Source organism: Malaclemys terrapin, chromosome 2 (genome assembly GCF_027887155.1).
Source record: "Malaclemys terrapin pileata isolate rMalTer1 chromosome 2, rMalTer1.hap1, whole genome shotgun sequence".
Lineage (NCBI taxonomy): Eukaryota > Metazoa > Chordata > Testudines > Emydidae > Malaclemys > Malaclemys terrapin.
The window spans coordinates 152,137,870-152,426,227 of record NC_071506.1 but is presented as its reverse complement, the minus strand read 5'-3'; the positions used below and the strand labels follow the sequence as shown (position 1 = coordinate 152,426,227).

At 45.1% G+C, this 288,358-nt stretch overlaps 2 protein-coding genes and 3 long non-coding RNA genes across 18 annotated transcripts; 3 read left to right on the top strand and 2 right to left on the bottom strand.

Moving 5' to 3' along the window:
• Positions 1 to 51,226: 51,226 nt before the first annotated feature.
• On the bottom strand, positions 51,227 to 68,795 carry ZNF622 (zinc finger protein 622). Of its 3 annotated transcripts, none has more exons than XM_054017903.1 (7): positions 68,685 to 68,795; positions 63,859 to 64,473; positions 61,884 to 62,123; positions 60,814 to 60,976; positions 60,053 to 60,165; positions 53,904 to 54,047; positions 51,227 to 52,178 (listed from the first exon to the last, which is right to left on the bottom strand). In XM_054017903.1, the coding sequence occupies exons 2-7, from the start codon at positions 64,469 to 64,471 to the stop codon at positions 52,051 to 52,053; spliced, it is 1,401 nt and encodes a 466-aa protein (XP_053873878.1). In that variant the 5' UTR covers positions 64,472 to 64,473; positions 68,685 to 68,795; the 3' UTR covers positions 51,227 to 52,050. The 3 variants fall into 3 exon arrangements, with proteins under 3 accessions (XP_053873878.1, XP_053873877.1, XP_053873879.1); XM_054017902.1 differs by lacking the exon at positions 68,685 to 68,795 and adding an exon at positions 68,316 to 68,532; XM_054017904.1 differs by lacking the exons at positions 61,884 to 62,123; positions 68,685 to 68,795 and adding an exon at positions 68,316 to 68,534.
• Positions 68,796 to 107,034: 38,239 nt separating this feature from the next.
• On the top strand, positions 107,035 to 108,923 carry LOC128831480 (uncharacterized). Its single transcript, XR_008443811.1, has 3 exons — positions 107,035 to 107,092; positions 107,945 to 108,091; positions 108,724 to 108,923. It is a non-coding gene; the product is annotated as an uncharacterized LOC128831480 (long non-coding RNA).
• A 26,535-nt stretch (positions 108,924 to 135,458) lies between these two features.
• On the top strand, positions 135,459 to 137,702 carry LOC128831481 (uncharacterized). The gene is made up of 3 exons (XR_008443812.1): positions 135,459 to 135,522; positions 136,227 to 136,335; positions 137,401 to 137,702. It is a non-coding gene; the product is annotated as an uncharacterized LOC128831481 (long non-coding RNA).
• A 10,926-nt stretch (positions 137,703 to 148,628) lies between these two features.
• RETREG1 (reticulophagy regulator 1) lies at positions 148,629 to 285,525 on the bottom strand. 3 transcript variants are annotated; one of them, XM_054017906.1, is made up of 9 exons: positions 285,431 to 285,525; positions 260,395 to 260,501; positions 258,435 to 258,465; positions 176,085 to 176,211; positions 172,048 to 172,132; positions 167,478 to 167,615; positions 163,691 to 163,755; positions 154,962 to 155,088; positions 148,629 to 153,049 (listed from the first exon to the last, which is right to left on the bottom strand). In XM_054017906.1, the coding sequence occupies exons 2-9, from the start codon at positions 260,432 to 260,434 to the stop codon at positions 152,538 to 152,540; spliced, it is 1,125 nt and encodes a 374-aa protein (XP_053873881.1). In that variant the 5' UTR covers positions 260,435 to 260,501; positions 285,431 to 285,525; the 3' UTR covers positions 148,629 to 152,537. The 3 variants fall into 3 exon arrangements, with proteins under 3 accessions (XP_053873881.1, XP_053873880.1, XP_053873882.1); XM_054017905.1 differs by lacking the exon at positions 285,431 to 285,525 and adding an exon at positions 284,440 to 284,752; XM_054017907.1 differs by lacking the exons at positions 258,435 to 258,465; positions 260,395 to 260,501; positions 285,431 to 285,525 and adding an exon at positions 200,012 to 200,232.
• On the top strand, positions 185,140 to 237,151 carry LOC128831479 (uncharacterized). Of its 10 annotated transcripts, none has more exons than XR_008443805.1 (9): positions 185,140 to 185,319; positions 190,177 to 190,354; positions 203,483 to 203,628; positions 204,276 to 204,361; positions 204,498 to 204,630; positions 222,761 to 222,897; positions 223,947 to 224,066; positions 233,014 to 233,075; positions 236,729 to 237,151. It is a non-coding gene; the product is annotated as an uncharacterized LOC128831479 (long non-coding RNA). The 10 variants fall into 10 exon arrangements; XR_008443803.1 differs by lacking the exon at positions 222,761 to 222,897 and adding an exon at positions 192,428 to 192,485 and having other exon boundaries at positions 203,486 to 203,628; XR_008443802.1 differs by lacking the exon at positions 222,761 to 222,897 and adding an exon at positions 192,428 to 192,485.
• Positions 285,526 to 288,358: the final 2,833 nt, after the last annotated feature.

Sequence of the window (288,358 nt, the reverse complement as noted above, 5' to 3'; positions counted from 1 at the left end):
CACATCCTCCACCTCAAGCAGCATGCAGCCTTCTGGTGAGTGGGAAACAGGTATAGGAGCCAAAAAATAAGAGAGGAAAAAGCAGAAAGGAGAAAAATAAAAGCAAAGAAGAAGGGACAGATTTTGGAGATGTGGTAGATTTTAGTAACAGCATGAATGTGGTGGGGTGGAAGGAAGAAGAGTTGAAAAGATGAAGGATGTTCTTGTGTTTAAGACAGCAGCCTGGTCTCAGGAGATTTGTGTTCAATTCCTAACACTGCTGCAGACCTTAAGTAAGTCATTTAATCTCTCTGTGCCTCAGTTCCCTATATGTTAAATGGAAATAATATTTCCTTTATCTGTCTCTTCTATTATGACTGTAAACTGTTATTGGAGGGGATTGTCTTTTACTGTGTCTGTACAGTGCCTAGCACAATGGGCCCTTGATCTTGGTTGAGGTCTCTAGGCACTACCATCATACAAATAATAAAGAATAATAAAAACAAATTGATAGGTGATGAAGCTGTGGGACAATGAGCAAAGTGGACTTGTCGGCAGTTAATGGAGAAGATAGGGGAAGTGCAACCACTGAGGGGAATGAATGACATCTCTCCACCAATATTTTACTATCCTGCCTATTTTCATTCCTCTCCCTCCCTCTCTCCCAGCCCAACCCAGCCTTTTTCATGTGGTTGCACCAGGGGTTTGGGAGAAAAGATTATTCCAGTTTTTGACATGTTGAGTATGAATTGTAGGTGGGACATCCAGGAAGAGATGTCAAAGAGATACTCAGAGGGCGTTTTTGAAGAGAAGAAAATATTAGGGGTGGATAAGTAGTTCTGTGAGTCATCAGCAAAGTCACTGTAATGACTGGATGAAGTTGCCTAGGAATAAAGTGTAAAGGTGATGGTCAAGGAGAGGTCCTTGAGGAGTGGATATGGTATATTATGGCACACACAGCTACCAAATCCTGCTTTTTAACAAAATATTTCCCTGATGCACAAGCATTTGTCACTGTCAGACAAAATACTGGACTGGATGGATCATTGGTCTGTTTCATTTTGACAATTCCTATGTTTCTGTGAAAAGATACAATGCATCTTTTTTGTTTTTATAAAAGAGAAAAGAAAACAATTACCAACATGTTAAAATATTATCTCATTAGAATTCAGCTAAGCAAAGGGCAAAATGAACTCACTTAAAAAGGAAAGTGGAAAAATTATATAATCATAAAATGTATGTTAAATAATGCAGGAACTTAATGCAGTATTATTAAATATGTACTTTAATGTGCAAAGCAGTACACATAATCAGGGACAATCACCTGTACTTTTTAAAGGCATTCTAAGAATAATTGAACATTCAGATTAATTTTAAATATGCTTTACATGTTTGGAATAACATAAAATGTGTCTATGAATAAGACAGACATCTGTTAAACCGCCATTTTAAATAGTTCAGCAACAACACAACATTAGAAAATGTGAACAGATGGTTAATTGCAGTACTCGTGATTGTATATCACTTGCTTATTCATACAATGTTACTGTTTTCTGTTATGAACACATACACATCCTGCAAGGAAGGCTTTTATGGTTATGTCAACCAATTAATATCTCCTGTATTGTAGAAAATACTGTGTTATAAAACCTTTAATTCTTAGTTGCACTTCTCACTGTCTTGGAAATACATATTTAGGGCCCTATCCACCCAGTATTGAATCCACAGCTGATGCAGCTCTAAAACTGCACTAGCACTTACTAACTAGCAGCCAAAAGGTTGATCCTGATTCTAAGAGTAAGTAAGTAAAGTCTTGCATATTCAGGGATTCTGTGACCACCCAAGATTCCCATGAGGCTGTGAAAAAGGGTCAATTTTACATGATAGATGCTCTTTTTAGTGGCTTTATAAACCTCAATTCATAATCAATAGGACACGTCAAGGATGCTTTGTGACTCACCCAACAGCCTAATGCAGACTAGTACAATAACTGAAGTAGTCTTCACAAGATGACAACCCAAAGATACAGCAGGGCTCTATTTTAAAGCAGAGCCAGGCAAAGGAAGAGAAGAGCCATGCAGCCCAAAGATTATGTCCACCTAAAAACTGGCATTTAAGAAGGCCTCCCTATGTTGTTATCAGTGAGATTTCTGCTGAGAAGAGAATGAATGAAGTCTCTGAAATGAGCCCTTTTTGTACATCTTTAATAGCGGCAGCTAGATACAGGGCTTGGTCCAGCAAATTCTATGTATGTCAATAGGAGTTCTGCACACAGAGGTTTTTTACAGGATCACGCCCGTTTCTCAGTGTTTGTGCTTTTGCAGCAAATAGCTCCAGGGGCCCATTGGCAGTGGAACTAATGTTCTTCTGCTGTGCAAGGGCAGAGAACTGAATGCGGAGTGATCCTCTCTGGGTAAGTGACCTGTGTAGCAGCACACAGGGCAGGAAGAAGTGGAACATGGGAGTTATTGATTGGGAGATGACTGGAGGATTTGCTATTGCATGGGTCCTCTTGTCCTTTCTTCCCTTACAGAGGGGATGTGTAATGGCCCATGGAGTCTACAGCAGACATTGGAGCCTGCTTCAACTCATGGAGCAGGTGCTCTGCTGCTTGGGGAGTGGATATTTCCCATCACCAGTGTAGCTTATAGGAGGGTTGTTTGGTTATGTTAAGTAGAAATATATTAAAGGGTAAACAGAAAATAGGTTTTGGCCGAAGTTAGCCTAAGTATAGAGGAGTATCGGAAATGGAGCTTTTTAGTATAAGTAAAAGATGGGGACAGTAAGATGAGAAAACAAGTTAGCAAGGACGTGACCTAGGGTTATGTTGAGGTTGTTTTGGTTATAATTGGTTTTAGCAGGATTTTTAATTAATGTTTTTGAGAATTTTGGATGTTTTATTACCATGTTATTTATAGTGATAGTATGGGAAGGACATTGATGCAGATGTTAATTTTTGAATAATGTATAATATAAACACTCAATGAAGAGGTGGCAGAAATGTGAATATGGTAATGGATAGGTTTAATATTAATTAGTATTATAATTGTTTATAAAAAGGAGTAGCCTTGCTAAATTGGGAGAGCTCCAATTAGCATCTAAAGTGTAACATTAGGTTACAGGTAGGGCTGTCGATTAATCACAGTTAACTCACACGATTAACTCAAAAAATTAATCACGATTAAAAAAATTAATTTTGATTAATTGCACTTTTAATTGCACTGTTAAACAATAGAATACCAATAATTGAAATTTATTAAATATTTTGGATTTTTTCTACATTTTCATATATATTATATTCTGTGTTGTAATTGAAATTAAAGTGTATATTATTTTTATTACGAATGTTTGCACTCTAAAAATGATAAACAAAATAAATCGTATTTTTCAGTTCATCTCATACAAGTACTATAGTGCAATCTCTTTATTGTGAAAATGCAACTTACAAATGTAGATTTTTTTTTTGTTACATAAATGCACTGAAAAACAAAACAATATAAAACTTCAGCACCTACAAGTCCACGCAGTCCTACTTCTTGTTCAGTCAATCACTAAGACAAACAAGTTTGTTTACATTCACAGGAGATAATGCTGCCCTCTTCATATTTACAATGTCAATAGAAATTGAGAACAGGCATTTGCATGGCACTTTTGTCGCCGGCATTGCAAGGTATTTATGTGCCAGATATGCTAAACATTTGTATGCCCCTTCATGCTTTGGCCACCACTCCAGAGGACATGCTTCCATCATGCTCATTAAAAATTTAATGTGTTAATTAAATTTGTGATTGAACTCCTTGGGGGGAGAATTGTATGACCCCCTGCTCTGTTTTACCGACATTCTGCCATATATTTCATGTTATAGCAGTCTCGGATGATGACCCAGCACATATTGTTCATTTTAAGAAAACTTTCACTGCAGATTTGACAAAATGCAAAGAAGGTACCAATGTGAGATTTCTAAAGATAGCTACAGCACTCGACCCAAGGTTTAAGAATCTGAAGTGCTTTCCAAAATCTGAGAGGGATGAGGTGTGGAGCATGCTTTCAAAAGTCTTAAAAGAGCAACACTCCGATGCGGAAACTACAGAACCCAAACCACCAAAAAAAAAAATTAACCTTCTGCTGGTGGCAACTGATTCATAATGAAAATGAACATGCGTTGATCTGCACTGCTTTGGATTATAATCGAGCAGAACCCATCATCAGCATGGACGCATGTCCTCTGGAATGGAGGTTGAAACATGAAGGGACATATGAATCTTTAGTGCATCTGGCACGTAAATATCTTGCAGTGCTGGCTACAATAGTGCCATGAGAACGTCTGTTCTCCCTTCCAGGTGAAACTGTAAAGAAGAAGCATGCAGAATTATCTCCTGCAAATGTAAACAAACTTGTTTGTCTGAGCGATTGGCTGAACAAGAAGTAGGACTGAGTGGACTTGCAGGCTCTAAAATTTTACATTGTTTTATTTTTGATTGCAGATTTTTTGTGCGTAATTCTGCATTTGTAAGTTCAGCTTTCATGATAAAGAGATTGCACTGCAGTACTTGTATTAGGTGAACTTAAAAATACTATTTCTTTTGTTTTTTACAGTGCATATACTTGTAATCAAAAATAAATATAAAGTGATCACTGTGCACTTTGTATTCTGTGTTGTAATTGAAATCAATATATTTGAAAATGTAGAAAACATCCAAAATATTTAAATAAATGGTATTCTATTACTGTTTAACAGTGCAATTAATCACAATTAATTTTTGTAATCCCTTGACAGCCCTAGTTACAGGATTATAAGGCTATACTGCTTTCAGTGGACTGATCACCCATTGATACACCATTCCATTTCTGAATGTGAGTACAACTGTGTAAAGGGTAATTGTATGCCTCTTTGCTTAACCAATCATTTTTCTCTTAAATACAGTTTAGTTCTATCATTCAAAGTGACATCCAGGGTCTTCCACTGAATTAAATTGTCTGTCTGTAACCAATCTAGCAGCTCAAACCAGAAAACTAAGTTTAGTTTATTTCATCCTTAGCTTTATTAATTGGGAATATGTCAACTTCAAGATTACACCACATCTCACATCTGCCCAGTACTCTGTCCAGCTACTTGAGCTGGATGCTGGGCCCTGGATTATGCCTTATACACTGGATTCATATTGTAATTCCCTGTAATGGAGGAGGATGGTGTTGTTACGGCATAGGACTGGGAGGCAGGAAACCTGAATTCCATTCCCTGTTCTGTTACAGACTTCTTGTGTGACCTTGGGCGGTTCACCTAACTTCTCTTTGCCTTAGTTTCCTCATCTGTGAAATGGGGACAATAATCTTTTCCTACTTCACATGATTGTAAAGCGGTCAAAGTGCTTTCAGATCCTTCCATGGAATGTGCTATAAAAGTTTAAAGTATTATTATAATGCAGCTCTTAATTTTTTTAAAAATCATTTAGAATCCATCCTTATTTGCAAGAATACTGCTTTTCAGAATAGCTAATTTATTTTCAAGACTTCCACCTATGATAGATGAACTTTTCTTCAAAGCAAAAGTATATTTAACCTTTTTGCTCTTCAACCAGATTGTTTACAGAGTTTGCCTGTTTCAGTATTTTATTTAAAAAAAATCTTAACAGTTTCATGAATTAATTAATCATTGTTTTCAAACAAATTTAGTTCCCTAATTTCTGTCAGAAGTGGATCAGCTGTCATGGTGATCTTAAATGGAAGCATATTTGAGTTCAGTTTATTGAAACAGAAATGACAGAAGATCAGTTTGCTTTCCTGCCATATGCCATATATAAGAATCAAAAAACAATTGTGCAAGGCCAAACTGAATTTTTTTCAATATCAAACAGGTGAACACCTTTTTTGTTTACAGTAACAAAAGTCTCTTCTGTGAGCAACTAACACATTCAAACTTATTTATTATTGTTAACTAGTACAAAGCATACAGATACATTTGTGAGGTGGGAATTAGACTCAAACGCATCTCAGATCGGGACTACCAAATATTCATTAAATGAGAACAGTTTTTATCCCTGCTGAGTTGGGCAAGAGTCACACAAGTGAATTAGAAGTGAAAGACTTCATAACTCATTAGCAATGGCGGAGGCCCCTATAAGCATTTATGTTATACCTATGAGAATGGGGATTGCTTCTAGAAAGATAATTTATCAGCTCAAGTTTTGAGCTTCTTGGATTTGACACCAGCAGAGTCTTTTACTCACTGGGCACACAGACAAAACCTCCCATACCCAGCTCATAGTCCCAAACACCCTGTAAATCTGCCACCACTTATTCTTAAAGAGACAGCTCCCATTAACCAAATACCAATAATAAAAATACAGCAGTAAAATAAATATTAGAACATCTAAATTAATTTCTAAATATGTTTTGCAAAACAGAACTGTTCCTACAATTATTCCAGAGCTCTTACCCTCACTTACACACACACATCACAAGGGGCATCAGCAGGGTTAGAATCCACAGCACATGCCTTGTCTACTTGAGCTATAGGAGTACTGTGGTGTGGGGAGAGTATGTTGTTCTCTATACATGTGGCTACACTTATGACATGTAGAGTACTGACATTGCGCACCCAACTAGCAGGGCATAAATAGCAGTGTAGACAGGCACTGCTTAGGCAAGTAAAATAGACACACACCAGGATACATACCGCACATGCTCTCTACATGCCCAAGTAGTGCCTCTCATGTCTACACTAGTGTCCCATTGCTGGAGCCTTTTCCCACCACACTGAAAGGTTCTGGCAGGGGGAGGCAGTGGGGAAAGGCTCTGGAAGCCATAGGCGCCGACTTTCCCTTTGCCCGGTGGGTACTCGACCTCTCCCCGCCCCTGGCCCTGCCCATTCCCCACCTCTTCCTGCCTCTGCACCACCCTCACCCCACCCCACCCCCTTCCCTCAAGTCCCTGCCCTGTCCCACCTCTTCTCCGCCTCCTCCCCTGAGCGCACCAGGTCCCCGCTACTCCCCCTCCCTGCCGGAAAGTCCAAAGTGCCGCCAAATAGCTGTTAGGTGGCAGGAAGCACTGGGAGGTAGACGGAGGAGCAGGGATGCAGCGCACTCAGGGGAGGAGGCGGGGAAGAGGCGGGTGCGGAGTGGGGGGAGCTTGGCTGCTGGTGGGTGCAGAGGAACCACTAATTTTTCCCTGTGGGTGCTCCAGCCCTGGAGCACCCACGGAGTTGGCACCTATGCTGGAAGCTCCCTGCTGCTGGAGTCTTTCCTGGGTGCCTCCCACCTGCCAGAGCCCTACACTGCTGCATGTAGCTATACACCACAGTGTGGACGCAGCCTGCTTTTCACTTTGGCATGTAGCCCCACATACCCCAGGCATACATGGACCAGCCCACAAAAGGAGACAAAACATCCCCATTACTGGTGGGTTATACTCCTATTTATGTAACAGCAGTGGAATGCTGGGCATCAAGATTTTTGGTTTTCATTCCTGGCTCTGGGGTCAGAGTGTGGTCTAGTGGTTAAAGATGTCATAGCCAAATACACCACCAACACCATTTCAGTTGTCTGTGGTGGGGACTGAATCCCCTGATCTCTAGAAGTAAAAACATGAGCCTGTGCAATTTCAGCTAAATAACCAGTCCTCGTAACATGCAGCAGCAGAGTTTTAAACCTCTCTATGGGCACATCTACACAGCAATTAAAACCAGGCCAAAATCAGGTTTCCTGTGATAAATTCACAAGAGCCTGTGGTGGGATGATCATACCCCAAACTGGATTAAGCAGGGAATTTCCACCTGGACTCAGGCAGTTGCTTAAGCCAGAGAGGAAGCAGCTTTTACTCATGTTAAGGGGAAAGAAGGAAATGTTCTGTTCCTGCTTGCCTCAATCTGAAAAGGCAGAATTGAGAAAAGCAGGGCCTGTGTGTCTAGAACAAGGTTACTACAATCCAGTCAGAAAAGTAAATTGCTGAACTGAGATCTCAGATAAGTGTTACTTTGGTTTTGTTTACCTTAATTGCTCTCAGCTGGAGAAGCCTGCAGTCAGATAGGGTGGTGTAAATACAAGTCTGCCAACCAGCATAGGGCAGTAGTCTTGAGGGGAAAATACAGCTGTTTGTAGCAGAAGATTGCTTCTGTAGTTAAGGCCAGTGGACTGGAATGCATAGTGGGGGAAGGGTATGGACTCACCTACATCTTGGTGCTGATTCCTGGCAGGGGGGTAGGTGGGGATTCTAACAAACAAGGGCTGAAGAAGTACTTGGGAAGAAGATCCTTAGTTTGACTGGAGGGGAATACTACCCAACCAGCAGAGGAAGACTTGGACTAGTCAAGGGCACATCTGCTGATGAGGTAAAATTGTGCTGGGCATCATATAAACACAAAGAAATAATCTCTACCCAGGAGGTTGTGCAGTCTAGTGGAGGGCTGTTTTAAAATGCATATCAGATAGAGCCATCTACTCCAAGGGGCTGGACCACCAGGTAGAATTAGGCCCTAAATGTGCATGATTATTATGGCTGTTTTGGAAGTGAGAAGGCTGCAAGGAGTGGATCCAGGGAGCAGCTAGACTCAGTATGCAGTATGCTCCTATTGGGACCAGGTAGATTGTTGTGAACCTAGGAGCTTGGATGGATCAATGTAACCTATGGTTTTGTATGTTACCATTTTATCCATCTGGTAGCTATTGCTGATGGAAACTGCTATAACTTTCCTCTCTGCTCTTTCTTCTTTCTGGCTCCTTAATATAAAACTCAGAGAATGACAGTGCAGATCTGAAGGCAGAGTTTGACCCATTATCCTTCATTGCTTTCTACAAAGTACAGATAAAGACATATAATTCAAGAAAATTGGGTTTTGAGGTAAGACTTGTGTCCATTTATAGAACTGATATCTGAAAAGAGACTTTCACAGACTGTGCCACTGATTTGATCAGAAAATGTGGTGATCAGTTATCTGACTGGAAAAATGATTCAATTTGTCTGCTTGCCAGTACATGTGGTTTATTTTAAGATAATTATATGCAGTGCAGGTAATGACTTCTATAATTAAGGTTGCCTGATGGCTTCCATTGTAAGACCCTGTTTTCAGTTTGCTAAACGTAGCTATTTGGGCTGGCACTTTCTATGTCAGGTGTGTGCCTAATGCTGAATTCTTTGGGAAGTTTCAGTTAAAACAGTTCAGCCATTTCCAAGAAGGAGCTTAAGGGGAAAAAATAGTTTCTGTTTGTCTATGTTAAACAAATTGGTACAGCAATTTTGTTGAGATGCTCTAGTACTGCCATATTTTGGAGCAGAGACTTGAAATTTGATAGAGAGATCATGCTGATGTCGGATGTGCTTTTTGCTGTCCCTGTAAAAATGTGCCTAAATTTGGTTAGTTGCCACTGGAAAGAATTTGATGCTGCCTTTGTGATTCTGGTCAAGTCTCATCAAACAAAATTTTCACAAGTGCTCGCTGTCTGGGTACCCAGGTTGAGACACCTGAGGTCTGATTTGCAGGAATGCTGAGCACTTGCAATAGAGGTCAATAGGGGCTCTGCACTGAACATCTAAAGTGCTAAGTTCTCTGAAAAATTACACTCTAGGCTTCTCATATTATACAATCAAAAGTAGCTGATGCTTTTGAATTCTATGAGGAACTGCCCTCTTTCAAGATGGCTGCCATCTCCCATTATTATCAATGGGTCTGAGTGTCTCACCTCCTGACCACACTGGAGGCTTCTGTTTTCCCTGATGCACGGGAATGTGGGGGTCGAAAGGAGGCAAGAGAGATGGTAATGGAGGGAGTTGTTTGGGGATAGGAGGGAGAATATGGTGATCAGAAGCTTGAGGAATCTAGCTAGTATGTTCTGGCTGCTCTGTGCTGCTCCAGGGTGAGATAAAGCAACCAGAAGGTACTGGAGAATGTGGTCCTAAAAGTAAGGTTTCAGATGGAATTAAAAAAAAGAGATTTTTTCCAGTGATTTGAAGATTGATACACTATCACCTAGCATTCCCTGAGGTTCTTTTATTTACCGGTAGTTCTTATGTATGAAATTTTTAATTAAACCAACCCCCAGACAAAAGCTGTTAAGCAGGAGCTAAGACTGAATACATAGCAGCAACATACGGGTAAAAACATGACCGGGATGTTGTAACTATCCCCCAAAACAAGTATTGAACTATAGGATATTTAGAGTTTAAGTACCTCCCAGAAAGGATATTATGTGGGCCAAAATCTGCTCTGTTACAATATAAATCAGGAGCAACTTCACTGAAATTAGTTAATTTTTCTAGATTTGAACCCAATATTACTAAAATCCTGTTGTGTGCATGCAAGTCCTCATCTGGCACATGCATACAGGGAACTGCATGCATTCAATTGTACATGTATACTCTGAAATTTGAACTGTTAATATTCAGGCAAGTGATTATTTGAGGCAAACTAAACACATACAATTTTTATTAGTAGTTTGTAACTTGTATCATGGAACTAAGAGATGCCATAATATTGAGTGAGTCAGAAAAAGAGAAATGAATGAACCAAAAGCCCATTAATAGGCTGTCTGTTTCTGCCTTCAACAGATGCCAAGCAATAACTGATAAAGGTAGAGCTATAGCTATATATTCTCCAACTCATTTAGTACAGCATATAAAATGTAACTTTAAAAACTGAATAGTTCTTTCTTGTGGACACAGTGCTAATTCATCTTCATCTGCACAAAACATATTTTTTCCAGATTCATATGCACTGGGTTATTGCTAGTCGTCTTCACAAGGTATGTTCATCTGATTTCTGTTGGCTTCCAATATATAATTCAATGCAAATAACTGTTAAAAGTTTTCTTTTCCCCCAAGGATGCACAATGAATCACTTAAACTCAGGAAATGTCACACAGCTCTGACTCTGCTCCCTTTAGTGCATACATTTTGATATCAACTTTAATTACATGATTTTAAGCTAGATTTTTTTTTTCCCACACTACTCCTACCTCACTCAGCACACTGGTTGGTTGATACTTAATGAATGAGGAAACTGTTAGTTCATTCATTGAACAGTGAGGATTTTCTTCATTCATTCCAGATCTTGCAAATTGCACACTGATTGAGGGAGGAATCCAGGGGATGCCCACCTCATTCACTACAACCCTGTCTCATACTGCACATGTTCATCCAAACTCACTGAGGGTCCAAGTGTACTATCACGTGTACTGATATAATTTAAGATTTAGTCTATTGGAGTTACCATGTGTCTCTAAGCAATTACTTTCTTTGGTATGTTTTTCCTGCTAATATCTTACCAGAACAAGTAAGTAAATACAAATCACTTCCCTGTGTCCTCATGTTATACCTTCATTTAGACCTGCATTGCAACTCTGACTTCAGTTTGGCACACTTGCACAGCTGTGGAAGAAAGCCACCAATGGCAGAACACATTCAAGAATTGTTGCCAAGGCTAAGAGGGTATATCAATACAGCTGATGAGGTTGAACCCTCTCATCATTCTACAGGTGCCAAACCTTCTGAAGATGGAGAAGAAAATCAAATTTCCTGCCCTCTAAGCAGCTTTTCCCATGCGTTTAGTCATAGACTATAAGATGCAGAAGTACAAGAACTAGAAACCAATAGTGTTTCTTTAATAATGACCATAGGCTAGTCTATCTCATGCATTTTGCAGTGAGGGGGAAGTGGGGAATTCTATTAACATATACTGCAGTATATTTTCCTATATGTCCTGATGCTATAATCCTCCCAATACTTGAGAGAATAGATGAGATACTTACAAAGGAACTTGATCTGCAAGAATTAGGAGACCTTGGGATAATTACACGGAGCTTTTTCATCATTCAAAATAAGATGGGGAACTTGGCATTTATTTTACTGATGAATGTCATGCAGAAAATGTCATGCATTCAAAAATGGCATCTGTACAACGTGCGCATTTAAAAACTAATCCCTATCCCTTATTGAATTAGAGTTCATGAATATGCATAGAGTACTGTATCTGTCTTCACCTGAAGTAGGGCAGCCATCAAGAACCACACGTGATTGACTGTGAGCTTTTCAAATTCTGCATGTTCCATAGCCTACAAAGTCTCCTTTCAGTTAATTGCTAGAAGTGCAGCAGTATTTGAAAAATAAACTTGAGCTTTTAATTATAATCTGAAAAAAAGATATTTGAATATAAGCTAACCTAAATTTCAGTTCATCTGTTTTCTTCCTAATGCTTAATATACTTATGAATTTTATCTTCTTTGAAATTGATCTTCCTTTGTTTATGTGTAATAAGAACCCCTAATCCTCCCTTCACAGTTTCTCAATAAGTTTTATATAGGAAGTGGAATGAGATGATTTATTGGGTGAAGAGTAATGCCAAAGGATTTTACCTCTGGTATCTGGGGCCATATTCACTTAAATTGCAAGAAAAAATTAGGGTGGGAGGTTTGTAATCTTTATCAGATATGTTCTTCTGGGATTTGTACACAGCTTGCCATGGTGGACAGTTGATGCATTTGGTGGACTTGTGACGTTTCCAATGCTTTCCCTACAGTTAACTCTAATCCGTACTTGTAGCCCTAGTATTTGAGAGCCAAATTCACTAGCATTGTGATATTTGTATGAAAAGATTATTTATTATCACATAACTAGTAACCTGGGACATAAAATGGATTTTTAAAATGGAAAAATACAATGTATCTGTTCTCATTGTTCATCTGATCAGTTATATATAGGTTTTTATCAAGCTTGATGTTTATTCAAAATAAGAAACATGACTGAAAACAATATTAATATAAAAATGTTTGGATTCCAGCACAAACAAATGAACAGAAGTCTACAATACTGAGACACATTCATAGGAATGTAGGTTTCAACGTACCAGAACAGATCAATGGTCTAGCTTCTCCAATATCCTGCCTTTGGGAGTGACCTTCAATTACTCTTTCAAAGTAGGGTAAAAATGTCCTATTTTTCACTCTTGATTATGCCCTAAAGCTTGAAGGAGATTGTTTTGCTAAGTCATCCCAAATTTTATTTCCCTCCCCCCCCCCCCCACTTCTCACTGTCTCTTCAGAACACCTTTGCTTTTAAGTACCAAAGGGAGATTAAAGTCAATGCAAAAAAATTGATTTCTTTGGCAAAAGGTTTTAGGTAATACTCTCTCTTTTAATAATTGCATAAGTTTCAGCAATAGGAACTGTAAAATTCTAGAGCACAGAATTTAAGTACTCCACATATTTATCCAGATACTTTCCTTGGAAGCTACATCCCTACTATTACTGCCTTAACTCATAGCTAGTAGAGGTCATACTCTGGGTTAATAGCCTGCAGCTCAATGTTCATTAAGTCATTCATTGATCATTAAAACATCCTGAAAGGGCTTTGTGTTGAAGTTTTAATAGCTGTAATATATGAAGGCTTGGTGTACTAAAATACTAATAATGTTCTTTTAAGATGGTCAAAGTATTTGCATACAGCTGTTGATATTAATCTCAAGTTCCAGTTTATTTATCTTGTATTGCAGTTATCATGCTAGAATTTGTGCGCTTTTTTTTTTAAATCAGGTCAGGAGACAGCATTTGGATGAGTAATGTTTTCAAGCTCAGGCATTTTCTCAGTTCAGGGGGAGCAAATGGTTAGAAATGCATTCAGACCAACAAATTGCAGAAGCCTGGATGTCTTCACCCTCTTAACAAGGTGCATTTTGGACACTTTTATAAGACTCAGTATCCACATGGGTTGGGGTGTGCGGGTTTGTTTTTTTTTTTTTTTTTAGGCAACTTTTTTTTCCTATGTGTGATAAAGGGAGGCTTCTTAAATTGCATCTTTGTTTATCCTAGAATCATAGAATATCAGGGTTGGAAGGGACCTCAGGAAGTCATCTAGTCCAACCTCCTGCTCAAAGCAGGACCAATCCCCAGACAGATTTCTTGCCTTGGATCCCTAAATGGCCCCCTCAAGGACTGAACTTACAGCCCTGGGTTTAGCAGGCCAATGCTCAAACCACTAAGCTATTCCCCCCACCTAAACATTAAACAGTGACACTGTAGGGGCTAGAGTCACAAAGAGACACAGACCCTGTGGCCTTGCAATGCTGAGCATCGCCACCCCTCAATTTAGGTGCTTAGAAAATCACTGAACATCATAAAGCCTGAGTTCAGCACTTAGGCACTTCAGAATGGGATTCACCAGAGCCAGCATGCTTGTGTAAGTGGGGCAATGGTCCTGCTATTGTGGGGAACTTTCCTGGCTTATACACTACCCCGGTGAAATGGGCTAGAGAAAGGATCTGAATCCTCACTCCTACTTCCTTTACCCAGAGATCTGCCTGACCTCAAGGGCTCCCCTTCCACTCTGCTACACAGGAGAGTCCTCATAATCCCAACAAGGCTGGGATTCCTGGTGGGCTCCATCCCCAACCTTGTCATGGTCACTTAGGGAAGGGGCTAGAGTGTCCCCACTCTGGGGTGCTCTCTCTTCACGGGGTGTTCTCTCTGCGCTGGATGCTTCCCTGACCCCCTGATCATTACATACAGTTCAAAGCAAATACAATTTATTAAACAGCAAACAATTTAAAAAAAAATAAAGAAAAAATGGGAAAGGTTAAAGGACAACACATAACCCCGCTTTATAGCAGCTCCCAGTAGACAAATCTTTGCCTGCTGATATTTGAGATTTTGGGATACCTGTTCCTTTATTGGGGGGTCAGTCAGGAGGCATGGATGCCAGATTGAAATGGATATTAGCATCTGGCTCTGAAGCTAAAGGAATCGGCTCTGCTGTGCTGCACAGCACCTCTGGAGACCCATTAAAACTGTGGATATAAAAACACAAATTCATCCTACTGTAACTGCATGGACTTCAGAAGAATTACAAGAGGGATGAATTTGACTTTTCATATATAAGTAGTGGGGAAATGGGTCTTTGGTGCTGAATAAAACAAATAATATTAAAGAAGTGATGAGTAGGGGAGGGACGTGTGGGGTCATGCCCTTCCCCACCCCACCCTGAGTTGCTGCTTGGCTTGTACTGAGCATGCTCACATGGATTGAGCATGCTTAGTAACATCTGCTGAAGCTGCTGTCCTCACTCTGCCCTGACCCCACCCTGCAGATACGAGTCATCTCTGGTTTTATTAATGCCTTTTATATAGAATTCTTATTTGCTCAGTTCAATTCATTTATTACATGAATTGGTCCTATGATGAAAATAACTAAAATACAAATTTGATATTTGTTCCAGACCACTTCTATTTTTGTCTCTGGATGGTTCCTAGCACATATCTGTGTGCTCAGAGACTAACTAAATGAGAATAGGCATACACAAATGCCAGCTGTTAGAATTGGAGCATAAAGTTCCAATTATTTTGACTCTCATGTGGAGGAGCATTTTGTGTCCCCCCCCCCCATATGAATTACACAAACTGGTTTTAGAATAAACAAAAAATAAGTTTATTAACTACAAAAGGTAGATTTTAAGTAATTATAGGGGATAGCAAACAGATCTCAGCATATTACTGAGCAAAGAAACACGCAAACTAAGCTCAATACACTGAAGAAACTGGCTACAAGTAGTAATTTCTCATCCTAAATGTTGTTTTAAGCAGGTTGCAGAATTTTTGTGGACAGACAGCTCTTGCTTGCAGCTTAAAAATCCAGGTATATCTTTCATGGACCAGAAACCATTCCCAGCCCACGTTCAGTATTCCCTCACCCCGCCCCATGCTTTTGTCTTTGTTTCTTATATGTCTCCAGCAGTCATCCTGGATGGGGATTCGATGAAGAACAAACCCTGATTAACTCACTTCCCAGCCTTAAACAGGATTTACATATGGTAGGAATCATTTGTTTCCCAATTGGATCCCCACCCCCTACTCGTGGAAAAGTACTTGCAGTTCAAGATAGTATCCAGTACCAGGTGACATAATCACATAACCCTGCAGTGTCAAAGCAGCATCTCAGGAAGGTCCGAGATTAGCATCTTCAAAAACCTATTGTTATCCCTAATGGCTTATTGACTAACCAGCCTATTATTATCCCTAATGGCTTATTGACTAACCAGCCAGACTGGTTGCATTGTCTGGTGGGCGTTCCCCAGGTGCAAACACTTTTGTAATTGTTACATAGTCAATATTCCTAACTTCAGATACAGCAATGATACATGCATACAAATAGGATATCGTAGTCAGTACATCATAACCTTTCCAATGATACTTCACGTGATCCAACTTGCATAAAACATATCTTAGTTATCCCATATTAATATCATAACAATATCTCTGAAGAATATGGGGCATAGCATCACATCATAATTTTGCATAATTGTGAAAACTTATATTGAAAATAGGGGGAAAATGCTTTAAAAAAATTGATATTATGAGTCAAAATTATATTTTAAAAAATCAAATTTTGCTAAGCCTGAAGATCAGTGTTGTGGAAAATGCAAGACTTGCATATTGTCCTATTTTGTAAAAGGATAAAATTAATACATTATTAAGAAAACAATTGAGAAATAGGCTTCACCATATAACTGCTAAGTGCAGCCTCTGAATGTATTCCAGTTCTTCTCTGAAAAGGGCTGGAGTGTATGGGCTGAATCCTACAAACTTTTACTCACGTGCCTTCAGTGTGGTCACTTACATAAGGCTATCCAGGATCTGGACCTATGAGTATGGGACTACATGATTTTAAATTCTCTACTTCTACAGGACTCTGAAAATATCTCATGGCTGTCACTACTGGCTATAACACATCTTTTTGAGGTGATGAATCATTCTCAGTCACTCACAGGGGAAGGTGACTATCACTGAACTGTCTTAAAGGCACAGTTGGCACAGTTTTGGCTGGCATCCTACAATAATGCATGCTAGCTGCCCTAGTGTTTTACTCTTGGATCTATCTCGGATTGTGGCATGCTGGTGGAGGACACCTCAGGCTGCATCTGTGCCTCCTCTTTCCAGTCCTGGGTTGCAAAAATATGGACTAGCTTGGCATGAAAGTTGTGGCAGCACTGAAAAAGCAGGTGATACAAGAAATGTTCAAAACATTCTGGTGCATGCATGAAACGCCAAATTTATTCACTAAAATGAATGGTGTTACAACCAGGATGGATATGGCCTAAAGTCACAATGAGCTGCAAACACAGGTGGCATGCATCATGTTGTGGGGCAGCCATTTCATCCTAACACAGTAAACAAATGTTATGATTCTGTACTTCTTTTTTTTTTTTTTTTTTTACTGCTACAAACACCTTTTTAAATTCACATTTAAATGCAGCTTTGGTAGTCCAAAGTTCATGGGCCTGATTCTCCCTGTCTTGTACCTTGTGGAATCCTTTACATCTGTGTGAAATGAGTATAAAAGCTACCGTTCTGATGTGGTAGCATTTCACACCTACCCTCACAGGCATCAATGACTATGGTAAAGCCTTGTCTAGACTTGTGATGTTCTGTCCCTTTAAATGTTTGAGCACTTCCCTCCTCCCCAATCCAAAGCCTCACTTTCATGTTGGTTTCAGATTTGCTGCCAGAATGATAATCTCCACAGCAGACAGCTGTTTCTATCTGTTTCTCTGCTGGGTCTAAATATAACATATTGTCAATGCTGACCTTCTATCCCATGAGTGCACAGTGCTCCCATTTACCAAGATGAAATTTTTTTTAAAGGGGAAAAAGTTCACCTAGAAAGAGGATCGCTGGCTTCTGAGTGAACAGAACCCCAGGCCGGCAGCGGGCTCAGCAGCAGCTGGGACCCGCAGCCTGACATTTTAAAAAAAAAAAATTGGCTCACGTGCCGCCTTTGGCGCATGTGCTGTAGGTTGAGGACCCCTGTTCTAATGTATACTGTGTGTACTGTACTTTATGGTAATTTTCACTATACGCGATTTTCCTCTTACGCGCTGACCTTAGAACCTAACCCTCACGTAAGATGTGACTCCACTGTATTCATTTTTGAAAGTTTATAATAAGCGCTGTTCCAGGGGGAGAAAAGGGGGAGGAGGGATGCAAGGTGGAAGTTTCGCCTAGGGCGCAAAACCGGCCCTGTCCTGACCCATCAATGACAGCAGAACAATATCAGTTCCATCAGGGAAGTGGTGAGTCAGTAACACAATTTGCTGCTGCTCTAAGGAAGTTGACAGGACAATGCCAGTTTGGAAAAAGCATTAAATGATGCCCAGTGACTAGATCTGGAAAAGTTACTGACTATATCAGCACTTACATTCAAGAAGGCTGTTGAAGTAGCAGTGTCATGGAGACTGCAGAAAAGGATTCTCTAGACTTTTTAATATCAGCCAAGAATTTCACCACCTGGATCAGTGAGACAGTGAACAATGGGAATGTAAGGAATTTCCATTTGTCCATTGCTCACAAACTGCATATTAAGAAGGATTGCTAGGTACACCAGGTTATTTGCAGGAAGTGCCAGAAGAAAGGGCATGTCACAGTAACCTGTCACACAGTTCAACGATCAGCAACATAGAGTAACCATCATTTGAAGAAGACACCTATGAAGACTGAACCTAACAAAGGACAGAAGTCAGGAATGCATAATATGGAAACAGACTAACTCTAGTGATACTGGCCAAGACCTAGCACTGCCCATGGTATCAGAACACTTTGAAAATCTTCACGAAATCCTGGACAGACCCTCCAAAGTTTTTGAAAAAGAACTTGAACACTGGAGCAATGAATTTCACTGTTACGTCTGACAGCAAACTAAAATATTGCAAGCCAAGAGTTGTGCCTTATGCTCTGATGCCTATGGTGGAAGCTGATTTGGACCATTTAGTGAACATTGGAGTCTTATCACTGATTTCACACAGTGAGTGGGCTACCCCCATCATATTAGTGATCAAGAAGGATGGCTCCTGTCCAAATTTATGGAGATGTCCAGGTGACACTGAATCCAGTTTTACTTGCAGACCAGTATCCACTACCTTGTATTGAAGATAGAGTGTTTCAATAAATTGTAGTTGCTCAGTACATACCTACAATGGAGACTGACCTGGCATCTCACAAAACATGCAAAAAGGTTGTTACAACAGGTTGCCTTTTGGTATCACATCAGCATCTGCCCTGTTCCAGAAAGCTATGGATGAGATTCTGAAAGGACTGAACTCCATTCAGTCTGATTTGGCTGTCCTCTTTCTTACAGACAAGGATCAAGAGTATCTTCCTCAAAATTTGGATGTTGTCTTGCAGTGTTTGGAAGACCATGGACTGAAAGTACATCAAGACAAATAAAAGTTTTTCAGACCTTCAGCTGAATACCTTGGGCATGTAATTGAAGCCATGGGCTTAAGGAAATCACCAGAGGAAAGAGAAGGCAGTTCTTCAAGAGCCCCTGCCAGAGACTGTCATAGTTACTTTCATTTTTAGGACTGCATAACTTCTGCCTAATCTGGCAACAGAATTAGGCACTCTTTAAATGACTTCTTACAAGAAAAAGGAAAAAATTGAAATGGACTAAAGAGTCTGAGTGTACATCAATCAAAGTACCAATGCACTTTCATGCTTCACTGCCATTGGCTTGTGATGCTTCACATTATGGAATGGGTGCAGTTCTTTCCCATAATTTTTCTAATGGCATGGAGAAACCAATTGTCTTTGCATCATGAACACTCACCACTCCTGAGAAGAACTATACACAAATAGAGTGAGAAGTTCTCAGCATTATTGTTGGAATGCGGAAGTTCCATACTTATCTGTATGATAGGTATTTTATCTTGCTAACTGATCATTGCTCATTCCTTTCAATTTTTGGATCAAAACATGGAATTCTGTCATTAGTTGTAGCTTGTATGCAAAGATGGATATTGCTACTTTTTCAGTTCATTCCTATACTAGCCAATTCTGTAAATGGACTCAGCCTGCCATGCCCAAGCTCCCATCAGCCCAAAGAATCTTTAGATTAAGTGGTTTTATCTCATTTGATGGATTGGTTACTCATCCTTGCATAAACATCAACAAAGAGACTGCTAAGGATGATGTGCTTTTCCTTGTGAAAGGAATGGTATTACGAGGTACAGTGTTGGATCATAAGAATCCCCAATTTACACAATTTGTGTCAAATCAATGTGAATTCTGTGAATCACCATTGCATCTTATGGGGAATGCTAGTGATCACTTCGAAATCACTTCAATCTCAGGTTTTAGAAGCTCTTAACAAAGGTAATTTTGGCATTATACGGCTGAAGGTCATAGCCCCGAGTCATGTGTAGTGAGTGGCCAGGGATCGACAGACATTGAGAGGAAGGTGAAGTGCTGTACTATGTGTCAGCAAATTCAACATGATCCTGGCCCAATTAGTCTACATCCTTAGTCATGACCTCAGACTCATTGGAGACACATTCATGTGGACTTTGCCAGACATTTTAGAAGGTTGTTTTTTTTTTTTCTTAGTCTTAGTCAATGCCCATTCACAATAGCCAGAAGTTTCCAGAATGATGACGACTTCTACAGCTACCAAGACCATTGGACCTCTTTGTACCTGGTAAACCAAATTGGTTAAAACATTAGTTAGTGAGTAACAATGGACCTCAATACTGTTTTGAAGAATTCCAGAGTTCCTAATTTCAAATGGAATTCAACACACATGCTCCGCTCCATGCCATCCTGCTACAAAATGACTAGTGGAACCAGGGGTGAAAGTAACTTAAGACTTAACGGTACTCCGGAGTCCTTGGAGGAGAGGGGGGGTCCTCAACCGGAAGAGACGTGGCCTCTATCAGAAGAGGCAGGGCCTTAAATCCCCGGGCACTTTAAATCAGGATTTAAAGGGCCCCGGGACTGGGGCTATGGTAGCAGCAGCTGGGAGCCCCGAGCCCTTTAAATCACCCTGGAACTACCAGCTACAGAGGCAGCTGGGAGCCCTGGGGGTGATTTAAAGGGCTCGGGGCTCTAGCTGCTGCTACCACAGCCCCAGGCCCTTTAAATCACCATCGGAGAGGGCCCCGGCCTCTGGCAGAGCTTTAAAGGGCCTGGGGCTCCGCTGAAGTAGTGGCAGCTGGGAGCCCCTGGCCCTTTAAATCAGTGCCAGAGCCCCGCAGCTGCTACCCCAAGGCTCTAGCAGTGGGGTTCGGGTGGCAATTTAAAGAGCCCTGGAGGGTAGCGACAGTGGGAGCCCCAAGCCCTTTAAATCATTAAATAGACTAGCAACTACAGTCATGGAGGTGAAATTAGTACCTGGAGAACTTGTAAAATGCATGGGACCTGTGGGGTAGTTTTGCTGGAAAAAATATCCAGTGGTATTTTATGGAAACAACATATAGACTAGTTGCAGCCTCGAAGTACTGAAGTCAGAGCATATTTCAGTATGATATCAATCATACTGATTCCTTACTCTAAACTGTTCCTGTTGTCCAGGACACTGCTACACCACCATCACCATGTTACCCCAAAAGGGAGGGAAAATCAGTTGTGCACCTGAAATTATAAATGGTTTAGTTTACTGAGTTGCTATTCCAGAGTAGAAAAATCCCTAGCAACTTCAGAAGCTGTAGGAGTCCACCCACAACTTTGTTAGCTACCATGAAACACTATATAACCTATGTAAATGATTGTGTGTGTGCAGTTGGAAAGTTTTTATAAAATAAGGTGAGAAATGTGAAGTCCTATCCCTTTTAAGTGTTTGAACATTCCCTATTGCAAAGCCTCACCTTTGTGTTGGTTTGTTTTTCTGCCAGCACAATAGTCTCCAGAGCAAACAGCTGTATTTCTATCCTCTCCCTTTGTGTCTGTGTCCAATACTAGTAAACTTTGTACACCTAACTCTCTGCCTCTACAGACCCATCTGTGGTAGCAATGGTGGAAGCTATCATGGAGACAGGATGCAGACACACTTTTACTGTAATCCTCTAACCTTGCACTGAGCAGACTAAGGTGCAAAGCAATTGAGAATAAGTTCCCAGGTGTGTCTGCTGTAATAACTCCACGTACCTCATAAAACTAGATGACTTCATTTCCCCCTCTCCCCCATTCTATGAGCCTGATCCTAAAAAATTTCTTGGCTCGGGGTTACTCATGTGAATGATTGTTGAAAGTTGGGCCCCAAATTTGCAGGGGAAATGTCTGAGCATCAGCTCTTTCTGTCCTTCCCTGCCTGAGTTAGTGTGTTGGGATGATATGGCTTCCCACAACAAGATTCATGGAAATATAGCCTTTTCTAATGGTTTCTACCTACTCACCTTTTCCTTTTATACTTTTGTTTAAAATCACTCCCTGTGCTTAAGCTACAGTTTTATGGAACCCTATATTAAACTCTCTAGTGCCATTTTTTTAGTAGACAATAGAAAGTAGTTGGGGAGATGCAGTTTGCACCACCTCTTCATTAACTGAGTCTCTCAGTCCCTCCCACTCACATATTTGACCTTGGTTATCTTTCAACTCAAGAGCCCATGCAATTGCCTGTCGATAGCCTCTTTTTTGGCACCCCTTTCAGTTCAGTTCTTGTAGCTTTCACACAGCTGACCAACAATTGATAATTCATTAGGGTTTCTCAAATTGGCATGCTACAGTTGATTCTCCCAGAAGGAGATCTATTAAGATGCTTCATCAGTGGATTCAGGAAACTAAACATCTAGTGTCATGGAGGTGTAAGGGTCCTTCAGTTCTGGAAAAGCTAAGAGGGGGAGGGATAAATGATCCAAGGAAGCCATACTCCAGGGATGTCTAGAGAACAGTTTGTCTAAGAGATTCTGAATACTTGAGTTACCACTGAAATAGGAATTGAGGGGTTTAGGTCATTATTTTTTCCCCTGCAGACTGGTCTTGCTGACTCCACTTGAATCTTAGAGTTACAACTTCCTATGTTGGGACTGGCTAAATACCATGCACCAATCAGATTAGAAACCAGTAGGCAGTGTGGGCTGGCCTCTGCTGTGTTAAGGTTCACTTTGTTTGTGACACCAGTGTGAAGGCTGTAACTCTCACTGCATCAGAAGGAAAAGTTATTTTAAATTCCTTAAATATGTCTTACCTGTCCCCAAACTGTGACACTTCCCTAAGAGATTCAAAGCCCGTGTGGCTTCTTCAAACCTTCCTCTTAAGGAAGAGCTACACTCACCCCTCAGGGAACAAACAATATCACATAACTTGTGATTAGTCCCACAGCTCACATTTTTAAAAGACCATTGAGTAACTGCAGTGAACTATTCTGATCACTCTGAAAAGTGTGTGTGCGCGCGTGCACGCGTGCTGTGGGACGGGGGTGTAAATTAAAGGAAATACCAATCTGCTCATTGATATCCTGGGTCCAGTCCAGATACTTTTACCCATACTGAAAAGTAACTTCTTGTTCAAAGCAATGGAGTCACATGCAAAATCAGGTGTTATTCAACATGAATTAAGGTGTCTAGACACAGAGATAAGATCACTCAGATGGTATGGCTATTCTGTTGGAGTAGCAAAAAGTGCTGGTAGGGCAATCTGAGACCTACTGGAGCCTAAATTAAATAATCTATAGCTTTCAAAATGTCCTAGTTAATGATTCCTTTTTAAAGAGAAACTTAAAATAAACATGACAAGATCATCACAGCATGATCACTGAGAAAATTTATACAATTTATTTGAGTTCTAAGGAAATTAATTCCAGGGAAAATATCCAGTCGTAAGCACCAGCCGTGTCAATGAAATCGCTGACAACAAAACCAATCTCTGTCAAATAAGAAGAGCGAACAGTTGGGGAATTTTTTTGTACTTATGTGGGGTGCGGTTTTGTTTGCACATCAGAAACTATTTAGGCTTTGTTCACTTTGAACCTGAAATGAGCAGTCTTTTCAGTTGTGAAGTTTGGCAACACAGTCTGACTACAAATCAATCTTGCTTTCAAGCTCTTTTTGTGATGCACAACTCAAGTCAGGGTGTTACTGTGACACTATCCTGGACAAATCCTATTGAATTAAGTTTATGCATTTTGGGAGTTCATTGTTTAAAAAAATACAAATGTGGATGTATTATTATGGGATTGTATGTAATTCATGGGGGGGGGAGGGGCAACAGGAATTAAAAATGGGCGGGATGGTTAGGCACATTCACTCAGGTTAGAACACCTCCAGAGAGCTGCCACCACCCAGAGAGAGGCTCGCATATACTTGTTCAAACTGGATTCTCCCAGGACCAACAGACAAACAATTTTTGGTTAAATAGCCTGAGTTAAAATTGACTCATAGGTTTCCTTCTGGTCCAAGTGGGGGGCCCCCTAATCTCTAGGGAAGGGTTGGTAGGATTTTGGCATACTAAGCCCCCATAAAACTGGGGAGGCACATTCTGAGCTGAAGTTGTGATGGACTTGTGACAACAGAAAAAAACCCTGTTTGGGGCTTGAAGAACTAATCACCACCACTGCCACTGTTGGAGTCAGGATGCGATCTCTAGTGAGATTATTAGCATAAGAGTAAGTTCTTTTTTGGTTATAATATGTTTTCTTTGTAATGCTTTTACTTTAAAAATGTGCTTGTTTCGGAAGAGCTGTGTGGTACTTTCATTGAGGCAATGACACTGTGTACCATCTCTGAGGAGAGAAGCAAAACGGGTTTGCTTAGGCAAGTCTGTCTTTTGCTGGGGATACACAGTTCCCTGACTATATTGTGATAGCCTGGAAACACCCTGATCAGGAGGAAGAGAGAGACTCAGATCGCTGCCCAAGAAAGGTGATGGCTGTGGATCTTGGAGTCTAGAGTGGATGCCCTTGCTGGACCACAGAGGGGGAATATAGGTGCACTTTGACTTCCACATTGCAGGATCAGGCCTATATTAAATAGCATTTCATGAACATCCGCTCAAAACATCTGACATTGATGTTGGGAGGACACATTGTCCAACATTTCTATTTCTCCTAAATCCTTTGCTCTAATACATATTAAAATATAATTAATGAAACATATAGCAGAAATTACCACAGATGGGCCTCAGTCAAAGCCCTAGATTCAAATGCCACCAAACATTGTAGAAGTTCAGAGGCAAACTTGGCAGCTCAGACCCATCTCTTAAATTTGTGATAGCAACTGAATGCTGCAAATATCATACTTTTATGCAAAGACTCTCTGGATACTAAAAGAACCCCATGGGCTGCACTAACGAATACTTGCGGCACATAAAACAAGCAAAAATGTAAAATACTGTGCACAGAGACCAAATACAAGCCTCTATCAAAACCAATGGCAAGGGAAAATGTCAGAGGAAAATGTAATCCTATGGAGATGACACCATCAACCATGAAACAACAAAAAAGGTACCTTTGATCTCCGGTTGGCCCAAACAACACCAAACTTTGGAAAAAATCCAGTTCAGATCCAAACTTTGCTGCTCAGACCCATCTCTGTTTTTAATAGTACTCTGAGCACTATAAAACATTAATTAAAACTAAGAGAAAATAACTTGCCATTTGTGGGCCTTAAGGCACTTAACAAAGGTGGTGAAGGGTTATTGCTGTTTTGCAGATGGAAAAAAGATTACACACAAGGTGAGTGGCAGAGATGGAAATCTAATCCAGAGCTGAAACCCAGTCTACTGTCCTATCCCCTAGACTACATTGCCTTGTGGTCAAGACTTGCATGTTTTATGCCACTTTAAGTTTTTGGATAATGTAACGATCTGCTAAAACATTCGGCTAGAAAACTGCAGCATTCTAAGGGTTAAACTTTGTAAAAGTAACTGGCGTGTAGTAACTCTTGCTCTCCTCAACCTGACTAAAGACAGAAACGACAATTTCAGTATGATGCCTACTGAACAGTTAGCTTTTATTCTTTCCTTATCCTCTTGCAGCCTGTGCCTCTGTTGCTGTTGTTTCCCAATGCTCTTTGACTGTCTCTGCATTTAAGTCTTTCATTAATGGCTAACAGTATTAATGCAATTCTAATGGTGAATATATTTCAGTATGAAGTACACTGTGCCCTGCATTTATTCTTAATCAGGAAGTTCTACCTCCTAAAGAAGTGTGTTGATACATCTATTTTATTTTTATGTTTTCATGTTTGGCAGCACAAAAGACAGATTGCCATGCACTTACTCTTAGTGGACCACAGTTTTAACTCCTTCAGTACCTTATGTTAGAGAAGGGTGAACTATCTTGAAGGTTCAATGGGCTTTTTTATTCATCATCCCTCATTTGAATCTGGATATTTCTTGAGGGTGGAATTTCGGAGAGGTGCCACTTCTGACATTTGAGTTTGGATGGGGACTTGAACTAGGAATATGGAAATATTGACATTACTTCCTGGTTTTGACTTGTCAGTAAAGAGGGAAAATGAGGCCACTTTGTAAGCTTTCCACTTTTAAGCTTGCCAGCCTGATTTCCAGGTCACGAGAAGCTTCAGCTGCAGGTGAACTTTCAAGTTCACATATAAACCATATTTCTGAATCTCTTGTGGCTCACCCATCCTTGGATAGATTTATATCAGTTGAGGAAATCTATTTAGCTCCATTGTCAAATTTTTTCATGTGTGTCTTTTAATGGACTTGCAAATGGGCAAGAATCCCGACTGGTGTAAATCTGCATTGTTTTATTGACTACACTGAAGCCACCCCATTTTATATCAGCTGAGAATCTGGACCATTTGTGTGTCCATTAAAAAAACAAGATGTCCCCATAACCTTCTGCGTACAACAGCTGTGCTATCCGCCATGGAACAGGTGCCTATGTAAGTAAAAAGAGTAGTGTCTCATGCTGATTCTACTGAAGTCAATGGGGGAGTTTTGCCATTGACTTCAATGGAATCAGGATTGGATCCTTGGTTAGGAATCTGTTAGCAAAAGTGCAAACTCTCCTTGGTGTGTGTTCAGTTCAAAGAGTTCTGAATTCTGTCTGTTTTTAGGCTTTCAGGTGTCTTATTTGGCTTGCAAAATGACAATAATCCTTCCACTTGAAATTAGCAGCCAACAGTCCAATACATGTGTGGGTGCAATACGGCCCATCCTAGTGCATGTGAGGTTTTGGTAGACAAGTACTTAAAATGTTGACAGCAATGGAAAGAGTGTGACTTTGATTTTAACTATTTTGTTCTTTTAAAAAAAATAATTATAAATCTGAGTGTTAGTTGACACGCAATATTTAATTATTCTTGCAGTTGTTCCTCTTGTTTCAAGTCTGCCAGAAGATTCCCAAGCCAAATATTTTATGCAGCGCTTTCTAAATGTGTGAAGTTTTTCTTCTTTGTCTCTAGCAGAGCCAAGAATTAAAAAGTAAGGCAATATGATATAGTGGATTGAGCGTGGGACTGGGAGCCAAGATCTCTCAAATTAGAACTCTTTTTGCCCACATCCATATAGCAAGTCAGTGATAGAATCACTTAACATGGCTCACTTTCTCCTCTGTCAAATGGAGATGATGATGCATGCTTAATCCAACAAGGATCCTGTATGGATTAATTAGCTAGTATTTGTTTGTAGAGGACTCTTAAAAAATGTAAAATTCTATGTGTTGGGAGAAAGGGATCGGTTGGAACTGAAGCTACTTTAGTTGGTATTATGACATCTGGTGGAAAGATGGTGTGTGTCCTTTACTCATCTGGCCATAATGAAAGAAAGTATGGAATTTTGAGATTCTAACTCAATGTTTCAGCCAGATGCTGGGTTACAAAACTTTAGTATGTTAGTTAGATCACAACTAGTATGGAAGTCAGCTTTGTCGTATGCTTTCAAAATATTTTTCTCCCTGGTTTGTTCTAAGCTCAGACAACTATGAAAAATGGTAAGAACAAGCTCTAATTAAAATCAAATGCACCCCAAATTTTCATTTTGGGGCTAAAATCAGGCATGAAATATTATAGCCCTCAAAAGTAATCTGGGGCAAGTTGGGTTTTGATTATCACCTTTAAACAGTGCCTTTAAGGTATTCACTATATCAACCATGACTATTGTGACATTTCCCAGAGTACAATCTGGACTGCTGAACAGTTGTGTCCTCACAATTCTCCAACCTGAGTTGTGTTTTACGCTGCTTTGCTGTGAGAGCAACCACTCCTGGCCTGCTCACACACAGCATTTAGCATGTAAATTACTCCCATCTGAGTTCTGAGTGCTCTAGCCAGCCACTCCTGAATTATATTGCAGAGTGATACCAGCGACTTCCCAGTCCCAGATTTGTCTCCAGAAATGTGCATCTTGTACTGCCCAGCGCTTTCCTTCTGGACAATACAAGTTCATACAAAATCATCATTTTATTAATAGAAGGATTTGTGCATATTTATTTTCTATCTCAAAAGAAGTTTCCCAAACACTTCAATCCAAACACACACTGGTTTAGATAAAACAAGTATATTAACTACAAGTTATTACAAGTAATGAGCCATAAAAGTCAGAATTGGTTACAAAGAAATAAAAGGCAAACAAATACCTAACTTAACAAGCTAAGTAAATTTAAAGCAAAAAGGTTTCTCTCCCCACATGCTTACAGCAGTCTGGCTGGATTTCTTTTAGCCAGGATCCGTCCTCCAGTTCTATGGTGCTTCCTTTGTCTTTCAAGTGTTGTTGATGCCATGAGGGGAGAGAGGTAATCTGAAGAGTTTGCTCCCCTTTCTTATAGCATTTCTCTTTGAGAATCCTCTCCAGCTGTGGTTCAGGTGACAGCAAGTTAAGGTGACCAGATAGCAAGTGTGAAAAATCAGGACAGGGGAGGGGGTAATAGAAGTCCATATTAAAAAAAAAAGCCCAAATATCGGGACTGTCCCTATAAAATCGAGACAGCTGGTCACCCTACAGCAAGTCTGTGAGTCAGAAACTTCCAGCTGTTTCTTTGCCACCACGTAAATTTCTTGCTCAAACCCTTTTTCCCACCAAAGAATGGCTGCTTAACCAGGTGATAGTCCATTTGATTTTGTTGACACCCCTGCTGAGGCATCAATTTGCCTTTTATCTCTGAGGAACTTGTTTGTGCCTGCTTTTCTAAACGTAAAACCTGTCTTATGCAGTAGAATTTCATAACTTTACATACAATGTTGTCACACACATTTTGCCAGGACAATAATGTTCAGCAGTTTGAGTTTTCACATGATACCTCACAAGGCATACTTTGTACCAAATTTATCATAGTCTAGGGTGAACATAGGGATACAGACTGTCACAACTAAGTAACATCAAAGTTGTATTACGTTACACATAACTATACACAAGTTATGAAATGAAACATCTATTTCTATCTGATATTAAATGGGGGGGGAAAAAACCTTCATTAACTCAAACCTAGGCTGCCAGTGATAATTTGTGCTCTTCCAGAATGCCGACTTCAGCAAAACTCAAACTTCTGAAAAACAGGAAATACAGAGTTAAAGTAAATGCCCATGAACCTTAACTCTGCCCCCTTGGAGTGGGCAATAGCCACTGGGAATTATTTTTGTGCATTTCCACTGCATTCACTGTGCTAGAGGTCACTGTATTAAATGTCGGAGGAGTAAGCTGAAGCATTTTGGGAGAGCTGAGATTGTGCTATGAGATTTGGGATTAGTTTAAGGAGTGTCACAGAGTTGTGAATGTAATATAAGGAGAACTAGGTCTAGGTCACGACCCCATGTGTGTTACCAAAGGAATGAGGTGTGTGCACTTTGAGATTTCTCTCTGCATTATTTCAATACAGAATTGCATAGGTTGTGCCAGTAGCAGGGCACTGGGGTCTTCTTGCCGGTGGTATTGTCTGTCGTGAGGTGGGATATGACAGCAGCCTATGGATTTAATGACGGGTAAGGGAAGGTAATTATAGGTTTAGGTGGTATCCTGTGTGCAAGTATGAAAGGATTGTAAAAAGGTATGAAATTGTTACATTTTATAAGTGCAGTATTCTGTTGGAGGAGTAGGCTCAGTATTTGAGCCCAGAGCAAGTGCGGACAGCACTTGTCCATTTACAGTGAAAAGGCAGAGTGTGAATGTGTGTGCAGGGGATATAGAAAAGTGCTCAAAAAAGGCAGTATTATGGTTGAGGGAGTGGTTACTTTAACTCTGGAATTTCCTGGTGTTCAGTTGGCAGAGTTTTGCTGAATTTAACACTCTGTAAGGCCACGAGCTATCACTGGCCACCTTAACTCTGAGTTAATAGATTTTAAATGGCAAAAAGCTTTATTAGAATAAAGCTGTGGAATATTATGCTGAAAAATCTAAATGGTGATGTAAATTTTGTAGTCTTGTAGACATGGCATAATTGTATTACGTTAAAATGTGTATACAAGAAGTCTCTGTGAATGTGTGTACAGAGTCACTAATGGTTTTACAGTCTCAGTTAAATACGTTTTTTGGAAAAAAGCTGAGAGTATTTAAAATACTGCTTAAAATGCTTGTTTGTATGAAATGTAAATTCTAAACAAAAAATTCTGTTTTAGCAAACACTAAGGTTGCAAAGTTATGCACTGAAAAATCAGTAAATGCCTTAGTTAGGACTGTACATGAAACCTCACCATCTTGTTCATATATATTGCAATACAGGGCCAATTTCTTGTTTGCATTCTGCCCCCCTTGTACTGCCTCATTAGCACAAAATGGCTGGGAAATAGCTGGATCTGGCCAGTCAGGTATGGAGAGGGCATACCTGGAACACTTAATGCTCCAGCCATGCGAAGCAGGCGTATGGTCCCTTGAGGTCTGTAGCCCGATAGGAAAAGTTAGTGATCGCCAAGTTGCTATAAACTCTGCTGATACTCATAGCAGTATGGATCCATTGTGAGAGTCAGGGAGTTGTAACTAGCTTCCAACTCAATTGGTGAGGCAGAGAACCTGGACCATAGTCCTTAATTACATCATGCTATCATTTCAAAGAGAAACAGCAGAACTAAAATTCATTTGCAAATTTAACACCATTAATCTGGGCTTGAATAGGGACTGGGAGTGGCTGGTTCATTACAGAAGCAGCTTTGCCTCTCCTGGAATTGACATCTCCTCATTTATTATTGGGAGTGGACTACATCCACCCTGGTTGAATCGGCCCTGTATTTGGTTCTCCACTTGTGAGGTACTCCCTTCTCTTCATGTGTCATTATATAATGTCTGCATCTGTAACTTTCACTCCATGCATCTGAAGAAGGGAGATTTTTTATCCACGAAAGTTTATGCCCAAATAAATGTTAGTCTTTAAGGTGCCACCGGACTCCTTGTTATCATTTTCCCAGGGTCCCCATTTCCATTGAGTGTTTTGTCAGACATGAGTAATGTGTCCATCCCAACCTTACAGATAAAGTGTACATGATATGGTGTCATGAATTGTTTCTTTATAACACAGAGACAGTACTCTATGTGTGCGTACACACATATGCAGCACAAGTGCTTGCATGAAATACAGAAGACCATCCTCTTATCTGCTTCTAAAATAACAGCACAACCACCACCATCACTAGATAAGTCCTCCTTTCGGCTGATAATTGCATTAGTATTTATGGGAATTGTTGTGTAAAGTTATATGGTGCTCAATGCCAAAGGCTCAATCTAATATTTTGCCCTTAAGGTGCATAAGTCATCTGACTAATTTCCTCTTTATAGATTCAAGCAATATGAGACTGCATTTTCAGAAATTCCTGGGTGGGTTCCAATCCAGTATTCACAAATACATTGATTTAGTTGAGAAAATGAGAGGGGACAAAAGAGCAGAGACAAAGTCAATGCCAAATAGACTGACTCACTCTTCCTATTACCCGTGTGGGAGGATTAGAAGTATATCAATCAGGGACATGTTTAAAAAATGCTTATGAATCACTGAATTCTTGTTTCTAGGTAACATAGAAGCTTATGTTACTGAGGTGTTGTGGTTTGTTTCTTGTTTTTTAATTCTGCTTTAAAAAATATACTTCTGCCATGTGCCTGTTTCATCACAGGATTGGGACCCATCAAAATAAACTTGTTTGAATAGTCAAACAGGCTCCATCTTTCTTCACCTCTGGGTTGCAAGACGCCTTGCTACCACCTGCCTTTAGCATGAGGAAACCTGGCCAGTCTGCCTCGGTCAGCTCCCTGACTTCTCCCCTCTCAGAGTACCCTGGCTCCACAGTGCCTTTTCAGGTAAGCAATATGCACGCTCCACCCCCACGCCGAAGTCCTCCAAGTGCCCCCATGGAGTGGCCAGTTCCCCTGGACATTCACAGAATTCATAGCTCCACTCTTTATGAAGACACAGAACACACCAGGTTACCAGCTGCACCTCAGGAACACTGCTCTGTTTGACACACCGCACTTGTACTTGTTTTCGCTATAAACATATCTGTGTATACAACAAAGAATAGCTATTTGAAAAGAAGCAAATACAATTAATGGAAACAAATGGTTGCATACAAAATGAAATCATAAATATGCATTCTAGAACCTAGACTTAGCTAACAAAATATGTTCAGGTCCTGTAGAGCTGTGATTCTCAAACTTTTTTACTGGTGACCCCTTCCACAAAACAAGCCTCTGAATGTGACACCCCCCCCCCCATAAATGTTTTATATATTTAACACCATTATAAATGCTGGAGGCAAAGCAGGGTTTGTGGTGGAGGATGACCGCTCGCAACCCCCCCATGTAATAGCCTCATGACCCCTTGAGGGGTCCCAACCCCCAGTTTGAGAACCCCTGCTGTAGAGTTTAGCTCACTTCAAAATCTTTCTCTGAGAATTTTACAGCTTGGTTGGTTGTTACCCTCTGTTTGTAAGACATGCCAGCTTATCTCGTAGAAGGATACTGGGTACACTCCTTGTTATATTCCAACAATCCACAGTCTTTACACGTAGACAGGATTCTCCCCTTTCCCCCGCTGGTTGTTCTTTCCTGTAGGCTTCTTTCTTGTAGATTTTGCTAATGTTAACTAGGAGCTAGCTCAGTGTGTAAACAGGCATACAATACTCAATTCACGTATAGTCAGACAGTGAGATAAATGTATGCTATCTCCTATCTGCAAGAAACATGTTTGTCACCTCCTGGTGACCTGCTTCAACACTCAGACCTTAAGAACATAATTTCCAGTATAGATACATAACTCATTAAATATGATCTGTATATACTTTTTGCAATAGTTATAATGATCTGTGTGGTGGTGGCTTTCCATAGAGACCTCACATGCCCCCTTTTGCGATGTATTATGCAGATATCAGATCCAGGGGATCATTGTAAAACCCTGGGCTACACTTTTCTGTGCCATCTGCCAATTGGCATCAAGAGGTCCCTGGGTCACAACCTCTTCCTCTTCAAGCTTTTAACTTCATTATCTAAAGCTTCCAAATGGCTTTCATTCAGAGGTGGACTCCTAATTAATGTCTTGAATTTATTTGAGGATGGTGTCACATTCCAGGGTGCAATCCAGACCAGTAAGGGTTTGTGTCACTGCCTGCCCTGTAACCCTGGGTGCCTCACAATCCTTTGCTGTTGTAGCTCCCAACCTGGGCCGTTCACAAACAGTCTTCCACATGTTCCCAGCAAATGGCCGACCATATGCTCAGGTCAGGAACCTGTAAAGTCAAAGAGTTGGTTCCTTTGCTGTCTTAGTCGAGGTGGGGAGAGACAGATAGATACCTTGAGGTGTGTAGTAGAGAGAGCCTGGTGCAAGACCTAATTCTTGAACCTAGTGGCTGTGAACCAAAGTCAGGCCATGTATTAAAGCAGATGATTACAAGTTCACTGTCTGATACAGGGTATTTTTGCCCCTCACTTTTATAGTCCAGGCACCCTTTGAAGTGGATTCTTCTGAGGATTACCCCTCAAAGCAAAGTTTATTCGAACAGTAAGGGAGGCAACACAGAGTCTGTTGGTGAAGGTGCCTCTTCTCCCATGTATGCTGAAATGCAGATTTGTCTTTGTCTCCTGCAATTTCCCTTTCTTGCTGTCTCAAGAACCCTGTTTGCTACTTGTATGTAAATTGAGGTAAACACACATTCCTTTGTTTAGGATAGACCTATTTAACAACTTTTGCCCAGTCAGGGCTGTGAGGGTTTGAACATGTGCTTCCAACATCATACAGAGGGAATTCATAACTTCATATGTAATGTTGCTACCTACATTTCACCAGGATATTATTAACAACCAAGTTATTCTTTTTTTAAATGATAACTCACAAGGCATATTTTGTACAAAGAGTATTACAGTGGTGGGTAGGGCATGAATACAGGGGTGCTTTTGGTCACAGATGGGGTAGGGACATTTTGCATAACTGTTTTGGTTACAGTTGAATTACATGAGGGCTGCATAAGCTACATAAGCCTGGGGCTCAGAGTGATGCTCTGTTTCCTGGTGTCCTAGCCTGGGAGAGTCGAACAGGGACATGAGATCTTGCACTACAAATATCTGTTCCCCCTCATGACTGCTCTCTCAGCTGAGGCCAGCAGGCTCCTAGAATTCTATCTGACTTTCTGACCTCTCTCACTTGTAGAGTGCCTAATAACTAAACAAATAACAATAGTTATGCAAGATACTCAGGTGCCTCAAATACACTTACTTTTTTTAATTTCATTTAAAAGACTGAAAGCTAGGTTATCAATTGTACTTGAATCCTATTCAGAAACTGAAAGTCTTCTCTGGATGAACAGACGTTGTTCAGATTGAGAATGTTGCCTTCAACTAACATTGCTCTTGCATACAGACATGGTTTCTGGCTGCCTTCACACTCCCAACCATCTGTTAGGATGGCATTCAGCCAATTTAGAAATCTGAGTTTGTTTCATGAAGGCATAGGTGCCAAGCAATAATGGGTTTAGATGGACAAGCCCACATAATACTGCAAATGCCACTTCTACTGCTGGAAGTCTCTTCCACAAAAGGACTGCCAACCGCCTGCCTTATTCCCTTGTAAGGCAGTCTGATACCATGGTAATGAGAGTAATGGAAGGATTAAAAGAATATTGATGTTGTACTACCAGATGATAAAAACCATAAGAATGGTCATGCTGCATTAGACCAATGGTCTATCTAGCCACAGTATCATGGTCAGTGCCAGAAGCTTCAGAGGTAACGAACAGGGCAATTAGCGAGCAAGCCACTCCCAGGTTCTGGCAGTCAGAGGCTTAGGAACACTCAGAGCATGGGGTTGCATCCTTGATCATCTTGCTAATATCTATCCTCCATGAACTTCTCTAATTCTTTTTTGAACCCTGTTACTTTTGGCCTTCACAACATGCCCTGGTGAGTTCCACAGTTCACTGTGCATTGTGTGAAGAAGTACTTCATTATGTTTGTTTTTAAACCTGCTGTCTATTAATTTAATTGGGTGGCCCATGGCTCTTGTGTTTATATGATGTGGTAAATAACACTTCCCTACTCACTTTCTCCACATCGTTCATGGTTTTATAGACCTGTATCTATCCCTCCTTAGTTATCTCTTTTATAAAATGAACAATCCCAGTCTTTTAAATCTCTCCTCATATGGAAGCTGCTCTATACCCCTAATCATTTTTCTTGCCCTTCTCTATACTTTTTCTGGTTGTAATATATCTGTTTTGAGATGGGTCGACCAGAATTGCATGCAGTATTCAAGGTGTGAGCATACTATGGATTTATAGAGTGGCGTTATGATATTTTCTGTCTTGTTATCTATCCCTTTCCTAATGGTTCCTAGCATTTTGTTAGATTACTGACTATCACTGCACATTGAGCAAATATTTTCAGAGGACTCTCCACAATGACTCCAAGTTCTTTCTTGGGTGGTAATAGCTAATTTAGACACCATCATTTTGTATGTGTAATTGGGATTATGTTTTCCAATGTGCATTACTTGGCACTTATCAACAATGAATTTCATCTGCCATTTTGTTGTCCAGTCATCCAGTTTAGTGAGTTGCCTTTGTAATTCTTAACAGTCAGTTTTGGACTTGACTATCTTGAGTAATTTTGCATTGTCTGCAAACTTTCCCATCTCAACGTTCACTCCCTTTTCCTGATCATTTATGAATATGTTGAACAAAAAAGGTCCCAGTACTGACCACATATTCCTGGCCTTTGTTTCCTATATTTAACCTCTTTCCTATCTTTTAACCAGTTACTGATCTACGCAAGGACCTTCTCTCTATTCCCATGACTCTTTACTTTGCTTAAGAGCTTTTGGCATGGTCGGTTGTCAAAGGCTTTCTGAAAGTCCACGTGCACTATTTCAACTGTGGATCATCCTCATCCATGTGCTTCTTGACACCCTTCAAGAATTCTAATAGATTGGTGAGGCATGATTCTCCTTTACAAAAAGCCAGGTTGATTTTTCCCCAACATATTGTGTTCATCTGTTTCTGATTATTCTGTTCTTTATGAAAGTTTTAACCAATTTGCCTAGTACTGAAGTTAGGCTTGTTGACCTGTAATTTCCAGGATTGTCTCTGAACCTTTTTGAAAAATTGGCATTACTTTAGCTCAGTGCCGTAATGAGGTTGAGGCAAGTGAGGCACTTGCCTCAGGTATGCAGAGTCTAGGGGCACAAGTGTCAGCTGCTTTCTCTGCTGCTGCTGCCTCTATGGCAACCAGAGATTCTGGCCAGCAGAGAGCTGAGCCTGAGGGCGAGCGAGCAGCTGTCTGCTGCAGGTCAGGAAGGGGTGGGGTAGGACAGACGCACACACGTGCTTCTGAGACGTAGCCTTCCTCTCCCCCGGCACTCACCTGGAGGAGACGCTGAGGGGGCTTCCGGTGGGAGATAGAATCATCGGCAGTGGACCTCACTCATCACCTGAGCAGCTGCTGGGGCTTCGGTGAGTGTTTGACCCCTGTGATCCGCGCGCGCGCACGCACACACACACACACACACACACACAGAGCCATCACTCCTGCAAACTGGGCAAGGGGCGGCCCCATCCACCACCCCCAGTGAGGCTATGGCAAGGGGAAGCAGAGGTGGTAGTCCCCTCCCCCCAGTACCCACCACTCCCAGATCCCACACCCCCTCTCTGGCCCCCAAACTCTGTCCCAGAGCCTGCACCCCAGACTCCATCCCAGAGCCCAACCTCTCAACCGTCCTACACCCCAATCCCCTGCCCCAACCCAGGGCCTGCACCCCAGACCTCCTCCCCCTACCCAAACTCCCTCGCAGAGCCTTAGGCAGGTGGGGGGCGGAGTTGGGGGTGGGGTGGGCTCTGAGTGTTCTGGGTACCACCAAAATTTCTACAAACCTGCTGCCCTTGATACTTGGAGGGGGAGGTGAGGAGGGAAGTCGGTGGATGGAGGGGGGCATCCATTTTCAGTATTTTAATTTTTAGTACTGCATTGATTGACTGCTGTGTGCATTAATATAGTGACTCCCTGGGTATTTGAGTGAGGCTTTATACTTGGTGGGGGGTGACGATGCGAGCGGCGAGTTGGTGGCTGAAGTGGGGCAAATCTCCCAGATTCAAAATCTGGGACTGTGTCTGTTGGTCCTTTTTGCTGCTTTTCCCTGGGCTGGGGGTTGTCCCAGTGCTGCAAAGAGGGTGTTCCCAAAGGAAGGTGCTTGCTTCTCATCCCCCCGCACCCTAATCCTCTGCCCCAGCCATGAGCCCCCTCCTTCATCATGAACCCCCATCCTCAGACCCACAGCCCTCACCCCTGCATCCCCTCCTATCCCCAAACTCCCTCCCAAAGCCTGCACCCCTCACCCCCTCCTGCACACCCACCCCCTGCCCCAGCCTGGAGCCTGCACCCAGCACCCAAACTCTATCCCAGAACCTGCACCCTAATCCCCAGCCCAGGACCTGCACCCCAGACCTCCTCCCCACACCCAACCCCCTCCCAGAGCCTTAGGCAGGTGGGGGGGGGGGTTCTGGGTACCACCAAAATTTCTACAACCCTGCCACCCATGCGAGTGGATAAGGGTCAGGGCAGTCAGGGGACAGGTAGTGTCCTAGGGGGGGCAGTTAGGGTGGGGAGGTTCTCAGCAGGGGGCAGTCAGGGGACAAGGGTCGGGGTGGGGCTAGGGCGGAGCTGTCATCTCCCTCACGCATGGAAATACAATCCATGGCCCACAATGACACGCAAACTTGATTCAATAAGGATTATCCAGGATATTGTAGGAAATTACTGTCTGTCAAAGTTAGTTGACCTACTTCTATTTTTTACCATTACATCACTGGCTCTGAAAGTCTAATTTTAGACCTAGCAATCTTGAAACTGTCAATTTAAATCATTACCAAGTATCTGAAATTAAGTTTGAGAAGGTTTTTTTGTGGTGTGATTTGTAACAATGGTACTTTTTCTTCCTCCTAGATTTCCCTCTCCACCCCAATAAAAGATGAACATTTCAGAAATTAGCAGCTGCAGATACACTACCTCTTGTAGCATAACATTATGTGGGCTATTAATTCTTGTGTATAAATTGATCATCTGATGGCTTTGGGAAGAAATGTCTGTTTATGGTACATTAATGCACAATTTGATGCATTATGCCTTCCTCTGCAGCATCCAGAATTGGCCACTGTCAGAGACAGGATATTGCTCTAGATGCATGATTGGTCTGTCCAATATGTCAATCCTGTGTTCCTCTGTAGCACCATGAGGAAGATAAAAGAAGGTTTTTCCTGGGTCTGCAATAGGTTCAGCCCTTTCATGTATGTTTCACTTTACATAGCTCCTAAACAATATTGAGTTCAACAGCAAACATAATCCATTAAGAATCCCTGCCAAAGGCATATAACCTTTCCCGCTTAAAACAGGAAAGAAAGGAGGAGAGGTCAAAAGATGAAGCTCAAATATATCATTCATATTGCAGTATCAACACATTGTATAGTAGATTAACTGTAGTATAATGTATTGATTTTTCTACATGCCTAATATTTTATCAGTATCCAGGACATATGAGGGAGATTGATGAAGGGCAAAAAGTTTCTCAGTTCAGTACCGTAAAGGCTAGAACCATATTTAATAGCCATTCATATCTAAGACATTAAATTTTATTTGACTTCGTGTCTTGTGGGAAGCTAACTAGGTGATCTTTGCTCTGTGAGCTGTGGATGGTTGTCCATAACTATTTCCTCCTTGCACAATTTAGTAGGTGACTGGTAGTTCTTCTGTTGGAAATCTAAAAACAACTTCAGTACTGCAAATCAGCAATCATGTCTCTGGATGCAGCATGACAAATTTTTTGCATTTAGCTAATAGCACTTATTTTTTCCCAGGGATGATTGTTCATTAACTAAGGGCTCCTAAGTGCGTCTTCCATGGAAAACTGTTGCTAAAATGCCACAAGGTTGATTGTAGGGAGTGAAAGCCTCTGAAAGGAGGAAGAGGTTTGCAGTCTTGCAAGTGTGATAGAGGGCATTTCCTGCCGATCCTAAACCACCCATCAAAAGTAGAACCTAAACTTGGGACATGCCCTTCCCTTGCTGGCCTTCCCCTCTATCTTGGCACTGCGCTTCTGAGTCCCTGGCTGTCACTGGTGGCACACCTGTGCCCGCCTGCCCACAGCTGCAAACAGGATAGAGGTGCAGAGGGGTAAGTAGCACTTCATACGCAATTATCTGTCTCTTGATCCTGTACCTGTTTATGGCATGTATAGTTAAAAAGAAACAAATACAAATAAAATTACAAACACCAAATCAGTCCTAAAGAACCCCCTAGCAGCTGAGAGCTCTAACTTGCATATAGTTAAGTGGGTCAATAATTTACCACAATTCCGATGGACAAATAATTCCTGTCAAACAGTCAGATTATGGTCACTCTTATTGCTGATCTGCATGCTGTTTGTTTTTGTTCCCTTTTTCCACCAACTTCAAGGAACTACAGGCTGGTTTAATCACCCTAATGGTATGCAAAGGGAAGGCTTTGATTTACAGAGACATCTCCTCCGGTATAGCAGAGTCTGTTCATTATTGCTTTTAGAAAATGGCTCCAAGTGAAATGAAAATTTCAGTTTATAAATAGTGTTAATAAAGATCTGCAATCAGATGAGCTGGGCTTTTGTATTTTGAAGCATATTAAAAGGCAAGCCAGGGTGAATTAGTATGCACCACTGAACTGTCTGGGTCTTATAATGGTGACGTTATTGATTTTTTAATGTAATCACACAGGATGACAGTTGGCACTGAAAGAAGATAAAGAATAAAAAGCTGGCATTTGCACAGGAGCATCAGCATGACCAGTTTCAATAGCTCTGTGCAGACCTTTGTGCCTGAGACATGGAGGGTGGGGTGGATAAAGGGCTCAGCGTCTCCCTTCTGTTCTTTTGTGATTTATTTCCTTTAGACCTGTAGGGGCAAATCCAGCCATTTACTTGAATGACCTTACACCTGGGATGAACGTGGCCCATCATGACCAAAGAATAATCTGTGTATTGTTTTGATTTACACAAAAGCATCAGTAGCTTGATTTATATTTTTGGGAAAGGCTTTAGCTGAACCTAATTGCAGATGATATTAACATGTAAACAAGTCGTGTGTGTCTGTGGGGGTGGGTAATCTAGTTTCTTCAGTATGGTGCATTTAGGTATTAGAATTAGAACTTTTATACAAGTTAAATACCTCTGATGTTCATAGAATATTAGCAACAGCTCTTAATTTAAGGACACTCTTCACCTGCCTGTGTATCCATACACACCCTGATCCTGGTCTCAAGTGGAGTTACTTCATATTGTCACCGGTTTAAATTACGGTTACCATATTTCAACAATCAAAAAAGAGGACGGGAAGAGCCCCGCCCCTGCCCCTTCCACTCCCTCCCACTCCTTGCCCCCCTCAGAACCCACAACCCTCCCCCCCCCACTCCTTGTCCCCTGACTGCCCCCTCCTGAGAACCTCCCCGCATCCTAACTGGCCCCCTAGGATCTTACCTGTCCCCTGACTGCCCCAACCCTTATCCACACCCCCACCCCCAGATGGACACCAGGGACTCCCACGCCCCATCCAACCACTCCCGACCCATCTAAATCCCTCTGCTCCCTGTCCCCTGACTACCCCCTCCTGGGACCCCTGCTCCTAACTGCCCTCCAGAACCCCACCCCCTACCTAAGACTCCCTGTTCCTTGTCCCCTAACTGCCCCCTCCTGAGACCCCGCCCACCTGTACCCTGACTGCCCAAAACCTTACACCCCCAACCCCCAGACAGCCCCCCCCCCCAACTCCCGACCCATCCAACCCTGCTCCCTGTCTCTTGACTGCTCCCTCAGGAACCTCCCTGCCCCTTCTCCAACCCTCTGGCCCCCTTACCGTGCCACTCAGACCAGCGTGCTGAGGAGCGGCGCGTTCGGCAGCATAGGAGGGGGGAGTAGGGGGAGGAGCTCCAGACTGCTGGAGGCCCTAGGTGAACGGCCAGCTGGTGATCTGCAAATGCAGGGAGGGGGAGAGAGGAGGGGAGTGGTCTCAAGTTGCAGGGGAGAGGAGGGGGAAGCGGAGGAGGGGCTCTGGCTGCCAGAGCCCCGTGTGAGTGGCACCATGCGGCCAGCTGCCCTGTCAACGCACACACTCTGTATGGGGGGGAAATCCGGACATTTACAAATTCCCCCCGGATGCTATTTTTAACTAAAAAAAGCCGGACATGTCCGACAGAATCCGGACGAATGGTAACCCTATTTAAATGAGACCAGGATCAGGGTGTGTATGGATACACAGGCAGATGAAGAGTGTCCTTAAATAAAAAGCTGTTGCTAATATTCTACAAACATCAGAGGTATTCAACTTGTGAAGACAGTGGAGTCACTCCAGTTTTACACTGGAGTAATCTGAGAACAGAATCCGCTCCACAGAGAGTGGGTTTTTTATGACATCATCATCTGTTAAAATTAGTGCTTTTTGCAGTGTTGAATTCTGGCACTGACCTCTCTTGCTATAATTGCTCCGTTTTTCACCCCGAGTCTATTACATTCTGAGAAATAGCAAGTATTACTGGCTCTTCCTAAGTTTTAATTGCCAGTTCATCAACTGCTAAGCATCTGTCTTAATATTACTGCAGAACTGACTTGCATTAAAGCAGCCATTTGCCCTGTCAGCAAGGTGGCAATATTTCATTCAAGTGAATGGAGCACTGGTATGTTCACAGAAACTTGTTTAACCAAATGAAAGGAGCAAAAGGACTTTTATTGAGAGTCACTAGAGTCTTTTTCACTGTTTTTACCACGTGACTGAGGACAGGAGGTAATTTCAGAAAATTGACGCTGAATTTTGCTGTATGTTCCCCAAATCACCCTTTTTGCGGTATTTTTTTTTCTTTTCCCATTGTTAAGTAGCAGTTCTCAGACTTAGATGTTAGGCTTGCAAAAATAAGTATAGAGTTTGGACATAAGGTGACCAGATGTCCCGATTTTATAGAGACAGTCACGGTATTTGGGGGTTTGTCTTATATAGGTGCCTATTACCCACCCCCCCACCCGCTGTCCGGATTTTTCACACTTGCTGTCTGGTCACCCTATTTGGAAGGTCACATTTGTGCTGGAAGGGAAACTGACATACAAGTGATCCAGAGTTAGGAAACAACAGAAATCAGATTGCTGAGGTATATAAGTCACAGAGGGGACTCCCTACCTAGCTCATGTCTACCCTGAAGGAATTGGCAGTACTTCTTGCATGCCGCTCTAGTTCAGGGAGGTGCCTGAGGGGTTCTCTTAAAGCTGTAAGAGACAGACATCCTGAACAGAGTACACAAATGCATTCAGACAGTGAGTGTGATGGAAGTGGATGGCTTATTTGAATGAAATCAGTTAACCTAATTAAGGAGAAAAATGGATGCTGATTTGAAGCAGTTCAGTCTGGCTTGTGTGCTGCATGTAGTTTTATTCTGGCTTGGTGGGCAGCTGGAGATAAAGATATTGCTACCTAGTTGGAAGGGGGTTTAAGTCCTGCCTATTTGGGAGAGGATTTATAGGCTTTGTTTGGCAAGTGTCTTTTTATCACTGAATTCCCAAATCACTAAAACTTTTAATCCAGCGCTCTGCTCTTCAGTGGATGCCTAGAAGGAAGCAGGCAAAACCAATCAGGAGGATTTCCATCCTCTTTCTCATTAAGGTTTAGTTTAAACTGCTCTTGATTACAACTTAGTCAAGTCAATTCAATCAGGTCATAGAGATACAGAGTTTATGCCAACCTGTCTTGATATGTTGAACGTAAAGTTTTATACTTCTTTGCAAAATTACAATAAAAGATAAGGTGAGAGGTTTCCTAGATCACACTATCTCCAAATGAGGGTTTTTATTGGGTTTTGTATAGATAAGCAAGTAATGGCCTAACTCTCGCCTTGAATCTATTCTGAATACCTTGGATCTTTGTAAAAGTTAATATCCTCCATAGATAAATTAGTAAATGAAAAAGGAAGCTTTGTTAGATCTAGGTCTCAGAGAGACCTGGAAGAATGTTCTGGACAGCTGATTGATGTCAAATATTGATTTATTATAGGTACTTATCTTTGAATTTAATTATTTCAGTCAATGGAGTTAGGCATAAAAATTGAGAACCCTAAGTGTACATCAGGGTCTTGGGCCCAAATCCTCACAGGTATTCAAGCGTCTAACTTGGATGCCTACAATAATTCCATAATTGGGCTCCCAAACAGAGGCACCAACTTTGTGATTTCCCCAGGTGTGCTGGACCCCTGCTCTGCCCCAGGCCCTGCCCCCACTCCCCCCCTTCCTCCAAACCCCCACCCCTGCCTCTTCCTGCCCCCCGTTCCTCCCCCTCCCACTTCCCCACAGTGCCTCCTGCATGCCGCTGAACAGCTGATCACTGGCGAGCAGGAGGCGCTGGGGGTAGGGGTAAAACCCACTATAGTTTGCACCTATTTCAGAGCCCTGTAGTTTCTTACATTCAGTGTTACATTGAAAAATGTTAAAACACCAGAGTTCAGCAGAAACTGCAAAGCAGACCTACTACGTGCAATCTTTGAGAGAGGAACTAATGGATTTGTTCATTTTAAAATATCTTGCCTAATAAGTTGTTAATATTCTAAAAGTTCCTCTGCCATGCTAGTGTCTCCGTACACATTGTGTTACATTCTCATGATCCACAGGGACTCTGTGCTCGTTGAGAAGGCTGCAGGCCCTTAAGTGTATATACTAAGCATCAATATTTGAATGACAAATCTTCCTTGCACTGTGCTATTTTAAACTCTTTCCTCTCTCTCCCTTCTCTCTTCAACTGCCCAAGAAGGATGAGAGGTTTGGTTTGATTCGTTCTAATAACCTTGAGAGATTCTGGGAGGCAATTAATGAGACTGAGCAAATGGAAAAGAGGAGGAAAAAGATGATCAGATAATTGGGGATATTCACAAGAGCTTCCCGTCACATCAATAGCCAGCAGGGATTAATGCTTCAAATACCCCTGAGGTTGATGGCTCCAAGTTGTGGAACAGTAAATGGTGGCAGATTCTTCAGTACAAGAGAAGAATTCATTAGGAGGGCAAACACAGAGCTAGATTGAAATGCTAATAATAAGCTCAAAATGACCATCAGCTGTTGTAATACGCATTTGTAAAAATGATATGCCTTGCTATACAATATAAAAAGCAGAAACCTCTTAAATGCTGCTTAAATATTTTAAATGCCACTACTGCCATTTAAATTTATTCATCAAGCTCTGTATCTTTCAAACAATCTCCCCCCAAAGTAGTTCAAATGTTCACAAAGATACAGGATTAGAAAGCTGCTAGACATATGTGGGCAGCAGGGGCAGTTTTATACCTTCTTGACAAGAGGCTAACTGCATTCAGGTGACACTTCAGTGCTGTGAGAAGTAATTTCTTGCACTTGCCAATAGACATTTAATGAGATGGCTAATCAAAATAGGATTATTTCAGTGTAATTAATGAGCTAGTAAAATGCTTGAATGACTAATTTGGAGTCTTAGTTTTTTTTCCACTTCACTCCAAATCATTTACTACCTGCAGATACCACCAATAGGTGTACAAGTAGGTTTGGAAGTTTGAGTTTGTTCATTTAAATGTTTTATATATTTACTATGTTTCACTTGCATGGTCTGTGAGGGAAAGTATGGCTCCAGGATTGCTCCTTAACTGCAATAGAAAACATGTTTGTACAGAACTTATTTTCCTGTCTGTGTTGCTAAGTGGCTACATTTTTTATTTGATATTGTTTTCAAGATTTCTCAGTGGATATAATTATTTTAAATATAGCTAGGGTAGAATTTTCAAAAATGCCTGGGACTTAGGGCTTCTAAATCTCTCAGGCACCTCTGAAAATGTTACCCTTAGTGCACTTCAGTGAGACCCTGTCCCATGTTCGGCTACAAAAATGGGATGGTGACTCTGATATAGATGCCAGAAGTACAAGCTTCCTGCCAACGTGATTCAACCAAGAGTGGGAGGGCCCAGGGGGCCATGGCCCCATCACTTTTAAAAGTGGGAGGGCTGTGCCCCCTGCTTTTTACCAGCCGTAAGGGGGAAGAAGTGGCATGGGAGAAGGGGCAGCAAAAGGGTGGAGCCATGGTTCTCCACCGCTCCCATGAGGGGTCACCTGTATGGGTAAGAAGGTAACTGAATTTCCATGCTATTCAATCCTGGGTCTCTCCGCTAAACCCCCGAGTCACTTAGCTGCCCAGGCCAGAATGATCCACTTGAGGTACTGCTTGCTGCAGCCTAGAGCTCGCTCTGCCTCAGTTCTCCAGCTACAAAAAGGGGATACCAGTGCTTCCCTATCTCACAGGAGTTTATACTGTGAGGATAAATACATTATTGTTTCTGAAGTGTTCAGACCCTATGGTGCGGGGCGGTCACATAAGAACCTAACCAGATAACTTGTATAGTCTATATTTATCTAAAAAGGACTAGCTAAACAAGTTTCAGAGGGGTAGCCACGTTAGTCTGTATCAGCAAAAAGAATGAGGAGTCCTTGTGGCACCTTAGAGACTAACAAATTTACTTGGGCATAAGCTTTTGTGGGCTAAAACCCACTTCATCAGATGTATGGAGTGGAAAATACAATAGGAACATTTTTTTATATATATATCATAAACATCTTTTTGTCAAATACAGTAACTCCTCACTTAATATTGTAGTTATGTTCCTGAAAAATGCTACTTTAAGCGAAACAATGTTAAGCGAATCCAATTTCCCTATAAGAATAAATGTAAATGGCGGGGGGAGAGGGGGTAAGGTTCCAGGGAAATTTTTTTCGCCAGGCATAAGACATTATATACATATACAGTACAAGTGGGTTTTTAAAAATAATTTTAAACAAACTATTTAATACTATACTTACCAATGATGATTGTGAAGCTTGGTTGAGGCGGGGCACAGTGGGGTTGGAGCACAGGGACTTGCCCCACTCCTCCCGTCCGGCGCTCCTGCTGGGGAGCGGGGTCGGGGGCTTACCTGCTCCCGAGCTGGAATGCTGGGTGGGCAGAGTGGGATAAGCCCCCACGCCCTGACCCTGCTCCCATCTGGAACGCCAGATGGGCAGAACGGGGCAAGCTCCCACTCCCTGGCAGGAATGCCGAGAGGGCGGAGCGGGGCAAACCCCCACACCCCGACCCAGCTCCCTGGCAGGAGCCCCAGGCAGGCAGGTGGAGCAGGGCAAGCCAAACAGCCTTATCATGGAATGTTGCATGACTTTAAACAAATATGTTCTCTAATAGATCAGCAACCTAATACCGAAACAATATTAACTGGGATGACTGTAAGTGAGGAGTTGCTGTAAATTTGTTAATCTCTAAGGTGCCACAAGTACTCCTCGTTCTTTTAGCTAAACAATGCAGAAAGTGAAAATGTACAATGATGAAGTATTCACAGGGCCTTCTCTTGCCACTTATTGCCTAGGCGTGGATCGTTTGCTCATGTAGAACTCAGACATTCCCTTATTTCCATGCAACCTTCAACCTTTCACAACTGGGGAAGCAGGCTGATTGGGAAAGGGTCTTCCCTGTATTAAAGAGAAAGATTACTGTACTGCTCACCAAGGAATTTTTGGATTGTTGGGGTACACTCAGTGGTGAGCTGGAGCCGGCGAACCAGTTGTTAAATTTAGAAGCCGGTGTAGAACCGGTTCCTAAAGGGGCGGGCGGGTGAGCAAACTCTGGCGGCCCGCAGGACCGTCCTGCCCTTCTGGGGAGGCTTCCCCCTCCCCCCTTCGCAGAGCTCTGGCAGCAGCTCTGCAGCTCCTGACGCTTTGAGCGACATGGTAAGGGGGTGCGGCTGCGAGCTCCAGCGGTCGTGCGGCATCCTTACACAGCAGCATGGTAAAGGGGCTGGGCTGGGGCTGGGAGGAGGGTTGGATGGGGGGCGGGTTTGGGTAGGCGTTGGAGTTCCGGGGGTCTGTCGGGGTGGTGGTGGATGGGGTCGGGGCAGTCAGGGGACAGGGAGTAGGGCAAGTTGGGTAGGGCTGGCTTCAATCTTATTATCTCACACAACTGTGCTATCTTATGATGCACCAATTCTACATTTAACATTGTGATTGCTGACTGACTTTGGTTGGTTTAAATGCAAGTTCTCTGCCCAGCTATATAACTGGATTAGTGAATAGTGACTATGCCCTCTAATTTGGCAAACCGTATCTGAATTTTCCAGGCATGCTTTAATTAATGTTTGTTCTTATTATGCAGGCAGGATGAAAAAAGAAATACAACTCCCATTACCTCCAACCTATTTTTTAAAGTGCTAATTTGCTTTGCTTGCCACTAAATCACTATGAAATGTGGCACGTTTTGATCTTTGCCCTTTTCTCTTTTTAAAGCTTTTAGGAATCATTAAGTTTAAATGATCAACCTATTTGACTTAAGCTACATAACTACCCAGAGGAGCTCTAGAAGCCCTCAAATCCATAAAGATAGGCACAAGAAAGGGGATGACTTACACGATGTGGAGCCATGTGTATCTTTCCCACTACCTGCTAGGCTGAACCTTTTCCTAATACATTTGGTGTGTACCACTCTGCTTTTGTGTTGTATTCGTGAAGGGAATAGGGGTACCACTGAACCCTCTGACTCACCAGCCTGGGCTCCCGCCCAGCACTGTGCTGCTGTGACAAGCCAGGGGCAGCTCCCGGTCCTCACTTCCACCAGCTTTCACACAGGCAGGGACAAACCCAGCTACAGTTACATGCAGGCTGACCAGCCACGGCATGAGCCAAACTAACCCCCAGCTCCCCAGGCCAGGACCCCACAGCTGTACCATCCTGCCCCCATCGAAACCCCAATCAGTATGAATTTATTACCCAGTTTGCCTCTCCCTCAACATGGAGAGGAATATGCACACTTGTGGTAACCAAGCTGAGATTTTCCCCTGACACTTCACTCAAAGGCACACTGGTTTAGATTAAAACATAAAACAAGTGTATTAACTACCAAAAGATAGCTTTCAAGTAATTATACATGATAGAAAATAGATCAAAGCAGATTACCTAGCAAATAAAACTGCAAACTAAGCCTAAGATACTAGAAAGATTGAATGTGAATTAGCATTTCTCACCCTGACTGATGGTACAAACAGGTTTGCAGATTCTCAAGGCACAAGCTTCATTTGCTTTGCAGCTTGGGATCCCCATCCCCATTCCAAGTCCTTTTCTTTCAGAGCTTCTTTCAGGTGTTCACTTGTGGGGGAGTGAAGAGCAACAGCTGATGTCACTCCCTGCCGTATAGCGCTTTAGCACAGGGTGGGAACCCTTTGTTCCAAAAACAGTTCCCAGCCCAGTTTGTGGGAAAATACAGGCTCACAAAATAGAGTCCAGAGTCAGGTGGGCTGGTCACATGCCCTTGCAGTCATAGCAGCCATTACTTACAGGCTGGCTGAAGCATCCACAGGAAGGCTCACCAGGTTGGGTGATAAGCTTCTCCTGAGGCCTATTGTTTTCCCTAATAGACCTTTACTGTGAATGGGCCCTTCACAATCAGCTATTTAGACTGGAAGCATCTTGCCTAGTGGGTGTCACCCAGGTGTGACTACATGTGAACTACAGATACATAATTAATATTCATAACTTCAGATACAAAAATGATACATGCACCCAAATAGGATAATCATATTCAGCAAATCCTAACTTTTCCAATGACACCTTACATGCCCTGTATGTACTAAATGCATCATAATTATGCTATTATCATATCACTATGAAGAATATGGGGTGCATGTCACAAGTGGATTTATCTTTGTGATCCCTGCAAGGCATGTATAGTGGTACAAAGTTGGATAAAGCTAGAAGTGGGGTTACAGATTATGCAATGAGATAAAAAATGAATGGGAGGCAGTAGTAATACAAAATGTAACATTTACTTTGGTGTGGTTTACTTGTAGCAAAAAAGTTAACACTAGGGTGACCAGAGGGCAAGTGTGGAAAATCAGGACACCTTTTAGCAGAGAGGAAGGGGGATAGTTGCATCTCTCAGATAAATCCCCTACTATCGGACCATCTGGTCACCCTAGTTAACACAGACACAGAGTAGATGTTCTCATTGGTCGGCTAAACCTTTTTAAAATCCTGCTCAGTTCTTGCCCTTAGTGATATCTTATGGAAATCCAGTTACCTGGGCCAATTATGCAGTGTTAGATAAAGGGGATAGTTGTTAAATATACAGTTTTTTATATTTGCTGCCTTTCTGTTTCAGTTAATATCTTGCAACTTCATTATTATCAATAGTAAAGAGGAATAACTGTCAGATTCATACATTCTCAATACCATTCTCTACTTTTATATTTTGGTTGTGACCTCTTATTACTTATTTTCCATATAAACTAAACAGTCCCCAGCTCCTTGCTGTGGAAGTTTCCATAACTTTTTGATCTTGTTACCGGTCTCGCAAACCCTACTATTAATGCTTTGTCCCTTTTTGAGACAGGGTCATCCAACTATAACACGCTGTTCCAGTTGGGGATGTTAGTCTTTGACATATGTAATAGCATTCAAGCTATAGTATTTTCTATACCATTCTTTATACCACCTAATACTTGCATTGCGTTGAGGCCACTGCGGTGCATTGAGCAGAGGTTTACATTGAATCGTTCACACTGATAAACAGGTCTTTTCCCTCAGTGGTTAGTTAGTTTTGAAATGCAGCAACCATTGGACCAGTTTGCCTAAAGATGTAGTGGATTCTCCATCACTTAGCCACTCTAGATTTAAGGATTATCTTTCCCAGAGTAATGCTGTAGTTCAAGCACAAATTTATGGGTGTGAGGCAGAAATTACCAGTGGCAGATCTTGGGTTATGCAAGAGGTGGGAATAGTTGTGATCACCATATTCATCTGCACTGCCCTTCTCAGCAACCCAGAGAAAGAGAGAGTCTTAATAGTTTGAATTTATTCTACAAAGATATGTAGTATAGCATGTGTTATGGCAATTTAGATTCTCACTCCTGCATAACTTGCATGCTACTTGACAATGGGTTAGAGGGCAATCCATACAGCATGTACGAAGGTGTAAGTTAAAATCAGGCTCAAGTCTGCATTAGCTTGCACCTTTTTCCTAGGCTTGGTCAGGGTCCCATGTAGTCACAACTGAGACTTTGAATTCCCTTATGGTTAGGAAGATAACCTAAAGCTGGAGAGTAACCCAAGCAGTGCTGTTAGACTAAAAAATAGGTGAGACAGCAGTGTAAAATGCTCCCCCTAGGATGATAAAAGGAACACTGTCAAATGTTGTTTGTTTTTATTGTGATTGCCAAAAGGACCCTTCTGCTCTTGCTGATTATTTAAAGAGCTTCTGAGCACCACTAGTGCCATGGGCCTAATTACATGAGGTCTGGTGCTTTTGACACATTCCCATTACAAGCAACATTTTGAAAATGGTGACATCGGTCCTGGCTTATTAAGGTGTAGGCGAGCTTTCTTAAGCAAAAATTATAGTAAGGTGGAGTACTATTCATGTAGTTTTCTAAAAACATGAGATGGATATCACTGATTAATTGTCAGTGAAGTTTACATTAGTGGCTTATTGGGAAGGTAAGGATTATTAATGTATCAATCCTAATGATGAAATTCAGATTTTTCATAAACCTAACTGAACCTTCTTTCATGTTTCTTGGGACTACTGTGTATGTACAGCTAGAGCTGAAGGGGAAATCAAATCTTTGTTACAGACATAATCTCATGGAACAGTGTTAAAACTTGCATTCCATTTGTCAAAGTAATGTAGTAGTAGCTGGGATAATCGTGGGAGAAAAGACTGGTTCTTAGCCACATCTCATAATCAGTCACATAGCAGTGGTGTGCACCATGTGACATGTTCATATTTCTGCACTTTTCATACTCTACTGCAACTGTGAGATGACAAAGGTAACAGCATATTTAATTTCTGACTGATGCAAATCAGACTCTAAATTATGCAACAGAGGGTTTCTTAGACAGCTGTGTCAGACAGACCCTAGTTTAGCATGCTGCATTTCTAGAGAAGATTGTGTGGTTGGTGTGTTGTATAAAGAATGTAAAAATGCCTCTCTACACAAAAGTGCAATGGTGACCACCACCTTAACTTTTCAACTCTCATCAGTAATGAGTAAATTTAACAATTCATAATGGGAGTGGCGCTGGTAAAAATACCTTAAACGGATGCTTTAATTTTAATAAACTATTCAAAACATTACATTGAAGTTAAATCCAAACAGACACCTTGTGATATTTTTAGTAAATCCAACTGTCTCCTAGAAAATGAGCAGAGCATGGCACACAGAGTTTGACAGGATAGAAACTATTAAATGAAACTATGGTTTCAGAACAAAAAATAACCATTTCCTTTTAGGTCAAGTGTTACTTCAAACAACTAGCATGGAAAGTTCTACATAAACTGAACACAACTGAATAGATGCCCATCACTCATCATGTGCTGGTAATGTGCTCATTTTGAAAAGCTCTCCTTAATTCACCCACTGAAGGATTTTAACACTCCTGTCTAAAGTGCCTCTTACAAGATTGTTTGATATAAAGAAAGTGTATAACTTTGGTAAAGTGCTCACTCCTACTTCATACAAAAGAAAATCATCTACCCTAATCCAGAAGGGCTGAAGCACAGGCCTATAATCTTCTCTTAGCCACCCCCCAGTTTTCTGTAATTCAATTACAACATCAAGTCAGCTGTTCAACCAAAACCTACTGCATAAAGATGGACACTAGTAGAATGCACATATCTACACCAGTGACTAACCTATACCACATACTTTATTTGGACACTTAAATTTGATAGGCCAACAGTTATTAGAATACAAGATCTCTTAACAAGACTTAGGCGGAGGGGGAATAGTAGCATCCAGACAGTCCTTGGCTAGGTACCAGGGTCCATTTTAATGACATTCCCTCCCCACCCCACCCCTCAAAAAAGATACTAGCTATTAATTCTCCTCTCCTGGAACAAGCTCTGTAGAGCAGTTGTGGCAGCTCAGAATCTGACTTGCATCCGGAAATGCATCTGCTTTGTAGCATTGTTACTCATTCCCGTCTTCAGCATCCACTTAGACTTCATCCTCTGTAGATACTGCATGTCACGTTCCCGTGCTAGGGCTGCTCCTTTTGTAAAGGAGAAAAAGGGTGAAAAGTTAGTAGCTTACAAGACTGATTTAAAGTATAAGGCCTTGCCTCCAATTACACCAGTCTAGTTGTAGCAATATAGTTACCTATGTCTAAACTTCTGGGTAGACACTTATTCTGCAGTAAGAGTGGCTGTTTTCATTTTAGCTTTACCTTCTTCCCAAGCAATGTAAACTAAGCTGAAAAGAGGCCTCATGCTGGAATAAGAGTGTCCAACAGGTATAAACCTGTATACCCATCACTTTAAATTCACACCTTCCCTTAATCATCTGTAACTTCCCCAGGAAAACCTAAGTGGTTTAATCCTGCAATGAGCTCTACATGTGGACAAGGGTTTGCTTGCTCTGAGCTCATGCGAGGATCAAGGTCTAAGTAATTATTGGGGGAGATGGAGGGGGGGAAAAAGTGTGTTTTTGAATGGCTACAGATCTGAAACAGACCTAAATTAATTGAATAATTTGAAGTGTGTGTGTGTGTGTGCAAACAAATGTTAATTTTCTTTTTAAAAAAAATTTAAAAAGTTATTTGCCAAATAACTTCTGCAAATAATTCTTCATCTGGAGATCATTCACTGCAAGTATCCAAAACCTGAATGGTTTTGACTGGGACTGTCAAAACAGTTTATGCTGGGGTCATGTATTACCATATTAAATGGCAAGAACAGAAGATGCTAGCATTGACAACTGAAGGAAGGAGTGACACACAAATGGACAGGTAATTTTAATTACCGTCAGCCACCTCTGGCAAAGACAAACTATTACCCTGAATGTGTCAAGTTCTAAGGTTAACAGCCTTACTTTGTGGTCAATACAACATTTATGTTCCTATCTGAGTATCAAAATAATGTTTAGAATTCAATTCTAGATTAATCCTCTGAAGTATTCTGCAATACTTTACACTAACAGGCTTGGGCATAGCACTGTTCAGACAAAATATTTGAACTACACAGTTACAGTGCAATACATATAGCTGCAGTAGTGCAGGAGCGAAGAGAAGTACAATAGCACAAATAACTAAAAACAGGATTTGAATTTAGCAGGCAGGAACAGGCTATGCAACTTCTCGTTCTGAAAAGCCAGCCTCACCTTTATTTATTTTGTACATTAGCCTAGATTCATCCCTCATAACTTCACATCACCCAACTATGACTGGAAAGTTTCAGGCTTGTACACAAATGCACTTTTGCTATAAGAAGCAGTGTGACTACAATTAATTTGTGTATATGCAGGGGTTGCCTTCTCAAAAAGCAGGGCTGGAATGGCAAATTTCTACATTGTATTGTGCTTATGTGCCAGAAATGAAAAGGACACCCAAAAGTCAGATACTGTGCGGGAGACAAGGTCCAAGCTTTTACCACAGAGCAGTGATGCTCTTCCCCTATCAGAAGTTTAGTTTCTCCTTGCAAAAGTGATATTGCTCTTTGCTAGGAAGTGAAGCACCAAATCTGACAGCACCTAGCAGTAGCTATATGGACAGAATTCAATCATGTAAATGCTAGTATAAGGAGACTGCTCTAAAGGGGTGCCTACACAGGGAACGGCAGCAAGTCTCAGTGCCTGGGATGACAGACTCAGGCTCATGTGCAGCACTAAAAATAGCAGAGTAGATGGTTGAGCTGGGCTGGAAACCAGGCTCTGACACCCACCCCCCCTCCAAGAATACAGGCTCAAAAGAGAGTTTAAAGAACTTAAGTTTGTCACCTACCTGTACTGCTTGTCCAGCCCAGAGCTTTGTACTGTTGCAACACCCTGCCCACTGCCTTCTTATTTTTAGCAACAGCCACTGCTCTTGACAAACCAAACCGCTGCTTGTAGTACCTCATCAAAGAACGGTGACCAACCCTGGCACCTGTTACACAAGAGAATATTTTACTGTTTAAGTCAAGCACAATGAAGCAAAGTAATCGTCCAAGTGCCGCTGGAAAGTAATCACATTGAGGAGTGCCTTTTAAAAGCGTCTGATGTTTTAGGGCTATGATAGAGTGTGACTAATGTAGCAGCTTCTATAGTACAACACATGTTGAAGAGAGGAAAGGCAGAAAAAGACCAGCAGCTCAACTAAAGGATGGCTAGGCATTATAAAAGCCTCCAAGAAGATTTAATTAAAGGCAGGAAATGGAGAGGATGACTGTTAGTTTTGTTGCAAGTATTTGGGCCAGATTTTTAATGCTAGAAGGAACCTTTATAATCATCTAGTCTAAAGAACACAGGCCAAATAATTTCACCTAGTAATTCCTGCATCAAGCCCAATAACTTCTGGTTGAACTAGAGCATCTCATGTAGAAAGCCATTCCATCTTGATTTAAGGGTCAGGAGGAGTCACTGTCCTAATGACAAAACAATACAAATTCACTAAGCTTCTCTACTCCTTGCAAAAAAACCAGATGATCAATCTGAGCTGTGCCGAGTCAGAAAAAAATGGGCCCAACATCAAGATTTACATAGCATGATAAGCAGAGAGGATTTACCTTTACATGGCACCGGGTTTTGTAACTGGTCAAATAATCAGGCAGCACGTTGACATCATTACACAATTCAGGAGTACGGGAGAGATTTTCTAATTACAGTTTTACTGCCAAACCAGAACATGAAGATTGGTAGGGTAAGTTTTGTTAGTTATAACAGTCCCTTCTTGTTTCATGACATTTGATGAATAAAGCCTCTGCCTATCACTGGAATAAATCTTATTTCCCTTCCCACCCATTTTTTTTTCTTTTTTTAAACAAACTGACAATTTGGCGGGTTATACTAAGTAGTGAAAACAGGAAAGGTAACCCCTGCATAAACAAACCAAACTGGAATGGCTAACATTCCCTCACTCACTGGATAATAAAGAAAAAAGGGTAATGAAGAGACAGACTCTGCCGCCAAAATGCTTAATTCCACAAAGATGAGCACTTATGACAAAAGAACAAATGCTTGTTTTCCTGTTTGTCAACAGTGACGGTCAACCCCTAGTTGCTAACAATGATCTAATTTTAATGACAGCTTTTATATTTTCCTGAAGTGAAAGAGACTTGTGCTTATTGACATGGCAGACCAATGACACCAAGGAGGTGAACACTCACTTTACTTTGTGGTTACTAGCACTGAAACACTGATCAGGTAGGTCATCACGTTAGTTACAGCTACAGGGAAGGAAAACCCTAGACTGGATAGTGATGTGGTTTAGGTTAAATTTGAAATGATTAGTCTATCAAAATACACCTCTACCCCAATACAACGCGACCCAATATAGCATGAATTCGAATATAATGCGGTAAAGCGGTGCTCCGGGAGGGTGGGGCTGCGCACTCCGGCGGATCAAAGCAAGTTCGATATAACGTTGTTTCACCTATAACGCGGTAAGATTTTTTGGCTCCTGAGGACAGCGTTATATGGGGGTAGAGGTGTAATTTAAATTAAAAACAATATTCAAGCAGTACAAGTTTGCTGCTGAAGTTTTAAAGAAAGTCAAACCACTGAACTGGTGGCAGTCACTGGCTAAGCACCTGGAACTACCGAGTTTGTTAAAGACTAGGGCTGTTGATTAATTGCTGTTAACTCACGCGATTAACTCAAAAAAATTAATCACAGTTTTAATCGCACTGTTAAGAGATATAATACCAAGTGAAATTTATTAAATATTTTTGGATTTTTTTAACATTTTCAAATATATTCATTTCAATTACAACACGAAATATAAAGTGTACAGTGCCCACATTTTTATTACTAACATTTGCACTCTAAAAATGATAAAACAGTATTTTTCAATTCACCTCATACAAGTACTGTAGTGCAATCTCTTTATCATGAAAATGCAACTTACAAATGCAGATATTTTGCTACATAACTGCACTCAAAAATAAAACCGTGTAAAACTTTAGAGCCTACAAGTCCACTTAGTCCTACTTCTTGTTCAGCCAATCACTAAGACAAACAAGTTTGTTTTCATTTACGGGACATAATGCTTCCTCCTTATTATTTATGTCACCTGAAAGTGATAACAGGTGTTCGGATGGCAGTTTTGCAGCTGGCATTGCAAGGTATTTACATGCCAGATATGCTAAACATTCTTATGCCCCTTCATGCATCAGCCACCATTCCAGAGGAAATGCTTCTATGCTGATGATGCTTGTTAAAAAAATGAGTTAATTAAATTTGTGATTGAACTCTTTGGGGGAGAATTGTATGTCTCCTGCTCTGTTTTACCCGCATTCCACCATATATTTCATGTTATAGCAGCCTCAAATGATGACCCAGCACATGTTGTTTGTTTTAAGAACACTTTCACTGCAGATCTGATAAAACACAAAGAAGGTATCAATGTGAGATTTCTAAAGATAGCTACAGCACTCGACCCAAGGTTTAAGAATCTGAAGTGCCTTCCAAAATCTGAGAGGGACGAGGCGTGGAGCATGCTTTCAGAAGTCTTAAAAGAGCAACACTCCAATGCGGAAACTACAGAACCCGAACCACCAAAAAAGAAAATCAACCTTCTGCTTGGTGGCATCTGAATCAGATGATGAAAATGAAAATGCGTCGGTCTGCTCTGCTTTGGATTGTTATCGAGCAGAACCCGTCATCAGCATGGACACATGTCCTCTTGAATTGTGGTTGAAGCATGAAGGGACATATGAACCTTTGGGGCATTTGGCATGTAAATATCTTGTGACGCTGGCTACAACAGTGCCATGAGAACACCTGTTCTCACTTTCAGGTGACATTGTAAACAAGAAGCGGGCAACATTATCTCCTGCAAATGTAAACAAACTTCTTTGAGTGATTGGCTGAACAAGAAGTAGGACGGAGTGGACTTGTAGGCTCTAAAGTTTTACCGGATTTTTTTCCAACATAAAATTCTACATTTGTAAATTCAGCTCTCATGATAAAGAGATTGCACTACAATAGTTGCAATGGTGAAAATGAAAAATACTATTTCTTTTGTTTTATACGGTGCAAATATTTGTAATCAAAAATAAACTGAGCACTGTACACTTTGTATTCTGTGTTGTAATTGAAAATGTACAAAACATACAAAAATATTTAAATAAATGGTATTCTATTATTGATTAATCACATGATTAATCGCGATTAATTTTTTTAATCGCTTGACAGCCCCTATTAAAGGCCAAAACCAGTCCTGAGAGCAGTTGCCTCTTCTACAGGTGCAGAGAGAATATTTTCTTCATTTCATTTCAGTTTATTCGACTAGTTCAGTTCAATAACTAATTTATTCAAAGCTGAGAAACCAACTGGGAGGTGAAAAAGAAGGAAAGCTTGTTTTCCTCCTCCAATCTATAAATAAAAAGATGATAGGCTTAGCTAATAGTCCTAAAATCTTGTAGGCCATGGTGACCAAAAACAATCATTTCAATTCACCAACTATTGAGAATACTTCCTTTCTTTAATAAATAAGAAAGTTTTAAATGCAACACATGTTTTGATAAATGTACTGGGGAAATGTGTTTAAGGGCATTTTAAAAATGCTGGTTTTCCAGGTTTGATGCATTTTAATTGAATTCCAACTTGCATCCAAATTGGCACAAATACCAAGTTAAAAAAAAAAAAAAAAAAAAAAATCTAGTAAGAAAAATGAATCATTCACCATTTTCAAACATAAAAATTAAGCAGCCAAATCAATGTGTATTAAGCAATATACTTGTTTTAATAAGTGTACCGATACCGTGTATCCTCCTGGTTAGAACAAAAGTACAAAATTTAGCATGTTTTAATTAAAACATGTTTTAATAGTTATCAACGACTAAGAATCAACCTTTCCTTAGAAAAATAACTGAAGTGCGCAAATGCATAATAAGATTAAAATCAATATTTTAATTCTACCTTGCCTGGAAGTGTATTTTTATCATTCCAGCCTCCCTAAGTGAACTTTCACATACTCCATTGTTCCACTCACATATCTTGCAAATGAATTACAAGCCAGGTATCTACAAGTCTGATAATTAGATTTGTTTAAAAAGTGTTCAGTCTTTAATATTGAAGTGGCAGTTTAGCAAATAAGCTAGATGACCTCATTTTACACCAACCAAATCTACTCTAGAAATACAAGTATTGCACAACAGACAGGAACACAGATGGCTGGAAAAATGAACTTTTGAGTGCTGCTGTATTAGCCTTTCTGTGCACTGAAATGGTGATGGATTAAAACACTTAGAGTAACATGCAATAAACACCTACAGAACCTTTGCAGAGAAAAGCTGTCTGATTAAATCTTTTATTTTTTTTTTATTCTATGTGTAAAGCACCACAATGCCCCCTACTGGTTTCCAATCATTGATAAATTTAGAGATGAAAAGAGATCTTGTGTATCACTAGACCAGCTACAATTTAGTGAGAAAAATCATCAGTTTTTCTATTTATATGCCAGTATTTTCTAATGTTTTTCACCCACAAAACTAAAGGGGACCAGAACTAAAAACCAAAGCATTTGTACTTTTTTTTTTTTTTTTTTTTGCTTTTTCACAATTAAAAAAAAAGGGGGGGGCAGATCAAGAAGTGTTTTGATTTGTGTTTTAAACTATGAATGTCAGGTCTGGTATATGTTTGACATTACACTGAAAGAATGGGATTGTCACAAAAGTCTTTATAGACCTGCAGCATATAAAAAGTGAAACTGACTATGCGAGAGAAACTATGAAACTGGAAGGAGGAAGATTTTCAGAGGAATAAAAGGGAGTTTGGCACTCATCTCCTACTGAAAGTCTCTCCCAGACTGCGGTGTAAAAAAAAAGAAAAAAAAACCACCAGAAGAGAAAGCTGCTCCTCTAATCTTTCAGTTCTAGCCAGTTTAGGCTTAGTTGCTCCTGGTGACAATATTATGTGTTATTTTTAAGATGGGGCCCTTCAGCTCAGTTGCTTAATAGGACAGGTCTCTCTCTTTGTTAAAGATTTAACATCCAACCCTTCCATAGGAAGGCTGAGAAAGCTCCTACTTTGGTTCACTGGTCCTTCAAGGAGTCCTTCAGCAAAATTAAAACACAAAATAAAATATTCCTGATATTTTTGAAGTTTTAAAAAACAAAGCCCCCCTTACTGCACCACAGCTGCTTTCCATGCCATCTTTATCCACCATAAGTTGTAATAAATCATAAAGAACCAAAAAACAGTACAAAAGCAAGGGTTCCTCCACCGCGGATCACCTTTAAAGAGACATCAATTTATTCACTATCTGCATTTTCTTTAAAACCTACTACCTTTTCAAGTAATACACACAAGACTATTGTAATTAAAATTGGAGGAAAGATCTCTTTTCCCATTTTCACGGTGCATTTGACGGCACTTTACAGGATCATGAGGATGTGTTGATATTAAGCATATGCAAGGGATCTCAGCGTGTGGAACTATACACCAGAGCATCAGACTTAGTGTAGAAATTAATACACAAAGAACAATATGTGTTTGCTTAAGGAAATTAATATCTGAGTAAGAGGTTGTCAAAATTAGTTACCTATGACCAGGTTACACTGCACAGAACTACACTGGAAGAACTTACTCTCCATAAGATGTATTGCAATGAAGCACATATTACATTCTTGCATGCATGAAGTCAGTCAAGGGTAAATAAGAGGAAGTGATGCCCAACACACACACACACACAAAAAGGAGGATGACAAGACTAAGAAATCTTATAAATTTCGATCTGAGCTAACTGAATAAGAATATTTTTAAATGGAAACAGGTCTTCAATTTGAAAACTGGAATAACAGAATTTGAGATCAAAGCAGATGGCAAACCGTCTGCTTCATGACACAAATGGGAATTTCACATGACAATCTCGGTCTTTGTTGGCAATAATTTAAACTACAGCAAAGCCAAGAAGATAGGTACTTTTGATACAGTATTTATTATACGTACCTGAAGGGAGGATCAATTCCATACTTTCATCATCATATTCTAAATTCTTCCCTGTTGGGAGCTCTCCAGACATCACCACATCCTCCCCTTCCCCGTGATCAGGGTAACTGCTCCTGTGGAACAACAGCAGCAGTTGCTAAATTTCACACCCAAACTCCTTCCCAGACTCCGCACCCTGTCCTGCATCCCAATCCCCTACCCCAGCACCAAACTCCTTCCCAGAGCCCAGACCCCTCACCTGCACCCGCCCAGAGCTCCCTCCTGCACCCAAACTCCCTCCCAGACCCCGCACTCCCTCCATTAATATAGTAGAAATGTGCAGCCTGTGATGACTTACCAAAATTGGTGGCATGGCCCCCCTGCGAAAATTATTGCCCACACCGGTATGGATGGACAACAGCATCCTAACAGGTCTAACATTTCATTTTAAATAAATAAATTAAATAAATAAATAAAACCACACCCCCAACAACAGCACATACCATTATGCACTTGCATAGTTGGAAGGGTTGTTTAATATATTATTAGTATTAAAGTGAATGCTTAAGGGGTTATTTTTTTCTGAAGTGCACAGTAGCTTTGTTCCCAGGACAGCTTCTGACTGATGAATTGATTTTTCAAGAACTGCTAGGACCTTAAGTGTAAACATTAAAAAATAGATCTAGTTTCTAGAAGGTCAACAATGGAAAAGTGGGTTTCAAGTTTCAACACTTCTCTCGGCTTTCAATTTTGTGGCAAGGAAGGAAAAAAAATTTCCCTACCTAAAATCATAGAAGTCTGCAAATTCCAAGGCAGCATCCCCATCTGTGAAGAGCTTGCAGTGGCTTTTATCATTCATATGACCCTGCACTGCTTCTGTTGAGTAGAAGGATTTTCCCTTCTCATTGCACCACAGGCAGATTTTCCCAACACCAACTTTTTCTCCTGGGCAGGGGGAAGGAGAAAAAATATATATATATAATTTTGAGTTTACATTCAATTCAATGATCAATTTTGGCATCCCTGAAGTGGTTATCTCCACTTGCAGATGGGAGACCTGAGTCACAGCCAGGGTAAGTGACTTTCTCCAGAGTAGAGAGTCACTGCCAGAAACTGAATTAGGGCCCTGGTCCCCCTGGACTTTAACCACTCCGCCTCCTCATAGAAGAAGTCCATGTGTTTAAAGAATAATTCAAATGACAGAACAGAGGGCATCACACACATGGGGCAAAAACTCTGTGAGATGCTATTAAAAAAAGTTTTATTTTGTGCATTTTTTTGCTCATTCCAAGGAGTCAGCTCCTGTGAGAAGAGCTTTAGTGAGGATAGATAAATTTAATATGAATCTAGTTTGAATATAGCAAACATTCCATTTGTGGTGGAGCTGCTTTCTTATAACTGTAATAGTAGTTTGGCAAATATTTGCATCATCATTCACTAGGAGAGCTACGAGTCCATGTAACAGGCACACCCCACATAAATATTTTAGAACTTGAGGTTTTTTGCATAAACCTCATGCTGTTTAAACCAATACTATTAGAGATCAGGTTAAGACCTAATATCGGGGCAGACTATCCAAAAGCTGTCCAGTACAGGGTTCTTATACTTTCCCCTGAAGCATCTGGTACTGGTCACTGTCAGAGACAGTACATTGAACTAAATAGACCTGAGGCCTGATAGAATATGGTTATTCCTAGATCTACTGGAATTAAGTCATACATTTGACTGAATGAAAGTCATGAATACCACATGACACTGAAGTCATAGCTCAAATCTTAGAGACTTTTATTGCAACAAAACAGGGTATTTAACTTTGTTGGGAGACTGGGGGGTGAAGAAGAGTCACCCTTACCCAAGTACTCAATCAATCCCCTGAGATCCACAAGGTATTCTATATCTGGAATAAAGAAACTGTGGGCTTTTGTCATGTGGGCCACATTTTTCATGAGAGAGCTCGAATGGTGAGGACAAAACAAGCAGTCTGTGAGTGGTACTGCACCAGCGGCAATCTGTTTCTCATCTTCACCCACTGCACCTTCCATCTGCTCATCTTCAGACTCTCCAACTTCATCAGAATCTGCATCCTCCCAGCCTTTCAGTACAAGTTAAAACATGAGGTTTATTTACATCATCGTTTTTTCAAGCAAATAAGCGTAAGCTGTATGCTCTAGTACAGAATATGTTTATAACACCAGTAATAATTATAAACCGATATAAAATGCTGTGTTCTAATTGCTATACAGACATTTAAAGCAATCAAGTGGTGAGCTCATACCACAGTCAATAAAACTAACTTACAAAAGAAATGATGGAAGCTTAAGGCAGAAGTCAAAACTGCTCATGAAAGGGTCACCAGATCTAAGACTTTAGTTACAATCTTCTCTAGTATGAAAATCCTATTACTGTTTAGGAGCAACATTACTATTGTACCATGTAACATTAAAACAAAGCATAACTGGTAAAAAGCAACCCAATTCTGTCATAAACATGAGGATTTTGGTTTCCTGTAGTGACTTAGCCTGAGCAGAAAGTTGAGTATCTTTGATTTTATTTTTCATATATACATCTTTACGACAAAAGAAACATTAAGTTATGTATAAGCAGCGTTCTTAAAGTAACTGGAGCTATGCAATTGCTTTCATGTCACTTGTACTGCTTCCAGTCATGGTTTTTTCTCCTCTGATACTCATGCAAGATCCCACACATTGCTCTGTCAATATACTTCAAATTTCACTGGGGAGGGTAAGAGAGTATGTATCGGGGGGAAGGGGCATCAAGATAATTTCCCGGGACACTTCAATCTTCTGATAATGCCAAAAAATGCCAACTGAGAAGACTGTTTGTGATGTCCATTAGGAACTAGAAGACTGTAAACTCATTTCACATAGGCCGCTAAAGAATTCTCAGATGGTAACTATTAATTACCAACCTAGGTGGGATTCAAACCAGTGACCTGATAATGTTACTATCAGATATTGGTTTCTAGCTTTAAAAGCCTCAAACTGACAATCCTTTGACCTTTGTTTGCAGTACTGCTGTAGCTGCGTTGGTCCCAGGATAATCAGAGAGAGACTACTCCTTTCTTACTCTCTCTAATCCTTTCATGGTACATTCTGAACAAACAGCACCTGTAGAAAAAAAAGTCCTGATCAAAAAGTTAAAGGTAAAATGAACGCTCAGAAACCTCCTGAGACACAGTGTTACAACTTAAATATATCTTAATGCAAAATAGTTTCATGTTGGTTTCTTCTTTATATATATCTTCCAAAACAGAGTATAGAAACGGGTTTACTGTACAACAGTTGATGACATGTCTAACATCTAACACATGGGGAACTGATCCCCACTGACATCAATGAAATTACTTCAGCATAAATCTGCTGTAACAGAGTTGAGCATCAGGCTAAGAAGTGCAGGTCCCTTCACTGCTTTTGATGGGCATAACAGAAGCATGTTATGAGAGAAAACACATGACCTCTAGTCTTAGTAACTAGAAAACTTTTCAGTTCATCTTTAAAAAGAAAAAGAAAAAAAAGGTATGGCCACTAAACCACTGGCCACTAAAGCTTGCTAGACTTGAATCTTTCTTCCCTATTTATGGCAAATATTTTTTGGTGGGACCCTCTTCTTTGTGAACTTTCATTAGAAAAAAAGCCTCCCCCCATATAATTGTTAAGCATTTTTTTTTTTAATAAAATTTCTCCAGGCAGGGCAACAAAAAACCACCAAAATAAAACAAACCCAACAAGATGGGGCTTCTACCCAAAACCAACCACTGAGTTTGCTTACCCAGAGCCACCATTTTACCACCTTGCTGGTTTTCTTACCTTCTTCCATATCCTCATCTTCCTCCTCATCCTCTGCATCCTGTTTTGCCAGCTTCCTTGCCTGCTGTTCAAACCACTGTAGCCTTGGAGGTTTTTCCAATTGCTCTCTGCTCTGTGACAAATTACCTCCAGCAGAAGGTGGAGAGCTGCTTCTATCAGCTGGGAGCAATGGTATCTTCTTTGGAGACAAGGATGGCTGGGCCCTGATGGCTTGCTGAATAGCTGTATTCATTTCATCTTTGTTTAGACTCTCCTGGGCCAGCCCCTTTTCCAGGTTCTTCTCATTTAAGGTTTCTACCTTCTTGCTGACAGCCTGGACAGCCTTTTTTTCTAGTTCTAGGTGCTTCTTGGACTTCAAATGATTCTCATAGGCATTGAAAGTGGAGAACCTCTTGCTGCAAACTGTGCAGTAGGTGGCAGTGACTTTGTTCTGTTCCTCTGTCACCGCTCTCTGAGCTAGGACCCTCTCTTGGAAATTCTCGGCAGTGACAGGTGGCATGTCAGCAACTTTCCGTTTTAGATTATATCTATGCCAGTCGGTTTTGTAGTGGGCACGCTGGACGTCAGCATCCTTAAAAGCCACACGGCAAGTAATGCAGGTATAAGACGCCATTACTGGGAAGCAAAGAAAGGCAGCATATCAAAAGAAAGTGATCAAAATATGGTGGGGGGAGGAGACGACATGAAAAACAAGCCAGTGGCAGGTCCTTGCCTGTCTGAGCAATTGCACATTTGATGCAATTCTGTTGCAGGTGCATTAGTAAAGTTTATAAAATGCTGATAATGTGTTAGACATTGCAAGGAATGAAACGAAGATAAAAAGTTAGTCACAGCTATCAAAGATGTATTACTATTCATTATTTGTATTATCGTAGCACCTAAGAGCCCTCATCATGGAGGACAAGGCCCCCCTAGGCCAAGTACACATACACAAAGCAAAAGGATGGCCCCAAAGAGACTTATTTATAGCTCTCTCCACTTTTCACCAAAGAGCAAACTCCTGAAGTCTCTAGTCAGTAGGATGCAAGCCTTAGGTCTTTTAAAAAGGGACATGATCATTTTAAAGAAAAAAATACTTCTGTTTGATTTTTTTAAAGCCTTCTATTGTCACAAGAAATGACTAAGATAATACAATGTGAAAGAGATAGAGAAAGCTTTCAGTTGGTTTTCAGCATTTTGCGTATAATGACACTTTTTACCCTCTAGTATCAGTCGTTTTCCCCTTTCGTGTGTGAGTGTCTCCCACATAGCAACAGGGGAGAGTTAAATAGGAAAATGGGACTATAAAACAACCAAAACTGGCAAAGAGAATGAAGGACCATATTTTATTGTATGTTTGTAAAGCACCCAGCATAATGAGGCCCTCTGCTTGATTGGAGATTGCTGGGTAGAGTAACACAAATACATAGCAACAATGGCTAAAGTTATCATTAACTCTTCTTTAAATTGAGTAGATGTAATGTTGATGGAGTCACTTTAAAACCACAAAAAGAACAGGAGTACTTGTGGCACCTTAGAGACTAACAAATTTATTAGAGCATAAGCTTTCGTGGGCTACAGCCCACTTCGCCGAAGAAAGCTTATGCTCTAATAAATTTGTTAGTCTCTAAGGTGCCAGAATTACTCCTGTTCTTTTTGCGGATACAGACTAACACGGCTGCTACTCTGAAACCTTTAAAACCATAATGGATCGTAAGCTCTCTAGGGCAGGGACTGTCTTTTTGTTCTGTGTCTGTACAGCACTCAGAACAATGGGGTCCTGGTCCAGGACTGCTAGATGCTATTGCTAGGGCAGCTAGATGCTACGGTGGTAAACAACAACAAAACGGACACAAGGAGACTGTCACAAATTGAGATCAAACCCACTATGCCTGTTTACAGATATATGACTAATCTAAAGAAAGCACGATTCAACCCATGGGAAGAAGCCTGTAATATGGAGGGGAAAACATCAAATCCTGAACTGCATACAAAAACTGCAATCCCCCTAAGCAGGGCCAACAGGCAGAATTCGACATTAAAAAACTCCCCCACAAACACTAGAATGAGCCTGTACAGCACTGAAAGGTATAGCTTTTAATCAGAACACAGGTACATTACAGAACTGACATTTCCTGTTAGAAACCAGCATTTGCTTTTGCTGTATTTCTTATCTGTAAATGCAGAGTAAAAAACATGTACATAAGAGAAGACATGAAAAATGGTCATTTATAAGCAGTACAAAATAAACCAGTAAATTATTATACATAAGAATAATTTAATTTAGAAGAGAAAAAGTCACTCATTCTTCACTATGAAATGTCTATGTTCACTCAAATAGTTATGTTTTGTTTCAGTCAGGATCAATTTCACTCCCTGCTTTCTAATTCAAGTATACACCACCTAACCCAAAGGTGGGCCACATCCAGCCCGCAGGACCGTCCTGCCTGGCCCTTGAGCTCCCGGCCAGGGAGGCTAGCCCCTGGCCCCTGCCCTGCTGGTCTCCCTCCCCCGCAGCCTCAGCTCGCCATGCTGCCAGCGCTCTGGGTGGCGGGACTGCGAGCTCCTGCTGGGCAGTGCGGCTGCGAGAGCCGCTGGCCTGTCCCGGTGCTCTTGACTGTGTGGCAGTGCAGCTGGCTCCGGCCAGGTGGTGCGGCTGCCAGTCCTGGTTCTCCGAGCGGCATAATAAGGGGCAGGGAGTCCTGAGGGCAGTCAGGAGACAGGGAGTGATTGGATAGGCATGGGAGTCCTGGGGGGCCTGTCAGGGGGCAGGGGTTTGGATAGGGGTCAGGGCAGTCAGGGAACCGGGGGGGTTGGATGGGGGTGGGGGCGATCAGGGGACAAGGAACAGGGGGGGTTGGATGGGTCAGGTGTTCTGGGAGGGCGGGAAGTAGGAGGGGGCAGGGGCCAGGCTGTTTGGGGAGGCACAGCCTTCCCTACCCGGCTTTCCATACAGTTTCGGAACCCCAATGTGGGCCTCAGGCCAAAAAGTTTGCCCATCCCTGACCTAACCGCTGTAAATTGATATGAGAACCTGTTTCCATTCAGCAGTATTTTGTCCTTGAAAGGAAAAAATGATAACACTACAAGCCATCTAAGAAGCACCTACTACTGTATAATTTAGACAGGTTCTTTTAAAATGATATTTTAGGTATTTGCTAACTCACCAAAGGAATAATTCACTCTGTTCCAAGGTATAAAATAGAAGAGACTAACTATGGGATCACATGCTGTTATGTCAGCACTTCTATTATACACACTTACTTTCATCCATAATTTTAACCTTTTTTAAAAAAAACAACACCTCAATTTTCTGTCTCTCGCATGTCTGCATGTATGTGTTGAGGGGGCAAAATGTAAATGTAGCTGAATTTTTGGAGTCCAAGAACAGACTTGTTTCATCTATTTTTTTGGAAGAGTTAACTTGTTTGCTGTGGGTCCTCTACTGCACCTGATTTCTGCTACTTTAACATGAAACCAAATCAATAGACTAGTGAACATAAGCACAACCATACTGGGTCAGACCAATGGTCCAACTACCCCAGTAGCCTGTCTTCCAACAGTGGCCAATGCCAGGTGCTTCAGAGGGAATCATCAAGTGATCCATCTCATATCACCCATTCCCAGCTTCTGGCAGACAGAGGCTAGTAACACTTCAGAGCATGGTTGTGCATCTCTGCCCATCCTGGCTAATAGCCATTGGTAGACCAGACCTCCATAAACTTATCTAGTTCTTTTTTAACCCTGTCTTGGCCTTCACAACATCCTCTGGCAAAGAGTTACACAGGTTGACTGTGCATTGTGTGAAGAAATACTTCTTTTTGTTCGTTTTAAACCTGCTGCCTATTAATTTTATTTGGTGACCCTCACCCAGTTCTTGTGTTGTGAGAAGGAGTAAATAACACTTCCTTATTTACTTTTTCCACACCAGTCATGATTTTATAGATCTCGATCATATCCATCCTTAGTCCTTTCTTGTCCAAGCGGAGACGTTCCAGTCTTATTAATCTCTCTTCATACGGAAGCTGTTCCATACCCCTAATCGTTTTTGTTGCCCTTTTCTGAACCTTTTCCAATTCCAGCATAGTGTTAGAATGACAGCTGCTAAACAGAAGTTAGTAGAATATAAGAGCTTCTATTATGTAAGTTAGGAACTATAAAACCTAGATAAAAATGGCTTAACAAATACATCAATTTCTGCCTTCACTTTGCATTTCCTTTTTGGTGGCTTTAAATCAGATAAGCCCAAAGTTAACTTTTAAACACCGTGAGTTGAGTTTAACGTCAAAAGAAATTCAGCTACAGATAAAATATACAGCGAGTGTGTAAGACTTACTAGGCCTAGAATGACAGGAATGTGATATAAAACAGCAGAAAGAGCATTAAAACAGGGTTGGCAGGATTAATTTCATGACTGTCTGGCTAATCAACTCATCAAAGCTAATTTACTCCAACAACTCTTGCCCTCGGTGCCCTACCTCCATGCCTGTCACGGCCAACAGAGCCCGGGCATGGAGCAATCCAGTCTGAACTCCTGGGTTTAGAGTCAGCTTCATTTTCTGCCATTAAGGTGCGGCTGCTAACAGCAATCCGGGTGCTGGGCACTTGACAATTGGGCGCATCACAGCACCAGAGCTGCCTCTGCGCGGGGAGACGAGGGCCCCACGCACCCCTGGGACAGCCACAGGCAAAGCTGTCCTAGCTGCGTAGCTCCCTGGCGGCGGGATTGAAGGGCGGGGCCTCCCCCGGCGCGGCCCCCCACAGGCCCAGGCCGCTCGCGGGTAGCTGAGCAGGGAAAGGGCCGGGGGTGATTCCAACCCCGCCCCCCGGGAGCGTCGGGCACCTACCTGCGGGGCGCGCGACTCCTGGCCTGGCTGGAACGCGGAGACAATGAGGCTGGAACGCTCGGCTCGCGGAGATTCCAAAGTGGGACAGCCACAATTACTCCAGCCGCAGAGACCGCCCCGCCCCCGTGACGCGCGCCAGCCGGGAGGCGCCTCTAGCTCCTCTGACGGAGGCCACCGCCCCCTGCCGGCCCGGCGTGCCCCACGGAGCGTCCCGCCGCGCCGCTGCTCCCTTGGCGGCCCCCTGCCGGCTGCTCAGCGCCACCCCAGTGCCCAGCAAAGCGCCGCGGGGTGCCCCGCCCCCCCCCCCCCCCGGCCTGGTCCCTCGGCGGCGCAGCCTGATGCACCCCAGGGCAAGAGCCGCATCCTGCAGTTTCGTACAATGGGGGGAATCGCGGCCGCTCTGTCACTGGGAGGAAGGGCGCGCGCAGCGGGTTCAGTGCTGGGGGCCCGGCCCAGGCAGGACTCGTGAAGTCAGTTCCCTTCTGCCCCACCAGCTACAACAACCCTTTCTTTTCGCCCTGGAGGCCGCTGGCTCAACCCGTTACTAGGAAACGCCTTTGGACCGGGTGTGATGATTTTGAAAGAGCCCTCGCAATACAGCCCCTCGCGTTGCAGGCTGATGGTCTAAAAAGGGGGAAACACGGGGGTGGGGGGAAGGGGGAGTGGGGAGGAAATGCCATGGAATTATTTGGTAAATATAGAGCAGGCGGGAATGGACACGATTTTTGCAAACGATATCTATATATAGAGAGAGAGAGAGAGAGAGAAAGTCAACATTCTTCAAAATTCAAGTTTCTTTTTTTTTTTTTATCAGCTCTAGCTAAATAGCCCTGCACTGCTCTGTCTTGTAAAAGGCAATGCGCATGCAAATGAGAGTGAGATAGATACAGGAATTTCCTGCCATATCCTGGGGAGTCTTCATTGGATTAAGTTTAAGTATCTTTGGGGTCCATTGTATTAAATTAATGTGTACTATTATATAATTTGTATTATTGTCAGGAGTGTATGTAATCTATCAGCAGGGGAGATGTGACAGATGTGAGACCTGGGGGTTCAAAAGACAGATACTTAACAATGTGGCCCATCAACAACTGTCAGTAGCAAAAATCCTCAACTGCCAGAGATGGGACACTAGATGGGGAGGACTTTGAGTTGCTATAGAGAATTATTTTCCAGGCATCTGCCTGGTGGGTCTTGCCCACATGCTCAGGGTCTAACTGATCGCCATATTTGGGGTCAGGAAGGAATTTCCCCCCAGGTCAGATTGGCAGAGACCCGGGTGGGGAGGGGGATTCACCTTCCTCTGCAGCTTGGGGCACGGGTCACTTGCAGATTTTAACTAGTGTAAATGGTGGATTCTCTGTAACTTGAAATCTTTGAACCATGATTTGAGGATTTCAGTAACTCAGCCAGAGGTTTGGGGTCTGTTACAGGAGCGGATGGGTGAGGTTCTGTGACCTGCAATATGCTGGAGGTCAGACTAAATAATCACGATGGTCTCTTCTGACCTTAAAATCTAGGACTCTATTTGCCAGACAAGAATGGACTTTTGGAACAAAGGGTTAAGTGGTTTTCCTGGGGAATATCCTCCATCCAGTTATGCAAAAACGACACCATATGGGGTGTACCATTATCTGCTGATCACTTGCTACATAAGGCCAAGATCAAAGGCCCAACCTGCATAAAGGAAAGAGTGAATTTTTCACGGGTGTTCAGAATCTGAAACAGTTAGGAACTTGTAACCACGGAAAAACCCAGTTGTGAGTTTTAAAGGACTGACACCTACCAGAGCTTGACAGTGGAGCTGGCATGGGTGTAGGGTCTTCTATTTTTTAATATGTTTATTCTGTAAATCTTTAATCATAAGAATAAATGTGGTAACTTATAACTGTGGGCAATTACACTGTTCAAAGCCTCTGGAAAGAAAGCAAAGAGTAGGCACTGGTCTTTTAGGCAGTCTGGCTTGCTGAGGATATCACAGTGTAGGCTGGGAATTGTGCAGGCTGGAAAAATCAAGTCAGTAGGGAGAGAGACATGGGTCTCTCTACCCAAGAAAGATGACAGCTGAGGAGCCAGGAGTCTAGACTGGGTGTCCTTGCTGGATCACAGAAGGGGAATATAGCTGAAGTTGCCCTGAACTGTGACAAAGAGCACAACTATTGAAGCTGAGGATGAGGTAGTTGTGACCAGCAGTAAATGTTTGTTTAAATCAGTATGGGGCAAGCCATCTTAGGCTGCCTCATGAACTATATTGCATGCAACCACTGTTACACAGACGTCAGTCAAAGTCTGCTGCGAGGATATCACTTAGAGAAAAATATAACTGGGACGAAAGCAGAATTGGGAAATAGTAGAAAAGAATGATGTAAATAAAATAGCTAATATTAAATTTTTGTTAATTTATTTTTCTTTTTGAGCTACATTTTAATACTGGATGGCATTTTGTATGTCAGTAGTGTCTCTAAGGTTCACTGGAAATGAAGAAATTGAGAAAGGGCGTGTGTGGTGTGGGAAAGGCATGGAATTTAGGCATTAATCATATTTGAGATGAGATAGCAAAGTGAAACTCTCTGGCCTTGTCTACATTACAAACTTTGGCTGATGCAAACATTGGCATCAACAGGGCCGGCTTTAGGCCGATTCCACCGATTCCCCTGAATTGGGCCCCACCCCTAAGAGGGCCCCTTGCAGATCGGGCAGTGTCCCTGCCTGAAGCAAAGCTCTGTGGCTCTCCTGGAAGCAGCAGCTGTTGCTGCTAGGCAGCGAGAGAGACGCTGGCCGGCAGGGGCCTGAGGCAGAGGCAGCAGCGGCTGTTGCAAGTCAGGAGGGGGGAGGGGAGGAGAAGGCACATGTGCTTTGCAGCCTTCCCCTCCCCTCCCCCCAGCACTCACCTGGAGGAGACACCGAGGGGCTTCCGGTCCGGTGGGAGACAGGAATCTCGGCAGTGGACCTCACTCACCTTAGCAGCTGCTGGGGCTTTGGTCGGTGAGAGTTTGACCCCGTGATTCCCCCTAGGTGTGTAATATTGGATTGGTTTTGTGGTTTTCGGTGGTGTTGCTGTTTGAGGGTGAGTTGTGCCTGCCTGCATCTGTTTCAAAACTAAAGTCAGGATCATGTAACCCAGGAAGAAAGTCCCGAGCCAGTACTTAGTGCTGTGAATTCCAGGTGAGAGAGACAGGGAGGTTTGGAGGAGGAAATCAAATACATCAGGAGGGGAGAATGCGAAAGGTCTGCAACACGGCAGGCTGAGACTTTTATCTCTCCCTTCTCCCCCAAGAGAGGGGAAACTGAGGCACGGAGTGATCTGATTCCCCTCCCCAAATTATTTTGCAAAGGAGGGGGATGGGTGGCTCCTATCCAAACCAGTTCCCTTCCCATCAACTCTGCTTCCCCTGCTGCAAGACTGCTGTAGGGGCTGAATATTTCCATTAAACTCTGGCTCCTTCATTTGCCCTACAACAATAAAATAGACTGGCTTGGGGGGGGAGGAATATCCCCCCCCCAAGCTGTGTGGACATTAAGGTTTTTGGGGGGGGGGCACGATAACATTCCAGATCGATCAAACGCCCAGCTCAGCTTTCTAGCCATCCAGCAGCTCTAGGGTACGGAAGGAAGGGGCTCTTGGTGCAGAGTGGTCACAAAACAGTGGTGAATTTAGCGGGGGGGGGGGGGGTCCGGTTGAAATCCCACCTGATGCAGCCACACAGAATCTCTGGCAGCGCTAGGAGAGGCCAGGAGTGGAAGCACGTGGCCCGGGGGTGGGGGGACATTTGCCCTCAGTCCTGGGCTCTGGGATGGACTAGACTGGGTGGGTGGTGGGTTCAGTCTAGTCTTCCAGCCTGTTGCTCTCACTGGGGTTTGTGGTTTTCATCTGGCTCCACCGAAAAGATCAAACAAGCCCAGTAGAAAAGGGGGGTGAGAGAGGTGGGAAGGGGTTTGTAAGGGGTTAAAGTGACCCATCAACGAAAGAGTAAAACCAGAGTTTGACTGGGTTTCCCCCCAGCCACCACTCCTGCAAACACTGGGCAAGGGGCAGCCCCATCCCCCACCGAGGCTATGGTGAGGGGCAGCAGGGGAGGAAGGAAGCCACATGTGATGGCAGTCCCCTCCCCCCCAGCACCCACCACCCCTTCTCCGGCCCCCAAACTCTGTCCCAGAGCCTGCACCCACGGAGAGGCAGCCGCGTGCTCTGCAAATCAGAGACCGTTTCAATGTAGTGCCAGGGGGAAGCAATGCTCAGTCTGTCCTGAAATCCTGTCTGGGATGAGTCACAAAGCTGGGAACCCGCTGCAGGGAGCTTTCCTGAGCCGAGTTACTGAGCTGCTCCTTCTGGCTAGAGGAGATGGGGCTTCGCACAGACAGGGCCCTGGACTCTTCACAAGGCTGGGAGAGCAGCTCTGCGGGGGAAGGTGTTCTGGGGGAAGGCAGCGATTTAATGGTACACCATTAAATTTGAGATGCTCTCTCAAAGGGGGTGGCGTTCCCCAAGCCAGGGGCTTTCTTCCAGAAAGGTCACCGCTCAGGGAAGGAAATGGCAGGAACAAAGGGAACCATTAGTCTCCTCTCCGGCCGCTAATGAGCTGTCGTCCCAGCCCTGATGGAATTAATGGTCTCTGTTATCTCCACTCTGCAGCCTGGTGCCTGCTTTGTGATGCCAACCTGCCGAGAGAGAGAGAAAGATCAGAAAGGAAACAATGCCTAAGTCTTGTATAACAGGCTGTCACTGTCTGCAAAGCTTTAGCCGCTGCCCTGGGGAGCTAATCGGGATGGGCGGGGGAAGAGGAGGTTCACCATTAGGTTTAGAGAATTTGGCAGCCAGGTGCAATTCTAATCAGTTGAGGATATCATACAGGCCCAGAGGAGGTGTCAGCAGAGTACTTCTGTTCTGCACAGCTGGGGGACAGGACGAGTCTGCTGGGAATGGGCAGTTTTACGCCACCACAACCGTGCCCACATGTCCATGCTGCTTACCAAGCTTTGGGTCCAGAGATCTACTCGCCCAGAACAGGTAGCCCTGCCTGTGACCTTGTCGCAAGGGATGCAGGATTGGGAGTCCAGGAATGGAGGTTGTTCATAACTCTGAAATGTTCATAACTCGGAACAAAACATTATGGCTGTTCTTTCAAAAGTTCACAAAGGAACATGGTCGTCATACAGCTTTGAAATTTTACTATGCAGAAGAAAAATGCCGCTTTCCCTTTATTTATTTATTTATTTATTTGTAGTAGTCTACGTTTAACACAATACTGTACGGTTCTGTAGTTGATTTTGTGCATGTGTGTGTCTCTGCTGCTGTCCGATTACTTTCGGTTCCAAATGAGGTGTGCGGTGGACAGGTCAGTTCATAACTCTGGTGTTCGTAACTCTGAGGTTCTACTGTCGCTAGTATTGGATGGGAGAGCGCCAAGGAAAGCCCAGGGTGCCGCCAGAAGTGGTGGTGGTGAGTCAATAGGTGGCGCTCTTCCCTCTGGGTCAGCACTGAGCCAGTGCCGATGGGACGCTTTGGGGAATCTAGGTGCAACTTCAGAATTCTGGCTGATCTTCATGAAATTGTTGTGTAAGGGAGTTCGCTGGTGTACGTGGGCTCCACCCTCATCTCTCCCAGAGCAGAGACAATGGAGAGTCGTTAACCTGAATGGCTCCCATTCATATGGGAGCACCCTGAAATGAGGAGAGTCAGTTTTCTCTAACTTCTGTGCAGGAGGCTGGGGTGTAGGGCACCAGAGACAGGGTGAGGAGGGGGCTCCCAGGAAAAACAAAGGATGCGGGGGCCGACCAAGGGCAAAGGAAATTGGCAGGAGAAAAGAGTGAGATTCCATGATTCAGAGAAGCCATGAGCTGTAGGGGGGAGGGACCCTGAATTCCTTAAAAGACTCTGGCCTGGCCCAAAAACACTTGAGAGTGGGGAGGGAACTGAGGGAGGGAAGGTGATTGTTGGGTCTGGAGCTGTATATCTTGTGTCCTGTCTAAAGTAAAGAGTAGCTGCTTTAGAAGCCCTTTTTGCAAAGCTTCTGTCTTACGTGGTTCAGCTACAGGGGTGAGGATCTCCAGGGTTGGGGGTCTGGAAAGGGTGTGCTTACGCGACCGGGGAGCAGGCGCTAGTCTCTGTGCCTAGGCACTTGGACCGTGGGGTCTCCACTCCCAGAAAGGGATGCTAGACAGAGCATGTGCACCCCAAGAGTTTGCATAGAGACACCCTCTGCGTTCAAACAGAGGCAGTGCCTGAACTCTGCTCAGACTCAGGCAGCTTAAAGCACGTGGTGCCCAAACACTCCAGCAAGGGGCGCTCTACCAGGAGCATGTGGCAGCTCCATTCTGATGTTCCATCTTTCAGACGGGGCATAAAACCAAAGTCGTGATCCTTGGGACTCTCTCCAAGCATGGGAACGTAGCATCTAATTTGGAGGTTTGCACTCCATTAGGATGACCAGATGTCCTGATTTTAAAGGGACAGTCTTAATGTTTGGTGCTTTGTCTTATATGGGTGCCTATTACCCCCCCACCCCCATCCCTTTTTTTCACACTTACTATCTGGTCACCCTAGCTTACATTCCACCTGCATGCTGCATGCTTACTTACCTGAGGTTAACTATGGTGCTGTTAAACGCCTGCTATGTCCCATCCCCCCTGGAAGAGGTGGTCGGACTTCTCTTGTGGGTATAGTGAGTTTTATACAGACTGTTTGTAAAATGCATCGGGCTCCCGTGCAATGAAAGCTGCTCTGCATCTCCACATTATAGTTATGCCTCCATACATAGTCACAGCTTCTACATAGTCCATCCATACCGCCCTTCTGCAATAAGTCCATTAATGGCTATTAGCCAGGATGGGTAAGGAATGGTGTCCCTAGCCTCTGTTTGTCAGAGGGTGGAGATGGATGGCAGGAGAGAGATCACTTGATCATTACCTGTTAGGTTCACTCCCTCTGGGGCACCTGGCATTGGCCACTGTCAGTAGACAGGATACTGGGCTGGATGGACCTTTCGTCTGACCCAGTACGGCCATTCTGATGTTCTTATGTTCTCACCCTCTGGGGTATCATTACAGTTCCCTGGAGGCTGGTTATTAACCTGCCTACGCCACCTATTGCAACCTGAAATCTGGATTTTGCTGCAGAAGGCCCATCTCTCTCCCCCGCCGCCCCCCCAGCGTTTTGTTTAGCGGCTGAGGTGTATGAATAGGATCGTCAAAGGGGCCGTATAGCATCTTTAGACTCTTTAAGGGCAGGGTGGCTTTTATAGCTCACCACTAGGGTGACCAGACAGCAAGTGTGAAAAATCGGGACAGGGGGTGGGGGATAATAGGATCCTATAAGAAAAAGACCCAAAAATCGGGACTGTCCCTATAAAATCAGGACATCTGGTCACCCTAGCACACCCCCAGGGAGTGGCGGGGACCCACACACGTGAAACGGAGCTCATTAATAACCGATCAACAACATATATGATGCAATGTACATAATATATAATTTTATTTTTTATATAGTTATGGAAAGTAAATAATACATGGAAGAAATTAAAGGCTTTTTTTCCATTATTTTTTTTGTTAGTCATCCCTGCTGGGGCCCCGCCAAAAATGTTCAAATTGGGCCCCGCCCTTCCTAAAGCCGGCCCTGCTGGAGAGAACAGGAGGATTCAGTCAGCAGGGGCTGCCGATCCGTCCCATTCACCAGGGCTGCCATCCTGCGGCTTCAGCATTAGTGGCTGGGGTGACTTGGGGAAAGGTCTCAACGTCCCCACATCCCACTTCACTGCTGCCAGAATCCCTCCTGACCCCCCCGCTACACTTCCCTCCCTACCCAACCTGGGTGGGGCTGGAGGAGAGGGGTCTGAGAACTTGAGCTGTGGATTGGAGGTGGAACAGCTGTCAGGGGCACTGACGGGGAGGTGGCAGGAGCTCCCCGTACAAGGAGGGGGGTTGCCACTGGAGGTCACTAGGAAGGACAACAAGACTCCATCCTGGGGGTCAGGAGGGGGAATCCATCCCTCAGAGGTGGGCAGGGGCTGGGTGGAAATGCTGCTGGTTCCAGGGGCCGTTAATTCCCCCTGATTCCTCGGAGGCGTCTGAGTCTCAGACAGGTTCTCGTTCCCTTGCAGCAGGAGGACGTCACGGCCAATGTGATGTGCCAGCTCCGTATCATACGGCACTTGCGCCAGGTGCCTGAGGCGCTGCAGGGCCTGTGCCTCTGAGGCCACCAGCAACTCCCGCTCCCTGCTGCAGGTACTGCTCTGGCTCTCTGTAAATTGGGAGCTAGTGGAAGGGGAAATGGAGCCCCCTGGCACTCACAGAAAGCTGATTACAGAATGAGCCCGAACTGAGAGGCACCATATCCGCCCCCCTAAAGAGCCAGACTTCAGTGGTGATACACCCCAGCTGGGGTAGCAACAGGATTGAGAACGAGGTAGGAAGTTCAGAGCAGCAAGGAAAGCCTGGAGGGGAACTTGAGAAGAGAGGTTGGAAAAGTGCAGCAAAGAGAAAGGAGCAGACCTAGCTGTTGGGTCCAGGGCCCTGGGCTGCTATCAATGTCAGGGTGGGACTGGGTTCCCCTACCGGCCCCAGAGGAGGCGGCGTACACGCACCTGGAGAGGGTTCCCAAGCCCAGCAAGAGGGCTACAGGCTGAGCAAGTGCCCCAGCGATGGCAGAAGGACTTCTGTCTGTGGAAAGACCTCTTTGGACTTTTAGTGTGAGGCAAGCTGGGCCCCAGAAGGGTGGACTAAAGGTGGTGACCTGGCCGGAGTTACCAGGCAGAGAAACTGCCGTGGTGCTGGAGCGACCATGGATGGGGGACGCTAGCCCAGCGAGAGGGCTGTGATGCCATGCCTGGCCGCCGGGGGGCACCTAACGATGAGTAGATTCATTTATGATTAGCATAGTTGGCAGGATTGAGTTCCCCCTGTGATCCGTGAGGGAAGTCTTGGTTGCTGAAGGAATCATAGAATATCAGGGTTGGAAGGGACCTCCGGAGGTCATCTAGTCCAACCCCCTGCTAAAAGCAGGACCAATCCCCAGACAGTTTTTTGCCCTGATCCCTAAATGGCCCCCTCAAGGATTGAGCTCACAACCCCGGGTGTAGCAGGCCAATGCTCAAACCACTGAGCTATCCCTCCCCCAAGCAGGTGTATCAAGGGACCAAGCTGGTCGCTGGATTTCCCACTTCAGTTCCAGGGACTGGCTAAGCAGCCAAAGCAGATCTAGGGGTTTCTCCAGCAGCTCCTAGAAAACCAACAGACGCAGAAGGAAGTGCAGGTGGAGCTACAGACGCAGCAGCAGCAATACCTGTGAGAGATCCTGCAAAGGGAAATCAACCCAGGATCTGCTATGCCCATGGACAAAAAGAGCAGAGAAGGAGAGCATGCCTGGGCTTTGCTGAGAAGGTTAGCCCAGGGAGAAGGGCATGAGAAAGTGTACAAACGTGGCCTAATGCCAAGATGGGAGCAAGAGTTCTTTCTTTTGGGGGCAGAGAAGCAGGCCATATCAAAAGACACGGCCTGCTTAGGAAATTGCTGAGTGGCTGAACGAGGGGCCAGGGCCCTAAGAAGTTAGAAAGAAAGGAGAAGGTGTCCTCTGACACAAACCCCCATGAGGCAGGCAAGGTGGAGGTGGCTGGGGTGGCCATGAACCTTGCAGACCCTCCACCAACACACCCTGTCGGGTGCTGCAGGGAGATGAAGGACGAAATGATTGGCCCAGAGATGAAGCAGACTGGAGGAGGGACAAACACAAGGGTGGAGCAGTCCATGGTGGGTTCTCAGACCCTGACCGAAAAGGTTTTGGCATATGCAGCGGCAGTAGCAAAAAGGCAACAGAAGACGCTAAAGGCTTCAGAACAGGCTCTGCAAGCAGCTGTTCATGAGACTGAGTGGCTGCAGGTAGAGCGTCGGGATACTGCAGAAGAGAAGGTTTGCCCCGAGCGAGCTGGCAGTGGAGCTGCAGACACTGCGCACAGGCTGTACAAGCGCGCAGCAGGTGACGGCGATGAGATGAGGAGGGATGAAGCTTGGAGAAGAATAGAACTTGCCCCCGCGTGGGCCAGGTTCTAAAGAGGAGGGTATATAACGGGGGGCTTGGCCTGTGGGCTATAAAGCCTGGAGCTAGGCCAAATAGATTACAGAGTGAGCTCCAGCTGAGGGGAAACCAGGGGAAACCGCAACAAAGGTACAGGAGCAGGCCTAGCTGTTGGGTACAGGGTGTTGGGGCAGAACCTAGAATCCAGGGTAGGACTGGTTCTCCCACGGTCTCTAAGGAAGGGGATGTACAGGGCCATAGAAAGGGCTACCAAGGCCAGCAAGGGCAGGCCGAGCCAAAGTCAGGCTGAGGAAAAGCCCCCAAGGGACAGAGGATCTTGTTTCAGTTAAAGACATTTTTTGACTTTTCGTTTGGGATCAGCGTGACCCAGGAAGGAGTGGAACTAAAAGATGGTCGCCAGGTCGAAGGGCTGAGTTCCCAGCCAGAAACCTGCTGGCGGGCGTGCTAGCCCAAGAAATCTGTGACCCCAGGCCTTGAAGGAAGGGGCACCTATCGGTGAGTGACCTCTGTTACAAGCCTGCTTCCATTGTGGAAACAGCCTGGTATTGGAGAGTGGTGGGGATGGCCTGTGGGAGAGGATGGCTGGAGGGGTCATACAGGAGGGGCAGCAGCGTCCAGTGAGGAGATCAGGGAATGGGTTGTTTGCAGTCCTGCCACTGAGCGGTAACATGATCCTGGCCAGGTCACTCTCCCACCTGGTGCCTCACTTTCTCTATCTTTGAAATGGGGATCATCCCGACCCACATTAAGAAAGGGTTTGATCCTCTGCTCTTGCTTCCCAAATCCCTGCCCTCCTTGCCCCACACAGGTCTCTGCCCTGTTGCTCAAACTCCCATGCACATGTTAGTGCCTGTGTCACCCCCGCAACTGCAAGGTCTCATGTACAGTCTCCTGCCAGCAAACTGAAGCTGCCACTAGATCCAGAATAGGAATCGCAGTTCCTGTGCGTTGCTCTGAATGGAGTCTAGACCCTGGGCATGGGGAAGGCCAACGCTCACATACAGGTAGATCATCAACCTACTCCTCTGTCCCAGGAGCAGGAAGGCCTCTGCTTCGTGCTCCCTTCGGTAGCTGGAGCTGCTGAGTTGGGAGTGTGGTGGGTAGAGATGGGAACAGGCCATAGGATGAATCAAGTATCAGGGGGAGACTCCCTGTGTGTGGGAGATGATGATGCCCCTCTGTGAGGAATCCCTTCCTTGCAGATGCTGGGCTTTGGGTGCTGGACTCTGCCAGGAAGCCCAGCTCCCATCCCTAGCAGCTTGGCTGTTCCCTACACTGCTGTGCACCAGACTCTCTGCAGAGAGCTGCTCTGGGCAAGGACTACAGAGCCTGCTGTCATCCTGGCAGGTGTCACCCCAGGTTCCATAATCCTGACCCCTGGTCTCCCTCTGCTGGCAGGCTCTGAGCAAGGCCTGCCCAGAGAACATGGATGACGAGCTCTCGATCCTGCTGACAGCACCCCCCAGCACAGACAAACTCCAGCACATCTTGGAGGTGAGCAGAATGGGGAGGGTCCGCAGGGGTTTTACCTTAGCCCTGGGGACTCCTAGAAAGAAGAGACTGGAAAATCCATGTTTCTATTGGATCCTTCCGAGTATGCATTTGTGATATAAACTCACTGGGTGATCTTGGGGTAACTCACTTCCCCCTTACGGCATCAGTCTTCTCCACTATCAAATCTACACTGTGGAAGAAGCACAGAAGACCCGACAACCACCTTCACCTCTGGGTGTCTGGTCCTGGGAGCCGAAACCAACTGGACTATCTGCCCCATCTCCTAAACTGCCCTGTCTTTCCCTCCTAGGGCCTTGTCCTTAGTGCTCAGCCTGGCCCCTTCCCAGCTTGTCCCTGACCTTTAAAGGACGCTCCAAGCCCCTCCCATGCCTGCTTCCCTTGGGGTCTCTCTCCTGGCTGAGCACAGCCTGCCCTTCTATCTCTCAGCAGGCCTGGGTCCTAGTCACAGGCTGCGTCTTGTCACGTGACCCCCACACTTATTCCCTTCACCCTAGGGAGCTGCATCACCTGGGCCAGGTGCAGTTGAGCTCCAACCCCTTTCCTGGCCATCTCACCCAGGGACAGGTTGAAACTGGTAACCTGTGGGTAACAGTAACTGGTTGCTCGCAAAGGTGCTGAAGACACAATGGAAGAGGAAATCCTTTGGCCTGGATTGAAATTATTCCGACTGAAAGTGAATGAGAGAAAATAGGTTCAGAGTTCTCTTCCTAGCAGCAGAAAATGTAGCGATAGAGGTTCAGGTCAGAAAGGACCATTATGTGCATCTAGTCGCCCCTCCTATATAACTCAGGGCCTAGAACGTCACCAAGTGGTTCCTTCAGCCAACCATAGCATGGGACTGAGCCAGAGCACGTCTTTTGGAACGACATCCACATGCAGGAGAGCCAGCTGGCTACCAGAAAATCTCTCTTCTGCAGTGACGTGGGGTTAAGGGACACGGGGGAAAAGACATGGCGGCTGTGACTAAACTTAGAGCAGGGTGGGAAACCGAGACACAGTTGGGACCAGTCTACACTACAGGTCTGTCGTGCATTTGTAATCTGCTGACCCTCACATGTTGTTCAGAGCCTATGGACAACACAGCTCCTAAAGGTACCTTTGTTCTGTGCTTATCCCCTATGTACCAGCAGGGCTGGACGGCCTTTCTCACGGTGCTGTGGGGAGCAGGTCCTGGGTACTAAGGGTCTGAAGAAGCTCTCAAGGACTAATTTTTTAAAATAATTGTTATCAATGAATTGGGAGAAAACATACAATCACTGCGGATAAGTTTGGGGGGGGGGACAAAATACAGGCAGAGTGGTAATTCCTGATGGCGAGAGGGCAGTGATATACAGCGATCTGGCTCATTCGGCCAGCTGGACCCATTCAAAGAAAACAAGTTTGAGCAGAGCCCAATGCAAGGTCCTATACGTAGCCACAAGGCACGCCGGCCACACCTCCAGAATGGGGACGTGTATCCAGGAAAGCAGTGACTCTGAAAAGGATTTAGGGGCCATAGTGGAGAAGCCACTCAACATGAGCTCCCAGTGTGATGCTGTGGTGAACAGGGCTAAAGCCATCATTAGACGTAGGAGCAGAGCCGTGAGTAGGATAGGAAGGTGACACAGCAGCAGTGAGACTGCTATTGGAATACTGCCTCCAATCTTGGTGTCCTCCTTTGAAAAAGATGGTCCTAGAAATTGGAGCTGGGGCAGCAAAGAGCCACCAAATATTCTGAGGGCTGGAGAAAAATGCCTTCTAGTGAGCTATTGAAAGAGCTCAACCTGTTTAGCTTATGAAAAGAAGATTGAAAGGTGACTTCACTGAAGTGTTGAAATGCCTTAATCGAGGGAAAATATTGGGTATTAAAGGGCTCTTTAATCGAGCAGAGAAAGGCAGAACAAGACCCAATGGCTGGAAGGTGAAAAGAGACAAATTCCTATGACAAATAAGGCACAAATATTCAACAGCGAGGATGATTGACCACAGGAAGAAGCTACCATGGAAAGTAGTGGATTCTCCATCTCTTGATGTCATTTAATAAAGACTAGATGCCTTTCCGGAATGTGTTTGCCCCAAAAGTAGCTATTGTGGTAGACAGGAGGCCTGTGATATGCAGGGGGTCAGATTAGATGCTCTAACGGTCTCTGCTGCCCATAAAGTCTACTCATTTCTGAGAAACCGAGTGTAGCATTGGGAGCAGCCTCTGCTTATTAAACAATCAGTTTGTCAGCACCTACAGGACAATTTGGTTCTTAGGACTAGTGAGCATGGACTTGTCAAGAACAAATCATTCCAGACCAATCCTAGCTCCTTCTTTGGCAGGGTTAGGGGCCTAGTGGAGGTGGGTAAACAGTAGATGTGATCTATCTTGGTGTTAATAAGGCTTTTGACACAGTCCCATAGGACATTCTCACAAGCAAACAGATGCTGCTTAGCACTGTCAGAGCAGCTTTTGCTGGGGGATTCTCCCAGCACTTTCCAATAGTGGGAAAGTATGAAATCCCCATTTGACTGCTGGGGACAGAGCCTAGAGGGGGCAGCAACTTACCCCAAGTCCCACAGGTCAATAGGAAACCAGCAATGGAACCCAGGAGTCCTGACTCCCAGTTCCCTGCTCCAATCACTCCAGCGGAGCACACTCCCTCTCAAAGCAGGGGGACCGGACATGAGGGCCTGGTAGTAATTGCCAGCTGTGGGAGGGAGTGTGCAGCAGTGGTTAGTGAAGGGGCCTGGAAATAAGGACTGCTGGGTCTACTGGAGAGTGTCACTAGGAGCAGTGCATAAGATGAGTTGTCCTATCATGTTTACTCAGATCAGATTAGGACATAATAGAATGGCTGAAATAGTTTATTTTATTTGTATTGTATTATTTTGCAATTGTTAAGAGCAGCAACTACTCAGCTCAGACTGAAGCATCTTCTCTAATTTTTGAGATCTAAGTGTCTCCTCTTTGAGTGCCACGAGACAAGTTAACACATTGTGACAAAGAATTTTCATTGCCACTTGTTATGATTTCAAGAAACAAACTGGTTTAGTTTGAATAGGATTTTCGGTCAGAAACCGTTTCAATGAAATTTCCCCACCATCTCGATTCCTGGGCTCTATCTCTCCCTTTCGGGAGGGGGTTGCTGTCTGTTAGAACAAGAGTCTGATTTGGATAGGGATAGAGACCTCTTCAATGTTTTTAATGAAGTAAATACTAATGGGAATTGTGTGATCATGGGAGACTTTAACTTCCCAGATGTAGACTGGAGGACAAGTGCTAGTAATATAATAGGGCTCAGATTTTCCTAGATGTGATAGCTGATGGATTCCTTCACCAAGTAGTTGCTGAACCAACAAGAGGGGATGCCATTTTAGATTTGGGTTTGGTGAGTAGTGAGGATCTCTTAGAAGAAATGGTTGTAGGGGACAGCCTTGGTTTGAGCGATCATGAGCTAATTCAGTTTAAACTAAATGGAAGGGTAAACAAAAATAGATCTGTGACTAGGGTTTTTTTTTTCAAAAGGGCTAACTTTAAAAAATTAAGGAAATTAGATAGGGAAGTGGATTGGACTGAAGAACTTGTGGAACAGATGGATCAGACTGAACAGGTTCCAAACCTCTCGGAGGCTCTGACCTTCTAAACAGGGACGTCTGTTTTCTAGTAAAATCAGGAAAAAGAAAGGAGAAAACTCAAAAGAGGTTCCTCCTGGCGCTCACGTACATGACCCCTAATCCTCTCTCAGCTCTCAAAGAGAGACCTCGAGAAGGAGACTTGCTGAAGGAAAGCTACAGGGGACTCTGAGGTTTCCCTGGCCCTGCGCCCCTGTCCTGCCTGGCTGATGTCAGCATCTCTCTGTGAGGTCACCACCTCCCCAGCACCTTTGACCAATAGGCTGATGTCCTGCAAAAGGCCTTTGTGATGTCACTGTCACACCCACCCCTCCCCTGCAGTGTTAATGCCCTGCTGCAGGCCAGACCCTTTGGAGGTTTGAGCTACTCCCTGTGGATCACCCCGCTCAATGAGTGTTCATTCTAGGAAGCAAGCCGGCTAGACAGTAAAACAGCAGAGGCTGCTCCCAATGCTACACTCGGTTTCTCAGAAATGAGTAGACTTTATGGGCAGAAGAGACCGTTAGAGCATCTAATCTGACCCCCTGCATATCACAGGCCTTTCTGCACCATATGGGGCAGGCAGAGCTCTGCCTGGGCGCAGGGGGAATGGGATGGGGGTAGATCAAGGAAAGGGGGGAGGGGAATGGGTGTGAGGGAAAGAGCTCCTGTCCCAGATGAAGGAATTTGGGGGCAGAGGAAAGGACCCTGCTCCACAGAGAGGGGAGAGGGTTTCTGTGAGTGGCAGGGGGCTCCATTTCCCCTTCCACTAGCTCCCCATTTACAGAGAGCCAGAGCAGTACCTGCAGCAGAGAGCGGGAGTTGCTGGTGGCCTCAGAGGCACAGGCCCTGCAGCGCCTCGGGCACCTGTCGCAAGTGCTGCATGATACGGAGCTGGCGCATCACATTGGCCGTGACGTCCTCATGCTGCAAGGGAACGAGAACCTGTCTGAGACTCAGACGCCTCCGAGGAATCAGGGGGGATTAACGGCCCTTGGAACCAGCAGCATTCCCACCCAGCCCCTGCCCACCTCTGAGGGATGGATTCCCCCTCCTGATCCCCAGGATGGAGTCTTGTTGTCCTTCCTAGTGACCTCCAGTGGCAACCCCCCTCCTTGTACGGGGAGCTCCTGCCACTTCCCCGTCAGTGCCCCTGACAGCTGTTCCACCTCCAATCCACAGCTCAAGTTCTCAGACCCCTCTCCTCCAGCCCCACCCAGGTTGGGTAGGGAGGGGACTGTAGCGGGGGGGCAGGAGGGATTCTGGCAGCAGTGAAGTGGGATGTGGGGAGGTTGAGACCTTTCCCCAAGTCACCCCAGCCACTAATGCTGAAGCCGCAGGATGGCAGCCCTGGTGAATGGGACGGATCGGCAGCCCCTGCTGACTAGGGTTACCATACGTCTGGTTTTTCCCGGACATGTCCTGCTTTTCGGCAATCAAACGCCCGTCCGGGGGGAATTGCCAAAAAGCCAAACATGTCCGGGAAAATGCCGGCCGGGCACTTCCCCTCCCGCGGCTGCTCTGCTCTGCTCCTCCCCTCTCAGACTTTAAGAGCCGAGCTGCCCGAGCCAGCGCTACCGGCTTCGGGTAGACCCCCTGCCTCCGGACCCCCAGCCGCCGGCCAGGCACTTCCCTTCCCGGGCTCCAGCTGAGCTGCTCCGCTCCTCCCCTCTCAGACTTTAAGAGCCGAGCTGCCCGAGCCAGCGCTACTGGCTTCGGGCAGCCCCCCCTGCCTCCGGACCCCCAGCCACGGGCCAGGCACTTCCCTTCCCGGGCTCCAGCTGCGCTGGGGAAGCGCCGGCCGGGGGCGCAGGGTCTGGGGGCTGCCCGGCAAACTGTGAAGCCGGTAGCGCTGGGGCAGCCCTTTCCCCATGGCTGGGAGTGGGAGGGAGGAGGGGGCGGAATTAGGGCGGGGAAGGGGCGGAGTTGGGGCGGGCCTAGGGGGTGGGGAAATGGGCGGGGCCAGGGCCCGTGGAGGGTCCTCTTTTTTTATTTATTAGACATGGTAACCCTACTGCTGACTGAATCCTCCTGTTCTCTCCAGAACGGGTCCAGCCTTGCCAGCAGCAGGACAAGCGTCCCCTGCCCATGTGCCTCAGCCCTGCCTGGTCAGATGCCATCACCCGTCAGTCCTTGGCCTCCCAGGCTGCCAGTGATGGGAGCAACTCTGGGTGGTGGCTCGGGTGACACAGACACCAGACCACTAGGAATTGGGTGCGGCCCTGTGGGACAGGAGAGTCTCGCAGAGGGCACTTGGGGGACTCTCCTGCCCTTCCCAAGAGCGATAGCACCCTGTCCTAAGAACGTAAGTCTGGGATGAGGCAAAGCTTGTCATTAATTAGCCTGGCTAAAGAGCTGGGTGGAGCTGCTCCGGGGACAAGCTGGCTCGCTCCTGCTCATGGAGGTGAATTCATCTCCCTTCCCAGGAGCACCTGCTCTCCCTTTCATTCCCCACCAGGCTCCTTGTGCCAGGCCAGCAAATGGCCACAGGATGGGAATGAGGCCTGGGCCCCGCCCCAATCTCCTGAGTCTAATGCAGCTGCTCACCTTGTCCCCCATCAGCTGCTGGGTTTCCCGCAGGAGGGAGTAGGTGACAGGGAGAGAGACACACACATTTGTCCTTCTGGTTGCAGGGCTTGTGTCCTTCCAATCCCATTGGTGGCTGCACAGTGGGCAGAGTCCTCGCTGCATGCCCGGCCCAACAGAATTGCAGGGCGTGGTGTGGAACACAGAAAGAGATAGAGAGACTCATCCTCCAGCCGGGGTCAGTCTGAGAGAAATTGGCTGGGGTCCCAGTCTCACTCTTCTAGCGGGTGCCATTTCCCAGCTGGGTTCCTTACCCCTCTGGTGCAGCAGCAGCTGGTAGAGCCGGTAAACCCCCTCCCTGGCCTGCCGGCTGATGTCCTTGGCTGGGTCACTGACGGACAGAGCCAGCTGTGCCACGTGGTGACCCATCCTGGGGAATTCCGCTGAGTTCTAATGGACGGGAGAGGGAGAGGGGACTCCATCAGCATTTTCCTGTTAGCTCCCAGTCCCCCCGGGGCCAGGACTCTCCTTCCCCTCAGCCCCTCTGCAGGAGATGCTAGAGGATAGGAGCTAGAGCCAGACCCTTAATTTCCTCTGCCCCCAAGGAAGCCTGGAGCACAGGGCTGTGGACAGGGCCCTCCATGAGGACTTGCTTCCCCAGCTGCTCCAGGATGACAGGGAGGCATGAACCTGGAGCACAGTCCCCTTAAAAGCCCAGAGTCACCACTTAACTAGGACAAGAAGAACTTGACTCAAGCCAGGCTCACTCTCTGCTCTGACTCTGTCTCCCCAAGAGGAACACTCCTAACCCACAGCCCCTGCAGCAGCAGATCCTACAGCCCGTCAGAGCCAGATCACCTACGCCTGGAGTCAGGAAGCTGGGGTCAGAGGTCACTTATGTCAAACTCAGGGAGGGTGATGGTGAATCTGAGCAGGGCCGTGCTGCTCTTAACGGCCCTGGCTCTCTCTCGCGGCACCCTGGACACGATCCAGTAGTTAATGTGTTGTGGGGAAAGGAGGCATTGCACTGACTGCCCTGACCAAGGATGCCCACTGGGGGCCCGGCTAGGAGGACAGACTGGAAAATGGATCTAAGAGTGAAGGTAAAATTGCCCCCACCCCTCTCATCGGGCTCACCTCCAAGATGTACTGGAGCCTGTCGGTGTCTGGGGACTCTGCCAGCAGGTTCCCCAGCATGGCGTCCAGGAGGTCTGGCAAGACCCTAGGCAGATCCTGAAAGCAAGGGAGAGCCATGGGTCAGAGTTAGGGAAACTGGGGCTAAACTTGCCACAGGATGGGAAGACGGGTCTCTGGGAAGCACTGGTGAGACCCCCAAACACATATCTTGGCCTCTCTCCTTCACATCCCACTGCAGGCAATTAGCAAGGACTCCTGGCAGGATGACAGCTGGCTCTTCAATCCATGACTTTAGCATGATCTACCTGCACTTGGGCGGTGTCCTTCTCCATGCCCAGGGTGAAGACGGCGTGCAGGGCAGCTTGGAGGAGGTGGCTCTCCAGCTCTGGCTCCAGGGCAGGTGTCATGCTGCTGGCAAGAGAGAGGAGCCGGTATTAGACTGTGCAGTACGGGGATGGGACTGGCACCAACACGCAGGTGAAACTGCAGGGAAATAGGCACAGGCTGGCAAGAAGGGAAACTGAGGCACCGAGCCAGGGAATGACAAGGCCAAGGTTTCTCACACAGACAGTGGCAGGGCAGGAATAGCCCCTGTTCCCTGCACCCTGCTGCCCCTCCTGTATCTGATCCTGGGTGTGAGCCTCTCCCCAAAGCCGTTGCAATGTTACTGGAGTGAAAAGAACAGCCCAGCCAGGAGAGAGTGAACCTTCCCCGCACCTCTGCCAGAGGAGCCACCCTTGGGCGGTGACCTGGGAGTGGGAGGGGCAGTGACTCCCAGCCCTGGGCCTGAGCAGCACTGGGGTTAGGGGAACCGGGCCGGAGGGTCTCGGTACCTGAGGTTGCCCACAGCAATCAGGGAGTTGGCGAGGACGGCGCCGGGTGGAGAGTTATCAGGCAGCTCCTCAATGAGCTCCTGTGAGACCCAAAGGAGACAAAGGAGCGTGTGAGATTCGGGCCTCACTGACACTTCCCAGTGAGGAGATTACACAGCCAGGGCCCCACACAACCAGCAGGATCCCCCCACCTGCCCCCCGCTCCTCCGATTCCTGCCCAATAGTGACCACTCTCCGAATTTCTCCCGTCTCTTCTCCCCAGTCTTCAGCCCCAGCAATCCCTGCCCTCAGCTGCCCCTCCAGCACCAGCCATCCCCCATCCATTGGCCTGGGGAGACCCCTGCCCCTCCCATGTCTCTGTCCTCCCTCTGGGCGCCGTGTCTCGCTCACCACAATCCTCTCCGCCACAGCCGCCTTGCAGCAGTGCGGCTCCAGTGTGTCCTGCCCTCTCTGCTGTGCAGCGAGACGCGGGGTGGATGGCGTGCAGGAACACGAGCTGCTGGGCCTCCTCCTGCACCCACCAGGAGTGGGGTTAGGGGAGAGAGAGCCAGTTAGCCAGGGACCTCCCTGCCCCCACACAGCAGCTGCAGGACTCAGGCCTGAATGGGGGATAGTGGGGACCCGCCCATTGTCCAAATCACCCACCACTCCACCACAAGCAGGGTCAGGAACTGGGACAGTGCCTGTGGGGGGAGGAGACCCGGCTGGTGTGTGACAGACACCCCCACCTCTGGGGTCCCAGATCATGGAGGAGAAAGGTCCCCATTAGGGCTGGTGGATCATCAGGGACAAGACCCTCTGCAGGGGGTCGGCAGGACAGTCTCGGTTCCAGCACAGCTGGGGAACGTTTGTACCTTTTCTCCGTCTTGGAGCTGCTCTCGGCTGTTATTGAGAGCAGCCTCCTCTGTGGCCACGTCCACCCATTCCTCCTCCTCGTCCCCTGAGTCCCTGGTGGTCCCTGCACCAGGGAGAGAAGGGGACAGGGTGACGCCTGCTGCCACTCGGGGGAAGGACAGGGGCACGCCGGGGCAATGTGTCCCCTTCCCACCTCCGGGACCCAGGGCAGATTGGGCCCCACACTCCCCCGTCTCAGTGATGCTTCAGCCCCCAACTCCTTCAGGAGCCCATAGCAAAGAGACCCCCCCACGCTGTCCTGGACTCCCTGGGAGGTGCCTCCCCCCAACTGGAGCACCGAGGACCAAAGTGGCAGCATCTAGTGTCAGTGGGGTTCATGTGGCTCAGGCCAGTCCCCTGGGCTGGGGATCCGCCCCCATAGCACTGATCGAGGGCCTGGGCCCAGGGTGTTCACAGCCCCGCCCTCACCTCTCCCTGAGCCCAGCCTGACTCCTCACCTGGAACAAAGCTGCGGCGCCCATCGGCCTCGCTGCTGCCCGAGTCCCAGGCACTGCTGCTGTCCCATGGGGAGCGGGCCGAGCTGCTGGTGGTGGGACAGGGATCCTCCACCTCCTGCCCTGGGGAGGCTGGAAGGTCCTCACTGACCGGGCCGGGCGATGCCTCCTGCTGGGAATCAGGGCTGGGCTCCTGGGGCTGCTGCTGCCCACACAACATGTCCCAGAGTCACTCTGCCTGGCTCCCCTCCTGCGCTGGGTCCTGCCTGCCCAGCCGCAGCCTGGCCCAGCTCCATTTCGACCTGGCCTCTCCCACCTCGGCGCCTGCGCTGGGAGCGGGTTTTCTCCGCCAGAAGACTGGGCACTTCCACCTCCTGGCCTGGCCGGGAGCTCCTTCCCCGCCAGTGGGGACGGAGGGGCCGCTCTGCTCCCGGGGAAGATGGCAGCTGTTTCCCTCAGGCTCTGGGGCCACCTGCAGAGCCTTCTTCCTGAACATCCTCAGGAGCCTGGCCACCCTGGAACCGAGCGGGGAGCGGACGTGAGTCTGAGGTCAAGGCAGCCTCTCACTAACCAGCCTGTTTGGTCCCTCCCCATCCCTGCCCCAGCCAGAGCAGCTCCTCCTCTCCCCACAGGGGTGCACGTAATGCAATCTACACGCACTGGCAGGAGTTCATTGAATGATCTGCTCCCAGCGTTCCCCCTCGTCACCTCTGGGGCTGCAATGCCCGGGGAGTCTCCTCCTTTTCCATCACTGGGCTCAGTCACTTTGGACAAGCAGCTCCCTCCTGCCGTCCCAGGCCACACTCCCCCGCAGGCTAGAGAAGGAACAGAACCCAGGAGTCTGGACTTCTCCTGGGAAACCATTCCCCAGGTCAAAGTCCCGAGGCAGAGCAAGGCCAGGACCCCCGCCTTTCCCATTGATTTCCATGCTCAGCAGCTCACAGGGTCTGGCCCAGCTCAGAGACGCTCAGCCTGGGGAACGGTCTCCCACAAGGGAAGCGTTGGGAGCCCCATTCCTGGGACCTTTCCAAACACACTGGAGACGGCTCTGGAGAAGCCCCTCCCCGGTCTGAGAGCGAGGGGCTCCTGGGGGCGGTTTGCAAATCTAATCTCCTCTGGGAGAGATTCTTTCCCCCTCTTTCTGCCTCTCCCCAGACAGACAGGGGACGCCAACGGGGAACCCTAATGCCACTCACTTGCTCTGCTGACGGAGCGATGGATGGAGGATGTTCAGTATCGTCCCTCGCCCTCCTCCTCACTCCCCAAAGCCAAGGCAGGCTGGAGAGGGTGGTGGTGACCTGAGGAGTTACCCTGCCCAGCCAGCAGGCAGGGGGATAGCACTGGGCGATCGACTGGCTGTGAAAACAAGAGTCTATCTTATTGCCAAGGGACAGAGAAACTCGGCCAGCAGCAGGGGGTGCAGAACACTGGCCTAATGCGGGGGTGACAGCACCTCCGGGATCCTGACATCCCGGCACTTTACACACCTTCCTGGAGCCTCCCAACCCCCGTGGTCTGTAGGGGCTGCTACCCCAACCCTACTGATGGGAAACAGGCCTGGGGTGGGGAAGCTACTGGCTCAGGGTCACACCAAGTGTCAGAGCCAGGGATGGGACCCAGCAGTCCTTATTTCCAGGCCCCTTCACTAACCACTGCTGCACACTCCCTCCCATAGCTGGCAATTACAACCAGGCCTTCATGTCCGGTCCCCCTGCTTTGAGAGGGAGTGTGCTCCGCTGGAGTGACTGGAGCAGGGAACTGGGAGTCAGGACTCCTGGGTTCCATTGCTGGTTTCCTATTGACCTGTGGGACTTGGGGTAAGTTGCTCCCCGCTCTAGGCTCTGTCCCCAGCAGTCAAATGGGGATTTCATACTTTCCCACTATTGGAAAGTGCTGGGAGAATCCCCCAGCAAAAGCTGCTCTGACAGTGCTAAGCAGCATCTGACCATTAGAGGTCAGAGCGCACTGCCCAGGAGGAGGAGTGTTTGGTTCTGGGCTGTTGGAGTACGGGCTTTCAACCATCTGTGCACACATATTATACTAATTGTATCTAGACCACATCTCCCTAGTTTGCTTGTGAGAATGTCCTTATTAACACCAAGATGGATCACATCTACTGTTTACCCACCTCCACTAGGCCCGTAACCCTGCCAAAGAAGGAGCTAGGATTGGTTTGGAATGATTTGTTCTTGACAAGTCCATGCTCACTAGTCCTAAGAACCAAATTGTCCTGTAGGTGCTGACAAACTGATTGTTTAATAAGGAGTTCCAGTATCTTTCCAGGTATGTTAATGGATGGGAAGACGTTCTTTTTCAGGGATCTCTGACGAGAACTGGGGCACAGCACTTAGTTTGTTGAGGCCATAAAATGGAGACAGGCACCTCTTCTCTTCTCCCAGCACCCCAGATACCTAAAAGGGTGGGACTCACATCCCTCAATGGGCTTTAAAAAAGACAATGGTTACAATGTGGCCCCAACCATTTCTGGTTTCTGCAGACTAGATGTTTTAGCAAAGTTTAGAATTCCTTGGTGCTCAACACCAGGAAACTCCCCTTTCTCCTTTACAAAGGGCTTTAACGCCCCTTATCTCACCCAGGCTCTCGACTGCCCAAAGTTGGAGAATTGTCCCTGTTCCCATTGCAGAGCACTCCCCACGACACACACACAGAGTCCTCCTGGTGGTGGGAGGGGAACAGAGGAAAGGACAAAAGAAGTAAGAGATGAAGAGAAAGGAGGGAGGGATGGAGGAAAAGGTAAAAGAAAAAGGACAAACCCTAATGTCCCCAGTGATTCTAAGGGACAAAATCCCAGGTGGGGAATAAAATTCGGCCACCTTAAGCTAGTGTTTTCCATGCCTAGAATTCAGCTGGTGCCAGATGCATCAGACTGAACAGGTTCCAAACCTCTCGGAGGCTCTTACCTTCTAAACAGGGACGTCTGTTTTCTAGTAAAATCAGGAAAAAGAAAGGAGAAAACTCAAAAGAGGTTCCTCCTGGCGCTCATGTACGTGACCCCTAATACTCTCTCAGTCCTCAAAGAGAGACCTCGAGAAGGAGACTTGCTGAAGGAAAGCTACAGGGGACTCTGAGGTTTCCCTGGCGCTGCGCCCCTGTCCTGCCTGGCTGATGTCAGCATCTCTCTGTGAGGTCACCACCTCCCCAGCACCTTTGACCAATAGGCTGATGTCCTGCAAAAGGCCTTTGTGATGTCTCTCCCACACACACCCCTCCCCTGCAGTGCTAATGTCCTGCCGCAGGCCAGACACTTTGGAGGTTTGAGCTACTCTCTGTGGATCACCCCGCTCAATGAGTGTTCATTCTAGGAAGCAAGCTGGCTAGACAGTAAAACATCAGATGCTGCTCCCAATACTACACTCAGTTTCTCAGAAATGAGTAGACTTTATGGCCAGAAGAGACAGTTAGAGCATCTAATCTGACCCCCTGCATATCACAGGCCTCCTGTCTACCACAATAGCTACTTTTGGGGTAAACACATTCCAGAAAGGCATCTAGTCTTTATTAAATGACATCAAGAGACGGAGAATCCACCACTTTCCTTGGTAGCTTCTTCCTGTGGTCAGTCATCCTCGCTGTTGAATATTTGTGCCTTATTTGTCATAGGAATTTGTCTCTTTTCACCTTCCAGCCATTCCCAAACCTCAGCCAGCATTTGTAGCTGACAAATCTCACGAATTGTCACAGATTGCGGTGTTACTAGAGGAGGTTTTGGAATTAACTGATAAGTCACTGGGACCAGATGGCATTCACCCAAGAGTTCTGAAAGAACTCAGATGTGAAATTGCGGAACTACTAATTATGGTTTGTAACCTGTCCTTTAAATCAGCTTCTGTATCCATGACTGGAAGATAGCTAATGTAACGCCAATATTTAAAAAGGGCACTATTGGTGATCCCGGCAATTACAGACCAGTAAGTCTAATGTCAGTACCGGGAAAATTAGTTGAAACAATTGTAAAGAATAAAATTGTCAGACACATAGAAGAACATAAATTGTTGGGCAAAAGTCAACATTAGTTTAGGTAAAGGGAAATCATGTCTTACTAATCTATTAGAGTTCTTTGAAGGGGTCAACAAACATGTGGACAAGGGGGATCCAGTGGACATAGTGTACTTAGATTTCCAGAAAGCCTTTGACAAGGTCCCTCACCAAAGGGTCTTATGTAAATTAAGTTGTCATGGGATAAGAGGGAAGATCCTTTCATGGATTGAGAACTGGTTAAAAGACAGGGAACAAAGGGTAGGAATAAATGGTAAATTTTCAGAATGGAGAGGGGTAACTAGTGGTGTTCCCCAAGGGTCAGTCCTAGGACCAATGCTATTCAACTTATTCATAAATGATCTGGAGAAAGGGGTAAAAAGTGAGGTGGCAAAGTTTGCAGATGATACTAAAGTGCTCAAGATAGTTAAGACCAAAGCAGACTGTGAAGAACTTCAAAAAGATCTCCCAAAACTAAGTGATTGGGCAACAAAATGGCAAATGAAATTTAATGTGGACAACGTAAAGTAATGCACATTGGGAAAAATAACCCCAACTATACATACAATATGATGGGGGCTAATTTAGCTACAACGAATCAGGAAAAAGATATTGGAGTCATCGTGGATAGTTCTCTGAAGACTTCCACGCAGTGTGCAGTGGCAGTCAAAAAAGCAAACAGGATGTTAGGAATCATTAAAAAGGGGATAGAGAATAAGACGGAGAAAATCTTATTGCCCTTATATAAATCCATGGTACACCCACATCTTGAATACTGTGTACAGATGTGGTCTCCTCATCTCAAAAAAGATATACTGGCATTAGAAAAGGTTCAGAGAAGGGTAATTAAAATGATTAGAGGTTTGGAAGGGGTCCCATATGAGGAGAGATTAAAGAGGCTAGGACTTTTCAGCTTGGAAAAGAGGAGACTATGGGGGGATATATTAGAGGTATATGAAATCATGAGTGATGTGAAGAAAGTGAATAAGGAAAAGTTATTTACTTGTTCCCATAATATAAAAACTCCACTAGTAACCTCCCTCCAGCCTGACAGTCCACCTTTCAGTACGACCCGTTGTAGTCTCCCCTTTAACCAATTCCTTATCCACCTTTCAATTTTCATATTGATCCTCATCTTTTCCAATTTAGCTAATAATTCCCCATGTGGAACCGTATCAAATGCCTTACTGAAATCGAGGTAAATTAGATCCACTGCGTTTCCTTTGTCTAAAAAATCTGTGACCTTCTCAAAGAAGGAGATCAGGTTGGTTTGGCACGCTCTACCTTTTGTAAAGCCATGTTGTATTTTGTCCCAATTACCATTGACCTCAATGTCCTTAACTACTTTCTCCTTCAAAACATTTTCTGAGACCTTGCATACTACAGATGTCAAACTAACAGGCCTGTAGTTACCCGGATCACGTTTTTCCCCTTTCTTAAAGCTAGGAACTATGTTAGCAATTCTCCAGTCATACGGAACAACCCCTGAGTTTACTGATTCATTAACATTTTTTGCTAATGGGCTTGCAATTTCATATGCCAGTTCCTTTAATATTCTTGGATGAAGATTATCTGGGACCCCCGATTTAGTCCCATTAAACTGTTCGAGTTTGGCTTCTAACTCAGATGTGGTAATATCTACCTCCATATCCTCATTCCCATTTGTCATCCTACCATTATCTCTAAGCTCCTCATTAGCCTCTTAAAGACTGAGGCAAAGTATTTGTTTAGATATTGGGCCATGCCTAGATTATCCTTAACCTCCACTCCATCCTCAGTGTTTAGCGGTCCCACTTCTTTCTTTGTTTTCTTCTTATTTATATGGCTATAGAACCTTTTACACCTTTTACTATTGGTTTGAATTCCCTTTGCAAGGTCCAACTCTACATGGCTTTCGGCCTTTCTCACTTTGTCCCTACATTTTCTGACCTCAGTAAGGTAGCTTTCCTTGCTGATCACTCCCATCTTCCACACCTTGTAGGCTTTCTGCTTTTTCTTAATCATCTCTCTGAGATGCTTGCTCATCCAACTTGGTCTACAACTCCTGCCTATGAATTTTCCCCCCTTTCTTGGGATGCAGGCTTCTGATAGTTTCTGCAACTTTGACTTGAAGTAATTCCAGGCCTTCTCCGCCTTTAGATCCACAAGTTCTTCAGTCCAATCCACTTCCCTATCTAATTTCCTTAATTTTTTAAAGTTAGCCCTTTTGAAATCAAAAACCCTAGTCACAGATCTATTTTTGTTTACCCTTCCATTTAGTTTAAACTGAATTAGCTCATGATCGCTCAAACCAAGGCTGTCCCCTACAACCATTTCTTCTAAGAGATCCTCACTACTCACCAAACCCAAATCTAAAATGGCATCCCCTCTTGTTGGTTCTTCAACTACTTGGTGAAGGAATCCATCAGCTATCACATCTAGGAAAATCTGAGCCCTATTATATTACTAGCACTTGTCCTCCAGTCTATATCTGGGAAGTTAAAGTCTCCCATGATCACACAATTCCCATTAGTATTTACTTCATTAAAAACATTGAAGAGGTCTCTATCCCTATCCAAATCAGACTCCTGTTCTAACAGACAGCAAACCCCCCAAAGACGGGAATAGAGTCCAGAAATCGAGATGGTGGGGAAATTTCATTGAAACCGTTTCTGTCCGAAAATCCCATTCAAACTGAACCAGTTTGTTTCTTGAAATCATATCAAGTGGCATGAAAATTCTTTGCAAAAATATTTTGTTGCAAAACAAAAGCATCTTCTGTGTCACAAAAAGAACAGGAGTACGTGTTTGTCTCGTCGCACACAAAGAGGAGACACTTAGATCTCAAAAATTAGATAAGATGTTTCAGTCTGAGCTAAGTAGTTGCTGCTCTTAACAATTGCAACATAATAAAATACAAATAAAATAGACTATTTCAGCCATTCTATTATGTCCTAATCTGATCTGAGTAAACGTGATAGGACACCTCATCTTATGCACTGCTCCTAGTGACACTCTCCAATAGATCCCCATCCTCCACCTGTCGGGAGGTAGGTAGGAGCGGATTGTTATCCCTACTTGAAAGAGGGAGAAGCTAAGGCTGAGAAAGGAGAATTGACTTGTCTTAGGTCACACAGCCAGTCCATGGCAGAGTTGGGAATAGGACCCAAGAGCCCTGATTTTCAAACTAACCATCGGATCTTGAATTTCAGACATTGAATGACCTGAATAAAGTGTTCTCAAGTGAGTTCCAGACCAGCAAGAGTTCATAGTAATTATTCAGCAAGTATTTTAGGAGAATTGGAATGGTAGAGAAAATAATGAACTGCAGAGAAGCAGCAAAATTTGTCGAACATATGACTGGTTATGACTATTTACTTGGTCTTAAAAGAAAACAACAGGGACCTGAGTCTCCTCCCTGTCAATAACCCCCTGCTCAGCCAATCAGGGTAGCGACCGAGGGGCGGGAGGATGAGGGTTCTCACCAGAGAGCCCAAAGGATGGCCCAGGTCACCGCTGGGGATCACTGTCTGAGCACTATTTCAACGCCACATTTTTCAGTGGACCTCCCACAATGGGAGTTGTAGAGCACCCCCCACGACACACACACCCCCCTCCTGGTGGTGGGAGGGGAACGGGGAAAGGACAAAAGAAGTAAGAGATGAAGAGAAAGGAGGGAGGGATGGAGGAAAAGGTAAAAGAAAAAGGACAAACCCTAATGTCCCCAGTGATTCTAAGGGACAAAATCCCAGGTGGGGAATAAAATTCGGCCACCTTAAGCTAGTGTTTTCCATGCCTAAAATTCAGCTGGCGCCAGATGCATCAGACTGAACAGGTTCCAAACCTCTCGGAGGCTCTTACCTTCTAAACAGGGACGTCAGTTTTCTAGTGAAATCAGGAAAAAGAAAGGAGAAAACTCAAAAGAGGTTCCTCCTGGTGCTCACGTACATGAACCCAAATACTCTCTCAGACCTCAAAGAGAGCCCTCGAGAAGGAGACTTGCTGAAGCAAAGCCACAGGGGTCTCTGAGGTTTCCCTAGCCCTGCGCCCCTGTCCTGCCTGGCTGATGTCAGCATCCCTCTGTGAGGTCACCACCTCCCCTGCACCTTTGGCCAATAGGCTGAGGTCCTGCAAAAAGCCTTTGTGATGTCACTGCCACACCCACCCCTCCCCTGCAGTGTTAATGTCCTGCCGCAGGCCAGACCCTTTGGAGGTTTGAGCTACTCCCTGTGGATCACCCCGCTCAATGAGTGTTCATTCTAGGAAGCAAGCCGGCTAGACAGTAAAACATCAGAGGCTGCTCCCAATCCTATACTCGGTTTCTCAGAAATGAGTAGACTTTATGGCCGGAAGAGACAGTTAGAGCGTCTAATCTGACCCCTTGCATATCACAGGCCTCCTGTCTACCACAATAGCTACTTTTGGGGCAAACACGTTCCGGAAAGGCATCTAGTCTTTATTAATGACATCAAGAGATGGAGAATCCACCACTTTCCTTGGTAGCTTCTTCCTGTGTTCAATCATCCTCGCTGTTGAATATTTGTGCCTTATTTGTCATAGGAATTTGTCTCTTTTCACCTTCCAGCCATTGGGTCTTGTTCTACCTTTCTCTGCTAGACTAGAGAGCCCTTTAATACCCAGTATTTTCTCTCCATTAAGGCACTTCAACACTTCAATGAAGTCCCCTTCAATCTTCTTTTGATAAGCTAAACAGGTTAAGCTCTTTCAATAGCTCACTAGAAGGCATTTTTCTCCAGCCCTCAGAACATTTCATGGCTCTTTGCTGCCCCAGCTCCAATTTCTAGGACCATCTTTTTAAAGGAGGACACCAACACTGGAGGCAGTATTCCAATAGCAGTCTCACTGCTGCTGTGTCACCTCCCTATCCTACTCACGGCTCTGCTCCTACGTCTAATGATGGCTTTAGCCCTGTTCACCACAGCATCACACTGGGAGCTCATGTTGAGTGGCTTCTCCACTCTGGCCCCTAAATCCTTTTCAGAGTCACTGCTTTCCTGGATCCACGTCCCCATTCTGGAGGTGTGGCCGGCGTGCCTTGTTGCCACGTATAGGACATTGCATTGGGCTCTGCTCAAACTTGTTTTCTTTGAATGGGTCCAGCTGGCCGAATGAGCCAGATCGCTCTGTATCACTGCCCTCTCCCCATCAGGAATTACCACTCTGCCTGTATTTTGTCACCCCCCAGTCTTATCCGCAGTGATTCTATGTTTTCTCCCAATTCATTGATAACAATTATTTTAAAAAATTAGTCCTTGAGAGCTTCTTCAGACCCTTAGTACCCAGGACCTGCTCCCCACATCACAGTGAGAAATGCTGTCCAGCCCTGCTGGTACATAGGGGATAAGCACAGAACAAACGTACCTTTAGGAGCTGTGTTATCCGTAGGCTCTGAACAACATGTGGGGGTCAGCAGATTACAAACGCACGACAGACCTGTAGTGTAGACAGGTCCCAACTGTGTCTCGGTTTCCCACCCTGTAAAATGGGGAGAACAAACAAAACCTTGATTAGCTCCATTTGATAGCTGGGGAAACCGAGGCACCCAGCGGTGCAGAGACTCGCTCATAGTCCCAAAGCCAGGAATAGAAAACAGCAGATCTGATAGCCAGGCCTGGGACCTAACCCTGGTTTTCCTGGCCTTGCTGCTCTAAGTTTAGTCACAGCCTCCATGTCTTTTCCCCCGTGTCCCTTAACCCCACGTCACTGCAGAAGAGAGATTTTCTGGTAGCCAGCTGGCTCTCCTGCATGTGGATGTCGTTCCAAAAGACGTGCTCTGGCTCAGTCCCATGCTATGGTTGGCTGAAGGAACCACTTGGTCACATTCTAGCCCTGAGTTATACAGGAGGGGTGACTAGATGCACATAATGGTCCTTTCTGACCTGAACCTCTATCAATCGCTACATTTTCTGCTGTGAGGAAGAGAACTCTGGACCTATTTTCTCTCATTCACTTTCAGTCGGAATAATTTCAATCCAGGCCAAAGGATTTCCTCTTCCATTGTGTCTTCAGCACCTTTGGGAGCAACCAGTTACTGTTACCCACAGGTTACCAGTTTCAACCTGTCCCTGGGTGAGATGGCCAGGAAAGGGGTTGGAGCTCAACTGCACCTGGCCCAGGTGATGCAGGTCCCTAGGGTGAAGGGAATAAGTGTGGGGGTCACGTGACAAGACGCAGCCTGTGACTAGGTTCCAGGCCTGCTGAGAGATAGAAGGGCAGCCTGTACTCAGCCAGGAGAGAGACCCCAAGGGAAGCAGGCATGGGAGGGGCTTGGAGCGTCCTTTAAAGGTGAGGGACAAGCTGGGAAGGGGCCAGGCTGAGCACTAAGGACAAGGCCCTAGGAGGGAAAGATAGGGCAGTTTAGGAGATGGGGCAGATAGTCCAGTTGGTTTCGGCTCCCAGGACCAGACACCCAGAGGTGAAGGTGATTGTCGGGGCTTCTGTCCTTCTTCCCCAGTGTAGATTTGATAGTGGAGAAGACTGATGCCGTAAGGAGGAAGTGAGTTACCCCAAGGTCACCCAGTGAGTTTATATCACAAATGCATACTCGGAAGGATCCAATAGAAACATGGATTTTCCAGTCTCTTCTTTCTAGGAGTCCCCAGGGCTAAGGTAAAACCCCTGCGGACCCTCCCCATTCTGCTCACCTCCAAGATGTGCTGGAGTTTGTCTGTGCTGGGAGGTGCTGTCAGCAGGATCGAGAGCTCGTCATCCATGTTCTCTGGGCAGGCCTTGCTCAGAGCCTGCCAGCGGAGGGAGACCAGGGGTCAGGAGCCTCCATTAGCACCGGTGTGCCATTGACCAGGAGCTGGCTGAGGTAAGCGCCGCCTGGCCGGAGCTTGCACCCAGAAACCCTACCCCGGGTCGGAACCCCCTCCCACACCCAAATTCCCTCCCACACCTCACACCCGGCACCCCAACCCCCTGCCCCAGGTCGGAACCCCCTCCTGTACCCTAATCCCTCCCAGACCCCACACCCCCACCCCAATCCCCTACCCCAGCCCTGAGCCCCCTCCCGCACCCAAACTCCCTCCCAGAGTCCGCACCCTAACCCTCTGTCCCAGCCCGGATCCCCCTCTGGCACCCCAACCCCCTAATCTCCAGCCCAATCCCAGAGCTCGCATCCCCACCGGAGCCCTCACCCCTCCCTGCACTCCAACCCCCAGCTCCAGCCCAGTGAAAGTGAGTGAGGGTGTGAGAGCGAACGACTGAGAGAGGTGGGCTGGGCTGGAGTGAGTGGGGGGTGGGGCCTTGGGGAAGGGCATGAAAGGGGTTGGGTCAAGGGCGTTTGGTTTTGTGCAAGTAGAAAGTTGACAACCCTACTTAAGGACCTTTGAAAAGCAGCCTCCTTAGCACCGCTCCTGATACCAGGGGCCAAGGCGCCCCCAGACATGAGAACCACAATAGGCCAGAGCAAAACGCTGCATTAGAAATCGGAGCTCAGGCTGCCAAGCCAACGATAGCTGACAGACAGGAGATGCAGGAATTAAGGTTGTGCCTTCAGCCAGCAACTGGTGTTCATCCGTTTGCACCACACACACACCTGTAGGCAGGGCCACTATTTCCTTGTTTGTCTGCCTGTTTAGCATCTCTCGGGCCTCACTGTGCCCATCACCGTGGTGTCTGGGTGGCAAACCAAGGGTTTGACGTGTGCATATGAAACTGCCTGACTGGAAGGACGTGCTTTGGTTTGGATCAGTGACTGCTGGGGCGATTGGTGGCAGAAGGCTCTGAGGACCTGGCTCATTCCGACCTGGCTCATTCCAATGGCTTCTACAGCTCAGAGCAGCCCAGTCTCCTGCCTGGGTCCGACGCAAACCAGGAAGTACAGGACCACGGTTAATAAGAACAGCTCAAAAGATCATTTTTGCTGACCCAGCCCTGCACAGATTTCCAGCTTAGGTTTGCATTTTCAGCAAAAGTTCTTCTTGATTATTTTCTCCCAACCCCCTTCTGCCTCCATAATAGCCAGCCACCCCGTCAGTCGCATCCTGGGGCGCTCCAGGGACAGCGTGTGTGCGTGTATGTGTACGTCTGTATATATATGTATGTGTACATGTGCGTATGTATGTTTGTATGTGTATGTGCACATGAGTGTGTGCACATGTGAGTGTGCGTGTGTATGTGTGTACATGTACCCCAGTCAGATGTATACATCTGGATTTCCTTTGAAAGAATTTTCAAATTGAGCTGATCAAGTGCAATGGCAAAGCACCCAATTCATCTGCCCCCCAACTGCCTTCGCTGCTTTAACGTACAACCTGCTCTGCTGGCACCTCTGACTCCTGAAAGCCCTAACGCTCCAGGGGAGCAGGCCATACCCTGCCCTGCCCTGGCTGCCCCGGGTGTTACCTCGGAGGGAATCGTTCCAGATTCCAATGAGTGGCAGGTCCAGGGAAGAGCCTTATCTGGGGGGAGGCTGTACCAGACCCGCCCGACCCAGGCAGGCTCCCAGGTACTCTCTGCTCGGGGCTGATAAGGCTCCTTAGCAGTTTCTCTCCAAACAAATTCCAGTTCAAGACACCTGAGAGCTCCACAGCAGGGCAGCATCCCCAGAGCGCAGCAGGGCGGGGGTTAGGGGGAGCAGTCGGTAGCAGCACCTGCCCCTCGTACGGCAGGAGCGAGAAGTGCCAGCCTCTCTGAACAGAGCAGCAGTGTTCAGCATGGGCCAGACGTGCTGCAGTGATGGGTAAGAGCTGGCTCGGAGAGCCAGAGGGTCTGTGGGGCAGCTCTGGGCCCTTCTGCTCCGCACTAGGGCCGGGTGGGCGTGTTCAGCTGGGATTGGAACCCACCAGCACTTGTGGGTGTGAATGTGGGGCTGGAACTCAATGTGGGGCGCTACTGGGGGGAAGGGCAGAGAGACACCTGGGCTGAGACCCCAGCTCCAGGGAGACAGTCAGTCCTGCCCAGCCGGGTTAAATTGCCCAGCTGTGTGACAGCCCCCCCATCCCCGAGGGGTTCCCCCCCGCGGTATGTTACAGCAGGGTAATGTGCGTACTGAACGGCAGGGGTTGCCAGAGACTGGCTGGGAGAGGCCTTTGGGGATGGAGGAAGCAGCACTAAGGTACATGCCAACCTCCCTACAGAGGAGGGGCCGTGCCCCGCAGGTGTGGGGCAGGGAGCTGGGACACTGCGCGGTGGGTCATTGCTGGCCCAGGCCCTTCCTAGCTGGAGGCCGAGGCATTTCCTTCAGGTCACCTTCCACTGCAGCTTGGCCACGGGCCCCCATAGCCACTAGCCCAGTCAGGGATCCCAAGTGGGGATTGTCACAGCTGGCTCCTCCTTGCCGCCAGCAGCTCTTCACTGCCAGGGAATTCCTGAAATCCTGTGCGCCCCTCCCCCACCCACCTCCTGGGGCTGTGAGTGCCCCCCCCCCCCCCCCGGACAGCCCCTCCCCTGAGCTCTGAGTGCCCCTGGCCAGTCCCTCCCGTCAGCCCCCCCCACTTCCTGGGGCTCTGAGTGCCCTCAGCCAGTCCCCCTCCCACACCCCGGGGCTGAGTGACCTTGGCCAACCCCCGTCCCTTCAGGAGGAACTCCCAGTACCCACCCAGGCCCCACACCTCAGGGTTCCCCTCCCTGCGGCGCTGTGGCCATACCCCCACCAGGGCCGGCTTTAGACCAATTCAACCAATTCCCCTGAATCGGGCCCCGGGCCCAAGCCCCGGTACGGTGTACCGGCAAGAGCCGGTGCGCTGTACCAGGGTGGCTCGGCTTCCCCAGGGGGCAATTTAAAGGACCTAGGGCTCCCAGCAGGGGCCGGAGCCCCAGGCCCTTTAAGTTGCCACCAGACCCCCACTGCTGGAGCCCTGGGGTAGGGCTGCGGGGCTCTGGGGGCTATTAAAAAAGTCCGGGGCTCCCGCTGCCTCTACCAACCCGGCCCTTTAAATAGCCACTGGAGCCCCGCTGCTTCCCCAGAGCTCCCGCGGCTATTTAAAGGGCCGGGGCGGTAGAAGCAGGGGCGCCCTGGGCCCTTTAAATAGCCCCCAGAGCCCTGGGATAGCGGGGGGCTCGGGGGCTATTTAAAGGGCCGGGGCTCCAGCTGCCTCTGCTGCACCCCGTCCCCGCACCAGCCCGCACCCCCTGCCCTGCCCGCAGCCAGCCCCGTCTCCAGCCAGCCCTGCACCCCCTGTCCGCAGCCAGCCCCTGCTGCACCCCTGCCCTACCTCCAGCCCTGCCCCCCCTGTTCTGCCCGCACCAGCCCTGCCCCCCTGCCCTGCCTGCAGCCAGCCCTGCACCCCCTGCCCACAGCCAGCCTCTGCCGCACCCCCTGCCCTGTCTCCAGGCAACCCCTGCCGCACCCCCCTACGGCCCTGCCCAAAGCCAGCCAGCCCCACACACCCCTGTCTCCAGCCAGCCCCACACCCTTGCCCTGCCTGCAGCCAGACCCTACCTCCAGTGAGCCCCTGCCCTGCCTCCAGCCAGCCCCATGTCCACTGGTGCCCTGCAGTTCCCAGGGCAGTAACCCTGCACACCTGCTTCAATGAGGGGGGCAGGGAGCAGCTGGGACCCACACATGTGCACACCACTAGGGTGACCAGACAGCAAGTGTGAAAAATCGGGACAGGGGGTGTGGGATAATAGGATCCTATAAGAAAAAGATCCAAAAATCGGGACTGTCCCTATAAAATCAGGACATCTGGTCACCCTAGCACACCCCCAGGGCGTGGCGGCGTCCCAGACACGTGAAATGGAGCTCATTAATAACCGATCAACAGCATATATGATGCAATGTACAGAATATATAATTTTATTATTTATATAGTTATGGAAAGTAAATAATACATGGAAGAAAGAAAGGCTTTTTTTTACTTCTTTTTTTTTGTTAGTCATCCCTGCCGGGGCCCAACCAAAAATGTTCGAATTGGGCCCCGCCCTTCCTAAAGCCGGCCCTGCTGGAGAGAACAGGAGGATTCAGTCAGCAGGGGCTGCCGATCCGTCCCATTCACCAGGGCTGCCATCCTGCGGCTTCAGCATTAGTGGCTGGGGTGACTTGGGGAAAGGTCTCAACCTCCCCACATCCCACTTCACTGCTGCCAGAATCCCTCCTGCCCCCCCGCTACAGTCCCCTCCCTACCCAACCTGGGTGGGGCTGGAGGAGAGGGGTCTGAGAACTTGAGCTGTGGATTGGAGGTGGAACAGCTGTCAGGGGCACTGACGGGGAGGGGGCAGGAGCTCCCCATACAAGGAGGGGGGTTGCCACTGGAGGTCACTAGGAAGGACAACAAGACTCCATCCTGGGGGTCAGGAGGGGGAATCCATCCCTCAAAGGTGGGCAGGGGCTGGATGGAAATGCTGCTGGTTCCAGGGGCCGTTAATTCCCCCTGATTCCTCGGAGGCGTCTGAGTCTCAGACAGGTTCTCGTTCCCTTGCAGCAGGAGGACGTCACGGCCAATGTGATGCGCCAGCTCCGTATCATGCGGCACTTGCGCCAGGTGCCCGAGGCGCTGCAGGGCCTGTGCCTCTGAGGCCACCAGCAACTCCCGCTCCCTGCTGCAGGTACTGCTCTGGCTCTCTGTAAATGGGGAGCTAGTGGAAGGGGAAATGGAGCCCCCTGGCACTCACAGAAAGCTGATTACAGAATGAGCCCGAACTGAAAGGCACCATATCCGCCCCCCTAAAGAGCCAGACTTCAGTGGTACACCCCAGCTGGGGTAGCAACAGGATTGAGAACGAGGTAGGAAGTTCAGAACAGCAAGGAAAGCCTGGAGGGGAACTTGAGAAGAGAGGTTGGAAAAGTGCAGCAAAGAGAAAGGTGCAGACCTAGCTGTTGGGTCCAGGGCCCTGAGCTGCTATCAATGTCAGGGTGGGACTGGGTTCCCCTACCGGCCCCAGAGGAGGCGGTGTACACGCACCTGGAGAGAGTTCCCAAGCCCAGCAAGGGGGCTACAGGCTGAGCAAGTGCCCCAGCGATGGCAGAAGGACTTCTGTCTGTGGAAAGACCTCTTTGGACTTTGTGTGAGGCAAGCTGGGCCCCAGAAGGGTGGACTAAAGGTGGTGACCTGGCCGGAGTTACCAGGCAGAGAAACTGCCGTGGTGCTGGAGCGACCATGGATGGGGGACGCTAGCCCAGTGAGAGGGCTGTGATGCCATGCCTGGCTGCCGGGGGGAACCTAACGATGAGTAGATTCATTTATGATTAATGGCAGGATTGGCAGGATTGAGTTCCCCCTGTGATCAGGTGGAGCTACAGACGCAGCCGCAGCAATACCTGTGAGAGATCCTGCAAAGGGAAATCAACCCAGGGTCTGCTATGCCCATGGACAAAAAGAGCAGAGAAGGAGAGCATGCCTGGGCTTTGCTGAGAAGGTTAGCCCAGGGAGAAGGGCATGAGAAAGTGTACAAACGTGGCCTAATGCCAAGATGGGAGCAAGAGTTCTTTCTTTTGGGGGCAGAGAAGCAGGCCATATCAAAAGACACGGCCTGCTTAGGAAATTGCTGAGTGGCTGAACGAGGGGCCAGGGCCCTAAGAAGTTAGAAAGAAAGGAGAAGGTGTCCTCTGACACAAACCCCCATGAGGCAGGCAAGGTGGAGGTGGCTGGGGTGGCCATGGACCTTGCAGACCCTCCACCAACACACCCTATCGGGTGCTGCAGGGAGATGAAGGACGAAATGATTGGCCCAGAGATGAAGCAGACTAAGGAGGGACAAACACAAGGGTGGAGCAGTCCATGGTGGGTTCTCAGACCCTGACCGAAAAGGTTTTGGCATATGCAGCGGCAGTAGCAAAAAGGCAACAGAAGACGCTAAAGGCTTCAGAACAGGCTCTGCAAGCAGCTGTTCATGAGACTGAGTGGCTGCAGGTAGAGCGTCGGGATACTGCAGAAGAGAAGGTTTGCCCCAAGCGAGCTGGCAGTGGAGCTGCAGACACTGTGCACAGGCTGTACAAGGGCGCAGCCGGTGACAGCGATGAGATGAGGAGGGATGAAGCTTGGAGAAGAATAGAACTTGCCCCCGCGTGGGCCAGGTTCTAAGGAGGAGGGTATATAACGGGGGGCTTGGCCTGTGGGCTATAAAGCCTGGAACTAGGCCAAATGGATTACAGAGTGAGCTCCAGCTGAGGGGAAACCAGGGGAAACCGCAACAAAGGTACAGGAGCAGGCCTAGCTTTTCGGTACAGGGCCTTGGGGCAGAACCTAGAATCCAGGGTAGGACTGGTTCTCCCACGGTCTCTAAGGAAGGGGATGTACAGGGCCATAGGAAGGGCTACCAAGGCCAGCAAGGGCAGGCCGAGCCAAAGTCAGGCTGAGAAAAAGCCCCCAAGGGACAGAGGATCTTGTTTCAGTTACAGACATTTTTTGACTTTTCGTTTGGGATGAGCGAGACCCAGGAAGGAGTGGGACTAAAAGATGGTCGCCTGGCCGAAGGGCTGAGTTCCCAGCCAGAAACCTGCTGGCAGGCGTGCTAGCCCAAGAAATCTGTGACCCCAGGCCTTGAAGGAAGGGGCACCTATCGGTGAGTGAACTCTGTTACAAGCCTGCTTCCATTGTGGAAACAGCCTGGTATTGGAGAGTGGTGGGGATAGCCTGTGGGCGAGGATGGCTGGAGGGGTTATACAGGAGGGGCAGCAGTGTCCAGTGAGGAGATCAGGGAATGGGTTGTTTGCAGTCCTGCCACTGAGCGGTAACGTGATCCTGGCCAGGTCACTCTCCCACCTGGTGCCTCACTTTCTCTATCTTTGAAATGGGGATCATCCCGACCCACATTAAGAAAGGGTTTGATCCTCTGCTCTTGCTTCCCAAATCCCTGCCCTCCTTGCCCCACACAGGCCTCTGCCCTGTTGCTCAAACTCCCATGCACATGTTAGTGCCTGTGTCACCCCCGCAACTGCAAGGTCTCCTGTACAGTCTCCTGCCAGCAAACTGAAGCTGCCACTAGATCCAGAATAGGAATCGCAGTTCCTGTGCGCTGCCCTGAATGGAGTCTAGACCCTGGGCATGGGGAAGGCCAACGCTCACATCCAGGTAGATCATCAACCTACTCCTCTGTCCCAGGAGCAGGAAGGCCTCTGCTTCATGCTCCCTTCGGTAGCTGGAGCTGCTGAGTTGGGAGTGTGGTGGGCAGAGATGGGAACAGGCCATAGGATGAATCAAGTGTCAGGGGGAGACTCCCTGTGTGTGGGAGATGATGTTGCCCCTCTGTGAGGAATCCCTTCCTTGCAGATGCTGGGCTTTGGGTGCTGGACTCTGCCAGGAAGCCCAGCTCCCATCCCTACCAGCTTGGCTGTTCCCTACACTGCTGTGCACCAGACTCTCTGCAGAGAGCTGCTCTGGGCAAGGACTACAGAGCCTGCTGTCATCCTGGCAGGTGTCACCCCAGGTTCCATAATCCTGACCCCGGGTCTCCCTCCGCTGGCAGGCTCTGAGCAAGGCCTGCCCAGAGAACATGGATGACGAGCTCTCGATCCTGCTGACAGCACCCCCCAGCACAGACAAACTCCAGCACATCTTGGAGGTGAGCAGAATGGGGAGGGGCAGCAGGGGTTTTACCTTAGCCCTGGGGACTCCTAGAAAGAAGAGACTGGAAAATCCATGTTTCTATTGGATCCTTCCAAGTATGCATTTGTGATATAAACTCACTGGGTGACCTTGGGGTAACTCACTTCCCCCTTACGGCATCAGTCTTCTCCACTATCAAATCTACACTGGGGAAGAAGGACAGAAGCCCCGACAATCACCTTCACCTCTGGGTGTCTGGTCCTGGGAGCCAAAACCAACTGGACTATCTGCCCCATCTCCTAAACTGCCCTGTCTTTCCCTCCTAGGACCTTGTCCTTAGTGCTCAGCCTGGCCCCTTCCCAGCTTGTCCCTGACCTTTAAAGGACGATCCAAGCCCCTCCCATGCCTGCTTCCCTTGGGGTCTCTCTCCTGGCTGAGCACAGGCTGCCCTTCTATCTCTCAGCAGGCCTGGGTCCTAGTCACAGGCTGCATCTTGTCACGTGACCCCCACACTTATTCCCTTCACCCTAGGGAGCTGCATCACCTGGGCCAGGTGCAGTTGAGCTCCAACCCCTTTCCTGGCCATCTCACCCAGGGAAAGGTTGAAACTGGTAACCTGTGGGTAACAGTAACTCTTTGCTCGCAAAGGTGCTGAAGACACAATGGAAGAGGAAATCCTTTGGCCTGGATTGAAATTATTCTGACTGAAAGTGAATGAGAGAAAATAGGTCCAGAGTTCTCTTCCTAGCAGCAGAAAATGTAGCGATTGATAGAGGTTCAGGTCAGAAAGGACCATTATGTGCATCTAGTCACCCCTCCTGTACAACTCAGGGCCTAGAATGTGACCAAGTGGTTCCTTCAGCCAACCATAGCATGGGACTGAGCCAGAGCACGTCTTTTGGAACGACATCCACATGCAGGAGAGCCAGCTGGCTACCAGAAAATCTCTCTTCTGCAGTGACGTGGGGCTAAGGGACATGGCGGAAAAGACATGACGGCTGTGACTAAACTTAGAGCAGGGTGGGGAACCGAGACACAGTTGGGACCTGTCTACACTACTGGTCTGTCATGCATTTGTAATCTGCTGACCCTCACATGTTGTTTAGAGCCTATGGACAACACAGCCCCTAAAGTGTGTTTGTTCTCTGCTTATCCCGTATTTACCAGCAGGGCTGGACAGCATTTCTCACTGTGCTGTGGGGAGCAGGTCCTGGGTACTAAGGGTCTGAAGAAGCTCTCAAGGACTAATTTTTTAAAATAATTGTTATCAATGAATTGGGAGAAAACATACAATCACTGCGGATAAGATTGGGGGGTGACAAAATACAGGCAGAGTGGTAATTCCTGATGGGGAGAGGGCAGTGATACAGAGCGATATGGCTCATTTGGCCAGCTGGACCCATTCAAAGAAAACAAGTTTGAGCAGAGCCCAATGCAAGGTCCTATACGTAGCCACAAGGCACGCCGGCCACACCTCCAGAATGGAACCGTGGATCCAGGAAAGCAGTGACTCTGAAAAGGATTTAGGGGCCAGAGTGGAGAAGCCACTCAACATGAGCTCCCAGTGTGATGCTGTGGTGAACAGGGCTAAAGCCATCATTAGACGTAGGAGCAGAGCCGTGAGTAGGATACGGAGGTGACAGCAGCAGCGAGACTCCTATTGGAATACTGCCTCCAGTCTTGGTGTCCTCCTTTGAAAAAGATGGTCCTAGAAATTGGAGCTGGGGCAGCAAAGAGCCATGAAATGTTCTGAGGGCTGGAGAAAAATGCCTTCTAGTGAGCTATTGAAAGAGCTCAACCTGTTTAGCTTATCAAAAGAAGATTGAAAGGTGACTTCACTGAAGTGTTGAAATGCCTTAATGGAGAGAAAATATTGGGTATTAAAGGGCTCTTTAATCGAGCAGAGAAAGGCAGAACAAGACCCAATGGCTGGAAGGTGAAAAGAGACAAATTCCTATGACAAATAAGGCACAAATATTCAACAGCGAGGATGATTGACCACAGGAAGAAGCTATCATGGAAAGTGGTGGATTCTCCATCTCTTGATGTCATTTAATAAAGACTAGATGCCTTTCCGGAATGTGTTTGCCCCAAAAGTAGCTATTGTGGTAGACAGGAGGCCTGTGACAGGGGGTCAGATTAGATGCTCTAACGGTCTCTGCTGCCCATAAAGTCTACTCATTTCTGAGAAACTGAGTGTAGCATTGGGAGCAGCCTCTGCTTATTAAACAATCAGTTTGTCAGCACCTGCAGGACAATTTGGTTCTTAGGACTAGTGAGCATGGACTTGTCAAGAACAAATCATTCCAGACCAATCCTAGCTCCTTCTTTGGCAGGGTTAGGGGCCTAGTGGAGGTGGGTAAACAGTAGATGTGATCTATCTTGGTGTTAATAAGGCTTTTGACACAGTCCCATAGGACATTCTCACAAGCAAACAGATGCTGCTTAGCACTGTCAGAGCAGCTTTTGCTGGGGGATTCTCCCAGCACTTTCCAATAGTGGGAAAGTATGAAATCCCCATTTGACTGCTGGGGACAGAGCCTAGAGGGGGCAGCAACTTACCCCAAGTCCCACAGGTCAATAGGAAACCAGCAATGGAACCCAGGAGTCCTGACTCCCAGTTCCCTGCTCCAGTCACTCCAGCGGAGCACACTCCCTCTCAAAGCAGGGGGACCGGACATGAGGGCCTGGTTGTAATTGCCAGCTGTGGGAGGGAGTGTGCATCAGTGGTTAGTGAAGGGGCCTGGAAATAAGGACTGCTGGGTCTATTGGAGAGTGTCACTAGGAGCAGTGCATAAGATGAGGTGTCCTATCATGTTTACTCAGATCAGATTAGGACATAATAGAATGGCTGAAATAGTTTATTTTATTTGTATTGTATTATTTTGCAATTGTTAAGAGCAGCAACTACTCAGCTCAGACTGAAGCATCTTATCTAATTTTTGAGATCTAAGTGTCTCCTCTTTGAGTGCCACGAGACAAGTTAACACATTGTGACAAAGAATTTTCATTGCCACTTGTTATGATTTCAAGAAACAAACTGGTTTAGTTTGAATAGGATTTTCGGTCAGAAACGGTTTCAATGAAATTTCCCCACCATCTCGATTCCTGGGCTCTATCTCTGCCTTTCGGGGGGGGGGAGGGGTTGCTGTCTGTTAGAACAGGAGTCTGATTTGGATAGGGATAGAGACCTCTTCAATGTTTTTAATGAAGTAAATACTAATGGGAATTGTGTGATCATGGGAGACTTTAACTTCCCAGATATAGACTGGAGGACAAGTGCTAGTAATATAATAGGGCTCAGATTTTCCTAGATGTGATAGCTGATGGATTCCTTCACCAAGTAGTTGCTGAACCAACAAGAGGGGATGCCATTTTAGATTTGGGTTTGGTGAGTAGTGAGGATCTCTTAGAAGAAATGGTTGTAGGGGACAGCCTTGGTTTGAGCGATCATGAGCTAATTCAGTTTAAACTAAATGGAAGGGTAAACAAAAATAGATCTGTGACTAGGGTTTTTTTTTTCAAAAGGGCTAACTTTAACAAATTAAGGAAATTAGATAGGGAAGTGGATTGGACTGAAGAACTTGTGGAACAGATGGATCAGACTGAACAGGTTCCAAACCTCTCGGAGGCTCTGACCTTCTAAACAGGGACGTCTGTTTTCTAGTAAAATCAGGAAAAAGAAAGGAGAAAACTCAAAAGAGGTTCCTCCTGGCGCTCACGTACATGACCCCTAATCCTCTCTCAGCTCTCAAAGAGAGACCTCGAGAAGGAGACTTGCTGAAGGAAAGCTACAGGGGACTCTGAGGTTTCCCTGGCCCTGCGCCCCTGTCCTGCCTGGCTGATGTCAGCATCTCTCTGTGAGGTCACCACCTCCCCAGCACCTTTGACCAATAGGCTGATGTCCTGCAAAAGGCCTTTGTGATGTCACTGTCACACCCACCCCTCCCCTGCAGTGTTAATGCCCTGCTGCAGGCCAGACCCTTTGGAGGTTTGAGCTACTCCCTGTGGATCACCCCGCTCAATGAGTGTTCATTCTAGGAAGCAAGCCGGCTAGACAGTAAAACAGCAGAGGCTGCTCCCAATGCTACACTCGGTTTCTCAGAAATGAGTAGACTTTATGGGCAGAAGAGACCGTTAGAGCATCTAATCTGACCCCCTGCATATCACAGGCCTTTCTGCACCATATGGGGCAGGCAGAGCTCTGCCTGGGCGCAGGGGGAATGGGATGGGGGTAGATCAAGGAAAGGGGGGAGGGGAATGGGTGTGAGGGAAAGAGCTCCTGTCCCAGATGAAGGAATTTGGGGGCAGAGGAAAGGACCCTGCTCCACAGAGAGGGGAGAGGGTTTCTGTGAGTGGCAGGGGGCTCCATTTCCCCTTCCACTAGCTCCCCATTTACAGAGAGCCAGAGCAGTACCTGCAGCAGAGAGCGGGAGTTGCTGGTGGCCTCAGAGGCACAGGCCCTGCAGCGCCTCGGGCACCTGTCGCAAGTGCTGCATGATACGGAGCTGGCGCATCACATTGGCCGTGACGTCCTCATGCTGCAAGGGAACGAGAACCTGTCTGAGACTCAGACGCCTCCGAGGAATCAGGGGGGATTAACGGCCCTTGGAACCAGCAGCATTTCCACCCAGCCCCTGCCCACCTCTGAGAGATGGATTCCCCCTCCTGACCCCCAGGATGGAGTCTTGTTGTCCTTCCTAGTGACCTCCAGTGGCAACCCCCCTCCTTGTACGGGGAGCTCCTGCCACTTCCCCGTCAGTGCCCCTGACAGCTGTTCCACCTCCAATCCACAGCTCAAGTTCTCAGACCCCTCTCCTCCAGCCCCACCCAGGTTGGGTAGGGAGGGGACTGTAGCGGGGGGGCAGGAGGGATTCTGGCAGCAGTGAAGTGGGATGTGGGGAGGTTGAGACCTTTCCCCAAGTCACCCCAGCCACTAATGCTGAAGCCGCAGGATGGCAGCCCTGGTGAATGGGACGGATCGGCAGCCCCTGCTGACTAGGGTTACCATACGTCTGGTTTTTCCCGGACATGTCCTGCTTTTCGGCAATCAAACGCCCGTCCGGGGGGAATTGCCAAAAAGCCAAACATGTCCGGGAAAATGCCGGCCGGGCACTTCCCCTCCCGCGGCTGCTCTGCTCTGCTCCTCCCCTCTCAGACTTTAAGAGCCGAGCTGCCCGAGCCAGCGCTACCGGCTTCAGGTAGACCCCCTGCCTCCGGACCCCCAGCCACGGGCCAGGCACTTCCCTTCCCGGGCTCCAGCTGAGCTGCTCCGCTCCTCCCCTCTCAGACTTTAAGAGCCGAGCTGCCCGAGCCAGCGCTACTGGCTTCGGGCAGCCCCCCCTGCCTCCGGACCCCCAGCCACGGGCCAGGCACTTCCCTTCCCGGGCTCCAGCTGCGCTGGGGAAGCGCCAGCCGGGGGCGCAGGGTCTGGGGGCTGCCCGGCAAACTGTGAAGCCGGTAGCGCTGGGGCAGCCCTTTCCCCATGGCTGGGAGTGGGAGGGAGGAGGGGGCGGAATTAGGGCGGGGAAGGGGCGGAGTTGGGGCGGGCCTAGGGGGTGGGGAATGGGCGGGGCCAGGGCCTGTGGAGGGTCCTCTTTTTTTATTTATTAGACATGGTAACCCTACTGCTGACTGAATCCTCCTGTTCTCTCCAGAACGGGTCCAGCCTTGCCAGCAGCAGGACAAGCGTCCCCTGTCCATGTGCCTCAGCCCTGCCTGGTCAGATGCCATCACCCGTCAGTCCTTGGCCTCCCAGGCTGCCAGTGATGGGAGCAACTCTGGGTGGTGGCTCGGGTGACACAGACACCAGACCACTAGGAATTGGGTGCGGCCCTGTGGGACAGGAGAGTCTCGCAGAGGGCACTTGGGGGACTCTCCTGCCCTTCCCAAGAGCGATAGCACCCTGTCCTAAGAACGTAAGTCTGGGATGAGGCAAAGCTTGTCATTAATTAGCCTGGCTAAAGAGCTGGGTGGAGCTGCTCCGGGGACAAGCTGGCTCGCTCCTGCTCATGGAGGTGAATTCATCTCCCTTCCCAGGAGCACCTGCTCTCCCTTTCATTCCCCACCAGGCTCCTTGTGCCAGGCTAGCGAATGGCCACAGGATGGGAATGAGGCCTGGGCCCCGCCCCAATCTCCTGAGTCTAATGCAGCTGCTCACCTTGTCCCCCATCAGCTGCTGGGTTTCCCGCAGGAGGGAGTAGGTGACAGGGAGAGAGACACACACATTTGTCCTTCTGGTTGCAGGGCTTGTGTCCTTCCAATCCCATTGGTGGCTGCACAGTGGGCAGAGTCCTCGCTGCGTGCCCGGCCCAACAGAATTGCAGGGCGTGGTGTGGAACACAGAAAGAGATAGAGAGACTCATCCTCCAGCCGGGGTCAGTCTGAGAGAAATTGGCTGGGGTCCCAGTCTCACTCTTCTAGCGGGTGCCATTTCCCAGCTGGGTTCCTTACCCCTCTGGTGCAGCAGCAGCTGGTAGAGCCGGTAAACCCCCTCCCTGGCCTGCCGGCTGATGTCCTTGGCTGGGTCACTGACGGACAGAGCCAGCTGTGCCATGTGGTGACCCATCCTGGGGAATTCCGCTGAGTTCTAATGGATGGGAGAGGGAGAGGGGACTCCATCAGCATTTTCCTGTTAGCTCCCAGTCCCCCCGGGGCCAGGACTCTCCTTCCCCTCAGCCCCTCTGCAGGAGATGCTAGAGGATAGGAGCTAGAGCCAGACCCTTAATTTCCTCTGCCCCCAAGGAAGCCTGGAGCACAGGGCTGTGGACAGGGCCCTCCATGAGGACTTGCTTCCCCAGCTGCTCCAGGATGACAGGGAGGCATGAACCTGGAGCACAGTCCCCTTAAAAGCCCAGAGTCACCACTTAACTAGGACAAGAAGAACTTGACTCAAGCCAGGCTCACTCTCTGCTCTGACTCTGTCTCCCCAAGAGGAACACTCCTAACCCACAGCCCCTGCAGCAGCAGATCCTACAGCCCGTCAGAGCCAGATCACCTACGCCTGGAGTCAGGAAGCTGGGGTCAGAGGTCACTTATGTCAAACTCAGGGAGGGTGATGGTGAATCTGAGCAGGGCCTTCTCTGGGAAGCACTGGTGAGACCCCCAAACACATATCTTGGCCTCTCTCCTTCACATCCCACTGCAGGCAATTAGCAAGGACTCATGGCAGGATGACAGCTGGCTCTTCAATCCATGACTTTAGCATGATCTACCTGCACTTGGGCGGTGTCCTTCTCCATGCCCAGGGTGAAGACGGCGTGCAGGGCAGCTCGGAGGAGGTGGCTCTCCAGCTCTGGCTCCAGGGCAGGTGTCATGCTGCTGGCAAGAGAGAGGAGTCGGTATTAGACTGTGCAGTACGGGGATGGGACTGGCACCAACACGCAGGTGAAACTGCAGGGAAATAGGCACAGGCTGGCAAGAAGGGAAACTGAGGCACCGAGCCAGGGAATGACAAGGCCAAGGTTTCTCACACAGACAGTGGCAGGGCAGGAATAGCCCCTGTTCCCTGCACCCTGCTGCCCCTCCTGTATCTGATCCTGGGTGTGAGCCTCTCCCCAAAGCCGTTGCAATGTTACTGGAGTGAAAAGAACAGCCCAGCCAGGAGAGAGTGAACCTTCCCCGCACCTCTGCCAGAGGAGCCACCCTTGGGCGGTGACCTGGGAGTGGGAGGGGCAGTGACTCCCAGCCCTGGGCCTGAGCAGCACTGGGGTTAGGGGAACCGGGCCGGAGGGTCTCGGTACCTGAGGTTGCCCACAGCAATCAGGGAGTTGGCGAGGACGGCGCCGGGTGGAGAGTTATCAGGCAGCTCCTCAATGAGCTCCTGTGAGACCCAAAGGAGACAAAGGAGCGTGTGAGATTCGGGCCTCACTGACACTTCCCAGTGAGGAGATTACACAGCCAGGGCCCCACACAACCAGCAGGATCCCCCCACCTGCCCCCCGCTCCTCCGATTCCTGCCCAATAGTGACCACTCTCCGAATTTCTCCCGTCTCTTCTCCCCAGTCTTCAGCCCCAGCAATCCCTGCCCTCAGCTGCCCCTCCAGCACCAGCCATCCCCCATCCATTGGCCTGGGGAGACCCCTGCCCCTCCCATGTCTCTGTCCTCCCTCTGGGCGCCGTGTCTCGCTCACCACAATCCTCTCCGCCACAGCCGCCTTGCAGCAGTGCGGCTCCAGTGTGTCCTGCCCTCTCTGCTGTGCAGCGAGACGCGGGGTGGATGGCGTGCAGGAACACGAGCTGCTGGGCCTCCTCCTGCACCCACCAGGAGTGGGGTTAGGGGAGAGAGAGCCAGTTAGCCAGGGACCTCCCTGCCCCCACACAGCAGCTGCAGGACTCAGGCCTGAATGGGGGATAGTGGGGACCCGCCCATTGTCCAAATCACCCACCACTCCACCACAAGCAGGGTCAGGAACTGGGACAGTGCCTGTGGGGGGAGGAGACCCGGCTGGTGTGTGACAGACACCCCCACCTCTGGGGTCCCAGATCATGGAGGAGAAAGGTCCCCATTAGGGCTGGTGGATCATCAGGGACAAGACCCTCTGCAGGGGGTCGGCAGGACAGTCTCGGTTCCAGCACAGCTGGGGAACGTTTGTACCTTTTCTCCGTCTTGGAGCTGCTCTCGGCTGTTATTGAGAGCAGCCTCCTCTGTGGCCACGTCCACCCATTCCTCCTCCTCGTCCCCTGAGTCCCTGGTGGTCCCTGCACCAGGGAGAGAAGGGGACAGGGTGACGCCTGCTGCCACTCGGGGGAAGGACGGGGCACGCTGGGGCAATGTGTCCCCTTCCCACCTCCGGGACCCAGGGCAGATTGGGCCCCACACTCCCCCGTCTCAGTGATGCTTCAGCCCCCAACTCCTTCAGGAGCCCATAGCAAAGAGACCCCCCCACGCTGTCCTGGACTCCCTGGGAGGTGCCTCCCCCCAACTGGAGCACCGAGGACCAAAGTGGCAGCATCTAGTGTCAGTGGGGTTCATGTGGCTCAGGCCAGACCCCTGGGCTGGGGATCTGCCCCCATAGCACTGATCGAGGGCCTGGGCCCAGGGTGTTCACAGCCCCGCCCTCACCTCTCCCTGAGCCCAGCCTGACTCCTCACCTGGAACAAAGCTGCGGCGCCCATCGGCCTCGCTGCTGCCCGAGTCCCAGGCACTGCGGCTGTCCCATGGGGAGCGGGCCGAGCTGCTGGTGGTGGGACAGGGATCCTCCACCTCCTGCCCTGGGGAGGCTGGAAGGTCCTCACTGACTGGGCCGGGCGATGCCTCCTGCTGGGAATCAGGGCTGGGCTCCTGGGGCTGCTGCTGCCCACACAACATGTCCCAGAGTCACTCTGCCCGGCTCCCCTCCTGCGCTGGGTCCTGCCTGCCCAGCCACAGCCTGGCCCAGCTCCATTTCGACCTGGCCTCTCCCACCTCGGCGCCTGCGCTGGGAGCGGGTTTTCTCCGCCAGAAGACTGGGCACTTCCACCTCCTGGCCTGGCCGGGAGCTCCTTCCCCGCCAGTGGGGACGGAGGGGCCGCTCTGCTCCCGGGGAAGATGGCAGCTGTTTCCCTCAGGCTCTGGGGCCACTTGCAGAGCCTTCTTCCTGAACATCCTCAGGAGCCTGGCCACCCTGGAACCGAGCGGGGAGCGGGCGTGAGTCTGGGGTCAAGGCAGCCTCTCACTAACCAGCCTGTTTGGTCCCTCCCCATCCCTGCCCCAGCCAGAGCAGCTCCTCCTCTCCCCACAGGGGTGCACGTAATGCAATCTACACGCACTGGCAGGAGTTCATTGAATGATCTGCTCCCAGCGTTCCCCCTCGTCACCTCTGGGGCTGCAATGCCCGGGGAGTCTCCTCCTTTTCCATCACTGGGCTCAGTCACTTTGGACAAGCAGCTCCCTCCTGCCGTCCCAGGCCACACTCCCCCGCAGGCTAGAGAAGGAACAGAACCCAGGAGTCTGGACTTCTCCTGGGAAACCATTCCCCAGGTCAAAGTCCCAAGGCAGAGCAAGGCCAGGACCCCCGCCTTTCCCATTGATTTCCATGCTCAGCAGCTCACAGGGTCTGGCCCAGCTCAGAGACGCTCAGCCTGGGGAACGGTCTCCCACAAGGGAAGCGTTGGGAGCCCCATTCCTGGGACCTTTCCAAACACACTGGAGACGGCTCTGGAGAAGCCCCTCCCCGGTCTGAGAGCGAGGGGCTCCTGGGGGCGGTTTGCAAATCTAATCTCCTCTGGGAGAGATTCTTTCCCCCTCTTTCTGCCTCTCCCCAGACAGACAGGGGACGCCAACGGGGAACCCTAATGCCACTCACTTGCTCTGCTGACGGAGCGATGGATGGAGGATGTTCAGTATCGTCCCTCGCCCTCCTCCTCACTCCCCAAAGCCAAGGCAGGCTGGAGAGGGTGGTGGTGACCTGAGGAGTTACCCTGCCCAGCCAGCAGGCAGGGGGATAGCACTGGGCGATCGACTGGCTGTGAAAACAAGAGTCTATCTTATTGCCAAGGGACAGAGAAACTCGGCCAGCAGCAGGGGGTGCAGAACACTGGCCTAATGCGGGGGTGACGGCACCTCTGGGATCCTGACATCCCGGCACTTTACACACCTTCCTGGAGCCTCCCAACCCCCCTGGTCTGTAGGGGCTGCTACCCCAACCCTACTGATGGGAAACAGGCCTGGGGTGGGGAAGCTACTGGCTCAGGGTCACACCAAGTGTCAGAGCCAGGGATGGGACCCAGCAGTCCTTATTTCCAGGCCCCTTCACTAACCACTGCTGCACACTCCCTCCCATAGCTGGCAATTACAACCAGGCCTTCATGTCCGGTCCCCCTGCTTTGAGAGGGAGTGTGCTCCGCAGGAGTGACTGGAGCAGGGAACTGGGAGTCAGGACTCCTGGGTTCCATTGCTGGTTTCCTATTGACCTGTGGGACTTGGGGTAAGTTGCTCCCCGCTCTAGGCTCTGTCCCCAGCAGCCAAATGGGGATTTCATACTTTCCCACTATTGGAAAGTGCTGGGAGAATCCCCCAGCAAAAGCTGCTCTGACAGTGCTAAGCAGCATCTGACCATTAGAGGTCAGAGCGCACTGCCCAGGAGGAGGAGTGTTTGGTTCTGGGCTGTTGGAGTATGGGCTTTCAACCATCTGTGTACACATATTATACTAATTGTATCTAGACCACATCTCCCTAGTTTGCTTGTGAGAATGTCCTTATTAACACCAAGATGGATCACATCTACTGTTTACCCACCTCCACTAGGCCCGTAACCCTGCCAAAGAAGGAGCTAGGATTGGTTTGGAATGATTTGTTCTTGACAAGTCCATGCTCACTAGTCCTAAGAACCAAATTGTCCTGTAGGTGCTGACAAACTGATTGTTTAATAAGGAGTTCCAGTATCTTTCCAGGTTTGTTAATGGATGGGAAGACGTTCTTTTCCAGGGATCTCTGACGAGAACTGGGGCACAGCACTTAGTTTGTTGAGGCCATAAAATGGAGACAGGCACCTCTTCTCTTCTCCCAGCACCCCAGATACCTAAAAGGGTGGGACTCACATCCCTCAATGGGCTTTAAAAAAGACAATGGTTACAATGTGGCCCCAACCATTTCTGGTTTCTGCAGACTAGATGTTTTAGCAAAGTTTAGAATTCCTTGGTGCTCAACACCAGGAAACTCCCCTTTCTCCTTTACAAAGGGCTTTAACGCCCCTTATCTCACCCAGGCTCTCGACTGCCCAAAGTTGGAGAATTGTCCCTGTTCCCATTGCAGAGCACTCCCCACGACACACACACAGAGTCCTCCTGGTGGTGGGAGGGGAACAGAGGAAAGGACAAAAGAAGTAAGAGATGAAGAGAAAGGAGGGAGGGATGGAGGAAAAGGTAAAAGAAAAAGGACAAACCCTAATGTCCCCAGTGATTCTAAGGGACAAAATCCCAGGTGGGGAATAAAATTCGGCCACCTTAAGCTAGTGTTTTCCATGCCTAGAATTCAGCTGGTGCCAGATGCATCAGACTGAACAGGTTCCAAACCTCTCGGAGGCTCTTACCTTCTAAACAGGGACGTCTGTTTTCTAGTAAAATCAGGAAAAAGAAAGGAGAAAACTCAAAAGAGGTTCCTCCTGGCGCTCATGTACGTGACCCCTAATACTCTCTCAGTCCTCAAAGAGAGACCTCGAGAAGGAGACTTGCTGAAGGAAAGCTACAGGGGACTCTGAGGTTTCCCTGGCGCTGCGCCCCTGTCCTGCCTGGCTGATGTCAGCATCTCTCTGTGAGGTCACCACCTCCCCAGCACCTTTGACCAATAGGCTGATGTCCTGCAAAAGGCCTTTGTGATGTCTCTCCCACACACACCCCTCCCCTGCAGTGCTAATGTCCTGCCGCAGGCCAGACACTTTGGAGGTTTGAGCTACTCTCTGTGGATCACCCCGCTCAATGAGTGTTCATTCTAGGAAGCAAGCTGGCTAGACAGTAAAACATCAGATGCTGCTCCCAATACTACACTCAGTTTCTCAGAAATGAGTAGACTTTATGGCCAGAAGAGACAGAGCATCTAATCTGACCCTCATCTCAAAAAAGATATACTGGCATTAGAAAAGGTTCAGAGAAGGGTAATTAAAATGATTAGAGGTTTGGAAGGGGTCCCATATGAGGAGAGATTAAAGAGGCTAGGACTTTTCAGCTTGGAAAAGAGGAGACTATGGGGGGATATATTAGAGGTATATGAAATCATGAGTGATGTGAAGAAAGTGAATAAGGAAAAGTTATTTACTTGTTCCCATAATATAAAAACTCCACTAGTAACCTCCCTCCAGCCTGACAGTTCACCTTTCAGTACGACCCGTTGTAGTCTCCCCTTTAACCAATTCCTTATCCACCTTTCAATTTTCATATTGATCCTCATCTTTTCCAATTTAGCTAATAATTCCCCATGTGGAACCGTATCAAATGCCTTACTGAAATCGAGGTAAATTAGATCCACTGCGTTTCCTTTGTCTAAAAAATCTGTGACCTTCTCAAAGAAGGAGATCAGGTTGGTTTGGCACGCTCTACCTTTTGTAAAGCCATGTTGTATTTTGTCCCAATTACCATTGACCTCAATGTCCTTAACTACTTTCTCCTTCAAAACATTTTCTGAGACCTTGCATACTACAGATGTCAAACTAACAGGCCTGTAGTTACCCGGATCACGTTTTTCCCCTTTCTTAAAGCTAGGAACTATGTTAGCAATTCTCCAGTCATACGGAACAACCCCTGAGTTTACTGATTCATTAACATTTTTTGCTAATGGGCTTGCAATTTCATATGCCAGTTCCTTTAATATTCTTGGATGAAGATTATCTGGGACCCCCGATTTAGTCCCATTAAACTGTTCGAGTTTGGCTTCTAACTCAGATGTGGTAATATCTACCTCCATATCCTCATTCCCATTTGTCATCCTACCATTATCTCTAAGCTCCTCATTAGCCTCTTAAAGACTGAGGCAAAGTATTTGTTTAGATATTGGGCCATGCCTAGATTATCCTTAACCTCCACTCCATCCTCAGTGTTTAGCGGCCCCACTTCTTTCTTTGTTTTCTTCTTATTTATATGGCTATAGAACCTTTTACACCTTTTACTATTGGTTTGAATTCCCTTTGCAAGGTCCAACTCTACATGGCTTTCGGCCTTTCTCACTTTGTCCCTACATTTTCTGACCTCAGTAAGGTAGCTTTCCTTGCTGATCACTCCCATCTTCCACACCTTGTAGGCTTTCTGCTTTTTCTTAATCATCTCTCTGAGATGCTTGCTCATCCAACTTGGTCTACAACTCCTGCCTATGAATTTTCCCCCCTTTCTTGGGATGCAGGCTTCTGATAGTTTCTGCAACTTTGACTTGAAGTAATTCCAGGCCTTCTCCGCCTTTAGATCCACAAGTTCTTCAGTCCAATCCACTTCCCTATCTAATTTCCTTAATTTTTTAAAGTTAGCCCTTTTGAAATCAAAAACCCTAGTCACAGATCTATTTTTGTTTACCCTTCCATTTAGTTTAAATTGAATTAGCTCATGATCGCTCAAACCAAGGCTGTCCCCTACAACCATTTCTTCTAAGAGATCCTCACTACTCACCAAACCCAAATCTAAAATGGCATCCGCTCTTGTTGGTTCTTCAACTACTTGGTGAAGGAATCCATCAGCTATCACATCTAGGAAAATCTGAGCCCTATTATATTACTAGCACTTGTCCTCCAGTCTATATCTGGGAAGTTAAAGTCTCCCATGATCACACAATTCCCATTAGTATTTACTTCATTAAAAACATTGAAGAGGTCTCTATCCCTATCCAAATCAGACTCCTGTTCTAACAGACAGCAAACCCCCCAAAGACGGGAATAGAGTCCAGAAATCGAGATGGTGGGGAAATTTCATTGAAACCGTTTCTGTCCGAAAATCCCATTCAAACTGAACCAGTTTGTTTCTTGAAATCATATCAAGTGGCATGAAAATTCTTTGCAAAAATATTTTGTTGCAAAACAAAAGCATCTTCTGTGTCACAAAAAGAACAGGAGTACGTGTTTGTCTCGTCGCACACAAAGAGGAGACACTTAGATCTCAAAAATTAGATAAGATGTTTCAGTCTGAGCTAAGTAGTTGCTGCTCTTAACAATTGCAACATAATAAAATACAAATAAAATAGACTATTTCAGCCATTCTATTATGTCCTAATCTGATCTGAGTAAACGTGATAGGACACCTCATCTTATGCACTGCTCCTAGTGACACTCTCCAATAGATCCCCATCCTCCACCTGTCGGGAGGTAGGTAGGAGCGGATTGTTATCCCTACTTGAAAGAGGGAGAAGCTAAGGCTGAGAAAGGAGAATTGACTTGTCTTAGGTCACACAGCCAGTCCATGGCAGAGTTGGGAATAGGACCCAAGAGCCCTGATTTTCAAACTAACCATCGGATCTTGAATTTCAGACATTGAATGACCTGAATAAAGTGTTCTCAAGTGAGTTCCAGACCAGCAAGAGTTCATAGTAATTATTCAGCAAGTATTTTAGGAGAATTGGAATGGTAGAGAAAATAATGAACTGCAGAGAAGCAGCAAAATTTGTCGAACATATGACTGGTTATGACTATTTACTTGGTCTTAAAAGAAAACAACAGGGACCTGAGTCTCCTCCCTGTCAATAACCCCCTGCTCAGCCAATCAGGGTAGCGACCGAGGGGCGGGAGGATGAGGGTTCTCACCAGAGAGCCCAAAGGATGGCCCAGGTCACCGCTGGGGATCACTGTCTGAGCACTATTTCAACGCCACATTTTTCAGTGGACCTCCCACAATGGGAGTTGTAGAGCACCCCCCACGACACACACACCCCCCTCCTGGTGGTGGGAGGGGAACGGGGAAAGGACAAAAGAAGTAAGAGATGAAGAGAAAGGAGGGAGGGATGGAGGAAAAGGTAAAAGAAAAAGGACAAACCCTAATGTCCCCAGTGATTCTAAGGGACAAAATCCCAGGTGGGGAATAAAATTCGGCCACCTTAAGCTAGTGTTTTCCATGCCTAAAATTCAGCTGGCGCCAGATGCATCAGACTGAACAGGTTCCAAACCTCTCGGAGGCTCTTACCTTCTAAACAGGGACGTCAGTTTTCTAGTGAAATCAGGAAAAAGAAAGGAGAAAACTCAAAAGAGGTTCCTCCTGGTGCTCACGTACATGAACCCAAATACTCTCTCAGACCTCAAAGAGAGCCCTCGAGAAGGAGACTTGCTGAAGCAAAGCCACAGGGGTCTCTGAGGTTTCCCTAGCCCTGCGCCCCTGTCCTGCCTGGCTGATGTCAGCATCCCTCTGTGAGGTCACCACCTCCCCTGCACCTTTGGCCAATAGGCTGAGGTCCTGCAAAAAGCCTTTGTGATGTCACTGCCACACCCACCCCTCCCCTGCAGTGTTAATGTCCTGCCGCAGGCCAGACCCTTTGGAGGTTTGAGCTACTCCCTGTGGATCACCCCGCTCAATGAGTGTTCATTCTAGGAAGCAAGCCGGCTAGACAGTAAAACATCAGAGGCTGCTCCCAATCCTATACTCGGTTTCTCAGAAATGAGTAGACTTTATGGCCGGAAGAGACAGTTAGAGCGTCTAATCTGACCCCTTGCATATCACAGGCCTCCTGTCTACCACAATAGCTACTTTTGGGGCAAACACGTTCCGGAAAGGCATCTAGTCTTTATTAATGACATCAAGAGATGGAGAATCCACCACTTTCCTTGGTAGCTTCTTCCTGTGTTCAATCATCCTCGCTGTTGAATATTTGTGCCTTATTTGTCATAGGAATTTGTCTCTTTTCACCTTCCAGCCATTGGGTCTTGTTCTACCTTTCTCTGCTAGACTAGAGAGCCCTTTAATACCCAGTATTTTCTCTCCATTAAGGCACTTCAACACTTCAATGAAGTCCCCTTCAATCTTCTTTTGATAAGCTAAACAGGTTAAGCTCTTTCAATAGCTCACTAGAAGGCATTTTTCTCCAGCCCTCAGAACATTTCATGGCTCTTTGCTGCCCCAGCTCCAATTTCTAGGACCATCTTTTTAAAGGAGGACACCAACACTGGAGGCAGTATTCCAATAGCAGTCTCACTGCTGCTGTGTCACCTCCCTATCCTACTCACGGCTCTGCTCCTACGTCTAATGATGGCTTTAGCCCTGTTCACCACAGCATCACACTGGGAGCTCATGTTGAGTGGCTTCTCCACTCTGGCCCCTAAATCCTTTTCAGAGTCACTGCTTTCCTGGATCCACGTCCCCATTCTGGAGGTGTGGCCGGCGTGCCTTGTTGCCACGTATAGGACATTGCATTGGGCTCTGCTCAAACTTGTTTTCTTTGAATGGGTCCAGCTGGCCGAATGAGCCAGATCGCTCTGTATCACTGCCCTCTCCCCATCAGGAATTACCACTCTGCCTGTATTTTGTCACCCCCCAGTCTTATCCGCAGTGATTCTATGTTTTCTCCCAATTCATTGATAACAATTATTTTAAAAAATTAGTCCTTGAGAGCTTCTTCAGACCCTTAGTACCCAGGACCTGCTCCCCACATCACAGTGAGAAATGCTGTCCAGCCCTGCTGGTACATAGGGGATAAGCACAGAACAAACGTACCTTTAGGAGCTGTGTTATCCGTAGGCTCTGAACAACATGTGGGGGTCAGCAGATTACAAACGCACGACAGACCTGTAGTGTAGACAGGTCCCAACTGTGTCTCGGTTTCCCACCCTGTAAAATGGGGAGAACAAACAAAACCTTGATTAGCTCCATTTGATAGCTGGGGAAACCGAGGCACCCAGCGGTGCAGAGACTCGCTCATAGTCCCAAAGCCAGGAATAGAAAACAGCAGATCTGATAGCCAGGCCTGGGACCTAACCCTGGTTTTCCTGGCCTTGCTGCTCTAAGTTTAGTCACAGCCTCCATGTCTTTTCCCCCGTGTCCCTTAACCCCACGTCACTGCAGAAGAGAGATTTTCTGGTAGCCAGCTGGCTCTCCTGCATGTGGATGTCGTTCCAAAAGACGTGCTCTGGCTCAGTCCCATGCTATGGTTGGCTGAAGGAACCACTTGGTCACATTCTAGCCCTGAGTTATACAGGAGGGGTGACTAGATGCACATAATGGTCCTTTCTGACCTGAACCTCTATCAATCGCTACATTTTCTGCTGTGAGGAAGAGAACTCTGGACCTATTTTCTCTCATTCACTTTCAGTCGGAATAATTTCAATCCAGGCCAAAGGATTTCCTCTTCCATTGTGTCTTCAGCACCTTTGGGAGCAACCAGTTACTGTTACCCACAGGTTACCAGTTTCAACCTGTCCCTGGGTGAGATGGCCAGGAAAGGGGTTGGAGCTCAACTGCACCTGGCCCAGGTGATGCAGGTCCCTAGGGTGAAGGGAATAAGTGTGGGGGTCACGTGACAAGACGCAGCCTGTGACTAGGTCCCAGGCCTGCTGAGAGATAGAAGGGCAGCCTGTACTCAGCCAGGAGAGAGACCCCAAGGGAAGCAGGCATGGGAGGGGCTTGGAGCGTCCTTTAAAGGTGAGGGACAAGCTGGGAAGGGGCCAGGCTGAGCACTAAGGACAAGGCCCTAGGAGGGAAAGATAGGGCAGTTTAGGAGATGGGGCAGATAGTCCAGTTGGTTTCGGCTCCCAGGACCAGACACCCAGAGGTGAAGGTGATTGTCGGGGCTTCTGTCCTTCTTCCCCAGTGTAGATTTGATAGTGGAGAAGACTGATGCCGTAAGGAGGAAGTGAGTTACCCCAAGGTCACCCAGTGAGTTTATATCACAAATGCATACTCGGAAGGATCCAATAGAAACATGGATTTTCCAGTCTCTTCTTTCTAGGAGTCCCCAGGGCTAAGGTAAAACCCCTGCGGACCCTCCCCATTCTGCTCACCTCCAAGATGTGCTGGAGTTTGTCTGTGCTGGGAGGTGCTGTCAGCAGGATCGAGAGCTCGTCATCCATGTTCTCTGGGCAGGCCTTGCTCAGAGCCTGCCAGCGGAGGGAGACCAGGGGTCAGGAGCCTCCATTAGCACCGGTGTGCCATTGACCAGGAGCTGGCTGAGGTAAGCGCCGCCTGGCCGGAGCTTGCACCCAGAAACCCTACCCCAGGTCGGAACCCCCTCCCACACCCAAATTCCCTCCCACACCTCGCACCCAGCACCCCAACCCCCTGCCCCAGGTCGGAACCCCCTCCTGTACCCTAATCCCTCCCAGACCCCACACCCCCACCCCAATCCCCTACTCCAGCCCTGAGCCCCCTCCCGCACCCGAACTCCCTCCCAGAGTCCGCACCCTAACCCTCTGTCCCAGCCCGGATCCCCCTCTGGCACCCCAACCCCCTAATCTCCAGCCCAATCCCAGAGCTCGCATCCCCACCGGAGCCCTCACCCCTCCCTGCACTCCAACCCCCAGCTCCAGCCCAGTGAAAGTGAGTGAGGGTGTGAGAGCGAACGACTGAGAGAGGTGGGCTGGGCTGGAGTGAGTGGGAGTGGGGCCGTAGAGAAGGGCATGAAAGGGGTTGGATCAAGGGCGTTTGGTTTTGTGCAAGTAGAAAGTTGACAACCCTACTTAAGGACCTTTGAAAAGCAGCCTCCTTAGCACCGCTCCTGATACCAGGGGCCAAGGCGCCCCCGGACATGAGAACCACAATAGGCCAGAGCAAAATGCTGCGTTAGAAATCGGAGCTCAGGCTGCCAAGTGAACGATAGCTGACAGACAGGAGATGCGGGAATTAAGGTTGTGCCTTCAGCCAGCAACTGGTGTTCATCCGTTTGCACCACACACACACCTGTAGGCAGGGCCACTATTTCCTTGTCTGTCTGCATCTCTCGGGCCTTACTGTGCCCATCACCGTGGTGTCTGAGTGGCAAACCAAGGGTTTGACGTGTGCATATGAAACTGCCTGACTGGAAGGACGTGGTTTGGTGTGGATCAGTGACTGCTGGGGCGATTGGTGGCAGAAGGCTCTGAGGGCCTGGCTCATTCCGACCTGGCTCTTTCCAATGGCTTCTACAGCTCAGAGCAGCCCAGTCTCCTGCCTGGGTCCGACGCAAACCAGGAAGTACAGGACCACGGTTAATAAGAACAGCTCAAAAGATCATTTTTGCTGACCCAGCCCTGCACAGATTTCCAGCTTAGGTTTGCATTTTCAGCAAAAGTTCTTCTTGATTATTTTCTCCCAACCCCCTTCTGCCTCCATAATAGCCAGCCACCCCGTCAGTCGCATCCTGGGGCGCTCCAGGGACAGCGTGTGTGCGTGTATGTGTACGTCTGTATATATATGTATGTGTACATGTGCGTATGTATGTGTGTACGTGTATGTGCACATGAGTGTGTGCACATGTGAGTGTGCGTGTGTATATGTGTACATGTACCCCAGTCAGATGTATACATCTGGATTTCCTTTGAAAGAATTTTCAAATTGAGCTGATCAAGTGCAATGGCAAAGCACCCAATTCCTCTGCCCCCCAACTGCCTTCGCTGCTTTAACGTACAACCTGCTCCGCTGGCACCTCTGACTTCTGAAAGCCCTAACGCTCCAGGGGAGCAGGCCATACCCTGCCCTGCCCTGGCTGCCCCGGGTGTTACCTCGGAGGGAATCGTTCCAGATTCCAATGAGTGGCAGGTCCAGGGAAGAGCCTTATCTGGCGGGAGGCTGTACCAGACCCGCCCGACCCAGGCAGGCTCCCAGGTACTCTCTGCTCGGGGCTGATAAGGCTCCTTAGCAGTTTCTCTCCAAACAAATTCCAGTTCAAGACACCTGAGAGCTCCACAGCAGGGCAGCATCCCCAGAGCGCAGCAGGGCGGGGGTTAGGGGGAGCAGTCGGTAGCAGCACCTGCCCCTCGTACGGCAGGAGTGAGAAGTGCCAGCCTCTCTGAACAGAGCAGCAGCGTTCAGCATGGGCCAGGCGTGCTGTGGTGATGGGTAAGAGCGGGCTCGGAGAGCCAGAGGGTCTGTGGGGCAGCGCTGGGCCCTTCTGCTCCGCACTAGGGCCGGGTGGGCGTGTTCAGCTGGGATTGGAACCCACCAGCACTTGTGGGTATGAATGCGGGGCTGGAACGCAACGTGGGGCTCTCCCAACTCGCCCGGGGGTGACTTGGGGGAAGGGCAGAGAGACACCTGGGCTGAGACTCAGAGGAGCAGAGACCCCAGCTCCAGGGAGACAGTCACTCCTGCCCAGCCGGGTTAAATTGCCCAGCTGTGTGACAGCCCCCCCATCCCCGAGGGGGTTCCCCCCCCCCGGTATGTCACAGCAGGGTAATGTGCATACTGAACGGCAGGGGTTGCCAGAGACTGGCTGGGAGAGGCCTTTGGGGATGGAGGAAGCAGCACTAAGGTACATGCCAACCTCCCTACAGAGGAGGGGCCGTGCCCCGCAGGTGTGGGGCAGGGAGCTGGGACACTGCGCGGTGGGTCATTGCTGGCCCAGGCCCTTCCTAGCTGGAGGCCGAGGCATTTCCTTCAGGTCACCTTCCACTGCAGCTTGGCCATGGGCCCCCATAGCCACTAGCCCAGCCAGGGATCCCAAGTGGGGATTGTCACGGCTGGCTCCTCCCTGCCGCCAGCAGCTCTTCACTGCCAGGGAATTCCTGAAATCCTGTGCGCCCCTCCCCCACCCACCTCCTGGGGCTGTGAGTGCCACCCCGGAGAGCCCCCCCCCCAGAGCTCTGAGTGCCCCTGGCCCGTCCCTCCCGTCAGCCCCCCCCACTTCCTGGGGCTCTGAGTGCCCTCAGCCAGTCCCCCTCCCACACCCCGGGGCTGAGTGACCTTGGCCAACCCCCGTCCCTTCAGGAGGAACTCCCAGTACCCACCCAGCCCCCACACCTCAGGGTTCCCCTCCCTGCGGCGCTGTGGCTATACCCCCACCAGGGCCGGCTTTAGACCAAGTCAACCAATTCCCCTGAATCGGGCCCCGGGCCCAAGCCCCGGTACGGTGTACCGGCAAGAGCCGGTGCGCTGTACCAGGGTGGCTCGGCTTCCCCAGGGGGCAATTTAAAGGACCTAGGGCTCCCAGCAGGGGCCGGAGCCCCAGGCCCTTTAAGTTGCCACCAGCCCCCCACTACTGGAGCCCTGGGGTAGGGCTGCGGGGCTCTGGGGGCTATTTAAAAAGTCCGGGGCTCCCGCTGCTTCCCCAGAGCTCCCGCGGCTATTTAAAGGGCCGGGGCGGTAGAAGCAGGGGAGCCCTGGGCCCTTTAAATAGCCCCCAGTGCCCTGGGATAGCGGGGGACTCGGGGGCTATTTAAAGCTGCCTGTGCTGCACCCCGTCCCCGCACCAGCCCCGCACCGCCTGCCCTGCCCGCAGCCAGCCCCGTCTCCAGCCAGCCCTGCACCCCCTGTCCGCAGCCAGCCCCTGCTGCACCCCTGCCCTACCTCCAGCCCCGCCACCCTTGTTCTGCCCGCACCAGCCCCGCCCCCCTGCCCTGCCTGCAGCCAGCCCTGCACCCCCTGCCCACAGCCAGCCTCTGCCGCACCCCCTGCCCTGTCTCCAGGCAACCCCTGCCGCACCCCCCTGCGGCCCTGCCCAAAGCCAGCCAGCCCCACACACCCCTGTCTCCAGCCAGCCCCGCACCCCTTGCCCTGCCTGCAGCCAGACCCTACCTCCAATGAGCCCCTGCCCAGCCTCCAGCCAGCCCCATGTCCACTGGTGCCCTGCAGTTCCCAGGGCAGTAACCCTGCACACCTGCTTCAATGAGGGGGGCAGGGAGCAGCTGGGACCCACACATGTGCACACCACTAGGGTGACCAGACAGCAAGTGTGAAAAATCGGGACAGGGGGTGTGGGATAATAGGATCCTATAAGAAAAAGATCCAAAAATCGGGACTGTCCCTATAAAATCAGGACATCTGGTCACCCTAGCACACCCCCAGGGAGTGGCGGGGACCCACACACGTGAAACGGAGCTCATTAATAACCGATCAACAGCATATATGATGCAATGTACATAATATATAATCTTATTTTTTATATAGTTATGGAAAGTAAATAATACATGGAAGAAATGAAAGGCTTTTTTTTCCATTATTTTTTTTGTTAGTCATCCCTGCTGGGGCCCCGCCAAAAATGTTCGAATTGGGCCCCGCCCTTCCTAAAGCCGGCGCTGGGCATCAAGCTACCCAAGTTATATTGTTCATATGTGTGCATACGTGGCTGCTTGCATCAGTGCTGTGCACACTCACTGGGAGTGCTTGTGTTGATGCAAAGTATAGTGTATCCTGTGTAGCTATTCCCAGTGTACCACGTGTCACTGTCTGGTGCAGTGCCTTCTGGGGAGTTTTTCAATGTGTTGAGGGATAGAAATGACTCACCCAGAGGTCTCTGGGAGCTAGAGTTCCCAACATGCAACTTTATCCATCCCATAATGCCATCCATATCCCATAATTTTTGTGCCTTTAAAAAAAAAATTCTCTCAAACCCTTGCGGCACTTTTCACTGACTGCCATTTCTGACAGGAGCATGGAGCCCACACAGCACTGTGTCCATAAACATTGCAAATACAGGACACACAATCCTCTGGTATTTGCAGGAACCGCAGGGAGACTTGCAACATTGGGGGACATGATGATTTCTTCAAGGAGACATAGTTAAGGGACAGCGAAAAACAATTCAAGGTTGTTGGTGATGTTCAAAGAACAGCTTCAGCTGGCCTAGTGCCACTTCTGGGCCCAAGTAATGAGCATTGACTGGTGGAATTGCATCATAATGAAGATTTGGGATGATGAGTAGTGGCTGCAGAACTTTTGGAGGCAAAAGGCCACATTAAATAAAATATATGGAGATCTCCTATTTCATAGAACTGGAAGGAACCCCGAAGGGCCATCAAGTCCAGCCCCCTGCCTTCACTAGCAGGACCAATTTTGCCCCAGATCCCTAAGTGGCCCCCTCAAGGATTGAACTCACAACGCTGGGTTTAGTAGACCAATGCTCAAACCACTGAGCACATTCCTGATCTGTGTGATGAGCTTGCCCCTGCCCTGCAGCACATGGATACCAGAATGAGAGTTATACTGTCAGCTGAGAAGCAAGTGGTGCTTGCACTGTGGAACCTTGAACCACCAGATTGCTACCGGTCAGTGGAAATTCTCCTGGAGTTGGAAAATCCACAGTGGGGGCTGTTGTCATGCAAGTGTTTAGGGCAATTAATCATCTCTTGCTACACAGGACTGTGTCTCTCAGTAATGTTCAGGACATAGTGGATGGATTTGCAGCAGGGGTGTTCCCGAACTGCAGCGGGGCGATACATATCCTTTCCCAACAAGTGGATTACCATTGGTGATATTGAAATGCCAGTAGTAATCCTGGGCATGGGTGGCGCGTCGCAGAGACTGGGGAAGGCTATGCCTCCCCAAAGAGCCTGGCATGGCCTCGCCCACGCTCCTCTCTGAAGCCACCTGCTGCATGCCCTTCCCTCTTGGCCCCAGCCCAGATAGGCTGCTTTTCTCAGGGAAGTGTGCTGGGGCTGGGGTGGCCGGGACTTGGGGTGGCTGGGGCTGCGTGCCGCCCGCTCGCCCTGTGCTTGGGGGTTGGGATGGGTCGCGCACTGCTGGCCCACCCACTCGGGGGTTGGGGATGGCACTCTGCCTGCCCTGCACTCGAGGGCCGGGGGAGCTTCAGCAGGGGAAGGGGACGGGTCCTCAGGTGGTGGGGCAGGGCCATCCAGGGGCTAGCCTCCCCCAGCCGGCAGTTCACCCGCTGCTCTTGATCCTGGAGGAACCCAACCTACCCCTTGCTCCTTTGGCTCATGAAAGCCATACACTGGCTACTTCAACAGCACCAAGGAAAGACTCAACTACTGCCTCAGCGATTGTAGGAAGACAAATGAACATGCTTTTGGTACATTGAAAGGATGCTGGTGGTGTTTACTCACTAGATTGGATCTTAAGAAAAACATCCCAATGGTTATAGCTGCAAGTTGTGTCCTGTATAATGTATGTGAGGCAAAGAGGAAAAAGTTGCTGGCGGGGCGGAGGCGGAGCGGCTACTTGCTGAGGTTGAAGAGCCAGACACAAGGGCTATTACAAGAACTCAGTGTCGAACTAAGCAGTTGCGGGAGACTTTGAAAGAGCACTTTAATGGTCAGTTACGTTAACGTGCTGTGCTTGACTGCGCTTTGTGCCTGAAGTTTGTGGGCTATTAGGAATTGTGTAGTGCTTGGTGTACATTTATAAATGTAACGTTGTGACTTCTAATGAACCTATGAATTATGTGGTGCTTGCTGTATATTTACACATATGACCGGGTGTTTTGTTGAATATGTTAGACCGGTGATGCTGTACATTTACGAGTACTTTCTGTGTTATATCTAGTGAACTAATACAGATGAGTATTACAAAAAAAATAAAATTTTACTGCACGACAAAAAGTGCAAAAAGGCAATGTACAAATAAAAAGGACAACACAATACAAACTTAACATAAATGAACAGAACAGAACTTTAAAATTAGGAAGACAGCAAACATTTCTGTCTATTTCAGTGCACAAATGCAGTTGATTGTGGTTACACACACACCAGCTGTACCTCTTCCAGATCAGTGCCTGTAAAGCTGTGGTTGTTCTAATTGTCCCCTGGCATGGAGTGGTAGGGGGTAGGATGCAGCCCATGATGCCATGTGGAATGTAGGTTGTAGGGAGTTGCTACCAGGGAGCTCTCCATGGACTACAAAGGGTGGCGAATCTATGATTGCTGGATCTGTAGGTCAACTAGAGTCTGCAGCATTTGTATTTGCTGCCTGAGAAGCCCTATTATGCCCTGGTGCATCTCCCTCTCCTTTTCCTGTTGGGCTTCCTGGGTCTTTTTCCATTTTGTCCTGTGTTATCTGTCCCGCTCCACGCCAGCTGCCATGTTGGCCCATAAGACACTTGTTTGCAGTTCAATGCAGCACTGACTGCAGGGTCTTGGTGAACATATCTTCTCTAGTCCTTTTATTTCCCCTTTTTAATCATGGTAAGGCATTCTATGGATATGGAGGGGGCACCCCTCAAGGCTGCAACTGCAGCTGCTACAGCTAGGACAGATGTATAATTGGATTTACAGCCACCACGGAAAGGGAAAAGACAGTTACCTTTTCCGTAACGGGTGTTCTTCGAGATGTGTTGCTCATGTCCATTCCATAGTAGGTGTGCGTACTCGCCCCGTGCACCAGTGTTGGAAGTTTTTCCCCTAGCAGTACCCGTAGGGAGGCACCCCTAGCGACCCCTGGAGTGGCGCCTCTATGGCGCGGTATAAGGGGCGCTGTGCTCTCCCCCCCACCCTCAGTTCCTTCTCTCCAGACAACTCCAACAGAGAGGAAGGAGGGCAGGATGTGGAATGGACATGACCAACACATCTCGAACAACACCAGTTACGGAAAAGGTAACTGTCTTTTCTTCTTCGAGTGATTGCTCATGTGCACTCCCCATTAGTTGATTCCAAGCTATATCTGTTGGAGGTGGGTAGGAGTTCATAGACTCTCAGGATGGAGTACAGCCCTGCTGAACCCGGCATCATCTCGGGTCTGGGAGACAATTGCGTAATGCGAGATGAACGTGTGAATGGAAGACCATGTGGCAGCCCTGCAAATGTCCTGAATTGGGACACGGGCTAAAAAGGCAGCCGATGAGGCCTGCGCCCTAGTCGAGTGTGCCCTCACAATTGATGGCGGGGGGATTCTCGCCAGGTTGTAACAGGTATAGATACATGAGGTGATCCAGTTGGAGAGCCACTGAGTGGAGACCAACCAACCCCTCGTGCATTCGGCCGAGGCGATGAACAGCTGCAAAGACTTCCTGAATGGCTTAGTCCGCTCTAGGTAAAAGGCCAGAGCCCGTCTCACACCCAGCCTGTGGAGATGGCGCTCCTCAGTGGACGCATGGGGCTTGGGACAGAGGACCGGCAGGAAGATGTCCTGACCCATGTGGTAGGCAGAGACCACGTTAGGGAGGAACGAAGGATGCAGTCGGAGCTGTACCTTATCCTTATGGAACACCACGTACAGGGGCTCAGAGGTCAGGGCCCTGAGTGCCGAGACCCATCTAGCTGACGTGATCCCCACCAGGAAGGCTACCTTCCACGAGAGGTGCGAGCAGGAGCATGTAGCTAGTGGCTCAAAAGGGGGACCCGTCTACCGGGCCAGCACCAAGTTCAGGTCCCACTGCGGGACTAGGGGCCTAACATACGGGAAGAGACGATCCAATCCCTTAAGAAATCAGCCAGTCATAGCATGGGAGAATACAATGTGTCCCTGTACCGGTGGGTGGAAGGCCGATATGGCTGCCAAGTGCACCTTGATGGACGAGGGCACTAGGCCTTGGGCTCTAAGGTGAAGGAGATAGTCTAAAATGATCTGGCTTGGAGCAGTCATGGCTGAAACGCCCTGCTCAGCTGCCCGCCGGGAAAACCGAGACCACTTTGCCAAGTAGGCTTAGCGCGTGGAGGGCCACCTGCTTTCCAAGAGGATGCACTGAACCCCTTCTGAGCACGTCCTTTCCTCCCAGCCTAACCATTGAGCAGCCACGCCGTGAGGTGGACTGCCGCTAGTTGGAGGAGTGGGTGGAGGAGGTGGCCCTGGTCCTGGGAGAGCAGGTCTGGGTGGGACGACAGTGGCCACGGTGGGGCAACTGCCAGGCTCGTGAGGGTCCCGTACCAATGTTGGCTGGGCCACGCCGGGGCAATCAGGAGGACCTGGGCCCTGCCTGTTTTTATCTTTTCCAGGACCATGCTGAGCAGCTGGATCAGGGTGAAGGCATAAAGAAGCTGGCTCGACCAGGCTAGAAAGAAGGCATCCAAGATGGCGCCCACTCCCAACCCTCCCACCCCAACCCCGGAGCAGAAACAGGGACACAGGTGGTTCTGCTGAGTTGCGAACAGGTCAACCTGGGGAGTGCCCCACTCTTGGAAAATCCCATGCACCACCTCTGGGTGGAGTGACCACTCATGTTGAGAGAAGAAGTCTTGGCTCAGGCAATCCGCCCGGGAGTTCCGGGCACCGGTGAGTGGTGGGCCTGTAAACAAATGTCGTGGGCTATACAGAAGTCCCACAGCCTGAGCCTGGCAGAGGGCAGAGGAGCGGGCCCCACCTTGCCTGTTGAGGTAATACATCGAGGCCATGTTGTCCGTGAGAACCCTGACCACTCTACCCTCCTGGTGCGAGCGGAAGGCCACGCATGCCAGCTGGACCGCCCTGAGTTCCTTGATGTTTATATGCAAGGCGAGGTCCTGCGCTGACCACAGACCTTGGGTCTGAATGGTCCACACCTGGGCTCCCCATCCCAGGTTCGACGCGTCGGACACCAGCTCCACCAATGGGGACCTGCCCCTGAATGGGACCCCATGGAGCATGTTCCCCTGGGAGGATCACCACTGTATGGGGGCGATCACCGGCTTGGACACAGTGAGGACTTTGTCCATCCTGTCTCTGGACAGGGAGAACACCGAGGCCAATCAGAGCTGGAGGGGCCTCATTCTGAGTCTGGCATGGCGAACCACATATGTGCACGCCAACATGTGACCCAGGAGCTGGAGGCACGCTCTGTCTGTGGTCACGGGGAACCTTGTGACTGTGTCGACGAGCCCTTTCACGTTCTTGAATCTCGGTGGGAGGGAGGCCCTGGCCAATGTCGCGTCCAGGACTGCCCGATAAACTCTATGCGCTGTACTGGGACTGACGTGGATTTGGTGTCGTTTAACCAACAGACCCAGGGTGGTGCATGTGGACAGGCGGAGCGCCACGTGATCCTGCACCTACGACCGGGACCAGCCAGTCGTCAAGATAGGGGACGATCTGGACCTCACGATGTCTGAGGTAGGCCGCCACCACAGACATGCACTTCGTGAATACCCTGGAAGCAGTGGACAGGCCAAACGGGAGGACCGTAAATAGGTAGTGTTCCTGCCCAACTGTGAAATGGAGGAAGCGTCTGTGCCCCTCGAATATATGGATGTGGAAGTACGCATCTTGCAGATCGAGGGCAGCGTACCAGTCCCCGGGATCCAGGGAGGGGATGATGAAGGCCAGAGAGACCATGCGAAACTTGAGCTTTATCATGTACTGGTTCAGGCCTTGCAGGTCCAAGATGGGCCTGAGCCCCCCTTTGGCCTTTGGGATAAAGAAATAGGGGGAGTAGTACCCCTTGCCTTTGAACTCCGCTGGCACCACTTCCACCACTCTTAAGCACCCCACCTCCTGCTTGAGCAGGGCCTTGTGAGAGGGGTCCCCCAGGAGGGATGGGGACAGAGGGTGGTTGAGCGGGGTAGAGGTAAACTGGAGGCTGTAGCCCCAGGAGATGGTGTTGGGGACCCAACGGTCCGAAGTCAGCCACGACCACTCCGGGAGAAAAGCACACAACTGGTTGGAGAAGGGAAGCTTTATTGTGGGTGGATCCCTGGTGTGAACTAGTAGGGATGCCCCCGGACATCCCGTCAAAACTGATGTTTCCCTGCCTGTTTACCCTTGGAGGGTCCAGGCTGCAGGGCAAACCGGGACTACCTCTGCAGGCATTTCTGATAGTCCTGTGACTTTTTATAAGGGGGCTCATATTTAGAGTAGGAGGCCTGGGTGGGAGCCTGCTGAGGCTTAAACTTGGTCCTGGCCGTAGCCGGGACGTAGAGGCCAAGTGTCTTAAGCATTGTGTGGGAATCTTTCAGGCCGTGCAATTTCATGTCTGTCTGTTCTGCAAACAGGGCCTTGCCATCAAAAGGAAGGTCCTGCAAGGACAAGGGTTCTCAAACTGGGGGTTGGGACCCCTCAGGGGGTTGCGAGGTTATTACATGGGGGATCGTGAGCTGTCAGCCTCCATCCCAAACCCTGCTTTGCCTCCAGCATTTATAATGGTGTTAAATATATAAACAAGTGTTTTTAATTTATAAGGAGGGGTCACACTCAGAGGCTTGCTGTGTGAAAGGGGTCACCCATACAATAGTTTGAGAACCACGGTGCAAGGAGTTCTGCGCCTCACTGGACAGCCCAGACAGCAGGAACCATGACACCCTCCTCATGAACACAGCGGAGGTCCATAGACCTTGCAGCCTTATCTGCGGCATCCGACGCTGCCTGCAGGGTTGCCCTGGCAGCTGCTGTACCCTCCTCAACCAGAGCTTTGAACTCCTTCTTGTTACACTTCTGGAGGGAGTCCTCAAATTTGAGTAGAGAGCCCCACAAATTGAACTCATACTGACCCAGGAGAGCTTGATGGTTCGCCACCCTTAACAGGAAACTCGAGGATGAATAAACCTTTCTCCCAAGTAAGTCCAGCCTCCTTGAGTCTTTATTTTTCGGAGTAGAGGCTGGTTGGCCCTGCCTCTCCCTGTGGTTGACCGACTCGACCACCAGGGAGTTGGGAGCAGGATGGGTGTACAGGTATTCATGCCCCTTGGCGGGCACAAAGTACTTCTGTTCTGCCCTCAGAGATTGGGGGCAAGGAAGCTGGGGTTTGCCACAAGGCATTTGAAATTTTTGCCACCCCTTTGTGGAGTGGGAGGGCCAACCTGCCTGGTGCCAAGGCCGAGAGGATGTTGAAGAGGGATTCCGAGGGTTCCTCCACCTCCTCAGCCTGAAGGTTGAGGCTCAATGCCACCCTTTTCAATAGTTCCTGGTGGGCCTTAGAGTCCTCCTGTGGAACAGAGGGAGGAGGGACCATAATCGCCTCATGAGGGGAGGATGAGGATGTGGGTGCGGTATTCTGCATACCCACCGGTACCGGAGGTCCCTCCACTTGCTTGCCCTCCGGGCATGGAACCGAAGATGCACACCCCACCAACTCCTTTCTGAGAGGCTGGGAAAGGGAGGTCGATGGTCTCTCCGAGGCTCTGGCCACCAAGCAAGCCCCCACCAGGGGCTGCGTCAGGTGCCATGGGGCCCACTGGTACCATGGTGCCATCCAAGGAGCCCGGTGCCTCTGCACCTGCTGTGGCACCGGCAGAGCAGGCTGTTTAGCCTGACTAGCCTGTCCCATCGACTGACTACTACAAAGGGAGGCTGGTCTGGCATACGATCTGCCGCTGTCCCTGGACCGGGAGGAGTGGTGGCGTTGGGAACACTGCTGACCACGAGACCATGATCCTGATGTGGAGGAGCAGTACCGCTGGTAGCAGCTGCTCTGCGATTGGCTCCGGCGGGCAGATATGCGATGGTGAGATGTTGGCAATCAACACCCGGGACTGCGGGAGCGGTGCTGTGGTGGGGTCCTGGAGCAAGAAGAAGAACGGGAATGGCATTGACGCCCGTATCGCGACGGGCTACGGTAGCCTCTTGGAGACGAGGACCTCCGGTGCCGTCTGTCTCTGTCTCGACGGGGCCCGCTCCCCTCATGAGGGCTACAGTCCCTTGAGGCAGAGCACTGCCTGGAACCCCTGTCAGTTGGAACCCTGCCTGACAGCCTGGTGGGGGTTGATGGGGACCAGCATAGACTGCGCCCTTGACCGCGAACAATACTGATCAGGCGGTAACTGCAGAGATCCAAGCGGTGGCTTGCTTCTGGACCGGGAGCCAATGGTTGCAGTGCCCCTGGTACCAGCAGAGACATAACGTCCTGGGATGCTAGCAGGGCCTCCTGTGTGAAGGGCACCCGGACATCTGAGAACTGCCCAACGTGGGTCTAGTCTCTTCCCTGGTCTTGCTCCGGTGTCTTGGCAGAGAAGACCTCTTCTTAGCCTTCTTGGCGTGCCCTGTGGATGGGGAGTGGTGCTGACTGGTGGAAGGCACCGAAGGGTCGCCACACACCGACACCACGGTACCCAGTGCCGATTCGAAGCGGCGCACCGGAGTCGGGGTCAACACCGACTCCATCAGAATGGCTCAGAGCCAAATGTCCCTTTCCTTCTTGCTCCAAGGCTTGAAAGATCTGTAAATCTTGGAGTGATTGATGAGATGGGTTTCCCCCAGACAGTGTAGACAGTCCGCACGTGGGTCACTCACTGGCATTGGCCGCCTGCAAGTCTCACACGACTTAAAGCCCGGGGCACTGGGCATGCCCCGACCCAGGCACACTAACTAAACTAACACTAATCTACTTTAACTACAGGTACTACTAACTATGAACGAGCAAGAGTTCAAGAGGAAAGCTGCAGACAAGCTGGAGCAGAGCAGTTCCAATGCACCTTCACTGGCGGCAAGAAGGAACTGAGGGTGGGGGGAGTGCGTAGCGCCCCTTATATTGCATCATAGAGGCAGTATTCCAGAGGTCGCTAGGGGCACTCCCCTATGGGTACTGCTAAGGGAAGAATTTCCAGCACTGTGCACGTGGCAAGCACACACAACTATTGTGGAATGCACATGAGCAATCACTCGAAGAAGAAAAGTAAGTTTCAATACTCCCTTTCCTAATTTCATAACATTTTCTAATAAGAAATACTTACTGACATCTCAGCTTTGGAGTGCCTCTGCACAGCACTACTGTCCAGTCCTAGCCATGGTGAGTATGGCCCTCCAGTGGAAAGGGGGAAAAGGGAAAGGAGGAGGTGTCACCATGCCTCAGTGGGTCACAGCTCAGGATGCCAGATTCAGGACAAACTGCTGAGAAATAGGGTAGACTCACCCCTAAACGAGTACCACCCAGACACTAAACTTAATGATGAGTGGTTATTTAACTACTGTTGATTAATCGCAGTTAACTCACATGATTAAAAATTAATTGTGATTAAAAAAATTGTGATTAATCCCAGTTTTAATCACACTGCTAAACAATAGAATACCAAGTGAAATTTATTAAATATTTTGGAGGTTTTCTATATTTTCAAATATATGGATTTCAATTACAACACAGAATACAAAGTGTACAGTGCTCACTTTATATTGTTATTTTTATTAAATATTTGCACTGTAAAAGTGATAAAAGAAATAGTATTTTTCAGTTCACCTCATGCAAGTATTGTAGTGCAATCTCTTTATAGTGAAAGTGCAATTTACAAATGTAGATTTTTTTGGTTACATAACTGCATTCGAAAACAAAACAATTTAAAACTTTAGAGCCTATAAGTCCACTCAGTCCTACTTCTTGTTCAGCCAATCGCTAAGACAAACAAGTTTGTTTACATTTACAGGAGATAATGCTGCCTGCTTCTTATTTACAATGTCACCTGAAAGTGAGACCAGGCATTCGCATGTCACTTTTGTAGCAGGCATTGTAAGGTATTTACATGCCAGTAATGCTAAACATTTGTATGCCCCTTCATGCTTCAACCACCATTCCAGAGGACATGCTTCCATGCTGAGGACACTCATTAAAAAAATGACGCGTTAATGAAATTTGTGAATAAATTCCTTGGGGGAGAATTGTATGTCTCCTGATCTGTGTTACCTGCATTCTGCCATATATTTCATGTTATAGCAGTCTCAGCTGATGACCCAGCACATGTTGTTCATTTCAAGAACACTTTCACTGCATATCTGACATAACACAAAGAAGGTATCAATGTGAGATTTCTAAAGATAGCTACAGCACTCGACCCAAGGTTTAAAAATCTGAAGTGCCTTCCAAAATCATGCGATTAACCACAATTAATTTTTTTTCATCGTGTGATTAATTGTGATTACTTTTTTAATCATGTAACAGCCCTATTTAAAACCAATGGAATTGACCAAAAGGGTTCTTCTGATCCCAAAAGACCAGCCACATACCCAATAATTACAATGTTGCCAATCCTTTAGTATCTAATATATAAAGGTTTATTTATAAGGGAAAAGAAAGGAGAGAGAGTTAAAATGGTCAAAGGAATCAAATACATCAAATCATTGCAAAGTTCTTGTATCAGGTTTGTAGCAGTGATGGAATAAACTGCTGGCTTATGTCGTCTCTGGTAACATCCAAAAGGGTGGAAGGTCCTCAGTCCATTGGTTGTAATGCTCCTGTTAGTGTAAGTCCATTGTCCAGAGATCAGAGCAGGAAAGAGGCAAAATGGTAGATGCTTCCAGGGCTTTTTATACTTTTTGCCACATGGAGGGAACTTCATTGTCCCAAACAAAGCCCCTAGCACAGTTTGTGGAAAAGCACAGGCACAAGATGGAGCTTAGGGTTACATGAGCAAGTCACATGCCCTTGCATGCTTCCATGAATCACAGTAGGAGCCATTACCCATATTTTGGCTAAAACGTTCACAGGAAAGTCCATCAGCTGGGGATAAGTTTCTTCCATGGCCCATTGTGTTTGTTAATGGGCCATCAACTTGAATGGTCCATTCACAATGTGTTGGCTCGAGTAGATGCAAACCAACTACCTTGTGGGTGTTACCACAGGAGCAAAAACATTTCAAATACAGGTATATATTCACTATTCATAACTTCAGATTCAAAAATGCTATATGCATACAAACAGGATAATCATTTTCAGCAAATCATAACTTTTTCATTGACACCTTATGTGACATACTTTGTACAAGATTTGTTGCAATTGTATAACAGTGGTAGCAACAATGATATACATGGTCATATCTTAATCATATAACATCACAGGAAGGCATTATGATTTTTGGTTGCATGAAACAATAACATTTTGGTCTCTATTTCCATGGGTATGAGCATAGGACAATGGCACTGAATGTTGGCACAATAATCCACAGGTGGTGGTGATTTTTAACTAATATCTCACTGTTGAGGGTAACACAGGCACACAGCTTCTGAAGTGTCCTTTGCTGCTAGCCAGTGTATTGCAATGGTGCCAGGACCGGCTCCAGGCACCAGCTAAGGAAGCAGGTGCTTGGGGCGGCCAATACAAAGGGGCGGCACTCCATCCGCTATTGGGCAGCACATCTGGGTCTTTGGCGGTAATTTGGCGGCGGGTCCCTCAGTCCCTCTCTTCCTCTTTGAGCTGCTGCCAAAGTGCCACCGAAAAGGAAGAGAGGGAGTGAAGGGCCCGCCACCGAAGTGCCGCCGATCAGCTTTTTTTTTTTTTTTCCGCCGCTTGGGGCGGCAGAAACGCCAAAGCCGGCCCTGAATGGTGCCACCCAAACTTATTGAGGAGTGGCATGGGAACGTGTCCTAGGGTGAAAGAAGAACTAAAGCAGCCATCCTTAGCAACTTTAGGGAAAGGACTGCAGAGTGTCTCCACGAAAGTTTCATCGAGTTCTTTCAGGAGGATACAAGGGACATCCTTGTGTACATAAAGTGTTCCATCCCCCTGCCCTCCGCTGCCTAATCCTACAGGAGAATGAAAATGAGGTAACTCTACTCTGTTTGATGTACTGCTACCTCCTCCTAGTACAAGTACAATGAAAAGTCAATACCTGTGTCTTGTTAACTTGGAGACAGGCCAGGCACCCTCTTTACATTTAAACATTATAATGGAAAATGCAGGCACACACTTACCTGAGGTTCCTTCCCTGTCAATGGGCTTGTCCACGCTTGGCTGGCGGAGCTAGCTAGACAGCAGCAGACTCTAACAGGACCTGGCTCGTAGGATAGCTGGACACACCCACTATGTCCTCTCTCTCCCCCCTCACAGCACAGGTCTGTGTCTAAGGCTCCTCTGAGGTATCCATGGTGTTCTGCAGGGTGCTGGTGGAGTCTCTGCCAATTATGGCATGCAGCTCATTGTAAAAGCAGCAGGTGTATGCTCAGCACCAGATCAATTGTTGGCCACCCCAGCCTTGTGGTTCACTGGCTGGAGTTCCTTTGCTTTTACACAGCGCTGCTGCTTTGCCTGTAGCCCCTGTGCAAGTTTTCCATAGATATCCATGTTTCTATGGCTAGACCATAGCTGTGCTTGCACAGTATCTTCTCTCTTCAGGCCCAGGAGATCCAGTGCCTCCTGTCTACTTCAGCCAGGGGATGGCTTCCAGGCTCCATGACCCTTGGACAGTTGACAATTGTGACCAGAAGGGTCACTGTCTAGCATTGTGGGACAGCTGCTGGAGGAATGTAAGGATCAATACAGATCACACTTGCACTGTGTTGACCTCTGTAGGTCCACCATGGCTTTATGCTGTTTGGGGAGGTGGTTTTACTGCATCCCCTTAATAGGGCTGCAGACAAATTTGAGTTTAGACATGTGCACCAATAGGTTGATGCAAAGTGACTTACATTTAACCTAACTTTTTAGTATAGATCAGGTCTCTTTCCAGAAGGTAACCTGATTTTCAAAAGTGCTCAGAGCTCACAGCTCCTGATGGCTTCAGTGTATCTTCAAAACAAAACAATAGAAATTGATATGGGACCACTTATTCATTTCACATAATCCAAGCAGTGATCAAATGACGTCTTTCAGTCACTACTGATGTGGACTGGGATTCAATTGGTGATCTTACCTTTTTGGGGGGCAACCAAGGAATCTCTGAATTCTCCAATCACAGCATATTGTCCAGTTAGAACATCTTAGAGCAGTCCCAATATTGTCTCTTGATGTAACCCTTCTGCCAGGTGGAGTCAGCAGCAACAAGGGCCGGATTCAATATTGAGAGGTTCCTCTTAACAATACAAAACAGAACCGAGCCCCACCCAGTAACCTGGAAAAACTTAAAACTACCCCGGGAGTCTCTAAGAGGTAATACTCCCTCCACCCCCAATCACTGAGACTGTATCACAAAAAAATTTTAATAAAAAGGGAATAGGAACCTGGCATTAATTTGGCAAAACACCAAAAGCATAATTTGAAAGCACGTGATCTTGAGCAACAAAAGTATAATTAGGCAGGCCAAAAAAAGAATTTGAAGAGCAAGTAGCCAAAGACTCAAAAATTAACAGCAATTTAAAAAAAAAACACATCACAAGCAGGAAGCCAAACAATTGTCACCAAACAATCAGTGGGGCCACTGGACGATCAAGGAGCACTCAAGGAAGACAAGGCCATTGTGGAGAAGCTAAATGAATTCTCTGCATCAGTCTTCACTGCAGAGGATGTGAGGGAGATTCTCACACCTGAGCCATTCTTTTTAGGTGACAAATCTGAGGCACTGTCCCAGATTGAGGTGTCAATAGAGATGGTTCTGGAACAAATTGATAAATTAAACAACAATAAGGCCCCAGGACCAGATGGTATTCACCCAAGAGTTTTGAAGGAACTCAGATATGAAATTGTGGCACTACTGAGTGGGGTACATAACCTATCAGCTTCTGTACCAGATGACAGGAGGCTAGCTAATGTGACACAAATTTTTTAAAGTTTCAGAGTAACAGCCGTGTTAGTCTGTATCCGCAAAAAGAAGAACAGGAGTACTTGTGGCACCTTAGAGACTAACAAATTTATTAGAGCATAAGCTTTCGTGGACTACAGCCCACTTCTTCGGATGCATATAGAATGGAACATATAATGAGGAGATATATATACACACATACAGAGAGCATAAACAGGTGGGAGTTGTCTTACCAACTCTGAGAGGCCAATTAATTAAGAGAAAAAAAAAAAAAAAAAAAAAACTTTTGAAGTGATAATCAAGCTAGCCGAGTACAGACAGTGTGATAAGAAGTGTGAGAGTACTTACAAGGGGAGATAGTCAACGTTTGTAATGGCTCAGCCATTCCCAGTCCTTATTCAAACCGGAGTTGATTGTGTCTAGTTTGCATATCAATTCTAGCTCTGTAGTCTCTCTTTGGAGTCTGTTTTTGAAGTTTTTCTGTTGTAATATAGCCACCCGCAGGTCTGTCACTGAATGACCAGACAGGTTAAAGTGTTCTCCCACTGGTTTTTGAGTATTTTGATTCCTGATGTCAGATTTGTGTCCATTAATTCTTTTGCGTAGAGACTGTCCGGTTTGGCCAATGTACATGGCAGAGGGGCATTGCTGGCACATGATGGCATAGATCACATTGGTAGATGTGCAGGTGAACGAGCCCCTGATGGTATGGCTGATGTGATTAGGTCCTATGATGATGTCACTTGAATAGATATGTGGACAGAGTTGGCATCGGGGTTTGTTACAAGGATAGGTTCCTGGGTTAGTGGTTTTGTTCAGTGATGTGTGGTTGCTGGTGAGTATTTGCTTTAGGTTGGGGGGTTGTCTGTAAGCGAGGACAGGTCTGTCTCCCAAGATCTGTGAGAGTAAAGGATCATCTTTCAGGATAGGTTGTAGATCTCTGATGATGCGCTGGAGAGGTTTTAGTTGGGGGCTGAAGGTGACAGCTAGTGGTGTTCTGTTATTTTCTTTGTTGGGCCTGTCTTGTAGGAGGTGACTTCTGGGTACTCGTCTGGCTCTGTCAATCTGTTTTTTCACTTCAGCAGGTGGGTATTGTAGTTTTAAGAATGCTTGATAGAGATCTTGTAGGTGCTTGTCTCTATCCGAGGGATTGGAGCAAATGCGGTTATATCTTAGAGCTTGGCTGTAGACAATGGATCGTGTGGTGTGTCCTGGATGGAAGCTGGAGGCATGTAGGTAAGTGTAGCGGTCAGTAGGTTTCCGGTATAGGGTGGTATTGATGTGACCATCGCTTATTAGCACAGTAGTGTCCAGGAAATGGACCGCTTGTGTGGATTGATCTAGGCTGAGGTTGATGGTGGGATGGAAATTATTGAAATCATGGTGAAATTCCTCAAGGGCTTCTTTTCCATGGGTCCAGATGATGAAGATGTCATCAATGTAGCGCGAGTAGGGGCGTTAGGGGACGAGAGCTAAGGAAGCGTTGTTCTAAGTCAGCCATAAAAATGTTGGCATATTGTGGGGCCATGCGGGTACCCATAGCAGTGCCGCTGACTTGAAGGTATATATTGTCCCCAAATGTGAAATAGTTGTGGGTGATTTTAATTTTTTAAAAAGGCTCCAGAGATGATCCTGGCAATTACAAGCTGATAGGCCTAAGTTGAGTACCAGGCAAACTGGTTCAAAGTATAGTAAAGAACAAAATTATCAGACACATAGGTGAACACAATTTGTTGGGGAAGTGTCAACATGGCTTTTGTAAATGGAAACCATGCCTCATAAATCTATTAGAAATCTTTGAGGGGATCAACAAACACATGCACAAGGGTGATCCAGTGATTATAGTGTACTTGGACTTTCAGAAAGCCTTTGACAAGATCCCTCACACTAAAGGCTCTTAAAATAAAGTAAGCAATCATGGGATAAGAGGGAAGGTCCTTTCATGGATCATGGTTAAAAGATAGAAAACAAAAGGTAGGAATAAATGGTCAGTTTTCAGATTGGAGATTGGTAAATAGTGGTGTCCCCCAGGGATCTGTACTGGGAGAGGTGCTGTTCAACATATTCATAAATGACCCGGAAAAGGGGGTAAACAGTGAGGTGGCAAAATTTGCAGATGATACAAAATTACTTAAAATAGTTAAATCTAAAACAGACTGCAAAGACTTGCAAAGGAATCTCACAAAACTGGGTGACTGGTCAACAAAATGTGGATAAATGCACATTGGAAAACGTAATCCCAACTATACATACAAAATGATGGGGACTAAATTAGCTGCTACCACTCAAGAAAGAGATCTTGGAGTCATTGTGGATAGTTCTCTGAAAACATCTGCTCAATGTGCAGTGTTAGGAGCCATTAGGAAAGGGATTGATAAGACAGAAAATATCATAATGCCACTATATAAATCCATAGAACACTCACACCTTGAATACTGCATGTAGTTCTGGTTACCCCATCTCAAAAAAAGTTATATTGGAATTGGAAAAGTTACAGAGAAGGGCAACCAAAGTGATTAAGGGTGTGGAACAGCTCCCATATGAGGAAAGATTAAAAAAAAAACTAGTATTTTTCTGCTTGGAAAAGAGATGACTAAGAGGCGATATGACAGAGGTCCATAAAATCGTGACTGATGTGGAGAAAATGAATAAGGAAGTGTTATTTATTCCTTCACATAACACAAGAGCTAGGGGTCACCCAATGAAATTAATAGGCAGCAGGTTTAAAACAAACAAAAGGATGTACATCTTCACACAACACTGTCAGCCTGTGGAACTCATTGCCAGGAAATGTTCTGAAGGTCACAACTATAATGGGGTTTAAAACAGAACTAGATAAGCTCATTGAGGATAGATCCATCACTGGCTATTACTCAAGATGATCCAGGATACAACTCTGTGCTCTGGGTGTCCCTAGCCTCTGATTGCCAGAGGCAGGGAGTGTACGACAGGGAATGGATCACTCAATGATTGCCTGTTCTGTTCATTCCCTCTGGGGCACCTGACGTTGGCCACTGTTGGAAGACAGGATACTAGATGGACCATTGGTCTGACCCAGAATGGTCATTCTTATGTACGTTTACACACCCACCCCAGAGTGCGTTGGGCCATGTCCTTTGCTCTCACCTTGCAGTGTAAAAGTCCAACAAATGTTCCTTTAACCTGCCATTTCCCTCTCCTTCCACTGCACTTTACTCACAGTTACTGTCCTAGGTCAGTGAAGGCCCGGAATTCAGAGGTGTGTTCATGTGAGTTCACACACCCCGGGGAGTGGGCGAAGGCACCAAGCAGTGCCTCAGCTGCTGCAGCCATCTCAGCAACTGACTCACAGTTGCTGCCACTCACTCTCCTGTCCTTGTTCACTCTGCCACCGCTGGCCACTGCCACCACCATTCATTCTGATGTCACATTCTGATGTTCACGACTTAACCCAGCACTCAACGATTTCAGCAGGTAGTGGGGAACCTTCCTGTGGGCTGGGTAGTCTCTTTCACCACCATACTGTCACTGTGCTCAGCACAGTGGTTATCAGTGATTTCAGCTGTAGTGATCACTTAACAAAACAAGGACTCTCAATGAGTGTAGTCAGCTCTGTCTTTAAACAGTGGAGAGGGGAAGGATCTTGAGACAGAACCCACAACACCAGGTATAAACAACCATTCCCACTCTCTCTGTTTTTCAAGTGGAATTTGGCATCCCTACCTGCTGCTTAGACAGTGAGGTTCAGTTTAGGGTGAGCCATCAATCAGGGCAACTTAAATACAGTTCTGCTGCCCTTTACTCATGCGATCAGGATAACAACATTCCATTACTCCTGCATTCAAATACTAGAGTGATTTGTAACCCAACACCAGCCCAAATTGATCATTTTGGAAGAGCAGTTCCCTCTGCTGTGTATCTAGGCAGAGTAGATGTGCCTGTGCAAATACAGTCTGTTCTTGAAGTCTTTCCCTCCAGCTCATCACAATATGTCAGAAGAGAGCTCATTCAGACCCTGCTTACATGGATAAAGTTTTAAAATTATCAGGCTGTAGCTGAGAGCTAAGATCATTTATTTAGTATGACCCTCCACACTATTAAACAGTGGTTCACATCAGATTAGGAAAAAAAAAAAGTGGCATTAACTTGACTAAAGTTATATTTTTGGAATAACAAACATACAATTTTATATAATGAAAGATAAAAACTACCATATTTATTAAATGGTTTTACAAACAATTACAATAATAATAATAATAATTAATTATTCCATGTTTATAAAACAGTAATCATATTGGGTAAAGTGCTGCAAAATATTTTAGATAAACTGTTTAAGACATTCTGTAATTTTCCAGTTTCTGGTTACCTGGATAGCTTGTCTAGAGACCATTAATTGCTTTCATATTAAATAAATGGAGACCACGGTATGTCTGTTCAACAGAGTGCTTAGTGATATGGGCATTCGTCTGGAATAAGTGCAAAATGAACTAAAAGCAAGTAAAATCTGTATTTTTTCATATTTAGTAATGTCCTATTTATCTGTGCTCAAATAAACTAAGCTATCCCTCCTCATTGTAGACTCACTTTAAAAAAGAAACAAGCTCACTAAAGGATTAAAGGTATGCATTTATGACTATGTATATGCCCAAAAGGCTTCTATCTCCAAGTTTAAGCTTTTTGAAAGGTTCCTTTATTCTGGATTTAACATATTGTTCAAGAAACAGGAGTGACATAATTAAGGCCCCCAATTCAGCCATTCTTACTAGGGCAACAGGCCCAATGAAGTCAATAGGAATTTTATTGAGTAAGGAGGACTGAACTAGAGGAGTCCATATATACTCTTCAAACAAAAGGAGAAATCCCTTAAAGATACAATCACTATCTAGCTCAATATGTGTATATTATATTTTACAATACATTGTGTCAAAACAAGTTTTCTATGAAGCAAATATACACTTTTACACTATTTAATTTACTCTCATGCTCATATGGCTTTGTTTCTGTAATTTTATTAATTTTTGAAGGTGGCAGGACTCTTGGTAGGAAAGAACCTGTGCGAATTATTGCAAGAGTGTAAAATGTTGTAATTCTTCAGTAGCTTATTTTGTTGCTGCTGCTGAGTGCAGCAAACTTAGGATCCCTAATACAAATTCCAACTGAACGGGATCTTTTAGAAGGACAGAAAATGTTTCTTCATGCTCAACTGTCTAACTAATGCAAAGGGAATGCATAACCAATATTTCTTAATTATTTCTGAACCAAGTACTTCTGACTTACGCTGTCTTTTTTTGAGAAAGTTCTGCAGAAAATCATGGCATGCTCAATTACTTATTATTCAGAGCTCAAAGCCTTCTTTTTTAGCTCTCACAGATGCTTGTGGGTCAATCTGATATTAATAAAGTAGGAAAGATATGCTATAATTTTATTACTACTAATAATTTTTATTAAGTCCTCTTCTTCCAATCCTGCAGTATTTGGGTCTTGAACAAACAGTTAATTATCCTTTAACTACTATAAAAACAGAAGAACAAAATATTTTAGAAAGCCAAACACAGGGTAATGAGCAATTGTGCTCCCACATTTCAGTATGTTGTATGTTCAGATCTATTTTGCCTTGCTTCCTTATGGACAATTCAGGACTTATTCCACACTGGAACACGTAGTCAAATTGGTTTACTTTTCTATCTTGAAACCAGAAAATGGATCATTTACAAAAAGTCTGAGCAACTCCTCCTGCAACTGCTTTTCTTCCTTGATGTAATTTGCATTTCTATAAGAGTGCCCCTATATTATATAATTTTGTAACCACAAATATTCTTCAGAAAACAATAAAGTGCACACTGTTACAATGCCACCATCGACAGTAAGCTAGCATGACTCATCATCCACTTAGAGTCTTGTTAAAGACCACCCCCTCTCCAGCCCTGCCTATCCAGTTTCTTCATGTGTTGTACCCTGTTAATCTTCTTGTTACTTGTACTATCACACAGGGAAGCATACTATTGTCAAGATGTTCTGAAAGCTTCATCGGTGACTTGTAACTTGTACTCTTCTAACTATGTAGATTGTCTTAAACATGCATTAAGGAAACAGTGTTCTTTATTCATCTGAGAAACTGAAATGGCTTTTACACTCACTAATTTCGTGACCACAGCCTTTGTGTGTGTTTGTTTACTAAATGGGAATGCACAAGCTGGGAAAAAGTCATAAAAAAACTTAACAGCTAACACTGCATAAAATATATGGCTGTATTTTATATATTTTTCAGAAACTTTTATTAAATGTCAGGATGATGTAATTTTAAAAACTACATTTTGTGGCCTCTATATCCAGTTTTCACTTCTTTCAGGATGGGTTAGATAATGAAGGCACAGGCTCACTTTTGTACCGATAAAGGACAGCAAACACAGTTAATATGCATTACTGACACATAAGCACAAGCAACGATAAAGCTAGTGTCAAAAGTCTTCCATAGCTTTCCTTTACCTAAAATCTTTTTGGCAATCTGTCTAGCTTTTAAATGCCTCAGAAAGAAAAACAAATTTAAAACTGTGCTACTTTAAAACAAGTTTTTTTTTCTAAATATATTCTATTAGGGAAGAAAAGCTGACCTTGCTATAAGCTTGGTTTGTACTTTCTGACGGTTCTAGATAACAACATTCACCTGTAAAATGCCAGCAAATAGGAGATCACATAAAGATTAGTGATAACAGCTGACATGGTCCCTCAACCCTGCTAACAATTTACAGCACATTAATAAAACTAGCTTTACTTCTTCCTATTAATCTTTGTTTACCTTAAATGGGCATTGCCTTTCATCTTTGTTTAAAGGTGAACCAAAAATCTTGAAGAAAAAAAAAACGGACTAAGTTACTTGTTTAAGATCCCAAGCCAGTCTGAGTATGTGAGGAGTTAAAAATTACAAATAAATATTTTTAAACAAGTTCCTCCTTCACTTGTATGCCAAGAAGTTTCTGTGTTTCTTCTTTAACATCTGGCCTCACTGAACACCAGATATAGCTTAAAGAATAACTCTCTAATGACTTCAATTAGGAGTGATAGCAGCTGTCTCATGAAAAAAACAGAACCCTGACTGCAGGTATAGGCAGGTAAAAAGCCTCTCTGTTCACCTTTAATATTCTTGGCTTCCCTATTCCAAACTAAAATTAAAAAACAAAACAACAAAGGCCTTGTTCAGTTTACATGATATTTATAATCTCAAGTGTAACATTGTTTTTGCCTTGCTTTTTATGGACATTACTGCCCAGTACCAGACTCTAGCAGAGAATACAGCAGGCGGTCAATTTAGTAGCATGCCATTTCATAACTCTACAAGCCTAAAACATCAGAGATAACTTGGAAATGTATCAGCTTATCAAAAAATTAATTTGAAAGTTTACATATGCAACACAACTTTTGTTAATTTTGATGGCATTGCACACATCCTTAAATTTGAGGTTTATGCTGAATAAAGTGTTCATGGACATCAAACATGCCACACACAATAACCATAGGGATCTAGATATTCCACTATACTAAAGGCAGATAAGATTTTGCTAATCTCACTGCATCCTATTCATAATTTCTCTTCACTGCACATATCGTTAACTGCTTTGGATGCTTGAAAACTAAGTGGAAACAAACTGAAGGTGAAGAGCATTTGGCTGAGGACCCCAAAATCTAGATTTGGCAATTTAATTTTTCCTTAAATAACAACTGACCTCTAACATTCATCAGTGACCAAAGAGTGGCTAGATACTTCATTTCCATGCTACTACATTGAGGCACAACTATCAGAAACATTAAACTATCAGGGTCAGCTGATATGTATCCAATTAATTCACTCTGTGTAAGGGAAATTATTACAACACATCTGAAGTAATAGTTAAAGCTTACAGCTGAGCATTTTCCTTTTTTTTGCATTTGATTTTTTGTTTCACTACGTTACTAGCTCCAATTTCCAGGTTAATGACCTCCAAGCAGATTTGAAAGGAAGCCTGAAGATTTCTTTTTTTCCTGTGGCTTTTCTTTTTGGCCTTGTGTAAGCCCCAGTTCACTCTCAATCTGCTCAAGCTCTGATTGGTCAAGCAGTTCAAAATCATCAGCTTCTTCCGTGTCTGTCTCCTCACTCAAACTGGGGACTACCTGTGAGGGTGCTCGTTGTGTGGACTGCAACTGGTCTTTGATGGCGGCAGACACTGCAGCTGCAATAACATCACCAGCAATATCACTCACTAAGTTAAAGGTTTGGTCACTGGTCAAAGGAAGGGAGAGGCCTGTGGCAGACTGCCTCTCTTTCCTCTGTCTGGGAGAATGAGCCATCTTGGAAGGCATCTGTTCCTTTTTTCTCTTCTGATGGATGGGAATGCCAATGCTCGAGTCATCATCGTCATTTGTTCCTGCGCCATTTTCTAGAGAGGGAAATTCTGCAAGATCTCTGGCAAAAGCTTCTTCATGATCACTAGGTCGGTCAAAATCTATTAAGTGATTAACAATTGAAAATACTGTTAGCAAACAAGAGAGAATGAAAGAACACAAATAATTATTATTAGTAAAGTTTATTCCCTACCACAATTTTGTGATTTAACAAGGAGAGCTTTCTGGCACCATTCAAATTAGATGTTTCTCAGATTATATAATCAGTATTTCAAAGCTGCGAACATCATTGTTGCTCAAAATCGGACTATATTACTTCAGTGAGAAAACATTAATAATTTAATGGGAGAATGTCAGGTTAAAAGTAAATATTAAAAGCTTCCTTAGATTATTAAAAATGTAAAAATTAATTTCCTTTTTACCATTTACACTGTTTACATTTTACATTTCACTAGGCCTACAAAATGAAAACTGCCTGGTGAAACTCATCTTGCAGTCCTCAGGCCTGAGCACCATGCTGATAGGCGTTGGTTGTAAAATCTGCTTGGGAATTTCTGAATCCATTAACAAATCTCTTTTCATTAAGGTATGAAAAAATATCATGAAAACATTTTTGTTAATATCAAAGTTGTATGTAAAACATCCCCCACAAATTTTGAACACAAAACCTTAGCAAAACTGACCAGTGTAATTTCATTTTTAATGGTTAAAAGTAAATTGGATTTTAATAGTTTTGTTTTTAATAATCCAAAGTGTTATTAGTTTTTTTTAAATTTAAAAAAAATTAAAACTTCACAGTGTGCCTTTACGACCTGATACTAGAGTCCTTACTCTATTAAAACACCAACTGACCGTAGGCTTGTAAACCAGGCCTTAAGGAAGTGAATTAAGGAGAATATATATGAAAAGAACCTTTGTTCTAATGTGCACTGAGGATATAAATAAAATTAATCTGATTGAATTTATTTTGTTTCATAAGAACAAGTGATGAGGCATTTTGATAAAGGCTAACAGATATAAAAGCCCTGAAGTTTAAATGAATCATACTTATTTATCATTAACTTATATTTTTTCACCAAATACTGCTGTTTGATTACAACTTGTGATAGCTACTTTAAAAAAAGAAAGAATTAAATGACACTGATTTGGCATTTATAACTATCCTGCAATACTATCCTACTTGTAATTTTAAATAACCTCCAGCTTAGAAAAATACAGGACCTGCAGAATAGCAGAACCACTAACTGAACAGATTACATCAAGACTACTGTAGGGACACCAGATACAGTATATACAATATCAATGACATTTACAATACTATGGTCTTTCTCTTGATCTATCTAGCTGAAAGTTCTCCATAACTTATTCAGAGGGCCAGATCCTGAATTCCTTACTTTGTTTCTATTCAGTCCTCACTCAGGCAAGTTCCCATTGGGAGATTGGTTGAGTAAAAACAGAGTAAGGATCTCATGATCTGGCCTTGAAAAAGGCATCCTTGAGTATCTCCTTCTAGCATATGAGCCTCTCCATCCAATCCTGGCTCAATGGTGCCCATCTCTCCCAAGCTTCTATTATTTGGAGCCCATTAATGCTTTTCTTTAATTGGCTGCTGGAGTGGTTACCGAACATGTCAGGATATGCTCTTCCTCTTCCTTCCTTTATATCCACATGGTACACACACACCAAAGAGCAAGAGAATAAATCCTATTTTTCCACCCTGCCTGAGAACTCTGTTGGAGATTGCTGGTCTTGCTGGCTCTGAATGTGTTTAGTTTAGTCTTTGCTGCTGATGTTATTTAAGTTATACATTGATGTGCTGCATAATGTACACAACATAGATAATCCTTGTCCAGCAGATGTCCCCAAAACACAATAAATTAAACCTATTGCAATATATTTTAATAAAAAATGTCAGCTTTTACAAGGAATTTGTCATGTCCTGATGTATCCTAAAAATTTTAGATAATTTCCAGTACTGTAATAAATGAAGACTTAAATGAAACCATTACATACCATCAGATGTGTCTGTCTGTGGAGTGTATCCCTCAGATAAATTAAAGGTCCCATTATCAGTCCAAGATACCTCTGATACATCTGTGTCAGACACCGATAGCTCTTTAGCAATAACTGTAGGACTAATCTATAAATATATAAAAATACATGAAATGTGGCATTTTTACATTCAGAGAATTCATTTTACAGTTAAGTTAATGCCTAGACACTGAAAAACAATGTAATACATCTTGCTTGTGATATTACATAGACCAGGGTGGGCAAACTACAGCCCAGGGACCACATCCAGCCCTTCAGACATTTTAACCTGACCCTCGAGCTCCGGTCGGGGAGCAGGGTCGGGGGCTTGCCCAGCTCCGTGCGGCTCCTGATAGCAGCAGCATGTCTCCCCTCCGGCTCCTACACGTAGGGGCAGCCAAGGGGCTCAGTACGCTGCCCCCGCCCCAAGTCCTGTCCCCTCAGCTCCCATTGGCTGGGAACCACAGCCAATGGGAGCTGCAGAGGCAGGACCTGTGGATGGGGCAGCATGCAGAGCTGCCTGGTCACGCCTCTGAATAGGAGCTGGAGGGGGGACATGCCATTGCTTCTGGGAGTTGCTTGAGGTAAGCGCCACCTGGAGCCTCCCCCCCGACCCCCTCCCCAACCCCCTGGCCCAGCCTTGATCCCCCTCCTGCCCTCCGAACTCCTTGGTCCCAGCCCAGAGCACTCTCCTGCACCCCAACCCCTCACCCCCTGCCGCACCCCAGAGCCCGCACCCCCCGCTGAAATCCTCACCCCACCCCCACACCCCTTTTCCCCAGCCTGGAGCCCCTTTGCGCACACTGAACATCTCATTTCTGGACCCACAACAGAACCTGCAGCCCCAGCTGGAGCCCTCCCCGCCTCCCGCACCCCAACCCCCAATTTCATGAGCATTCATGGCCGGCCATACTATTTCCATACCCAGATGTGGCCCTTGGGCCAAAAAGTTTGCCCACCCGACATAGACATTCTCCCCTGCTTAAATGTAGAAACCAGTAGATAACACTTATAATACATCTATGCTGCAGCTGGGAGCATGTTTCCCAGCTTAGGTAGACAGACATATGCTAGCTCTGCTTGAGTTGGTGTGCTAAAAATAGCAGTGTAGCTGGGGGTAGCACTGGTGGCAGGTTAGGCTAGCTACCTGAATATGTACTCAAGGGGGCTGGGCAGGTTTGTACTCTGGTGGCTGGCCCAAGCTACTGCCCAAGCTACTCCCCAGCTACAATGCTATTTTTAGAGCACTAGCTTGAGCAGGGCTAGTGCATCTTTCTACTTGAGCTGGGAAGTTGCAGTGTAGATGTACCTTAGTGGTATGATGTATTTGAACGTATACAATTATATAACACATTTTGATGTCTCTGATTTTATCCCTGCTTGTTGCTCCAGCCTCCTTTCCCACCACTTGAAATCAGACTATGCAAAGGAAGTCTGGGAAAACACCTTGTTTATAGATATATAGTCATTGTTTCTCAGTCATATTTTATGTAGATGCTTATTCTATTTGCAATAAGAACTGCAGCACTCTGCAAATACAGCATGTGTATTCATGCTTTATACACACAGCAAAACCAAACCTAGCTCAATTTGAAAATAATTATTCTGATGGTGTTTTATCTACACATGTCCAGTCAGACTAGCTACAGTTTTTTATCCTATTGAAAAAAACCCTTATGCTTCAGAGCACAAAACTACCATTAAGTGCTCAGGATTGACAACAGATGCTGTAGAGGAAGTCAGAGTCAGGTTTCAGGACATCATGGACTATTTGGTCTAATCCAGTATGGGAATTCCTAGTCCTAATCATTTATATCAAATAATTGTCATTTAATGCACTCTCTCTGACTATACTGAGAAGAGCCATGGTATACATTATACAGCATACTAACATAGGCTGGACGTATTTTGAAGTCTTTTTGTTGTATGTATTACCAAAGCTACATAACTCTACAAAGGCTGCATGGTATAATCATTTGCATGCAATGTAACACCATGTTACAAGTGGTCATATGAGTTTAAATGATTCCACAAGTCTTTGACAAATTATGTGGTTTAACTATAAAAAAGTTGTTACTCATCTTGTGTCCCCCTGTGGAGGTTTTGAGATGTGTCCCCCTGTGGGTGCTGCACTGTAGGTGTGTCTGCATCCCTGCGCTGCTGATCAGAGAACTTTGGTAGCACATGCACTGGCTCTCCTCATTCTGCACCATGAGGCTAGCCAGTATGCACAGGCTATCCATCCTTCTCTACCACAGAGTCCCATATTGGGAACTCTGAAGGAGAAGGGTGGGTTGCAGAGCACGCCTAGGGACACACATCTCGAAGAACCTGTTTCTGCACAAGGTAACTACTTCTTCGAGCAGCGTCCCTATGGGTGCTCCACTGTAGGTGACTCCCAAGTAGAGTACCCCTTTTGGAGGGCTGGGACTTCAGAGTCGGGTAAGTTACAGATGACAATACTGTGGAGCCGAATATGGCATCAGAGGCGAGTCCCCAGTAATTACATAGTGCTCTGCGAAAGTGTGGACTGACACCCATGTCCCTGGTCTGCAAATCTTTGAGATAGGGACATCCTTGAAGAAGGTGACAGATGAGGAAATGGATCTTGTGGAATGTGTACGGATCGAGTCTGGAGGGGTCACACTGCGAATTTGGTAGCATTGTCTGATGCAATTCGAGACCCACTTAGTGAGTCTTTGGGCTGATGTTGCTGAGCCCTTGGATCTTTCCGCCACAGGAAGTAAGAGTATGGGACTTCCTGAAGGCCTTTTTCCTTTCCTAGAAAGCTAGGGCTCTCCTAACAGCTAGGGAAGTGGTCCTCAACCCTTCCAAACTACTGTACCTCTTAAAGGAGTCTGATTTGTCTTGCGTACCCCAAATTTCACCTCACTTAAAAACTACTTGCTTACAAAACCAGACATAAAAATACAAAGAAGTGTCACAGCACACTACTACTGAAAAGTTGCTTACTTTCTCATGTTACCATATAATTATAAAATAAAGCAATTGGAATATAAATATTGTACTTACATTTCAGTGTATAGTATATAGAGCTGTATAAACAAGTCATTGTCTGTGTGAAATTTTAGTTTGTACTGACTTCGCTAGTGCTTTTTATGTAGCTTGTTGTAAAGCTAGGCAAATCTCTAGATGAGCTGATGTACCCCCTGGAAAACCTCTGAGTCCCTCCAGGTTGAGAACCACTGATTTAGGGTATATAGTACGGCATCCCTATTGTCTTGGTGAGGCTTGGATAGAAGACAGGAAGGTGAATTGATTGATTCATGTGAAACTGAGAGGCTCCTTTAAGGATGAATTTTGGATGTGGCCTAAGTGTAACCTGTCTGGAAAGAATACTGTGTAAGGTGGAAGCACCATCAAAGCTGCTATCTCCCCTATTCTTCTAGCTGAGGTAATTGCTATCAGGAAGGCAGTTTTCATCAATAGGTACGTTAACAAAACAGGTAGCCGTGGGTTTGAAGGGGGGCCTAGTCAGGTTTAGGTCCCATGTGGGGATAGGAAGCAGACGTTGAGGGAAGAGGTTTATTATACCCTCAAGGAACTTTTTAGTGGTTGAGTGCGACAGCACTGAGTATCCTTGTATGGGTTGGTGAAAAGCTGTGATAGAAGCTGTGAAGAATCCCTAAGTTGGGATGTAGGGTATGTCCTTCAGCCTGTGAGAGGAGGGGTGGAAAGGTCAGCAGAGAGATCTGCGGGCACGCTGTGAGCTGTGTCAGGTAAGGCTACCAGGTCTGTCTTGGCCGAGTAGAAGCAATCAGGATGACGTGAGCTCCATCCCTTTTTATTTTTAGCAGAACCTTTATCAAAAGAGGAAACGGGGGAAAGGCATAAAGAAGGTCCTTGTTGCAGGGGAGGAGAAGAGCATCGCCCAGAGAGTGCTGTCCCATCTCCACCCTGGAGCAGCAGTGTGGACACTTCTTGTTCTGGTAAGTGGTGAACAGGTCTATGGATGGTGTTCCCCATTGTTTGAACAGGTCATGGAGCACCTCCAACTTGTGATCATGCGGGAATTTGTGACTGAGGTTATCCGCTATCGAGTTCTGAGTGCTGGGAGGTAAGCCGCAGACAAAGTGACGTTGTGAGAGATGTACCAGTTTCATAGTCTCATTGCCTCCGTGCATAGGAAGGGTGACCTGGCCCCCCCGAAGGTTGATGTAGTACATGCAGGCTATTTTGTCTGTTTAGGATCTTTGTATGTGATCCTGCTATCAGAGGGAGGAAATGGGTGCAGGCATTCCTGATCACTCTCAGTTTGAGGAGATTGATGTGTAGAAGCCATTTAAATGTGCACCCTACCAAACGAGTGATGCGTAGATGGTAAGGAACAACGATGGTGATGTCTGCAAGGTGATCACTTTGCATGTATTGGCTGGGTCTAAGGCAGTGGTGGACAACCTGCGGGCCACAATCTGACTTATCAGGGTAATCTGATTGTGGGCCATGAGACATTTTGCTGATGTTGACCATCTGCAGGCACGCCCCTCCCACAACTCCCAGTGGCCATAGTTCACCATTCTTGGCCAATGGGAGCTGCAGGAAGTGGTTGGCCACAGGGATGTGCTGGCCACCGCTTCCCACAGCTCCCATTGGCTGGGAAAGGCAAACTGCGGCCACTGGGAGCTGCGGGGGCCATGCCTGCAGACTGTCAACATCAGCAAAATGTCTCACGGCCCGCAATCAGATTACTCTGATGGGCCACAAGCGGCCCGTAGGTTGTCCAGCACTGGTCTAAGGAGTGCGGGGAGGTAACTCACACTTCCACCAGTCTAAGGAGTTTTTGACTGGTAGGTAGTGACAGGGGTTTGTCCAGCCTGTCCCCGTTTGATCTGTGAACCAAACTGAACTATAGTTGGAAGTATCACATGTGGAGTCTGGTGTGTGGTATCACAGCTGTTCCTGCCACCATATGCCCCAATGGTTAGAGGCAGTCTGGCTGGTATCTGTGGACTGCACTGAGCCGTGTCTATGAATGAGACCAGGGATAGGAACCTGTGTTGAGGTAGGAAGGCTTTGGCCTGTAGAACATCAAGGTCGGCCCCTATGAATTCCAGGTGCTGCACTGGCCTGAGGGTTGAATTCTGGGTATTGATCTGTAAGCTCAATTCTGTAAACAAGTGTATCGTGGTCTCGATGAGCCTCCTGAAGTGATCAGGCTCTGAGGAGACAATTGTCCAGGTATGGGAAGATCATTATCCCTTGCGAGTGTAAATGAACGGCTACCACTGGGAGAACTTTGGAAAATACTCTTGGGGCCAATGAGAGTCCGAAGGGAAGATTCTGTATTGGTAATGGCCAGGTCCCAGAGTAAATCTGAGAAATCGTCTGTGAGCAGGTAGGATTGAAATGTTAAAGCAGACGTCCTGTAGGTCGAGGGCTAAAAACCGGTCTCCCTGGTCCAGTGATGGAATAATCATCGATAATCTGACCATCTTGAACTTCTGAGCTTTGACAAACTTGTTGAGAGTCTGAGGTCCAGCATGGGTCTCCAACCTCTCTTTCTTTTGGGTATTAGGAAGTAACAAGAGTAGAACCCCTTGCCTCATAGATGTTGAGGTACTCCTTCTATGGATCCTAACTGGAGGAGTTGATTTATCTCCTGTTGTAGTAGACTCTCGTGAGAAGGGTCCCTGAAGAGGGACAGGGAAAGGTATTGTGGAGGGGGCAGAGAGGTGAAGTGGATAGAGTATCCAGATCAGATGATCTCTAAGACCCATCTGTCCGATGTTGCGTGTTCCCAGGCACTGTGCAATGCTGCCAAATGGGTGCATAATCATAGTCAGTTGCAGGGAGTGGTCTTGTGGCACCTCAATCTGCCCATCAAAAGTGGTGCTTACAGGAAGGGGACTGGGTTGAAGATTGTGGACTGGATGGCCTGAGCTTCGGGAATTTCCCCTTTTTTCTTTGCGGCTCATAATGGCGCTGTTATGGGAATTGAGTCATATATGGTCTGTGTTGGGACTGGGTGCTAAACTGTCTCTTTTGCCCTGGTGTATAGATTCCCAGCAACCTGAGGGTGGCCCTGGAATTCTTCAAGGTATGGAGGGAGGCATTGGTCTTCTCAGCAAAGAGCTTTGCATCCTTGTAGGGGAGGTCTTCTATTGTGGTCTGCATCTCCTTTGAATTCTGACAAGTGGAGCCATGACGCCTGCCTCATCACCACAGCCGTGGAGATGGATCTAACTGCCACGTTGGTGGCGTCGAGGGCTGACTGTAGCAATGTTTTTGCCACTAGTTGTCTCTCTTGGATGATGGCCTTGAAGGATTCCTGATGATTCTTTGGCAGTTTATCAATAAAGACATTCAACTTATTGTCGTTTGTGTAATCATATTTTGCCATGAGTGCTTGATAGTCGGCAATGCGGAATTGTAAGGAAGATGAGGAATACACCTTTCTGCCAAATAGATCAAGGCGCTTCCTATCCCTGTTGTAGGATGTTGCCCTGGAATGGTGTTGTTGGCCAAGGGAATTCACGGCATCTACCACGATGGAATGGTGGTGGGTGGGAGAAAAGGAACTCTGATTCCTTTGTGGGGAAATAATATTTCTTGTACGCATGCTTGCACATTGGGGCTATCGATGCCAGGGTTTGCCACACTGTTTTAGCCAGGTCTAAGACGGCTTCATTAATTGGGAGGGCGATCTTCAAGGAGGATATCAAGGAGCTGGTGTGTATCCTTGACCTCCTCCAGTGGATGGAAGGACAGTTGTAAAGGCATGACCGCTTCATCCGGGGAAGAGAATATGGCTTTAGATGTTACTTCTTCCGTGTCAGCCTCTTGTTCCTCCATTTCCTGAGGCTCTGAGGCTCTAGTTGCCGTGGCCAAAGGAGTGTTCTGGGAGGGTTTTCGGGCAGGCTTGAACCTGGGGGGCAGGCTCTCAATGTGCCACCTATGGGTTCCAGTATGGCCATTATGGTGGCATAGGGCCTGGTGGAGGTTTCCATAGGTGGCTGTACCAAGATGGTGGTGGTATACCATCTGCTGGTACGTTCCCAGATCCTGTTGATAGTCGGTCGCATATGGAGCTTGGGAGGAGTCCTGTGATACTTCCTCTGGCTCACTGTCTCACACCTCACTAGATAGTGGAGGGGCATGATATGATTGCAGGGATATCCTATGTGCCCAGCAAAAACATGATGCCCTGACGATGGTACTGAACGGTGGAGACTCAGGTGCCTCCATTATGCAGAAGTCTCTGGTCTGGTGGAATTCTGCTGGTACCGATCCTCCTGGTGTCAGGGAGATGGAGACCTTGTCTGTACCGTTCTCTCCGGTGCCGGGTGGGCTACTGTCACTAGCAGTACCGAGGTCGACTTGCATACTAGGAGCATCTTCCTAGGATGTTTGTCCTTATCTTTCAGTATTGATGATTCAGTGCCCATGCCCAATGGGGCCTGTGGGCAGTACTGGATACCAATGGTTACCAAGAGGCGTGAGTGCCGGATTGAGATCTTGGTGCCGAGTATACCGAGTGAGATGGCTATTGCTTATGGCTATCCCTAGGCTCACTGAGGGGACTTCCTGATCTCTTTTTTGACTTGACAGAGGAGTCCCCATTCCGTTTCCTTGACCCACCGTCCTTCAAAGTTGAAGGCTGTGGGGAAGACCGGCCACCGGAAGGTTGAGCTCAAAGAGCTGCCTCCATGAAGATATTTTTTTGGTGAAGCTCTCTGTCCTTGAGGGATCTCGGCCAGAGCTGCTGGCACAGGGTACACCTTTGTTTCATGTAGCCCTCGCCCAGGCAGTTGATGCACTGAAAGTGCTTGTTCGGAACAGGGATCGCCTTGCTGCAAGTGCGGCACTTCTTGAAGCCGGAGAACTGGGCATACCCTTTTTTGGGGGAGGGGGTGTCCTCCCGCCCACCGGGGTTGACAAAAGAATAAAGTCCTTTTCTTTTTCACTTCTTTTTTAAGGCAACAGGTAAGAAAAACAAATGAAGAAAAGAGGCTTCAGAGGAAGCTAAAAATTGCAATTGTAAAAGGGGTTAACGATCTGTGAACAGACAGCTAATAGCTCCGTCACTAGTTGAGAAAGAACTAAGGACAGTTAGCCCGTGCATACTGGCTAGCCTCCTGGCACAGCAGGAGGAGAGACAACGCATGTGCTGGCTCAACAGACACTGCTACCAAAGTTCTATCAGCAGCGTAGGAACGCAGGCAGAGACGCAGTGGAGCATCCACATGGACACTACTTGAAAAGAATGTTTCTTTACATATTTTGAGGTTAGAGGGGGGGTGCTGCAAATAGCAAAATGAATCTGCTTTACAGTGATGTCAGTTGGGCCTCTAGGCACTATTGTAATAATAATAATAATAATCTGTATCTCCACTCCTGAGAAGTGGGATAGATTAAATTGCTGTGAAATTCTGGTATAGTCCTTATGCAGCCAATACCATAGGGGTGTAACATCTTGTAGCTTCCCCAGATGAATAGCCACGTGGGCCAGATATTTGGGGGACCTGTAGTCATAGATGTGGTTAGTTTCTGGGTCAATTTCTCAGGATGGAGACAATGAGAGTCACTTTTGGAACATGATGTGATGTACATAGCTGTGTTTCTGGTCAGCAACAGCATGTCTCTTATTAGGAGGGAAAAAAACTAGTCTTTCATAGAGCACAGAGACCAAGAGAAGTTTTCATGCTCTTCAGTGCTTTTTTACATAAAAAAGCTGACTAAAATCCAGTCACCTTAGGACACAGGGCTGATATGTCTAATTCACTGTCATCTTCCAGGGATTTTGGTTTTGCGGTTTCTGAAAGAAAGAAAATTACAGTTAGTTATTTTCTATCCTATCCTGATGACCAAGCATTTCTGAGTTATTTCTATTGTCTCTATTGAGCTCCTTAAATAATTCAATCATATTATGGGCTTCATTTGTTAACACAATGAATGATTTATATATTATATACAATAGGCTGGTGTTGTAAAACAAGCTGACTCAGAAGCTGGATATTTATTGAGCTATTATTCTGTAGCATCTACAGCTGGAGAGACAACATTCGTCTGCACTGTCTTGCCGCATACTCATCTGCCTTTATTACGTTTATTTCTTTTAAAAACCTGTTGCTCCTTGCCGTGCGAAGTGCTTTGAGACTATACATCCCTGAAACTACACTGCGAGTACAAGTTAACACAAATTAAACAATTCAAGTAACTACAATTCAAAACTATGCCTTCCACATAGCTCGTCTGGTGTTGAGATGGTTGTATTTTACGGATTTAAAACAGGCAGTGGGTATGCAAGCTATGCTATTTTCATACCGATTAAAATGTATGTAATTTCTGGATATGTGCATATAGGTCTTCATGCACAGGATTTTCCCCTCCTTTGTTAGGGTTACCATTCGTCCGGATTTTCCCGGACATGTCTGGCTTTTTGGGTTAAAAATAGCGTCCGGGGGTGAATTTGTAAATTGCTACAAATGTCCGGGATTTCCCCCCCAAGCAGAGCGCGGCAGGGCTGCAGGAAATTCAGCCACTCGCATGGGGCTCCGGTAGCCAGAGCCCTTCCGCCGCAGCTTCAGATCAGCTGCCGGAGTCCAGCCCGGCCAATGTAGAGCTACTCCCCTCCCCTCATTCTCAGATTGCCGGCCAGCCAGGCCGTTCGCATAGGGCCTCGGCAGCTCCTCCTCCTCCCCTGCTCCCCCTCCCCTGCTGCACAGTGCCCCGCTCTGGCAGCACCGTGCAGGGGCAGGGACCGGGTTGTGTGTTGCACTGGGGAGCGCAGCCACGTGTCGGGCTACACGCGGAGCCCGACATGCTGTTCTGAGTGGCAGGATAAGTGGGCCAGGGGGCTGGAGAAGGGGCAGGAGGTTTCTGGAGGGGGCAGTCAAGGGATAGAAAGTAGGGGAGATTGGATGGGTCAGGGGGTCGGGGGAGGTGTTGGGAGGAGTCAAGGCAGGCAGGGAACAGAGGGGGTTGGATGGGTCGGGAGTTCTGGGGGTCCTGTCGGGGGCGGGGAGTGGTTGGATGGGGCGTGGAGTCCCGGGGGTCTGTCTGGGGCGGGGGTGTGGATAAGGGTCGGGGCAGTCAGGGGACAAGTAGGGTCCTAGGGGGGCAGTTAGGGTGGAGGGTTCTCAGGAGGGGGCACTCAGGGGACAAGAAGCAGGGAGGCTTAGATAGGGGGTGGAGTACTAGGGGGCAGTTAGTGGCAGGGGTCTCAGGAGGGGGCACTCAGGGGACAAGAAGCAGGGAGGCTTAGATAGGGGGTGGAGTACTAGGGGGCAGTTAGTGGCAGGGGTCTCAGGAGGGGGCAGTCAGGGGACAAAGAGCGGGGGGAGGGGGGTTGTGGATTCTGAGGGGGGCAGTCAGGGGGTGGGAAGTGGGAGGGAGTGGATAGGGGTGGGGCGGGGCTAGAGCACCCCCCCCCCCCGCCAGTGTCCTCTTTTTTGATTGTGGAAATATGGTAACCCTACCTTTGTACCCATTCATTCTTTCCCCTGCATTCATCCTAACTACCTTCAAATTTGCACTGAAAGTGACCAAGTAGGTCTGGTAGTTTTTGTTGGGTCACAGGTGTCTCCAATTAACATACAAGGAACACACATTTTGCCTTCTCCCTTCTCTGCCCCTCTGTCAGAAACAATCTCATCCTCCATCCATTTTTTTTTAAAGAAGGAAGTTAACTGAAAGCAGCATTGTAGCCTAGCAGAAAAGCTGACAGACTCCTGGGCCCCTTCAAATGCAATTTTTACTTATCTTTGATAGCACCACAATACATCGGCGGGGCCCATCTTACACAGCACCAACCCTGGTGCGTGGCTGCCATCACCTCCCAGGGGACTCCCCAACCGGTGCAGGAGCTGCTGCTGTACACTGGCCTGCTCCCTGATGAAGTCCTGGAAGGTCTTTTGTTGCTCGGCCTGCCAAGCAAGTAAGACCTGTCTCTTGGCCTGGTGGGACTGCTGAAAGGCCTGCAGGGTTTTCTGCAGCTCCTCTTGTTGCTTCATGAGCCACTGCACTGTTCCCTCCATGCTCAGGTTTCCACTCGCTGGCGGTGGCTTCTAGTCCTGGACAAGCCCCCACATGTAACGGGGTGCACGTTGTGCCCCATAGGATTTGGCCCGTTGGCCCCACTCTTTAAAGACTCAGTGACACTCCAAGCTGGTGCAACACCCATGCTCTTTATTTTGTGTCCTTTCCCCACCACCAGTTTCCCACTATTTTCAGGCTATTTACACAGCTTGGCCTCACACCCGCCTGATCAGCAACAGACTGGTAGGCTCCTTCCTCCCTGTGAGCCTGACCTTTCCCTCCTGGTCTCCGCCCCCCCTTCTTCCACTTCCAGCCTTTTAGCTCCTGCTAATGAAGCTGGCAGATGCGGGACGTTTCCAGGCAAGCACTGGCTATTTACCCAGCCCCAATCCATTCCCCCATGATTGGGGCTGGGGCGGCGGGAACTGATTAAGGGCTTTCCTAGCAGCGCCCTGCCACACTCCCTCATGTGAATAATCAAATAAGCAACATAATAATTTTGCTCATATAAAGATGACCAGAATAAAAGTTTATCTGAGAAAGTCTGGGATGAAGATGGCATTTTTTATTTATCTTCCTAATATTTCAGTGTCAGAAGTATAGCCTTTTGATTTTATACTATTGTGCAATTTCATGGTTTAAAAATAGTTGAGTATATTGTTTCATACCCTTCCCAGCAGTTGCTTTGGGACCCCCACACACCTTCCAAAATAAACATCTTAATAAAATAAAACACAACATGCACTTATACAGTATCTTTAGTTCAAAGAATCTCAAAATGCTTAAGCCTCATAATACCTCAATCAGTAAACAGAGACACAGAGAGGTTATGTAAATTGCCTGAAGTTGCACAGTCACTAGCTTCAGAGTAGCAGCCGTGTTAGTCTGTATCCGCAAAAAGAACAGGAGTACTTGTGGCACCTTAGAGACTAACAAATATATGCATCCGAAGAAGTGGGCTGTAGTCCATGAAAGCTTATGCTCTAATAAATTTGTTAGTCTCTAAGGTGCCACAAGTACTCCTGTTCTTCTTTTTACAGTCACTAGCATAATTTAGCTGGGTTAGAATCTAGAAGTCCTTATTTCAGAAGCCTCAATCTAATCACTAGACATTAGGTGCTTTAATGTGAATAGAACATATGCATTTGGAAGTACATGTTAACTCTGAGTAAGGTGGCTAGACTAATGTTTCATACTTTAAAACTAGCAGTTTTCCTAAATATATGAAGTGATGGGGCAGATCAAATCTAATGAGAGGAGAAAACTCCTCACCCCATCCTAACCGGTCAGTCTGACATATACTGTTTAAATTTTGCTCCCATCCTTCAGTTTAGAATTCCATAATGACAAGTATACTCATGCTTGGTTTCAAAAGATGAACTGTGATGATTACAATATGAGCAGATTTTTGCCTAATTTTAGATATATAATATTTGAGACTCCATGTGGGAAAAACAAAACAACCCTCTCCCTTCCTCCCCCTCCATATTAGTTACTTACCAGATCTCTCTCTCTTCTTTTGGTTGATATAGTCCCCAATTCCAAAATCCAGTTTCAGCAGAACTGACTTGATTTTGTTGCACATCTTCTGCCCAAATTCATTGCACTTGAACAGTGGACATAAAAAGGCACACAGTACTGTAACACAAAACCAAGATATAAACAGAAAGGTTACTTAAATATTTATGTTTAAATCACTAACTAAAGATTACGCCATACATTTCATTAATATAAAGAGAATTACCTTTACGTAACTTAAACAACAGTATATGCCACATCAGAGGAGTACTGGTCTCTGTACGGTTCCTACTGATTACTAGTCCACATCACAAAAATTACCATTATATTCACATCAACTGGCACCTGTTTTCATAGTCTCTCTAGAAGGCTGGGCACTTAGATCAAACTATCCTCTCCTCTGCCCCCATAAATGCATTCTATTGAGGTCAGGGTAGGCAAAGTTTTCCACAGCTGCTGCCTATGCCATAAGCTATCTAGGTAAACACAGCTTTAGTCTCTAGTGACATCAATCCAAGCCCTCTCACAGGGACCTAAATTTGCTTTTCAAAATACACGAATAATAAAAAGTCCTCTTCATCCTACTCTTTGTCCATTCCAAGTGCAAATCAGAAGCAAAATGATATCCCTGTGACACTTCCCTGGGTAGCCAGGGTTGTGAGGCACCTCACCACCACCTGTTCTTAGTATGAAGAAGTCTTGTCTGTATCTGCTGTGGATCTGTTTCCTGAAACCAGCAGCCTCTGGTGACACAAGCACCACCTTGCAGACCTCTTTCTTTCTGTGCAGGTTAGCGATAGGCACACACCAACCCGTGTGTCATGGGAGTGTTCCCTACAGAGTCAGCTCTTTATTCACTGAACTCTCACAGAACTACCAAGTCTGGTATTCCCAACGGAACAGTACACCGCAGCTTACTAATTATACCTTAGAACACAGATCTACTAAACACACAGCACTTAGATATATTTACAGAGAAAATAAGTGTAACTTTATTATCAAAGAACAGAAATTCAAGTGACAGTGAGTAAGAATATTGGAAACAAATGGTTTCACATAAAACAAAATCATAACAGCTTTCTAGAGATTAAACTTATTAATTAAGTTATCCTTCTGTCTAAAAAAGCTTATCTCACCCAAAGTTCTCTCAACATTCTCAACCAGACCTGGTTGAGACCCCTTTTCCATTAAGCAAATTTTGCTATCCTACTTCCTAGGTGAAGGATGCCAGTGTCTCTCTTTGCACCCTTAAATATACCAGCACATACCTTTGATGTGCACCTCAAGATGGGTTTCCCTTCCCCTGTCTACCCCACTATTTATTTCTTCCTGTTCCTTTCCTCTCTGAAGAGTTCACTATCCTTCATTAGCATTTGGTTCAGACTGGTGAGTAGAGTACCACTGTGAATCAGACAATACTTCATTTACATGGAAACAGATAAACATTTCTTGCCGGAAAGAAAACCAGTTTCTCCCTGTTCCTGGTGACCAGTCCCTACATAGACCATAAGAACATAATTTTCAGTGTACATATGTAACTCCATATACAACATCCATACATGCACTTTGCAATGATACTGACAACCAGAGTGACAGAGGCTTTTATTAAAGACCTCACAAGACACTCTTTTGGTGAACTAGAATGTAAATATACCAGACCCAGGGCATTCCTCTAACCCTTATGTACCATTTATTCCTGCTGCCACTTGGCATCAAGAGGTCCCTGGGTCACAATCACAGTCTCATTAAAATATTTATATTTAGGCAAATAAAATCTTTTAGAAGGAGAAAAACAAAAGCAAAGTCACTAAAATGTAGTGAAAAATGTTACCAAGTAATGGCCCTGAGTGGATCCAATTGATGTGCATTTTGTCCCACTTACTCTGGAGAAAGTTTCTGCTGTTGTAGAAGATCAATCTATGTCAATCAGCAATTTTAACTATTAGATGAAATAATATTGCTGGTGTTATCAGCAAAAATACAAAATGTATTTTTATATTTAAAAGAAATCTGTGCTTTGTTAATTTTGGCTCATCCCAAAATAGGATTTAAAGGTGTGGTCTTACAATGCATTCAACCAGTAATTGCTGCCAAGACCAGTATCATAATAGATTTATAGGGTAACTATCTCCCATTTCTATATATGCTGGGGAAGTGGTGGCAGACAATATATCAACTGTTAAAATGTCATTATTTGTTTTGTTTTCTGTTTCTATTGTCTGCTTAGTTTCACTTAAATCTCAGTTCTTTATTAATAAACTTATTGTTTTATTATAAATTCATCTCAATGCTGTTATACTAAAGTGAGGTGTGCATCCTCAGATGAACCAACAGGTTGATGTGTATTCTGTCTCTTTGGAAACAGCATACTTGGTAATTTCTCTGAGTGTCCAGGGACAGGATCTGGATATTGTAGGGAGAAGCTTCTGGAGAATTTGGGAACTGAAGTAGTCCAAGGGTTAATCTGCAAGGCAGTTACGACTGGCAGAGTCCTGAGGAATATGTGAGGCTGGCTGGAGTGGCAGGGAATTGTCACTCAGTTAAGCACCAGCAGACCCTTTTACGCTTAGGCAGAGAAGTAACAGGGTGACTTACAGTTCTGGATACCCCAAGAAAGTATCACAACCTGTTTACTGTGCCTAACTTAGTGGGCCAGGATCTCTGATTGGGGCTTCTAGGTGTTACCACAATAGAATAATATTACAGGCTTGTAAGACATTGAACTTTAATTCCTGTTCCTAGTCACATGACATCGGTCACAGTTACAAAAGAGTAATCACCTACCACGTGACAGAGTCAGTATTCATGAACTCCAGAGGTTACTATAACATGTTTAAAGAAAACATCAAATGCAAATAAAACATAATATAAACTAAAGATAACCCCAAACAAATACACCCACTTAATAAAACAAATAGAAAGCTCTAGGAGCTTTGGACGTTTGTCAGTGACTACCATCTCAGTGAATTTCTGATCACATGACCTCTTGTTCTAAAAACTGTTCCTTCTGCAATGGTCTATTTGTATCTGAGATTGGATCCACAATGTGCTGCTCCAGGTGTTTTCTAGTCAGTGACTGTGTGTGTGTGTGTGTGTGTGTGTGTGTGTGCGCCATTTCTGTCAGCACAGGAGTACTATCAAGGGCATTCTGGATGTCCTGGGGAGCATGGGGGGAGAAGCCAGTGCCCTCCCTGATTTTGAGTAGATGTTTTCTATTCCTGCTACAGGACAGATCCTTGGTGCTAATGGTATAAGTCATTATCTTAATTGGGTGGTAGCCACATTTTTTTGAAATTAACGTTCTCTCCCAATTGCAATGGGGGTAAACTTTTGGCATTCTTGTTTTTTTAATTCTGTACGGCTGAATAGCTCTTTTAGAACAAATAAAGGTTTATTATATTTGGCTCAAAAAGCTCAATGTAAGCAGAAAGGTTTTTGTTCTTCTGCCTGTAAACCTTTATACTTGTGATGTTAATAAATCACTGTGCTGTGTGCTGCAATACTCCAACAATGCTAAATATAAATCTCTTAAATCTGCCAGGGCTCCATTATTATAATAAATTTGATAATGGTGGTAATAATTCTTTTAATAATCCTTGCTATTTTCACTGAACTTTTCTGCTAATCCATTTGACTATACCTATATTAAGGTCCTGACATGGTGTGCTTGAACTGATATCACACTCCAATGCAGTGGACTAATATACGCATCGGCCTCAGTTTACTCTGTTTTTCCCCCTCCTTAACTAGGAGTTCTCTTGAAAGGACAAGGCACTTTTTTGCAGCAGCAGAGACTGACACCAATATACTGGCAAAACAGAGGCATCTGTTTTTTTTTTCCATATAATTTACTCAGCTCTTCACCCACTTGTTTGAATTGTTTAAAACTCCATTCATATATAAAAAACAGTATTAGATGACAATATGGACTCATGATACACTACAGCAGTTGGTGGCATAATTTGTAAAACAAACAAACAAACAGTAGGGGTAGTGGGATAATTTTTCATGGAAGAGACATCTCAGTGAGATGTAGCTCACAGCCCACCATCAGTCTTTGAAGACATAATTTGCTTTCTGAGAAAGGGAAATGTACTGCTGAAAGATGAAATCATTGATAAAGTAAACATCAAAAAACAGCACATTCCAACCTGCTTCAGACATTGTGGGTTGGGAGTGTATGGTTTCTCTTCTATGGGATAGCACCATTATAACAACTATTTATACCAAGTGGCTAAATATTTTCAGAAGTTCCAATAGGGAATTTGTGGTCATGGTAGCATATATTTTTATTCATGATCATGTTTTATTTTGGCATAAATATGTCTCTCTCTGTATCACTGCCTAAAAGGTATCATACAGTTGTGCCATGATGTGTCAGAATTTTAACTGACAAACTGAAAAATCTGTAACCTGACATTCATATAATATCATCATCGGTCAAGATCCATATACAGAACTATTTATTTAAAAAACGAACTGTATGTTAGACTGCATAATGAACATACAACATGCATAAGACATGACTGGGGGGAAAAAAGACTATACTTACATAGAAAGTAGGAGAGTACAATTCCAGGAATGTAACTACCCAAGATAGTGAAAAATGTACACACACTGCAGACCAGAAGGCAAAACTGAAAACAGAAGAGATCAGAGATGATAGTTAGAATTCATACTGCTATGACATTAAATATTTACACTTTGTGATAAGAACAGTTCCCCGGCAGGGTAATATTCTAGTTTAAAAGTACAATATTGAAGATTTTATTATAATTGCAATACAAGTATTACAGTAAGAATTAAACAGCATATTTTTGGGTGATTAGGCTATGTCTCAGGTGGTATTATAAAAAGAAGGCTTCTTCCCTCCACCTACCATATGGAAGTTTTAACAACCTCCAGGTCATCGCCAGTCATGAAAACTGGATACGATGAATATCAGAAGAAATACAATAGGCAGTAATAACAGGTGCTCGTTTTGTTAGGTCACCATCTTCATAATCCATCTGAAAACTACAACTTGGGTTTATTTTTTTTTAAACTTTACTTAAAACTGGGGACTGATTTTGACGTTCACGAAAGGAAGGCACTGACAGGATCTCACTAAAGCCAGATATAGCTTTATGCAAATTAAGTTGTAATTTACTTGACATTTTCATTGTTTTGTCTTGTATACTGCTAACTCTTGGCACTTTTCAACATTGTACAGTGTATCATTATGGAAGCATCAGTTACTGCTCTATAAATTAATCTGAATTTTGCATATATAAAGAAGGGATTTAATCTCTGTTGTGTTTGAAAAATACAACGTATCCTCCCCAAAACTACAGAATTTTCTGAGAATTTACAAGCTTATTAATTAAATTAGGAGATAAAATTAATTAAGAAGGAGAAGCACACACTATCAGACTTTATTTCTTCTCTTATGGTCTTAACAATAGAACAGTGATACCATCAGGGGAAAAGGGGAGGAGGAAAAAAATTTAATGTGTCTTTAAAAATCAGTTTTGTCTAAACTGAGACCTCAAACATTAAAATGCCTTAACTACTCCTGGAGGAATTCTGTGCCAAAAAAAATAAAAATTCTCTGCACAATATTTTTTAATTCTGCAAAATTCTGCATATTTTATTTGTCAAAATAATACAATATAATCATACCAGTTTCAATTATTTTGGTAATTTATTTCAAAATATCGGTCAGCAAGTATGTCTGTAACAATACAGACCAAAACCAGATTCTGGTAAAAATTTTTGACAAATAGATTCCTTACTTGGCATATTAATACAGAACTTTGAGTAATTCATTTAAATTACAATACAGAACTATATTTCCTACACCTATCAGAATGAGTGAAAAGGCTCGGGGGAGTCAGGGGTAACAGAGGAGCTGATGGACAGGGAAGGAGCAGACGGAGAGGGAAGGAGCCTGGAGTGAACCTGGAAGGTTGTTAGGTGGGGTGGGAAAAGTATGGAACAGGCTTTTTTGGGGGTGGGGAGGGGCAGGATTGTTAGGGAGTTGGTGAGCTTCCCCCATGCAGATCCTGGCTGACCCCAAGCCTCTCCCATTCAGTCAGGCATATCTGCCCCTGTCCCCAAACCTCCCATCCTCATGTGGCCTTGCACCCCCACTCCCATTCAGCCGCTGGCTCAACACTGTTCCCCCCTAGCCATTCTGAACTCCAATCTGTGACCCCTCCCAGCAGCCCCATGTGCCCCACTCTGTCTGTCCTAGCCTGGTTCTGGAGGCAGATGCTGTGATGAACCTCTACTCCTAGGGGAATTCTGTACCACTGTTCATGTACAGAATTTTTTTCCACACAGAAAATACATTTTGCCCCAGAAGTGCTGCAGTTCTGCCTTTTGACCACCAGAGGTTGCTGTGGCACTAGAACAGCCTGCTGCTGGCTGTCCTGGTGCCACAGCGGCCTCTGGCGGCGAAAGGCAGAACTGCAGCACTTCTTAGGCAGAGTGTATTTTTTGAGGAAAAAATTATGCGGCACACAAATTCTGCACATGCACAGTGGTGCAAAATTCCCTCAGGCATACTTAATGATAGATGTGACAGAATGTACCAGGCCCTTCTGGACTCCTGCTGGAGGCCCCACTGCTCTGCTGCACCCTGCCCCAGAAAGAAGCAACATGCAAGGAAAAGACCAATGAAGTTGGGTCTTCCAGGCCTGCCTAGAGAGGTCTTTTGGAGGCAGCCATCTTGGAAACTACAAAGACCTGGTCCTCCAAGGGCTAGAAGGTCTAGTGACAGCCAATCAGTGCCCAGCAGGCTTAGATAACATTTGATGCTGGGCCTTAGTAGGGCAGTCCCTGGGTGGGAAGGTGTTCCTCTTTGGCCAAAGGAGTCTGAGTACTAGCCAGGGTACAATTCAGACCTCGCTTGCACAGTTGGGTTTGCAGGGAAAGAGGAACCTGAGAATTTTGGTCGTGGGATATTGGTGTAGCTAAAGGAGCCAGATGGGAAGAGGCCTAGGGAAGTAGCAGCAACAAATGTACCTGAACAGTATGTGGCTGCTGTTTATAGGGCCTCTAGGTTGGAACATAGAGTAATGGGTGGATCCACCAGCAAAATAGCATCAACCCCAAGAAATGGGAGGTGTGGGGGAGAAGCCTAACCTAAGCCCCATGAAGGGGACAGGTCTCGCTTAGAAGCCCAAGCAAAAGGATGAATTTAAAGGACCCAAAGCGAAGACTAAAGACTCTGGTGAGGATAGATAGACTGTTTTGTTGGACTCATTGCAAGATGGTCAGTCTGACTGTGTGACCTGGCTGGAGGGCCAAGCCAAAGAAAACTGGCAGAGACATGCAGACAGCCTACAGGGGGTGCCAGGAGCAGCAAAAGGACTGAAATACTACACTCAGCCACAAAGAGGTGCTCAAGAGATAAGTGCCCCTACCCCCCAGTGCAATATGGTTATTGCATGGCATCGGTAGACAGCAGATCTGGTTGTCTGGATGCATTAAAGCTGCATTTCCATACCTCATACGATTGGGGTTTTTTTCAGTTTAATCTTAACTTTGAATTTCTTGGGTTTATGTTTGTTTCTAGGATAATCACAACATCCCTATAATGTATTTATCCTATTTTATTGATATATACTCTCAGCCGTAACTTCTTCTTAATGTACTTTTCAACTGGGAATATATAAATTCATTTTGTTACATCGGAGAGCCTTCTTTCCAGGAAACATCTCAATGCAAACTCTTGTTATGATCTCAAGAAGAAAATGTAACTTGTCCAAGTAAGTTTGAATGCAAAAAAGAAAAAAAATAGTGAAATACCCAAAGATGACAAGCAAAAATCTACAATGTCCACTATAGCTGCCATGATGGACTGTTCCACTATCAATGTTGTTCATGCTACTAATATTTGGTTTAATTGAGAAAAGATCAGTTCAGATTTGGCCAAAAACAACAGTACTCTGCGAATAGAAGAAGAGTATTATACTCTTGCTTGCCTTTTATCACTCATGTGTTTTCCACCTCAGTCTGTCTCGGAAAAATTATGCTACATTTATATGAGCAGATAAATGATAGCACTATGATATAGGTAGGATCCTCTCATATCATAATATTAGATGCTATTTATGTAATACTTGAGTAAAACTTTCTGAAAATCAATTAAAGCTATTTTAAAAAATAATACATAAATTTATAAATGATGTAGGATTCTTCTGTTTTTATTAAAGCTATTATTGTGATCTGATCTGATGTCTCTACCCTAGGGAGACAGATGGCATTTCCACCAGGAGCTCCATAGCAGTGCATCCCATAGCCACATTGGTCATGCCATATCCTGCCCTAATTCTGGTGTTACACAGTGGCTGGAGAAGAGTCCAGCAGCTAACTGGGGAGGGGCTCTACTGCCATAAATCTTTTCCCTGGGCAACTTTTCTGCTACATGGAGTCTCCCTTACAATCCATACAGAAAGATGCTAGCACAAACCCTGACTGAATCTAGTTCAGTGTCTTCATTTTAGCAAATTTACCTGCTATATTATCAATCATAGTTTGCTGAGACAGAATACCTCCTGATAAAACAGGATAAAGATATTGAGCTTACTTTATTGAACTTACCTTGCCAGGGTTTTTCTCTTTGAAGTGTGACATTTCCTGAAGAAATAGAAATAAATTCACCAATGCATCTACAATACATTGGTTTATTTTGGGCCTGTAGTCAGGTTTGGAATTGATGACTTCCCAGCTGAGTATAGAAAAACAAATCTTTAGTTACAAGTAAAACTGAGAAGGCATTGCTTTTATGGAATATTTTGCTCACATTATTAATCTTTCATATTATTTCTGGAAAAAAAAATAAACAGAATCCGACCATTTTGAAAACTGATGTCCTCCATTTATTCTACAGCTACTGCTATAGAAATCCACAGTTCTTATTATCCCATATTTTCTGGCTAATGAATTACACAATGATCTAATTAAGTCTCCTTGTGGAGTGAGGTGCAAGTCAAGACTATTATTTGTTATATTATTAAATACATATTTAAATATATAACCACAGTATTCTCTTGTGCACAGACCACTCAATTTAAAGATTACAAGTTGGCAATTATTTCATCAGCCTACTTTCTACAGTTTTTTTCTCTGGACATTCTTTCCTAACATGTTTGCAAACCACCACTCCATTTATTGTAACTGTATGGTACATCCTTTCCCCACACCTTTTCTCTGCCTTCTCTATTTAGATTTAAACTTGTAGAGGAGGTATTATTGTCTCTTATTTTATGTTTCTACAGTGCACAATGGAACCCCAATCCTGGCAGAGTTTTTTAGATGATATTGGAATACAAACAATTAATAATAGTTAGCCACAGTGATGAAAAGCCTGAACTACAATTTAGGAAATCACTGTGTACAGACGTCAAACACATGCAGGTTCCTTAGCTTCAGAATCTTTCCACAGCTTGACTGTGTTTTCCAAAATCAAATCTTTTTGTTTGAATAATAAACTCTTGCTTATAGCAATATCTTACACTCTTTATCGATACGTTCTCTTATTGAAACTACATAGTTAAACAGACCTAAAATACATGACAGCTCAGTTCTGTGTAATATATTTCTAGGTCCCTATAAACAATCACAGCTAGAATCATTGCTTATTGATGCTGGCCCTTTGGAAGCATTCATTTCAAAGTCAGATCCACACCTGCCTTATACAACTAAGTAAACACCAAGTTTGTGTTATTGGTGTTTCCTTTTAAAAAGGACATCAGGGCATTTTTCATACATTTAAAGCCATCTTGTGTGCCATTTAATGTGGTTCATTTATTGTATAATATTCTGGTGGGTATTTTTACCATACAAATGAGAAATTTTTTGCAAATTTGAGAAATCTTTATCAGATTTATTTTTCTATCCTAAAACGAAAGCCATCTGTTGAAGGGTTGAGGTTTAAATCTATTTTCTTATTTTTCTGTTTGTTTATTGTGCAGGCACCCTAATTTATTATTGTAGGGTTGCTCAAGAGAACAGGCCTATGGCCATTTTTATTTAAAATTTTTTTTTAAAAGAACCCATCTAGAAGAATTAGAACCCATATAGAACTTGCAGAAAGATGTTAGGGGGAAAAAAAAAACACAAAATAGATCTAATTTTTGTCCTAGCAACCTAGACAATATTTTAAGTGATAGCCTGTTTGCTTTTAATTTTAGCTTGGATGAGTGCATGAACACGGGAAACAGTAGCAAACAGAATGAACAACTGGTACTGGCCTATGAATATTATGTCCCATTAATGTAACAGAAGTGCCATCACATATATATCCAGAATCTGAATTACATGTCCCACATTAGGAGATAGGGAGTTGGCAACCGTATCAGTGACTACTCAGTTAGTACAGCATTGATCAGACTGTATGGAAGTAACCTGTATACAGTATTACAGTTCTTTTACTTTGACACTCAACCTATTAAGTCTAATGCATTACTAGGAGATTGCCAACAACAATCAACAAAAACTTTTATATTAGCAGTAATAATTCTTTTGGTCACAGATGGGTCAAACTAAAGAGAAACCAAAGAACTAGATAAAAGGAGGAAGGGGGAAAGAAAATCCCCCAAACTATCAGGTACAGTGCTAAATACACAAATTATAGGCTCAAGGTGAGTCTCTCTAATATCCTGGGACTGACACTGCTACAGCAACACTGCATAATACTATAGGCTGTCAAATACAGGCCCCTCTTTCCAGATGATTGTTCTACCATTCAGTTGGAAGGGGAGATTTTCTTAGCTAGATAGCAAAGACAAACTACCTTTATTTTCAGTTTTTCATACCATTCAGAGTAATAAAAAATCGTGAGATTTCATTGCAAGAGCTATACTGACTCAATTTTTGCTATTTAAAATTCAACTAGCACGAACTTGGAAGGCAAATATACTCAAAACTGACCCCAAAACATCTGACCAATTTATTTGGGTTGGTATACTAATATAGAATATTTTTAAATTATTTCAAAATGGATTCTAAAGAAACCGCTTTACTGTTAAAAATTTCAAATCATTAAGAAATTTTAAAATGAATGTGGTTCTTGCTGAAAATTTCACTGTATTAACTTGTTTAGCCTTTTTTATTAGTGTCAGTGGGTTTAAAACTTGAAAACTTTTTCCTGTATTCATTGACTTTGTTAAGCTGAAAGCTGGGTAAATAACAAGCTGCTTTGGTCTCATTCTCTGTGTAAAACCTCATATGCCTAATTAAAATGTGTCTATTTTTTAAAATTACTCTTTAGTCAGTGTGTTAGGGAGTTAGTGATGAGCTAATATTCACTCTTAATTGCATATTGTTGTCATTATATTTTATAATATGAGATTGTCTTGTATCAGTATAAAATTTGAATAAAGTGACAAACTATAAATACAATAAGACTTCAAAGTGTTTTGCAAGCATTAATTTAAGCTTATTTGTACCCTTGTGAAGTACTGTAGATATTTAAAAATATGCAACAAAATAATTAAAAAATATAGAGACAATTTTGAAAACAGTATTCAGTACTGTTATATAAGCACTTATCTACATTAGTAATTAACCTCCAACAATAAACAACAAAATTAATTTAAGAGAGAAATTACGGTGCTATTAAGCTTTATAAATATTAATATATGGTATACAGTTGCAGCCTCACAAGATATTGTGGCTCTGAGCCCACTCACAATTTGTCAGAATTAAATAGAAAATAGCAGTCGAATAGCAAGCTGTGCTTTCTGCATTCTACCATTCTTTTCAGAGGGAGAGATAGGGTGCTGGTCGTTGGGGGACTCCCGTCTGAGGAGGATGGAGGCTTCCATGTGCCAACATGATATGATGTCTTTAGATGTGCGCTGCATGCCTGTAGCACACATCTGAGATGTTATGGAAAAGTTGCCAAGGTTCAGCCGTCCCTGTTACCATGCTGTTCATCTACACGGGCACTAATGATACTGCCAGGTCTGACCCCAAGCAGATCAGTGGTGACTACAGGACGCAGGAAGCAAGAGTGAAGGGGGTCAGAGGAGTAGGTTGTCTTCTCACTCATCCTCCTGGTTGATGGTAAGGGCTCAGGCAGCAACATGCACATCCTGGAGATGAATGGATGGCTGCGTGGATGGTGTCGATGGGAGGACTTCAGCTTTCTCAACCATGGCATGCCGTTCCAGGAGGAAGGTATGCTGGGAAAAGATGGGCGTCTACCTGACCAAGAAGGGGAAGAAAATAGTTGCATATCGACTTGCCAACCTAGTGAGGAGGGCTTTAAACTAGGTTCCAAGGGGATGTGACAAAAGCTCACAGGTAAGCATAAAAAGGGGCCATCTTAACAGAGGACTAGATATTGAGAGGGGGAAGACCATGAAAAATTACAATAGGATCATAGGTTTCAGAGTAGCAGCCATGTTAGTCTGTATCCGCAAAAAACAGGAGTACTTGTGGCACCTTAGAGACTAACAAATTTATTTGAGCATAAGCTTTCGTGGGCTACAGCCCACTTCATTGGATGCATGCAGTGGAAAATACAGTAGGAAGATATATATATACACACAGAGAACATGAAACAATGGGTGTTACCATACACACTATAAGGAGAGTGATCAGTTAAGGTGAGCTATTATCAGCAGGAGAGAAAAAGAACTGTTTGTAGTGGTAATGAAAATGGCCCATTTCCAGCAATTGACAAGAAGATGTGAGGAACTGTAGGGGGTGAGGGGTGGGGGAGAATAAGCATGGGGAAATAGTTTTACTTTGGGTAATGGCCCATCCATAATAGGATCATAGGAGAAACAAGAGGGAAATCAGTGGGGGGAATCTGCTCAGCATCTCAGATGTCTATACACAAATGCAAGGAATATGGGGAATACATATTAAGAACTGACAGTATTCGTCCATATGATAAATTATGACAATTGGCATCACAGAGACTTGGTGGAATAAGTCTCATGACTGAAATACTGGTATAAAGGGATATACCTTGTTTACGATGGACAAGCAGGAAAGAAAGGAGGTGTTGTCTTAGATATTAAAAATATATGTACTTGGTCTGAGGTCCAGAAGTAGGTGAGAATAGACCAGTTCAAAGTCTCCACGTAAAAATAAAAGGGGTAAAAAAATATGGATTATGTCATAGTATAGGTCTAACTAAAGACCACCTAATCAGGAGCAGGAGGTGGAGGAGGAATTTCCAGAACAAATAACAGAAATATAGTAATGGGGGACTTCAACTACCCAGACATCTGTTGGAAAAGTAATATGGCAAAACACAACATTTCCAATAAGTTATTGGAATATATTGGGGACTACTTTGTGTTTCAGAAAGTGGAGGAAGTAACTGGGGGGCAGCCTTACAGAGCTGCAAATTTCTAATATCACAGTTCTTGTAGGGATTAGTGCTAGGATAACTATAGGACCATTGCAGACTTGGAACCTCTCTCTTCTCCTCCGCATACTAACAATATTGGCCCCTGGAGCTAAATTAAATCAATCTATGGTGCTTCCTGTCCATAGTGCTAATACCTAATAATGTAATTAGTAGGTTCTAAACTTAATTTTAATTACATTTATTTTGAAAATTTGGTTTTAAGAAATACAGCAGCTCTCCATCAGTTTGGCAGCAAGGAGAAGACAGCCAGTTTGGGGGATGAGGATTGCGACATTCTCCCTATGAGTGCTGTTTAGGAGGGGGATATGTAGGGTGCCTCCTTCTAAGAGAGTTACCAGTTTTGGGATTGGTTGTCTTCCCCCATGAGCCACTGCCTAAGGCAGGTTCTGCCAGTACCAGCAATGCTGGTATCCATAAGAGGGAAGAAAGTGGGCTTCTCAGCACTCGGGTGAGGACAGTACCATGATTATAGAAACATCTTATATACTTTGCTCCCTTTTTAAAAAAATTATTATAGGGTTCTTCAGTCATTGCAAAAACCATGAAAAATATTAGGGATGTAAAAATAGTACGAGAGGACTGTGGAATATCTTCATAAGAATTACCCCCAGTTTTGCACAGCTTTAACAATGAAGCAATAGCTCAGAGAATAGAAAGTCAACACTATATATGAATTATAGGCCATAAGCCAGAAAATACAGCAAGCAAATTGTGAAGGCTGACAATAATAATGTGTCTGTCTTAATTGCATTAAGAATTATTTCCACAGATCACAACATGAAAGAATATTAAAGAGAACAAAAAGAGATATACACAAATAGATACAAGAAGACTAGATGCAGTATTTATCATTGTTTTATCTGAAACTGTACGCATCTAATGTAACTGCACCTTGTGTACAGTATGCACCAATGTGTACTTGCTAAAAACACTTAGCAATTTCCTTCAGCACTCACCCATAGGAAATCACAATAGATACACATATCCCTGTCCTTCCTACAGCACCAGCACTCTCTTATTTTACTTGGGACAGTCCTGATTTTCAGATGTGTTTCCTAGGTTTCCCCCTCTTGATCGCAAACAAACTGTGACTGTAAAAAAAAATTGCCTGAACATCTCTACTGAAACCACTGAAAATGCTGCCTCCTCTCTTGTACTTCTTCAACCTACACTGTTGTGCAGGGAGAGCAGGCAATGTTATGTCAACATCACCCTTCCCCCAAAAGACATTAGAAGCATACAGAAGCATGAGTACGCATATTCCAGAAACACATTTTTCCTAATTTTGATTTTAACCATCAAACTTTTTCTGACATTGAAAAAATACAAGGTATTCAATTCAGGGAAAGCACTGTTTTGAGAATCAGTGTTGCAGATACCTAAGGTGATGTATGATGTGTGGTGCTGATCACCATATGGTGCCATACAACATATTGTTAACGTGGAGTTCACAAGCATCTTCACAATTACATTAATAAATTCAAACAGTACATGTGAACTCAAGTACTTCTAGCCATCATGTTTTTGGAACATCCCTTAACATGGTATTTCTTGATTTGAGTTTATTTCCCAAGTCACAAAACTGCATTTCACAAAGCCTGAGAATCTTTAAGGGCCACATTTTTAAAAGGCTTCTAAATTTGCACAAATCATTTTTGCATGTTAAGAATATTTGATTTAATATCCCATTTGTGGGGCAGTGTGTGCAATTACATTATTTGCAAACAAATTACAGTATTGTGCATGACAATGCAGAGCCTTGGTTGAAACACCTTTGGAAATGTTCTAATAATCCAATGGAGACTATCACTGATTATGTCCATATCTAAAAGATGCAGAAAAATTGAAATATTGAAACAAAGACTTTGTAAGCCTTCAACCAAACAAGTTCAACGTTGTTTCAAGGTCTTAAACTAGAGGGCAAAATACTTTGGCATTATACTCTTGACTGATTGCCTGAGTACCATTTGTGCCTCTCAATTCTTTGTCAACACTCTATGAAAACCCTCATGGGAGACAGATCCATCTATTGGTTTTTTTCCCCCAAAAGCCAATTGGACACTCTTCAGCAAGAACTTCTCTCTTCCCTTTTCCACTGTAATGTCCAAATGCAATGTCTCTCTTCTATTATTTGCCTTTAAGTACTTTTTCCACAGAACCCATCCCCTTCTGCATCATCAAAACACCTCTCATTCCCCTCCCCCGCCATTTATCTTTATAATCTGCTCTATGCCTTCTTCCTCTTTTCCCTGTGCCTACTAGCATGCTTTTGTAACTTTGATCCTGAAAAGCGCCTTCCATGTATTCTTCTTACTCTGCTGACCATTCTCTCAGTGTCTCTTTGGTAAATGCTCATCTTTTTCTTCTGTAGGCTAGCATCCCTCAACACTTATTACAACCTTCCACTTCTCCCTCTAACTTCTCTCTTTAGGTGCCTTAATTTGCTCTGATACAGTTATGCCAATGGCTCTCAAATAGAATTCTCAACCCCACAACTCCATCTCCAATTGTGTCAGACATTTATTTCTGCTTGCATGTTTTGCTCCCACTCATTGTCCAGAAGACAGACAAGAGTCAACGGATGTGGTTTAATTATGCCACAACTTTACTCAGTTAAAATAAGTTGGAGTACCTAGCAATACATTTTACAGTGCAGGTCATCATCAATTCCTTAATCATTTCTACATAATCCCTGACCTGGTCTCAGCCATCCTGTTCCTGGGATCCCATCGCCTTCCCCTCATATGAGGTAAAAAGAGGCTATAAAAGGGTAAAAAGGGGCTGGCTTCCTTGGGGGATGCTTTCCTTCGATTCATTTACCAATCCATTTTATCTGATAAGTGTATCCCTTCAGTAACAAGTGCATGCATGGGACAACTGCTGTGAGTTTTATGTATCAAGTTGCAACGTTATAACCTAATCCCCCTGCCCCACCAACCAGGTCCCAAACCTGCTATGTGACAGGTGAAAACCCCCACCCCATCTCAACCAATTTGGCAGTGAGAGAAAAATTCCTTCCCAAGGAAAATGGGGTGACTAGCATAATGCTCACAGTGAATCATGAGGAAACCTTATCTTTGTGCAAACTTCATGGTGGGAAAGTAGGTGCTGCCAGCCTGATACAGGTACAAAAGAGCTTCTCTAGGACAGCATGGGGTATATATACCCCTCCACTCTTCCGGTCAGCAAGAAGGGTGTGCCCTTTTCCCTTGGTCCATCTATTTCCTGTTCTTCCCTGCTCCATCCCTCTAAATTTTCTCCCTCTTCCCCTTCTACTACCTGATGTAAGGAGAGACCTTAAGGGTCAAAAACCCCTTTTCTACTGGTCACCCAGACAAGGATCCACTGCACAGAGCTGTGATGAGAACAATCTCCCCAAAACTGAATTTATTTTCCTCTACTCCCTGTCCATCAATACCCTTCTGTTAGTGTTGACAAGGACAGTAACCTTCCTGTTACCCAGATTCGCAATTTCAATTTTGATTTGTATTGCAGTCGCATCTAGAGGTGCCAGTCCCCAAGAGCTTACAACTGAAGTATAAAATGGGAGAGCAGGTGACTGTAACAGACGTGGGAAGCACCAGGTAACAGATAATTATAGTAAATGTAACATGCTGTGATCACTGCTTATCAACTGCTTAGCCAGTGTCAAATGTTTTGCAGGTATCGCAACAGAGATGGATTTTAAGGAGAGCTTTGAAGGAGAACATTTTTGTAGATTGTTATAAGAACTTCTGTGAGTAAGGAGAAACATGGGAGAGAGCACAAAAGTTGTTTGTGGGAAATTTGACTTCAATGTGTCTGACACTGACCTCTGTTCCCTCTCCAACCATATTCAATTTTTTTTTGTTAATTCCTGTTAATTCTTCCTCTTTATTATCACCAAAATTCACCCTTACTTCACTAACCACTGCTGAAACCCACATCCACACTGTTAATCTCACATCTTGATTAGTGCAAACTTTTCCTTTCTATCTTCCCACTGTCTCACTTCTTTTCCTCCCACTTTAATCAAGATACAACCCTTCTGGCTTGAAGCTGGCAGAAAGATTAATATGATAATGGATACTTCCTTAAAAATTATTTTCCAGAACTGTGTTTTGGGATATATCCAATGCATGGAAACCTTCGGTCTCTAGAACAGTGCTTGTAGCCAAATGACACAGTGATTAGCTCAGAGGTGGGCAAAGTACGGCCTGCGGGCCCCTCCTGACCGACCCCTGAGCTCCTGGCCTGGGAGGCTCATCCCCGGCCCCTGCCCTGCTGTTCACCCTCCCCTGCAGCCTCAGCTCGCCCCGCCACCAGAACAATGCTCTGGGTGGCAGGCTGTGAGCTCCTGGAGCAGCGCAGTTGCAGAGCCTGGTCTGACCTGGTGCTCTGTGCTGCGCAGTGGCAACGACGTGGCTGGCTCCAGGCGGGCCAGCCACCAGTGCTCCAGGCAGCACGGTAAGGGGGCAGGGAGCAGGGGGGTTGGATAGAGGGCAGGGGAGTTCAGGGTGGTGGTCAGGGGGTGGGGGTGTGGAGAGGGGTCAGGGTAGTCAGAGGGTAGGGAACAGGGGAGAGAGCGAGGCTGCGGGGCTGGCTGCGCGCCGCCGGAGCTCCAGCCAGGGGAGCAGGGTGAGTGTGCAGGGCCCGATTCCGGGGTATCAGGCGAATTGGCCTAAAGCCGGCCCTGGTCAGGAATGAGAGGAGGGGTCGGATCGGGGGGCAGTCAGAGGTGGGGATTCCAGGGGCAGTCAGGGAACGGGGGGGTTGGATGGTGCAGGGGTCCCGGGAGGGCAGTCAGGGAACGGGGGGGGGGGGGGGTTGGTGGTGTTGGATGGTGCAGGAGTCCTGGGGGGGGGGGCGCATAGGGAGTTGGGGCCAGGCCATGACCCCCTCCCCTAACTGGCCCTCCATAAAATTTCCAAAATCCGATGCGGCCCTCAGGCCAAAAAGTTTGCCCGCCCCTGGATTAGATAGAAGAGTAGATTGGCTCCAGGCATAGAAGCTTAGCACAACAACTTGGCTTACCTTACCTCCTTATGGAGAAGGGGGACCCCAGACAAATTTGAAAAAAATTTGGTCTGAATTTTTAGAAATCTTTGATTAATTCCTAGCAAATGGAAATGACAATGTCGCTCTCCTTTTCCGCCCCCTCTCCCATTCCTTTACTGTTTTGTTCTCCCTTTATTTTTGGGGGGGAAATTCAGTATATATTAAAAACAACCACCATCACAAAAACAAAAAAAAACTAAAACCCCAAAAAAGAAAAGAAAAATCCCAATCCTAACCCAAAATACAGCTACTAAAAGTAATTTTTTTCCATTGACACTCCAATCTTATCAATCCCCTTTCATTCTCTTCAGTGACTTCCCATTTCAACCATGTCAAATTCTAGCTCCTCATGCTCAGGTTCAAAGCCTTGCACATCTTGTCCCCACCTGTATCTTGGTTCTCATTTCTCCCTTGTCCCTCTGCTTCTCTCTTCTTACTGTTCCCTTCTCCAAGTTATGGGTTTGTACCGTCACTCAGGTGCCTCAGACACTTGGAACAGCCTTCCAATGTCTCTTCCCCAAGCTTCCTCCTCCTTAAAACCACTTCCTAATTTCTGAATCCTTTATGAGTCTTTCATATTCAACTCTCTTCACCAATAATCTCTGTACACCAGAGTGTAGTCTCACTGAAATCAATTAGATTATTTGAGTTATGTACCTACTTATGTGTTTGCATCATCAGGATCTTAACTTTCAATATTTTGTTTTTTGACTGCAGTGGTTTTGTAAAATGTAACATACTCTTTCTGTTGTGGCATTTAAAAACAGACATTTATAATTTAGTTCATTATACATTTTAATCTGAAGTTGCAACAGCAGTTTTTCAAATTAGTTTTACAAAGTCTTGACCTGATTTAAATCAACTAAAAAAAAAAAAAAAATCAAATGTTTTAACTCATTTAGGTTGCTCCACCCAGCTGTCCAGGCTCAGTTCCCAGGATTATTGTTACTTGCCTTGACTCTGGTTAAGGAAGGGGATGCATTTGTATGTATCTATGTATTTAAAGCACTACCTAAATGTGCTACTTAAATGACTAATCAAACATTTAAAAGTTACCTAGTATTTTCCACCCCAAAATACGATACCAATTAAAAAAAAAAAAAGTGAACACACTACCAGGAACTAATAGACATGAAAGCAGCATGCCACTAGAAGAACTCTCCTACATAATGTTAATGATCTCTGATTATTTTGCAGACAATTCATCTGATTTGAGGAGTAACAAAAAGGATGGTATGCTCTGTACATCATCATTACTTAATATTTAAATCCAAGCAAGAATCAGACTAAATATAGTACTTTTAAGTCTAGATTTATGTTATTTCTACACTCATTGTACGGTCTCACCTTTTCAGCTTACTTGTCTCCTTATGTTTGACTTCGTAAAATCCAATAAAAACATTGGTTGACATGTGTGGCTCAGTGGTTAAGGCAGGACTTTTGGAATATAGTTTTGGAACTGCAACTGATGTGCAGTGTGACCGTGGCAAGTCACCTCGGGCAACCTCTTTGTGCTTCAGTTTGCCCATCTGTAAAAAGGGCATAATAATATAATGTATCTTCCTCACAGGGGTGCTGTGAGGCTTGAGTAAGATTCCAGGTCTGTCATGATGTGTCACTCTGAAGCCTAGAATGTCTATTCACTCAGTGTGAATTGATGGAAACAGCTATATGGTTAAGAGATCTTTTCGCATAGAATATCACCAGGGTCAATCATCACTGGGATTCGTAGTCTGTTACCATCCAATTTTTAAATTCTCAGTTTGGCTTTTTTACATATTACGGAAGATACCCATACCATCACAGCATGGGCTTTCACATACTTAATGTTGATACAACACTTTACACATACAAAAGATTTTTCCATCCGAGATTCTGTAAGCATTAACGCAGAAATAATGAAGTGCAACATTTATTACGACTATGCTACAATCCTCTCCGGACGAGACATTGTTCCGGAGTGCGTGTGGGATGACCCCTCAGTGAAATCACACCTTACAGCAGGGATTGGCAGTCTTTGGCACGCGACCCGTCAGGGAAATCCGCTGGCGGGACAGGACGGTTTGTTTACCTGCAGCGGCCGCAGGTTCGTCCGATCGCAGCCCCCACTGGCCACGGTTCGCCATTTCAGGCCAATGGGGGCTGCGGGAAGCAGCGGCCAGCACATCCCTCGGCCCACGCTGCTTCCTGCAGCCCCCATTGGCCTGGAACGGTGAACTGCGGCCAGTGGGAGCTGCAATTGGCCGAACCTGTGGACACTGCAGGTAAAGAAACTGGTCTGGCCTGCCAGCGGATTTCTCTGATGGGCCACGTGCAAAAGACTGCCGATCCCTGCCTTACAGCATGGTTTTAGTGAACTTGTACTTTTTCCCCTTTGTTTTCTGCAAAATGTACACTTTAATTAAAAACATTTTAATTCCTATATTTGCAAAGATAACCTTCCAAATATAAACCAATGCAAGGCTGTCTTATTGAATTCGCAAGCAGAAACAGTAGCTGTAAGAAAGATATGAACTGTATCAGTGGTTCTCAAACTGTGGGTTGGGACTCCAAAGTGGGTTGCGACCCTGTTTTAATAGGGTCACCAAGGCTGGCGATAGACTTTCTGGGGCCTAGGACCAAAGCCTGACCCCCAAAGCCTGGGGCTGAAGCCTGAGGAATTCAGCCCAAGGCACTGGGGCTCAGGCTTCGCCCCCTCCTCCTCCCGGGGTCAAGTAGTAATTTTTGTTGTCAAAAGGGGGGTCACGGTGCAATGAACTTTGAGAACCCCTGAACTATATCAATTCATTTTGATGGTTTGTTAACTCAGAAATGTAGTGATAATTTAAATAGCAACACTAAGTACTTCAACTGTTTCTTATCTTTTATTGAAACACCCAGTTTTCTTTATCTTTTGGTCTAAAACATTTAAAAATAATTCTTCTTCTTTGCCTTCATCTTGTCCTGTTAGTCGGGGTCAGTGGCTCTTGTTCTTTGTCTCCAAGAATTCCTGTTGCGCGAGTTTTCCAGGTGATACCCACCTTCTTCATGTTCTCTTTCAGCATCCTGGACAACCTTTTTCTGGGTCTTCCTTGTGGTCTTAGTCCTGTAACTACTATATCTAATGCCCTCTGACCACAATGCCCTGCGTCTCGTTGTCTCACATAACACAACCATCTCAGTCAATACTCCTTCAGCTTTTGAGTGATGGGGGCCACCTGCATCATGACTTGTATTGTTTCAATTCATAGCCAATTAGCTCTCGTCTTACCCAGCATCCACCTGTGCATCCTCATTTTGGCAATGTGAAGTAGTAGTGGTTCTTTCTTTCTCGATGGCCAGCATTCCTACCTATACATCATGGCTGGCCTAATCAAGGTCTTGTACACTTTGCTCTTTAGTTTACTTGACATAGTCTTATCGCAGAGAATTCCTGTCAACTCCCTCCATTTGTGCCAACTCTTCATACAACTACCAATATTCACAGTCCCATCATAGCTCAACACTGAACACTGTTGCACACCAGATTCTCATTTTACTAGCCTCTTGTCCCTCTTAGTGAAGCATCACCAGTATTGCCTCTGTTGTCAGCTGATTCATAAACCATTTTCTTTTAATGCAGCCCTCCATAATTCTAGATCCCTTATTTTAAAATAATAATTAAATATAATGGTATTTTTTAAACATACAAATAACTAAAGATTCTACCAACTACTTGACTTGTTGGGCTCTCAATGTAGGATTCCAGGAGAAGAGGAGATTTAGGAACATCTGAGTGGAAAGGTCTCTTCCCCCCACCCCCTTTATTTACTCAATCTTGCCATCTGTCCCTGGTCTAGTACTCCCCTGTGAAACAGAACCCACCTCCCTGCTCTCAGTACCCTTCCTTATCAGAACTTGAACAGGGTTTAAGAGTTCAGCAACACCTTAAACATGTTTAACTTAAAGCATGTGAGTAGTTCCATCTGAATTCAATGGAACTACTTAACTGCTTAAAGTTAAGCATGTATTTAAATCACTTTATTTGACTGTGGCTACGGTGTTCAGCAGTTTGCAGGATTGAGCCTGAAATGACCACTAGGTTTTTATAATAGAGTTATATATGCCTGTACAAGAATGATCCTATGAATCCTTTCACGTCAGTATCTTTATAGAAGTGTTACTTTTTTTGTGTATGCTACTAGATGTCTAAAACTAACAAAAATAAACCATTGTTTTTAACTGCTATTTTTTTCTTCTCCTCATCCTTCTGGCAAACTGCTGCATCATTTCTAAAATTGTGACAAGCAAATGCACAAGCTATCACATAGCTGTAAGAACAGATGCTTCAACCCATCACGGTCACAAACTCTGGCCAGGAGATTTAGTAGCAACGCATTCTCTGGAAATGACTAATGGTCTCATGCCCTCAGTTTGTATGTAGACATCTGCTCAAGCAAAGACCCATCAAGTTCTTCTCAGAAAGGTCAGTTGATCTCATGTTACTGATTTAAAAATCTCTACGAATTGTGCTGGAATGTTTTTAATCACGTGAACACATTATTGATATATGTGTACACATACACACCCCACTCAAAATTACAGCCATGACAAAGCAGAACATGATGTGGCAACTGGAGGATTATAAATACATAAACAAAGAGTTAGTAATTACACAGCTTCAAGCCTTCCTAATTTTCCAATGAGCATAATCACATCTGCCTTGAGCCTCTGCAGGCTTTGTGGACTAGAAGATGTCATTTAGGACCTATTACTCAAGTCAGTAGAGCTGAAAGTTACATTCCTATAGCTCTATAAATCAAAACAACTAATATATTTATTATTGCAGTCTTTACAAAAAGTCAAAATCCAGAGCTCAACAGAGAAGTGACTTACTAGTTGTTACTTAGAATTTATCACTTAGGAACTTTACAGAGTTTGATAAATATTACAACTAAAAAACTAAGAGGCCTAAGAACATTTCTTTCTGGGCTATTAGCAATAGTTACAAAACTTGAACAAATGAAAGCAAGTTTGCGAAGTTATACAAGTAGAAGAGATCCTCAAAAGCACACTTTCTCAAAGCCCCCTTTGCATAAATAAAACTAGATATTTAAAATATTACCGCTGCAATTTCTTAACGCCAAAAGCTTACAGATGCAGACAAGTTTGACATCGCATGAAAATCAGTTTTACACGTTATTCAGTTACAGATAACAAAAATGGCTTCCAGTCCCCCCCAAAAAGTTTAAATTTCAATATGTAAAATAAAAATAACAAATTACTTTGAAAAAGCACACTGATTTTAATGTATATTTCTAGAATTAAGGGTTATCATTAATCATTTTAATTATGTAATGTTAACTCTGACTGGCAAAAATTTCTAAGACTTCTATCATAAGGTGGTGCGATAGTATTATTTACTATAATAAAGTACTACAGATTTGTGAACAGCATTGATTGTGGTATGTAGGAATCATTTAATGCTAAGTAGAAACATCAAGTTTTAAACACCACTTAACTCAGACTGCACATTCTTAGTGATGTATCTGTCCGTTTAGAAGGCTGATTATGTAGTCTAAGTATTTTCTCCTATGCTATTTGGAGCTCCCAATGCAATAATTAGGTATACTGTATTAAGATATTAAGAGTAATTTGTGTCAGCTGACTATGACAAAGCAAATGGAATAAATTTGGATTTGTGGCATAAATCAATCAGCGGGAGATGAGACAAACATCTGTTTTCTTTTAACACTTTAATAGAATTGCTTAGTTAGCAAGGAACAAGGCATATAATCACCACTCAGAAATATACTCTGCCCTCACCCACATGAACTGTTAACATTCTTTGACCAAAACTCATGGTTATTAATTTACTCACTATAAACAGTAAGTTTTCTAAAGCAATCTTTATACTCTCTCTTCCTAATCAGTCCCACCATTGTGCATCCATGCGGGAGTTCTCCTTCACCATACCTGACAAAAGCAGTCCTAAGGAAAGTCCTCTGGATTTCACCAGCATTTTACATTATGGTCACTATATTATCCATATTTCTTTAACACTAATGCTCTGGCAGCACCTTTCCTCTCAGTGTCAGGAATTTTCTTTTTACATTAAAGTTAATGAAACTTACTGCCAACTAGAAGAAAAGAGCAACATCTCCAAATCCAATCTCCCTCTAATTAATTACACTTCTCCCCAGTCCAAGCGTATCACTACTGTCAAAGCTGTAAAGGCTCTGAATGGATGAATCCTGTTAACAACGCACAATGTTTTGTAATTTTTTTTTTAACAGTTTGGATCAACTTTTGTCCTTGGCTTGAAAAAGTTTTGGAAAAATGAAGGCAAAATTATTACCTACAATCAATGGTAATTTGTATTGAGTGTATGCTCAGGTTAAGTCCAAAAAGACTACTTAGCAGTAAAGGATCAGGCTCCTATCTCAGTCTCTTTTGGCAGATGTGGTTACTCTCAGGAAACCAGTTTTAATGGTTAATAAAGATAATGAATGCATAAAACTGAAATGTACTCAGTAACAATTTTTCCTATTAAATTCAGGTCACAAGTAGGACACATTTTGATCAGCAGCGATGCCAATGATGTTCACTCCCCATAGGTAATGAGATATGTGGAACATTTGAGAACTATGATCTGTAGGATTCAGTACTTTATTAAATGGTGCTATCTGAACTCTGAATATACTAATGCTTACAACCATTAAAACTGGCCCACCCTAGGGGAAAAGAAAACAATATTTGAGGAATAGCATCTTTTTGTGTTGAAACCTCTCTGTTGTGGACCAATGTTAGTATTTTAAGCAAATTCTTACATATACTTTCATCAAAGCAGCTTTTTTTAATGATAAAAGAGTTGGAGTGCTTTTTCTAGAGTTCTTTTGTGTTGGTAAATGATAAACAAAAGAAATAGTATTTTTCAACTCACCTCATACAAGTACCATAGTGCAATCTCTTTATCGTGAAAGTGCAATTTATAAATGTAGATTTTTGTTACATAACTGCACTCAAACAAAACAATGTAAAAGTTTAGAGCCTACTAGTCCACTCAGTCCTACTTCTTGTTCAGCCAATCGCTAAGAGAAAAGTTTATTTATATTTACAGGAGATAATGCTGCCTGCTTCTTATTTACGTCACCTGAAAGTGAGAACAGGCATTCGCATGGCACTTTTGTAGCCGGCATTGCAAGATATTTACATGCCAGATATGCTAAACATTCATATGCCACTTCATGCTTTGGCCACCATTCCAGAGGACATGCTTCCATGCTGATGACGCACGTTAAAAAAATAATGCATTAATTAAATTTGTGACTGAACTCCTTGGGGGAGAATTGTATGTACGCTGCTTTGTGTTTTACCCGCATTCTGCCATATATTTCATGTTATAGCAGTCTCAGATGATGACCTAGCACATGTTGGTCATTTTAAGAACACTTTCACTGCAGATTTTACAAAACTCAAAAAAGGTACCAATGTGAGATTTCTGAAGATAGCTACAGCACTCGACCCAAGATGGAAGAATCTGAAGTGCCTTCCAAAATCTGATTGGGATGGGGTGCAGAGCATGCTTTCAGAAGTCTTAAAAGAGCAACACTCTGATGTGGAAACTACAGAACCCGAACCACCAAAAAAGAAAATCAACCTCCTGCTGGTGGCATCTGACTCAGATGATGAAAATGAACATACGTTGGTCTGCACTGCTTTGGATTGTTATCGAGCAGAACCCATCATCAGCATGGATGCATGGCCTTTAGAATGGTGGTTGAAGCATAAAGGGACATATGAATCTTTAGCGCCTCTGGCACGTAAATATCTTGCAACGCCAGCTACAACAGTACCATGTGAACGCCTGTTCTTACTTTCAGGGGACATTTTTTTAATCGTTTGACAGCCCTAATTATAAGTAAAATAAATAGCTCTGAACAGTCCTGATCTACAAGTCTTTTCCTTTCAATAGCCATGCTATTTAATTTAGACATTTCATAATTGGATATAGTACTGGTCCTCAGTTCAAAAAGTCTGTGTACTGCTCCTAAATTAAACTCTGTATGAACATCTTCATTAGGTGTAGAAACCAAGTGAGTGTCTAATTATTTGGTATAAGTAATAATACAAATTTCCTTTCCTCCTTTACCTCGTGAATCTTTCCTGGAAATAAGGGCATCAGAGGATACATATACCTTAGTTGACCTAATCTGGGACATCATATTGACTAAAGCCTATTTTTTTGGGTAGCTAAAGACTGAGTCCTGTATCCAAAGCTTCTGATTATCCACTGGAAGATTCTGAATGTGGGTTCCCCTTCTGATGAACAATTTGTCAGCTTAACCAATCCACACGCTCATTCAGACACTCTAGTGTCTGTATCCCTTATGGACTGCACATCCATTTCTTACTCAAAACAACTTGACTGTTTTGGTCAGAGAAGTTTCTTTTGCTTTTCTTCATGGTTTCCAGGAGATAACTGTGGTATTTTATTACATGATTAGCATTTGATAATCCTGGATTGGTTTTTCAGGGGACTGTACTGCAGATCTGATGGTATTGTACATAAGACTCTGTACCATCTCTGTTTCAACCAAACATATATTCATGTTTGATCCATGTACCAATACGCTCCCTGGCTTACTCGTTAACGCTGGCATTTGTTGCGCTTATTTTCCTCTCTAGGATTGGTAAGGGAATATCATGTCTCAGAAAAGCTCCTGAAAACTACTACTCCTGTAAAATGAAGAACTTGCCTGACATTGCTAGTTGAGAGTCAAATCTTTATAAAGCAGATGATCAAACAGTTAATGTTATTCTTTCAAGTTGTTTTACAATACTAGGGAAAACCTTATCTTGGCCTGTGGCTAGAGATATGACTTTCTACAATTCCATGACTTGATTTGGGGATATTTTGTCTTTCCTCTGATGTCTTTCTCAAAACTGATAATTAAACTGTAATTTAAAATTTCTTGGAGAGAATCCTATCCCCTAGTTCCTCAACACACATAGCTTGCTCTAATCTGTGTAAGAATTTATGTAGCTTACTGATAGATGAGCTACATAAATTCCAGTTTAAATGTTTTGAGTGTTTTAACTACCATTCCATCTGTCTGCCAACACAGACCTACTTTTTGGAGCAAATTTTGATGGGCCAGCCCTTACATAAAAGGGTGCTTTAGACCACTGGTTCCAAATGCCTCAAGTATCTCTTAGATATAGTTGATCCTCTAGTCCAGGATTGCCAAGGAGGAGGATGATCAACAATACAAGGCTCCTAGTCTTGAGGTAATTTTAAAAATAACGTGTAATATGACACTGTAGCCCAGGGGTCTGCAACCTTTTAGAAGTGGTGTGCCGAGTTGTCATTTATTCACTCTAATTTAAGGTTTTGCGTGCCAGTAATACATTTTAATGTTTTTACAAGGTCTCTTTCTATAAGTCTATTAATATATAACTAAACTATTGTTGTATGTAAAGTAAACAAGGTTTTTAAAATGTTTAAGAAGCGTCATTTAAAATTAAATTTAAAATGCAGAGCCCCCCGGACCGGTGGCCAGAGCCGGGCAGTGTGAGTGCCACTGAAAATCAGCTCGCGTGCCGCCTTTGGCACACGTGCCATAGGTTGCCTACCTCTGCTGTAGCCAAATGTTATTCATTTGAAGTCCTGATTCTGCCAAATCACAAAATAAACATTTCAGTGTTAATATATAAACACCAAACTGGACAGTTTCTACGCAAAAGAATAAATGGACACAAATCAGACATCAAGAATTGTAACATTCAAAAACCAGTAGGAGAGCACTTCAATCTCCCTGGACACTCAATAGCAGACTTAAAAGTGGCCATTATTCAACAAAAAAACTTTAAAAACAGACTTCAATGAGAAACTGTAGAACTGGAATTAATTTGCAAACTGGACACCATCAAATTAGGCCTGAATAAAGACTGTGAGTGGATGTGTCACTACAAAAAGTAATTTCCCCTCTGCTGATACTCACACCTTCTTGTCAACTGTTGATTTGTCAACTGAGAATAGGCCACTTCCACCTTAATTGAATCAGCCTGGTTAGCACTGACCCCCCCAACTTGGCCTTGTTAGCACTTACCCCCCCACTTGGTAAGGCAACTTCCATCTTTTCATGTGCTGTATACATATACATACATATATACTGCTTACTGTATTTTTCACTCCATTCATCTGATGAAATGGGTTTTAGCCCACAAAAGCTTATGCCCAAATAAATTTGTTAGTCTCTAAAGTGCCACAAGGACTGCTTGTTGTTTTTGCTGATACAGACTAACACGGCTACCACTCTGAAACCGTTAGAAACTTGATTTTTATATATCCACAATATGATACTTGCTCTATTGTACTATATTTTGCCATTCTGCCAAGCAGTAGCAGAATTTGTGGACTTAAAGGTGAATTTCCTCTTTGGAGCAGAAATTTGTGACACAGGCTTTTTTTAGTATGTGTTTGTTTACAAAATGTATAGAAGTTGTGCCTCCTTGAACAAGAGTGGTAACAAACAACACAGGCAACTTCCTTCTTGCAGAACCCTAATATTAGATACCTCTATCTCATCCCCAGAAGCAGCTGTCTCTCCCCTCCCCCAGGCCTCGCTAATGTTTCACTGGTTCACAAACTCTATGCGAGTTTTCCACACTTTTCACCTGGGAGACCCCTAGTCGAAGGCTGCTCACCAAGCTCACATGCTTTTGAAAGGTGAGTGGGGCCTCTATCTTCCTTTTGTGAAGCTGCTCCTCAACAGAGAACACTCAGATCTTCAACTGCCAGACAAAGAAGAGTGCTTTAACTCCCAGAATACCCTTAATAACTGAGTTTAGTTATTGCATGGCTTTTTCAGCTCTTTGTATGGGGAATTTTATACATCAATGTCCCTTAATGTGCAAGCCATTAGCAACTTTTGCCAAAACAGTATTAACATCATCATATGTTACAGCCATATAACCAAACCAGTCATTCTGCCTTGTAAACATTTAGTGATATGGTCAAATGACCATGCACTTGGCCATATCAAATGAATTGCTCCAGTCTACCAAACAAACCTCTCTTTACTTCTTTCTGTTCAACTAGAAATTATCTACTAGGGGGAGGGATAGCTCAGTGGTTTGAGCATTGGCCTGCTAAACCCAGGGTTGTGAGTTCAATCCTTGAGGGGGCCACTTAGGGATCTGGGGCAAAATCAGTACTTGGTCCTGCTAGTGAAGGCAGGGGGCTGGACTCGATGACCTTTCAAGGTCCCTTCCAGTTCTAGGAGATAGGATATCTCCATTAATTTATTATTATTTATTATTTATTTATTTATTACTTTTGGACTGTCCACACAATCTTAGCAGTGTTGGTGCAAGAGCTTTCTCCTCTCTGTTTCTCTGCAACACCCTTCCTGTTTCTCTGTATACCTCACTGACTATCCATCTAACATCAAATGCTGCCTGAAAATCACATTTTCCCCCAAAACAGCAGAGGATATCCTAAACTAACTGTATTTAACACTCAAAAGCACTGAGAGATACATACTGTAGGAAAACAATATATAACATAAAACGATTATAACCATGAAATAAAATATGTGTTTTCCCCTGTACATGCTCAGTAGATATTTTCAAATGTTGATCTAAAATTTATTCAAGTCAGCCTAAATGCCCAGAAAAATCCACTGGTAAAAATGATGCCCTTTTGCCAAGACAAAAAGGCAAATCAAACCAGAAAAATTCCTTTTTGTCCCCTTCCTCCCCCCAACTTCTATAAACACTGGAGTCTTTTTTAAAATATAAAAACAGTTCCAAATCTGAGAATTTATAAAGCAGAAAACAACTGGGAAATTCACGTTACTGAGTCCAGTTCAAGGGAAAGAAAAGGGAAAACAAATATTGCACTTCAGCCTGAGGGATATGTTAGGTATAGATGGAGGCTGCAAGTGGGGGTTGGCACAGAGCTGTAATTCCCAGTTTGTTGATTACACTGGATTTCCAACCGTATTGTTCCTCTGGAGAGGCACAAAAGGTGGGGACCAGGATCTGGACCAATGAATTCAAGGGGTGTTCCAGGAATTCATTATGGAAGGAGTGGGCCCTATTAATATTAATATGTTTTGTTTCAAGTTCTCACTTCTGAAATGTTTGCTAACTAAAGCATCAGTTTACAAAACTCTAACAAGTTAAACATTAATTTTTACAACGTTATCTCATATCTAATAGCCAAGGCCTTCTTACAACAAATTCTGAACTCCAAATGCTGTCCATATCCTTCTAGCTTCCTTTGAATATTGGTAAACATCAGATTAATCAAAAAGTTTCAGATTAACTAGTTAAATCAATTATTTTTCACTGGTGTTAAGATAACAGAGATGGAAAATAATCTCTCTGATCAAATTGTTCCATTCCGCTGGAAGAGCAGGATACAGTCCCCTCATAAGACTGACGTGATATAATGAAAAAAATCACATTTTTGTTTAACGCCCCGCCACCGAGTTTTGTGTTGCCCATATTATTCCTTCCTTGTATTGTAAATATAACCAAATTTTAATAAAAGTACCAGCTAAAGTGTTTTTAATAAAAAGCAACTAAATCGATACTTTAAAATAAAGACTATCAATAACCAATTATGACTTCACTTTAAAAATAACCATGTTACGCTGAGTTACAATACTTTTAAATCAGATATTTGCCGAAGCCCAGATCCTGCAATCGGATGTGTGTGGGCGAACCAATGTGTTTGCACAGAACCCCAATCATGTCACCAATGATCCACATGGGGAGAGGAGTTTGCCACATCCAATGCAGAATCAGGTACTAAGATATTGTCCTGGACTAGACAAGTAGAAATAGATATTTTATACTACAGATATTTTCCCATAAAACTTGGAAAAAATAACGACTGTGTTTGTATCCAGATGCATCAGTTGAAATGATAAATTCAAACCGTATGTGAATCTGGAGTTCTGGCTCTTACAATTCCTTAAAACGTGTCATGGCTGCACAAAATTGTTTTTGAAAAGCTGGAAGTCTTCAAGCAAATTTCTGCCATCTTCATGTGTTTTTAAAACATCTGACTGACCAGGGCATTTTGTAATTTGTGGAGTCTCAAATTGTTTCTTTGGTCATACCGTGGAGTCAATATTTTTCACTAATATCATGACTCTTAATATAATCTCAAAGTGGAGAGATAGTTTGGCTTTCAAAAAACAACATTCCCTCCCTCTCCCTGATTTACACATATAAGTTTATTGACTCTGAAAGAAAAAAAGCATTTCCCTACAGACAGCCAAGATGTTACTTCCTAACTGGTTTCAACATGTTTTGGCAACCCACACAATATTAAATCCAATGCCATTTATTATTCATATTTTCCTATTCCCTTTAAGGAATCCAACTAACTTATTCCTGGGATACACTGAAGATTAGTTTAACTTCATACTTCACTTTAAACACATTTTGATTGGAATATTAATATCTGTATTTAACGTACATATATGTAGCTAAATTTAAGTCATTCCATTTATTTCCACTGGAACATGCTGCATTACATTGTTACATTTTCATCAAACTAGTTGCTTCTAAAACTAAATTTTAGATCAGCACCTCTTTCTCAGTCCCTCTCCTATGATTTTACAATCTAATTTGAACCAACAAAGCAGATCATAGAAAGAAAGTATTCCACAGACATACCTCACAGGAACATAGTGCCCTATCTAGCAGTATGAATTATGGATCTGTCAATAACAGGCTCCACAAAAGTTATTTGTGTCTCTGACATTTTGAGGCTTATGTTGTTTCAGGATTATGGCTGGGAGGAATGATTTATTAGAAAACTTAAATTATTTTGTGTCAATCACTTTATTTTTACTTAAAAAATACACTAGCACTTATATAGCAGTCTGCAACACAAAATCTCTCTAAAAAAATTAACTAATTCCCAACATTGCTGTGAGCTAAGTATCCTTAGGTCCATTTCAAAGATGGGAAACAGACAGATTAAATGACTTGCTATAATCGCAGAGCAGATTTGAGTTAGAGTTGGGATCAGAATTCAGGAGTTCCAGGCTCTTATTCTTATGCTACTTCAAAAATATATAATTCTATATGAAAAAGCTATAAAAGTAAATGACAGTACCTTTTACTTTGTCCAAAGTCCTCACCTTCCGACATTTCAGACTTTAAAAAAATAAAAATAAATCCACACCAAACTAGTTAATCCAGACAAAGATTTTCAATTATTTTTGTTTTAAAAGAAAAACAGCCCAGGACTCTGCTTTGTGTGCTCCTGAGTAAAGTGCTTCTTGTTCAGAGAGTATGTGTTTACACACATCCTAAGCAACTGCTTGTCTTGAATGAAGTTCAGAGTGTTCTATTTTGACTGACTAATTCTATAAATAAATAGGGTACATCTTACTACAAGTACTGTGACAGGCTGTTAAGTTTCAAGCACAACCCAAAGGCCAAATATTTTTTTATGGTCATGTGAGAAGGAATCACCAGCCCGTAATTAACCTTTATTTGCCTGACTCCACTGAAACTCCTCTGCTTCCTCTCTGCTTGTCTTGGCTGTAACTAAGCACAAACCAAAATGATAGAAAGCTACAGTACATGGAGTTTACCAGGAATGTCATAGCAGTCTAAAAAATCATATAGAAAATACTGTGTAGTTGGTTAGAAAAAAGGTATACTGTAACTGTGATAACATCTAAAAACTTTATTTACTGGCTGTCTCTACCACACAGTTGGCAGACACAACATACTGTTACTTTTCCCCTCCTGAATCTAGAAATGTCATGAGACACTAGCAGTTCATCACGGAAAATGAACTGGAAGACCTATATTTCCAGTTAGGATTCATTTTCTTCTTATGTTAGAAGCATGAGTTCCTCGATTCTGTGTGTATTTGTGAGAGTCTGTCAAGTCAGTGAAATTGCTTCCTCACTGGTTGCTTCTTTCCATAAGACAACAGCTTGACATAGACATATGATCTTTTTAGTATCCTTATGGACCATCACTGCTTATGGATATCATTACACAAAAAGCTGTTTTCTAGAAGGGGAAGCAACAAGTTTTGATATTCCACCTGAAAGATTGTTTCTGGGAATAAGCCTTAACAAAAACCTGTTGTTTTAAGTATCTGACCAAAGTAGGGATAATGAGTAAGGGGAAAATCAGGCTCTATTTATTAAGACTTCTGATGTTTACATTTGTATTATAAGTAGTACAATATTGACTAGAAAACTGTTTCTTAATTAAAAAAACAAACTAAGGAAAAAGGATTCACATATTTTCAAAATAAAGGGATTCTAAATAAATAGTGGGATCTCTCTTGTACCCAAGAATGGTCTAAACTCACAAAAAACCCTAAATAGCTCACACAGGTGATTCCATCAAAGACTGGCTACTTCAAGTCACAAAAGCTAAGAAGGCTGGATAAATATTTGAATGAGAAACCATGTAAAATTCTCAGAAAATGGGTGAACATCAGACAATGTGCATGTTGGAGGTCTGTGGGAAACGGAAGTTTTTACTCATCTCCCTGTCCCCAGCTTTTCAGCTAGTTTCTGCTTCCTTCCCCCTTCCAAGTCTTCCACACGGTCCCTCTCCTCAGTCCTCAGCTACCCAACTCTTCCTTCCAATCCGCACTCCTTCCTTCCTCTCTTTGTTACAGATGTTGAGGGTCCAGCAGGCATGGGTGGTTACTGCATCCCAACGACCTAATTTAATTGTACACACCTGCTAGTAAAAGTGATGCCGCCTTACACAACAGATCTGTTCCCTATGAATATTCAGTCATATCTGCTTCCTTCAATGACCAAAGTGTATTGCTTTTGGCTCCTGTTAGCCCAGGGATTGGCAATCTTTCAGAAGTGGTGTGCCGAGTCTTCATTTATTCACTCTAATTTAAGATTTTGCGTGCCAGTAGTACATTTTAACGTTTTTAGACGGTCTCTTTCTAGAAGTCTATAATATATCACCAAACTATTGTTGTATGTAAAATAAATAAGGTTTTTTAAAATGTTTAAGAAGCTTTATTTAAAATTAAATTAAAATGCAGAGCCGCCAGGACCCGGGCAGTGTGAATGCCACTGAAAATCAGCTTGCGTGCCACAGGTTGTCTATCCCTGTGTTAGCCTAAGATAGAGGAAGCTGGATTCCATTCTGCCTTGCAGCTCTTCAACAAAATTGTTAACTATGTTCCCTAATCTTCACTAATTAATGGTGATATGCAATACAGAAAAGAACCCAGTTTGACTTTGAGATCCCAGACTGAGTTTGCAGGCTTATCAGTTATCAAAAAGAATGTGCTTTTCTTATATAGAACATGTGTGTGAACACCTACCTGCCCATCCACCTCATTAAATTAACATTAAAGAATGTAAAGTCAAGCACTCCAAAATTAGGAAATGCCAGAATCAAGGTTGCTGCACATCTTTAATTCCTCCCTTGTGCATATGCATTATGATACAATCTTTAATTACATGATCATATACTATTTTTTCCACGTGACCCCTTCCTGAGTCAGGGCACAGGATGGATGGTGCTCATTTAATGATCAGCTATTCAATATTTTGCTTTATCCTCATTTAATATGTTGCCTTAGGCCTTATTTACTGCACACTATTCAAACCCAGCTCTGAAGACAATTATTAATTTCCTCATGGGTTTTTCTTTGGTGATCATCACTATATTATCTCAGTGCTTCACAAACAATTTATCTTTCCAACACCCCTGTCAGAGTTAGCCCCATTTTACAGATGTGGAGCTGAGCCACTGAGAGATTATGGTCAAAATTGTCCATTAATTTTGAATGCCCAATTTGAGATGCCTTGGACCTCATTTATCAGGGTACTTAGCATTATATAGGACTTTGTATGTTCAAAGCACAGCTCCCTCTGACTTCAGTTGCAACTGTGAGTACTCAGCACTTCTGCAAATCAGACCCAAGATATCAAATCAAGCATCCAGGAAAATTATCCCTTGTGACCCCACACTGAAAAGTTTGGTTTAAGTGACTTGCTTAGTATCATATGGGAACTTTGTGGCAGAAGTAGGGATAGAATCTAGTTCTCCAAGGCAGCATTCAATTGCTTTAACCATAAAACCATCCTTTCTCTCCCTGATTCATTCAATACACACCTTCCCAACTTCTGTAACAAATGAGGCTAGGGTCCTACAAACAACAATCTCCTTTACACTCATTCATCCCCAAAGCAGTTTTTTAAATAAATTTAACAGATAGTGTTTATTTTTAAGCATTTTTCCTCCATTTTTATTTATTTACATTTTCAGAGTTGTGGGAAATTATGGGAGTGGCTCAGACAATCATTTGACATTGAGATTTAAAAAAATAAAGCTTTATAACCATTAAAAAACAAATTGTCAACATCATGTCAAAATATACAAAGTAATTATCCTTAAATCCAACTCTAATAAGTTCTCAAGCAGCATTTTTAATAGCAAACAGAAAAATCAAAAATTCCATCATCATGTGGCATAATATTGATACCACATGGCTCATCAACTGGGGTGGACCTTTAGATCGACTACACAATTCACAACCTACTTAACCAATATCAGATTGCAGTTTCTTTCTGTATTACAGCAGAAGTGAGTTTTGAAGATGGACTTAAGAAAAGTTAAGGAGTTGGCTTTATGGACTTTGATTAGGAGCTTTCCCTGTTCAAGTAATATGGAAGGAACCATGAAAGTGCTTATGTGAGAAGCAGGCAATCAACGCTGGCATCATAGGTAGGAACTGACCTGACAAAAAGGTAATAGGTTAGATAGGTAGGATGGAACTAAATTGTGATGAGCTTTGAAACCAAAGACAAGAAAATTTTGTTTGAGATGGAAGAGTGGGAGCCAAGAGAAGGACTTAAAGGGTATATGTGATGTAGGCCAACAAGACAAATTGTGCAAGATGATCAAAACTTGGACAAGAATTACAATACTAAATCAAGTAAATTTCCCAAGCCTTTATTAGCATGATTGTCAAGTAATTTCATAATCAATTTAACTAATTTAATAATTTTATTTTTAAATCACGATGCCTTTCTAGCAAGACCAGGCCAGTGCCATAAATCTCTGGGAGGCAGCACAAAGTGTGTACTATTATGATCAAGGATTCATTTTATGACAGGGAAAAGAAACATTTTGTCCTGAAAATTTACTGGTTTGGCACCAGTGACATTTTGGGCTACTGGAGAGCCAGATAAAGAATTTTACTGTTACAAATGTAGCAAAATTGTGTGTGTGTGTGTGTGTGTGTACGTACACGCACTCACGTGTGGGACAGCTGTTGAATAACTGCCTTCTACTTAGACCAAGAGAATATCTGTGACATATAAGTTCGAATGCATGTTATTAAAATAAATTTTGTTTCCATTTCACTCAAGAGATGAGTCACATCAGGGTTGCTGTTCCTCCCTTCAGAGGGTGAAGGTGACAAGCAGCAGGGTTGGATCACGTGGGCCATGATTTGGTATGTAGTCCCAGTTCTAGAGGATGAGCAGCAGGTTGGTAGTAAATATTCATAATCACTGTGTTGCCATGCCAATTGTGAGTGTTGGCAACACTGTCAAATATGAGTTCCATGTAACAGTTCTTTCCTTCCACAGTTCAAATTTATGGAATTTCTCTATCTCTACCTGACAAACTGCACAAGCAAGATACATAGGCGTACTCGCCACACACCATTTAGTGTTGTGACACTCCACATGGTATTGAATCCATACAGGAAAGCCAGGCAAGGTATGGAACATGCTCATGGAATGTGTAGCATTCTTTTCTAATTTGTCTACAACCTAGTTGTGGAAAATAGGATCTACGTCTGTTACAATTGCCTTAAAACTAGTAGAGTATATACTGCTTCTGTATACAGAAGGTTATTTATACATTTCATGAATCATCTTACAATGACTCTACATTATTCAGATTGCCATTAGGATGTTATTTTATTCTGTAAAGTTCAGTTTCTGTAAGGATTAGGTAAGCATGAAGGGTATAGTTGGTACAATTTATTAAATGTAGTAGAAACGGCACAGAATAATATTCCTACAATATTATCAATTAATAATGATTTCTCCCTACCTTGTTGAGACTTTGTTTTGCAAGTTATATTTATTCTATTAAAAAGCAGAGGAGGGAAGTATGAGGAATCTCTAACAACAATATTTATTAAAGATGTATATCTAAGGAATTGAGATTGGAGCTTAAATCAATCTTGATGCCAATTTTGTATACTAAATAAGCTTATTTTCCATGTTCCCTTATAGTCTTCTCCTTGTGCTGTTCAGTGTGACAGCCTTCTCAAGGTATTGATAATCAGAACTAAAAAGCCAAACTACTGTTTGATAGGGCCGCATAGTGTTTATTTTAAAAAATACATGCACAGAAATCTATACTTTAGTATAGATTTGCCCCATGATGATATTCTGTGTTGTCCAGCAAGACAGGAGGGACATAAGAAACCCTTTCAGTGTCTCGCAACAAAGAACCAAGGTATCTTGAATCAAAACATCTTGAACTCTAGACACACAGATGGACTTCGCTATTTGAACTGATCACATGCACTGAGTGCAGTTCTTGAAGCCTGTCCCACAGCCAGATCCACACAAATTTAGATTTAATTGTGAAGTAGAGAAGGATTTGAAATAAGAACCTCTGCTGTGACTGTGCTCACAGTGATGTGACGGCAACAGAGAGATCTGCCAATAGATTCACCACATGGATCAGTTTTTCCATATGAATACAGAAACACACTTGCCTAACTCAATGGGACTACTCACATGAATAAAAAAACAAGGATTAGGTCTTTAATGTACAACATGAATTTTATGAGCTATGAATAAGTCCCATAATTTTAATATGGTTTGGGTGAATGAAAAAAGTCATATACACAGCTTTGTTTGTTTAAAGATATAATAAAACCTAACCTGATTTAAGGCACAATCATATGGTATAGTAACTGCTCTGCTAAACCCAATTTAAATCATACTGTTCTCATAAAGAGAATTGCAAATTTAAACCTTATTGTTCTATAGATATGGACTATTTTGGGGTTACTTTCAAAAGAGCCTAATGATGACTCATGCTTGACTTCAGCAGCAGGAATAATGACAGCAAACGCTGCCAAGTAAAATATTTTGTATTTGTTTACTGAAGTAATAACCTGGACATAATCTTTAATCTTTCCCTAATACAACAGTAAAGATAAAAAGGTTTTATGAATATAGAACAAACACACTTTTCCAATAAAATGATATTTCACAAACTTTTACTACTTTAAGAACAGTCCTTTCAACTTTCAAAGCTGCATAATAGCTCCTTATAGCATTAATGTCAGAAGTTAGGATTTCTCATAATTTGAAACCAAGTCTAAATATAAATGTACGTTCCCTTTTTTAATGAACTGGATATGTCTATTTTTTAGTAAAAGAAAATACATCAACTAAAGATAAATGCAACCCAATATTCCATGAACATTATTACCCTCCCTTTTCATACAGGGAAGCGTATATATTTTCCAAACAATTTTCATTTTTATATATATATATATATATATATATATATATATATATATATATATATATATATATATATATAGTACAACATAAAATATGCAAGTTCATACTGTTTACATCAGAAGAGTCTATTACAGCAACTTCTGTTTAACACTGCAAACTTACTGAAGGATATACGCTGTATGTCTAATTTACATTCTAACCCTTTAAACTGTTCTGTGTGGCACCCCACTGACTTAAAAATGTATGGGCAAGACTGTATGTGCCTAACTTGGAAAATCTTCCCACAGTCTATGTTGTGTATTTGGTTGTCATAGTAACAGAACCTTGTGTTACTATGGCAACTGAGTTAGATTATTAGGGGCAGGGCCGGCTCCAGGGTTTTGGCCGCCCCAAGCAGCCAAACAAAAAAACAAACAAACAAACAAACAACAAAAAGCCGCGATCGCGATCTGCGGTGGCAATTCGGGGGAAGGTCCTTTGCTCCGAGCAGGAGTGAGGGACCATCTGCCGAATTGCCGCACGTGCCGCCCCTCTCCGGAGGGGCCGCCCCAAGCACCTGCTTGGTAAGCTGGTGCCTGGAGCCGGCCCTGATTAGGGGATAGCCCAGCCAGCTTTGGCTGGCTGTTGGTTAGTCCTGAGTGTGGAAATAAATGGCTGCTACAAGGTTTACAGCTCTCTGTGTCTCCAGTGATTTCTTCCTAAAACTGTTGCCCCTAAGGATATAACAACGTGGCGACGAGGATGGGATATCTGTGCTGCCCCAGAAACAGAAGGAAGTAGAAGTTAAGGTACAAAGAAACCAAACCAACCAACCTTGTTTGCTGCTGGAAGGGGGTGAGAATTGGCTTGTTTGTACTGACTGTGCAAACTGAAACTAAAATCATGGCTACACTTACAGGGACTCTGGAACCTTTTGAGGAGACTATAGTGCAATGGCATGTATATACTGAGCGTTTTGAGCTTTTTGTTATTGCAAATGACATTACAGAAGAGAAGAAGGTGCCAATATTCTTAACTGTTGTAGGGCAGCTTACTGCACCCTGTTAAGCCAGAGACTAAATCTTACAGTGACATTGTGGAAATTCTGGGGTCCCGTTTTTCTACAAAACCCCTGGTAATTGCTGAAAGATATAGGTTCCACAAAAGAGACCAGAAAGATGATGAAACAGTTGTACAATTTATAGCAACTTTGAGAAAGCTTGCAGAACACTGTGAATTTCAGGAGATGTTAAATTACGCCCTACGTGACAGGTTAGCGTACGGCCTGCACAGTGAAGCTATATGGACGCACCTATTGACAGAGGCTCAGCTTACCTTACAGAAGGCCATTGATATTGCTCTCTCCATGGAACTGGCTACAAAGGAGGCACAATCCATCGGTGCATCCCCTAGGGTGTATAAGGTGTCACAAGAACCTACCCACAAAACTGTGGGGAGTCAGGAATGTTACTGCTGTGGTAAGCCAGGTCACCCTACATCAGAATGCTGGTCTAAGGACCTGGTGTGTCGACACTGTGGCAAAAAGGGACACATTATGTGTGCCTGGTCTCAGAGACTGTGTATAAAGAAAAGCTACAGCATCTTCCGCTTAAAGCAACAAAAACAGTGCTGAAGACATATACGGGAGAAGCTGTGCCCATGTTGGGCACTACTGATGTTAAGATGGAGCGCAATGGACAGGCTGCTAAATTGCCACTGTTCATGGTGAGAGGTAATTACCCAGCCTTAATGGGTAGGTCTTGGCTTAGGAAGATCCAGCTGAATTGGGCAGAAGTGCACCGAGTGACTAAAGAAGAAACAGGTCTGACCACTATACTAAGGAGACATGCTGCTGTTTTTGGAGAGGCTCTGGGAAGTATGAAGGGAAATCACCGTGACATTGAACATTAAACCTGACAGTCAACCAAAATATCTGAAAGCCAGAACTGTGCCATATGCCAGCAGGCCGAAGGTTGAAGCGGACCTGAAGCTCCTGGTCACAAATGAAGTCCTAATACCAGTTACCCATAGCCCATGGGCAACTCCTATTGTTCCAATAGTGAAGAAAGATGGCTCCCTCCGGATTCGCGGTGATTTTAAAGTCACTGTCAACCCAGTGTTGTGTGCAGAGCAATACCTGCTTCCCCGCATCGATGACCTCTTCGCAGGCCTGGCTGGGGGACAAACATTCAGTAAGATTGATCTGAGTCAAGTGTATTTACAGATGCACGTTGATGAAAAGTCCCAAGAGCTGTTGACTATTGTGACGCATAAGGGGCTTTATCGATACTGTCGCCTACCCTTCGGAATAACATCTGCTCCCACCCTGTTCCAGAGGGTTATGGACCAGATCTTGTATGGCTTGCCAGGAGTCCAGTGCTATCTGGATGACATCCTGGTCACTGGAAGGAATGAGGAGGATCACCTAAAGAATTTAGAGGCTACCCTACAAAGACTGGAAGAGTACGGACTGCGAGTCTGCAAAGACAAGTGTGAATTCTTCCATCCCTCTGTTGAATATTTGGGACACATCATTGATGCTACAGGTTTTCGTAAGGCCCCTGCCAAAAAAGACGGTTACTCACCGTTGTAACTGTTGTTCTTCGAGATGTGTTGCTCATATCCATTCCATTAGGTGTGTGCGCACCGCGTGCACGATCGTCGGAGAATTTTCTACCCTAGCAACACCGGCGGGTCGGCTGTGGAGCCCCCTAGAGTGGCGCCTTCATGGCGCTGAATATATACCCCAGCCGACCCGGCGCCCCCTCAGTTCCTTCTTGCCGGCTACTCCGACAGTGGGGACGGGGGGCGGGTTTGGAATGGATATGAGCAATACATCTCGAAGAACAACAGTTACAACGGTGAGTAACCGTCTTTTCTTCTTCGAGTGCTTGCTCATATCCATTCCATTAGGTGACTCCCAAGCCCAACTTAGGTGGTGGGGTCGGAGTGAGACATTGCTGTGTGCAAAACCGCTGATCCGAATGCAGCATCGTCCCTGGACTTCTGCACTAGTGCATAGTGAGCTGTAAACGTGTGGACTGATGACCAAACCGCCGCTCTACAAATGTCCTGGATCGGAACATGTGCCAGGAAAGCAGTCGAGGAAGCTTGGGCCCTCGTGGAGTGAGCGGTGAGGTGCGGTGCTGGGACACCTGCCAGGTCATAGCAAGTCCGGATGCAAGACGTAATCCAGGAGGATAAGCGTTGTGAGGAGACCGGTGAGCCTTTCATTCGGTCGGCCACTGCAACGAAGAGTTGTGTCGTCTTTCTAAAGTGCCTTGTGCGGTCAATATAGAAGGCCAGGGCCCTGCGTACGTCCAGAGAATGCAAACGTTGATCCTGGCGAGTAGCATGTGGTTTAGGATGAAAGACCGGGAGAAATATATCCTGATTGATGTGAAATGGAGAAACCACCTTAGGGAGAAAGGCAGGATGTGGACGAAGCTGCACTTTATCCTTATGGAAAACTGTATAAGGGGGCTCGGATGTAAGCGCCCTGAGTTCAGAAACGCGCCTTGCTGAGGTAATGGCCACGAGGAAGGCTGTCTTCCAGGATAGATACAAAAGTGAACAGGTGGTTCAAATGGAGGACCTGTGAGTCTGGAGAGAACCAGATTAAGGTCTCACGTCGGGACGGGCTGACGCTGTTGTGGGTACGTCCGGTCTAAGCCCTTGAGGAATCTAACGACCATCGGGTTAGAGAATACCGAGGATGCGAATTCCCCTGGGTGAAAGGCTGATATAGCAGCCAGGTGAACTTTGACTGAAGATATCGCCAACCCTTGCTGTTTTAGGGAGAGGAGATATTCCAAAATGAGAGGAATAGGTGCCTGCAACGGGGGCATGGCTCGTTGTTCGCACCAACATGAGAACCGTTTCCACTTGGCCAGGTACGTGGTCCGTGTTGAGGGCTTCCTACTGCTCAGCAGAATCTGTTGGACAGAGTGCGAGCATTGCCGCTCTGCTGGGTGAACCATGAAGCAGCCACGCTCTGAGGTGGAGTGATTGCAGGTCGGGGTGACGCAGCCGACCGTGGTCCTGAGAAATGAGATCCGGACATAATGGAAGCGGGATCGGTGTTTGAACCAAGAGTTCCAACAGTGTGGTGTACCAATGTTGTCTCGGCCACGCTGGAGCGATCAGAATTACCTGTGCCTGGTCTCTGCGCAATTTTAGCAGTACCTTGTGGACCAGAGGAAACGGAGGGAAGGCATAAAACAGGTGGTCTTTCCAGGGAAGGAGAAACGCATCCGAGAGGGAGCCCGGAGCTCGACCTTGTAGGGAGCAGAACACGTGGCACTTCCTGTTGTCTCGAGAAGCAAACAGGTCTATCTGGGGAAACCCCCACTTCTGGAAGACGGAATGTATGATGTCCGGACGGATAGACCACTCGTGCGTCTGGAAGGACCTGCTGAGTCGGTCCGCTAAAGTGTTCTGGACTCCAGGGAGGAACGATGCCGTGAGATGGATTGAGTGGGCAATGCAGAAGTCCCACAGGCGAATGGCCTCTTGGCATAGAATTGACGAACGTGCTCCTCCTTGCTTGTTGATGTAAAACATGGCCGTGGTGTTGTCGATGAGAACTAACACACAGCGGCCACGTAGGAGATTGAGAAATGCCTGGCACGCCAGGCGCACCGCCATCAGTTCCCGAACATTGATGTGCAGGGCTAGCTGGGGTGCAGTCCACAGGCCCTGGGTATGGTGTTCGTTGAGATGGGCGCCCCAACCCAGAGATGAAGCGTCTGTAACCAGGTGCAGAGAGGGTTGTGGGGCGTGAAATGGCATCCCCTCGCAGACCACATTGTGATCTAGCCACCAGGTGAGGGAGGTCAGGACCGAGTTCGGGACCGTGACCACCATGTTCAGGCTGTCCCGATGTGGGCGGTATATTGACGACACCCAGGTCTGGAGTGGGCGAAGCCGAAGTCTGGCATGCCTGGTTACGTACGTGCAGGAAGCCATGTGACCCAGCAGGGTAAGGCACGACCTCACTGTGGTAGTTGGGAAGGCCTTGAGCCCTTGAATGAGGCTCGTGATGGTGCCAAAGCGGTTGTCTGGCAGGATGGCTTGTGCACGTCTGGAGTCTAGAACTGCGCCGATGAAATCTATTCTCTCGGTAGGTTCTAGAGTGGATTTGTCCTTGTTGAGTAGGATGCCCAACTCGTTGAATGTGTGCACTATTATGTGGACGTGAGCTCGAACTTGCTCTTTGGTGCGACCGCGTACCAGCCAGTCGTCTAGGTACGGGAACACCTGTATCCCTTGCCGACGAAGGTACGCTGCCACGACAGCCATACATTTCGTGAACACTCTTGGGGCCGAGGATAGGCCGAAGGGAAGGACTGCAAATTGGTAGTGCACCGTGCTTACCACGAATCGCAGGAAGCGTCTGTGAGGTGGGTAAATTGCGATGAGAAAGTATGCGTCTTTCATGTCGAGGGCGGCGAACCAGTCTCCAGGATCGAGGGAAGGGATAATGGCCCCCAAAGAGACCATGCGGAACTTCAACTTTACTACGAATTTGTTGAGTCCGCGCAAGTCCAAGATGGGTCGCAGACCTCCTTTGGACTTGGGAATGAGGAAGTACCGGGAATAAAATCCCCTGCCCCTTAACTCTACTGGAACCTCCTCTATGGCCCCCATAGCAAGGAGCGTAGAAACTTCCTGTATAAGAAGTTGCTCGTGAGAAGGGTCCCTGAAGAGGGACGGGGAAGGGGGGTGGGAGGGGGGGATAGAAGAAAACTGGATAGCGTATCCCCTGTCCACCGTGCGAAGGACCCAACGGTCCGAAGTTATAAGGGACCAAGCACGGTGGAAATGGGAAAGGCGATCCCGAAAGGAGGGGGCTGGATCCTGGGGGATGACTGGGGCGCCGTCCTCGACCGCACCTTCAAAAGTTCTGCCTGGGGCCTGAAGGTGGTCTAGGTGGCCCCTGGTTCTGACCGGGTTGAGGGCCGGTCCACCTTCTTCTACCACCTCGCCCTCGCCTCCGGGCCGAGTCCTGTCTCTGACGAGGCGGGGGGGGGGGGGGGGGTAGAAGCGCTGAGGCTGCGGCCTAAATGGCCTGCGCTGAGGGCCCGCAACATGCATCCCCAGGGAGTGCATGATTGTTCTCGAGTCCTTGAGGCTCTGCAGACAAGAGTCCGTCTTGTCCGAGAACAATCCATGTCCCTCAAAGGGCAGATCCTGTAGGGTTTGCTGCAGCTCCGGAGGCAAACCCGAAACCTGAAGCCAGGAGATCCTCCGCATAGCGATACCCGAAGCCAGGGTCCTCGCAGCCGAGTCCGCTATGTCCAAGGAGGCCTGCAAGGAGGTCCGAGCCACCTTCTTACCCTCCTCTATCAAGGCCCCAAACTCCTCCCTGGAGTCTTGGGGAACCAATTCCTTGAACTTCCCCATAGAGTTCCAGGAATTAAAGTTATAGCGGCTCAGGAGCGCCTGCTGGTTAGCCGCTCTAAGTTGCAGCCCTCCGGCTGAATAAACTTTACGGCCAAACAAATCGAGGCGCTTAGCCTCCTTCGATTTGGGCGCTGCGGCCTGTTGACCGTGGCGCTCCCTTGCATTCACTGATGACACCACCAGTGAACACGGTTGGGGATGGGTATACAAGTACTCATAGTCCTTTGAGGGGACAAAGTACTTTCTTTCCACCCCTCTCGCTGTGGGTGGGATAGAGGCAGGAGTTTGCCATATCGTAGTGGCGTTAGCCTGGATCGTGCGGATCAGGGGTAACGCCACTCTGGATGGGGCATCCGCAGAGAGGATGTTCACAATGGGGTCCTGCACCTCCACAATCTCCTCTGCCTGAAGGTCCATATTACGTGCCACCCTACGTAATAGGTCCTGGTGTACCCGGAGATCAATCGGGGGTGGACCCGTGCTCGTTGTGCCCGCCACTGCCTCATCTGGGGAAGATGAGGAAGATGCCTCAGGTGGCAAGGGATCCAAGGGCGGGGCCTGGTCCAATGAGCCTTGGAGCGGAGCATCACCTGCCTCTGGGTCCAGGACGTTAGGTGCGGGCACGGAGGCCTCCATGCCCCCTGGAGGAGGGCGAGAGATGGTGGACCCTGGGGCCCTTCGCTCAGAGTGCACCGAGCGAGAGGCTGATGGTGGTGGAGCCCCTTGAGCTTGGTGGTACGCCCACGGGGTCCAAAACGACCAGTGTGAAGGTCCCTGAGCGGGATCCTCCGCTACCTCCTGCCAGTGGCCCATGTCCGGATCATCGGCCTGTCCCTGAGGGGGGTATGCCGATCTCGATGCCCCATCGGAGGATCGGGACACTGATCTGGATGGCCATGGCGGTGCCGACCGCGCCGAGACGAGCTCCGGAAGGTACGGTGCCGTACGGTGCCGGCCCAGAGATGAACGGTCCCTGTGCGGTGCCGGCGAACGGTGCCGAGAACGGGATCGGTGCCGATGACTACGTCGGTGCCGAGAGTCAGACCTGGACCTGGAATGTGATCTTGAGTAGGCCCGGTGCCGGGAGCGGCCTCTCGACGTCGAGCGTCGATCGTAGCGGTGCCGAGAACTACGTCTCGATGTCGATCGGTACCGACGATCATAGCGGTGCCGAGACGTAGAGCGGTGCCGCGACGAAGATCTTGGCCGCGAGTACGACCGGTGCCGAGGTGATATTCGGCGCCGGGACTGCGAGCGGCGTGGGGACCTGCTTCGGGACCTGGACCGGTGCCGTGGTTCCAGCCCTTGCGATGGAGGGCGCATCAAGGCAGGTTTCCCTCTAGACTGGACCGGACGAGTCAACGGTGCCGTCGGTGCCGGTGGTTGAGGCGGTGCCGGCTCCGTGAGAGCTATTAAGTCTCTCGCCGCCGCGAAGGTCTCTGGAGTCGACGGGAGGCACTGTATCACCGCCGGTCTCGGTGGAGACGCTATCTGCACCGGACTCAATGGCCTCGGAGCCGGAGTCGATGGTGCTGGAGTCACCTGTTTTCGGTGCTCCACAGGCGGACGCGGCTCTACCCCCGGCACTGGGGGAGCCGGCGTCTTCGGCGCGGAGGTCCCCGTCTTATGGGCTTTTTTATGCCCGGGGGATAATGACCGGCGCCGAGGCACTTGTTGTGCTTGCGGTGCCGACGAGGTCCGGTGCCGGGGAGGCTTGTCCGACGCCACTCGCGTGGTCGGCAAGGCCGGTGCCGCTGGGGCACTGCGCACCGAGGTGCTAGGTGCCGGGGCCTGACTCGTTGATGGAGCGTCCGGACTAAGTGCCGCCTCCATAAGGAGTTGCCGGAGCCGAAAGTCCCGCTCCTTCTTGGTCCTTGGTCTGAAGGCCTTACAGATCTTGCACTTATCTGTTTGATGGGACTCTCCCAGGCACTTCAGACAGGAGTCGTGCGGGTCGCTCGTGGGCATAGGCTTAGCGCAGGAGGCGCACTGCTTGAAGCCGGGAGCGTTGGGCATGAGCCCGGCCCCGCGGCCGGGGGAGAAAGGGGGAGACGACCCCCTTAATCCCCTGAACTACTATAACAACCGAACAATTTTTTTTTTTTTTTTTTTTAAACTATTTAACTATTTAACTATAAACAACTAGAACTATAACTATAACTGTGAATAACTAACTAAGCTAGGGAGAGTGGAGGACAGCTATGCCGCGCTCCACAGTTCCAACGACCGTCAGGGGCGGTAAGAAGGAACTGAGGGGGCGCCGGGTCGGCTGGGGTATATATTCAGCGCCATGAAGGCGCCACTCTAGGGGGCTCCACAGCCAACCCGCCGGTGTTGCTAGGGTAGAAAATTCTCCGACGATCGTGCACGCGGCGCGCACACACCTAATGGAATGGATATGAGCAAGCACTCGAAGAAGAATTAAGGCTATTGTGGAGGCTCCCCCTCCTCGAAATGTTAGCCAGCTTCGCTCGTTTCTAGGACTATTGAACTATTATGGAAAGTTCATCTCAGTTAGCCACACTGCTAAAACCACTTCACGAACTCCTTGGGCAGAACAAGGCCTGGAAGTGGACTGAAGCCTGTGAGGTTGCATTTAACAAAGCTAAGGATGCATTGCTAAAGTCTGAAGTTCTGACGCACTTTGATCCATCCTTACCCCTACAGTTGGCCTGCGATGCGTCACCTTATGGAGTGGGAGCAGCCGTGTCACACATTATGCCTTCGGGAGAAGAAGAACCTATTGCTTTTGCTTCACGCACTCTAAGCAAAGCAGAAACTAACTATGCCCAAATCGAACGTGAGGCATTGGGAATAGTTTTCGGAATTTGGAAGTTTCATCAGTATCTGTTCAGATGGAAATTTACTCTTCTCACAGACCATCGACCCCTGATTTCAATTTTTGGACCCCACACTGGCATTCCTCCATTAGCCACTAGTCGTATGCAATGGTGGGCACTGTTGCTTTCTGCGCACACATATGAATTCAAATATCGGAAATCCACTCTGCACGGCAATGCGGATGGTCTCTCAAGGCTGCCTTTGCCAGTCAACCGTCGAGATAGTGCCCAGAAAGAAATCTTTTACTTTGAACAGGTAGAGAATACACCCATCACCGCTACTCAGGTAAAGAAGGCAACTCGAGTTGAGCCAGTATTGTCCAGTTATGGACCTGGTGATGCATGGAACATCTCGCCGAACCTCTGGTCTCACCCTACCTTGTTACCTACATGTCCAGGAGAACGGACTTATCAATCCAATCTGGTTGTTTGTTGTAGGGGAGACATGTCATTATCCCACCACCACTGAGATCGCAGATGTTAGAACAGCTCCATTCCAGTCACTGTGCACATGAAGGAAATTGCACGAAGCTATTTTTGGTGGCCTGGATTGGACAGTGCTATTGAGAAGAAGGCAAGAGCTTGTATGTCATGTCACGGTGTGAGGAATGCACCCCAGTGGGCACCCCTACATCCTGGCCTGAAAACCCGTGGCAATGTATTCACATTGACTTCGCTGGCCCCCTTGAAGGAAACATGTTCTTGGTGGTGGTAGATGCCCATTCTAAATGGCTGGAAGTCTCTATAATGCAGTCCACTACTGCAGAGAGTACTATCCAAAAACTATGAGGACTCTTTAGTCATTTCGGTCTGCCAGAACAACTTGTGAGTGATAACGGACCGCAGTTTGTCTCTCAGGAGTTTCAAAAGTTCATGAAGGCAAATGGGATGCACCACATCACTTCAGCACCATATCATCCATCCACCAATGAATTAGCTGAAAGATTTGTGCAGACAATGAAACAAGCTTTGAAATCGGCAAGGGGACAATTATCCATTCAAAAGCGTCTGGACACCTTCTTACTATCCTACAGAAACACACCTCATGCTACGACCAAGGCATCCCCGGCCTTTCTAATGATGGGACGACAGCTGCACTCTTGCTTTGATCTGCTGAAACCTTCTGAACCCCGACAAATTGTGCAACGTCAGCAGCAAGATCAAGTCATCAGGCCTGCACCCAGAGCAAAAGACCGAACCTTTAGCCCAGGACAGCCGGTTTTGGCTCGGAATTATACTTCTGGAGCTAAATGGGTCCCTGCCACTGTCATCGCTCAAACGGGACCTGTTTCCTACACAGTCCGGACTGCAGAGGATCTCACCTGGTGGCGACATGTAGATCAGTTGCTGCCAGGTCATACCAGTCCTCAGGACACATCTTCAGTTGAGTTACCTGACTTTACCACCTCCGGGGAGACACCGAATCGAGAGTCACCTGTTCCTGACTTTTCCCCTCCATTATTGTCAGTGGCAGAGATACCCCTCTGCCCAGCACAAGCTGATACCCCATCCTCACCCATTCGCCCTACGAACCCTGAGCCCATCGTCAGGCCCGCGCCCAAGACACTTTCGGGTGCAACAACACCAGAAGTCCGCTATAATCCACCTAGAGACAGAAGACCTCCTCCTTGGCTACGGGGCAAAATAATCCCCGGGGTTTAGCCAGGAATGGAGGCAGTCTACCCTCCTTCTCTAGTTTAGTGTTCGTTTTATTTAGGGGACATTCTTATTAAGGGGGGAGGGATATGTTGTGTATTTGGTTGTCGTGGTAATAGAACCTTGTGTTGCTATGGCAACTGAGTTAGATTATTAGGGGATAGCCCAGCCAGCTTTGGCTGGCTGTTGGTTAGTCCTGAGTGTGGAAATAAATGGCTGCTACAAGGTTTACAGCTCTCTGTGTCTCCAGTAATTTCTTCCTAAAACTGTTGCCCCCAAGGATATAATAGTCTATACTGTATGTACAGAATTTCTGACATGTCCCCGCCAATGTGATTTACATAAGTATTGTGCCATTAGCTAAGGCCCTGATCCAACAAATTATGTGAGGGTAGACCCCTTGTACATACACAAAATATACTTTTATACATTTAACATAAATACACAGACTTTTGTTTATATTGTGGCAGAGCTCTGACCTTGTCCCCGTGGGTCCTGCGCTTCTAGGCGGTATATGCTAGCCTCAGTGGCTCTCTGTGACCCTCCCCGTAGCTCTTCTCTCTCTAAGGCCAGGGTTACAGTCTACTGAGCCCTTTTTATTTAAAATTTGACATAAAAAATTGTATACCAGAATTGGGTTAACAGTTTTCTGTTCCCTGACTGACCAGAGCAGGGGCTGCTCCAGGCTAATGAGAACATCTGACTCCAATTAACGTGCAAAGAGTCAGGTGAGGCCATTAAGCTAATGTGACCACCAGACTCTAATTAAGGCCCCGCTGATACTATAAAAAGAGCTCACTCCAGTCAGGCAGAGGAGAGCCAGGGAGCCAGAGGAGAGGAAGTGTGGCTGAAGGGCTGGTTAATGAAGACACCCTCAAGTTATTGATAAGGGAGCCCTAAGGTAAGGGTGAAGAAGGGAGAAGCAGGAGAGCTGTGGGAAAGTGGCCCGGGGAAATGTAGCAACTCTGGCAGTGAAATGTTGGCTGCCAACAGCTGCTACCATTAGGGTCCCTGGGCCGGAACCCGGAGTAGAGGGCGGGCCCGGGTTCCCCCCAACCCACCACTACTGGCCTGGGTCTATCACAATATATTCACACTTACAAATGCGTCCATTGGGTTTGAGTATACACAATTACTGTTTTTTCATAAACCAGTTTTAAAGGTCGTCTTTTTTTACTTTATTACATTTAAAATTTGACATAAATTGTATACCAAAAAAATCTGTTTATATATAGCTAGAGGAATAATCAGATAGAAGCATCCTTGTCTAGCAGTTAGACCAGTGCACTTTTGCTTAATTCTCTGAAAGCAGGATATTTTGCATAATAGCAAATGAAAAACATTCTATACAACAGTTCATGAAACTCTTTAGAGAGCCAGCCAAAATAAGCTGTAATGAAAAATTCTCATCTCCAAATGGAATTCTACAAGTTGTGTTCCTTCTCCATACCTGGAGGAAATAACCTCATTTTTAAAACTGGTTTAAAAAACATGAGCTAAACATTTAGAAAAGATGCATTCAGGTTGGATGGCAAAAATCATATATGCAATATTAAAACATTCACAGAAAACAGAGTTAAAACACATGCAACAAATATTTAGTCCTCCGAGCAAAGCACACAAGTCACGTTTTTGTTAAGGAAACATACAAAAATGGAACACGGTGGAGGCATGGCTGTCAGTAGACACCAACACCTGATTTGTAAGCCATGGATTGTCTTTATGTGTAGTTAGTGTCTCTCCATGAGGCACCCATGCTAGCCCATTTTTGTGAAACACAGAGCACAAGAATTTTTTCCACTCTGGTTTTTGCATATAAGCTGTAGAAAGAATATGAGAGTCAGAAAACACTTCAGAGAGTAAAAAGCAAACAATCACATTCCTAGATGTGTCAAAGGAGCACATCTTCCTCAGATACAAATATCATAGCGAATGTATGTGACAAAGTGAGAGAGGATCTAGATAGAGTGCCAGGAGTCCTTACCATTAAGGGTGAAAAACTCAATTTTCCTGGGACTTTGTTGGCATTGGAAACAAATGGGGGTGGGGGAGGGAGGAGAGGGAGAGGGGGAAGAATCACCTTGAATAACATTGAGAAATTAATTTAGCAACTGGTCAAAGGAATTCAGTGCCATTCATATTTTCAAGACATTATTTCCTGTTGTGTGAAACCGTAAGAGCTTTTTTCTCACAAAGCCCATTTTCTATATATCCTGAAGTCTATAAACTGTACATATATACCACTTTACCCACCATTATCTGCAACTCAGGCTAATTACCGTATATACTCGTTCATAAGCTGAATATTATTGGTAAAAAAATGATGCATCAAAGAGCAGGGGTCGGCTTATAAACGGGTCTACACTAAAATTTGATGATTTTAAACTCTATGGAATCATTATATTGAATATCTAATACAGGGCTCGGCAACCTTTGGCATGCGGCCCACCAGGGTAAGCACCCTGGCGGGCCGGGCCAGTTTGTTTACCTACCGCGTCCACCGGTTCGGCCGATCGTGGCTCTCATTGGCTGCGGTTCGCCGCTCCAGGCCAATGGGGGCGTCAGGAAGCGGCGGCCAGCACATCCCTCGGCCCATGCTGCTTCCTGCCGCCCCCATTGCCCTGGTGTGGCGAACTGCGGCCAGTGGGAGCCGCGATTGGCCGAACCTGCGGATGCGGCAGATAAACAAAGTGGCCCGGCCTGCCAGGGTGCTTACCCTGGCGGGCCACTTGCGAAAGGTTGCTGATCCTTGATCTAATACATTGTAGTTTTGTTTACCTGGAGTGTCTGCAGGCATGGAGCCCCTCAGCTCCCTGTGGCCACAGTTCACCGTTCCCAGCCAATGGGAACTGCAGGAAGTGGCCACTTCCTGCAGTTCCCATTGGCTGGAAACAGCGAACCGCAGCCACAGGGAGCTGAGGGGCTCCATGCCTGCAGATGCTCAAAGTAAACAAAACATCCCAACCTGCCAGCGGCTCACCCTGATGGGCCGGGAGCCAAAGTTTTCCAACCCCTGAAATATAGGGTTGGCTTATGAAAGGGTCATACAGTTTTTGCTATTTTTACCTATCCATTTTGGGGGGTTGGCTTATAAACGAACGGGCTAATGAACAAGTATATACGGTACATGAATTATAAATCACTGACCGGGCCAGGCAGGCGAATAAATGACAGACACATGGGATGGGTTTAATCAGCAGGCTGCAACTTTATTAATTATACACTGGGATTGGCACTACAATGCCCACTCCTCACTCTTACATACCAGGCATTTTAATAGGTTCCAGTGCAGGTTCCAGGGCTCCAACCTCACAAACAAAACAATAACTTGGGGTAGACACTCCCTGACCTACCCCACAGACTCAGGTTAATTATAAAACCTCTCTCTCCCCATCCCTGTGTAAGGGGTGTGGGAGGGGAGTAGAGGCCACAAAACTGGTGGTGAAGAGACCTCAATCTGCAAAAATGTTGGGGCTCTCCCCTTATATAAGTGTAAGGTCCTACAGCGAAATCCTGAGTCCCATTGACCTCTGGGAGCTGGTGCTTTTAGCCTTTACATGCATTGGGCACAGGCCAGAAGTTGTGATGAGTCAGTAGTCCTACCTTCATTATATAAACCTTTCAATAACCTATTGTTTTCAATTAACTGTACATCCAGGAGGTTGTGAGGAAGATAGATAAAAAAAACCCACTGAACTACTTGCCAATGTGGCCTCAAAGGGAAAAATTCCTTCTTGAGCCCTAGAAAACAGGCAGTCAGTCAGACTCCTAGCAACATAAAAGGGACTGCTCCTAAGCTATAACAAAGGGGAAGGAGGCCAGGGCAGCTAATTGGAGGGCAAGAGGCATTTGAAAAGCCTAGGCTAGCTTAAATAGGCAGTGAAGGGACACCTGGAAGCCAATTCACTGGCCGCATCACCTCCTGCTCCAGCCAAAAGCTAAGCAAAAGACCAAAGGGGGAGTGGGAAGTCACAGCCCCATCCTTCCAGCATGCACTCTGGGCTTCTCACATTCCCTGCCTGATTAAGGCAGTAAGAGGGTATTTCACTCAGCAAGCAGGGAATTTGAGATTTTGGAATGTGCTTTACCCGTCGATCCGTAACTGCCCGAGTTGATTAGTTTTCTCCCTCATCTGTAAAAAAGATGGGTGATGGATAGAGGGGAGTAGTCGTGTGAGACGCTCGTGGAAAATTACTCTGTCATATTGATGCTGTTACTGGCTTATTTGATTTTATCTTGCGGTAACTGATTGGCCTATGTACGTGTATATTTTTGAAAGATGGGCACTCCTATTATAGAGCAGGAAAATTCCAAACCAATAGATCAGGGATTGGCAACCTTCAGCACGGCAGCTGCGTGCCAAAGGTTGCCAATCTCTGCAATAGATAAACATGTAACATATATGCTGTCTTTTGTTAAGGCAACAGCGTATACACTTCAAAGATGTGACTCATGAATCCTGTACTACATCCTTGAAATTAGCTTGAGGTAACAAGTAACATTGCTCAAAGGCTCACTAGTTTAGAGACGGAAAGTTTGATAACCTTAAAATATTTCAAGTGTCTAGACAAATTGCATGAGAAGTTATTATACAGACCTGAAAAAAGTGTTCAAGCTACTGTTGGCACATTGTATATTCCAATACAACTATCAAACCTGATATATTCCTGCATGAGAGGCAAACAGCAGTTTACCCATTGAGGATACTGGAGGCCACTAGAAGACAATGCTATATGTAAGCCAGATCAGGAAGTGAGGAGTCATTCAATCATGCAGAATTTCTAAGGTAAATAAGAGATATGCAGCTAGACAGTACTAATGCCTGTGTTTAACTCAGATCATAAACACGCCAGTTTGCCAAGGCAAACGAACATGGCTCACCGCTGCTAGTGTTTGGAGCAAGTGGGGCGGGAGGGAGGTCCAGCTTCCTGATTGGATATTTAACTTATTTTAGGTGCAACCGGGGAAATTCCAGATGAAAGAAAGTGTCTAACATGCCACAGGATCAAAGTCAAGGTCTAACTCTGGACTGATAACCTGAAGTGCTTGAAAAAGCATCAGCATGTTAATATACCAGCTGCTTGGTATTTGTAAGATAACAGTTTGCTTTAAGTTGTCCTTAAGAAAAACATTCTGGTTTAATGCTTACACGATGGAAGTAAGACAGACAATTAGATTCCATTGACAACTATGCCACTGGTTTACCATCTGACAGTGAGCAAGTTGCAAAAATTTTCTATCTTAGTCTAACTTAAGGTAAAATGAGAATAACATTTACTGATCTTTAAAGAGTTTGAGATCTTTTAATGAAAATTATGTTTATGTCCCACGTGAACTCCACTTTGATAGTTTCTAAACTGTGTATTTATCCATGGCACCAGAAGCATTCCTCCCCTCAGTTGGCACAAATGTGATTCTATTTCAATACCTGTACTTCCTTGACTAGTTAAGTTAGTTTGTCATTTCTCATTGCAGTCTATCCCGATGTATATGTTTAACATTACATTTGCCCAAGTGATCATATAAAATAACATGCAGTGCTAACATGACAATGTTAGATCATGTTTATTTGGACACCAGAAGAACTTGGGAAGACTTATTCAGAATTTAAGGTACTGTGGGGTACATGCTGTGGTCTAACTAAGCTAGAGATAGCGACCATTTAACTTAAGAACACAGTGGGATAATGAACCACGAGATTTAAAAGGGAATAGTCCCCACCTCTGCAACTGCTAGGAATAAAACCAGAGTAATTTGGTTCCATCTGCCTCAGATAAAAAGAAAGTCTTTTTTAAAAAATGGCACTGGTTCTTTCTGCGGAAAAGAAATCAAGCTTTAATTAGCTGCTTGATTCTTTTCAATGTTAGGATAAATATTGAATTGCTATGACTTACTGAAGCCACTCTGCTCAGGCGGCTCATCTTCTCATACAATATTATGCCCTTATATGAAATGCACAAAAAGCAAATGATATGAAGGGCTGATTTGACAAACTTTAAGTCAATGCATCAAAAGCCTGTGTTACTTTAGCACAGAGCTAGATCTAACGCTGTCCAAGTTTCCTGTCAGAAGACCTATTTGGAATGTTTTTTTAAACACACACACACACACACACACACACACACACACACACACACACACACACACACACACACACACACACACACACACACACACACTCTCTCTCTCTCTCTCTCTCTCTCTCTCTCTGTGCCTTTTTCAAGTTTTCTGTTCTGATTTAGAAACTTTCCAAACAAAATGAAGGCACTGTGTAGGTTCAACCCTCCAAAATAAGCTGTGGAAAATTTTTCCATATGAGCTATAGTTGGTAACCACATTTTACAAGCTTGACCTACTGTGTTCACAAAGCATCTGAGTTCCCTGAATCAGACTTGGAGATCATAAAAACTCTACTTGTACTTCTACAGAATTTGTATTTTCCTTGAATCAAAGAACAGAGTTTATAAATGATGCTTGATGTGCATGTAAAGTTTATGTTCCCTGAACCGGATTTTGGAGAATACGAATTACATAGTCTATGAGAAAACAGAGTACGATTCTGAGATTTTTTTTTTTTTTAAATGTATTGGTCAGTAACTGAAGTACATTTATCATTATTTTTTTAAAAAAGTTTAAAAGACATAAATGTACTTCTCTCCAGGCTTGGGCCTTTGACTTTGTGAAGTAAAATGGGACCTGTAATACCTGCGACCATGTCTCCTAAAGGTGTCATCACACCAACCAAAAATGCTTTTTCATATAATGCAACTTAGACAGCATGGTGAGTTGTATTTATATTTTTATGTTTAAACAGGGTTTCAAATGGCTTTGGTTCAAAAAACTTACAAGACTCCCTTGTTAAAATAATGTGCTGAAGGTAAGTGCCAGAGACAATAGTGAATTGGGTCATTTTCAAAATCAGTATAATTATTTATTTGTTTTGTTTTTAAGCACAGAAATAGTAATCAGTAAAATATGTATTATAAACATGTCTGTGCTTACTCACTTTTTGGCTAAGTTATAGTTTTATTTTATAACACGAGCTCCCATTCTAACTTCCGTTACTTTAATTTTGCTCCCATACTGCCATGAGCCTCCCATCTTTCCTTCGTTTCTCTTAGTTTAATCCAAGAATTTTTATAAAATTATTTAGAACACACCAGCCAAGATCATCTTACAATTTGAAAAGCCACAGTACTAATATCCATCACAATACTACCCTTCTTTCCTTTATCATTTTTCATAACACCTCTAAAGAAGTCTGTCAGTTTTGCATTAAGGGAAGATATTTCACTTGTACATTTTACATTTGGAGTATTGAATATGTGAACCACAAAGCATTAATTTTACAAATAGTTTCATGCATATATTTGATAAAAGGTGAGATATTTTGTCACCATGATAACCATTGCTTTTTTCAGATAAGTGACAAAACCCAGAATCTTGGCCTAAGAAGTTTCTATATGTAGATATATTTAGCTCTGTTTCTCAGGACACTTGCATATCGTTGGCACAAAGAATCTTTGTACAATGGAAAAAACAAAAAAATTACTAAGTAAGCAAACAGCATACTGAGTGTAATTGTTCAGTAAATATTTTCTGAGGAGCCTCCAGAACTGCTTTGGGTGATATATTTGAAATGCAAGCAGAAAAGCTCCTGTATTTGTCCTCTCTAGTAACTGCACCTACAGCTGCCAGATTAATCCAAATCTGAATGATCCCATCTGGAAAGTTAGCTAAAAACTTCTCATAGTAGGAAACACTTGCCACTGCTACCAAAAATAAAGACTAATAACCAAGCAGTCAACCATGTGAAAGTGGTCTGCTGATGAGATTCCAGACACTCTGGTGGAAGCAAGGAATCTCTTCTTCCATTCCTGTACAGCCACAGCATGAGATTTCAAGAAACCTGTGTTGCAATTGGTCGGGCTCAGTTGGTGCTTTTGCAACCAACAATGGTGACATTTTCCTTACATTTATCTGTCTTAGGCCAGTGTTCAAAGGAAACACCGGAGGATGCAGCTTAAAATTCTGTTTTATTTAAAAGACAAAACTGTGTTTAAAAGTGACTTCACTTAAAAATGCCCCCGAAGTCCAGTAGTTTCCAAGTGCAGACAGACAACACTCTTACACCCATTACTGATGTAGCATATTAAATTGTAACCTGTGGCCTTGCTGTTTAAAGGCCAAATCCTGTGCGGCATTGAGCACCTGCACCTCCCCTGGAAGTCCATGGTAGTAGCGGGTGCTCAGTTTGAATTTAGGCAATAGCTACTCTGTGCGCCTTTCCAGGACTTTACAATGCATAAAATAAAAAGATAATGCAGAAATAAACTTGCTTTATACATCACATGGTCAAAATTTTGTACAGTTGTTCTGAGATCCAGGAGGTGGTGAGAGACAGACCAGCTGAAATCTCTAGGTAAAGATGAAAGGGAAAAAAATAGGGGGGACATGAGGGCAGGGCCGGCTTTAAGCCGATTCGGCTGATTCCCCGGAATGGGGCCCCGCACCTAAGAGGGCCCCGCAAAGTCCGGGGCTGCCGGCGGAGTGGGAAAAAAAGCCACGTCCTGATTCTCCCCCTCCCTCCAGCGCTTGCGCCGCCATACAGCTGATCAGCGCAAGCCTGGGAGGGAAGGGGTGAGGAGGAGGAATGCAGTGTGCTTGGGGAAGAGGCGGGGCCAGGGCGGGGATTTGGGGAGGGATCCAATGGGGCAGTGAGGGGGTGGAGTCGGGGAGGGGGGGGGCACGAGACAATTCGCGTCCTGGCGTGGGGCCCCGCACCTGCTAAAGCTGGCCCTGCATGAGGGAAAGGAGCAACTACAGACCATGAATTGAGGAAGAGGAGGTGGATGAGGCATTTCTAGTACAAATAATAGAAATAACCAAATCACAAGCCCTGCTAGTAGTGCAGGACTTTAACTATCTAGACATTTGTTGGAAAAAATAATACAGCAAAACACAATTTCCAAAAACTTATTGAAATTTATTGGGGACAACTTTTTGTTTCCAAAAGTGGAGGAAGTAATGAGAGGGGGGAGGGAACAGCCATTTTAGACTTGACTCTGGCCAATAGGGAGGAATTAGAAGCAAATCTGAAGGTGGAAGGCAATTTGGATAAAAGTGATCACAAAATGATAGATTTCATGATTCTAAAGAAGGAAAGGAGCAAGAGCAGCAGAATTAGGACAATGGACTTCAAAAAAAGCTAACTTTAACAAACTCAGAGAACTGGTAGGTAAGGTCCTATGGCAATAAAAAAATCTAAGGAAAACAGAAGTTCAGGAGAGATGGCAGTTTCTCAAGGAGACAACATTAAAGGAAACTATCCCAATGTGAAAGAAAGACAGCAAGACGAGTAAGAAGCCAATATGGCTCCATTAGGAGCTCTTTAATGACCTGAAAATCAAAAAGAAATCCTACAAAAAGTGGTAACATGGACAAATTGCTAAGGAGGGGTACAAAAGAGGAGTGTAGGCATGTAGAGACAAAATCAGAAAGGCTAAGGCACAAAATGAGTTAGACCTAGCAAGGGACATAAAAGGCAATAAGAAGTAGTTCTTTGACTACATTAGGAGCAAGACCATGATGAAGGAAAGTGTAAATCTGCTACTTAGTGGGAAAGAAGTAATATTTGAGGATATAAAGGTGGCTGCAGTGTTTAATACCTATTTTGTTTTAGTCTTCACTACAAAGGTTAATTGTGACCAGATACTCAACCCAATTAATATTAACAACAAAAGGAAAGGAACCCAAGCCACAATAGGGAAAGAATAGGTTAAAGAATATTTAGATAAGTTTGATGTATTCAAGTCAGTAGGGTCTAATGAAATTCATCTGAGGGTACTTAAGGAACCTGCTGAAGCAATCTTGGAACTGTTAGCAATTATCTTCGAGAACTCCTGGAAGACGGGTGAGTCCCGATAGACTGGAGAAGGGAAAACATAATACCTATCTTTAAAACTGGGAATAAAGAGGACCTAGGGAACTATAGTCCAGTCAGTTTAATTTTGATATTTGGAAAGATACTGGAACAAATTATTAAACAATTTGTAAGCACGTACAGGAAAACAGGATTATAAGGAATAGCAAGTATGGATTTGTCAAGAACAAATCATGCTAAACCAACCTAATTTCCTTCTTTGACACAGTTACTGGACTACTGACTAGGGCAGAGGTGGGCAAACTATGGCCCGCGGGCCACATCGGGCCCACGGGACTCCTGCCCGACCCCTAAGCACCTTGCATGGGAGGCTAGTCCCCAGCCCCTCCCCTGCTGTTCCCCTTCCCCCGCAGCCTCAGCTCACTGGACCACCGGTGCAATGCTCTGGTCGGCAGGACTGCGAGCTCTTGCCGGACAGTGCAGCTGCAGTGCCGCAGCCTAACCTAGTGCTCTGTGCTGCGCGGTGGTGTGGCTGGCTCCAGCCGGGCGGCGCGGGTGCCTGTCCTGGTGCTCTGGGTGGTGTGGCTGTAGCGCTGCCAGCCACTGGTGCTCCAGGCAGTGCAGTAAAGGGGCAGGGAGAAGGGGGGATTGGATAGAGGGCAGGGGAGTTCGGGGTGGTGGTCAGGGGGTGGAGGTGTGGATGGGGTCAGGGCAGTCAGAGGGCAGGATACAGGGGGGGCAGTCAGGAAGGAGAAGGGGGATTGGATGGGGCCATGGGGGGCAGTTGGGGCAGGAGGTCCAGGGGTGGTCAGGGAACAGGGGAGGTTGGATGGGGCCGTCAGGGGGTGAGAAGTGGAGGGGGGAGGGTCGGATAGGGGCCAGGCCACGCCTAGCTGTTTGGGGAGGCACAGCCTCCCCTAACTGGCCCTCCATACGATTTCAGAAACCTGATGTGGCCTTCAGGCCAAAAAGTTTGCCTGTCCCGGGCTAGGGGGAATGCAGCAGACATAATATATCTTGATTTTAATGCAGTACCGGGTTTACAATGACGCCAGTGGCACCATGGTGCCGGGCCCACGCTCAAAAGGGGTCCCGGCCCGACCCACTCCACTTGCACTGCACCCAGAGCAGCTGGCTCCTCTCCATCCCCCAGCTCCTCCCCTCGCACCATTCACACCTCTTCGCCAGCCCAGAGCTTCCCTCTGCCCCGGCCCCGCCCGCCAGCTCCTCCCCACCCACTCCTTGTTCTTTTCAGCCGGCAGCTGACTGAGGGCTCCTCTCTGCCCCAATCACCGGCAGGCAGGCACTGGCAGAGAGGAGCCCTCAGCTGCTGCCTCTCCAGGCCAGTGACTGTCCACTTCGGGTTCCCTGGGGGCGGGGCCCACCTCTCCATGCCGCTCTGTGGAAGCGGCAGGCTGGGGAAGTTGGCAGTTGCCTCCTCCCTACTCATGCAAAGAAATGCCTCCTCCGCTGTGGGCACCATCAGCGCCAGGCAGGTAGGGCTGGATGGGGCCCCGGGGGATGGGGATGCTCTGTGCTCCCAAGTTTCAGCTGTCCAGTGTGCTGGGAGAGGAGATCCCTGCTGCTCTGGCTTGGTAGGGCATGGGGGAGTGGGTCTGTGGGGGGGATGCTGGGCTGTGAGGAGGCTCAGGCGCAGGGCGGTGGGGGAGGTTTGTGTGTTTTGGGATGCTAGGCAGTAGGAGGGTCTGTGTGAGGCGCTGTATAGTTGTGGTGGTGGGGCTGTGGGGAAGGACACTAGCAGTTGGGGAGATGTGTGTGTATTGGAGCACTACAGAGTGGGGGTTTTGTGTGGGGCGCTGGGCAGTTGTGGCGGGGCTGAGGAGGGGCACTACGCAGGAGTGGTGGTGTGCAGGGCACTGTGCATGTGTGTGTGTAGGGGTGCTGGGCACAGCGGGTCTGGAGGATGCTGGGGGGGTTACTGTGTGGCGCAGCATGGTCCACCCTCAAAGGTAAGGGGCACACCGGCGGCAAAGGGCCGGGTGGGCCAGTGCGTGTCTGGCGACTGCTGGTTTGTAAACAGTGCCCTAGCACTGGATGGAGCGGGTCCGCCCCCACCATGCCATGCCCCATTGTCCCTGGCCGGCCCCTCGCTCTGGGGACTGACCTCCCTGTGCCATGCTCCCATAAGGGCCAACAATATGTTTGGTGCCGGGCCCACAAAAGATTAATCAGCGGTGACAAGAAGTAATGAGCTTAATCTGAAGCAAGGGAGATTTAGCTTAGATATTAGGAAAAACTATAATGGAGTTAAACTCTGGAATAGGCTTACAACGGAGGTTGTGGAATCCCCATCATTGGAGGTTTCTAACAACAGGCTGGACAAACACCCTTCAGGGATGATTTAAGTTTACTTGGTCCTGCCTCAGAGGGATGGGCTTGATGACCTCTGAAAGTCCCTTTCAGCCCTACATTTCTATGATTCCATGACAGTTAAAATTTTATTGAGTTTGTTGAAAATGCCTTTCTTGTTGTGTGCCTTAAAGGACAAGGAAATCCCAAGAATTATTTTAATGTGTATTTTATCCCAATTAGCCTGTTTGGATGTTACAGAAATAAATGGATTTCTTGAACATTCATAAAGAATTTTTCTTAAGCATAATTCTGACAGTACAGAAAACAATGACCAGAGTGCTGACAGCTGAATTCAGTGAAGTATTTCACATGTACTACCAGAGACTATGCAGTGAAAGAAAGCTTCAAGTTTTAAAAGGATATAATGGTTTTTATTAGACTAAACTTCATTCCTGATTGGAGACAGAGTTATGTCACATGACACAGTTTAAATGAGTGGCAGTTGTATCTGGGTGGACTAAGGAGGAATTTTATTCTGTAAAATCCTTTTTCTCCCTATGTTAAATATTAATCACCATGAAACTTTGTAATGGACTGATCTCAAGGATACTTTTGGTCACCTGGTCTCAAGAAATAATAAATAAAACAAAAGCAATACTACTAAGCATGAAAAAAAAGTTGACTATATTAGCTTCAATCTTTTTCAGTGTAAGAATGAGAAATAGTTAAAGTCTGACAGACAACATTACACTTTTGAATATTGTCCATGTACTGACTAAACCCGCTAGAGAATCAGTTTAAGGAGAGTAAAATATATTTCAATAGATAAACACATTGGATATCTGTTCATAGGGAAGCCCAACTCAAAGTATCATAACATTTAGTATTCTATACACCATTCAAAAACAAAGTTGTTTCATTAGACTGTGTGTTGAAATGCTTAGTAAGAAATAAACATGTTATTCTGCTAATATATTCACATGCTTTGATAAGGTATGTGCCAGGACATTCCTTGCTAAGTTAAGTGACTAATCAGATGCTGTGCTGGTAAGCACACCCTCAAGTGTCATCAGAACCCGGACGTTTGCACATGACACCCAGAGAAAAAAAAGCTGTCACTGTAGGTTCTTGTGCCCTCTGTAAATAATTTCCATATTACGTTTTGTAATCTAATGCTTGTATTTAGCGAACCAGGATACAAGTAAAGGTCAAAACCTACCACTTTTTAAGTTCACTCTCACACATTATCATCTCCTCTCTCTCTGCCCCCACTCTACAGGCACTGAGCTTTAACATCATTTTTATTTAGGAGCAACAAAAAGTATTTTAGTAATTGTTTGTGGGTGTCTATTTAATTCACTATAACAGAAATGTGAAACACATTCCTGAAATTCTCAAATTAACTGAAGCCAGCATTCTTTTTTCTTTTAAAATTCTGAATTTCTCCTTTCTGAAATTTGCAATGTGATTTACAAACTGAAGTTAGAAACAATTAATAGTAATGAGCTCATTATCATGTAACTTTGGTTTGTTATGAGTGCTGGAAATATTTTCTCAAGTCACAGATTTCAGGAAAACAGCTTTCTTAATTGAAAATATTTATTTTCATTGCTGTATCTACAGTACATTGCCTATAGCTGAATGTTTTGCTTTATAAAATTTACAAGCCTTTTTTTTTTTTTATTAAAGCAAAGGGGATACTGGGAAAGTGTTTAAAATGATTAGCTTTCTGAAACAAAATGTAACATGGAAAAGGGTGATGATGCTAGGGCAGCAGCAAGGTAACTGGAGGTTCTATGCCCATGTTTTAGCACCAGAAAGCACAGCAAGGCATCTGAAGTATTTTCAGACATTCAGATTCTGAGTAACGGATCAAAGCTTAGGAACAACTGCTTTATTACACCATCTCTATACAGGACCACATGCATATTCTTGTAACTAGATTGCTGCTCACCAGCTTTGAGTAAAAGGACTGATACTTGTGACTGGCAGTGGCTGTGGTGAATGATCCCTGAAAACAGGAGATAAATGCTCCATGCAAATATATGTCACATAACATGGCAAGGTTTTAGGTTGAACCGTGTAGTCTTTTCTGTAGGGAGAATACCTTTCCCTAATCCACCCGTGTTTTCAAGGAAATCGCCCCATGGATATTTCCTCTATAGCCCCACATGCCACAAAACAAATTTTCTGTCAGAAAGGATCTGGACTTATACTTTTTAAAAATGCTATAAAATGAGTTTGACATAACTGGTGTCATTTACTTTTAACGTACTCTTTCTTGCTTACTAGAAAATAGATCTATGGAAAGTTTTAGCATATTGCATTTGTGGAATGAGTTAGGTTCTATGAAAATTTCTCATTAAATTGTCACTTGCATTATGATCTAGAAAAGCCACTTAAGCAAACAGTGTCATTTTTTCTTTAATACTAAAAATACTCTGTGTTGTAAGTGACACTACGGAACTCTCTGAACAATATAGTTTATAAATACCCTCTAAGAAGACAAGCCAAATGACTGAAGGATTATAAATTCTCTCTACCAGTTGTTCAAGTATTAAAATGGCAAGCAGTAAGAGTACAGGATGAAAAAGTAACAAACAACCAATGTTGAAAACTTTATGTGTGCAACAGAATAAACATTCAGAGAAGCACGCTTAATTACTATTGTGGAACTTTCGTAATTCAAGTTTATTTTCCACCTCCAATAAGGTCAAGTACAGACATCCAATGATTAGTAATTTTGGAACTCTTATTCTAGCAACGATTCCATGTTAACTACTAATGTAAGGCTCTCTGACAAGAGAAGACTAAATATGTACCTGTAACTGTAGGTTCTTCAAGATGTGTGGTCCTTATCTGTAGTCCACATGAGGGTACACATGTACACCATGCACGTGAGATTGCAGATTTTGCAAGCAAGCAGTGTCCATTAGTCCATTCAAGAGCAGTTGCCCTCCTTATGGTCTGAACTGAAGATATAAGAGGCAATGCAGACTGACACCTCTCTCTAGTTCTGCTCTTACTGTGAATCATAAGGATTCAAAGCAGAAGGGAAGGAGGGCACATCTCAAACAGTCTCCGGTTATAAGTAAGTAACCTCCATTTCTTCTTTGAGAGCTGGTCTCTGTATTCCACACATATGCAATTGGTAAGCAGTATTCAAACAGGAGGGGAAATGTGAAGATGCAGTTGGTATAGAGATCTATAATGCTGCTGTCCCAACAGCTGCATCTGCAAAAGAGGCTGAACTAATGCATAATGTTTCGTGACTGTATGGATTGAGCTCCACGTAGCCACCTTACAGATTTTCAGTATAGGTACCTCTTGAAGATATGCTGCTGAGGATGCTTGTGCCTTGGTGGAATGGACCTCACTCCATCAAGGGGAGGAATACGTGCTAATTGAGAGCAAAGAATGATGCAGCTAGAGATCCACTAAAGTGTCTCTGAGTAGATAATGCCCTTGCGATCACTCAGATATAGCGACAAATAACCAAGATGATTTTCTATATCGGTTTCATTCTTTGCAGGTAAAACATCAAAGCTCATCTGCCATCCAGAAAGTGAAGTCTCCTTTCCTCACTGGAACCATGTAAGTGACTAGGTTGATTTCTGTGAAACTCAGAAATTACCTTAGGGATGCATTTGGGGTGAAGGTGAAGAGAAACCTTCTCCTTATGAAATATGGTAAATGGGGACAGGGGGGAGTCAATCATGAGTGCTCCCAGTTCACTCACCCTTCTGGCTGAAGTGAGGGGAACTAAAAAGACAACCTTCATGGAAAGGTGGGACACGGAACATGTGGCCATCAATCTTAACTAGACCTTTTAGGAATCTATTTGTGACATGTGACTAAAAATAGAATGGCCTTCTACCAAAGGATGGAAGGCACTGATTTCTGGTACACAGACCCCCCCAGTGAGCTAATGGAGAGTCCTGAAGTTTTCAGGGCCAGGAGACAGTCTAAAATCACAGGGTTAGCTCCAGATTTCGGAGATAACTGATTACATTGAGCCCTGGTAAAGAAATGCTTCCATTTATCCAGATAACTTTCCTTCTTTGACTGAGAATAGACTTCAAGCATAAGCATTCTAGATCTGATGTCCATCCAAATACCAGGTTATGAGGTGAACGGGGGCCTGTATTGGGATGCCTGGTCTTGCCATTCTCCTGAGTTATAGATCTGGGAAGAGTAGGATGCAGATGGGAGGACAGGTTGATATTCACAGAAGGTCTGAAAAACTGAATTGACTGGGCCAGTTGGGTGCTATGAGAATGACCTGGGCTTTGTTAACTCCTGGGGGAATTCTGCGTAAAAAAATAAACAAATAAAATTCTGCAACAAAAAATTTAAAATTCTGTGCACAATATTTTAAAATTCTGCAAAATTCTGCATATTCTGTCAAAATAACAATATAACCACACCAGTTTCAATTATTCTTGGTCATTTATTTCAAAACACCTGTCAGCAAGTATGTCTGTAATAACAGAAAACAAAAAAGATTCAGGAAATGTTTTTTAACAAATACATTCCTTACTAGGCATATTAATACAGAACTCGGAGTACTAAATCATTTAAACTACAATACAGAATCGTATTTCCCACATCCCTCAGAAGCAGTACAAAGGCTTGGCGGAGTCAGGGATAACGGGGGAGCTGAGGGAGTGGAAAGTAAATTGCTGGGAAAGAGCCTGGGTTGTGAACTTGGAGTGTTGTTGGGTATGGATGGGAAAAGTATGGAACAGGGTTTTTTTTGTGGGGGGGGTGCAGGGAGGGATTGTTAGGGAGCTTCCCCCATGCAGATCCTGGCTGACCCCTAGCCTCTCCCATTCAGTCAGGCACATCTGCCCCTGTCCCCATGTCATCCTGCACCCCTATGTGTCCTTGCACCCCCTCGTCCACATGTGTCCCTCCACCCCCACTCAGACACCCACTCCCCCCATCCCCACGTGGCCCTGTACCCCCTCCCTCTACGTGGCTCTATACCCCCACCCCATCCCCATCTGTCTCTGTGTCCCCAACCAGCCACCCCCTGTTCCTATGTAGCTCTGCATCCCCTTCCCCATCACCATGTGGCCCTGCACCTCCCTCCCCCCTGTGGCCATGTGCCTCCACTCCCATTCAGCCCCTGCCCCAGTCTGTCCTCCCGCACTAGCCCTTATGAGTCCCTGTCTGACTCCCCCAGCATGCCACGCTGTCTGTCTCTCCATAGCTCCTGTCTCCTGACCTGGCCTGACAGGCACTGTGAAGAAGTCAGGCTCTCTCCTCCTTAGCTGGCCAGGAGCTGCTGCTTTGTTCTGTCGCCACAGTGCCCGCCCCTCTGGTGAGCAAAAGGCAGAACTTCAGCAGCATTTCAGCAGAATCATAGAATATCAGGGTTGGAAGGGACCTCAGGAGGTCATCTAGTCCAACCCCCTGCTGAAAGCAGGACCAATCCCCAACTAAATCATCCCAGCCAGGGCTTTGTCAAGCCTGACCTTAAAAACCTCTAAGGAAGGAGATTCCACCTTCCCTAGGTAACCCATTCCAGTGCTTCACCACCCTCCTAGTGAAAAAGTTTTTCCTAATATCCAACCTAAACCTCCCCCACTGCAACTTGAGACCATTACTCCTTGTTCTGTCATCTGTTACCACTGCGAACAGCCTTGATCCATTCTCTTTGGAACACCCTTTCAGGTAGTTGAAAGCAGCTATCAAATCCCACCTCATTCTTCTCTTCTGCAGACTAATCAATCCTAGTTCCCTCAGCCTCTCCTCATAAGTCATGTGCTCCAGCCCCCTAATCATTTTTGTTGCTCTCTGCTGGACTCTTTCCAATTTTTCCACATCCTTCTTGCAGTGTAGGGCCCAAAACTGGACACAATACTCCAGATGAGGCCTCACCAATGTGGAATAGAGGGGGAATGATCACTTCCCTCTATCTGCTGGCAATGCCCCTACTTATACAGCCCAAAATGCCGTTAGCCTGTTGGCAACAAGGGCACACTGTTGACTCATATCCAGCTTCTCGTCCACTGTAACCCCTAGGTCCTTTTCTACAGAACTGCTGCCTAGCCATTTGGTCCCTAGTCTGTAGCAGTGCATGGGATTCTTCCGTCCTAAGTGCAGGACTCTGCACTTGTCCTTGTTGTATCTCATCAGATTTCTTTTGGCCCAATCCTCTACTTTGTCTAGAAGCTTTTTTCTGCGCAAAAAATTAAAAATCTAGCGGGGCTCAACAATTATGTGTGCATGCAGTAGCGCAAAATTCCCCCAGGAGTATTTGTTGTAGCGAATCTTTTGCAAAATTTCTGGTAGCAGAGGGATGGCATATCTCAGGTGGTCTGTCCAGGATAACAGAAGGGCCATGTCCCTGGAACTGAGACTCATAACTGCTCTGGGGCTGTATAGGGTGAACTTCTTGTTAGTTTGGGATGCAAACAGGTCCCAGGATGGTGCTCTCCACTGTATGAAGATCTTGTTCAGGATTGAATTGTGTTCTTCCCACTCTTGAACTGTGAAGAAGTGCCTGATGAGATTGTCTGTTACAGAATTCTGTGTACCTGGTAGGTATGTAGTTGAAAGTGTTATGTGGTTTCTGATGCACCAGTTCTATAAGTTGACTGCTTCTAAACAGAAAGGGAGGGCTTTTGCCAAACCTTGTTTGTTTGGGTAAAATATAGTTGTCATGTTGTCTGACACTGTCTGCATGCAGTACCAAATAAGTGGGAGGAATGCATTGCATGCTAGGACTGCTTTCAGCTCCAGTAGATTGTTATGTATCCTGGCCTCCCAAAAAGTCCAAGTGCCTTGCGCAGTGTAGTTGTCCAGGTGATTTCCACAGGCAGAGAGTCTAGGACAATGGTCACATCGAGTGTGGGTATAATGAAAGTATTCCCATGCATACTTATTCCAGGTTCATCCACCTGGCAAGAGAAACTATGACCTTGGCGGGAATTGTTACTTTGGTGTTTATGTGGTCTCTGTTTGATGAGTACACAGACCAGAGCCAGGCCTGTAGGCAAAATAGATCTAGTCTGGTCAATGGTGAATGATGAATAAATACACAAGGCCATTTGGCCCAGTATGGATAGGCAGACCTTGACAGTGACTCTCTGACTTGAGAGTGACTTGTCTTATAGAGATGTTCATGCCTTGAAAGCTTTCCATAGTAAGGTAGGACCTTGTGAGATCAAATCTAGGGTTGAGCCAATAAAGTACCTAGTCCTTGTGGGAGTCAAAGTGGACTTTCTTTGTTGACACAGATTCCCAAGACTGACGGAAGATGCAGCAAGCACAGAGTTGCTCACTGAACCTTCTGACTGAAGTGACCTGTTAGGAGCCAATTGTCTAGATATGGAAAGACTGTTCAGCTATGATGTCTCATTGAGATGTCACCACTGAGAAGACCTTCCTGAAGACCCTGGATACTGTTGCCAGTACACACGAGAGTCCTCTGTACTGGTAGTGTTCTTGTCCTGCCAGAAATCGGAGGAACCTTTTGTGAGACAGATGAATGTCCACTTGCCATGAACCACATTTTCTCCTTTGGAAGGGGATTACTGATGCCAACATAACCATTCAGAATTTTGATTTCTGAATAAAATCATTTAATCACCTAAGGCTGAGAATGATCTCCATCCTCTGTTTTTCTTGGGAACTATGAAATAAAGGATGTAGAACTCTTTCCCCTGGTGCTTGTTCTATGGCCCCTTGTTGGAGAAGTGAACCTGCATCCTGACGGAGAATCTCCTTGTGAGAGTGGTCCCTAAAGAGAGCCCCAGGAAGAAGGTTTGGGTGTGTGAGGGGAGAAAAACTCTATAGAGTAGCCAAAGGGAATGATTTCCAGTACCCACTTATTGGTTGTGATTGCTCTCCAATTTTGTGTGAAAAGGGGAAGACAGACACCAAATATTTCTGGGGGAAGTAGTGGATGGCATCAGTAGGGGTAGGTGGTCTTCAATTGCCCCGTCAAAAGTAATCCCTCGATGGTAGATGGGGTTGAGTAGTTGGAGTTACGGTAGAGAGAGCAACCAGGGCCGGCTTTAGCAGGTGCGGGACCCCACGCAGGGACACAAATTGTCTCGTCCCCCCCCCCCCCGCCCCAGCCCCACCCCCTCCCTGCCCCATTGGATCCCTCCCCATATCCCCTCCTGGTCCTGCCCCCAGCCCCGCACCCTCCCTGGCCCATTGGATCTCTCCCCAAGCCCCTCCCTGGCCCCGCCCCCAGCCCCGCTCTCTCCCTGGCCCATTGGATCTCTCCCCAAACCCCTCCCTGGCCCTGCCCCCAGCCCTGCCCCATTGGATCCCTCCCCAAATCCCCGCCCTGGACCCGCATCTTCCCCAAGCACGCCGCATTCCTCCTCCTCACCCCTCCCTCCCAGGCTTGTGCTGATCAGCTGTATGGCAGCACAAGCACTGGAGGGAGGGGGAGAAGCAGGACGCGGCTTTTTTTTTTTTTCTCCCTTCCCAGCCCTGGACATTGCGGGGCCTCTCTTAGACGCGGGGCCCCATTCCGGGGAATTGGCCGAATCAGCTTAAAGCCGGCCCTGGGAGCAATATATCGAGGTTTTTGTACCAAGATTTGCATGGTGGTTTGAATGGGTGCTAGTGGTAGAATGGCTGAGAAGGCGGTCTTGGATTTTACTCCTGCTTATGATGTTCTCTCTTTGGGGTGTAAATGCCCAGGGTTCTGAGAGTTGTCCTAGAGTCTTTCAATGAATGTAGAGACTGATGAGTCTTATTAAGAGAGATTAGACTCAAAGGGCAAGCCCTCCATGGTATTCTGAACCTCCCTGGGGAACCCCAAGGAGTGCAGCCAACATCCATGCCTCTGAACTATTCCTATGCCTGTCCCTCTAGATGTGGTTTCAGCAACTTCCACTGCAGTTTGAAAAGATGTTCTGGCTACCAGTTTATCTTCCTCAATGAGGGCTATAAATTGGGTGCCATCCTCCTGAGGGAGTTTGTCCCTTAAGTCTAAACTCTGAGTAATTGTTGAAATCTTATTTTGCTAACAAGGACTGATAGTTAGCAATTAGAAACTGAAGACTGGTAGAAGAAAATACCTTCCTCCCTAGATGGTCAAGTCATTTAGAGCCCTTGTCCACAAGCGTTGTTTTGTGATGCTGTAACCTACATTTCTAGTGGCTGCTTGTTTTAAAAGGGACTTAGACATGTGAAGAGAAACCTTGCTCCTTTTCCTGCTACAAAATATTGTGTCTCAGCCCTTTTCGGGGGGTGGAGGGATGAATCTGCTGCTGAGTATCTTGGACCTCCTTGAATGAAATTTGGCACTTATTTGCCATTCTCTGAAGGAGCTCAACAATGATTGTGGTCATCAGTCAGGGATGGGGATGGCAATGATGGGACAATTCTTTCTCACATGAGGATGATGAAACACCCATTCACCACCATCAGTACCTGCAGATTCAGCTCAATTTCCTCTCTCTTATACTCCAACAGCTGACTGATATGTAGGAGAAGGTCAATGGGACGGAGACTGACCTGGGGTGTCTAATTTAGGGATCCCATGGACCAGAATAGGGCTGATAATGAAGGGTCAACCAGTTGAGGGGGCACCCCAGGGCACTGGGTATCAATGATCCCTTGGATAATCATATTCAGGTGGAAGATACACCCCCTGATCTTGAGTCTCTGTCCAAACTCACTCCCCGCATGGGGGTGAAGATTAATCTGGAGCATCTTACTTATCCGAAGAGTTCTTGTTTGACTGCTGGAGCTGTTGATCCTGGTGAGTGAAAGCTCCTGCCAATGGACACGAGAGGGGATCGTTCCGGTCTCCTTGAACAGGTTTCCTCCTTCAGTGTCAAAATGTATCTCAGGAGGGTTAGACCCAACAGAAGAGGAGACTGAGGATAGGGAAGGGTAGGCTTCAGTTTGTCATGGAGTACATGGTGTTCCGGTAGTTGGGACTAATGGATCCAGTGGGTCCATGGTCATAGTGGATGGCAGGTCCTTCCGGGGATGGGTTGGACCATCAAAGATTTTAATTCTTAGATGGTGTTCGTGGGCGCATGCAGGCATCTGAACTGCAGTAGTCAGTACCAACAGATCCTTTCTCCTTTGCGCCTTAGCCTCATATTCTGAGGGTTTACATAGGCTTAACACCTCAGCACCCATGCAAGAGGACTTATCTGACTCAAGAGTCAGGGAGGGATCCCTTCTTGTGGAAGTAGACCTGGCAGGAGACCTGTTCTTATGTTTATTAGAGTGCCCCTTACTCTCATAATAAACTCTAGTTGATGACTTCTTGGGCTTAGTAGCTTGGGCCTCTGGCTACTGAGCTCATGCCCGGAATGGGTGCAGCTGGGGCTGATGTAATAGGGAAGCCTCATGGCCTTCTCCTTAAGGTGTTTCTGCAGATGGAGCTCTTGCCCCTTGCAGGTTTGTGGGGGGAAGGGGCAGCAAGTGCTGCACTTAAGTGAAATATGGGCCTCTAACAAAGGCAGCACTGGTGTTCATCACATACAAAGAAGGAGTGAGTGGAGGAGACATAGATCTTAAACTCCAGGATTCTGGGCATAGTCCCTGTCCATAAGGATGGAGAAACTCCCTCCTTATGCTATACTAAGCTATACTAAATATACTACAAGACTAAAATCTAACACTAAAAATACTAAAAACTATGTGCAAAATATTTAACAGTTCTGAAGAAGAAAAAATGCAGAGGTATCTACAGACACAGAGGATTCTGACTCAGGCTATGTGGCAGTAAGAAGGAACTGCAGAGCTGTTGTTCTGCACCGCTCCTTAAGCCCTCAGCCCAGACAGAGCATGAGGAAGGCAACTGCACAAGCACAGACCAATGGACACTGCTTGCTAAAAATTTCCAATCTCAGGCACTTGGGGGGGACGAGCATTCAAGGAAAAATGAATATTTATTCAAATGTTTTATATAACATTTCATTGTGACCACTAAGTGACTTTATGATCATTATGAGGCTCAAATATGACAGAAATTCAGTGCAAAACACTAATTTAACAAAACTAAATTCTCAAATGCCAAAAATTTAGAAAGGTAATGCTTGGCCTGGAAAGTTAACTACTTTCCCTGAAAACTTGCATTCCATCATCTTTCTCCAAGCTTAGGTCTTGCTCAATGGTCCATTGAAATCAAAGGGGTCTCAATCAGGGGAACAAGGTTGAAAGCAGACACTAGCGGTCACTTGACTTTATAGAAGTTCAAATCTCATTTTTTTTTTAGACCCTCACAGGAGGTTACAAGAAAAGACAGTCTTCGCAAACATCTTCTCAGGTTTCCTATGATCAGAATTTCAAATCTTCCAACTGTGTAGGTGTAAAGGTACACAAGGCTGATGTCTGATGTCAAAGAACCAAACTACAGTTTAGAACTAGAACTGCAGAAAGAGGGCAAAGCTATGTAAAACTCCACACTTCTTTTGCATTGGGCAAGTCAAAAGAAGTTTGATTAATTCAATAAAACTTTTTCAATTACATCACTCACAATAGTAGAACTGAAGCTATCTGCTAAGTGTACTTTTAGCAAGCTAATAGAGAGTCCCGATTTCTTGAGAGTCAACAGTCTAGGACTACAGATAGAGTGGCTATATCCAGCTTTGGGCTAGCACCAGGTTCCAAAGCTACTCCACTTTCGTAGGTAAGTATGAAGGGTAGCTACTTTTCTTCTATAATAACAACCTCTTCCTGTACCTCTTCAATAAAGAGGTGCATAGGTTTATCTCCTGTCATAGGAGGCTCTCGTGAGCAAGGTCCCGGAAGAGGGATGGGGAAGGGTGTTGGAGGTGGTAGGTGAAATGGAGGGAGTACCCATCTTGAATGATCTCCAGTACCCATTTGTCAGAGGCTATACATTCCCAGGTGCTGCGGAACAGGGTGAGACGGCATTCATAGGGATTGGTAAGGTTTTCCAATGTCAGGTGGTTTTGAGGAGAGTGGTCGAAGGGCACCTCAACCAACCTGTGAAAACTGTTGTTTTGAGGTGGAAGGCTGTGAGGAAGTAGGTTGCAATGCTGGTGGTTTCCGTTTGGGGAATGTGGATTTCTTCCTCTGAGATACATGTGATCTTTGAGATGAATATTGCAATGAGCAGGGTTTGAATGATGGCTGAGGACTATACTTTCTCTTGTACCCAGGTGTATAAATCGTAAAGGATCCAAGAATAGCCCTGTAGTCTTAAAATGTGGAGGGAGGTGTCAGTCCTTTCGGCAAACAGTTTTGTTCCTTCTTTGGGGAAGCCAGATAGGTGCAGCCAAGAGGCTCGTCTCATCACAACAGCAGTAGAGATGGAGCATGCGTCAAGTACAGACTGGAGTGATGTCTTTGCCACCAGTTGGCCTTAAATTGTTCTTTGTGTGAAACTGGAAGCTGTTCAATAAAGGAACTGAATTTTGAAAAGTTCTGGTAATCATATTTCACCATTAAGGCTTGATATTTTGCAATACGGAACTGAAGAGTGGCTGAGGAGTACTTTTTGTTGGCGTGCTTACATGTTGGCGAGACCGACACAGGGGTCCGCCATATGATTTCACCAGGGTCCAAGTGTCCCTCATTAATAGGGACGAGGCAGAAGAATGTAAAATGTCCACTAGTTTATCGTTTTACTTGATCACCTCCTGTAGTAGTATCTGCATTGCCTCTGCCACCTGTTGGGTTAGCTCCTGACATAGTTTAAAGTAATCTGCCGACAATGGCGGAGGGGGCATCACTGTCTCATCTGGTGATGACCATGAGAAATTAGCCTGAGGGGTACATAAGAATGGCCATTCTGGGTCAGACCAAAGGTCCATACAGGCAAGTCTCATCTTATGCTGGGGTTACGTTCTGCTGTCAGAGTGTAAAGCGAAAATCACATATAGTCAAAATTACATTGAGTGTAATGGTGGGAGGAATCACGCACACTACAGGTACAGTATTTAAATTGTTATTTTTCTCTTTTTTTGTTTTGTTTTTGCCGACCGCGCAAAGCTGAATTTGTGCATGTTAAATGCGCGCAAGATGAGACTTGCCTGTATAGCCCAGTGTCCTGTCTTGCAACGGTGGCCAATGTCTGGTGCCCCAGAGAGAATGAACAGGTGATTCATTCCCTGTCGCTCATTTCCAGCTTCTGGCAAACAGAGGCTAGGGACACCATCCCTGCCCAGGAAACCAAGCATACCCTGTCCAAGGGGCTTCCCAGATAGGGGGTTGAAGAAAAGAATGAAGCCCAAATTAAAGGGTTTTTTTTTTAAAGTAACAAAATAAAAGATAAATGAAGAAAAGAAAAGGGAGCTCCAAAAGGTGGCTAAAGATTAACAATTCTAAAGAGGTTAACAATGCACTAACAGACAGCTACTGCTCCGTCTCTAGCCGGGGCAGTTGAGAAGGAACTGAGGAGGGTTGCCCGTGCAGCTCTGGTTAGCCTTATGGGAGAGGATGGCGGGGAGGGAGGAGAGTGCATGTGTGGGCTGAACAGACACTGCTACCAAAGTCTCCGATCAGCAGCGCAGGGGCGCAGATACACCTACAGTGGAGCGCCTACAGGGACACTACTCGAAGCAGCAGCTCTGGTTCATTTGCCCCACTCCAGTGATGCAAAGCACAATTGAGCTAATTTCACAGGCACACTACGTGTTTAAGTTTATGCTTTTGCGTTATACTTTTCAATTAGATTATGATTTGAATACATGCGTTAGATTTAAAAAAAGTCACCATGACATGCATTCCTGGCACTATGATGGTTAGGTAACAATGTGAATATAATTCATCCTTAATTAATCGCTAACATAGTGGGTTTATGCTGCTATATACTTAACACTTTGTGTTAAGTATATAGCTGAAGCACAAACGCAAAGTATACGATTCATACAGATACTTGGAGTAATATTTTTGAGGCACATTCAGAAATTGCCTGGCACCTTGTATCTCTGTATTGGTTTCCTGAATGTTTGGAGTTATGTTTGCCTTTGTTTTTAATAACCACATTAGAAAAAAGTTCTTTTCTAAGATGAAGACTATGGAATTCTAGGATGAGGTCCTGAGGACTGTGTGGCTTTTCAAAACAATACCTTTAAATATTATCCCAATACATGTTCATTAATAATTTTAAAGCCCTATCATATTGACATGTCTTCTGAATAACTAGTTTATACACAAAAGGAGCTATAGGTATATATGAGCCCACATGCCTCTAACAAATTATTTTTTTTAAATCCCCACTAAGCAGTAAGAAAATATATGGAAACTTTCCTGAGGAGTAGAATTCGGTATTCCACAATGACCTTAGCAAACATTTGGATCAATGGCTGAAATTTTGTTTAGACTGATTATTTAAATCAAAAAGAGCACAAAGGCTACTCCTCCTTACAAGCGATTCAAAATTAGCTGAAGAACAAAAACCCAGGAAATTATTCTTACATCTAGGGAATCAAATTCCTCATTAACTGCATTAAATAACAAGTCAGATTGTATGATCACATGACGTAAGATTCAAAGTTAGCTATTTCAAGGTCAAATCTCTTAGAGATTCCATTGGTTATGTCTTAGATAAAGGCTTTTCCTGAAAAAAGTTTTATGTAAAAGTTATCTAAGTGCCAGATGTTGACACCCTTGTTCATGTTAAGTAGCTCCTTACTCCACAAATAGTCTCATTAAAGTCAGTAGGAATATTTGCAGAATAAGGCACTATTCAAGATGATTGAAGATGGTATAATTTGGCCCTCAATATTAATTTTTTAGGACCCACTTCAGTCTAAAACATGTGTCTTTTATATTTGAGAAGCCCACAATTTTTTTTGGCAGCATAACAATAGAAACTATGACTAAGCAGGATAAAGAGAAACATGATGTTTCATACTAATGGGTCCACCCTGTGATCTCTGGCTCTGTTTTTACGCCCCGTATGAAGATCAAAGCTTTGGAAGCAAGGAAGACTGGAATTCCTTTGCCTATTATGTGGTAGGAAAAAGTCCCCATCTTTGTGACTGAGACTAAAAAAAGCTCATCTTAGGCTCTGTCTACACTACGAAATTAGGTCGAATTTATAGAAGTCGGCCGCATGGTGACAAGAGTGATGAGAACATAGACATGGACATAGACTTCTCACAAAGTACAGGCCCCAGCAATGTGCACATCATGGTGTTAATGGGGCAGGTTCCTGCTGTGGAACGTCGATTCTGGGCAAGGGAAACAAGCACAGACTGGTGGGACTGCATAATGTTGCGGGTCTGGGACGATTTCTAATGGCTACAAAACTTTCGCATGCGTAAGGGCACTTTCATGGAACTTTGTGACTTGCTTTCCCCTGCCCTAAAGCGCCAGAATACCAAGGTGAGAGCAGCCCTCACAGTTGAGAAGTGAGTGGCAATAGCCCTGTGGAAGCTTGCAGCGCCAGACAGCTACCGGTCAGTCGGGCATCAATTTGGAAAGAGCAAATTTACTGTGGGGGCTGCTGTGATCCAAGTAGCCAACGCAATCAAAGAGCTGCTGATATCAAGGGTAGTGACTCTGGGAAATGTGCAGGTCATAGTGGATGGTTTTGCTGAAATGGGATTCCCTCACTGTGGTGAGGCGATAGACGGAACCCATATCCCTATCTTGGCACCAGAGCATCAAGCCAGCAAGTACATAAACCGAAAGGGGTACTTTTCAATGCTGCTGCAAGCACTGGTGGATCACAAGGGACGTTTCACCAACATCAATGTGGGATGGCCGGGAAAGGTATATGACGCTCGCGTCTTCAGAAACTCTGGTCTGTTTCAAAAGCTGCAGGAAGGGACTTTCTTCCCAGACCAGAAAATAACCGTTGGGGATGTTGAAATGACTATAGTTATCCTTGGGGACCCAGCCTACCCCTTAATGCCATGGCTCACGAAGCCATACACAGGCAGCCTGGACAGTAGTCAGGACCTGTTCAACTATAGGCTGAGCAAGTGCAGAATGGTGTAGAATGTGCATCTGGACGTTTAAAAGCGTGCTGGCGCAGTTTACTGACTCAGATAGATCTCAGCAAAACCAATATTCCCATTAAAAGAACAGGAGTACTTGTGGCACCTTAGAGACTAACAAATTTATTAGAGCATAAGCTTTCATGGACTACAGCCCACTTCTTCGGATGCATATATTTGTTAGTCTCTAAGGTGCCACAAGTACTCCTGTTCTTTTTGCAGATACAGACTAACACGGCTGCTACTCTGAAACCTGTCAATATTCCCATTGTTATTACTGCTTGCTGCGTGCTGCACAATATCTGTGAGAGTAAGGGGGAAACGTTTATGACGGGGTGGGAGGTTGAGGCAAATTGCCGGGCCGCTGATTACGCGCAGCCAGACACCAGGTTGGTTAGAAGAGTACAGGAGGGCGCGGTGCGCATCAGAGAAGCTTTGAAAACCAGTTTCATGACTGGCCTGGCTATGGTGTGAAAGTTGTGTTTGTTTCTCCTTGATGAACCCCCCGCCCCCTTGGTTCACTCTACTTTCCTGTAAGCTAGCCACCCTCCCCACCCCCCTTCGATCACTGCTTGCAGAAGCAATAAAGTCATTGTTGCTTCACATTCATGCATTCTTTATTAATTCATCACACAAATAGGGGTATGACTGCCAAGATAGCCCGGGAGGGGTGAGGGAGGTGGGAAGCACCGGGTGGGGTGGGGGAGGAGGGAAGGACAAGGCCACACTGCACTTTAAAGCTTTAAAACTTATTGAAGGTCAGCCTTCTGTTGCTTGGGCAATCCTCTGGGGTGGAGTGGCTGGGTGGCCAGAGGCCCCCCCACCATGTTCTTGGGCATCTGGGTAAGGAGGCTATGGAACTTGGGGAGGAGGGCTGTTGGTTACACAGGGGCTGTAGCGGCAGTCTGTGCTCCTGCTGCCTTTCCTGCAGCTCAACCATATGCTGGAGCATATGAGTTTGATCCTCCAGCAGCCTGAACATTGACTCTTGCCTTCTGTCAGCAAGCTGATGCCACCTATCATCTTCAGACTGCCACTTACTCTCTTCAGACTGCTACCTCTCCTCGCATTCATATTGTGCTTTCCTGCACTCTGACATTGTCTGCATCCATGCATTCTGCTGTGTTCTGTCAGTGTGGGAGGACAGCAGGAGCTCAGAGAACATTTCATCCCAAGTGCATATTTTTCGCCTTCTAATCTTCGCTAGCCTCTGCGAAGGAGAAACATTTGCAGCTGGTGGAGGAAAAGGGAGAGTGGTAGTTAAAAATACACATTTTAGAGAACAACGGGTACACTCTTTCACGTTAAACCTTGCTGTTCACATTACATAGCACATGTGCTTTCATTACAAGGTCGCATTTTGTCTCTTATGTTGAGGGCATGCCGGTTTGGTGAGAGAGATCACTCACGCAGTGCCAGGTAACAGAATTCAGCTTGCAGGCAGCCATGGTAAGCCACAGTCTTTTGGCTTCTTTAACGTTCATAACATGTGGGAATGGTTTCAAACAGCAGCGCCCTCATTTCCCATACCAAGTGGCCGTTGGGTTGCAATTTAAAAGAAGGGGCTGCGGTTTGTGGGTTAGCATGCAGCACAAACCCCAAATAACACCCCCTGCCTTCCCTCCAACACCCAATTCTGTGGGATGATTGCTTCACCCCTCCCCCCACCACGGTGCTAACAGCAGGGAACATTTCTGTTCAGCCACAGCCAAACAGCCGAGCAGGAATGGGCACCTCTGAATGTCACCTTAATAAAAATCACCCTATTTCAACCAGGTGACCATGAATGATATCACTCTCCTGAGGATAACACAGAGAGATAAACGGATGTTGTTTGAATGCCAGCAAACACCGGGACCATACGCTGCCATGCTTTGTTATGCAATGATTCCAGACTATGTGCTACTGGCCTGGTGTGGTAAAGTGTCCTACCATGGCGGACGGAATAAGGCCGCCCTCCCCAGAAACCTTTTGCAAAGGCTTTGGGAGTACATCCAGGAGAGCTTTATGTAGAGGTCCCTGGAGGATTTCCGCTCCATCCCCAGACACGTTAACAGACTTTTCCAGTAACTGTACTGGCCGCGAATGCCAGGGCAAATTAATCATTAAACATGCTTGCTGTTAAACCATGTGTAATATTTACAAGGGTACACTCACCAGAGGTCCCTTCTCCGCCTTCAGGGTCCGGGAGCCTGCCTTGGATGGGTTCCGGGGTTACTGGCTCCAGGTCCAGAGTGAAAAATATATCCTGGATGTTGGGGAAACCGGTTTCTCCGCTTTCTTGCTGTGAGGTATCTTCCTCATCCCCAAAACCCACTTCTGTGTTGCGTGCTTCTCCATTGACGGAGTCAAAGCACAGGGTTGGGGTAGTGGTGGCTGCACCCCCTAGCATGGCATGCAGCTCATCATAGAAGCGGCACGTTCGGGGCTCTGACCCGGAGAGGCCATTTGTCTCTCTGTTTTTTTGGTAGGCTTGCCTTAGCTCCTTAATTTTCACGCGGCACTGCTTTGCGTCCCTGTTATAGCCTCAGTCCTTCATGCCCTTCGAGACTTTCAAATGTTTTGGCATTTCGTTTACTGGAATGGAGTTCAGCTAGCATGGATTCGTCTCCCCATACAGCAATGAGATCCTGTACCTCCCGTTCGGTCTATGCTGGAGCTCTTTTGCGATCCTGGGACTCCATCATGGTCACCTCTGCTGATGAGATCTGCACTCACCTGCACCTTGCCACGCCGGCCAAACTGGAAATGAGATTCAAAGTTCGCGGACCTTTTCCTGTCTACCTGGCCAGTGCATCTGAGTTGAGAGCATTGTCCAGAGCGATCACAATGTAGCACTCTGGGATAGCTCCCGGAGGCCAATACCATTGAATTGCGTCCACACTACCCCAAATTCGACCCAGCAAGGCCAATTTCAGCGCTAATCCCCTCAGAGGTGGAGTAAAGAAATCGATTTAAAGAGCCCTTTAAGTCGCAAAAAAGGGCTTTGTCGTGTGGACGGGTCCAGGCTTAAATCGAGTAATGCTGCTAAATTCGACCTAAAATCGTAGTGTAGACCAGGCCTAAGCTTAGGTAGGACCTTTGCTTTCTTTCTATCTGCAGTATCTTTATGGTGTGATTGGTAGCCAGCTTCTCTGAAACATCCAGATAAGAGTAGGAAGAGGGCTAACCTTTCATAAGGACTCACCTGTACTGTAGAAGCTTTTAGTTGGAGCCTGATAGTGACTACATTTAAAAAGGAGAAAAAGCTAGCATCTGTATTAGAGAGGGCAATCATATCGGAAGATCACATTTAGGGTTAACAAAGCTAGACATTTTGGAAGGCTAACCCTTCTGCCATCACATATGCTCAGTTTTCTTCCTGACTCCAGCATATCAACTAACCTGCTCCTTTTACAGAAGCAATGTTTTCCTTTTGCATTTTTCTTGCCTCTATCAACTGTTAGAAGGACTTATACCCACTGGATGAGCTCTAATATGCATGAATTTAATATTTAGAATATCTATACATTTAATTCATTTACTATAAAACAACCTAGTTCACTGTCCACAACAGAGTCAAAAAAACCCACACAAAAAAACACAGGAATGTTGACAGTAATATTGTCCGTGTGAACATTGGGAAATGGTTATGAATGTGGGTGTGTGCAAAGAATATCTATTGCACAACTTGGAAAAACTAAGGGGGGGGCTACTACTCTGCTTATAAACTATTATTTATCTGTTTACATTTTTATTACAATGCAATTAGCATTAGTCTGTTACAGAAAAAAGTCACTGTCATAGACATTTAATATTTAAGGCTTAATGAACAAAGCTTTTAAAGGGCAATATTACCTAGAAATTATATTTAAATAAAACCCAAGCAATATATTTCCTGTGTTACTAACAGCATAAAAGATTCTAAAGATGAACATTTAAAAATGCTATTTATATCTGCTGTGCATTTATGTTTAGGTTTCACCTCTGCTTGGACAGTGAAGCACTAATCAGTTTCACTTTGGTCTATGGTCAATGTCACTCTTTTTCTCATGCTTAAGCACAACGCTGTTATTTTTGTGTTGCAAAAATTCCCCAAGATCTAAATCCAAACAAAACATTTTCACTGATATTTTCCCCAATAGATGTCATGAACATGTCAATATTAGTGATTGTTCTACCTATATTACTTAAAAAGTCTCTTTAAAACTAGTTTCATCTTTTAGTCCTACAAGCAGTCTGCAACACATAAAATAATGATAGAATGCTGAGCCTGCAGTCTAACAATTATAAAAACAGGTCAAGCAAAGTGGTTTAAAGAACACACATACTGAGAATCAAACTTCCACTGAATTAGTTTTGAAAACATAACGTTGGTCCAGGAGTAGCCCTCTGAACAAAATACAAGAGAATCCTCATTGATTTGTATCAATACAATCAGAAAATAACTTGTTTTGAACACATTTCTGTGATAGCACATGGGCAAAATAAAATACCTGAATCTATCTCTACATATTTAGATATATGGGAGAGAGTTAACAATTTAAAATAACTAGCAATATAGCTAGGCAACACACAATGCAAAAAAAACAAACCAAACCAAAAGTCCCCAACCATCCCTATTTAACGAAAGCATCAAGAAACTTTTATAATAAGGAGTATAATTTTTACATTCATACTTCCACACAGTAAAAGAGAATACATAAAGCCCCTTTGAGTTTTGGGGAGAAAAATAGAACCATGAACATTTTATATCATTGGCATTATGGTAACGTTATATTTAGAGCAGTGGTTCCCAAATTGGGGTTCGCAAACATTACAGGGGGTTCACCAGAAAAAAAATCACTAATGGAGGACAGAGGACCCCGGGTATTGGAGACAGCAGGTAGGACCCGGTTGCAGGGCAGACACCCCAAGCCGCAGGGAGAGCGGGGCTGGGCAGTTGGGGCTGGCAGCCCGAGTCCCCCGTGGTCAGCAGGGGAACCGGCAGCCCGAACCCCAGCGCTCCGCGGGGGGCCGGCAGCTTGAGCCCCAGGGAGAGCGGGGCTGGGCAGTTGGGGCAGGCAGCCTGAGCCCTGCCCCCCATCAGTGGGGGAGCCGGCAGCCTGAATCCCAGCGCTCTGCATGGCGCTGACAGCCCAAGCCCAGGGAGAGCAGGGCCAGGCAGTTGGGGCTAGCAGCCTGAGCCCTGCCCCTGTCAGTTGGGGAGCCGGCAGCCTGAGCCCCAGGGAGAGCGGGGCCGGGCAGTTGGGGCTGGCAGCCCGAGTCCCGGTGGTCAGCGGGGGAGCCAGCAGCCCGAACCCCAGTGCTCCCCATGCAGGGCTGGCAGCCCGAGCCCCAGGGAGAGCGGGGCCAGGCAGTTGGGGCTGGCAGCCCGAGCCCTGCCCCCGTCAGCGGGCGAGCCGGCAGCCTGAACCCCAGCCCGAGCCCCAGGAAGAGCAGGGTCGGCAGTTGGGGCATCAATCACACTGAGGAAATTTAAACTTAAATCCCTGAAAATATTCATTTTTATGAGGGGGTTCACGATATTTCACAATTTAGTTTTAGGGGTTTGCGGGCTGTTAAAGTTTGGGAACCACTGATTTAGAGGAATTCTGGTTTCAGGTGTATGTTTGACCAATATAGTCAATATATTGGATTACACAGAAATCAGTTTTTAATTGTGAATAGTTCTATTTACCAAGGGCCCAATTCTACAAAGATATACACATATTTAACCCATACACTGTAAGCAACCTCAGGGAAATCAAGGGTACATAACAAGTAACATATGGCAGAGCAATGATATTCAGTCAATCAACATCTGGCTATTGAGTGGCTTCAGAAAGCATACAGCACATCATAATTACAGTTAAAAATCACTGAAGGGCTCTTGCCATTTTCTATTTTTAGTCTTTTTTTTTAGATAGTGATTAAAATTAGCATTGTCGATTTATAGGTGGGTTTAGATTTAAAATAAAAACTTAAATCCTGAAATACGCATCATATACTTCAGAACAGATATCCAAAGGATAAGAACTAAAAACGTAACAACTGAAGTATTTTATCATAGAAATCTAGGGCTGGAAGGGACCTCAAAAAGGTCATCAATTCCAGCCCCCTCTGCAAAGACAAGACTAAGTAAACCTAGACCATCCCTGACAGATATTGCCCAACCTGGTCCTAGAAACCTCCAATGATGGGGATTCCACAACTTCCCTTGGAAGCCTATTCCAGAGCTTAATTCCCTTATAGTTAGAACATTTTTCCTAATAGCTAATCTAATTCTCCCTTGCTGCAGATTAAGTCCATTACTTCTTGTCCTATCTTCAGCCAACATGGAGAACAATCAATCCCCACCCTCTTTATACCAAGCCTTATCATATTTGAAGGCTATCAGATCCCCCCTCAGTCTTCTTTTCTCAACATTAAACATGTCCAGCTTTTTTAACCTTCTCTCATAGGTCAGGTTTTCTAAGCATCTTTTATCATTTTTGTTGCTCTCCTCTGGGATCTCTCCAATTTGTCCACACCTTTTCTAAAGTGTGGTGCCCAAAACTGGGCACGATACTCTGGAGCTGTGGTCTTAGCAGCACTGAGTAGAGAAGGACAATTATCTTGCATATCTTACACACAGCACATTTGTTACTACACCCCAGAATGATACTAGCCTTATTCATACCTGCACCACACTGTTGACTTATATTCAATTTGTGAATCCCAGACCCTTTTCAGCAGTACTAGCACTTAGCCAGTTATAGCCTTTCTGTATTTGTGCATTTGATTTTTCCTTTTTAAGTGAAGTATTTTGCATTTATCTTCACTGAATTGCATCTTTTTGATTTCTGACCAATTCTCTAATTGGTCTAAACTCCAGAGTTTCTCCAATTCTCTAATTGGTCAAGATCCTTTTGAATTTTAATCCTGTCCTCCAAAGTGCTTTGCAAACCCTCCCAGCTTGCGGTCATCCACAAATTTCATAAGTATATTCTCCACCCTATCATCCAAGTCATTAATAAAAATACTGAATAATACAGGGTCCTATAGAACTCCACTGGATATACCCTCCCAGTTTGACAATGAACCATTGATAATAACTCTGAGTACAATCTTTCAACCAACTGTGCACCCCCTTTTTAGTAGTTTTATCTAGATCACATTTCCCTAGTGTGCTTAAAAGAACATCATGTGGGACTGTGCCAAATGCCTTACTAAAATCAAGGTGGAAAAAAAAAAAATCACATGCTTAATTTTAAGCAGTTGAATACCCGCATCAGTGAGATTATTCACCTACTTACGTGCTTAGTGATCTGGGAGGTCTTGTGTCAACTCACCTACACTGGGGGACACAGAACAATAGAACACAGCCCATGTCACTGCAACCAAAGGATTGTTCCTCTGTCACCATAAAAGTGAAATAGCATTTCTCCCCTTTTGGGAAATGTTTACAGCCCATTTAAAACCCTAGAGACCAACCCCTCATAGCAGATAAAGGGCCAGATCCAGTATTAAGGTCTTTGGCATCCCAGCAAACATCCCTACATCACACACACAAGCTCCCTTCCTCAGGCCTCTACTTTCCCAGCAGCAGCTGTATTTTTAATTAATGTATTCAATTAACTGACTGCTTTTCCCTTCATGTCATGAACAATCTAGAAAGACATAAGGGAATAGGAAAGGGACAAGAGAAAAACTTGAAACAAAATAAATGTTGAATATTGAAGTACTTACTGAAGAGAACTTTTATTCTAAGTATGAGTACAGACAGATGTAGAATCATAGAACGGTAGGATTGGAAGGGACTTTGAGAGGTCTTTTAAGTCCAGTCCTCTGCGCTCATGACAGAAACAATTATAATCTAGACGATCCCTGAGAGGTGTTTGTCTAACCTGCTCTTAAAAATCTCCAATGATGGAGATTCCACAACCTCCCTAGGCAATTTATTCCAGTGCTTAACTAGCCTGACAGTTAGGAAGTTTTTCCTAATGTCCAACCTAAACTGCCCTTGCTGCAATTTAAGCCTATTGCTTCTTGCCCTATCCTCAGAGGTGACAGAAGAATTCTCTTTTATGTACTTGAAAATTGTTACATCTCTCCTCAGTCTTCTTTTCTCCAGACTAACAGACCCCATTTTTTCAATCTTCCCTCAAAGGTGATGTTTTCTAGACCTTTAAAAAATTTTGTTGCCCTTCTCCGGAGTTTCTCCAATTTGTCCATATCTGAAACGTGGCACCCAGAACTGGCCACAATTTTCCCTTTGAGGCATAATCAGTGCAGAGTAGAGCGGAAGATGTACTTCTCGTGTCTTGCTTACAACACTCCTGCTACTACATCCCAGAATGATATTTGCTTTTTTTTGCAACAGTGTTACACTGTTGACTCATATTTAGCTTGTGATCCACTATGACCACCAGATCCCTTTCCACAGTACTCCTTCCTAAGCAGTATTTTGTATGTGTGCAACCAACTGTTCCTTCCTAAGTGGAGTACTTTGCATTTGTCCTTATTGAATTTCATCCTATTTACTTCAGACCATTTCTCCCGATCATTCTGAATTTTAATCCTATCCTCCAAGACACTTGCAACCCCTTCCACTATGGTATCATCTGCAAACTTTATAAGCGTACTCTTTATGCCAGTATCTAAATCACTGATGACAATACTGAACAGAACCAGACCCAGAACTGATCCCTGAAGGACTTCACTCGATATGCTTTTCCAATTTGACTGAGAACCACTGATAATTCCGGGAATGGTTTTCCAACCAGTTTTGCATCCACCTTATAGAAGCTCCATCTAGGTTGCATTTCCCTAGTTTGTTTATGAGAAGATCATGCGAGACATTATCGAAAGCCTTACTAAAATCAAGATATACCACATCTACCACTTCCGCCAACCACAAGGCTTGTCAAAGAAAGCTATTAGGTTGGTTTGACATGATTTGTTCTCGATAAATACATGCGGACTGTTACTTATCACCTTATTATCTTCTAGATCTTTGCAAATTGATTTCTTAATTATTTGCTCCATTATTTTTCCATGTACTGAAGTTAAGCTGATTGGTCTGTAACTCCCCAGGTTGTCCTTATTCCCCTTTATATACATGGACAAATATTGTGCCATTTTCCAGTCCTCTGGAATCTCTCCAGTCTTCCATGACTTTTTGAAGATAATTGCTAATGGTTCAGTTATTGCCTTTGTCAGCTCCTTGAGTATTCTAGGATCTATTTCATCAGACCCTGGTGACTTGAAGGCATCTAACTTGTCTAAGTAATATTTAACTTGTTCTTTCCCTATTTTAGCCTCTGATCTTACTTCATTTTCACTGACATTTACTATGTTAGATGTCCAATTGTTACTAATTTTTTTGGTGAATACTGAAACAAAAAAAGTCATTTAGCACTTCTTCCATTTCTACATTTTCTGTTACCATTTCCCCCCTTCATTGAGTAACAGGCCTACCCAGTCCTTGGTCTTCCTCTTGCTTCTAATGTTTTTGTAGAATGTCTTCTTGTTACCCTTTATGTCTCTAGCTAATTTAATCTCATTTTGTGCCTTGGCCTTTCTAATTTTGTCCCTACATACTTGTGTTATTTGTTTATATTCATGCTCTGTAGTTTGACCTAGTTTCCACTTTTTCTAGGACTCTTTTTTGAGTTTCAGATCATTGAAGATCTCCCAGTTAAGCTAGGGTGGTCTCCTACCACCCTTCCTATCTTTCCTACGCAGTGGGATAGTTTGCTCGTGCCCTTAATAATGACTCTTTGAAAAACTGCCAATTCTCATGAACTGTTTTTCCCTTTAGAATACCTGGTGTTGTGAAGGATGAAGGTTTTACTGGCATGAGTTTGAGATGATCACATCATTCACCAGTGGCAAAGCTGTAAGCAAATAATATAGGTTGTTCCAAATGCATGCCAATAAAACTTTGATGTCACTCCATACCATGATATGTTCTGTATGCACCACATTATTAAAATATGTGTTCTTTAAAATGTTTTAGAGGAGTTTAAAAAATGATTATTGGGACTTTTTTATTCATCCAACTGTAAAGCCATATTCCTCCGTTGCCATAAATGCAGCTGTACGGGATTCAAAAGGGGAAAGAAATTAAAACTATTACATTAAAAATACCTCCAAAAATGGCCTAAATAGCTTTTCTATACAAAAATTGGTCACTCCTTTAAATCCAAATTCTGTAATCAACTGGAAAGCTAAGAATCTCCCCTTCCCAAATGTATAATGTTACCATTTCTATCTCTGCATGACAGAGAAATGTAAATTTATGATATTTTATGTTTAGAAAAACTGTTACTGGCCCAGGATTGAATCCCACCTATCTTGGAACTCAGGAAAGGGTAATCTGAGGAGGGAGAGGAGGAAATTCCACATTTGGAAGCAAAAGGAGGAAATGCTTTTGTGGTAGGGTGAGCTGCAACAAAATGGGGGTGATTTGAAGCTGCTCATGAGTTTGGAATGTCAGAACAATTCCCAAGAGACGGCTTAGTTGGCAGTGATGTGGTCATAAGCATGTGATAAATTGTACAGGCAATTTTATCATATGAATAGCACATAGGCATATTATTAAATAGGCAAATGTAATTTCATTTGAATTTGCATGCCTGAAATCAAAACGAAGATGTGAATAACTAAATACATTAACTTTGTTCTATATTACTAGTTTTCTTCTAAAAACTTTTTTTAGCCAGTAAATCAGAAAATAACTACAAATACTTAAAGGAAAATCTTGCCCTTTCATAAAGACATGAGTAGGGGACAGACATGCCACTTTAGCACTTTACATAATGCCGTCATGTAGTTATAGGGCAAGATAGCACAGGCAGCTGCTAAATACTGTTTTTCCTTTTGATCGAGGCAGCAGATGCTCCTGGCTAGTGTATGCTCCATCAACCAGATAGTTGTCGGTGGACAATGGATACACCCTTTATCTAACAGTCAGCATCCCTTTGGAACTGTAGTGCACAGGCCAACTCAACGCCACATAGTCTTCAGCCCTAGGCAGAGGTCCTAGACCAACTACTTGCACAGGGAGGAAAAGATTCCCTATGTTTTCTTCCCCTCTCTCCACCTTGTTCAACAGCACAACAGAGGTTAGGATCTAGCCCTTATCCAATACTACAATATTAAATAATGCAATACTGAAAAATCCTCAGTAAGGAAAACAGGAAAGAAGGAATGATATGGCAAAGATTGAGCATAACACTCAAATATGCAGTTCAGAACCTGTGTTATTGTTAATTTATAGCTGATCTTCTCATTCATCAGTACAGTATTACAGGTACATGCATTTTAAAAATATGGAGATAAGTTATTTAAAGAAGGATTTACTAATGGTGTTTATCCTTTAATGCTCTAGTTGACAACCGCCTGGGAGAGCTGTCCCTTTGCCTGTCATTTTCAGAGGACAAAGGGTCTTAGAATGATGTTCTAACTACCCTGATTCTCTAAGGAGTCATTTTCCTTTACGATCCAGAAGCCTCTCTTTGCAAACTAAATTGGATGTGGGTCCAAAGATTCTGTGGTAAACACACTTCACCACCTTCCATTCCAAGCACTCTAATGTAAACACACAGCTGCATTTATATATTTTAAAAAACTATCAAAGCAAAACACTACACCGCCCACAAAGAGGATGAGAGAAAAGAGGAGACCCACATTACATTGTCTAATACACCAGTGGAAGCACTGCGATACAACAATACCAAATGAGGAAGATATAAATACCTATTTAGAAAAGAATAAAAGCTGAATCTTGTGTTTCTGTGTCCACATTATGGATTGCTAGCTTTCCATTGCACAGCTAGAGTTGAGTAGAATTTTTAAATGATGTCACTAAGTCTGTGCCTTAACCTCAAGGCCATTGTTTCAAATGTCAGTAGTATGGTAACTGAAAATCATTACCATCTAACAACTGTTTGGTGGCCTATGTAAAGTAATAATGCCTTACATTTCTATAGCATTTTTATTCATAAGGTTCCCAAATTACTTCATAGACTGTACATAAGATTAATTTAATCCACTAATGAAACACAGTTAATCTACTCCAATGACACTATACAAACATTTGTGTGTGGGGGATAAATATAGGGGATTTAGACAGACAAAATTAGCCAGCTGTGACAGTCCAATGCCTAGTAACAGGTTTCACAATCATCATCAATTGGTATCCATGGTAGCCATTTTAGAGATGTTAGCAACTGACAGAGCATTGAATTGATCTATAGTAGAACCTCAGAATTATGAACACCTCAGGAATGGAGGTTGTTCGTAACTCTGAAATGTTTGTAACTCTGAACAAAATGTTATCGTTGTTCTTGCAAAAGTTTACAACTGAACATTGACTTAATACATCTTTGAAACTTTACAATGCAGAAGAAAAAGGCTGCTTTTAACCATCTTAATTTAAATGAAACAAACACAAACAGTTCCCTGACCTTGTCAAAAAAATTTAAACTTTCCCTTTATTTTTTAGTAGTTTATATTTAACACAGTACTGTACTTTTTTTTTTTTTTTTTTTTTGTCTCTGCTGCTGTCCAACTGCGTATTTGTGGTTCCAAATGAGGTGTGTGATTGAGTGGTCAGTTCGTAACTCTAGTGTTCATAACTCTGAGGTTCTACTGTACTGTTTCAGTCCAGTGCTGGTCACTACCGACCAGGAACGCAATGGGGAGGGGAACCTTGTACTGACACTTCTAAGAATGGAAGACATCATTCTTCAGAGCTGTAAATCCAGCATCTTTCCCAAGAACTAACTTAAAATTAAACACATTGTAAGTGGCAGAAAACCCAGATGAGGACAATACTTCTTAAAGAAGAAAATGGTAACATTCAAAAAGAAGGTTGCTTTTTAAAATCTGATACTTGATTGAATAATATACTGTGATACAATTCAAATAAAAAATGTTATGACTTTCACAAAGAATACTATTTAAAACTGAGGCATCATGTGAACAGCCAGTAATATAGAATAATAAACTACACTGTGGTCAAAATAACTTAGTTCTTGTTTTGTGGGCTATTTGGGAGAATCATTTGTAAAATTCGGAATTTTTCAATGGCACCTACCTGTCAGTGAGGCTCCTCCACAGCTGTGCACCTGAAATAAGCAAAGCATAAAATGAAAAATAGCACTGATATATACAGCAGAACTGTTTTTTTCCCTTCAATTTTTCAACAGTGCTCCAAATTACAGAAGAATTACGCTAAAAATCTCTGTAGTTCTATAATACAAGTCACATTTACCCATATTACTAGTAAAAAAATCATTCGCTCTTTCCATTTTAAACAATGGAGTAACACGCTTCAGAAAATCAACATGTTTTCTGTAAACTTGATATCTCAAAACAGCTTAAAATATTCATGAAAAATCAATGTACTTATTTAACCTGGTCTGTCTTTAAACTAGAATGATTAGATACCCAATGTAATCTAACTTTGTTATCCAAATATAATCTAATTTTGCAATCCAAAAATGTGACAATTATACTATAACAATTTTGCCCTCTAGTGGTTGGCTAGAGTTAAATAAAAGTTATTCTCCCACGAAGAGCTAACAGGTTCTCTCTTTTAGTTCAAGTGGTAATTTGTTGATTTCAGATCTAAAAAGGTTTCTGGTTCAAGCTAAAAGACAGATTCTTCATGAGAGTACTCAATTAGTAGTTTTGGACTTTCCTGAACTCTTCCTCTGAAGTCACTGGAGACATTTTATATTAGCTCAGGTGAAATAGGACTATCCAATGATTTCACAGTTAGCAACATATAGCTTTATTGGCCTTATCTAACACTGCTGGAATGCCAAATAATAAAAATAGGAGTACACTCTTGCACTTCCAATCAGATCAGTAATATTTGGTGCCAAAAATGATTAGCTGGTACTCATTACTAAAGGTCACATAAACCTTGTAACATAACAAAAAGGCCTCACTAATCTGAAGAAGCAGCACAAAAGGGAAATATACTTCCTTTCTCTTCTGCTGCTTTTTAGGGTATGCTTATACTGCAATGTAAATCCAGGGATAGCAGAACTTGGGTTGGCAGACTCAAGATTTTATCAGCCTAGGACTTGAGCATCTATACTCATTAGTAACCCCAGGTTTGAAACTGCTGAACCCTGGGTCCCAATCTGGGGCTCCCTTGCCTACACTGCATTATGTGGGCCTGAGTCCAACCACTCATATCCCAGACTTCTTAGCACGCCTCTCCCCCCTCCGCCCCAAATGTGACTACTCTAATTCTTTGTTCATGGTGCAGTGTGAGAAAACATGACTGTTCACAAAGCCTGACTGTCCCGGAGGACAAAGAAAGTTGGTCTCTGGGATTGTGGAATACTTTTGGCATACTCCCACAGCACAAGTCTGGTGGGGCTGAATCTACAAGGTTAAGCAATAGGACTTGAACCTAGGTTCCCAGCTTAACTCAGGCTCAGACCCTTCACTCCCATAGGTATGTCTACACAGCAAAGAAAAACCTGTGGAGGGCAGGGGGGAAGGTCCAGAGCCTGGGCTCCAGCCCAAACCTTGAAGTCTACATAGCAATGAAACAGCCCCGCAGCCCGAGCCCAAGACAGTTGGCATGGGCCAGCAGTGGGTTTTTCTTTGCTGTGTAGAAATACCCATAAAATCCTGGGACGCTGGGTCCGAGCCCTGGGTCACAGTGATTTGTGTGTAGATGCAAGTGGGGTTAGGATTGAGCCTGAGTTTGAACCTTGGGCTTACACTGTAGAGTAAACATACTTTTAGAGACTTTTTAGACACTTTGCAGGAAACAAAAGTCATGAAAAATGGGCAATGACATAATGAGCACAACTTTATTTTCAAGTGATTTTTCAGAGTAGAATTTCCTTTTAAAATTTCTTCAGAGATTACTAGTCACTTGTCTCAGAAATGTTACACATTTATTGCTTTTACTATGACCATTACACACTCACAAAAATTAAACAAAAAATAGGGGCACCAGTAGGATGAGAGCCAGCATAGGCAAATATTTGTAAGTTAAAGGTAAATTACGATACTAATGATTGCCTTACCTTTTATCCGAGACAATACCATATCCTTCATTATCTGCATAATTACAACCCCAAGTATTATGAGAGAAGTCAGCTGATACACTCTCCAAGGGGTCAGTGCAAGGAACCTAGGATATATTAAAAAAAAAAAATCACTCTAAATGTTTTAACTTATAGTACAGACTTACTTTATATCGGACCATGATTGTACCCAAACCTGAATAACCAAGTACAAACAAAATAAATGTATATTGACATTGCTTTAACAGTTCCACTGAATTTGCTCTTCTCAGTGTCATTTCCAAGAAGCAAACACTGAATAATAGTATAGTATGGCCATTATACCCTGGCTTAAAAAAAAACTATATTTAAGCATCTGTTGAGCTTGATAGTGGAAACACTCAAACAACAAACAAACAAAAAACAACAATCATGAAACATTTTAGCTAAGAAGCAACAAGAAAAAAACCTCAAACACAAAATATACTCAAGTGTTCCAGGGGCATTTCCACAGGTTCTAGGGGAAAAAACTTTGTAATTGAAATTGTCTAGGCATTACATCTTAGGGAGTCTTTTTTTTTTTTTAATTAACATGAACAAAGGATAGGAAGGAAACAGGATAGAATGGGCTTGTTTATGGTGTGGTAGTGCACTTCAGTGCGGTGTGAATTCTAATACACACTTGCATGCTGCACACTAACTGGCCTTCAGAGATCCTGCTGATGCACACTAAAAGTTCCTTAGTGTGCCTTAACAATACTGTTTGAAACGGGTATTGGAGAACTTTTAATGTACACCAGCAAGGTCTACATAGGCCAATTAGCATGTGACATGCTCATGTGCATTAGAATTCATGTGCCACTGATGCACACTACCATACCCCATAGACAAGCCCTTCTGTTTGCTTATTTTTTAATACAGTATCAGCAACAACCCTAAATATCTAATCTATGGTCAGTCTAAATTCATATGGAAGTCCAATTACTTAATATGGATTGATCCAGCTTTATAGAAAGATTAGACAATTATATTGCTCATGGTATAATACCACAATTTGTTTTTAAAGAAATTCAGTTTTAATTATTTTATTAATTTATTATTTAATTATTTTTCTTTTTCATAACAAAATGGTAACCATGTCCATTCAAGAAAAGTTGGACTTAGAGCAGGGGTTCTCAAACTGGGGGTCGGGACCCCTCAGGGGGTCGCAAGGTTATTACATGGGGGGTCGCGAACTGTCAGCCTCCATCCCAAACTCCACTTTGCCTCCAGCATTTATAATGGTGTTAAATATGTAAAGAAGTGTTTTTAATTTAAAAGGGGCATTGCACACAGAGACTTGCTATGTGAAAGGGGTTACCAGTACAAACGTTTGAGAACCACTGACTTCGAGAGTGTGCATACACTGATTTACCATACTACTGCTGATCTTGACATGCAAGTATGTATAGAAACGTTTCTCAAATAATTAGAATCTTCTCCTCTTTCACTGGCAGATCTTTCACTTTCCACCACTAGAGTTATCCCTACAAGAAATGATCGAAGGTTGACAGGATCCAAATTCACTTAGTGGAAAAAATATATTATTATACTGGAATATGTTAATGGCTCTCTACAAGAAGGTCTTTAATCTATGAACACTAATAGACCTCATTAAAGGTGATGGGGTGTGTTATGCACCTTTCTTTCAGGAGAAACAGAAGGAGCAATTTAAAGCTCCTTTACATAGTGGTAGCTGAAAACAAAGGAAGCCACTGTCCAAGACACTTGCCCACATCATGTGGCCAAATAGAAAATAAGGTATATGAACTGAGGGTTACCCAGAGACTGTGGACTGATTGCTTGCAGATGTTCGAGTCTGCATGCAAGAAGCCAACAGCAAGACAAGCTTTGATGGGAGTGAACCAAGAGAAAGATCTTTTAGACAGATCTAACAGTACTTGTTAGAAAGGCACATTGGATTTCTAAGCACAGAAACTGCCTGGTGCTTGTTTCTACTTTGTTCAGAGAGACAGGATTTTATGTACAATCTTTGTAAATAAACTGCATTACAACAACAAAATACCTAATTCATATAATCAATTTCTCCTCCTAATGGAAACAACCCAACAAGGCCCCAAATATTAGTTAACCACTTGGGCCCAGAAGAGGGAACAATATACAGTTTTTGAAGTAAACTCACATTCTGCTTATTGAAAATAAATAAATTAGCTCCAGTCCCCAATAACCAAAAGAAGGGTGCAACATTTAAAACAATTCCATAGTATATCAGGCAGATGATTCACCCAGACTTAACCTAGTGTGCTAGATTCCTCAGTGATTACAGGCATGCGATATCAGTGATTGTCTCTTCTCTAGTGAAGATGGTACCTATGCCAACAGGAGGGTTTCTCCTATCTGTATAGATATTCCAACTGCCCAAGAGGCAGTAGCTAGGTTAATGGGAGAATTCTCCCATTGACCTAGCACTGTATACACCAGGGGTTAGGTCTGTTTGACTGAGTTACTCAGGGCTGTGGATTTTTCACACCCGAGTGATGTAGTTATATTGACCTAATTTCCTAGTATAGACCAGGCCTCAGTGTGTGTCTCTTTCTCACACACATACAATGTGTCAACTCTGTAGGATTAGCTTTCTTGTGAATAGAAAAGATTTGAATTATAAAAATTAGTCACTCTGACAGTACCACAAATTGGCATTTTTGGTGTGCTTTCGCATACATGCTTGCCCGTAAGAAACTGGCAAGTGTACAGAGAATAATACCACAAGGTAAACATGCACCCTCTCTGACATGCAAGTAGTAGACCTCCTTAATTCAAAACCCCTTTCCATAATGGCTCCAAAACTATGTTGTCCCAATATTTCCTCAAACATTTTGTACCATGAAAACATCCTTGATAAAGCATGAGTATTTAATCTGGCTGCAGTGAAGACTTGCCCTGACGCCTAAGTTATTGAAGAGACTGTATATGGTGTGAATGGTCCACGCTACTCCCTGAGAAAATGGGGTCTCATGACCCAGTAGTCCAAGAAAAGGTATATTTGGACCTCTAAAAGACAGTGAGTAGCCACCACTGCAAGGCACCTGGGTCCAGATTTTCAAGGGTAATTAGGCATCTGAAGATGCAGATAGGTGCCTAATGGGATTTTCAAAAGCCCTTAGGTGCTCAACTCCATTGAAGTGAATGGGATTTAGACATCTAGGTGCTTTGAAAAAAATCTAATTAGGCATCTCTTTCCATCTTTAAGTGACTCATTACGTTTGAAAATATGTCCCTTGGTGAAGGTCTGAGAGCCATGGCTACCCCAAACACATACCTTGTATTGATGGGGTCATTGCTTATTTTGAGCCACAATACTTCCTGTATGATGACCTAAGCATTGCAAGCTTACACATTTCAGTGAGTCAAAGTAGTCCTAATTAATTCTAATTTTTTAGACATTTTTAAAATCAGCAGGCCCAGATAACCTGTATCCAAGAGTGTTTTAAAAGAGCTGGTTAAGAAGTTCTCTGGACTGCTAATGTTGATTCTCAAGTCCTGGATCACAGGGGAAGTTCCAAAAGACTGGAAGAAAGCTAATGTTGTGCCAATTTTTTGAGGAGATTACAAGTTTGGTTGATAAAGGCAATAACGATGTAATATACTTCTGTGAGGCCTTGGATTTGGTACCACATGACTTTTGAATAAAAAATTAGCATGATACAGAATTGGCATGGCACACGTTAAACTGGCTAACTGACAGGTCTCAAAATGTAATTGTAAATGGAGCATCATTGCCGCTCAGGTGTCTCTCTAGTGGGGTCCTGCAGGGATCAGTTTTTGGCCCTATACTACTTAACATTTTTAGCAATGACCAGGAAGAAAAACTCATCACTCAAAGTTCTCAGATTGCACAAAAATGGGGGAATGATAAATAATTAAGAGGACAGGTGCAGGAACCACAGGTCTTGAACACTTGTCCACATGGCTTTACAGAGCTAGTAAGCTCCGTACTGTCACTCAGTGACCTGCTAACTGTTGTCAGAATAGGAACTGAACTCTGACAGAAGACCCCAGTCCTGGAATCCTATGCTGCCTGATTGGTTCACAGCTTCTATATAATCCCAGCACAGAAACAGGAAGCTGTTCAAGCAACTGGGTTCTCTCTTCTTTGCTTCCCTGGGCTGTGCCCCCTGAGATACCTGCTCCTACTGCATGCTGCTGACCTCCTGGTACCCTGGCCCTGTCTGCCTCCTGATACCCGATTTTGGTTTGCCCTCTGGCCTGTCTTGGACTCTGATCTCGTGGTATTGGATCTTGCCTGACTCTTGACTCCTGCACCAACTACTAGGTGGTCAGACTGCCCACATCCTGGTCATGACACTTTGCATGGACCACTTAGGCTGCAGGAGCAATCCCAGTGCCAGCAGAATGGACCTGGCTAACCCTTTGGAAGCACTGGACACATTTGAGTGGACTACATGCCTTCAGATGGACAACCAACCCCTACAGGCCCGTGTCATCTGTCTGACCTCGGAGAACCAACTAGTGCAGGACCAAGTCGTGCAGTTGCATGCTGAAAACATCACTGTCCATATATGGCTCGTACAGCCCTGTTCCCCAATACCACTGCCAGAACAGTTTGATGATAATCACCAGCAAATCAGGGGTTTTATAAGACAGTGCTGCCTCCTGTTCAGGTTGCTCCCAGTCCCAAGAAACCAGTCAGTTACCCCCAAATCAACTGGTAGCCTAGATCTTACACCAAAGGCAGCGCTGGTAGCCAATCCAAAAAAGGAATAACTCTTATTTACAGAAAGAACAGGAGTACTTGTGGCACCTTAGAGACTAACAAATTTATTACAGCATAAGCTTTCGTGGGCTACAGCCCACTTCTTCGGATGCATATAGAATGGAACATATATTGAGGAGATAGATATACACACATACAGAGAGCATGAACAGGTGGGAATTGTCTTACCAACTTAAGGCTCCTGAATTTAACCCTGTAGGTTTCAGGTGTAACCTGAAACTGTTTCAAAATCAGCTCCTTAAATTTACCATAGTTTGAAGCATCATCAATAGGCATCTTATTAATATGTCCAGAGCTCTGCCAGTCAATTTTACAGGTTAAAGCAAGCAAAAGTTAATATCTAAATCCTAAGAGTGACAGAGTTGTAGCGATCTATCAATTAAAAGTATCTTGCACAGCAGACCCAGAAGTCAATCCCTGGGGATTTCTGGCTTCAGTTTAGAGTCTCTGGCCCTTCATAGTTCAAATGGCCAAAAAGATGGAAAATTTTCCTGTGGCTTTGTTTTATTTCCTTCATTCATCTTCCAAGCCCACAGGACTTCCTTGCATGTAGTATTTCCAAGGTGTGATAGGACCATTAACCAGTCATTTATATTGCAATAATTCTTAATGGCCTATCTGATTTTGATAGTCCTTTGGAATGAGGGAGAGGGGGAATGATTTCCATGCCTAAATTCACAAGTTCAGGGCAAAAAATTTTAAAGTTATAAAGCAAAACAAAAATTTTCTTATAACATGGAGTATACACATTACAAGTGAGATTAATGCATGCAGCAACTTACAAGCATTTCATAGAGTCTAAACACTAAATACATTCTTATAAGACTAACACCTATTTTGAGCAAAACTAACATACAGGAGACTTGCCTGGTCTCTAGCTACAAGGTTGTCAGTTCTTAGCTAATGCCTGCAACCTAGGCAAGAGGTGGCATCTGGCTTGTCAGCATCACACCACAGCCAGAACAGTTTGACAATAATCGCCAGTGATACCCAGATTTTATAAACCAGTTCCGTCTCCTGTACATGATGTCCCCTCAGTTCCATAGCACTGATCGTGCAAAGATGAGTCTGGTTATCAGCCGGCTGTTCAGGGAAGCCTTACACTGTGCCTCCTCCTTCTTGGAGTGCAATAGACCAGTACTGTCCAACTGGGAGGTCTTCCTCCAAGGCATGTCAGTACACTCTGATGATCTACACCGAGCTTGAACAGCAGAGACTACACTAAGGAAACTCCAACAGGGGCAGGGAACAGTAGCTTCCTGTGCTGCGCAATTCCACTGCCTCATGGCCATTACAGACTGGAACAAGGCAGCACAGAGGTACTCGTTCTGGTGGACCTGAAAGACTAAATGAAGGACAAATTAGCCCAGGTACAGATGCTCATGAGTCTGGATGCCCTTGTGGATCTTTCCATCCGTATAGACAATCGGTTACTAGAACGAAGAGGAAAAAAATGGAGGTCTTGTAACTCTCCAAACCAGGTACTGTGATCTTTTTACCACTGCCACCAGCCAAGCCAATGCATAGAGCCCTGCACGGATACAAAATTTGTATCTGCATCCGATCTGCAAACATGGTCCACAGATCTAAAGCAGATATCTGCAGATTGCTGGGCTCTACCAATGCCGGCAGATGTGGGCCATCAATGGCTCATCCCCATAGGAAAAAGGAACGACGACGCCAGCACCATCTCTGCGTCTGTTACGGTGAGTCAGGTCACTCAATTTCTGCCTTCCCTCTACGAACTCCAAGAAGTCAGGGAAAAGAGCTCCCTCACATTTCAGTTTTGACTGGAATGCACTTAGAGCCCTGCCCAAGGGCTCTCCACTTCTAGGTGCTGTTCCAGTTGCACATACCTGGGGTGCCCCTACAAAATCCCATCTTACCAGCCCTGATTGAAGCAGTGAGCTACACCTGAGTCATCGATGCAGAGGCAGCCCAGATCCTGCAGATTCCCCTGAAACCTAAGGCCACTCATGACCTTACAGAGATTACCTGATAGCTCCCCCTTGTCTTCTGAACCAATAACGGAGGAAACAGCTCCCCTGGAGACTATAATTCAGGGGCATGGGGAAATGTTACAGTTTGATGTGATCCATTCACCATACTTTCCCCTGATCATTGGTATCTCCTGACTGGTCCTCCACAATCTACTCACTTGGTGACAAACACAAAAAGTCCGTTTTCTATCAGAATTTGGTGGACAACACTGATGGAGAGACCAGGGGTTGCTGTCCCAACATCCAAACCTCGAGAGACTCAGATGGAGGTGGCTGTCCAGGCAGAACCTTCCACTGAAGCTACATCTGAACTTCCCTCAAAATACCAAGACTACAATGATGTTTTTGAAAAGAAGAATGTGGAAACTACTTCTGCATCAGAATTACGACTGCCCAACAGAGCAGCAGCCAGAAGGAAAAATACTCTCTGCACGAATTTATGCCATATCAGAACCTGAGCTGACAGTGCTCCAAGAGTACCTCCAGGAGAACCTGGCTTGAGGGTTTATCTGCAAGACAACCTCACGAGCTGGCGCATCACTTTTTGTCAAGAAGAAAGATGGCAGTCTCCAACTCTGTGTTGATTACCGTGCATTGAATCAGATAACTATCAGGAGTTGTTGCCTGCAATTTGATTCCCGAGTTGCTGGATTGTGTGGGGGCTGCCCATATATTCATTAATTTGAACCTCCGGGAGGCACAGAAGCTAGTGTGAATTGGGACAGAGGACAAGTGGAAGACTGCCTTCCAGATCTGCTATCGTCACTATGAATATCTCAAAACACCCTTCGATTTGACCAATGCCCCTGCTAACTTCCAACATTTTATAAACAATGTGTTCCAAGACATACTGGGACTCAGATAACATATTGATTTTCTCCAGCTGCCCTGTACACCACAATGCTCATGTCCAAACCGTCATGGAATGCTTATGGCAGCATGGCCTTTATGCAAAGCTTGAGAAGTCTGCCTTCTATCAGACCTTCACAGAGTTCTTGGGCTTCATCTTATCCCCAGAAGGGATCCAGAGAGACCCACGCAAGGTCCAAGCTATACAAGATCGGCCAACTCCCCACACAGTACGCGTCTTGAAATGCTTCTTGGGATTCGCCAATTTTTAATCAATGATTTATCCTGAACTTTTCAAAACAAAACTGAGCCCCTTACTACTCTCCTCCAGAAAAACGTCCAATTCCATTGGTCTCCCAAGGCCCAGCATGCATTCAATCAGCTAAAACTTGCCTTTACTAAAGCACCCATATTGGCTCATGCCAATATTACATTTGCCTTTGTTGTAGAAGCTGACATCTCCAGTACAGCGATTGAGGATGTCCTCTCCCAGTGACGTGGAAGTTCACCCCCAAAGAACTAAGCTACAAAATATTTGATAAGGAACTCCTGAAGATAAAAACCTACTTTGCAGAATGGCAGCACTCCCTGGAAGGAGCTTGTCAGCCATTCACGTATTCACTGACTATAAAAACCTGGGAAATCTAGACAAGGTGAAAGCCTTAAACCAACAGCAGCTTCAGTGGGCCCAATTTTTCCTCAACATTCAATTTTACTATCACTTACCACCCGAGACCTAAAAATGGCAAGGCGAACGCCCTGTCCTAAAGATATGGTACCAACCCACGAGGCCCCATCCAGGAACCAACCCTCATTCTCAAATCCCGTAACTTTCTCAGTGCAGCTTGTCACCACACTACACTCAGATTGATATGCTCTGCCTCAGGAATTCTGCTTCATTAACATGCTTTTATCCACAGCAGCAGCATGACTCCCAGGAAATGTCACATGTGTAAGAAACTGTATTTATGTTCATGGGTTGCAGTCCCATAACTATGCTACAATATTCCCCTAGCAAGACATTTGGGGTGCTTCATTACCCAAAGACTAATATCCTGCTCCTTTTGGTGACCCTGGATGCGCCTGATGATGCAGTGATTCATTGCCTCCTGCGATATTTGTGCCTGAACCAAGACACCACACCACTAGCCCTGCAGTCTCCTCGAGTCTTGGAGACCCCATCTTGACATTGGGCAGCCATCACCCTAGACTTTATTACAGAATTACCAGAATCCAACAATTTTAAAACAATTTTGACAGACATGACCAATTTACTAAAATGGCCCACTTCATCCCTTTCCTCTCCTCAAGGGCCAGCCTAGCTCTGGATTAACCATGTAGTCTGTCTTTACGGCCTTCCAGAATGCATCACCTCCAATCGGGGGTCTCAGTTCATAGCCTGGTTCTGGCACAACGCCTGTTGGGAATCCACACATCTTTCCTCTGCTTACCATCCCCAGTCCAACGGCCAACCAATTTTTGAATAGTATCTGTGATGCTGCAAACAGCAGCAGGACGATAGGTGTTCACTTCTTCCCTATGCAGAATTTGGCTACAACAATGCAGACCAAGCCTTTAAAAAACACATCAACAAAGGATACCATCCCGATTCCACCCACAATTACCCGCAACATCTCCCAACCCAGCCACCTGAGACCTAATATAGCAGAGATTCACCAGGACCAGGCATGAGTATGGCTCTCCACCCAGCATCTGTGCACAAATAGACCTGCTCGCAAGCTGGACTTTCTGACTAATGGGTCAGATCGCCGCCGTCCCGGTCGTGATAATAGGTCAAAGAAAACAAAAAATGTACACCAAACTTACAGGATGGGGGACTATCCTGGAAAGCAGTGACTCTGAAAAAGGTTTGGGGGTTGTGGTGAATAATCAGCTGAACATAGGCCCCAAGTGCAATGTTGTGGCCTAAATGACTAATGCAACCCTCGGATGCATTAACAGGGAAAACTGAAGTAGGAGTAGAGAAGTTATTTTACTTATATATTTATCACTTATGCAGCCACTGCTGGAATACTGCATCCAATTCTAGTGTCCACAATTCAAGAAAGATGTTGGTAAATTGGAGAGGGTTCAGAGAAGAGTCAAAAAAATGATTTAAGGGTGACTTGATTACAGTCTACAAGTACCTTCATGGGGAAGAAATATTTAATAATGGGTGTTTGATCTAACATTGAAAGGTATAAAATGAACCATTGGTTAGAAGCTGATGCTAGACAAATTCAGACTGGAAACAAAGGTGTAAATTTTCAACAGTGAGGGTAATTAACCACTGGAACAATTTACCAATGGTTGTCGTGGATTCTCCACCACTGAAAATCTTTACATCAAGACTGAATCTGCTCAAAGAATTATTCTGGGGATATTCTATGGCCTGTATATATAGGAGGTCTGACTAGATGATCACAATAGTCCCATTTGGCCTTTGAATCTATGAATGAAAAACAGGGAAATTATGGCACCATACAGCCCTGGATTAATTTTAAGCCTTTTAGCCTCCCTACTCCCCTTTTCTTTTGGGCATAAAGAAATAATGGGAATAAAAATGCTTCCCTTTTGAATGAGTTAACCCTAACTGCAATAGTAAAGCAAAATCTTCCCATAACAATTATTCTTGAGAAAAATCTCTGTAAAAGAATAGGAGAAAGAGTCAGAAGTTGGTTTAAAAAAAAATAAAACTAAAGAGAATAATCTTTTTTTAACATGATTTCTAGGCCCCATGGTCCATAGAAAAGGCACAATTTAAACTATGGTAGAACTCAGAGTTACAACACCTCGGGAATGAAGGCTGTTCGTAACTCTGAAATGTTCATAACTCTGAACAAAATGTTATGGTTATTCTTTCAAAAGTTTATAACTGAATATTGACTTAATACAGCTTTGAAACTTTACTCTGAAGAAGAAAAATGCTGCTTTTAACCACCTTAATTTAAATGAAACAAGCACTGAAACAGTTTCCTTACCTTGTCAAACTTTTTTTTTTTCTTTCTTTTAAAGTAGTTTACATTTAACAAAGTACTGGTTGGTTTGTTTTGTACTCTGCTGCTGCCTGATTGCATATTTTTGGTTCCAACTGAGGTGTGTGGTTGAGCAGTCAGTTCGTAACTCTGAGTTCTACTGTATGCAGGGTTGAGACCATGCTTTTCTATATCTTCTCAGATTCTTGGAATAATAATATTTTATATCTGTGGTTCTTAACCAGGGATACATGTATCTCTGGGGGCAGGGGATATATAGAGGTCTTCCAGGAGTAGGGAGACCAGATGTCCGGATTTTATAGGGACAGTCCCGATATTTGGAGCTTTGTCTTATGTAGGTGCCTATTACCCCTCACCCCCTTCCCAATTTTTCACACTTGCTGTTGGGTCACCCTATCCAGGAGGTACATCAACTCAACTAGATAGTTGTCTAGTTTTACAACAGACTATATAAAAATCACTGGCAAAGTCAGTACAAACTAAAATTTCATACAGACAATGACTTGTTTATATTGCTATATATACAAAATACACTGAAATGTAAGGACAATATTTACATTCCAATTGCTTTATTTTATAATTATATGGTAAAAATGAGAAAGTAAGCAATGATTCAGTAATACTGTACTGTGACCCTTTTGTATTTTATGCCTGATTTTGTAAGCAAGTAATTTTTAAGTGAGGTGAAACTTGGGGTATGCAAAACAAATCAGACTCCTGAAAGGGGTACAGTAGTTCGGAAAGGTTGAGAGCCACTATTTTATAGCACCCAATAGTTTGCTATGAAATAACGTTGTGCCAATAGGCATCTCTCAAAAGTTTAAAGGAAAATTTAAATTCTCCATGTACAATTGATTTTTAAGCTTTCTAAAACAGCATCAAAACTCCACTTGAGAGAGGAAGAGGTAGACACTTGATCCTTGCAAAATGTAACCACTGTTTCAGAAAAGATGCAGAACACGGTATACTTTGTTTGGTATTTGCAGTTAAGCTGTGTTCAGCACCAGTTCAGTTGCAGCCATTGCTGTCATCTATTATCAGTAACAAGTAATTGTCCTAAATGCAGACAAGGATTAACTATGATGCATTCTGTCAGCAAATTCTTGCCTATACACAATGTCACGCCACTCTATATTCTTACAGCCATTATTTTTCACTGATTGGTGGACTCACTCTGTAGTGTTTAGATGTGCATTTGGCATGTACATTTATCAAAAGTTTAGTTCAATATTGCAAGGTTTGAAAAACTAGTTATATCCTAGTTGAATAATCGTTTGGGGTTTTTTAAAATCTCATAGGGATTATCAATACAAAAACACCCTCATATTCCAAATGTCCAGAAACACTACTCACACATGACAAAATGCAGCAGCACCAAAAGGACAAAATGCTATTTACTAGGTAACACACACACACGATTAGTAGAAAAACTACATACCTTACTGAGCCCAACTGTAATGGCTTCTTTTTAAGTTGTACATACAAAGTCTACTTTGAAAATTGCAAATAGTATGTTAAGTACTTTAAACATTTTCTATTAATTTTAATCAAAATATGTCAGTCTTGTAGATTGTTTTGAAAACAGCAATCACTGTAACTATCCAGGGGGGTTAAAAACAAATGTCGGGATTTGTAAAATTTGAACTGCTTTTCAGTTTGGTGGAGGGGAGGGGGAAGGCTAGTTGGTTTTTCAAAAACAAAAAAAGTAAATTAAATTATGTGCATTATTTAATTAAAAAAAAACTTTGCCAAATCCCTTTGTTACATTCTAAATTTAGCATCTTAAACCATAATAGCTTCTTGTGCCTGGTCAGATTATATACTTATTGCTTTTAAACGAGTATAGCACGTTGCAGAAATAAGACTCAAACTTGACAACTTCCACGTGTTAAAAATCAAAAATTCTTTTTTTTTCTGGTCTGTATTAAAGCTAATTTCCTCCGACCCCTCTGAAAACATTGTATTTTATTTTTATTCATTTGTAGACTTGGAGAAATTAATTCAAAAGGAAAAAGGGCATCATTCTAGAACTCCACCCAAAACTATCCCATCTGCTCTGCAGTGCCTCAGTCACCTTTATTTCTCTCTACCCCCACCCACCAAGCTTGAAAAGCACAATTAAACTTTTTATCCTGCATTTAAGCTTTTTTACAAGTTCTTGCCTTTCTATTTTAACACACAACATTTTTATTATTCTGTATTGCCCTTTTAGCCCCATTTCTAAGTAAGGGCCAAATCCTTTGAGGTGTCAAGGACACTCAATTTCCCACTGAAGCCAGCTACTGTTAGTGTCATTTGAACATTTTTGTAATTCTGATATTTTAGTTACCTAAAAAGTTTACTTTTAATCTAGCGCTCTCTTGCTCCCTACACTGGCCGCTCTTCCACAGAGACCAGAAATTCCAAGTTTCCTATAAATTCTTCTTTTGGGGGTGGGGTGCTGCTGTGGTCCCCCCACAACAAAAGCAAGGCTTCCTCCCGTTAAAGCCAGATCTCAGTGGATACACAGATTGGTTAGGACCATCTGGGTGGAAAGGACCTGTTATTCTACACTTGCTCCAAGCTTGCCATACTCCCTGATGGCATAGCTCATAAAGCCAGAGTGCCTGAAACACCTGACCACCCATTATTCCTCTCCAACCCCCGTGGTGTGGAAAAGCAGGTGAATTAACATTGACGGGGTCAGCATGACCTTGTGAACCCTTCCACAGAGTTGCTGACATGTGTGGTGCTGGTGAGTAATGTCACAAAGGCAACCCCTTGCATCACTCTCCTCTTCCATGCTTCTGTCAACTGAATATGCTGTCTCTTGTAGGATACAATAGATTATTTTGAGGTATAGCAGTTACCTATTTAATGTGTATTACCTATGTCCCTCATAAAATATTACAGTAATTGTTCAAAACATGAGTATCATCACTGTAAATTGTAGGTGTTTTTTTTTTGTTTTGTTTGTTTTTTTACACAATTACTGTAGCATGCGGTGGTATATTTTTATAGGATATATTCAAGAATTATGATGTGTTTCTACATCACAACATTTGTGAAAGAATCAGATTATTCCAATGACGAGTATATGGACACTTATCTTGGAAAGACTTTAATGGGACTGCCTGCCCACCTCCTAGATTAGACCTTAAGACACTGGACACAAATGCAAACATATGAAAGCAATTAAGAAATGGGACAAAAAGGAGAAATATAGGGTCACGTGTAGATCCACTTAAATGATCAGAATAGACATTTTAAAGAAAGATGGAATTTATGTTTAAAAAGAGGCTATCCTGCCTAATAAAAGCAGATAATTGGTCTTTTATAATCAATTCAAAGAAAACCACTAGATTAGCAGTAACTGAAACTCTTATCTAATGGCTTGTCAGTGACCTGTATGAAGTGAGTTGGTGGTTTCAGTCCAGCCTCTAGTATACAAGTGTCTACATCTTAAAATTACAGTCCAAATTTTCTGAAGTGTGGTCTGCTGAGCATTTCTTGTGGTACACCCCAGAATGCTAGATGCTGAAACGGTGTTAGCTTCTCCTTGTTTCCCACAGTTAAATATTATTCAGAGAAGCTAAATATACATTACTTTCCTAAAATTATTTTTTTTATATATGCAGTTGCTGTTTTGGGCACAGGCATGATGCATGAACACAAACAGGAAAAAATATAATGTACTATCAAGAATATGAGGGAAGACCATCCATGAAATAATCTCTCAATTATATGGGCCACAGTATAAATTGGTTAGAGATTGGCCGTATCATCAGAAAGGTCCAGTGCTGAAATGGAATGGGGACTCACCTCTAAACCTTGTCTGCACTTTGAAAATGCTCCATTGTTGACAACAGACAAAAGCAATGTGTGTAGCTGAACTAGTGTTAAACATAGTTCAAGTGCAAGGCTTTGCCTACCTTTGGGAATTGAAAAAAGTTGTGCACCGGTGCTATTGCTGGTAAAATTCCCCAGTGTAATGTGGCCAAGCATGGCCAAAGACAAAGCATGGTCAACACTGTTTCAGCAGCACTGGACATAACTTGTCCTTGTCTACGCTTAGCTAAACAACATTTAACACCAATGCGGCTACACTCATTTCTGACACCCATTGTAAGCAAGAGGCCATTTCATAGACAAGGTATTGGATGCGATCTCTGAAGGACATTGCAGAAGCACATTCCCAGGGCAACATGTGAAAGCTTGCACTGTCATTGGCTATGCTGTACCAGTTCTGTGAATAGAGAACTTTGGTCTTCATGCCTATGAATCTAGGAGCTTTAACAGCTATTAAAAGTTTTAAAATAGCATACTTTGTATTTCATTAACATAATACCATACAGAGTTTAATTTGGATTTAAGAATTAATAATGGCAATATTGCAATTTTTATAATTAGTTCTCTTAAATTAAGTGATGCATATTCCATAGGTATTTGACTATTTACTTTTTGATACATGAAACATTTTTCCTATTGTATTCTGAGTGACATTTTGGTTGAAGCTGAGGATAATCTAGAAGTCAAAGAACTATTTAAAGAATTTAAAAAGGAAGTCACGGGGTGCAAGAATTTAAAAAGGAAGCCACAGGGTGTGCAAGTTTATGCAACAGGTGATTAAGTGAAATAAAAACAAGCATATTCAAAAAATAAAAGAACCAATTTTAGAGTGATTGTCTTTATGAAGATCTGCAGCTTTTAAGCATGGGTGCTAAACGCTTGTGGTATTTTAATGTTAACCCACACCTTTCAGACTGCACATTGTATGAACTGCAGCAAAGATGAATTCTTACTGGCAGGGAGAATATACATAAGATGTTTTAGGTGAAAAAAAGACATACTTGCATGCTGTTAAAATAATATCTTACAATGAACAAACAAGCACTATTCACAAAAAACATTCACACTTACTAAAAATGACCTCTTCATTTAATAAATGTCATGAGAGAAACCAAATACATCAACAAAGATCACTATGCCACTGCCACGTCCAAACTATATAAAACCTGATTGACAATGTTACACATATAAGATGAACCTTCAGTGACCATGACTGCATCTGCACATTTAGCTACTGTACACAAATAGTAATTTACATATTTAATTAGTCATTTGTTGCACAAAGCACTGCTAACATTTTGTTCAGTAATTTTGAAAAAAATCCAAGTCCCTATATCATGCAGAGAACTATCATCTTCAGTTCTGACCCAGTTTGCACAAGTGACAGGTAATTATCCTTGCAGTTGTCTATAAATAATTATGCCATCCTAAAAAAGCCTTAAGAAAATGCATTTTTTAAAATAAGATTATCTAATATAAATGCAACACAGAAATGTTGGATCAACTGTATGATGACTAGGTAACTCATGTCTCAAACACCAGCCAACAATGAACTGTTCATAGGACAGCAGCAAAGGACTGAAGACTGGATCAGTAAGTACAGAAAGGAGAGGGAGAGTAGAAAGCAAAATAGCACACATTCCACTCTAAAAGTGGCAAAATTATATTATAACAGTTGTATTCTGTTACTAAAGACAAAGAATTGTTTTGGAACTCCAACATGCAGCATCTGTTCAAAAGACAGAAATCTTAATTCCATCAATTCTATGCCACAAATGCAGGTCAAGTGAAGAAATCTGGACATTATTTTTCATACTGCAGAGGAAGCAGGTTCAGCAGTTTCACTGGTGATAAAGACATGTCAAGAGTGTGGTAATCAAATACCCATGTGTGAAAAAACTGATCTCTGCAGCCCTAAACTATTCTATATGGGATGTGATCAGGTGTATAAGTGATAATGCCCCAAAATGCTTCCTTGTATACAGATGGCACTCTGTAAGCAAACACACTCAGGACTTATTGTTAGACATTTCTCACAAGCATCGGTTTATCCATAACATATGGATGAACAAGTTAGGTTACTTGTGCCCTTTTATTTCCTTGATTTACAAACAATGCTCTAGATGGATAATACAAAAGAGAATAAGTAGATTTTTATATATTCCAGTTTTTAAATACAATACAACATAAAATACATAGGAATAAACATTAAACATAAAAACTTTGTTTTAATCTTATTTACATATGAGAAATTTATCTTCTCATACTCCAAAATTTACAAAAGTGTGTACTGGAAATGTGGGGTTCCACTGTTGACGAGGTCTGAAGACCTCGTCACTTGGCTGGCAAACTATGGGGACTACAGATACACAGATTACCAATTCTTCTTATAAAACCTCACTTTGAACCAAAAGGTTAATCTCAACCAAGTCAAATCACAAGTTTCCTTGATTCCAATAAACCTTCAACTGAATCAAAATAATTTATTCTTGACCACAGCCCATGTCCCCATTCTAGAACTCCCCCACCCTACCCCCAAAAAATGTATACGGGGAAACTTCCTGGGGAGTTGCAGCACCAGCTCCTGATTTCACCAGCTGTAGAATATTATTGGTCTGCAGACCCCAGATTTATCACAACAATGTCTGTTCATAAATAAATAAGGGGCATATGAGGTCCCCCAATTTACATTTGCATGTAGAGTGCAATCTCTTTTGGTATGACTGTCCAATTTGCTCTTTATACATTTGTTGTACTGTTCTTGAAACATATAATACAAATTTGTAAGAAAGGAAATAAACTAAAGCAGACCTGAACAACTGCTGTCCTTGTTGAATTAACATGTTAAGGAATAAGCTATCTACATTCACTTGCAATTTCAATAACTGATCTGAAAATTGGGACCTTTGCTCTTTTTAGGCTTAAAACTAAACTAAACACTGCAAAGAACATATATATATATATATATATAATTTATTTGTTACAAGAAATTCAAAAACATCTGATAACATATCAGCACTGGGGAATGATGTAGATGATCATTTGGAGGAAATTCACACCCTATCATCACACCAAAAACTATCATCATCTTTATGCAAGGAACTGAACAGGGAAGGAGTGGAGGGGAGAGGAGAAACAACCATCCCAACCCAGATTAGGCAGCAGGATTATTGTGCAGCTCCTCCACGGCCGTTACTTTTAACTACAGACTGGAATAAAGGATGCTATCCTTCACTAAACCCTTTGGGGGAGCTATGCTTAAGTGTGGATCCAGTGTCCCCTCTCTGGCCTGCCTAAGCATAACAGCATATTCAGAGCCAGCATACAGACTTGCGTGCAAGGAGTGAAGAGGATCCCATTAGCAGCCAAACGTACCTACCTCTCCTGCATACAGGAGTACTATGGAGGTTCCTTGGTACAAAAATGTGTGCCAGGGAGGATTTTATTCTGATGAGCCTCCTCTATACCAGGAAATCTTAGCTCAGTTTTTAAAAAGTCGAGTTAGCTGACATGATGCTGAACATGACTTATTCTTGTCTACACCAACTGCAAAGTTGTGGTCAGCATCACATCAGCTAACTAAAGTGATACAAATCATGTTTAAGCACAACATCTCCTCATGTACGCAAGGCCAAAAAGAAAGGGTTGTTTTGTGGTTAGAGGATAGCCTGAGACTTGGGATACTAGGTTCTGTTCCCTGCTCTGATAAAAACTTCCTGGGTGACAATGGGGAAGTCACAGAAGACCAAATTTTCTAGGGTGGCTACGAACGACTCTGTACATACCAGACTGAAACATGCAATTCCCCTCCTCAAATATGTATGTGCACTTTTGTAGAAGGAAGAGATAGCATGCTACATGAGGGCATATGCAAGGGCACATATCTCTCTTTAAAAAATTGGGCTTTAGCAACCAGGTCAAATAGCTCAGTTTCTTCCTCATAACATTAAAATAAAGAGCAGATCTGCATATAGTGTGTGCGCACATTCCAATACAGGCATGTAAATCCTTATGTGTATGTGACTTGCCTATAGGCATGTACCAGCGAGGTTGTTTACAGTGTGTGTGCGCACATTTGAAAATCTAGCCCAGCAATATCTGCCTACCTCACAGGAGTGTTCAGACCTAAACATCATTAGTAAATTGCTTTGAGATATTTGCACAGTCAGCACTATAAATGCCAACTATTATTAGAAGATTTCAAATAAGGAAAAGAATCCACTTTCCTTTAATCACAAGTCTTAATGCATATAAAATACTTTATCAACATATATCAGGGGTGGGCAAACTTTTTGGCTTGAAGGCCACATCTGGGTGGGGAAATTGTATGCAGGGCCATGAACGTAGGGCTGGGAGAGGGGGTTGGAGTGCGGAGTGTGTGAGGGGGGTTGTGTGCAGGAAGGGGCTCAGGACAAGGGGCTGGGGTGCAGGAGGGGTCTCAGGGCAAGGGTTTGGGGTGCAGGAGGGGGCTCAAGCAGGGGGTTAGGGTGTGGGATACACAAGGGGTTCAGGGTGCAGGCTCCGACCCAGCGCCACTTACCTCGAGCGGTTCCAGGGTGGCAGCGGCATGCAGCGGGGCTAAGGCAGCCTCCCTGCCTGCCCTGGCCCCGCGCTGCTCCAGGAAGTGGCCAGCATGTCTGGCAGTGGCTCCTGGGGGTGGGGTGGGGAAGGTGGCTCTGCCGCCTGCTGCTCTCGCCTGCAGGTACCACCCATGAAGCTCCCATTGGCCGCGGCTCCCCATTCCCGGCCAATGGGAGCTGTAGGGGGCAGTGCCTGCAGGCGAGGACAGTGCACAGAGCCCTCTGCCTCCCCTACTTCCCCCCATCCCTGCTTCCGAAAGTGGCGCGGGGCCATGGCAGGCAGGGAGCCTGCCTTAGCCCTGCTGCGCCACGGGGCTGGCAATCCCGTGAGCCGGGTTGAAAGCTCTGATGGGCCTGATCCTGCCCGCGGGCCGTAGTTTTCCCTCCCCTGACATATATGCTATTTCTTTCAGCATTTTATATGTGTTTCTTACAATTTGTACTCCCTGCACCAAAAAAATTAAAATTTTTATAAAATTCTGCATATTTTATTTGTCAAAATAACACAATCGTGTCAGTCTTAATTATTTTGGTAATTTATTTCAAAATACCTGTCAGCAAGTATGTCTGTAACAATACAGACAACAAAAAAGGTTCAGGAAATGTTTTTTGACAAATAGATTCCTTACTAGGCATATTAATACAGAACTTTGAGTAATAATTCATTTAAACTGCAATACAGAAACGTATTCCCACACCCCTCATAAGCAATGCAGACGTTTGGATGAGTGGGGTAATGGAGGAGCTGAGGGAGAGAGAAGCAATTGCTGGGAAGGAGCCTGGACCCTCCTCTCCATGTGGCCCTTAACCCCTCCCTCCCATCCCCAGGTTGTCCTGCACTCCCACTCAGCCACTCTCCTCCCCATGTGTCCCTGCACCCCCACTCAGCTCCTGGCTCAATGCTGTCACCCCACAAGCTCCTGTGCCCCCGCTCCAGTCTGTCCCCCAGAGCACTTTTGAACCCCAGTCTATGTGAACCCCCAGCAGCTCTGTGTGCCCCGTTCTGTCTGTCCCTCCATATCCTGTGCCTCCTCACCTGGCCCTGCAGGCAAAGTGCTGTGAGGAACACAGACACTGCCACCTCCTGCTCTTCAGCCGGCTGAGCCAGCCTGTGAGCCGGCTGCCCTCTGTCCTGGCGCCATAGCAGCCCCTGGTGAGCGAAAGGTATAACTGTAGCACCTCTCCAGCTGTTTTTTCTATGGGGGACATGAATTCTGCACATGCGAAGTGGTGCAGAATTCCCCCAGGAATTCCCCCAGTTGATTTCATGGTATCGGGTGGAAAAACTTTCTTAGCATAGTCTCCATGCATACAGACACTTTGGATGGATGATGAATTGCTGCTTCCTCTTCCGATATTTCTGTCACTGTACTCTTTCAGGGGATGAGCAAAGAGGCTTCACATAATGACTAAAAAAAAAAAATCAAAGCACAAAAAAACAAAGAAGAAGATTACACTTGTTTTTTCTTGAGAAGTCTAGCCAGCTCACCCACCCTCCACCCTGTCCAATATAGAAGCTGTGTAAATGCAGATATACTTCCTCATGTCAATTAATGTTTAATGTAGTGTTACTGTCAACAACTTTCATGGACTCTTGCTCACTCTGAGTAGTACACAAAGTCACATTGAGGCAGATCACTTTATCCCACAGCGGACTGTAAGCCATATAAATCCTTATCTGTCATGTCTCTAGGTAACGTAAGCCATAATTGCAGCAATATGATGCATTTTACACACACACACAAATAAATACAATATATCCACACATATATACAGAATCATTCCTTCCCCCGTAAAATGTATAACAAAAGTATGCATATTTGCAGAGGCAAAATTAACTGTGCCACAAACAATTTTAGCCTGTGTGAGCAGTGTTTCTAAACAGCAGCAACTTTTGAATGTAACAATGTAAGTCCATTTACACTTGTAAATTACGCTACTGTATATGCATGGATAAAAAAATTGGAAACAAAACACAATGAATGGATAATATACTATAGTGGTATTATATAAACTAATTGGTTTAAGAAAATTCAGAGAAGTAAAAGAATAAAGTGTCTCACCGTCCAATACTCATTTAAACCCATTAAAAGATATTTACATCATTTTTATTCATCTACAGCAGTGTTTCCCAAACTTGGGACGCCGCTTGTTTAAGGAAAGCCCCTGGCGGGCCGGGCTGGTTTGTTTATCTGCCGCATCCGCAGGTCTGGCCGATCGCGGCTCCCACTGGCCGTGGTTTGCTGCTCCAGGCCAATGGGAGCTGCTGGAAGCGGCAGCCAGCATGTCCCTTAGCCCGCACCGCCAAAAAATGGGGTTATAAAAAATAGAGATAAGAATGGGTCAAACTACAAAGAGTTTACAAAAAGAAGGCCACAATCTAAACAGTACGTACTAAAATCTTCTCCCCTGTACAAAGTCAGAGTGAACATAATAACCCCCTGTGAAAATACGGTCAAGAATGGGAGTGGGGATTATAACGCTAGGCAACAGAATGGTAGTTGAGCTGCAATTGCTTCCAATCTCTGCTTGCACACTCCTTCCACCCAGATATAAAATGTGTGATGACATACAGAGGTGAGGGGCGGGTGGGGGAAGCACAGCATTGTCTGCTAGAATTAAACAGAGCACTCCAACTATTCTCCCTGACTGCTTCCCCACAGCTTCCTCTCCACCCCCATCTGGGCTGTTGTGGCAACAGATTTCCCACTCACCCCTTTGGCTGATGCAGTGAGAGATCCCCCTCCTGTTCCAATCTACTTTAACCATGGATTACATAGCCAGTAGAACTATCATTCACACCCCTGAATCTTTCCTAGTTTACCCCCACCCCTCAATTCCCCCTGCACAATAAAATGGATGAAGCCCCAAGAAGCACTGATCTGCAGTGAAAGCCAGGTTTTCTTCATCCTGGCTCTCTCTGGCACTAGGAATGTAGCATGAACTAGAAATTCTGACAGAACCATTTCACTTAAATATCAGTAGCCATACAGTAGAATGCAAGCTGCCAATAAGACCATCAAAACCAACAGTATACATGAGTACAACAGAAAAAACAAACATTTTTTAATTAAAGGAGCAGAGGTAACAATGGTTGCACCCATCTACAAATCTACAGGTTCAACCCAGATCTGGTCAGATCAAATGTCCTTATCCTAACTGACTATTCCTTATGCTCAGTTATGCTCAAACTCAATGACAAATGGGAAGCCCTGTGATGCTCTAAACAAATGCAACCATCTCTACCTGAAATGCAGAATTTAATATAATTATCTTATAACCTAACCAGCTTTAATGCTATTACCAATACTACCCTTCATCATTTTATTATACAGCTTGGTTAAAAACAGGTCAACAAGGCATTATGGCCCTTCCGGATTGTAAGCAACCATTGTTGCAGAAACTGGATCTGACAGATCTAGAAAATGATGGCACAACTTTATAATTATTTTCTTAATGCAAGAGACTTACCTGCTATAGCAAGTATAGTAATGTATGTTCTGAATTGGGAGTGTTGGGGCTTCAAATGAGTTATGTATCACCTATCTCGTAAGCCAGGAAAGAACCCTTTAGTCTAGCCTTGGCACTAGAACATTTCTCTCCTTTCAAATTAGCAAATGACACCACATTCCCGTTAATTAACAAGCACAGGCCTATATTTTTGTATTCAACAGAATATTTTCCTGTGTAGTGTGATGCTTAAGAAAATACTCAAGTTCTTTCCTTATGATTTGGTCTGCATACTATTTAAAAAATGAACATTTCCAAGGTCATACAGCACTGAATGCAGTTGTCAATAATCCACCTGTTTTTTTGCTTTGTCTCTTACATGCCTTACTGAGGAGGAAAGAGGATGATCCTATGGGAGAAAACATAATTTGGTGCCCTATTCTCACTTGTATTAAAAGATTCAGCCTTGAAATATATGTATATATACGATGCTGGATGTATGAACACAGAATACATGTAAGATATGGTGATAGATGTGGGGATTTTTTATGCACTGGTGCAACCACGGATCAAAGAAGATTTGAAACACGAGTAGAAAAGTGTAGAATATTCCTATGGGAATAAATTAGTTAAATTATGAAGATTTGGGGGTGGAGCATGTGGGGTGGTTTTGCAACACAATGCAAACATGCCTATTTCAATTATAAATCTTTGTTTATACACAAAGTTGACCTAAACCAACTAGAAAAGACTGAGTCAAGCACAGACAATATGCTTGCTTCTGCACAAGACACAAAATACCGAAAGCCCTTATTCTGCAATAGGCTTTTAAGTAAGGCTACTGATTCTGCAACACACACATATGCTTAACTTTATGCCTATGGCCTCATTCCCCTTGCTATCAACTCCACATCAGTGGACCACTTTATCAGTGCAGAGCTCATTTCCCGATTGGGGTCTAATTTCATGAGCTTCACTCCCCTCCCCAAAATGTGTTGGAATTCATGTGCCCCCTTTATCTCAAACCCAGAAGATGAGATTTGGTGCCTGGGTGAGTCTAATCCCCATAACATGGATTTGTTGGGAAGGGAAGGGAAAGGAAAAAATGATGAAAACAAAAGCAGGGAGGAAACATTGTACTCTGTTCAGCTCTGGATGTTGGACAGAAAGGTGGGAAAGGAAGGGAATAAAGTGCTGAGGAATCTCTCTTGGATATCATGGCGATATTAAGGAAAGGCTGGGGTCTCTCCCAAGGGCAGGAGGGGCAGAGTGGGGTGGGTCTCCCGCGTGGGAAGGGGGAGGGAATAAGGTGTATTGGGGAGAGGAATGGAAAGAGGGCAGACTGTCCTCATGGGGTGGGGGGAGAATAAGGGGAGGAGGTGCATGGGGGTCTCTCCCATAGAGAACGGAAAACTGGGTGCACCGGGCACAGGCTCTGCTCCCGGGGAAGGTCTGCAGGGGAGCGCGGTGCGGTCTAGGTTTGCAGAGGGGGAGCAGCTCTTTCCGAGCGGGGGGGGGGTCAGGTCTCTCCCGGGGCCGGGCGGGGCATCGCCCCCAGGTTCTCTCACCAGAACAGCAGGTTGGCGCAGACGAACCCGCCCAGGCTGCGGAGCGGCCTCTCCCAGCTCAGAGCAGCCGCGATGCAGCCGCCCAGCGCCAGCCCGGTCTCCCCGAGCAGTGCGGACGCGGCCCCGCCTGACACCTGCTCCGGCTCTTCATCTCCGGCCGCTGGCACCGGCGGCTGCTGCTGGAGCCTCCCAGCCGCCGCGCTCCGAGCCCCGGGGACCTCCCCGCCGCCGCCCGCCTCTGCGCCCTGCTGCTGCCGCGGCGACCCCGCACTCGCCATGTCTCGGTGGCGGTTGCTGGGTGCGAGCTGGGAGGGGAGGGGCGGGGCGAGGGCGCGGCGCCCCGGGGGGAGGCGGGGGTGGGCTCCGCGCGCACAGCGGCTCCCTCTGCCAGGCACCGGCTGACGTCACCGCGGGGCCGGTAGCCGTTGTCACCGCAGGGGGGAGGAGCCGGGGGGCTTGCGCGAGGCAGGTGCGGGGGGGGGGGGCGCGCGCGCAGCTGAAGCGTTTCGTCGCCGTTGCCCAGTCCCCGTGTGTGTCTCTCCGGCTCCGCCCGGAGCAGGGTAACGGTGCCGCCGTCACCAGGGGAGCGATTGTGTCATAAATCTGCTTCCTGGAGCCCGCTGCCGCCTGGATCGGGGTGGGAGCGGGAGGCCGCGGGGAAGCTGCCCGGTTGGGTTCCGTGGCTTGGGCCCGGGGAGCGGGGAGGAAGGGGGCTCCCCTCGGGGCGACCCCTGAGCCCGGGCGCTAGGCACAGCCGAGCCCGAGGGCCCCAAAGCTACCGAGAGCGCTGTGCAGATGCGCTGTTATTGAAGTGACACACCGAGCCGGATGTAAGGGCAGACTGCGGTTGGATGGAAGTGTCACAGCTCTGGGCACCCCTAGGGAACTGCAAGGCCAGAAAGTTGGCAGATGGTCGCGCTGGGTGAGGCTCGTGCCGGGGTAGGGCTAAGCGCGTGCCTCACAAAACTGGTTTGTTACCATGGCAACTTACCACACCCTCGGCCTTCAGCCACTTCGTAAGGGTGGTGCTGTGCTAACCGCAGGGAGGTCTCAGGAGAGGATTGCAGCAGTTAAACTCAGACTGAGGGGGGGCTGCTCCTGCCCTGCCCCGTGGGGCGGGCCCTGCGTAGCTGCAGGAGGAGCCAACAGTCAGTGATGGCTCCAGCTCCTGGGTTGGTCTACTGCTTCTTAAAGGGTAAGCTTGCAATAGCTATTACATTATACATTTGTTAGGGATAGAAATATTGTGTAATATGTGCCTCATATGCCACCATTGACTGGGCTCATTTGCTCTGCACCATCCAGGCTGTGCTGGCTCCTCTTAATGTGTCTTGGCATTAGGCACAGAAAACTATTGGTATTGGGTACCAACCCATCATGTTGGTGGGGGCAGAGCAGCATGTAGATGGGACAGGAGTCACTTCTTCTAGGGTTCAGCTTGTGTTGTTATTCACTTTGGTGTGGGGGAAATTAGGAGAGGTTGGACCTTCAGACTGCGTTGCACCGTGGTCTGGTGAAGGCCAGTGGAGAAGTGTAGGGTCCAGAATTGGTGGAGGTTGTTGGAGCCTCCATCCTGAAGAGCAGGATGCAATCCTCTTTGAAGGAGGCTTGCATAGATAGCTGTGTGCTGATGGCCCATTAAGGATACTTCACTGTAATAATGGGCCATAGAAAAAACTCATCCCACCTAGTAAGCCTTCCTGTGGATGCCTCAGCAAGAATATGGGTAATGGCTGCCCCTACTAGTCATCAAAGCATGCAAGGACATGTGATACGCTCATGTGAGCCTGGACTCCATCTTGGGTCAGTTACTTTCCACAAACAGAGGCTGTGAGCTTTGTTTGAGATGGTAAAATTCCATGCACATGGCAGAGGATATAAAAGACCCCTGAGATATCTCCATTTTGCCCCTTTCCTGCCCTGATTTGCTGGACTGTGGATTTATAACTAAAAGGAGAATTTTGAACTATGGGCTGAGAACCTTCCAAAAGAGAGAGAGACTTTATAAGCCAGCAGTCTATTCCATCACTGCTACAAACCTGATTATAAGGACTTTGCAATTATTTGTATGTATATGGTCTATTAATCATTATTATCTCTCTCCTTTTATTATTAAACTTTTAGTTTTAGTTACTAAAGGATAGGCATCAGTGTGATTATTGGGTAAGATTTGGGTTATATATTGACCTGGCTATGTGGTCGATCTCTTGGGATTAGAAGAATGCTATGTATGATGAAATTGAGACAATGGCTGTAATGCCTAAGGAGACTGCATCTTTGATTTTTTGCTAACCAGTGTGGTAAGATGGAAGTTTACTTTTGTTTCTGCCTTGGTGTAATCTAATGATAGAAAAACCACCAGTTTGGGGTGAGTTTGACTTATTTCTCAGCAATTTTTTCTGAATTTGGCATCCTCAGCTGTGACTCACTAAGGCACAGTGACACTTGGATACAGTACTAAAACAGTACAACTGATATTTGTTGGTACTCAACTTCTAAAAATCCGGCCACTTTGGAAACATGGATGTAGGTGCTTAACTTAAAGTACTCAGGTTTGAAGATTTTTGACCTACATATAAAAGATACTATGTTTCATGTACATTGCAAAAAACCCACAGATATTAAAAACCAGGGCCGTCCTTACCCATACGCAAACTACGCAGCTGCGTAGGGCACCAGGTGCCTTACGCAGCTGTGTGCTGCTTCAGCGGCCAACCCGATCCCCCAGCCGGCTGAGCTGGCCAGGAAAGCTGCCCCTGCCCCACCTCTTCCCACCCCTGCTCCGCCCCAGCCCTGCCCCCATTCCACCCCTTCCCCAAAGCCCCCACCCCTGCTCCGCCCCAGCCCCACCTCCACTCCACCCCTTCCCCTGAGCTACGTACTGGGGGACTGCAGCAGGGGTCGGGTGTGCCCTGCACTCACCAGGTGGCGGGAAGTGGAGTGACCCAGCCCGCTCTGACGGCTCCCAGCCGTGCCACCAATGAGTGCTGGGGGGCGGTTCTTTCCTGCCCCCCAAGTCCCAAGGCTGGGAGCCAGGGGAGCGGAGCAGAGTGGGCTGGGGCCAGATCACTCCACTGGGGCTGGATCACTCCACTTGCCCGACCTGCAATCACCAGGTGGAAGGAAGTGGAGCGACCTGGCCCCAACACGCTCTGCTCCGCCAGCTCATGCTGGGGGGCAGTTTCCCCCCTGACCCCAAGCCTGCTCCTGGGCGCTCCCCCCCACCCCGGAGGCCTTGGGTGCTCTCGTCCCCGCAGAGGCCTGGGGTGAGCCCCCACCCCCCTGCATGGGGGGTAGCATCGGGCACCAAAATGTCTAGGGATGGCCCTGTTAAAAACAGAGGACATACAGAGTTAAAACTGTGCTTAAACAGTACACCCTATACTACTCTCCATCCATTGGTGAGACCACAGAAACTGACAGTATGGAAAGGACCTTGCCAGTTTCTGCCAAGAGAATATTGACATAATACAATTTGACCTGCCTTCTCACCTCGGCTTGCTACTCTTCCTCTCCTTCAAATCTTTTTCTCTCCTGTCACAGACACGTACATTTTTCATCTGCTTTCTTTCTCTAACCCTTCCACTTGCCTCAGTGATGCCATTTCATCTCCTGATCTCCCTTACACTCACTTATCCCTTCCTTGCACTCGTCCTTAAATTCTCTTCCTGGTTCTTTCCCTTCACAATATTAGCATGTTTTAACCTCTATCATCTTTTTAAAAATAAATCCTTGACCTCACTTGTCTCTCCAATTATGGCTCCCACTTTGCCTTCATCTTTGAATGTATTGTCTATGATTACATTGTGGATTTCCTCTCCAGTTCCATCCAATCTGGCTTCCACCCCTTGCACTCGACTGAAACCACTTCTCACCAAAGCTTTTAATGGCCTACTCTAAGCCAGAGCTCAGAACCAGT

Coding starts and splice junctions, on each gene's coding strand:
- RETREG1 (XM_054017905.1), bottom strand. CDS start 284,717: ATGGCGAGTGCGGGGTCGCCGCGGCAGCAGCAGGGCGCAGAGGCGGGC. Junction 260,502..284,439: donor TGCGCCAACCTGCTGTTCTG/GTGAGAGAACCT, acceptor AATATATCCTAG/GTTCCTTGCACTGACCCCTT. Junction 163,756..167,477: donor AAAGAAGAGAGAGAGATCTG/GTAAGTAACTAA, acceptor TCTTTCTTTCAG/AAACCGCAAAACCAAAATCC.
- ZNF622 (XM_054017902.1), bottom strand. CDS start 68,403: ATGGCAGAAAATGAAGCTGACTCTAAACCCAGGAGTTCAGACTGGATT. Junction 62,124..63,858: donor AGATGAGGATATGGAAGAAG/GTAAGAAAACCA, acceptor TTGTACTGAAAG/GCTGGGAGGATGCAGATTCT. Junction 54,048..60,052: donor GGAATTGATCCTCCCTTCAG/GTACGTATAATA, acceptor CTTGTGTAACAG/GTGCCAGGGTTGGTCACCGT.